A 220,910-nucleotide genomic window follows, 5' to 3' on the forward strand; every position below is an offset into this window, starting at 1 on the left:
GCTGAAAGGGCCAGCGGAACTGACTCGTCAATTATTGTGTGTTTACATCCCCCGCGGAAATTTCAAAAATCATAATAACTCGGACCCTGCCCGCTGGGATACACTACGTCTCGCTTGGGAGCTCAATGGAACCCTCAGCGGTTGAAAGAGCTCCGAGCTGCAGATCAGCGTGCATAATCTTGCTTTCGAAGTTAACGAGAGTGCCGCAATATTGCTATCTTCGCAGAATGACTGATGTTGTTTGGAAGTTTTGAGTAGGGGGTCATTGGCCTGGCCATTCTCCACACCAAAGTTCAAGCTACTGTAGGGGTCGCATTCCAAAAAGCAACGATCATGACGCCAAAGGGCATTTTGGAACGCTAATGCTAGCTGATGGAAAAGTGGCTGAAATCGAAACACCAACCCCAAAGCTCGAAATAGATCCTCGGGGCTAACTAAGACCCCGAGGCCAACGACCACCGGAAAAAGATATCAGCATGATTTCTTGTGTTTCAGCAGCTAGGGAGACCCTCCGGATAAGCTGTTTGACCGTGCCGATCACGTTGTAAGTGCAATAGTAACTTTACATTGCCCTGCATATGCCAAGAAGCAACGTCACTGATCTTGACAGGGTCGCGCATAAGACCACTTGATCCGGAAGAAGCCTGCACCTACCCGTATTCCCGCGAACAGGGCCACACTTGAGGCCCAGGAGAAAACATGCTGTCAGTATGAAATACATAGCCCTGTACCTCACGCACTCATGCGGATGTGATGAGGCGAGACATCCGATACAACTCAGGCCTGACAAGTTTGCCCAAGTCGGTAGAAAGTTTAGACCTGGTTCACCGTCTATACATGTTTCGACTACCAACAACTGATGTTTTAACACCTCGGGGCCCAGAGAGGAAACCCCAAGAGAGTACAACCATCTTGCTCATTATGTACCAGGATTGGTATACATGGGGATCGTTTTCTCCGGTCTTGGCTTGGCAGCCTTGTGGATGGAGACATGCCTGAAGCCCCTGTCCATAAGCCAGTCATTGGTCTAGTTGCCTGCGTTCTTGTCCTTTGCGTCGTTGTTGAGTCTAGATTGGGTACTTCGTAAAAGTGCCATGCAAATATCTGGCCATTTGTGCAGTATCGTTATCCCCCACAACGATACCCGTGATGTCTCGGCGACTCCCGATGGATAGAGTGACTGTCAACTTACAAAGTACTGTACGAAGTTTACTCTTCACTCCTCAAGTGCGAGATACGAGATCGGACGAAACCTGGGGACCCATTTCGATGTTGGGGGTCTGATCAGAGATGGAGCGAAGCATGTCAACGTCGATCAAAAATGAGATAAGAAAAAGCAATATAAATGACCAATACTCAGTCAGGCTCGCGGTGAGACACAACCAATCTGAGTTCTTGACCAGAAAATACAAGATTACTGATACTTACCGAAGATCACTCAACCGCCGTAACGGTACATCAGGGACGATGAAACTTGGCACGGGTTAAGAAATCACAGTGGGTACCTTAAGGGAAATAAGAGGCTGAGACAACCGGCTTTGAGCTATCATCGTTGCTTTTGTCTCCGTATATTGCTATCGTGATGTGTTACACATACAATCAGTAACTGGCGACTGAGAAGGCGTCGATCATCGCGAGACAACCTTGACCAACACTTGTTTTGCATCAGTGGCTGTCCAATGTTGGAAAGGCATAATAACCGTATATTTCGATGCGAAGGGGCAATTCACGACATCGTCGCGATGTCACGTGAATCAAGCTTGGCAGGAATGGAAGGTACCCTGGATGTTATCCTGTAGGGCTGATCTACCTGCTGTTTCGGGGGGTTCTAGCGGGCGCCGAGAACCTTTTCTGTTAGCGCAGAAGTACCCCCACCAAACGGAAATTTCTCCAAGATCCCCTCATCAGAGCAGAGCACAAGCACACAGCTCACCACAAGATCGCCAACAGTGCCCATTCAGCCTCTCTATTCAATTTCTTTGTCCCCGATCTCTTTCTCTTCTTGCAGAGTTTCCAAGATGGTCTATTACTTCACCTCCAACGTGGTCGACCCACCAGGATTCATCTATGTCGGCAAGGACAAGTTCGAGAGTATGCTCATGCCCAATGACAATCATGATGCGCTGTTCCCCACTGGCTGAGACTTGATGTTAGATGAGGACCTGATCAAGTTCGGCTGGGAAGAGGATATCTGGTAGGATGCTCCATCAAATGAGTGGGCTTGTGCTAAATACATGTAGGGTGAGATGACCAGCAATAGCTCAATGAGAATAGAGCAAACTGACAACGTTGGGTCTGTGTAGTTCCACGCGGATAAACTCTCCAGTGCGCATATCTACCTACGCATGCAGGAAGGCCAAACATGGGATGCCCTCCCAGAAGAACTCGTCATGGACCTCGCCCAATTGACAAAGGCCAACTCCATCGAGGGTACCTCATCCTACCCCATCCAGTCCCAAACACGCCGTATCTAACACTGCACCCAAGGCAACAAGAAAGACAACGTCACAGTCATCTACACACCATGGTCCAACCTTAAGAAAGACGGCAGCATGGAAGTCGGTCAAGTCGGCTTCAAGGACCCCCGCAAAGTAAAGCGCGTCCTCGTCCCACAGCGCGAGAACCCCATCGTCAACCGTCTTAACAAGACAAAGGTTGAGAAGAAGCCAGACTTCAAGCAGGAGAGAGATGATCGCCTCAAGGAGCTGCGACGTCGTGACCAGGCAGCTTTCCAAGCAAGGGTAAAACATCCCCCATGAATACTGAGCGAGATTACTGATGCCCTTGTAGAAGAAGGAGGAGGCTCGACAGGCTCAGGAGTGGAAGGAGAAGAAGTGGCAGAAGGACCATGCCTACGATGATATATTCACAGAGGACAACATGGCTGGTTCGAGTAACCAGGACCGCGATGAGAACTGGGAGGACGACTTTATGTAAAAAGGAGGCAATGCCATAGAAGCATGATATAATGCATATTCTTGCAATTTATGCAACTATGGAAATCCAATTTTGGACTATTTGTCTTCATTCTCATCATATTCCAACGCTAACAGGGTATTTTTAGACAAACTTTCCTTGCCAGACAAAGAAAAAACCTACGACTACTGTCGTTGTCAACCGCTAACGCCTATCCCAAAACTACCACTCATACTCATTTCTTCAAATCGGTTCGAGATACCACTCAGGTCACTTGATGTGTCCAGGCGGATCGGGCTTGATGAGCTCCGATCGCTGACGCCGCTGAAGTTCGAGACGGGTGACTTTGTCATGCTGGGGGTGTCTCTGACCGGATCGGGGGACATCACTAGTTGAGGGGGCAAATCATCTTCCTCCTCTACTAGGTCCGATAGATCATCTTCATCAGGAAGCTCAGGCTCGGAAACCTGTTGCTTCTTGGAGGCAGCACGAGTCTCTGATCTGTTGAGAGTCACCACGGCCTGTCCTCCAGGAAGTTTGACTTCGTGAGCTTCCAAAGTCTCTGCAATATCCCAGAGGAGGACATCCATGGGGCAAATGTACGCAATACGCTTGCGTTGACTCCATGCAAGAACATGTCCGCAAAGTTGGCCCTCGTCACGGCTGACGATCCAAGCGCCGCTGTCACCAGGGATACCGAGAGGGACATCCTTGGTCTGTGTTCCTTGTTCTGGTGCGTCGGCGCTTGTGACTTGATAGGCATGGCTGGGCGAAACTCGACCGTAGATCTTCACACTGGTGAGAGCTGGGAGAATCTTGCCAGTCTGCAAGCCACTTGTTCGAGCCATGCACTGGACCTCCATGTTTGGCAAGGAGTCTGAAGGGGCAACAGTTGTCGGTCGCAGCATGGGCAACCCAGCTGTCTGCTTTCCATCAGGCTTTTGAGCAGGCGACTTGCCATCAATGCGAGGAATGGTGTTGTCATCAGGCAATCTATCGTGAGCGAATTCGAAGAGAGCCCAGTCAACCTCATGCACGAGCCCGAGGGCCTGCTTCCTGCGGATGCCACTTGAAGCATACACCTCCCCGACACTGTATGTGTCTAAGTGATCATCGTCTTGAGTCTCTGGATCAGGGTAGAAGCCCTCTTCCACATCATCGAGAGCTGGTTGTGTGACGATATAGCCATCGCCACATCCTGGTTCAACTCCAGGAATATCTCCAGGCTCATTATACTCCTCGTCTTCCTCATCATCTTCGTCGTCCTCGTAGTCACTAGTGATATCGGAATCCGAGTAGGCCTCGGATTCGGTATCAGAGAGCCCATAGCCAAACTCATCATCGACAGTGCTGTCATCACCAGATTGCGCGTACCAGTCCATATCAGGCAGGGCACTGCACCTCAGAGTGTCACTAGGCCCAAAGTCACGGTCTGGATCATCGAGCATGTGGTGGACTGTCATTCCGTAAGGCTTGTCGTCAACCATGACGAGGCCTCCGAGGCTAACAGGCGGCAGATGTCGATCACCAATCCATGCTCCGATGCTGGCACCATTGCCTGGGCGCTCTTGGTACTCTGGGTTGATGGCCTCAATGTCGTCCGATTCTAATCCAGTACCCTTGGCACTCCTTCGGGCCATGGATCTGAGGACTGAGTTTGGCTGTCGGCGAGATCTTAAAACATGCCCCCGACAGACTTTGAGTCCGAAGCCGTTACCTCCATCAAAAAGGTCACCGAGCCTCTTCCTAAGAATAGCCCGGACTTTCCCAACGGATGTGCACACAACAAGCACTGTGGGTTGAGTCTTCTGAGGACTTGGGCCTACTGACTCAAGAGAGATCTCAACCGACTCGGGGTGCTTGCGGTAAAAGTGACGAAGAGCGTGGTTGATCTGGGGCATGAGGGATTTGTTCCACTTCTCCACGACTTCTGGCGCCAGAGGCACATGGGGATAAAGACGCATCTTTGTTTCTGACTGCTTGTCGAGAGTATCTAAGAACACGTCAGCATTTAAGCAAGCACATGGATTGGAATTAGAGCATACCATCTTGATCCGCGACTGCCTCAAACTTGGGGGCACTCTTTTCTGTTCCCAGGTTTGGCGCTGATGCTGAAATTGGCTTCTCGCTTGCAGCTTTTAGTGATGGCTTGAAATCTTTGGCATCCTTTACATCCTTGTTTATCTTCATAGGGGCTGCATCAACGGCAGGGGTTGGCGTCTCAGACGGGTGAAGTTCTTGGTCGAGCCTCTCCTCCAAACCACTAACACCGTCCAAGATACAGCAGGCCTCCAAGAAGCGGCTGCAGCGAACTTGCACCGATGACAGCAATGATTCACCAGAAGATCGTCCGGCAAGCTCGTCATCGACTGCCGTCCAGCAAACCTGAACGGCCTTCATATATAAACTGCCGCATCTGACAGCAAGCTCTTCTAAGGCCGACTCGGGGATGGAAGGAGATGCATCAGGGACAATATCCTCAAGTTTCTTCCACAAACCAACTGAGAGTAACAAAGTGGCCAAGGAATACAGATCGAGAACTCTCTGGTCAGGATTGTTGACAAGAGGTGAAGTTTGAGCATTGCGTGGGTCGAGCGGATGACGGGACAGAAGTGGTGATGTCGAAGGGGTATCTTCAGGAAAGAGGTCAAAAGAAGAAAGGAGAGGACGTCGAATATCCACCTCGCCATTCGTCGCACCCGGTTGCGACGTGACTGCATCGCAGAATGAGACAGTGGTCGGGGCAATATTTCCATGGGTGATGCCACGCGCATGTAGGTCGAAAACAGTGTTCATCAGATTGTGAGCGAGTCTGAACTTGGCTTCGAGCTTGGGTTCTGATCCTGGAACAGAGAGAAGATCATTCAGTGTCGGGAGGTTATAAGAAGGGTTCTTAGTGAGACGCTCGAATGAGACGGCGTTGAATGAGGGAGGAAATCGATAGACAAGTCCGAGTCTAGAGTTTTCCAAATCTTCGAAATACCCGAGAAGTCGAGGTAGTCCAGTCCATGTGCCCGGCGACCGTTGAGAATCTTGCTGCAGACCTGCGGATAGTTTCTCAAAGCGAGCCATGGGAGGCATAATACCTGTTACGGCGTAAATTGAGTCGAAGGTCGCATACTCGAGAAGCAGTGGTGCCCATGGTTGTCGTGTAGTTCCATGTGTGAGTTCAGAATAGGCTGTCTTGCTCATAAAGACAACTTCTCGAGGAGCTGAAGCCTCATCGCCCTGCTTGGGTCGTAGATGCGTCAAAGTCTGAGGATTAATTTGCTGAGGCGTTTGCATGCGACTGGACTCGAATGGCCGATACTCCTCGGTAGATGACATGGACTTGAACGGTGTTTTCGATGATCTTCTTGGAATTCCACCAGCTGCTCGTGTTCTTGAGAGATCGTAGAGTGTATCAATCGAGGCAGTGAGATCATTAACCAAATCTTCAAAATGATTCTTATCCCATTGAACCAGCGGCGGCTTCGTATCTTTTGACGTAGCAGGTGCTGAAATCATGCGCTTTGAGCTTAGCCAAAGAGGTTCGGCTTCTGCTAGAATATCCTTGATGGTGGACATGATACTGCCAACAACTTCACTCAAACCAGCTTTTGATAGAGACTCATCGATCTCAACAGATTGAGTGGGATCAGACCATTCGAGACCCCAACTGACCAATCGATCCTTTTGAATGCGTAGTTTGCGATGTAGAGCCTTGATTTCTGGATCTTCTTCATTTTGAATTGGCTCTTTGACAAAGTCGGTTGATTTCTTCGTATCGTTGTACAGTCTGCTCAGGCGTTTCTGAAAGGGCAGCTGAAAGCCACCCAGTGGCAAAAACGACTCCATTTTGGTGTACTGCTGTGAATATGTTGAAGATAAGTCCTAGAACGGGAAGTAAAGCCTGTTTATGACAACAGTCGCCAAGTCCGAAGGTGATGTCTTGATCGTGATGCTTGATGGCGATCTGAAGCGGGGCTCTTGGTATCAGTCTTGGAGGTGGTGTAATTAGTGAGGCTCAGCCATTGGCGGTCTTGGCCAGTAGATAAGTAGGTAAAAAGGGCAAACAAAGTCACATGTATTTAGTGAGTGAGAGGAGAAAATAATGTTCTTTTGGTGGTATGGGTCAAATCATTTCCTTTTGTTGAGAGAAGCTGTTTATTTCGTTGCCTACACAAAGCGGATCTTGCGGCGCGGCCTATTTGCGGTCATTTTCTAAGGGTCTCAGAATCGGAAATGCTGCTGCCTGAAGGATCAGCAGGTATCCCATTGGTCAAATATCTACGAGAGAAATTTAATCCGCGCCGAGATGATATCTAATCATGTGATCTCCATTGAAAGAATGCGGCTGCCTATCAACCCTTGCAACCTCACTCACATACTAATCTGCCAGTATCACCAGCTTTGTCTTTCCAATCCAGTCTTTGACGTTTCCATCTCACCACGTGGCTGACGCCATGACCTGAGATTTAGGACCCCTCAGAATGATAAGTTGATGGTCAGTCTTGTTTGACATGCCCAGCCATATCTTGTTGGTTGGACATGCATTGATGTCTTATACATACGGCAACTTGCATGATACCGGCTGATTAATTCTTATCAATTGGTTTTATATCCTTGGGTTGAGAGATAACAGCCATTCCTGCCAAAGACCCCAAAGAGCCTTACACTTTGACCCATAATACTGTAGCGTCACGAGTGACCTTCGCGACTTGTTCAAGTGAGGAGAAGACTTCTGAATACCTACGTACTATGCAAACGTAGGCTTCAGTCTTCGGGACAATCATCATTACGCACTCGAATGCGAATGTCACTGAGGTTTTCTCGAGGCTAGCTCGTTTCACCAAGTGCCGACTTGAACAAGACACATGCTTTGGTGATACTGCTAGCTTTGGCCCGTTTGCTTCCCACACCACAACACCCTCTAGTCCATTGCTCCAATATCAAACCATTGATCCAGACCAAAACTCCCTCGCTCTCCTTCTAGGCCCTCCATATTCTTTGGTTCAAGCAATTATCCCGCCTCCGACACACACCAGTTACGCCCTTGGAGTAACTCGCATGCAGTTGCCCATCTCCCACTTACCGATGCCCAAGTGTCTGCCGTTGATTTCCTCTCCAATAAACGTACTTCGTCATCCAGTATATCAGTATGATTACGGCGTGAGAGATCCTGCACCCACGCAGGCGCCTGGTGACATCCTCATGTGGATATTGCCGGGCTGTGTACAGTGTCACTTCCTCAGCACCGGGCATGTACATGAGAGAAATCACGAATTCGATTTCAGGCTCCAGTGATACTTCCAGGCTTCTTTAATCATGGTCGGAGGTTGCTGATTTTGTCGTTGGCCGTGATGGTGCCTAATGTAGCAGTTCAGTTTCGGAGTTGACAGCTCAAAGTCGCTTCCCAGCACCACTCTGTTAACAGCCCGGCATTATACACATCTGGTTATGATAACAATCAAAACTTTCGATTTCATGTCTTTCGTCACTATAAATTTACCCAGAATTTGTCATCTGTGCGATATGTTAGTCTGGATGGATATCTCAAAATGTCAAGGGGTCGACAAAGCCTCCCACCTGTAACACTCTAAAGGCATGAATACTAAGTTCAGTTGCTGGCATTGGGCAATAAGATGATGAACCGAATTCATTCTTCGTGCTGTCTATGTGCAGCAATGCTAGTAGCTATGTCTATGTATTCTAATCTATTCTTAATTATCCAGATAATTAACCAATACCCAATTCTGACCCATGACCATTCCGAACCCTATTACATCTCTGATGCTTTTGTACATGAAACTAAAACAAACATCCTCATAATACCTTTGCAGGCATAGAAACAACTCTTACTTTTCATACCGAATCGTAAAAACAGGCGAATACGCCTCGTCCCAATCCTCCTTCTTCTTCTCATCACCAAAGATTCTCAATGCTCTATATCTCACAACATACTGTCCCGCCGGCGCAAAACTGCCGTCTGCAAGTTCACCAGTGAAAGCTTGCGAGTTAGCACCCATTGCATTCCACAGCAGGGGAAAGTCAACTGGTTCGCCGATAACGCGCGGCTTTTTAGAAGAGGTTGGTTTCTCGGTTGTCACGGGCATAATCTCAGCGTGAAGTTTTGCTGAGCCCAGAGCGAGGAACCATGTAAGACCGGGGAGTGTGTCGGTGAGATTGTTTGCTGTGCCGGGCTTGGGGAGCGTCCATGTTGTGTTGTCAGGCATAGGGAAGCGGTTCTCGTCGGTTGAGTTTGCGATCCATGTATCTTTAGGTCCAAGAACCATTGAGTCATGGAGAGAACCTGTTAGTCCTTGGTACGGAAGTGATAGGGATGTTCCGTCGGTGCCGTTGATAGCTACATAACCTGACCATACAGGCAAACGCGTTGCGTTAAGACCCTTGGGAGGCGTAGCCAGAACCTCGATGACGACGCTTTCACCAGCATCGATGGTGACTTTTGACTCGCTGAACTTGAGGCTAGCATGCTCTTTGGCAGAGTCATTCGGAAAATCATCCGGATAAATGTAGTTTTCGACAAGTGTAAACATCGTGACGGCTGGGACGTGAGAAATCTGCAAATCGACCTGTTTCTTCCCCGTATTCTTAACCGTAAAATTCAAAGACTCGGCAAAATGATCCGTGTCGTTGAACGAAAGACTCGATCGTGATAAAAGAACTTTTGCGTGAGCGGCATCATGAGCCTGCACGATACCACCGCCCTGCTGCGGAACAGGCGCGAGAAAGTCATAAAATGTTTTTCCATCATTGAACAATTGCGGGTTTGCGCTGGCTGAGAGGAGGTTCTCGATAAGAGCCGGATCGCGTGTGCCTCTGGCTTCTGCAATAAGAGCGACAATGCCTGCGACGAGAGGTGAAGCCATCGAAGTACCTGATAACACAGCGTAACTTCCCATGCTTCGGGGGTACGTTGAGAGTATTTTACCACCTGGGGCTCCGAATTGAGGCTTTACGTCCATTTCCCACGTTGGACCCCATGAGGAAAAGGTACTGGCTGCACCAGCTGTGATATTATTGTGCTTCTGTTCGAGAATAACGTTGCCGTCACTTCCGTCCGACATGCTCAGAATGATCTTCTTCTTTGCTTTCAGGAAAGCGATCCAGTCTGCGCCCTGCTCGGGAGATACGATGCTTGCTGCTTTGATGCCCTCGACGGAAGAGACGTCGAAAGGAGCGAGATCCTCCTTGTTGCTGTAGAACATGATGTACTTTGCACCTGCCTTCACCGCATTGGCAGCTTTGGCATCGAAAGTACACGAACCTCGTCGAAGAAGAACGATATACTTGCTGAGATCAGGTGTGTTCTTAGGCCACTCATCGCAACCATCATCAGGGACTGAAGTGTCGTAGTTGAGTGCCCAGAGCGGAAGCTTCACGCCCTTCCAGGTACTCGGCTTACCACTCAAGTGTCCAAACTCATGCTCAGGACCTCCATCGATGCTGTATCTCGACGCATTCAGGAGCGAGAGAGACTTGGTATTGTCAAACGATCCAACAGCAGTAACTCTCTTCCCATTGCCCGCCGTACTCGCATAAAACATACCCATAGCCCCTGCATTCCCCGCCGCAAGAACACAAGGAACGCCCTGCTCAACGATTCTCGAAACAGCCACGGCCCACGGTTCTTCCGACCACCCCGACGGACCACCAATAGAAGCTGAAATAATATCCGCACCGTCTTCAAACGCTTGGTTGAACGCTGCGATAAGAACGTCGTTTCCAGCTTCGCCGTTGCAGCCAAATGCACGGTATGCTCCTATTTGCACACCGGGTGCGGCGCCGGTGAAGCCCATTGTGTTCTTCTGGGCGGCGAGAATACCGGCGACGTGGGTGCCGTGACCGGCGCAGTCCATGGGGTCGTTGTCGGGCTTGGCGTGGTTGAAGCCGTCGTATGCGTCGCCTACTAGATCTGTGCCGAAGGAGACGAGACAATCTTTGCCGAAGCAGCCGCCTAGGGCTGGATGTTTGTAGTCAATCTGTATAATTGTTAGTTCCGAGTATTAGCTGGATTGTGAAGATAACTTACACCACTGTCAACGAGGGCAACCTTGAGGCCCTTGCCCGTGACGCCTTCAGCCCTCAACTTATCAATCTGAGTCATAACATGGGGCGAGAACGTATCGTTCACAGCATCTCTCTCTTCAAAGCCTCGTTTTTGAATAGACTTGTACTCCATTCCCGGTGTACCCGTCCAGTGGACCTCTGGCTTGGGAATACTGTACGTTTGCACAGGCCATTTTTGCTTGATGCCCGGCAACAAGGCCATCTCGGAAGCAAGGTCTTCAGCATTGTCGATATCGGTGAATTGGATCGAAGCTCCCTTGAAAAGTTTGTAGTTATACTGCATACGAGTCTTGCCTCGTGTCGAAGCCTTGGCGAAGAAGTCGGCACAGTCCTAAGTTCTGTTAGTTATGGAAAGGGACATAAGAGAGGATACTATACGCACATGATTCTCTTCAAACTCAAAGATATAAGCACCCGGTAATCGACTATGGCCCTTCCCAACAGCAATCTTATCAAAGTCCACTGCGCTTACTACAGCAGCGCATAGCGCAGTCACTAAACTAAACCGTACCATGATAAACACCCTTCTCCGTAATCACGAAGAAATCACCAAGATACGAGAGAGAAAGGAAAAGAAGAGAAGAAAGGGAGGATTAAACGAGATAAACCTGATCTCAGCTTTTCCGCCTTGGAAATAGGTCGGCTGGGGATCCTATATACGATCATCATAGCCCCATTATTGACACAAGCTGTGGGTTGATCCATGATGGGGAAGAAAGAAGAAGTGGGTTTCTGCGGGATAGTGGACTTTACGAGATTGCAGGCCATGAGAAGAAATCCTACGAATGAGAGTGTAGGATATATTTGAAACAATTGTCTTGGATACTCTCTACCAATGGGTTAAATGGTTAGTTGCAGAAAGAGTCGGTATCACTTCACAGCTGAGGAATCCGAAGGCAGGCGGAGGTTGGGTTGTGTTGGTTGTCAATTGTCAACATGAGATCGACAGGCACTGCACGGATGTTGAAACTGGGTCCATGTCGCTAAACATAGGTCATCTATGATAGAGCCGCATGAGACGATTGCGCGTACATGTAGTCAAATCAAGTTAAGACAAATTCATGGTTGAAAATGGTCTAGTTATATGCAAGTTTGCGGTTGGGTATCTATATCTAAATAGCAACTCAACCACCAACCTTGAATCTAGACTTGTTACTCTGCAAAAGCGAATACTACAATGCAAGTTCCGTCACTTGAAACTCAATCAAAAAAGATCGTCAAGCATCGTCATCCGATCCTTTTGATCCTCCTTGCACATCTTAATCTGCCCCACGATCGTCAGGAGAAACAATCCCACCTTAACCCACGACCTTGTTGAACAACCCTTGGGATTTCCATGGTTACCATGCATATGATTCATCAGACAAGACTATCCACGGAATTTGCTCCGCTATGCAGACTTATGCAGCACTTCCCGTGTCGTACCAAGCTGAACCTCGTATTTGCCGTACATAAAAAGAATGGCACTAGTCTTTGCTTGGATACACGTAGCCAATGGGCCCACGACACCATATGCAGGGCGGGAGACGTTTCTAAAATAAAATAGAGAAAGATTCTTGATTTTTTATTTTTGAGGATGGTGTGATTGATTGATTGATTGATTGATTATGATGTAATGTGATATACCCGATTGCGACTGGTTTGAACAAGTGATTCAAATTGCGGCTATCAATTCTTTGAATGTGTTGTATTTGTGTTGGGTCAAAAGTACGTACACCACGTTTTGTATCACAGTTAAACGGTAGGCCCGTTGTGTGACGCCGTTGCTCGTGATAGTTCCCGCGTAAAGTCACACACAACCGATCCAACTCCCTCGCACGAATCTGTATCACATAACACCCACGACAAAAGCTTGATTGATTCACAGATGTCGCTAGCCAACCACCCAACAGGCTCTGAACTGATTTGCTGAGAAGGGACATGGAAGAGCATGCACTTAAGTAAACGTCTTACACTTGATCAAGCTGTAGTGAGCGTCTCCATAGCAAGCTCACCCACGGCATTGAGTCTTATCACAAGCCCCGGCAGATAAGAAAATCCGTTGTGGCTACGCCGAGACAAGCTCCGTGCCTCCGGCGCCGTCTCCGGAGGGACTGTGTCATGCCCCATCTGTGATTGGTCCATCTGACCATGCCGAGTGTGAAATGTTCAAAAAGGTTGGATCAGAAAATCAGAAATGCGGCATTGCTGCCCAGTGAATCACTAATTAATTTATAATGTTCTCCCTTGTTCAAATCAGTATTCAACTTAACATATTGCAACATCATAAATTGGTACTGCCTCGTAACATTAAGCAAGTTGAACTCGGAGAGGCATCATAGCCAACATGTCAGAAACAGATCCTCGTACAAAAGAGCAACCCTCTACTCACGATACCGAGCGCAATATACAACTATCCGAAGAACCCAAAAAGAAGGAAAACGTCTCAGCATTCAAATCCCTTGGTTGGCTCGACCGTTTTCTGGCAGTATGGATTTTCCTTGCCATGGTCGTCGGTATCATTCTGGGAAACTTTGTCCCTTCGACTGGGCCGGCTCTTGAGAAGGGCAAATTTGTTGGTGTTTCGGTTCCAATAGGTATGAGAGAGCAATCGGTCCACGCAGTTGGTCAAGTGTACTGATTCGATGTGCTAGCTGTCGGTCTGCTCGTCATGATGTATCCCATCCTCTGCAAAGTTCGATACGAGAGTCTCCACGAGATCTTCTCCCAGCGCCATGTCTGGAAGCAAATTCTCTTCAGCATATTTATCAACTGGATCGTCGCACCCTTTTTGATGGTAAGCCACACACCATTCCTTCCCACATACAACATTCTGACACGCATAGCTCGGCCTGGCATGGGCCTTCCTCCCAGATAAACCCGAACTTCGCATCGGTCTCATCCTCGTAGGCCTCGCACGCTGCATCGCCATGGTGTTAATATGGAACGGTCTTGCGGGCGGTGACGGCGAATATTGCGCTATCCTCGTGGCGATCAACTCGATCCTGCAGATGGCTCTGTACGCGCCAATGTCGGTTTTCTTCATCCGGATCATCAGTGGAGAGGAAGGCTCTCTTGACGTGTTGTACTCGACCGTTGCAACTAGTGTAGCAGTCTTTCTCGGCATCCCTCTCGGTGCAGCTATCATCACTCGCTTCTCCCTGCGCAAGATGGTTGGACCAGAGCGGTATGAGCGTGTCTTTCTACGCACCATCTCTCCCTGGTCTCTCATTGGCCTTCTTTACACCATCCTCATCCTCTTCGCTTCACAAGGCCATCAAGTGGTACATCAGATCGTGTCCGTAGTACGCGTCGCTGCCCCACTCATCGTCTACTTCGTCATCATCTTCTTCGCAACACTTCTCGTATCTCGACATGCTGGCTTTGGATACCCGCTCTCAACGACGCAGAGTTTCACTGCGGCGAGTAACAACTTTGAGCTTGCGATAGCAGTGGCTATTACCACGTTCGGACCCAGTAGTGACCAAGCGCTTGCAGCGACGGTTGGCCCGCTGATCGAGGTTCCGGTGCTTTTGGGGTTGGTATATCTCCTTCGGTGGGTTTCTGATAGATGGAACTGGAAGAACTGAGTTTTCGGATATGTAGCGACACAGAGTATCAGGTCATCTCATCCATCAAATGGAGTAAATCAGTATTTCGAACCATGCAACTCTCGCCTTCGGCGCATCCAAGAGCAGCCCGAGCTTGGAAGATATCCGATTGGCCTCGGATTTGAGCGAGGATTGTAGCAGCTTCCATACAGTGAATCTTGTCGAGAGACTTTGGTTGTTGAGGTCCGGCCTGTTGCTGTGGTTGCGACCCAGGTTGTGGTCTAGGACAGCAGCCTGATTCTTCTGTACAAGACGTAGCAGTCGTAGCAGGCGTTGGCGGCGAGTATATCTTTGGCTGAAACGCAAATGGAGGGTTACTATTCTCGCTCAGCGGAGCACATCCTTGAGGTTGCAAGCACGGCATAGGTCTCGAGGCAATAACAACAGGCGAAGCATTAGAAGACGGCGTAGAAACAGGCGTAACAGTCGCCACACCAGTTCTCACAGCCATCTTCTCCTCATGCTTCACAGCCTCAACATGAGCCTCAACCTCCTCAATTGACACACCCTTCGAAACAAGCAAACCTCTCAGCGCAGCATTCTCCCCAGCAACAGCCCTCGCAACACGCTGCATCTCAAGCGTAGCCTGCCCATCACGACGTTCATACTCACGTACGCGATTCTGCAGATCATCGAGTAATTCACGCTGTCTTGCGCGAGAGCGACGCTGGTTCTCGCGATTGAGAGCGAGAGACTCGGGGGTTCGAGTCTAGTTGGGTTAGTATTTGACGGATATACGGGAGTAAGGTGGGAAATGTCGTACCTTGCGTGGCATGATGGGTTGGGTAAATTTTCAGCTGAGATGAGATGAGACAAGATGAGCTGAGCTGAGCTGATTGGGGTATTGGATAAATGGTGCGCTGGAGAATGAGTTAAATTGGTTGAAAAGGTTGTCTGAAAAAGCATCGTACTGCAGCAGTGGTTTTTTAGTTCCACCAGGCTTGTAGTCTATCTAATACGAACTGGGTAATGACTCTCCCACACTCAATCCTTCAATGAATAGACCTCCCTCTTGGATGAATATGTGAATACCATTGTACTCTGCATTAATGAGCGTAGATCAATTGAAGCAATAAAACAATAGCATTCACTCCATTTTGACCCACGGCCAACAAACCGTGATCGCTCGATTACAAACCCCTCCACATTTTTCTCTCTCCATGTATCCCAATTAGGTAATCCCTACTTCGGTCCAGACTCAAACTCCACCATCGTCATTAACTTCACCACTTCTCCAACCAAAACCAATTGATCTAATTGCACTCTAACACGATGATCTGCAATTCCTGTCGCCGCGCAGCAATGCGCTCTGCTCGTCTGCCTCTGCGCACACTCATCCGCGCCCCTACGACTATCGCCCGCCTTACAACACAAACACCTACCTCAACACCGCGAAGACTTCTCTCGACCTCTACGACTCGATTCTCCGCTGCTGTTGAGGAAGAGCCCGATCTGCCTTCCATGAGCCCCGCCGAATCTGCCATCGCCGAAATTCTCTCCGAGAAGCTTCAACCTACCGAACTACTTGTCCAAGATGTCTCGGGTGGTTGTGGGAGCATGTACGCCATCGATATTACATCCCCTGCTTTCAAGGGCCAGACAATTTTGAAGCAGCAGCGCATGGTAAATGCTGCTCTTGGAGATCTTGTCAAGGGCTGGCACGGCGTTCAGATCAGGACCAAGGTCCCCTCTGCTTAAGCGCAATTGGCTTACGGAACAACATATCTTTATGTATACAATGGCGAAAATTGGTGGAGATACTGGGTGGGATGATTGTACGACTATGGAGATTGCTAGAGTTCAGGACGCCACGAATGGGAAGACATGTTTTGTGCAAGATTCAGATCCTGCTGCAGCTCAGCAGTTATCACGAATCGGTTGAGCCTTGAGTCGACAGGCTAGTGTATACAAAGGAAACAGAAGAACAGTGCATAGGAATTACGGCCGAATATCTCAGCTATGGGGCAAACCGAAAAAATACCATTCATCATCCAAGCACATGCCTGGCAATCGCTGCCGTTTAATGGTGACTTCAGTTCTCTATTTGCCTCAAACGCATTGTCCGATTTCGCTCTGAGGTTATGCATCAGACACAGCCTCAATGGTCGATGGATGAGTGCATTTGTGACTCAGGCCGAGGGACCTGCCACTCCTTCAAAAAGTTTCTAGATGGCGAACCAACTCACCGTCGAAAGATTCTATGACTCCTCGGCATGTTGTGCTGTTTTGGGGAGACCATTGAGTCGGCTGGGCGTAGTCTGTCACTTTGTCCAGTGGCTGATGCCAGAGAAATGTTCACACCAAGTCAATCTGAGCGTCTTTGAAAGACAGCAGAGATCAGGCTCCCACGAAGATAAGTTGAATGGGTATATTAACTTTTCATAGTCTCGTCTAATGCGCCATCAGTCGAGATAAGACTCGACGCCCATCATTCCATGCCCCTCTTTAAATTCCTGTCCCATTTCTTTTACAAATTCTTGTTTAAACTCGTAGCTTACATTCTATACATCGTTAGCAATTACTCACAATGCACATCTTCGGGAAACATACCGCTCAACAGGTGTAAGGCCAAGTAGACTCATGCCATTGTGGAGAACAATTCGGGCGGCATCGTACAGAGCCATGCGAGCCTTCTGAAGCTCAGGCTCGCTGCCAACAATTCGGAGGTGATCGTAGCTGGAGCTGAGAACGTGTGTCATCTTGAACAGGTATGTCAAGATGGTGGTAGGCTCGAGTGTCTTGAGAGTGTTCTGGACAACGTCAGGCCACTGGCTAAGAAGTCGGACGAGGTCGGTAGCGTGCTTCTCGGTCAGAAGGTCGTAGTTGGCAGTGGCCAGCTCATCATCGGAGAGACCAACTCGTCGGCGGATAGAGCACAGACGAGCGTGAGCATACTGGAGGTAAGGGCCAGTATCACCCTCGAAAGAGGTCATGACGTCCATGTCGAACTTGTAGTTGTTGATTCTAGGGTAGTCAGTAACAAATTCTTCAATGAGCTTAGGATACATACCGCTTTCCGGACATGTCCTGGACCATAACACTGCTGATACCAAGGATATCGGCAACAGCCTCAGGGTTCTCGACCTGGGAGTACTTGGTCTCGTTCTTCTTCATGACGTCGTGCATCTTGTCGGCGACATCACGGAGAATGTCGTCAAGGAACTTGACAGTACCCTTTCGGGTACTCATGCCAAGGACCATACCGAAGTTGATGTGCTGGCACTTCTTAGCAATATCCTCATGACCCATAAGCTCAATGGTCTTGAAGAGCTGCTTCAAATGAAGATCTTGTTGAGAAGCAACAACGTAGATCATGTGGTCGAAGTTGTACTTCTCGTGTCGGTTGAGAAGCTCGCTAATGTCTCGGGTGAGGTACAGAGCAGTGCCATCCTTCTTTCGGAGAATGACCTTCTCGAGGCTCTTACCAGGCTTGCCAGGGACGTGCTTAGAGAAGTCAATGAGGATAGCACCGTTAGCATCCTCAGTAAGACCCTTCTCGGAGAGAACCTTGGCAGCCTTCTCCATGTCCTCCTCAGGGACCTGAGACTCTCCTGAGTACTCATCGTACTCAATGTTGAGTCGGGCATAGGTCTTCTTGTAGCGGGTAATGCTGAGATCTCGGAATCGTCGCCAGAGCTCGACGGCCTCCTTGTCGCCATCTGTCATTCGTCGGAAGTACTTTCGGGCCTGCTCGTCCAGGGACTTCTCCTCGAGAGCAGTGACGTCCTCAGCAGCAGCCTTCTTAGCCGCAATCTCCTCCTTCTCAGCAGACATATCCTGGTTGATTCGGACGTAGAGGTTGAAGAGATGGTTGATAGGATCAGCCTTAAGAGCTTCTTCATCACCCCACTTCTCCCAGGCCAAGGCCAACAGACCATATTGCTTACCCCAATCACCAAGGTAGTTCATTCGGGTAACCTCCCATCCAGCAGTCTCGTACAAAGAAGCGAGGAAACCACCAATGATGGTACTTCGGAGATGACCAGCGTGGAAAGGCTTGGCGATGTTGGGTGAGGAGAACTCGACAATCATTCGCTTCCTGCCAGAGTTGGGGTCGTTAGGATCTCGAAGACCGTTGTAAGGGTTCTTGCCGTAGTTGTTGGCGCGTTTTCGAATCGTAGGGAGGAGCATGCTGGTAAGCTTGTTGGGCTTGAAGAAGAAGGAGATGAAGGGGCCAGCAGCAGTAGGCTTCTCAATAAGAGGAGACTCAGGGAACTTTATCTTGTTAGCTATGATTCAACAATTGCTACTTCATGCGACTCGCCTGGGCAACCCATTCCTCAGCAAGCTCTTGAGGCTTCTTGCCCTTCACTCGGAGAGCAGGAACAGCAAGAATAGCATCACCCTTGTCGAGAGTCTGAGTCCACTGGATGGCGGGGTAGATAATCTTAGGATCAACACCAGTAATCGGCGCCAAAAGGCTTGTGATGTGTGAACGGTAGATATCGACGGGGTTGGTATCAGGGTGGCAGCCAGGGAAAGACTCGATGTTGTCGAGACCGAGCTGCTGGAGCTGGTCGGCGAGAGCGTTGGCGTCTGTCGCCATGGTGCGTATATGCTTGATGGAGGAGGGGTACTTGTAGTCGCGATGCAATATCTGTTGTCGCGGGGACTGACGACTTGAGAGTAGAGAAAGGGTACGAGTCTGGACAAAAGCACGTCGCAATGGCAAAGAGGACGTTATAAGATAACAAGAAGTAGAAGAAGAAAAAAAGGTGGAGGGAGTGAAGCGCCGCGCGAGCATCAATGGCGATTCCGAATGAGTGTGAGTCAAGTGGGCTCAAGGGTTAACAAAAAGGCTTTGACTCTTTCCATTCTTTCCTGCGAGTCATCATTCGCCGGAGACGGGCGCAGAGCTTGAAATCGCGGGGCACGGTTGCCCTGAAATTCCGTTCCGATTTTACCCCTCCATCTCAGGCTACGATAAGATATGATTCAACTTCATTGAGTCACAGTCAAACACACAGCTCTCTTTCGTGTGTATAGACGGGAAACCAATTCTTAGATCAATTTGTATTGAAGATTGAACAGACTAAAACGCTATTGCTGACCATTTGAGACACCCTGTGATATTTGCCGAACCTTTTTCACACTTAACATGAAGTAACCCCTGAGGTCCTTCATAGCAAACCAACCCAAATTAATATAGAACCGAAACTAGACATAGCTTATTTTGATGCGCCGTAGTTGTGAGACAACTCCCCCGAGAAGTCCATCCATCTTGCATTAGAGGGGTATAACAAGGAAAGATCTAGACGTTGTGGTCGCCAGGGTTCATCTTCATATCGTTGGTGCCAAACTTGCCACCGTTCAACTTCTTGCGGGCAATCTCCTTGCGCCACTCAAACATGGTGTTGGGCTTGTCCTTGATGGTCTGGCGAAGCTTCTCATCACTTCGCTTCATCCATGCGTTGGAAGAAGCAGTGCTGACGGGGTAGAGAGGCATGCTGTTGTGGCTGAGGAGGAATGAATCCGGCTCGCGCTTATCATGAGACGCAATAATATCCATATCAGCCGCAATCTGATCGCAGTAGATCTCAAGGGGAAGATCGTTGACATCGTGTCCGAAGGGGTTCTCGATTTCCTGGCCGATAAATAGAAGGCCGAAAATGATATAAGCGGCAACAACAGAAGCAGGAATCGTAATATACTGGAGCTTTTCGACAAGCTGGAAGGGGAGGACAAAGACGTAGACGAAGGTGATCTGGCTGATAGCAATGGTGTAAGCAATGGGAAGAGGAGTGTTGAGGACACGGTCACAGCCAGTCATGCAGTCGTTCATCATGGTGAGATGATTGTAAGCAAGAGTCTGCTGCATTGGGACAGGGAGTTGCTCCTGAGCGACCATTCGATCAATGGTGATGGCAAGATGGTTGAGAATCTCGAGAGGGAGGTTGCCAAGAGGCTTGTCGGTCTTCTTAAGAGCCTTGCGGGGGTTGCTCTGAGCAAACGACACACCCAGGTACTCTCCGACAGACTTGAACATGTTCTTCTTCTTGATAGTGGGAGCATCAGGATCAGCGGCAGTGGCCTCCTTGGCGAAGGTGTTAAGATGACCGATGAGGTGCTCCAAGTCGGGATAGGCACTGTAGGGCTCGAATCGCAGGGCGTGCTTGAGAGACACTGAGAAAGCAACAATAAGGTTCATCGCGCCAATCTTCTTAAGAATGGTCTCACGAGGATCCTGATCTGGGACATCCTTGGCGTGAATCCAGAAGACACGGCCCAGTGTCTGAGAAGCCATGGTAAGCATACCCCAGTATCGACGACCTTCGGCGTAACGCTCGTACGCAGTCGAGGATCGGAACGACAAACTAAGACCGACGACGAAACCCAGAATGGTGAGCAGAACCGAGTCAACAGAAATTTTATGGACCTTGTCGTGGATGAGTGTAATGGCAGTCGACCAGGCGCCAATAGCGACCAGAGGGATGATCAACTTGGGCATGATGGAGCCGTGCATCTGCATGACGAGAGGCCATTTTGAATGCTTCTGAAGATCACGAGGACCGGTGAAGTAGTCATCAATGTCGAGAGATGTCTGCTTGCGGAAGAGAGCTGGGTTGACGCCTACAGCGGGAGAGGGGGGGGAGCGAACACTATCGAGGGGGATTTCGAGACTGTGCAGGCGCTTTTGATCGGAAGTATCGAGGCTTTGAAGACGCGTAGGATCATTGTTTGGGGATTGGGGCTTCTCTTGGGTTTCAGTGTTGGTGTCAATTGTTGGTCGGTTGACGGCCGTGGTGGCTGTATGGCCAGAAGTTGCAGAATAGCTATCGCCCATGATGTCGATTATTGCGTTCGATGTCGATGTATTCAACAAATGAGAAAGATGGAATCCTGCCAGCAGGCGTGCAAGGGTGAAGGAAAATTCAAGCCGATCAGAAAGATGAGAGGAAATAGAGAGAGGATGCTCAAAGGAGAAGCCAAGAGCAGTAGGGATCAGTTTATCACAAACGAGAGTGAGAATAGGAAGAGACCAGACGAAGGAGATGCACGCACGGGGGAGGGCCTGGGTATTAATGAATCACGAAAGAGGAAAGAAAGAAAGCGGACAGGATGGGCGGGACGCTCCTGGCCTGATATGGGGATTGAAGCTCATCCATCTCCATCGGAAGAGCATCCATTCCCAGGAGGAAGACAGCAAACAACCTGGGAACTAAAGGCTAAGGCTAAGTGGAGGTCGTCTCAATGCCGCCGCCACTCAGGAACGCTTGCAAGCCAGGGTCCCAGAGAAAAGGCCCCTGTAACGTTCTGGCGTTTCGTTCCCCTATTGGCTCATGGCCACCACACCGGCGCCGCCGCTTCTGAATTTTGTGGTCTCAGCGGCAGGGCCCGCCTGGGCAAAAGCTCTAATAGAGCCCTCCATGTGTAGGTCGTTTCTGGTGGAGAGAAATTTCTCATACTGTGCTGTCGTCGTACCGGACTCCAGTTATAACGGTCTCCCTGGGAGGAGGAGCAGTCAGCGCTACCTGGTCGAGGCCTTCAACGCACGACTAGAATTTTGAAACGCAGCCTGCCCCCTCTAATGCACGCTGCCCTTCGTTGGTTCTTTTTTTTCTCTTGTGGGCGGCAAAGACAGAATAAACAAGTTTAAGCAAAACATTTTCCACGAGTGAATACGATTCGTCATAAAGCCTCACTTGCTTGTTGTGATCATCAGAAACAACAACCTCCTTGCTCTCTGTTTGGAGAACTCAAACGCCATGTCTAATTCTGAAACGACAGAGACGAGTGTGTGACACTGCACAAGTCACGATGCATTATGTGACGGGCAACACAAGAGACGATCGAAGGTTCTAGGGGACGGCGAGACACTGATCGATCATGATGAACGGGATGGCATGCGAGTTTCAGGGGGCCGAAAGCTAATTGGAGCCCTGACACCTTATTCGCACTTCCGTATGTCCAACAAAAACCGTCCACTGAACCGCGGTCTGTAGTCGTCCTATTCCCGCATCTAGTTGAACCAGGGGGCGCCTAAAAGCCAAATCAGGACATTCAAGGAATATGTCAGTGTAATGACTCTCGCATCGCCCTCAATTGGTCGTTTTTAGCAAAAGGAGGTCCGTGACGTGGTCAAGCTTCCACTATGAGTAACAAAGCCTTACTCCCTTGCCCAAACAAATGGGGCATATGTGAGCGAGAAGAAAAAAATAGGCTGCACAGCCCCCATCGGACGTCAAAGAACATCTGGATCCAATGAGCAACTTTCGACAAGAAAGATTCACGGTCTTTCTGTTGTTCTCCTTTCTCGGACTAGGGAGACGGCGGTAGAATTAGGCTCGTAACTAAAGTTCTGCTGGCTCCGCTGAATCATCTAAATTTATACGAGATTCGTCACCTCATTGGTGTTGAATCTTCAACTGTTGCCGCATATCCTTTGTCTCCCTTTCATTGAAGAACAGAGACTTCTTTATTGCCAGCACATAGCCACTCATAATTTTGATCATATGGCAATCATTTCTTTGTTTGATCAACCCTCGCTTCACTCTCAACAACCTTCACACACAGTATCTTTCACAGTCCAGCACAGCCCTCAGATCCTTGCGGAGCAATTTCTTGGGAAAATCTCCAGTCTCCACTGCGGGATACGCGTTGCACTAGAATACCAAGCTTTTTCTCTGATCTTGTTCTGGCGAGTCCGTCTGTTGATCAATATCGTAGCTTATTCTCGGTGCCCCAGAGCCAAGTCTCTCTTCTGTGACTTGGCTTTTTAGTAATTCGCGTCGATGCAAGTAAGATTGTTCGCCTATTCACGCCCACAAGCATCTGCACCTAATCCTTGGCTGCAGTGCACAAGAAAAGCCTCTTCCGCGTGATTGTTTCTTTTGAGTTGTAATTTTCGAGTTCATCGCCACTGCAGGTCGCATTTCTGCGGCCATTGATGAGTGGATGCTGGGCTGTTCACCTCATCAAGTCAATCCGATATGAGGCGACGCACCAAAAGGGAACAGACAGGACCCATGTTTTAGCCCCCGTGTTGTCAAGCAAGGGTTGTAGCATGGGCAGCGATTCAGTCGGGTTCATGCTCCATCAATATGCGGTCAGCAGCGAGCTGAAGTGTCACTAATAACTGAAGCCTGTCATGATTCATATCAAGTATAATGCATTCTGCGTAGTTTCTGCGAAGGATCACCTAGAGAATCTGGGCAAATTAGGATTATTACTCACTCTAGCCCAAAACGCAAACTATCTTATTTTCATGTTTTGGTCAATTGCATGCTGGGATGGGTCAAAGCCAGGGCTTTCATTCGATAGACGGATCCTGAATACCTTGGCGATATTGATCTCGCGAAAAGGAGACCATCGCGAACTCGGACATTCTTTTACCCCGTAACCGTGCCCTGTTACCTGCAATTGAGTTCCATGAGAAAAAACGAATGTTTCCAAAACTCACCTGAAGTTCTCTTCTGTGCTACATAGTTTCTTCCCCAGATCCGATACTTTTCACCGTTGTTTGAGCTACCTGACTAAAGACATGAGACTGGTGTTGTTGTTTCATCGTCAGCCTCAAACCCTTCCCTTCCACATCAGGGCGTAAATTAGTCTGGCAATGGCGCGGAGAATTACATGGATCTCGGATTGGACCACGGTACGGCTTCGTAATAAGCACTAGCTGAGACAGGATGAGTTTGCAGGAGATTGGATTTTTTAGTAGGCTGCGAATCGGCAGAGCCCCGGGATACGACGATGTCTTTTATCATTTACGAAATATTGATGCATTGCTGCACATGTAGCCGAGGTCTGAGAGACGCGGAGATGAACCAGGCACTATCCTCTAAGCCTCAATTTGGTCACTTCGGTTGCGTAAAGATGCATTGAAGTTTGAGCTTGAAGGATTCAGACTGGGTTGCTCGTACCAAGACGAGGACTTGTCCATTGTCAATGCTGCCGGCACCCGTAGCTCACGCTTCGTTCCATTGCTTCGGGTATGTTCAAGGCACTCAAATATACTTATTTATCCATCTCCAGCTGTATCCATTGGCACAGCTTTTTCGTCTCGCTGCCATGATCTCTTCGTATCACTTCCTGAATCCATGGAGGCGGATGAGGCTATAGGATGAAGTATCCGAATGCAGCTCGCTTCAAAAGACCATTCCATGTGGATTTCGTGGTATCAGACGGGCAGAAGCAGTGTCTGCAAGTATTGATCGAGGACCCTAAGGATTCGGGCTCAATGGGGTGAGCAGTCGAAGCTGGCAGCTCGGATCACAGGGACAGAATCCATCTGAGCAAGCTTTGGCCCTATATGCAGCCGATTTGAGTAGTTGCATGGGCTTTGGGGGCCATTACGTTGCCAGCTTAACCCATAAACTTCATCAGCGCAGAGATGATGTAGATGTAAAGAAGGATTTGCACTCCAATACCCAGTCCGAGTTGCTCATTTCATAGGCCTTTGTCTCTCGGGAAGCTCGATGGGCGCTAGTCTCATCAGATGGGCTTGTGCTTCGTGATTCATTGTGTCACTAGGTATCATAGGTTTTCCGCCTCGCCTGCTGAAATATGCGAGCCACCTCGTTGGTGGTTTGAACCTGTTACCATGATCCCGCACAGTCTTCTATTCTTTTCAACACGTAGCTCTGCAGAAGCGTTTCTGAGTGTACTGCTTAAGGTCCTGTTTGGGGTTGCGAGATCGCCGAGCTCCATGAGCTCTGAAGACTAACCAGAAGTTGGTGATCACGATCATAGGGCTGAGTGGCAGCTCACAAAAGGCACGGGGATTTTGACTGAATAAATCGATTTCCAGCAGCTGTAAAGTTACGTCTTCGTGCTTACGCCGGGGGCACTCCAAAAATATGTTAATCCGGACTGTTAAAGCATGCGCGATGTTTCTTATGGCTCAAAGCAGCAGTTGCCGAAGCTTATAATATTGAGGCATTGAGCTTGGTATGGTGGCTTTGAAGCTTCGTGGCGGTCCGATCTCTGAGCGCCTGTGGTGATAAGCTTGATCGGTTTGCTACCCGTCACACATGAAAGGTTAACTTTCCTCTTTGGCCGTTACGAGTGCAATCACTAAATGTGTATCATGATCAACACTCACTTCATTCCAAACCACTTCAATGACGCAGATGCAATAGTCACTGATCTCCAATGTTGAAGAAGTCAGTGGCTCACTATACGCACTAACGCAGGGGATCCAATGAAGACGATCCACCAGATGCGGCCAAGCCACTGCGGCTTTGAAGGGTCTGGCTCTGACAGCCCCAAATCCATATCCATATCCATTCAAGGGCGAGCTCCCCGTCACCCCATCCCAGTCAAGGGATAATCCCAAAGACCCCCTAAGAACAAAGTGCTTGACCACCAAACTTCGAGTATCGTCAACCCTTACTTCAACTCCGACCCTTTCGACTCTCATTTATCCCCCGTCGCCGTTCAAAACACTCATTGCCTTTCGAATTCTACCTTATCCGTGCGCCCATCTCGACCGCCATTGTTTCATCATGGCTGGTCATTGGAGTCCTCGACAGCGTACGAATCGCGCCAACACCATCGGCGCATTTGTCTTCTTCGTCTTCTTTATCTACTTCTTCCGCGACAGTCTTTTGCCCTCGAGTACGCCGGCGCGAAAACATAGGAATGATTACTCTCATATGGCCCTGGGCGACAACGATGTCGAGATGGTGGTCGCAAGTATGAAGCATGAAAATGTTTCGTGGCTTGATCAATATCTCCCTGAATGGAAGAAGAACATCTACGTGGTCGACGACAACAAGGCCAAGCTGACTGTACCTATGAATAAGGGTCGCGAAGCCATGGTCTTTCTGACGTATGTCGTTTTGTCCCCAATTTTTCATTCCTGATACTGACATTTCTGCCTGTAGCTACATCATTGATCGATACGACTCCCTACCTGGCAACGTCGTCTTCCACCACGCCGAGCGCTTCCAATGGCACAACGATAACCCCGATTACGATGCTCTCCCTCTGCTCCAAAACTTCCGTTTCGATAACCTAAAGAAGGTCGGCTATGCCAATTTGCGATGTGTCTGGGTCCTTGGTTGTCCTGCTGAGATTCGACCCATCAAGGATGAAGCCCCTGCGAAGGAGGGTGAACCTATTCACGCCCGTCATGTCTACAAGGCCGCTTTCCAGGAGCTATTTCCCAGTCTTGAGATTCCCGAGGAGGTCGGCGTCACTTGCTGTTCACAATTTGCTGTTCGCCGAGAGACCATTCACTTGCGTCCTCGCGCAGAATATGTGCGATTTCGTGAGTGGCTGATTGTGTCTGCCTTGGGAGATGACCTCAGCGGCAGAGTTCTTGAATATTCATGGCACAGTACGTTTAACGCCCACACAACTACTCACCGATAGATAGACTAACTCTTCACAGTCATCTTTGGCAAACCCGCAGTCAATTGTCCAAACGCTGCCGATTGTTATTGCCAGAACTATGGCATGTGCGATTTAAAGTGTGAGGCAGATAAGTGTGAAGGCCAATACACACTCCCTCCCTTCTCAACCCTCCCCAAGGGCTGGCCCCAGCTCGGATGGAAGGGAGAGAACCGTGGATGGAAAGGACAACCATAAATAAACGAGGAAGAAATATAATGGGTTCGCGTCGCCAATAGGGATTTTACGAATGATGGGGGTTTCTCGAAAGTCAACACTGCATGTTTAATTTGGGGCCTTTCATGGGAAGTGTTTCGACGCAAGGGAAGCGCAAGTATTCCTTACTTCTGGGTTTCTGGAATTATTGGTTATGGGATGGGCGTCTAGGATTGGGTTGGGCAATCTGTTATGTCTGCACCAAGTAGAGTTTCTGTAACATCATCATGGGATAATTGAAAAGGCCATTCAAAAGAGTACAAATGCCAGAGAAAGCCAGACAGCTTAAGACCTCCATCCTAAGTGACAAGAATAGCCAATCTCAAAGCTTATTAAGCTATGTTAAATTTATCTAAATATTTTTGTCATCTAAAATAAAAGGTAGAAGTTTTCTTATTCCCTGCGAACATTGCATTTACATTGAAAAGTGATATAATTTAGAGTTGGCTTTAACACATGAAGTCAAGTTGTCACATTCCAAACAGCTAGGTACTGTTGGTTCAGAGTTCTGGGGCTGAAGACAAATACGGACAGAATCGATCTGGTTCTACCTTTCGATCGAATTTATGCTACTTCTTGAGATCAGTATCAAATAGGCGCCACAATCATGTTTCCCATTCTGAACCTTTTGCTATATTGTCATCCAGTAACCGGAGGCTGTTCTTGAGCCTGGGTTCTCGGCCCCCTCCCACCTCGGAATTGAAGCCCCACCCCCACTTCTTTCCAGCTCAACCAGAAGCTCCCGTCAAAGCTCGCCTTCAGCAACAGATTCATAGCTTGACGAACCACACTTACAGTCACCCATCAAAACGTTGCAAGATTGTAATACTCTCAAATCATAGTTACTATCAAGAATACATCATTCAAGATGGATACATCAACTCCCACCAACCTGATGGGTAAGACCTTCTTGACCGAATATTATCAACATGGCTAACATCGCTCAGACAAGCACCAGAAGATCATCTCCGAGATCCTCAGGTCCTACCGCGACTTGATGAACTGTGTCACTTCCCATGGCATGGATAAGGAAAAGCAGGGCGACTACGAAGCCCAAGCGAACAAGCTGAACTACAGAGACCCCGATACAATGGCAGCCGCTGGCTTAAAGACACAAAGAAAGTTTAACGAACTGGTAAGTTGATAGCACACCACGGAATTATCATGGCTGACATGAATTAGTACGAAAGCATCAAGGAACTCCTTGCTCTGACTCGTACAATCAAAGAGCTCTGGGTATTTGGACCTCTTGATAGAGCTGATGAACATCGCAAAGAGAAGGAGGAGCAAATTGATCGCGACGTTGCTGAAATCACTACTCTTTTCAACAAGATTGACGCGAATGCTATGCGAGAGCTTGCGGAGAAGAATGGTGGGACGTGGGAACCTCAAGGAGAAGCTGCTTCGGCGGCACCACCAGCAACGGCACCACCATCAGCGACGACAACTGCTCAAGCGCCAGAGGCGCCAGCCCCGGCTGGAAATTAGAAAGGCGTCGGGGCGGCTGTAGAAGCACCATCACCTTCAGTCAACAGCCCGGCGACATTGGGACGTGATACTCCAATGGATGTGGATTCCCCTGCCGGATTTGCGACAACTGGGCCTGGCACTCCAACTGAGGAGGCAGCATCAGAACGAGCCAGATCCGCAGCAGCCAATCCCGGTGCTTCGAAGGAATAGGCACTGGCACAATATTCAGTTTGATGTTCGACAAGGCTGGTATTTAGGATCATGAGCCAGAAGACCTTTGGAGTAAACGGATACTGGGACGTGACGAATATCAATAGTAGACGGCGTTTTCGGAGTTGGTGTTCAAAAAGACTATGATATAGATAGTCAATTTTGGGACCTTTGTTCTCGGTATGACTTCAAGAATTCTTATTGCTTTATTTGCGCTCCTTTGATCGCCATTCGAGCTCCCTATAACCCAGGTTCGCAGTATAAAGGCTCTAGTAGACCTCAAGCAGAGACTTCAGCAAGGTAAAGTCGTACGCTATCTCCCATTCGTTTACACCAGTTAAAGGCATCAACAGACCTTTTTAGTAACAAGGCAAAGAGTGAAAGTTCTTGTTCCTGTTCGAGTCGAGATGGAGTTTGGCAGCGATCACAGTTCAGCGAGGTAAGGTAGGTGCAGCCACGGCTCCTGCCCTCCTCAGAAGAATCTGGTCTTCCTTCCCGAGCCACGCGCAGAGCACGCCCTCAAAGTCCTTCTTAACTTCCCGTTCTTCTTACTCCTCCATGACTTTTTTCCTTTCCATCTTCTTCAAGCCAATCTCCCCGCACCATAAGCCTGAACCGCGAAACTCCTCTCGTTTGTATTTCACTTCCATTCCGTGTTCTAAACCATTTCATCATGTTTTCTCGTCTCTTGATCGCTGCCTTTGGCGTCACGGCTGCCCTTGGCCAAACATCTTATGGAGAGCAGTTCAAGTACTGGGGCTGTGCTATTGTTGATGCTGCGGGTTTCAGCAACCCAGTCCCGCTTCCCAACGGTATCTTGACTCCAGAAACATGTCAGGCCGCTTGTGCTGGCCACATGTTCGCCGCGGTGTCTCCTTAGTAAGTGTTATTGCATGGTCATCGCATCAAGTCTAACATTTTCAGTGCTTGCCGTTGCGGAGACGATGCCAACGCCATCAAGTCGGTCGGCGAACACTCTTGCAACTACCCATGTACTCAAGACCCCAACTCTCCCATGTGTGGTGGAATATGCCCCGAGGGTACTCCCAGCATCTCAAACTTGTTCATTGTCGAACCGGCTGAGCTTCAAGCTTCTGAACCTGTGCCTCAGCTGGACAACCCGTTAAACCAGCCTGTGTCTATCAATGATGTCCCTCCCTCCATGGCTCCACAGGCTTCTTTTGCTTCTGACGCACTCCCCGTGGCTACATCGTCTCCTCTGCCAGGCGGCCCCCTTCCTCAGAGTGAGGTTGTTCAGGCTCCCCCAAAGTCAACTGATGCCGTTCAGCAGCCCCCTGTGACATCAGTCACTCCCCCCTCTTCGACTTCCATTCCATCTGATCCTCCCGTTACTTCGCCCGCTCAGCCTGAGCAGTCACCTTCACAGTCGACCATCAATTTCCCATCTACTCTCACACTGCCTTCAAGCGCATCCCCATTGGCCCCAACAGCGAGTGCCCCAGACTCTACGACCGAGGTGCCTGGAATTCCGCCCAAGTCTCAAACAGAGCCTTCCACGAGTGAGACTTTGTTGACAGAGACGGGTCCTATTCCCTCAGTGGCACCAAGCCGGGTGGATGTGTCAGAGTCGAGGCGCTTCGAGATCTCGATGCTGTCCGCAATTGGTGGTCTTCTGTTCATGGTCATCATGGCCATTTAGCGACGGGGTGTAACAACCCGACTTCGCATTCATGTGCTCTTGGAAGCACACGAGGGAAACCATGTGTAGGCAGCTGGATGGTACTGTGGTTGATGTCAAGCAATCTTGAGGCCGTCTAGGTCAACAGTGTACAGTATTTTAATGTGATCAAAAAAGAACGCACAGCCTTTCAAGCTGCTTAGATCGTTTACTGAAGTCCGATGTTACTTTGACACTCGGCCTGGTCTTGTGATGATTTATCTTCTCTTCGCTCTGAATTGCATGTACTGGACTTGACCATCAACTCAGGCCATCTTTCTAGCCACATATCATGATGTAGAGATTTATAAATGAATCTCTCATCTAGCTAACCCCCTCGCGTTGTTCATTTTTTTCCTCTTCGCGTTCCCCATACGACACTAGACGACCAGGAAGATTGCAAAAAAACCGGGATCCCAAGAGCAGCAGCCAGAAATAGTCGACCAGATAGGGGCAGCAAGAGGCTAATCAAGTGATAAAATATTTATATCAGCCAATATTTTGGTATACAATGAATCCCTATTTTTCTGCTACCAACCTGACGACTTATATCAGAAGATTTGGCGAATGTAGGGTAAGGAAATCGAGACATCTGACGTAAATCAATGCATGAATGGCGGCCCCACTGGAGCTCCGAGTGCCAACGCAGGGGAAAGTGGCGGGGTAGAGCTGACGACGGAGCAACCCAAGACAACATCAATACCTACACCTACAACCCATGAGATAGACAAGATGCAGTCCGGAATATCAGGTAAGACTATCGAGGCCCTGGCGATGGGCTACCGCTAACAATTGTAGCTTCTCAGGAGCTGCAGGACCAGTTCAACTCGCTGCTATCGTCGGACGACACCTTCGGTCTCCTCGCAACCATTGAGAAAGAAGCTCTGGTCCCCGTTGCTACGATCCCTTCAAAGTCGAGCTCATTCTCCGATAACCTCTCTGGCCTCTCGCCTCACTTGAAGCCCGATGCCGCTCTCTACATTATCCTTCGTCGCTACGACACCGCTCCTCGATTTCTAGCCATTACCTACGTCCCCGACTCTGCGAAGGTGCGCCAAAAGATGCTTTTCGCCTCAACACGCTTGACCTTTGTGCGTGAGCTGGGAACAGAACATTTCCGCGAGACTATCTTTGCTACGACAGCCGAGGAATTGAGCGTAAAGGGCTTCGAGAAGCATGATGCGCATAATAAGCTGGATGCACCACTCACCGAAGAGGAGCAGCAATTGGGCGAGGTCAAGCGTGCTGAGCAGGAGGCGGGATCAGGAACAGGTCATAAGGAGATTCATCTAAGCAAGAACTTTGCTATGCCCATCTCCGAAGATGCTGTTGCCGCTCTGAAGGAAGTTGGCCAGGACGGTGGCCGAATCGTGACAATGCTGGTAAGTACTTGAAACATGAACTGATCCCACATAAACTAACCCCTCTATAGAAAATCAACCCCGATACCGAGGTGGTGGAGCTCGTCCCCGAGGCACCCACGCCAAGTGGCATTGCAGAACTGACGCAGGCCATCTCCTCAACTGAGCCGCGGTTCACCTTCTACCGCTATACTCACACGCACAACGGTGCCGAGTCGAGCCCCATTCTGTTCTTCTACACCTGCCCGTCAACACCCGGAAACAAGTCCATCAAGTTCCGAATGATGTACCCCCTGATGAAGCGATCCGTTCTGGAGGTCGCTGAGAGGGAGGCTGGTCTTAAGCTTGAGAAGAAGTTTGAGGTGGAGGAGCCTAGTGAGATTACCGAGCAGTCGGTTTTGGAGGATTTGCATCCCAAGGTTGCGGCCCGACAGGGCTTTAGCCGACCGAAGCGACCTGGCCGATGATTCTGAGTTCGTGAGATCTGAGTCAACACGGTGAAACGTTCAGATTAGTCGTGTCTTCTCAGCGCCTACAGTTTGAAACGGGGATTAGATAAACGTTGAGATTGATACACAAAAAAAGTCAATTGCCCAAGCTACAAATGCTGGTATTTATCCAAGATGCATGCACGCAATAAGAACCCAAGCCGCCCTTCACTCCAATGCATGGTATACTTGTTCCCCCTCTATACTCTTCATCCTTCTTTTTCTTTTGTCCTTTCCTCTCATCTTGCCATCTTAGATCGACTCTTCAGCTTCCTTCACAGCAACTTGCACTGTGAACCGATTAGAAACTGAGACGATACAAGCGGCTTCCAAAATATGTGTTTGACTGGCGTTCTTGCGGTTCGTCCTTCTAGGTAAAAGGTTTCCCCAACAAGAGCTTCAGTTGGTGATGGGTAATTTTGTGGTTTATTGCCACCGCTCTATTCCTCGTACTTGCCTCCGACCAGGGAAATGTTGCTCTTTTCTAGCTTATCCTTGAGGAACTCGTAGACGGTGAAGGTGACAGCTTGGCCGGGGGCGACACGCATGATTCGAGGGGTGATACCCTTGTAGAAAGCGTGAACTCCTTCTTGCCTGTGAAGAGTCAGTATATTAATCTGTCTTGTGTGGAAATGTGTGACTCACTTGAACATGTCTCCAGCAATTCGAGTAATACGTGTCCATGCGCTGACTCCAGGCTCAGCAGTAGCCTTTTGTAGACGAGTCTTGATAGTATCAATAGGAGCATTGCTCATAGGACCCATAGCACCAGAAACGAGACCAATAAGAGTAGTCTGCCAGTTGGGCAGGTTTGTGTTCTCATACTGAGGCTGCCACTTCTTCAACCAATCCTTAAAGTAGCTGTACGCAGTAAAGTTGACAGCCTGGTTAGAACCCTGCCTCAACGCCGTCAAGCTCACACCGCGGTACAGCGCACCGAAACCCTCCTCCTTAACAACAGTGTACAGCGCATGCGCAGCATTGCGATACTTGGGGACGTCGAGAGGATCCGCCATGGAGTGGTGTTGCGCCTGGAGACGAATTTTGATGACCTCCATGGGCGTGACGACGGCCACGGCTTCTGTGACACCGGCTGATAGACCAGCGATGAAGGTAGCTTTTCCAGAAACAAGGCCGGTTTCTGGATCAGCGAGGATTTGCTTGTACCACTCAAAGGACGTAAAGCGGATGGCCATCTTTGGCACGATGCCTGTGAGGACGGCGCCGAGACCCTTGTAGAGGCCGAGGGGTGTCTCCTTTGCGATGATGGCTGCGCCGGTCTTGATGAAGCCGCGCTTGGGGGCACCTGGTTGGCGCGCGCGCCTTGAGAGCTGCATGCGGACTTTGATTGTGTCTTTTTTATTTCACATGTTAATTGTGGTGGGATTTTTGGGGTTTGCGACTGGAGCTTACCGAGAGGATGGCAGGCGAGAGCTTCCATCATACCAGCACCACCACCAGCTGCGATTCATGTTAGTTTCTGTACAATTGCGCATGGAGAACCGTTTCTTTGGTCGCGACATACCAATGAGGTTAACAGCCGCTGAGGGCGGCTGTTTCTTTCCATTCCCATTCTTTGAAGCCATTGCGACAGAATTGATCTTTCGGTCAATCTTGCGCCGAGTTAACAGTTATTTCAAATCCGAGAGTTTGCGCCGAGTTCGTAGAGCCGAGGTTCGGATCGGTGGATGCTTATTTACTTTAGTCTAATGGTAGCTTCGAGGAACAGACGAGAGAGAGAGAAAGGGACAAAAAAGTGAAAGAGAGGGCTAAGAGGAGAGAAGAGAACAAGAGCGGAAATCGGAGGAAGGAAACAATTTAAGAGAATTGAAGAGCAGAGTAGCATATGCCATGACCACGATCCATGTCGGCGATGGACCGAGTCTAGAGGGTCTAATACTTACACACCTCAAAAGGTTATGATTGAAGTCCGGAGAACCCCACATTGTAAACTAGATTACGGGGAAAATAAGTTGGAGTTGGGGAATGGACGGGAACGGGATTGGGGGTAAAATGGAAGACCTCGGAGGATGCCTTGGCAATGAATTGGCTGAAGAAACGGCATTCGAAGGTGTGATTTATGTGAATATGGTATTATTGAATATATTCATTGCTGTATCTGTAACATGTTTTGTCAAGATACATGCTCATGAAGCTGTATAGTTGACCACCAAGGTGTATTCTCATCTCATGGTATGGAAATTCATGCCTTCACACCCTCTCTCTCAGATGCCGTTCCATCGTCTCTCACATGCAACTCCCCTAAACCCCTTCCAGAACCAACACAAGAAACTCCCACCTCACAAAACAATATCCACGAACTCTGACGTCGGCCCTCAGCTCTGGGTTTCTTTAGACCGACAGTCAATGCCCCACCAGTGGTCCGGGCAGATGGAGGACCAGGGTTCAGAGCATCATTCCATGCAGCCGAGACAACGAGCCTCTGAATAGTCCTTAAAAAGAGTGGCACATGCTACACTGTAAGAGCTCTGAAGGAAATATGTTTGGTGATCACGAGCTTGAGATGACTCAATTTACCTGGGCTCGTTGAAGCTCGGTGAGAGATTGGTTGTAAGTGACGTCGATGCACTTTTACCGACGGGTAGCCGAGCTTGTGATATTGCGGGGTCCTCCCCCGTTAGATAATCAATCAACTTTATTCGTGAGGAGAACAGAGCATATCATGACAGCCCCAGGTCAAGGGAAGAATTTACGTATTCATGATCACGAGCTTCAAGCAGGGGCTCTTTTTCATCATTGGTTCATTTTCATCACTTCAACGATGGCTACCACCAATTATCATCCCCCACAGCCTTTATTTCTACCCACACACCTTTAACTAAAACCCACACCCTCTCCAAACGGCCATCGTCCGCCGTCAAGGGGAGAAATAAAACAACAGCAAGAAAAGGTGAAGCGCATGACCGAGCTTTGCCGAGGTCTGTAAGTGGGCTCAACCTATGATTTCCAGTTATTTCCATACCCTTTTTCAAAAATCTCAGATCTGTTTTATAAATTTCCGGAAATACTTCACCGTCGGGTAAAGACTCTAGCACTGCCGTCCTTGTAAGGAGAGGATATCAATTGCCGATGAAGAAAAGGATATAAGTGCCCCCCTTGAACCGCGGAATACTCTGACCCTACTCTTCCGTGCTGTTCCGATAAGATTCAGGATTAATCAGATAGGTTAGGCACGGATAGATGCCGATGTTATATGCCTTCCATGTTTCCATTGACTCGGAGCTCGAGGTCGGAGTTTCGGAGACTCGGATCTGAGGTTTGATTGGTTGCGTACCTGAGGCGCTTCCGAGAGAATGTCGGAAAGGGAGGGTCCACTCGCGGAGCCGCGACGGTGAGGTCGTAGCCGACCCGGCCAGGAAGGTCTCCGCCAAATATTCACGGCTATTACTATTCCTACAGTACATTCTGAAGCTATTTAAGACTTCCTTTCTTTACTTATTTATGAATTGCCTCATACCTGTGTCCCCCAGGGCTGGTGAATTCGAAAGACACGGTATAAAACGGGAAGAGTCCCTGTCATTAAATTATACCCGGATGGGATTTCAGCCGCCAGGGTCCAAGATCATTAATTAGACTGATTTGACTGGTCCGCTTACCGCAAATCATGCTGTATCCACATCCCGATATTGCAAACCCCCAAAGTCTTGAATTTCCTCAGGGACTGACGATGGGGGACGTTTGGGATGAAACGTAGCAGAGTTTGCTGTGGTTCGTAATTGTTTGCTATGATCACTTGGCTGCACTAACAATGTGATCTTGTCGACATGGTTGTGAGACGATACTCAAGGCATCTTTACATTCTCGATACATGAAACCTGGCCAAGAAGTCATCCGTGTGAAGTGAGGGCAAACTTCCATCAGGAGGTCTCTACACCAGATAGTTCACGTGACGCGAGTTACAAACAATCCCTTCTAATGCCTGTTTGTAAAGGACATGTAATGGTCATCCACAAGATCATTCCTGTCACGACTGCCTACTGTCATACCGCTTCCTATTTCAATGTGTTGTACCCCATCTGTCATGATGCGTGACAGAGGTCTGCAGTTAGTCAAGCGATTCAACGTCATGTCTACCAGGCTTACCACAAGTCTTCACTTATATAAGGCCAGAATGTCCGTTCACTTCCCTTCATTTCAAAATGGAGGCCATATTCTTTTATATACGCAATGGACGTTATCCAATGTTTCATTCAATATCAACCTTCTCATCCAAACTATAACGCTTAAATAGCAATAAATGGCAACGACTTTTCCTTATATATCCGCCGCCTCCCCAGCATTTCTCCCTATATTATCCGCCGGCCCACACTCAACCACCCTCCCTCTATCCAGCCTCAAGCACCACGTCGCATCCTCCACAGCCTCCAACCGATGCGCAATCGTGATGACAGTGCTCTCCTTGAGTTCCTGCCTAAGGATCCTCTGAACCATCGCCGCTGTCCCACGATCAATTGACGCCGTTGCTTCATCGAGAATGACAAGGCCACTTCGTCTGAGGACAGCTCGACATATACCCACGAGCTGTCTCTGGCCCTGACTGAGATTCTTTCCGCCCGCGTCAATGCGGGTTTCGAGACCCCAGTCAGTACCGAGAACGCGATGGATTGCGTTTGTGCATTCTTGGTCGGAGAACTTGGCTTCTGGGTCGATGTTGTCGTGTAGTGTGCCGGGGAAGAGAATAGGATCTTGTTGGATGAACGTTACGCGGTTGCGGAGGGCTGTGCGGCTAATGTGTGCGAGATCCATGCTTCCGATTGAGACGGCGCCGGAGAATGGTGCTTGTGTTACGAGGAGAGCGTTTGCGATGGTTGACTTTCCGGAGCCTGTTCGACCGAGAACTGCGCATGTCGAACCACCAGGGATTTCGAATGATACGTTGTCCAGCACCGAGGGAAGATTGTCGGCGTACTTGAATGACATATCCTGGAAGCGTACACTATCACATGGTCTGGGCCAGTCTTGGGGAGGCTCGATATCACCGCTGGGTTCTTCGGGAATACGGTTCAGAGCATCGACTCTCTCGAGGGACACGGCATCGAGTTGAAGAGCTGCAAACTTCTCGCAGAGTTGTTGAACAGCAATCATGGCGATGTTGGTTTGAGTCAGAACAAAACCGACTGCACTAGCTGGTGTACCCATATATACCATGGAGAGAACAAGGATGGTTCGCATGATGGCTGATGACATACCGAGTCTAAAGTCGAGCCAGAAAGTCATACTCCAGAAGAAATGGTCGTGCTTCTGAAAGTCATCAACAGCTTCCAAGTGCTTATCTTGAAAGCGGCTCTCGACCTTAAGAGCACGGATTGTTACAAGACCATCCTGCATGACTCCAATGTTGGCGATGATAGGAGTCAGATATCGCATCTCCATTCGACGTAGACATCGCGAAGCGGGGACGTATATACGATAGAAGTATGCGAACAGAATGGCGACAACAAAGATAACCGCGACAAGGAAGATCTGATGCGTCATGATGGCGAGGAGACTCAGTGAGAGAGCGACCAGGTTAAACACAAACTGCTCGAGGGGCGCGAGGATTCCACCATCGACCATGCCCATGTCGGAGATGAGACGGTTCTTGAGTTGGCCTGTGGGTGTGATATCATGATAGCGGAAGGACGCCTTGCTAACTCTGTCGATGGCGATTCTGAAGAGCCGTTGAGCTGCGCGGATGCTGATTGAAGCGAGGAGGACCTGGGCCGAGGCGTATGAGACGATTTGTGCGATTGATAGACCAGCAAGGACGTATAACCAAGGGCGAGGGTTTTGGTTAGGACTAGGAAGACCCCAATAGTCGCTCTCAACCAAGGTTTCGAAATTTGCAGATTCGTGGCCCCATGCTTCGAGGAGTCGTGCTCGCGCAATGTCGCAGTACCGAGATAATCCGTAGAACAAAGATAGAAACACCCATAGATGCCATCCTCCTGCACCCATATACCGAAGATATATACCAATAGGAATAGACCCTGTCTCGGTAACTTCTTCAGGAAGGCTTTTGTCGCTTGAAATTTCTTCAGATACATGCTCATTAGACATTTCGTGAGGTTGAACTTCAGTAGGGCCAGAGTTGAAAAGATGAGGATGCTCGAGTTCTTCTTTGAGTTCCGTTGGCGTTAGAACATGGGCGTAACCATCGTTGATATCAATAACTTGATCAGCATGTCGAAGAACGAGATCATCACGATGTGTAACGAGAACAATTGTTCGCGTCTTGGCCAGCGGCCCACAAAGGAAGCGCTGAACGATATAACTCGCCGTATCGTGATCCAGCGCTGCGAGGGGATCATCCAAAAGAAGAATCCGACAGCTACTATAGACTGCCCTCGCCAGCGCCACACGCGCCTTTTGACCGCCAGAAAGTCCAATACCACCCTCCTCAAGCTTCGTTCGATCACCCATAGGAAACGTCGCGAAATCAGGAATCAGTGCACAAGCACTGATAACATCTCGATATCTCGAACCATCGAACGATTCATGGAAGAGAATGTTCTCTCTGATCGTCTTGTTCTGCAACCATGGAAGTTGTTGCGCATATGAGATAGGTTCATCAGCTCTTGAGAAGTGACCACTACGGTGCTCCAGCTCGTTGAGGATCGCAAGCAATAAACTAGATTTGCCTGAACCAACTTTGCCGCGCACGACGGTTAACCCCGTTGAGAATTTGAGGGTCAAGTCGCGAAGAACAAGATGGTCTGTTGAGGGGCGTGCAAAACATGCTTTGTTGAATTCGATATCGCGCGCTTCACAACCGCTAAAGGCGTCTTCGTCTCGGTCGGGTTCGGACATGTATTTGTTGACGCGCTCGACAGGGATAGTGCACTTCCACACTGCAGAAATAAGATCAAAAGCTTCGCGGGTACTAGCCTCGAGCTGTGCAAAGAGCTGTAGTGAAGGCCAGATAACGTCGTTCGGTAACCCGCGTCCAAGGATGAGTGTGTATAAACAAATACTCGCAAACGGATAAACCGCGCCTCCAAAAACATTGATTGTCGAGATAGCAGCATTAACAATTGAAATATGTAGCCTCTTCCTCATCTCAACGTCTCGAAATCTTAGAATCCGATCTCTCCACGATGATGTCCAGCCATTGAGCTTAAGCGGGCGACTAGCCTCTACAAAATGCGCAACAGCCTGAGCCCTCCGATCAGAATGTGCAGTTCGTTGACGTTCAAGCTTGATGACCTGACGAACGAGGAGAGAGTTGCAGATGAGGAAGATGACCATGAATCCGAAGCCGACGCAGGATGGCCAGCCCATTATGTCGATTAGGTAGTAGATTGTGACGATGACTTTTATGGGTGTTGCTACAACGCGTGGAAACTCCCAGAATCGTTGGGATATCTCATAAGTATCTCCGCGGATTAGGTTGACTACCTTTGCGTTTGAAGCTTGATGGTCTGGCGTTGGTTTCTCTGCTGGTCTGGATTTGTTGCGGCCACAGCATTTGTTGAAGAACTTTCCAAAGCGGCTTGAAGGAGCATTACCCTCTTCAACACCAACTGAAGGATCTTTCTCTGTCATTTCAGATCCTGGGACGGCTCTGGTGAGGAGCTTGCTGAATAAACCGATGAATGTCTCGCCGCGACTTCGTTCGTAGGCCTTGCGGGAGTACCATCCTGAGGACGTTCTTGCGATTTGACGGATGGTGTCGATGCTGAGAATAACGACGCACCAGAGTCCAGCTTCTGCGGGGTCGTTCTTGTCAAGAGATTGATAGAGCTTACTTGTGAGACGAAGATTAGAAACTTCAGCGACTCGTTCCAGGATGGCTGCGAACGTGCCGATGAGAAGATCCAGACCGTTGGCTTCGATGAGACATGGAAGAAGTTTGCCCTTCAGTGCGCGAAATGCCAGATAAAGCCTCCAGTGCTGAAACTCATAGGGTAGCTGCCATACGTCTTCAATGGCAATTTCTCGTTTTTGGGCGATTTTGGATAGGGGATTTACCCATCTCATGGTCCAGAATTGGAAGAGGGTGAGATTATCTTCAGGACTTCGGACGTGATTTGATGGAGCGACTTTGGCGTTCCCAATATTGGAAGAGCCCCAGAACGGGTTTCGAAGGGGCATGTTCATAATGACCAAGATTGCTAACATTTCAAGGGTGAGTTGCCCGATTTCGAAGGGGCTGATTGAGTTTGCCTTGAAGCTGAGGTAGTAGATTGCTCGAAGAGTAAGAGTCGTCGCCATCATGAGGAGATACTGTAACATCAACAACTTGGGGGCTTGAACAGGTCTATGCAGAACCGTAACCAACGCCGCAACACTCCAAGGCACAAGCTCCATGAACGAAGCTTTATGATGCAAATGGACGATAGCAGAACTGATAGCCAAACCCAACCCAACGAGGGCAATGAGCATCAAGCATAAAGCCCAAAAAGTCCATTTTCGATTCTTAGCTTGAAACGGTTGCGGTTCTTGCGCAAACGGTTGTAACCAGCGGGGAGTAAACCGTGATAACGGCGTTCGACAAAGGTAAAGCAAAAGTATCGAAAATGAAGCAATGTCAAGACTGAGCATGACGCCCACTTCTCGCTTCGGCCATGATGTACCCCATGTTTGGTACAATGGTTGGTCTATGGGTATGTAGTTGAAGAGCTGCTTCGAGAAGCTGGCGTGGTAGAGGTCTACAGCTGCCATACTGGCAAACAGCCAGAGTTCCAAGGTCGATCAACTGGATAAGGCTTTTAGCTCATGAAGCTTTTGAGATGAACGGTGAGAGTTAAATGGAACGTAATAACGGGAACTGAAAGCGTAATAAATGGAGGTAAGACGTCAATGGGTGCTAGATTGGCTTGGTAGGTATACAATGGCTTGGGGGATTCAAGATATAATAAAGCAAAAGCTAGCTGTACAGAACAGAGACGTGAAAAACATACAAATGGCGTTTGTTATGTTATGTTATGTTATGTTCGGGAGATGGGCGATTCACACATGGGAAAGGTTTATTCGCAGGGCGTTACTGTTGGGAGAATACAACACATAAAGTGACGAATTATAAGCCATTGACTCACTGTACAGAGGTGAATGAATTCATATGAATCAGATGTTATACGGAATTGGATGTATCAGGGGGAGTATAAATTGGCAGGGCAAAGTGAGTGAGAGAAGAGACGCTGGCGGTGAATATGGATTTTCCGTCCCTGTTGTGGTCGGCATCAGACCAGAGACCCTTAGATGTCCAATGAGATGCTTGTGGAGAAATATGTCGTTGTTGAGCGTGGAGCAGTTCTCCGGATACGGTTTGGTACAGATATTCGCTGATCATTGCATGGGGGTGAATGTTAACGTAGGATTCCAACGATGGGTGATCTGCAGTTCAGCGGCACAGTGAAATTATTCTGCCTCTCTCTGTCTGTTTGTGATTAAAAATACAACGCTCTCAACCAATGTCGTGCACCTTTTAAATAAGTAGAGCTCCTCCGGCAAACGCCATGGTCATTAGAGTTATCATGCCAACGCCGTTTGCTGACCAAGCCTGCAGCGCTGCGACCGCGTTGTCGCTCGTTGTCGAGGATGCAGCTGAGCCGGTGCTTGTAGCGGTGCCTGTAGCGGTGCCGCTTGATGAAGAATCGGCCTTTGAGCCGTTGCCGACGAGCGCAGAGAGTTTATCATCATCGGTGAAGGCGGCTTTCACCGAGGTTGCGTTCTTGCAGTCGCTGGGAGGATCGGCTTTGCCTTTGACGAAGTTGGCAGCGATGCACTTTGACTTTTGTTAGCATTGACTTATGAAGTTTGGAGCAAGGACGTACCTGGTAGAGAAGACCGTCGACGGCGGAGGATACAACGTTCACCCAGCCCTTCTTGCCAGCGTATTTCTCGGGGACAGTAACTTGAGGCTGGCAGAAATCACCAAGACCGCTTTGCTGAACAATAGGAAAGACTTGCTCCCAATCGCCATCAGCCTTCTCGTTAAGAGTCACACGGAAAAGCCAATTGCCCTGCTGATGCGTAGATCGAAGCGCAATAGCCTCGCCGCCGACGTGAAAGTCAACGAGTTTGTCCTTGGAGAGGTCAGGTGTGAAACCGCCGCAGGGAGACTCGCCCTCGTCGTCGTCTTTGAAACCGATGGAGTCGGGATACTTGACTTCGAAGTGGGCGAGGGAGATGCCGCAGAGGAGGGCGGTTGAGAGGAGGGTAGAGGAGCGCATTTTGATGAGTTGGTGTGTTATGGGAGTGGGTTGAGTGTGTGGTCTGAGAGCTGAGCTGGAGCGGTGGGCGGCTGAGCTGCTTTTGTAGGAGCTGCGGATATCGGCAAGGGGATGAGGGAGAGGCTGAACTAGTGTGTGTTTCGCTAAGAAGGTATGTTACGGTGTTAAATATCAGGCCGTTGTGAGAAATGGCCTTCCATTGGGAGCATCCAACTCAAATACTTCACTTATCCAACTCATGTAGTCAGATATAATATCGACTAAAGTTACACATATTTCTAGTTTCACAGCATGAATACACAACATCTGCAAACTCCCCATCATGAAAGCTACGTCATTGAGGCTCTGTGCGCCCATGATGAACCCTTCCCATCAATGCAAGCCATCTCACTAGCCTGAAGCAATTCACGCCAATTCCGCATCAAACGTCCATCTAAAACACCCAAAGCTTCACAGAACCCATTCTCCAATGTCACAGAGAATTCTACAGCAGAGTCTAGCAGTGTAAGCCACCATCGCCATATGCCGTGTTAGTGGTGGAGAGTAATTAAGAGCACGTTTTACCTACCCCAAAAGTCTAGACCTCGCAGAAAACAGGGGTCCTTGACGTGCGGAGGAACCAATCAGAACAAGAGCGTGCACGGACCTGAGGTTGTTTGAGCAAGTTTTCTTTCTTGTTAGTGAGCGAGTTTTTGTCACTGAATCACAATGAGAAGGTTTAATGATGGTGATAAGTATCGGATATTCGGCATGGACGGATAGAACGGATATGCTTTGGAGGAGATTTGAAAGAGATGGTAGATGGGAGTTTGAGTTTAGGTAATTTTATGCGCAATTTGACGGTTGTTCAACGTTTCTACTACCGGGTGTAGTCTCAAAGTATCAAGCTCACATCGCTTGATTGTCCAATCTAAAGAGGTTAGTTGCAGATACAAGCGATCGAGTGGCTGATCTGATGGGCATCTCGTCTCGCAATCACACTCCGCGGGGTTAACTTCTTCACTATCCAACATCAGCACTCGGGCTTTTCATACCCGGCAGCCTGTGACCTTCACATCTTGGAACAATCAGTCACCGTAAGCCAAGAACTGGTTTCATCATATCAACTTGCTCATTCATTCTCACCCGAGTGTCGACAAGTCACAGAGTCGGAGGGGAACTGGACTCTTGCACTTGGAACAAAACTTGGCTTGCTTGCAGACAACATGAATAACTGAAGCACCAAAGGATATCGCTCTAAGTGAAGATCAAAGAGACTTCGGCTCCATCACGACGCTGGCCGTCTGAATCGTACCTTCAACTCAAATCACAGCCAACCCGCGCCATCGGCGCTTCATAGCCCATCATGGATATGGACCACATGCATCATGATCCCGGCTTGCGGATGGAAGTCAACTATGCCTTCGCACGTGGATATTGGTATACCATCGCCGGTGTCGTCGGAGCACTGGCCGCCATTCGCGGCATCAACTACCTCGACGCACAACAAAGGTATGCCACATCGACGACATCCTGTTCAACACACTGACACTTCGCCAGACTAAAAGCATGCCGCGATCCATCAATAGACCATCCGACACGCCCACGAGGGCCACTCAGCCAAGCATGGGCGACAGTAACCGCCGTCGTCCGTGAAATGGGTCATCCACAATATTACATCCCCATCAATGGCCTTCGATGGGCAACACCACTTCCACTCGGCCGAATCATAGTTCTCGCATGCTATTGGGTCGTTATCGTCTATTTGATGAGCTGGAAGGTTTCACAAAACGACGTGTACTACTGGGAACGCATAGGATATCGCAACGCATGGGTCACTCTAACCCAGTTCCCGCTCCTTTACCCTTTATCGACAAAAGTCAACGTCATTGGATTTCTGATAGGGAGCAGTCATGAGAGACTCAACTGGCTGCATCGATGGGTTGCGCGCACCATGTTTGTTACTGCGACGGTTCATGGCTTCCACTTCTGGACTATGTGGGTGCGCGCTGAGTTCCTGGACTACGCACTTCAGATTATGCCTCTGGTCAAGTATGGACTTGCTGCTTGGGCTATCTTGCTCTGGAATGTCGTCACTGGGATCGTCCCTATTCGGAGGCTTTCGTATGAGGTCTGGGTGGCTCAGCATGTGCTCACAAGTATTATAATGCTGTGGTTGCTTCACAAGCATATTCCCTCAAATGCCCGATGGCTGCTGTGGATGAGTGTTTCGTTCCTTGTTTTTGACCGAGCCATGAGATGGGTGCTTTTACTATGGCAGAATGTCCGTTTCCGACCACAAGGAACAGAGTGTCAGGGCATGAAGCATCTTGGACATCGAGTCGTGACGCGAGTTGTTGGACCAGCCACGACTGTCATTACCATCAAGGACGTGCACTTCAAGTGGAAGGCCGGCCAGCATATATACCTCTGGGTCCCACGCCTCGGACCCTTCGAAGCGCATCCATATACAATCGCCTGTGCGCACAAACTCGAAGGCGCATGCTGCTGCAACAGTATACAGCTTGTCGTGCGCGCCCATAACGGATTCTCGAAACGAATCCACGAATATGCGACAAAGAACTCGGGATCCGAACTTACAGGCTTCGTATCAGGTCCATATGGCGTTCCCCCGAAATGGAACATTTACGAGACGTTGGTACTAATTGGAGCATCAACTGGAGCCAGTTTCGTTGTCCCCATCCTCGAAAGCATTGCAGCAGCGCAAAAGTCGAATTGCACGCGAAGAGTCGAAGTTATCCTCGTTGCGCGAACATCTCAAGAAATCCAATATTACGTCGAAAGGGCCGAAGAGGCTGGCAGAATGGTACGAGCTAAAGGCGTCGGTGTGAGCATCCATATCGCCATAACAAGCTCCAACCAAACAGGGCCGACTTTCGTTCGACCAGAATCAGAGTCCTCAAACACAAGCGACTCAGACGACATCCGGCCAGTAAAAGGAACAACAACAAGCTGCTGCTGCAGCGCAAACGGTCCAGATGAGAAAGGCTGTCCAAGCGATTCCCCCTGCCGCGGCAAGATAACCACCACTGTTCCAGAGCTCATCCACGAATACACGCGCAGACCAGACATCGAGACCATGATTCGCGAGCCGGTGGAGCAGGCTTGGGGAGAAACAGGGGTTGTTGTTTGTGGTGGGCGCGAGATAGTGGCACGAACGAGGAATTGTGTGAGTCGTTTGAGTGACGAGCGAGCTGTGCATAAGGGAACGGGAGCGCAGGGAATTTATCTGCATGTTGAGGAGTATTCATTTTAATTTAGTGTCGATAAATAATGATGATATTATGATTGTTGTTTGCAAGGCTGAGTGCAGTGAAGTGATTGAAGAGGACAGGGATTAGTTGGCGGCGGTTAGAATGTGGTGGTGGTATGCTACGGCAACAAGGTCTAGGCCAGGCCAGGGGATCAAACAATGGCCTCCACTGTCGGTTAACAAATACTGCACTGCCTGCGACTACAATGCATTGACGTATGATGAAACAATTCTTCTTCTCCTTTCACTCTTGATATCGTGATATGATACTCATTCCAATTCCAGACCATCGTGGAATGCAAAACTCGAGATACCCAAATCCACCCTGTAAAGCGCCCGGCTCGTCGATAGCTCCCTTCCCACTAGCACTACTACCCTCAACTAAGCTAGCCCCAGCCTCTCCAATTGGTCCCTCCCGACCCTTGAACCCCCGAATCTCCATCCCTCCACTTTCTCTTCATCACTTTATTTCCTCTCCAGCATCAACAACAACGCTGTGTTTCTTTGTCTCTCTTTTTCTTTTTTAAATGCTTCATCGCTGAGATTTTTTCTTCCCTCAGCGCGCCATGCCTTCACGGCCGCGGCGGCGTAATCGTCCGGAAAGGCTGTCGAGGCCTTATGCGTTGGTGCACGCGGGTGTGAGATTGATTGCTTGGATCACCAGCCTCGCTTCGATTCTACTCCTCGCATTTGTTTGCAAAGAATGGCCTTCGAAGAGCCAGGTCATTATCGCAGGTGCTGTCGGTGTGAGTAACCCCTCTCCTCGACGTCTCCCGTTACGCAAAACTGACGTGCTCTAGTGCGCAATTGCAATGCTCAACGACAGCTGGGAGGTTCTAGCAGTAACAGATGCTTCATTTACAGTTCCCAGGTTAGCTACCTCAAGAAGAGTCCTGCATGACTTGTTTTCTCTAGCCCTTTGCGTCGGCGGTATCATTATGATGTGGGTATCGAACATCAACATCACCAACGACAAAAATGCCGAGCAGAAGCGTCAAGAGCAATGGCTTATGGCTGCCCTATGGGCTTTGATCGCCGTGGTGTAAGTTTTCCCCCTCTTCATAAGGGTCACGTTGCTGATAAGCGTGATATAGTGGCTGGAGATTAATCTTTGCTATTTGGGGTTGTGTGGATTGTACGGGTGAGGCCAGACGTGCTGCCCGGAGAAGACAGCGACGGAGAGGGAGAGAAAATGATCCTTGGCGACAGATGGGGATCCTTTGAGTGATGTGCTATTGCATTATGATATGAAGTTTTGATGGATTGCAGACGAGGGACGCGACATTCATGCATTCAACGGCGCTTGGGGTTTGGGACATCAACACGATAGACATGCCGACTTGTTTACTACGACTGGGATTTTACGACGAGGACTAATTCACGAGATCATTGGACCGAACCACAGACGCGATATTTCATGGCCCCGATTGGCCTAGCAATGGCTTGTCTATGCCGTCATGGCTTGAACCTCTGGACCACCCGTTCTACGACTGTTTCTTCTGGACCTTCCTATACGATTTCGCGGACTTCGGTGTCTCCTCAATCTGATGCGGAAACTGCATGGACGACCGTCAGGCCAGATCATAGCGAAATGTTTGACGGCGTCGACACGAGCATTGATACCGGGCGCACTTTGCCTTCAGCCGAAAATGGGGATTCTACCACTATCATTTTACGATTGCCAAAGCGCCGAAGCTTGCGAGAGATGGATTTGGTCACATTGCTCTCGACAGTCGCTGGATAACATACCGAATGCATCCGCCGTCGAGCTTTCTGGGCAATTGGCGGACCCAGTGAAGTGGGACTACGGCCTCTGCTGTAGAAGTTGCGGAGGGCTGCGGCGCATATGGGGTTTAAGTTCTCTCAATAACTTGGATGAACGGCCCATATCTCCACGTGGAATCGGTTACAGAAGGCGAATGGCATACAGAACATCTAGACGATCACTGTTGGCTCACCTGACTTCGAGCCTTAAGGTTTTGTTTTATAGCGTTTACTGCCGAACCCGAAATTCCAATTATGTTCAACATCAACGCCGCATCCCAATCTCCACCGTCGATTGTTTACCTTTGGGGGCGCAAAAGGCTTCAAACTTTTGACCAAGGAAATAATGGTCAGCAAGCCTCTCGAGGTTATCTTAAGGATGTTGGAGTGATTCGTTGCTTGGGGTCGCGGTCTTATGTTTCTTACTTCACAGAATTGCTAATACTGTAGATCGACTGCGTTGCGTTTCTGCGAAGACTATCTCTGAGGCTAATGCTCCTACCAGCTGACGGTCTCATTAAACATCTCGTGAGCTAATTCGTCGGAAGCGATGAGAACTCTGATGTCAAGTTCTATATCATTCCCCTCATTAGGAGGTCATCGCGAACCTAATTGCTTATCAGCTGTATGTGTTTGATTGATGTCTGGAACAAAAGACGCTTCTTCCTCGACTGGCTTACAGAGACGTGATTGTCTTCACAATACATATAATGGCTTCTCTAGAACGACCAAGGACAACCAATACAGATGGTGATATTACTCTTGTAGAAATCTCATCCCGCGTCAATGACGAACCGAAGAATAACGGCAATAGCAGTCGAGAGAACAGCGAGCAACAAGAACCAAAAGAACCCCTCAAAGACACCCTAAGAAGGCTTGTCGAAGAGCACGAGCATGACCAGAATTTCCCTGATGACCTTCTCAACCGAGCACGAGAATATCTCGCGAACGAAAATGACGAGCAACAAGATGCTGAGCTAGGCCAGAGCATCTCCAGAGAATTCGAGGCCCAGAAGGAATTGATGCTCAATAGCTCCATCTATCCTGAAGTCCGAGCTGTTGTAGATGACACAGACGACCCAACCTTGCCAGTAGGCACGTTCAGGGTATTCCTTTTGGGAACAATTTTTGCAATCGTTGGCACTGGAGTCGAACAGTTCTTTTCACTCCGAATGCCTCCTATTGGACTTTCGACATTTGTGGTACAAATATTAGCTTTGCCCATGGGGAAGCTGTTGGCGAAATGGCTGCCGATGAGGAAATTTCGGATGTTTTCCTGGGAGTTCACACTCAATCCAGGACCATTCAACCAGAAGGAGCAAATTCTGATTGCAATGATGGCGAATGTGACCTTTGGCGGTTCTGCGATTGGAGCCTACATCGTGAGCATCATCCAAGTCCTGAAACTCGATATCTTCTACGGGGAGAAGAACCTCTCGAATAGTATCCCTTGGCAAATCCTCACGCTCATATCGACCCAATTCATGGGGTATGGATGCGCAGGTCTGGTTCGAAGGTTTCTAGTATATCCACCTTCGATGATCTGGCCAAAATCTCTGGCGAATATTGCGCTTGCCAAGGCTTTAAACAAGGATAATGGACATTCTGAAGATTCAGTGCATGGATGGAAGGTGTCGCGATACAAGTTCTTCTTGATCTGCTTTACTTCCATGTTCTTCTACTTCTGGGTTCCCAATTACTTGTTCAAATCTCTTTACTTGTTCAACTGGCCGACATGGATATCACCAGGCAATGTCACTCTCGCCTTGATAGCTGGATCAACCTGCGGTCTGGGCCTCAACCCCTTACCAACACTGGACTGGAACGTCGCCACCGTTCTCGGCGACCCTATAGTAACACCCTTCTTCACACTCATGAACTTTGCAAGCGGCATGGCAATATGGGGCTTCATAATCGCGCCGCTGGTATACTTCAACAACGTCTGGGACACGGGCTACCTCCCCATCAACTACAACTACATTTACGATAACCATGGCTCGCGGTACAACATCTCGCGCGTATTGCTGCCTGACTTTACGCTTAATCAGACCGCGTACCACGAGTACAGTGTCCCCCTCATGACTTCCACTCAGGTGATCAAGTATGCGGCTGCCTTTATGATATACGTCGCTACACCCGTGCACATGTACCTCTGGCACCGTAAGGATATCATGTCTGGAATACGAGCTTGTTGGGCACGGAAGTCGCGAGAAGAGGAGTTTAAGGATGTGCACAATCGCCTCATGTCTGCGTATCCGGAGTGTCCTCACTGGTGGTACATTGTCATTCTTGTTGCGTCTTTCATCATCGCCTGTGTCTCGGTGAGTCTGTGGCCAACCGGTATGCCAATATGGGGCATCGTTCTAGCTGTCCTCTTCACCATCGTGTTGCAGGTTCCGATTGGAATGCTCTTGGCTGTTACGAACATAGAGGTTTCATCGCGTATCCTTTCCCAGGTCATTGCTGGCTATGTGCTCGAGGGCCGACCGATTCCGAACATGATATTCAAGATGTTTAGTTTCATGTCGACGCATCAGTCGCTCAACTTTGCCAGCGATCTCAAGCTCGCGCACTATGCTAAGATTCCACCAAGGTGGGCATTCGCAGCACAGGTTTATGCAACGCTTTTGGCAGGTTTTGTAGCGTTGGGCGTGAATCACTGGTTACTTCGTAACGTTGAGGATGTGTGTCAAACGCATCAGAAAGCCCGCTTCACGTGTCCCCGTACGCACACTTTCTTCATGTCCTCAGTGATATGGGGCGTTGTCGGGCCACGTCGATTATTCGGTACGCAAGGGCCCTACCGCGCCGTCACATACACAATCCCCGTCGGTATCATATTCCCCATAGTCATCTACTATATCTCCAAGCGGCGGCCCAACGCCTTCTGGCGCAATGTCAACGCGCCAGTCCTATTCTCCGGACCGATGGCCTGGGCACCTTACAACTGGAGCTACGTGCAGGGCTCGGTAGTTCTAGCGTTCCTGTTCAACAAGCTGATCAAGAGGCGGTACGCGGCGTGGTGGGAGAAGTACGCGTACGTGATGACGAGTTCTATGAGCGCGGCGATTGGTATTTCTGGCGCGGTGATGTACTTTGCGGTGCAGCATACGGGGGTTGAGCTGGATTGGTGGGGGAACAGGGTTCAGACGGAGGGTGTCGATCAACAGGGTTTTATGGCTGATGGAAAGGTTGTCAACTGTTCGATGTTGAAGGTGCCTGAGAAGGGTTACTTTGATATCGGGTTCGATTGGAAGGTGTAGACGGGGGCACTAGAGGTGTCAGTCATGGTTGGTTTGTTGCTGAGAAGTATTTGCGCATCAATAAAGCAACAAGATGTTTCATTATCTGCCTGCTCTAACTGTGAAGAAGTTATCTAAAGCAGTAATAGCCTTGAGCTAATAAAGATACTACCATAAACCATCATAGTATTAGGATAACAACCTAAGCTTAGGCTTGAATAGCATAAAGTCAGGGTGATCTCATCAGCACCGTTCCCCCGGAGGCGAAAGATAAGAATAGTAACATGAATGTTCCTGACAGCTGACACACTTTGGTTAATAATTAGACTTTGCGTTTACATATTTAGCAACTGAATTTGCCATCAATGTCTGCTTGTTAACCGCGCGCGGATAATGAAACATGCGGCCACAAACACGACGTTGATAAGCAACCTAATAACGTCGCCACTTGTTGGTTGTCGGTTCTGCATATTGCTATTTCAGTAAGACCAGAATGATGACCGAAACGGTTACGAAGCACCAATCATCTGACACACAGTTAAAAGCCGCGATGAGACTGAAACAGGGCGCCAGATATAATTCATTTTAAATAAACTTATCATGATAAACGTATGATCGTTCGAAGATGGGCGTTTGGTGTTGAGGATTAAGTGGGAGACGCGTACCCTGGAGCTCGGTTCGGCGCTTGGGGTTAAGACGGGAGAGTCGACCTGTCAATCGCTACAACGGACATTCGAGTTGGAACAAATCATGGCTATCGGACACAAGAAGCACGCGTGAGAACATCGTGTGTAAGCGAGAGACGAAAGGAAGAGGCAACCAAAATCATGCGGAGTTAAGTTAACAAGGAAGAGAAAGCGATGATGGAATTGCCTGTAGGGAATGAGGTATATCAATCCAAGCATGAAGCTGCTGCGCCTACTTTGATTTCACTCTGGGGGGAGGCAGTGCCACGGAAGCGAACGAGCTACAGCAGGGTCAAGGTTCTGCCTTACAGGGCTGGATGACGCCATTCCGTTTTAGGTCTCGAGATGGGGTCAAGTTTGAGGCCTTTGCTCAGCCCTTTTTTCTTCAACGGATGTATGCATGCAGTAACATCTCGATCAAGAATTAATGCATACATGAGATAATTGTAATTCAACTGCGAAACACTCTTTTGAGAATCAGAAGATCTTTTTCGGTGAGGCAGCCAAAAGACAATCGTCCTAGCTCCCCCCGTTGGGGGCCATTTCGTGCCTTAGTCTTATCGGAAGAGGCAGCACTCCTCGATACCGGAGGTAGTATTTTGGCTGTCATGAGCCAATAGAAGAATGGGATTGTTGTTAATGCCTGTCTAACCGTGCCGCGAGCTGGGGAATTACAGAAATTTGAGCGGTCTTGGCTTGGGACTTTGGTTACTCTCGTTTCATACCGAGGGCAAAACGAACGTCATTTGGGTCTGAAGCTATTCGCACGTAGTCGTGATCGTGTAACGCTGCAATGCGCATTTGACAAGTCTACATGACATGACGTACGCGCGCCCTCGGTCCTACATGCTTTGAAAATGCACTAGAGAGCGTTCTTCTGGCATCTTCCAACGGTTTGTCTGCATCATTGTGCAAGTCGAGTTGAACTGTGCGTCCCGATATGACAAGCATAGACTCATCTGTACGATATTAGTTCCCGCTGCATGTCAAAGGAAGAGGCATCCAATGAATCCTTGATGATGATCAAACTGATTGTCTGACAGACAGAAGCAATAAATCTCGATGCGAGGCTGAACAAAAACCTTCCAGTCAATCTTGAAGAATGTAATTAATCCTGGTTAGCTTAGGGCTGAGGCTGTGAGAACCGGCGTCGAATTTAGGCGGATCCAAGCCTCGATAGGCGTCCCCCAGCACTGCCCGTGATTTGGATAAGTGTAGAGTGAGTGGACAAGGGGGTGACTCAGAGCGAATGAGGAAGAGGTCACCGAATGCAGAACATTACAGTTTTTGTAGCACTTGCATAGAAAATGGTACTTACACTTTAGTCCTTGACAGGGTTTTGGTTGGTCTAGAGGCGTTTTGGTCTGCAGACAGTCCTTGATGACTCAATCGCCGGGGGGATCCCATGATGCGAGATAATGGGTATTGTAGTCTTTGGCCGAAGGAGATTTCGAGTCCGACGGACAAACTCGCGCTGGAACAAGGGGGAGCGAAATAGATTCGGAATAGTAGAACTTGTTGGTTGAGTTCTTCGTTTCTCATGATGTTGCTGTTGGTGATAATTTTAGGGTCGTGTTTCAACCATGGCCGCGTGTTGTCGGCCATTGAAGTCCTAGATTACGTTGTTCCTCAATTGTAAAATCCCAATTCATCTCGCCATGAACTGAGTCTTGTTCTAATTGCGGGATTGTCACTTGTCGCCCGTGTCCTGATCTCCCGCTTCGATACCCGTTTCTCGATCCCACTAGACTTTCAATTGATTAAACCTGCCCTGTGATGTTTACTGAATCTATGGTTCTGGCGGTTCGAACTGTCAAGGGTGGCCGTGGCTGAGATGACCCAGGGGGGAGTCATCGGCATGGGCATTTTCCTTGGGGGCCAGGACTAACTAGACTGAACAGGGATCACTTTTAGTGGCCGCAGACGGTAGGCAGAAACGGCCGTCTCCACCTTCAAGGCTGCCTTTACACAGAGAGAACCAAGCCTCTGGGAGGGAACACCACCCTTTTTACAAGTCTCTTGTATATATCTTCGAACCGCTTGCGAACCACTCACTTACGCACAACCAACACTACACTACTGCACACACTCTCACAAACCAACCCCAGGCACCAACACCCCATATTTTACACTTACTTTACAAGCCGTAAAGTCTAGTCCCCAGGCATCCAATAACTAGAAAGTCACTCGGTACTCTACTAGCTTACACAGCTTTCAAACTACCCTTCCTCATTTCTATATAACCCACCACCATCTGCCACTCTCACAACAACCAAACAAAACACTCAATTCATCTTACACAAACATTACTATAAGAGCTTGACTTTTATCTCTTCAAACTGTCTTCTCAATCATCACCTCTTATTATTGAGAACATCGTCCACAACCATCGTCGTCGAAGCAGCACTTCTTCACCACCTGAGCAGACTATAACAAGAACACATCGTCTGCCTCCGGTCATCATCCAAGAGGATCCCCCTCAGCGCAATAGCCGCTTAGAACATCACAACACCGACACGATGTGCACCACAAACATCTACACATACGTCCACCCCGATGGACGGCGCGAGCAGTGGTCTCAACCGACGCTCTGCGCAAACTCTCGCCATGGACAGGTCTGCGCTAGCAACTTTCTCTTTGAGCACCCAGTCCAATACGTTACCGCTCCCTACGATGCTTCTTCTTACCCTTATGCTACTCAACTCCCTCCTACGCCTCAGTATAGCCCTGCTCCCTCTACACCGTCGGGCTCATACCGCTCTGGAGATGAATCAGACCGCTCGTACACCAGCAACTCTAGCAAGAAGAAGCGATCATCTGGAGTCTACATCAACGGTCAGAAGGTTCTTGATCTGAACCGTCGTGAGCGTCGACCAAGCTCTCGTCACCAGGAGAGAATTGTCTTGGTCGATAGCCCCCCTACACCACGCACTCCTCCCCAGCAATGGAATGCCCCTCACACTGCCCCCGCATCACCCATCTCAAACACATACATCGTTGACTCTTCACGGGACCCTAACAAGCGCCGTCCTGTCATCGTTGATGAGCGAACTCTTCAGCCTGACCAGCGCCGTGTCCAAATTGAAGTCGTTGACAACCACCACCGCTCCAAGCACCACCGCCACTCTTCAAGCGGCTCCAGAAACTCCGACCAAGAGGAAGAGCGTCGCCAACGCCGTCGCGAGGAGAAGCGCCGAGAGGAAGCTGAGCTCCGTCTCCGCACTCGCATCGCAGAGGCCAATGCAAAGATTGCCAGCAGACCTGTTGCCCCAGCTCCAGCCCCTCCCAAGCGCTCCGCTACTTACAAGCGCCCCTCCGTCGAAGTCATCGACAGCCAGGCAGTTCTCACTGAAGAGCTTCGCCGCTTGAGCTTTGAAGAGGAGCGCCGTGAGGACAAGGCACGCCGCCTTGCTCGTCGCGAGGAGAAGAAGGAGGAGGAGGCTCAACGCGAGCGTCTCCGTGAGCGCATGCAGCCTAAGCGACGCCTTACAATTGGCGCTGGCAGCAGACGGCCCTCTGAGATGTACGAGCCAGGCGTGTACCGATATGAGTAAACGATTTAGTTGAAGGATTTGGTCTTGTATCACTTTGATCTGTTTTACATGGAGTTTTGAAGCAATGATATTTAGCGATTTGGGATATATTAGACTTGGGATTGGGAATTATCTGTGTACGTTTTAGGGAGTTTGATATTGGAATTAGATACCAGCGAGCGAGGCAATGAGCCGATTTAAGGATTACAGAACACTTATTTAGATACAAGACACAAAACAGAAGAAAAAAAAAGAACTCAGATTGGGTTTTGTTTTTGAATACTTTGGTCCCTACTTGCATGACTGTGAATGTTGGAGATGGCTTGAACGGTTGAGATGGGGATAGAGAGGCTCAATGGCTTGGATGGGGTGAGACACTAAAGCAGGTACAAGACATTCCACATCAAATGTGCAAGAATAGAAAAACCTGTCTGTCTCATGACTCCAGGACTGAGGGTGTGTGAGCTCGGTGTAAGTAGGCTGCACACCAAGACATCACGATCTCTCCCATTCAAACCCACAATAACCATATCCAAACCATCACGATATCTGAAAATCCTCCCTCGGCATCAAAGTGTAAAAAAAAAAAGGGAACCTCAAAACACCGAAGGATCGCGTATGCATACATCGTGAATCAGAACAAGGATGTACAACCAAAGTTCTTTTTGCCCCTGGTGGGTGGAGTGGAGACCACCGAAAAACACCAAGAATCGAAAGATGGGGTCGTTTTGGGACTTTGGTGAAGCTTCAATTCTGAGGCCGTGGAATCAAGATGTTTTTTGTAGATGAGGTTAGTTAGAATGCGAGTTGGGGGCGTATTTTGGATCTTAGGTTATGCCCGGAGGTATAGCATGAATTGTTGTTTTGGTATAGGTAGGGAAGGAAATAGATGAGAACAAGGGTTTGTAAGTGCTCGGAGGGGTTGTTTGCCGCAATCAGTAGCATTTGAATTGGAATCTCTCCATTGTTCGATTGCCTTGTCTGCCTAAAAACGTCCTACACTAGAGGGATGTATGTACTGTAGTTCTTAACCCCGCTCATGATGTGCCGATCGAGACATTAGCCGATAGGGCCTCATGACACCCTGTTTCTCAAGGCACCCATTATAGTTCGCTCTGGTGCAGGCATATGGTGGGGTTAAGTCACATTTCTGATTGATGTACCTGTATGTCTGGGATAGTCTCCAGTGACTCACTGTTGATCTATCGCGAGATGATAGCATGTTTGATAGAGTAAGTTTTGGGAAATCACCGAAGACGCCAAGAGTTCAGCATCTGCCGATAAGTCATGTCCCGGTGGTACTATGTGAGTGCAAATAGATTTGATAAAGATAATGACAGACTAGACTATCATACGAATGAAAACTCAGGCAGGCATGTTGAAGCCAGACCGTAGCTATATGCAGTAATGTTGAGGCTACTGCTCAGCCGGAGGAAATGGTGTTGAAACCATTCCGATACCATGTTGAACCGTTTCCATCCCCCAATTCACAAAAGTCGAGTTATTCTCAATTTAGTAGTCACTTCCTCGACTAATAACCTCCTTGTTCGACTCTCGAAGCAGGATCGTCTATAACAATTAGCATCCATCCCATAACTTCACAAACACACATCAAACTTACATGCTCGAACTGCGCTGAGTAAGAACCCTTGATATCAGCAAGCGGTTCATACGCTTCAAGAATACCATTCGAGACCAAAGAGTTCAGCTTCACAACTCGTCAGTAGTCTTCCCCCTTACATACGGCTATAACACTTACACCAGCGAGATATCGCTCTTGGCCCAAACGCTCAAGATACCGTCGACAAAAGACAATAGTACCAAACTGCTCTCGAATGACTTTATAAAGTCTATTCGCCGACGCAAATGGCAGATTAACATGTCTCGGCGCATCATGCTGTAACCCATAGCCGTAAATGCCCGCCTATTCTCATCAGCAACAACCAACTCACTCGCGAACATGCACACTTACATCGTCGTAAAGTCGTCCCGTACCAGTTGTACCAAACGTCTCAATGGCAAACACCTCACCTTCCTCCATCTTAGTCTGATCGTTGTTCTTAATAAACGGAATCGACTTTCCACCGTGGATTTGGTAGTGCTTGATGTTATGCGCTGAGATGTTGCGGACGGGTTTGACGGGGTATGTCTTTCCGTTGATTTCAACTTCGTAGCTCTCCATTGCTTCTTGGATTGCGGCGCTGACGTCGCAGATACGAACGTCGATACCAGAGGCCTACACATGTCAGGACTGTTATCTGTGAGTGAGTGAGATATTTACCTTGATACCGCTGTTGGTAGCATCTTTGACAGCATTCAAAAGATTATCGTACGTAGGATCGAATGACATGGTGAATGCACTATCAACGATCCACCCATTGATCTGCACGCCAAAATCAACCTTCATGACATCCTCATACTTGAGAACAACGTCCTTCTGTCCAGGGTTAGGCGTATAATGCGCAGTTTCATGGTTGAGACAAAGACCCGTCGGAAACCCCATTCCGGACTTGAGGTTATCACCAGGTTCAATGCCCTGATTACCCAAAAGTGCACGCACGCCATCTTCAATACCATTAGCGATATCGATGAGTTTATCACCCGGCTTGACGTTCTCCTGCGTCCACTGTCGTACTTGACGATGAACTTCAGCAGCCTTTCTATAATCGTTCAGAAACTCTGGATCTTCGAGTTGTCGACGACCCAGGAAGCGAAGTTCCTTAGCTGTAGTACGAGCGGTGTTGTATTCCTGAATTTCACCGACGGGGAACTCTTTGAAGAGATCACTGAGCGGGACTCTGGGAGGTGAAGATTGCTGTGTGGGAGCCTTCTTCTTCTTCTTTGGCTTTCTCTTTTTCTTCTTCTTACCAGCGCCGTCAATTAGCGGTCCGGCGGGAGCGTTGTTATCATCATCATCGTCGTCGTCGCCCCCTTCGCCTCCCAGACTACCGTCTCCGTCGCGGGAGAGATGAGCACCGCGTGGCTCTCCGCCTGCAGAGGATGGTTTGGACGAGAGTGGTCCTTGACCTGGCATGTGTAAGTGATGTACTAGGTATATGAAGGGCTATGAGATGTACCATTTCCTCCAGAGTGATCGTCTTCAGATGTCTTGGCGCCCATTTCGACATGAACGCTGCTTCAAATCCCAGAGTTTTGTTGATGAGTGACTGAAGCGAGGTGAGATGACAATGATGTGGTGTTATGAGATGGGGTAAGCGGTTATCTGCGGCAGAAACGAATATGGAAATGCAGCACATGGACCATGAGGGTCGCTAGCTTCACAATGATAGGACAAGCATGCTAGCAGTGAATCCTTCAGACACAGTATCGGTGTGCTATTGATGAAGTCTATCATGAAGCTGTAGAGACCTGGTCAGTATAAACGATAAACGATGCTCAGTGGACCCATCAGAGTATTGTTTCCTGACTCGCTCGAATACTACGTGCCATTTACACGGCGGCTATACAGAGTTATGTGGATTCAAAGAACATTCCAAATCGAAAAGCCATGATGGGTCCATCACGCAGCGGGTCTTGGTGGACCCCTCGTGAAGAATGAAGACCCTGATTACGAGTCAAGTAGTTCCCTTGGCTTCGTAGATCATCACAGCCGCATTGCAAGAACACGTGGGAATGATGAATGTCATGGACGAGAATATGCTGAAAAGTCTGGGTATAAATTCATCATGCACTCCATCATATATACCTCTCATCCCATAATGCCACGCCTAGACTATGTGCAAAGGAAAAACCATGTACAATGCTCGTGCCAAATACCATAAAGTACGGTCCCCAGAAACAAAAGACAAAATGACATGCAAATTCCGTGCTCTCAAATGTCCCAAACCATGATGCGTGAAATATAGGTAAGTAGAGTAGTAGGTGGACCAGTCGTGTCTATGCTGCTGGCTGAGCTCCGCCGCGTGGCCGAGGCTTGAGGTTTAGTATAGGGACATCCGCATTATCGAAGCCATGATGTGACGTGCGATCTCTCAATCGCTCGTAGTGTTTCCGTAGTCGACTCTCACCAACAACCAGTTCAAATCCAACCAGGAAACAGAAGCTTATCTCCAATCTAGCCAGTTCTGCTTCACTGACGCCACCCACTTTAGCCATCTTGGCATGAGGATAAGATAGATCTTCAAGAGCTTTCATGGCAACTCTTAGACCAGCCAGGACTAAACGATGTGCGTTGCGCCGGGTGACAGGAATAGCTCGCTCCTCAACGGCTAATCGGTGTATATATAGTGATGTCGCGAGGTATACTGCGGTACTCATGGGACAGAATTGGTGTAGTCGCTGAAGATATTGGTTGATAGTGATCGGAGGCTCATTCTTGCTGTAGAATTTGCGTGTTATGGCGCTGTGCTGCAAATTGACAGGCTGAGAATCAGCTCCGACGACAACGTAAGGCTCTGATTGAGGTGGCGGCGACATGAGACCTGGGTGAGGCTTCAGTCGCACACCATCAATGTCCCCCGACTCTGGTTGATTATCATGCACAGGCTCGGGCTTATCTTTGGCAGCCAATCTCTTAGCCTCAAGCTCAGCCTGTTTCCTCAATTTCGCCAGATTCTTATCCGAGTATGATCGCACAATGTTTTCCTTCTCGGCTTGCATACCACTCATATGCGGCACGGTAGGGGATTTTGGCGGTGGTGTCGGAGGTACATCGCCCGTTATTCTGACAAGAAGCTCGACGCCAGCGCTCAGCAGAGCGAGTGCTTCAGATGGTGACATCTCGAAGAGGCCATGATCGGCAGAGGTTTTTGGTGCGGAGGGGTCGTCGGCGATCAAATGAGGATCAGAAGAGGGCACCGGGGGAGGAGGCGGCGGTCGATCAGTCGTGGTATCGGGATGTCGCAGAGGAATTGTACCGGCCTGAGCCTCGGTAGTAACAGCCGTTTGATAAGACATGGCTGAAATAAGCAAAATGGTTGTAAAAGCTTGGTCGGTGGTCAAGACACAGAGCTATTGACGCGTCTCAATCTCTTAAGGCGCTGCGCAAGATCCGGCTCGACGCCTTTCATGATCTCACGTTAATCGAGACGTAGTGGAGGAGAGTAAAGACAATTTGGAGGAAGTTTTCGTATCACAGGCTAGGCCTGTTTTTGTTGTTGCTTTGGGTCGAGTCGGGCGTAGGTAAATAATACCAATCCAATCCAATACCAGCGCAAAGTTGCGACCTGTAGTGGGACGAGAATACCGAAGTGGAGTGGCGGGGCCTAAGATCTCGACGTGGGACCCTGGAGGAGTAGGTGCAGTGCGTGAGGGTCTACTAGAGACTTTATAGTTTATCGAATTCAGATACGGGAGGTATGAGATCGTAACGGTCGAGAGGAAGAGAGCGAGCGAAGCCTGATGATACAAGAGCCGGACCGACTACTTTAGCGTGGCGTTGTTTTAGGTCAAATGAAGGACAAGATGAAGCAATGAAATGAGATGAAGTGTCCGAGATGAGTCGCGGTCGTGAGACTCGGACTCGCCAGGAAGAGCCTGCTGTGAAGAACTCTAAAGAAATCAGATCAAGGGTCAAAAGAGAGGTTGCGAGATTAAAAAGAGGCTATTAATGAAGTGATTTGTTTGTTTTTGTAATGAATGAGTGGCTCGACTGGTATTGTATGTATGTATGTATCTGTCGGCGGCTGCCCAATCCAAGAAGGGACTTGCCCGCACTTGCACCCGCCTGCACCTGCCAGCAGCAACTAGCCGCACCTTCCTCCCGAGCTTCTTTTTTCATGTCACGAGCACGTGGTGCGGGGGAGAAATAAGATGAGATTTGACTGATCAGCAAATGCCTATCGTGATCAATTCCCATATTTTTCGCTCTTCTTTTCCCTAGTATCGAAAACTAATTGCCTTCTAGTCCTGAAAGTGGAATGCAACGGTCCCAATTTTATCAAATTAGGTCCAGGCCAGGACATTTACTCAGATTTAGCCTCCGTGATGGATGAATAAATGAATGGTGTTATTCCACGGTAGACTCCGGATATGAAAGCAGCATATTTATCGTGTTATCCTGGCAACATTACAGTAAATACGGGGTATGTTTACGCATGCGGATATACAATCCACTCGCTGAGGATCTAGACCAAAGGGTCTTTGGTTAAACTACTGCATGACCAGCAGAGGAAAAGAGCCGCAAGAGATGGTGATCTTCCCTGCCAAGGCACCATTTTGGCGTCGTCTGATGTTTTCCCCGACGTCTAAACACGGCCACCCCGGATCTAGGCTAAACCTGCTGACCCATCTGCATGAGGAGAAATATCAGAAAACACCATTCACATATATTCGTTTCAGTTACGCGCCATTGCCACGATTTCTCTTTTCTCTTTCAAATCACATAATCAACGACGAATAATGGGTATCAGTCTGAACAGTTTTGGTGGCGAGCCTACGAATCACTTACCTATTTTGGCCAAAGAAAACGCAACAAGAACCGTCCTTGCATGCCTTGTTTGCATGTAACGGAACCCTTATAAAGAGAACAGAATTGAGCAATAGCATTGACAAGACCATTTAACAGACTTTCTACATATATCCATATCCAATCGTAAGATGTTCACATCATAAGGCTCTAGTACACGTTAAATATAAGAGATGCATGCCATTACACATACCCTACACTCTCATTTTACCCCATCTCGATGTCAAAGGCAGCCTTGTGCTCTTGGCCAGGACTTGATGGAATAAACAGCTCTGCCACAGGTACTTTGGCATATTTGCGTCAAGATCCACGATACCAACATGAGAAACCATATTATTGCTCATTACCCTTGGTTCCTGATAGGAGCATCTTCGTACAAACACCGCTCACGACGAACAAAATGTCACAGTGAAGAACATTCGTGGATACACATCTCAGTTTAAAATCGAGAAACATATGCTTCAATTCGTTCCACTTACTCAAATCGACCCGATTGCAAGTTTGACTAGTGATGCCGCCTTTACAAGTCTTCAAACAGAGGCGATATTGGTGGTGAAGGGCATATTTGGAGCTGAATACTGCCAATGTTATGACTATCGGGTATACTAGATCGAAACCTGCTTGAAATTCATGAACAATTCGACTGATACTATCTTTAAAAAGTTCAGAAAAGGAGGGCAACAAACCTCAAGAAACATAGAGCCGTGTGGCAGTTCCCTTGCTCCAGATGAACCCGCCAGGATACCTCACATTGATGCATTACTCTCATAAAATAGAAGGGGTTGATGACCGAACTAATAGCGCTCAAGATCAAACTCTAGATGGTGGTTGGCGTCAGATCAAGAAACATTTACCAAAGAAACTATGGGAAATGTACCCAAAACATGATCATCGGTTCAGAATTGTCAAGTACGTGGAACAAATACATCGTGTTGTCTGCTGGCTTCAGGAATAGCCTTTGGCGACTCATTCGAGGGCCGGTTGAGGATAATCGAATCCCGAAACAGACATTGTTGCCGTTGACCGCGTGGGAAGTGAATATGTTGGCAAAGTCTACTATTTGGTGCACAATGCGTCTCATCGTTGGCATTACCCTGGCGATCAGTGGACTTATGAAGGGACATTGTTTGTGAGTTTTGATTCAAATGGCATGTATGGTGTGTATCGAAGACCTGGGCGTCCCAAAGATAAGAGCTCACGGGTTATCAAGGACTGCCTCATGGCTCCTGTTTCTCTTCTAACCATTTGATCATGTTCATGCCTTATCGGAAGTAATGAACTAAGGGCATGTCGTAACTGCGGTTTTCAGCTGGCAGATCCTTGTACCGGTTTCCCTGCATTTGTTTCCTTATGTCTTCAGCCCTCGCTCTCGAAGTCTTTCCTCCATCACTGTCTGGATCAAGATCAAGCAACAAATTACCAAGCTTCCATGACGTCCGTGTAATTTGCCCCTGGGTTCCTGGTGTTAGTTCTGCAACTTCGCACATCTCGAGTATTTTGCGTAGTCGTTGGCTACAATAGTTAGCTGAAAACCGCTTGAGCATAAGGCAAGGAACTCACAGTGCGTCTTCAATTTTCTTTTCTGCCAAGTCAATGCTTGAGACGATGGAAGATCGCGTCTGTTGTTCTGCTTTTGAAGTGTTTCTAGGCTTTGGACCATGGCATCGTAGCTTTGGAGCTGTTGAATGTGGTCGTAGTCGTCGCCATTGAGACTCTGTTTGCAAATCTTTAGCGCTTTCTCCCATGTTGACTTGCTGTATTCGTGCTTGGAAGCCACATTGTTCACCATGCTCTTGACACAAGTTGGAAGATGGTCGAGGTATGGTGCAAGTACTTCCCCTTCGAGCCTACCGCGCCTTGTATTGATGACACCTACTCTTTAATGCAAAACCATCTTTCCGGAGGCCGGAGCAATGTACGTTGCTTCTCAAGGTTGCCTTGCCTGTAGGCAGGCTCTGACACTTCGCAAATCAGTGTGGTATAGCCATGTCGCATCCGCCACCAATTGGCCCAACACAGGCATGCAAAGCCGCTGACAATTCACGGAACACCAGGGAGATACCTCTTCAGGGCTCGAGGGGGGGTTAATGGTAAATCAAGTTGTATGGCCTGCCACCGCTGTTGATTGCAGCACTATACGTTTCTCTATCGAAATCAGGCTGCGAATGTGCCCTGCAAGCCTTGTCCAGAATAATTTTGAAAGAAAGATTGCTGCGATTCCCTCCCTGGACTTTAGCAAACGAAGCGAGATGGGAACTAATCATTTGACCATACAAGAAGAAGACGACATGAATCGCTCAGCATCCCTGCCATTCCTCTCCCAAGAAGACCTGTACGACCATGAAAAGCCCTATGAAGTATGGATGCCAACAGACGACCCAATTCCCCGAACAAACTGTGTCTTCGTTGAACAGCACGAAACACCGAAAGAAGATGTAAGAGATCGCAGTGACGAATTCACTCTTGGTACTGGCGGGTTTGAGTTCATTCAACACGACACCTCGCAGCTTGCCATCACTGGCTCCGGGATAGAAGCTTGTGGACGCGAAGCCATTTTACCATATTTGAACGAGACTATCGAGCTGGTCAAGCAACACACTCAAGCTGAGAAGGCTATATGCTTTGATTGGCGAGTATGGTTCCCGAAGTGAATGAGGTTGTGAATAGCCGTTGAACAGTTTTCTTCGTACAGTTGCGCAAAAACAATACCGCAATACAGACGCAAGCCGGTGATGCCGTCAATGACAATCCGGAAGATAACAGGTATAACTTCATTCCACCAGCAAGAGTGGTTCATCAAGGTCATTCGCCAATATTCATGTCAAAGAAGCCATGAATTGACTGGCATTCACAGATGAGTCTGCAAAAGGAGGATTGTTAGTCGCCAGGAGGTACCTACGAATCATCAAGTAGGTACTGCATGATACCTAACTCCAAGAAACATGCCTGATTGACTCCTATAGCATTTGGCGTCCCATCGTGGAGCGCATACAAGATGCACCCTTGGCGCTTTGCGACAGACGATCTGTGTCTGCAAACGACATCCAAGCGTGCGACAAGATCCTGCCCAGCTACGTAGGTGAAGGAACATATTTGCACTACAATCTGAATCGGAAGTGGTACTGGTGGCCAAAACAGACGCGAGACCGGCCAGTTCTGTTAGTGAAATGGGATTCACTGAGTGAAGATGAGCTAGGTAGGATATGTGATTGACATAATCGAAAAGCGAAGTGAAGCTGACGATATCCCAGCATGCCCACCACTTGGCTCTTTCATGGATTATCTAGCGGATCCTGAAGCGCCTCCCCGAGAGAGCATTGAAGTTCGTACTCTTGTTTTCAATAATAAAGAATAGTGAAACGAGGAAATGAGATGAGTGGGTGTATTCAGTAAGTGTCTCGATGTAGCAAGAATATATTCAACCACAATCTTAGAGGCCTAAGTTTCTCAGCCCGTTCATATCCTAACAACAAACTTCAACCACCGAGTGACTTGGAGTCAGCTTCGACCTTGAGTCTGACGAGGCCATCTTTCCCCATGCTTCCAGCATCAAGATCTTCGACTTCTTCCTTTTCAAACATCTGTTTGGGCAAGAAAGCCTTCCAGGGCTGAGTGCGCTGGTCAGGCTGGCTATACCGGGTGCCTTGTTGGACCGATTCTCGTTTTCTGGGCCCATGATTCTTGCTAAGACCTCCTATTCAGAAAGGTTCATAAGGAGGGCGGGAAAATATACTTTGCCTATATCCGGAGGGAGAAATAGTGAAGCGACTTTGACTAATGGCAATTTACACTTCTAGGGAGGAATACAGATATTTTCCGGGGCATCCAAAATAATAGGAGATTGTCACATCAGAATCAGGCTCGGCAATAGACGACGTTTACAACACCAACAGAGCCTCATGTTCAGTCCGGATGATCCCTCACTATAGTCGCATGCCTGACATTCAACGGTCAGATAATTCTCCAGCTCTGCATAATACGGCAACAGGAGTACGCCACTGACAACATATCGTTGTAGACGAGGAAGTTATTCAAGCCTGATGTGAATCCATCCACAGCATTTTTCAACCTCATTCAATAATTGTTGCATGTGTACCTCCACTGGAAACACTCCACGTCGATAATTATTGTGCTGGCCACCCACTTCTGCAACACTTCTTCGAGGAACGATTCGGGAGATCTGCCTGAATCCATAGGAGAATCGTAATACTCGTTATAGATCCTGAAGAGAGGCCTTTAGAACACGTCAAGAAAGGGAAGTGCCAGGTAGATGTTCATACTTTGCAAAAGGAGTATGTCCAGCCATAGCAATCTTGCAGAAGCTATGCTGATCGATTGGCAGGGAACACAGTCATCATTCGCGAGAGGGATCAGGCTCTCATAAGACATCACATCCCCTCGACTAAGAACAAAAGGAGATCACTGGAAGAAAAAGAACTATTCATCAGCCCGGTCATAGAAACAATGCTCTTAATGCACCTATCAATGCTACCAGTCTAAACAAATCCCGGCATTCCAGCCCCTAGATCTAAGTCCAGAACAAACCCTCCACATTATCTTCTCGTTATTCATAAGTCTTTAGCAATCCGACGCAACCTTGCAGTCAACCACCGCAGTTTGTCCAGCCTGCACCTTAGCAATAGCCTCCTTCAACACACTCTCCAGATCCGAAGCCTTGTCAACTCTAGCAGCGTGAATATCTCCACCTGCAGCAGCCTTAGCGATACCAGCGTAGTCTGGTACTGGGTCGAAGGAAATGTTGATCTCTTCGTTTGTGGCCTTTGAACCGAGGCCGTCGGGGTGAACCAAGAGTAGAGATCTGCGAGGAGCGTTCCATCCTGTGTCTAGTTAGTATATTGGTATTCTGATAGGTGAGATGGCTTACCCTTGTTGTTGAGGACAATAGTCAAAACGGGGATCTTGTATCGTCTTGAGATCCAGTACACACTACCAGGTACTGTGAAGAGATATGTTCCATCTCCCACAATCTGCACAACAAACTTGCCCTTGTTTGTGCCACCGTTCTCAGCATCTGTCGCAAGCTTGATACCCAGAGCACCGCCACCAGACCAGCCAAGACCACCGCCTCCACAGTTAATCCAAGATCCAGGAATCGTGGGCTGGATGTTGTCGTGCACGAAACCAGTGTTGGTAACAGCTTCAATAGCCCAGATTGTATCTTCGGGGCAAAGATCACGGAGCTTCTTGCTAAGATGGCCAGTGCCGAAAGTATCGTCTGCGAGAGGCTCAGCGGCCTTAGCGATGGTAGCTAATTTGTTCTCATGGACTTCAGCACGCTGCTTCTCTGTCTCCGCGGCGTTAACCTCGAGTTTGCTGGCGAATTCTTTCTTGTTAAGAGCTTCGGTGATTTGTTGGACGGCTGTCAGACCATCGGCCTTGTAGCGTGCATCTGCTTGGATGTAGTGAGTTGGCATCTGCTGCTTCAGGGGATCAACATCGATGTGGAAGATCTTTGCATCCTCGCGAGGCTTGCAGCGTGTCTGGACCCAAGGTACGTCGCAGTCCAGGACGACAATAGTATCAGCAGACTCAACAGCGTCGTCAACACCAAACTTCAATCCGATCCAGGCAGGATGGTCAGCAGGGAAGCACATATCACAGCCGCCGGTGTCCAAGACTCTCAATCCCTTAACCTTATCCGCCAATTCGACAAGCGCAGCCGGTACCTTGTGGTTTCGTCCACTATACCCAGTTACCAACAAGGGAGCCTTTGCACCAGCCAAAGCCTCAGCGATCTTATCAACAGCACTTGTAGGAAGACCACCAAGCTCAACCGACTCCCAATGTTCCTGCTTCAGAGAATAAGGCTTCAGATCAGCCTCGAGAATCTCTCGTGCACTGCAAAGATACACAGGACCTTGAGGATCTGATGTAGCGAATTGCAGAGCACGGTTAACCATTTGCTTGACGTTAGCTCCTGTCTTGATCTCGCCCGTGTATCGGCAGTACTGAGAAATGATCTGTTTTTGGTCTGGTACATCTTGGATCCAGTGGATGTACTCTGTGCGACTTCCGCGGTGTTCGCCTTCTTGTGTGAAAGGTGATAGACCGGCGAATACTAACACGGGGGCTCGTCCCGTGGAAGCGTTGTGGACAGCTGCTCCGAGGCCTTGAGTACCAACATCGACGTGGACAATCACACATTGAGGCTTGCCTGTTAGTCGGGCATAGCCATCAGCCATTGACATGGCCACCATCTGAATCTGTCAGCTTTACCTAGGAAAGTTCAATGAATTTAGGCGTACCTCATTGGGACATGTGATGATCTTGGGGAATTTGCCCTTCTTCTCCCGTTGTCCCTTGACCATAGCCTCGATGATACTTGGATGATCAGTACCCAAGTTCACAAAACAATGGGTGATACCAGCATCCCAGATAGCCTCGAAGAAAGCAAAAGATGCGGTATACATATCCTCACTTGCTGTTGAGTAAGGACGAGTCATAACTGCTGTGGGTGAAGGTGTGTGAAGAGCTGTTGATGCTTTTGAGTGGCTGGCAGATAGAGACAGAGAGGGGCTTTTTCCATCTCTTTGAGAAAGTGATGAGATCACTGCAGTATTGTATCTCCTCACTGAGGATTGAAGCTGTGCTTGACGACATTTTGAGAGGCTTTGAGCGGCTAATCTGGAGCGTTGAAGCAAAACCATGATGAATTGTGTTCTTTGGTCAGGTTAGCATCTGAATGTGTATGCACGAAGTGATGATGAGGCTCAATCATGCATGTTGGCGGTGTAAGTGCCACCCCCAAAGCATAAACAAACACCGACCTCACTCACTATCTCCATACTTACTTCAGTATCCCAGTTAATGATCAGCGCCAATCAGATATGAGGCTGTATACGAAATGGTTGCTGTAAGAAACTTGTAGTTGTAACAAACACAAAACAGAAACAGCCCGGGTTTTGTTGTCAAAGTATCGTAACGCCCTTTGTTGTGTCCAAGCGGGTCTACACAAATGCCGTGTCTGGCCGTATCCGTTGTGCTCACGCGGCAGGTGTGTTACGGTGACAAGATAATGCGGGGTTAGGGAGGGGGGAAGCTAGAGGGATAACTGTGGAAATAGGGCGTTTTTGACAAGGGTTTTTATCAGGGAAGGAATGACATGTTGGTATAGGGGACTTTGACATGATAAAGATTATAGATAAGGGTTGGGCTTCTGCTCTATGCAGTAGAGAAAGCTGGACCACTCACGACTTTGATGGACAGTTGGGAACTAATTGTATTTGTGTTGAATGGGATGTTACCCCAGATTTTGAGGTGAAGCTCCCCACTAGTTTACGCCAGAAGATCTAGATACGCGGGGAAATGATGCACTAGAAAGCTGAAGCGGGTCAATCTCATTAACAAGAACTCCAACGTGATCGAACAACTCTAGACTACAAGAAGTGGAAACATCGGTGAAGCAATCAATTCACCTATCCTATCTGTCAGTCTGTCGTACAATAAACCAATCTGGTAACCAATACCCGACCTCTATCGGCCCCTCTACGGCATCCATCGGAGGCTCGGAGGCTCGGAGCCGGTGCCTCACAATCTCATTCCTCATTCGTTGGACAAGTCGCCCCGTGACAGTTCCTTAATCTTGAAGACAATTCCGCTCTAGTCAGCCGGCTCAACGCTCTGCGGATTTCTGAACACCTGGTCCGGATCCCACCTCTTCTTTATGTCCTGAAGCCGTGGAAGATTGTCCGCCCAGTAGAGCTCCTGCGCCGCTTTTCGGTCGAGCCACGCATCGACGTACCCGGCATAAGTGGAGCGTGCGCCCGGACCCGACCGTTGGATCCGGTGGTGAATCCCGTCCAAGAGCTTCCGTGTCGCTGCCGATACTTTGCCAACTCCGATGCCGTAGGATTGATACATAATGACACTGTCCCGGTGTGGGTATGCCGTTGCATTGACGGGCGTATCCATCATGGCGCCGCCTTCGGTGTTGAAAATGATCGTGAATGGTGTCGATTGGCTGTGAGAATCTTCGAGGTATTGAAACAAATCCGTGATGGCCGTGTCATTCAGCAGATCTTGTTCGTTGATCGACAAGGACTTGGAATAGAACGCGGTCGGAATGCTGGCCAAGGTGCAACCAGCGGCTTCAGCCTCATGAAGCAAATGACCCATCCAGTTTGTAAGCCACACTGCACCCTTGCTGGCACCAGGAAGGCGAGCAGGGATCCCCGATGCCTGATATTCAGCCTCTGAACCGAAGAAAGTTCCTGTGATGAGGGCTCCAAGGGGCTGAACGACGAAAAGACTGGCGAATCGTCGATCCATAGTTGGATCCCCAACTAATGCCTGCCATTCCTTGTATAAATCGGCCGTCTCAGTTTGTGAGCCAAGAGTAAGGCTGTAGCTGTATTGAACAATATTGCCGGGCTCTGGGTGAGTCTTGACCACAAACCTCGTTACGATACCAAAGCTTGCCCCTGCACCGCGCATCGCCCAGAAGAGATCGGGTGTTCTGTTTTGACTGGCTAGATAAATCGTGCCGTCTGCTGTCACGACCTCCATTTCGACGACGTGATCCAGAGCATTTCCCCACATTCGAGATATAGGTCCAAGGCCGCCCTTGGTATTGTTAACAGTAGCCAGATATGTGCCTAGGGAGACTTACTACTGTCAAGTGGCCCCCTGTACCAACACTTGGACAAGTTCCATGGGCGATGGCTCGCCTTCCGAATGTGTGAAGATTCTTGTCTAGTTCGCCAAGATTGGTGCCTGCTCCAAACGATGCGTACCAAATTTCATTGTCCATCTCGAAGTCCTTGAGGTTGACTAGGTCGATCGACACGGCACCATTATTTCCACCCAGGCCGTAGTTGCTACCTAGTCAGCTGTGATTTGAAGATATTTGACGGGAGCTTACCCGTAGGAGTGGCCTCCGGACTTTGCCTGCACTTTGAGACCACTCTGTTTGGCACACTTGACTGTCTCGGAGACTTCGATGACATTCTGGGGACGAATGACAGCGGCTGGAATCACTGGGAACTCGAGATTGAACGGCTTCGCCCACTAAGCGAAGAGCGGATCACTCGGGTACGTGACGCAGGAGCTGCGGTTTGCACAGACAGCATCCAGACAGTCGCGGATGGAGATGCTTTGACCGTTGCCCATGGTGAATAGAAGATTGGTAGAAAGAAGGATGCCTCTGAAACGTGAGAAATTCTTCGCAGGGGAAGAAAACGGCATATTATATGTAGCGATAAAGATGGTGCTAAGATGTTAAACGGTTCTAGGATGAAGATCTTGAAGAAGGTCGCACGCGGGATGCCGCTGATACTCTATTGGCCCATCTCGGAGATCGCTCCCGAGGCTGATGTTCCTTCCGTCTTATAAGAGTTGTACAAGACGCAAATTGGAAGCAAACAGTTTTGATGTTGCCGGCAGTCGCGACCCGAGATGAGCCACAACCCGATGGTGTGCGCCGACTTTGGCGATGTCTGTACGCTGACGAAATATACAAGCTGTCGCATTTCAAGCCATTTAATTTTGCAGGATTATCCTTTGAGATGATCTCATTGAGCAGTTTGGGAACTACACTGCTCTATGAGGAGGAAGTCGCCGAAGGTGATGGAGTAAATACACTTGTACACATATCTTGGCCACAAACTTATTCAACTCCCCTGAACAAACTTAGATAACTAATCACATATCTTTCTGCCTAGAAAGCGATATTTGAAGGAAGCAAAGCGATCGTAATATAGCACAGTATCCGAATACTTCCGCCTCTATCTCCAATCCAGTGCCGACCCTTGCAGGACACAGACCAAGTATCGATATGCAAAATACCGCCAAGAGCATCGTATCAAGGGTCACATCGTACTTGAATGACTTCTGGAAATTTAGTACACCACTTGCATTGTGTTGAAGACTGGCTGAAGGTCAGTGCTGATCATAAGGCGAAAAGCAACCACTTAGATAGAAAACTTGGTTCATCTAGTGGCTGGGCGCATTCCAAGAATTATCATAGTCTTAGGGTCTACTACAGAAATTCTCATCTACGCTCTTTATAAACTTTAGGTTTATCCAGTCCAAGTTCATCAAATTGCTGAAGATTTCATCCAGTATAAACTTTCCTCGACCAGGTATGGTCAATTTTCCTTAACAAAAAGGCAAATATAAACTTGACAAAGAATTCAGTATTAGTTAATTTGTTAATTTTATTAACTTTGAGTTAAGTTTTCATTAACCTCATGTAAGCTCATCAATATGAGCAGAACACGTCCACCAAAGCTTCCCATGGGCTCCTACATCAAATTTTACTCATGAACATACATTAATAAACTTTATTGATGATAACATGACTCATAATCTCCAATAGCTCTATCAGAGGGTGCTTTAACATCCACTCTCCTTCTTTTATCTTTGTGCGCAAAACCTTGACATTGCTTTAATTTCACAGCCGACTGCCATGTTTGCATGCCTGAAGCTTTATCACATACATTGTATGGTTGGAACCTTCACCGTTTGGCCATCCCAATTAGTTAACCTTGTCTTTAAGTTATCAAGCTTTATTGTTTATTCCAACCTGTATAAGCTCAGTAAGCCTTTAGAACCATGACCTTGATATCTAGCTGCCTAAAGTATTCCTTCTGCAATTCTTCTTAAGTTTCACCTTGAAAGAGCTTCATCATATTCAGTGAATCATACCCGTGATCATAATGTTCGCCTCAGCCTTAATGTAGGCATCAACCTGTGAACGTGAAGAGAGGAGTCACGACCTCGAGGTCTGTTTATTCACTAAGTTCTGTGTGGTGATTATAAGCTCTCAGCCACAGGTCTCAACTGCAAATAACACATCTAGCTCACTATTTCTGTTTATTCACGGTCCTGGGTCAGTGATTCCTGCCCTCCCTCTCCTGGGTATAAATACCCCCCTTTGGTCCTCCTTCACTTGATTCTTTTTCTTCTTCTTTTCATCATTCTTCAATTAGACCTCTTGTTTTTCGCCGTCAAATTCTATCTGTTAAACACTACCACATCATCCTATCACAATGGAGTTCCCTTCCAGCCCAACTCACAAGCGAAAGCCTATCGGTAATCTCTTTAATCATGATTCTTCTGCCTCTAAGAAGCCCCCTTCGAGCCCTGTCAAGCGTACCAAGATGCTTTCAGACCTTCAACGCTCCGTTCGCCAGAACTGGCCTACCATGCGACAACCTTCTACCCAGGTCCCTATGACTATCCGCGCCGACAGTAGCTATCGCACCTACGCTGCCGATCAAGACCCGAAAGTCCTTTTTGAGAAAGCAACTCGATACCTGGGCTCCATGAGAGGTGTTGAGCGCACGCCAGAGCAACAAGAGATCCTCATCAAGGAGATTCATGAGTCCATCATCCACGCAATCTTTGGTAGCAACAGGATTGAGGGTGCTGGTCTAGGTTTTGACGTTACCCTCCATCTTTGTCGCAAGATTCTGCGAGGAGAGCCTGTCCCTGAGATCGACGAGCGTGACCCGGACTACGAATCAAAGCTTCTAGAGCTGTACAACCACGACAAGACACTGAAAGGCCGACCTCGCCAGTACGTCCTTCGCGGACGCCGAGAGATCGTTCAGCATATGCGAGCATTCCAGCACATCATTCATCATTTTGTTGTCCTTGAAGAGGACATGACAGAGGATCTCATCAAAGAAACGCACGCAATCCTCTGCAAAGGAGTTTCGATCATCGACCCAGAATATCCCGAAGTCCACTACGAGGAGTACGCTGGAAAGTATCGCAATGTCGCCGTGGGCGCTGGAAACACAATGTTCGTGACGCCAAAGTTTGTCCCAGACAAGATGAGAGAGATGTGCGCCAACATGAAGAAAGATATTGAAGAGGGGGAAGCTCAAAACTCGCTGGACCCATTCTCTCTTTCTTCCAAGTATTCGCTCAGATTTGTTGAGATCCATCCTTTCCGAGACGGCAATGGACGCATGTGCCGCATGATCCTGAACGCAATTCTTTTCCGCTATGCTGGCATTGTCGTCCCCATTGGTGAGAGGGAGGAGGACCGGGTTGAGTACATGGACATCAAGAAGCGAGCCTCAAGGGATATGGAAGGACATGGGGAGTATGCCACTTTTGTATTGAAGAAGGGGGCGCGAGCTATCCAGAAGTTGAAGAAGAAACTTCATGGAAAGAGGTCAGCTTAGATAGCCAAAACAGTGAGCTAGAATTACGACAAGTTTTAATTTACAAGATGAGCTGACATGAGACATGGCATGGGAGGCACAAGCCCATCTTGTCTCATCACAACTCATCACAACTCATCATAACTCATCATAACTCATCAGAATTTAACAAAATTCATCATAAACTTATCGTAATATATGCCATGCAAGCTTAAATTCACATAAACTTAGTATGTTCACTGTCCAGGTAAAAAGGACACCGGGCATGGATTAGGTGTCATAAGGAACGCCAGGGCTCACTCTATAGTCACGTACATTTATTTCTTCCAGTCAAAAAGAAGTAGGAGTTTATGTGATTAATGTATTGGTTGAAGATTCAAATTGGTTCATTACATAAATTGGTATCTTTCAATAAATCATTAGTATGCCACCATGGTGCTCAATCCATCCAGCTCTCGCTGCCAGTTACGGTGCTGGCTGATGTTGTACACGAACTTCTCCAGGAAGCCCTTGGCATCGGAAGCCACGGTGACGATCTCCTTAAGGCTGTCAGGTGAAGCATTCTTCAGAGTCACCACACCATAGCTGTCAACAACGCCGCTGCCGTCTGTCTCAGAGAGTGAGACCTCAGGAAGCTGGATTGCCTTGTTGATCAGGTCAACGGCCTCACCAGTACCACCAATCGTCTTCAAGTGACCGAAAGCCTCGCGGATGTAGTGAAGAGCTCGGCCATTCTTGGAAAGAGTCTGAATAGACTTCTCACCGCCAGGAACAAAGATGGCGTCGAACATGGTGCTTCGCTGGCCTTCGAGGTGATGGTCGGGAACGATGCCCTTGGACGAGGAGGAGTCCTCATTGGCGGAGAAGATGGCGGAGCGTCGGGGTCCGATGACGAAGGGGAGGGCGCTCTGGGCCTTGATTGCGCCGTAGAGAGCGTTGAACGCAATGGGGTCGTAACCGTCAGCGATGATGATTGCGATACGTCGAGACTTGATGGTGGGAGTCTTGGGGAGGAAGTCAAGCTGGCTCAGGTTCTTGGCCTTCTTTCCGGGGTTGGGCTTGGCATCAATGGGCTTCTTGCCGCCGACCATGTCTGCAATAGTGTTGGCAAGCTCTCCATCGACTACACCCAAACGTTCAGTCAGGCGCTCGTAGACGATAGCTTCGTCACAGTGGTCTAACTCGAAGGAGAAGGCGGCCTGGACGTGAGCCTTCTCGATCTCGGAAAGAGAATTGTAGAAGAGCTGAGCCTGGGAGAAGTGGTCCTTGAACTTTTTGCTAAGAGCACGCTGCTTGATACCGGCAATCTTTTGCTGGTAGTCAACGTAGGCGCCCTCCTGGACAGTCGCAGCGGGCTGATGACCGTATCGGTTAGGCCAGTAGTTGACTTTGCCCTTGGAAATAGTGTGCCGCATGGCACCATCGCGGTTGAAGTTCATAACTGGGCAAACGGGCTTATTGATAGGCAGCTCCTCCCAGTTAATGCCCAGTCGACTTAGTTGAGTATCCTGGTAAGAGAAGTTTCGACCCTGAAGAAGAGGATCGTCTGATGGCCCGATGCCAGGAACAAGATGGCTGGTGCAGAAAGCGACCTGCTCGGTCTCTGTAAAGTACTCATCGACAACTCGGTTAAGCTCTAGTTCGCCAATGTAGCGGACAGGGATCAGGTCTTCTGGCCAGACCTTCGTAGCGTCGAGGATGTCGAAGTCGAAGTCATGCTCTTGAGACTCCTCCAACACCTGGATACCAAACTTCCACTTGGGATAGGCGCCGTTTTCGATGGCCTCCTGAAGGTCCTTGCGGTGGAAGTCGGGATCCTGGCCAGCAAGCTTAAGAGCTTCATCCCAAACCAGAGAGTGAACTCCCAGCTCAGGAGTAAAGTGAAACTTGACAAATCGGCGCTCGCCCTTGTCGTTGATAAGAGTGTAGGTGTTGACGCCGAAACCTTGCATCATGCGATAGGATCGAGGAATTGTACGGTCAGACATCGCCCACATATACATGTGAGTGGCCTCTGAGTGTCCCCAAACGAAATCCCAGAAGTTGTTGTGTGCAGATTGCGCCTGTGGGACCTCGTTGTGCGGTTCTGGCTTGCCGGCGTGGACCATATCTGGAAACTTCATCGCATCTTGAATGAAGAAAACAGGGATGTTGTTCCCGACAATATCAAAATTGCATGCTCATTGTTAGCTTTTGGGTTATTTAAAATCATCTGGTGATACTGTTTCATAGTGTTGTGGTGTTGTTGTGCGCGCAGACCTTCAAGACAACACGCAAAAGAAAAGGAGAAAAGGATGTTCTGTTGCGCAGAAGATGCATGGGATTTGGTGTTGAGGGTATTCACAAACCTTCTTGTGTGTAGAATTTTACCGCAAACCCACGGACATCGCGAACGGTATCAGCGGAGCCGCGGCTTCCCAAAACAGTTGAGAATCGAACAAAAACAGGAGTCTCTCTTGAGGTGTCGGTAAATATGCCGGCCTTCGTAACATCTTCTGCGGATTCGAAAAGCTTGAACGTGCCATGTGCGCCAGCGCCGCGAGCGTGGACAACGCGCTCAGGAATACGCTCGTGGTCAAAGCGATGAATCTTGATACACCATTAGTATCCAAATATTCCAAGTTGCACAAAATCTGAACGATCTGTATATGGAGTGACATACCTTCTCACGTCCGAAAGCGTCCTCGAGAAGACTGGCCCCCGTCTGGTCGTCACTGTTGACACGGAGCCAGTTATCGGTACTGTTCTGCTTCACGCCATAGTCGGAAGTGATTCTGGTGCTCTCGCTCGGCTCAACAATGTTGGCCTTGAGCTGATCGATCTTGTCGTTTCCGTGTCCCATGACTGCGTGTTTGATAGCTCCAGTAACTTGCTCGGTCATGTCGAATCGTGGTCGTTATCCTTGGAGCAAACAAAGAATAATTCACTGAAGATTGTTTTCGAAGGATTCAGGAATTTTAGCTCTTTTGTAATGTGTCAGATCCAAACTTCTTCAATCTCAGAGCACGTTGGCTTTACGTCATACACACGTTTGTCGATTCATCTTTCCCCGCGAGCTGGGGAAACTGGCAGGTACGATGGGACGACTTGTTGAGAAAAGTCGTCATGTTTCGTCAGGAGCAAACGTGATTGACCTATGAGAAGCTCAGAATTTCCAACGAGGAAATATGGAATGCGATTTCTCATGCGATCGCGATCTGTGTTTGGGAAGGAGGTGGTTTTACTGTTACACCAGGAAAGAAAGGTCCGGTTTTTGTGTCCCCCACTTTCCGTATCTGTCTCGCACTTGCCTGGCCTGCCGTTGAAACAACTCAACAAATGGCCGAGGTTGGTTTGTAATGGAGAATTGATGTGGAATCTTGAGGCTCGATGACCAGTACAATTCTGGATTTAGCAGGGATTGTTGTTTTTCTACAGATCTTCGAGAAGACCAGTTATATTAATCTTCAGCACACTATCAACAAGCAAGACAATCCCAAATAGCCGGATCGATTTTCAATATTTCCGTGTATACAAGCAAGATGCCTCATTTTGTAATTTAAAGTTTATAATTGTTTCAACTTTTATCTTCTTTCAATATCCGACATATCCGTCACTGATATGTTGCTTCACAAACATCCAAGTTCTTACGTGGGGCAGTTGTCAAAGCGACGTCAATTTACGTCATCGATATAGCATCATTCCCTGCTTGAAACCGCGTCACTATCAAACAGTTTGAAAGAAATCAATGTAGTAAAAAACTGCCGATTCTTCAACCGATTTTAATCTCGTGTGCCTTATGTGACCGACATTTCTCTTCCCTTTCTCGGTTCTGTGAATCTCCGTTTAGCTTACCATCAACTCCAGATTTAATATCAAACGCAAGATGCCAGGTGAAGTGATCGATCGCCCGAACCCGGCTCCATTGGATAGCCATCTTCCAGATGCAGCTCTGGAATTGGCACTCAAGGCGCCAAAGAAGCAGTTGGACAAGAAGATTGCGCAATCGCTCAATGATTTCCAACATGCGGCATGCTACATTGCAGGGTGTAAGTGAGGTCAATTAGTGCGGCGCACGTGGCTAACGCCAAGACAGCCATGATCTTCCTCAAAGACAACGTTTTACTTGAGAGAGACTTGAAGGCACAAGATATTAAGCCACGTTTGTTGGGTATGTAAAACACCGCTTACTTTGGGGCATAGCTAATGCTTCAAAGGCCACTGGGGAACATGTCCGGGCATTATCCTAGTCTGGTCGCATCTCAACCTCCTCATCCGCAATCATGATCTGGAAATGATCTTTGTTATCGGACCCGGCCATGGTGCTCCTGCTGCTCTGGCCTCACTATGGTTGGAGGGATCTCTCGAGCGATTCTTTCCTCAGAAGTATGGCGTTAGCAAGGACGGCTTGCGCAACCTTATTACCGGATTCTCAGTTCCTGGAGGCTTCCCTAGGTGAGACATGTGTCGGTCGTTAAGATAAGACCAAGCTAACTAGTTCAGTCACATCAACTCCGAAACTCCGGGTTCCATCCACGAGGGTGGTGAGCTAGGCTACTCCCTGGCTGTTTCCTTTGGCGCCATCATGGATAACCCAGACTTAATTGTCACTTGTCTTGTTGGAGATGGTGAGGCCGAAAGTGGTCCCACTGCAGGGTAAGTCATTCGCGACTCACTCGGTACGTCGCTAACTGTTCAGTGCTTGGCACTCCATCAAGTACATTGACCCCGCTGAATCTGGAGCCGTCATTCCTATTCTCCACGTGAATGGCTTCAAGATCAGTGAGAGAACCATCTATGGATGCATGGACAACAAGGAGCTGTCCAGTTTGTTCGCTGGCTATGGATACCAGCCAACCATCGTGGAGACTCTTGAAGAGATCGACAGCGAGCTCTCGGGTGCTTTGGAGTGGGCCGTCAGTGAGATCAAGAAGATCCAAAAGGCAGCTCGAGATGGAAAGCCCATTGTCAAGCCACGCTGGCCCATGATTGTTCTTCGAACCCCCAAGGGTTGGACAGGTCCCAAGAAGGTTGATGGAGAATTCATTGAAGGCTCTTTCCACTCTCACCAGATCCCTGTTCCCAACGCCGGCAAGGACGAGGAACACCTCAAGATCCTCCAAGACTGGCTCAAGACATACGATACAGCTCACTTGCTCAAGGATGGAAAGCCTGCCGATAGTATCTTAGAAATCATCCCCCAGAAAGATGAGAAGCGACTTGGACAACTCAAGCAGACATATGATCCTTACCAGCAATTGAAGGTTCCGGATTGGAAAACTTTTGCAGTAGAGAAAGCTTCCCAAAACAGCTGCATGAAGCAGACTGGCGATTTCCTGAACCAGGTCATCAAGGAGAACCCCAAGAGTTTCCGTATCTTTTCTCCTGATGAACTGGAGAGCAACAAGCTCAGTGCAGTCTTCGAGAACACAGGCCGAAACTTCCAATGGGATGAGTTCTCTCGCGCCCAGGGCGGCAGAGTCATTGAGATCCTCTCAGAGCATTGCTGCCAAGGATGGATGCAGGCAAGTATTTACTGTTCGAGTCAGCGATTCTCGCTAATACTTACTAGGGATACACACTCACCGGCCGAACTGCTCTCTTCCCCAGTTACGAGTCTTTCCTTGGCATCATTCATACCATGATGGTGCAGTACTCCAAGTTCAACAAGATCGCGCGCGAGACCAACTGGCGAGGCGATCTCAGCTCAATTAACTATATCGAGACTAGTACTTGGGCTCGTCAAGAACACAACGGCTTCTCTCACCAGAACCCATCCTTCATCGGCTCTGTTCTCAACCTGAAGGCTGAGGCGGCACGCGTTTATCTCCCTCCTGATGCCAACTGCTTCCTTAGCACCATCCACCACTGCCTGAAATCCAAGAATTACGTCAACCTCATGATTGGTTCAAAGCAGCCCACTGGTGTCTTCTTGTCTCCTGAGGAGGCAGCTGAGCATTGCCGAAAGGGCGCAAGCATCTGGGAGTTTGCCTCAATTGACAAAGGCAAGGAACCCGATGTTGTGATCGCTGGTATTGGTGTGGAAGTTACCTTTGAGGTTGTCAAGGCTGCTGAGATCCTTCGCGCCTGGATCCCTGAGCTTCGAGTCCGAGTCGTCAACGTGACCGACCTCATGGTGTTGGCTGCCGAATCCCGTCACCCTCACGCACTCAGCCGCGCTGACTTCCTTGATATGTTCACGGAAGACAAGGCAGTGTGTTTCAACTACCATGGATATGCTGCCGAGCTTCAAGGTCTTCTCTTTGGACGTCCTGGCCTACACCGCATGACTGTTGAGGGATACAAGGAGGAGGGTAGCACTACCACGCCATTCGACATGATGCTTCTCAACTGGGTCAGCCGATTCGACGTTGCTAAGCGCGCGCTCAAGGGTGCTGCTGAGTCAAACGATAAGATCAAGGCCAAGCTTGACGAAACACTCAAGAAGATTGACGGCAGAGTTGCTGAGGTGAAGAAGTATATCCAGGACGAGGGCAAAGGTAAGTAAATTCCCACATACTAAAGTTCCAGCACTAACAAATGACAGATCCTGAGGACTTGTATGATATGCCCAAGTTCTAGAGGTTTAAAGAGTATTTAATGGGGTAATTAAAATGTCCAGGAGTACTTTGAAAAGATGAGCGAATGAGACCACGATATTTGCATGATCCAAATTTTGCCCGATATTTCGTGATTACTGCAGCCCAAGAGCACATGGCTAGTGCTTGAGAGAAATGCGTTATGAACAACAAGCGAACAATATATTGACAATTTCCATTCGTCATTTGAGTCTTTACATGGCGGCAGAATATCGTCTCGAAGAAGTTGAACTCATGTCCCCAACTTTTGACTCGTCGTCGTTGCTGGCATTGACAAGGATGCGAGCCAGGGTCAACGTGGTCTAGACTCCAAAGCTTAACCAATCAAAAGGCTCAAATTGACGCCTCAAGCACGATTCAGGCAATTCTGGATCTCGGCCGGAGATAACATGGGCACGACGAAAACGCAGTTGCTAAGACATCATTGAAGCAATATCTTTCCATTGCATCATAAGCCTTATCTCATTATCAGGCTTCTCAATAGGCACTTTGAGTCATGGAACCTCTTGTTCAATGTGCACAACAAAATTGGATTTGGGTGCGGTCTTCACCTTTGTTTATGCCATACTCTTTCAAGTTCTGTCTCTCCCATAACCCGTGACAGCCAAGGTTAAGTATACCTTACCTAATACAACAAGTCCTAACATGAGATATAACTCACCGCATTACCAAATACGACTTTTCCTCCTCATACAAATTGTTCGACTACTCTTCCTCCTCGTCACCACCCAAATCGCCAGTCCTCTCCTTTTTAGCCGGGTAGTGAAACAAGGGATTCCGTTCGTCTATGTCCATTCCGCCAGAGCTTGACTGTGGCTCCTGTTCGAGCTTGGAAAAGTATTCATTATAACGTTGTCGTCGAATCGCCTCCTCGTTTTCCGTTCCGCCGTTTGTCCTTAGCCTATAACAAACCGTCAGTGGCATTTACTTAATGGCACATCAAGTAGCAACTAGACTTGGCGAAGAAATATTGCAATTGAGGGAGGCGAGGCGACATCCGTACGAATTACCTCAATCGACAGGTCATAGTGGTTAGAAATCCAGAGGCAATATATCTCTTACCTAGCATTCTGAGACTGCTTCCAGTCCTTCTCAGCGTTTTCTCTTTCTTGCAAGACTTCCGATGCCCTGCGCCACATGTCTGTGATGCTTGGATCGCTTTCCTTCAGCTTGGTATAAATTTTGACGGCCTCCGAGGCATGGTAGACTCCCACTTCGGGGATTCCAGCCAGTTTCATGTGCAAGTGCGCCGCATGGTAAGGATTCAGACCTTCCTCCTCGACCAGCTCTTTGGCCGCGGTCAATGCTTTGAGAGGAGGACCATCTTTTTCGAGACTGAGGTAGTGATTGAACCGATCATGCAACGCCGCTGACTGCTGTTAGCTCCCAGATTTCTCCCGAAAACAGATACGCACCTTGGCGAGCTGTTGGCATAGGAACTGAAGTACTCATGGTTGACACGAGGATGGGTATATGGTTTAATTAAGTAGAACTGTGCTTATGGTGATGAAAGAAGAATGGTGGTGATTATGGTGAAGATTATGAAGAAGAAGATCGTCCAAATAGGCTGGGTTATCTTCAAGATGGATGACACAAAAGTACCTTCCTCCACTTGCTGGATGTGTCAAGTGCTAGGCAAGGAGCAACTGACGATGGGAGATCGAGCAGGCATTCTCGTCTCCAGAAGGAGCTAATCGTGGCGCCTCAGCATGACAATAATAGCCTACACTGTTAAGGTATCTATTTAGCATATTTTAGTCAAAGATTTAGCGCTCGTGGTATATTCCTAGTCATGATAGTTTGTGACAATCGGCGCGGAACATGGGCAATTTGATAGGATACCCTACAGAATATGAAATATATTATTGCGTATTGACCGAACCCTGCGTAACCAAGGTTATCAGAGGTAAAAGTAGGTACATAGGAAATGCCTTCCATTTAGAGAAACAATAACGAAGGAAGAGCAAGCAGTTTGTGCGGGTCGTATACGTTGCTTGTTTCCTTTTGAATAGCTCTCCGCCCGGAATGAGCAGGGTCATGTTTTCTCCTTTCAAGGACACCAACGTTCCACAACAACTCCCTGAACATGTTCCAACACATCAAAATCGAGACCTTTTTGACGAAAAGCGACAATAATCATGTCAAAATCTCGTTCTAGAGCCTCGACAGTCCATTCACCCTCATCAAGTCGTGGAATCTGAGGAACCGCGTTTTGCGACACGAGAGGATCAGCCCAAGCAACATCGACCTTGCTTGTTTCGACCAAACGCCTTGCAAGTTCGAGACCAGGGGAATTGGCAAGATGTGACTGCCCACGCTTGAAGCCAATGCCAACCACAAGAACGCGTGGTCGCAGGCCGTTCCTGTCAACGCTGTAGAGACGCGTCACAGCCCGTTGTGCGATCTCGGAAGGACGATCGCGCATCTTCTCAGATGCTGCCCGTAGAAGAGGAAATTTACTGTTGGAGAGCAAATACCATGGATTGACGGGAATGCAATGGCCACCGACGCCAAGGCCTGGCGAGAACGGGAGGTAGCCAAATGGTTTAGTGGCAGCCGCGCGGCAAACTTCATACGGATCGATGTCATGGGCGCCACAAGCATCGGCCATCTCGTTGGCGTAGGCGATGCAGACCATACGCTGACAGTTCTCATACAGCTTCATCATCTCGGCGACTTCTGGCTTCGACACTGGCACAACGTGATCGAAACTCTTCGAGTAGAGTCTCATGATAGCATCAAGCGAACCGGGGACAATATCGTCGAGTCCAGACACGATCTTGGGGATGGAGTGAGCTGATGGCTCGGTGCGACCAGGATCAACGCGTTCAGGAGACATGCCCGCGAAGAACCCACGCTCTTTTGCGAGAGGGCCAAGAAGAGCGCGAGTCATTCCCACTGCCACCGAACTCTCCACGACGACGGCAGCGCCCTGACGACCGTAGAGCTTGACAACAGATAGAGCACTCCGGAGGTATGATGAATCGATGGTTTTGTGATCAACCAGAAGAGTCGGCACTGAGATGAGAAAATGGGTGACTTCAGCGAGATCTGAAGGCTTGCATGTGAACCTGGCACGACTGCCGACATGTTGCTTCTGGGCCAACTGTTGAGTTCGAGCTTCTGATACATCGTATCCAAGTACGTCGTGGTTCTTTGAGAAAACATCGACTAGATGCTCGCCAACATAGCCGACCCCAATGACAGCAACAAGCGGTTCAGTAGCTGCATCAATGGGCTTGGACACCACGTTGAAGACATCTGCTGCCTCTGAAATCTCACTTGGAGGAGTGATGTCGTAGTATTCTCGACTGGAAACGTTCCACGACTTGGTTTCTGGTTCATGACTAACAAAAGGAAGCCCCTGAACAAGAAGGCTCTCGGCAAGAATTTGAGCCATGGTGGTAACGATCGACAATCAACGAGTGAATGGGGTGAAGTGAACAAAGATTCAGAAAAGTCATTGGGGCTCGACGTAAGCATATGTATCATCAATGAACGACTATCGGCTCGTATCGAGCGATCCATCTACATTTCTGGCTTCACAATGCGACCGATCAATCGAGAACTTTTCCCTTTCCGTTCTCAATTCAACGGCTATACCGTGCGGCGTCAGGCCTCAGTAACCGGAACTTTCTTACACGATACTCCGAGCCTCGAGTGGAAACTTGGCCCACGACAGGATATTGCCCCTGAATAGCTTGCCGCACGAATGCATCTGGCCACGCAAGATCTTTGCGTCAACCAAGCTGTGACTGTGAAGTCACAGACTGAAACTAGCAACCGCCACTCCGCAATTCAAACTTGAGGAAACTTGCGAGGACCAATACAGCCTCACCAATGCCTTGGTTAATCCCCTGTATCCTATGCAGGAGTCTACTAGCCTGGAAACACTGCATCTATTTCAGTTGACGTGCCTGAGCTAATACCTTAGCTCGGTCAAACTGTTGTACAGGACGACGAGGATATGTCGAGGTTGAAGATCAGTCAATTATTAGCCTATTTTGCGATTACATTTCCAAGTAAAGATATGTCAACTTACCGGGCCGCGATTGATGCGATTGAACATTTTATTGGCTCAATTGATCGTACAAATTCTTATCGGCTTGACTACATGATCACTGAAATTTTTCGTCGAGAGTATGATCAAACCACCTGGGAATGGGAGCCTCAACCCAAGAGTTCGGGCTGTTCAGCATCGTTTCCGATGCCAAGACGGCCTCGCAGGTATCCGTGAGATTATTAAACCATTTGCTGGGACAACCTCAATCGTTTGAGGGTGATTGCATATGAGATGTTGGAAGGACATTCACTGTGACACGGTGAAGTACAATATTGAGAATAGATCTTCACATTACATAGTGAGGTGCCAAGAACTCCTCATCGACCCGGCAGCGGAAGACGGAACAGCCTTGAACCTAGCAAGGCTATCTCGCCTGGGATGTTGACATGGCTTGCTGAAGTCAAGCTGAGTGATGTTACACAAGCTGACGGAACACGTCAGTTTCTTTCCGACGGGCATTAAGCTCACTGTTCCTATTTCGTGTCTCGGTGGCGGTTCTATATTTTTATCACGACAAGGATGCGAACAACTAGACGTCTTCAAATCGGCAGCCAACCTTCTGAACTATTCTGGGCCTTGTGTAACGACATGAGAGGCATTTATATGGGACGAATACGAGTGTATGCGCCAAGAAAAAGTCGGATAATCCGACTGGAAGACGCCGCAAAAGCAAGGACAGCTACAGGTGACCCGCGTTTTTGGGTGTCTCTGGGGAAAGTTTCCTCCATGGCCTTGAGGCTGATAGTATTGATCCTGGAGTACTGTCAGTTCCTGTCGCCCAATCATCACAATCAAGGGCCAACTCATCAACATTCGTGTCGATGAGAATATTAAAACCTGAAGACGCAATCAAGTCGTCCTGTTTGGTGTGGCATCAATGGATCAATATCTGCAAGTCGAATATTCTTCACATTTTCAAATCAGAGCACCATCAACATGCAATGCAATTGCCCGAAGAGAAAACAATAAATCAGAGACAGTGGCCTCACCTGATGATGGCTGGCTTGTTGTTGGGGATGGCTGATATTGATCTCAACGTGGATCCTCATTGACCATTAGGTGACCTGGTATGAGGCCTAGGATGCCGGGCCAGTACATTCAACTCGGCTGATGGTATCTCTCGTGTTCAAGGTGCAGAATTTCGGCGTTCAATCCCTCTTAATTTTAAGTTGGATGTTTACCTGGCTCAGGAGCTGCAGTTACGCGTGCCCCGCGTAGATAAACTCCCTCAAGGCTTCATACAACTACCCATCGGCCGCTCGCATCGTCACTCGTTCAACTCGTCATTTTACATTCTTTTGTTCCAAGTATATTGCTTCCCGTTTCATCACGATCGCTCAAAATGAAAGCAAGCCTTTCCGCCACCCTTACTTCCCTGTTGGTCCATGCAGGGACTGTTCTGTCTGGACCAGTCTTTGCAGCCGATGATCTTTTGTCATTGCGCGATTCGAAGTTGAGGAAACGTGCTGAATGTGGTCTTGGCATTGGTTCGTGCAATCCTGGATCCTGTTGTTCAGAGAGTGGCTTCTGCGGAACAACCGGAGACTTTTGTGGTGGTTCTGCTTGCCAGCTCGAGTACAGCGATTCGTGTGATACTTTGTAAGTGCTTTCTGAAGCTTGGGAATTACAGACAAGATCTTGTATCTTCGAAGTCCTCGTACTGCAGTAACGGACATGAAGCTGACACAGAGACCAGTTTCGGGCCTCGTGGAAGCAGCACGGAAGGAATCTCTCGACCACGGCTTGGCAATGTTCCGTATGGTATGTCTTTGCATCAATTCTAATGGCCATGTGCACTATTAGATGCTTACAACAGAAACAGGCACTATCATCACAACTTGCACTGCACCCGGTGTGATTGCTCTGACATTCGATGATGGCCCTCTTGAGTACACCAATGACCTTTTGGATCTTTTGGATGACAGAGATATCCAGGCTACTTTCTTTGTGGCCGGAAACAACAGGGCCAAGGGACATATTGACGACTCGTCCAAACCATGGCCCGCTGTGATGAGACGCATGTACTCTGCAGGTCATCACATCGCCAGCCACACTTGGACTCATCGCAATCTCAACGAGGTCAACAGCACTATCCGAAGATCTGAGATGATCTACAATGAGATGGCCTTCCGAAATCTCTTTGGTTGGATTCCGACCTACATGCGGGCGCCATACCTCGAGTGCAACGCCGCATCTGGTTGCCTCGATGAGATGTCCGAACTTGGCTATCATGTTGTGGACCAGAACATTGACACTAAAGACTACGAGAATGACAGCCCTGCTTTGATCCAAATCTCTAAAGATCGTTATTCTTCTGGAGTCTCGTCTAACTCGGAGAACAACCAGTATATTGTTCTGGCGCATGATGTCCATGATCAGACTGTTCACAATTTGACTGCTTCCATGATCGATACTGCCCAAGATCGTGGATACAGGCTTGTTACTGTTGGGGAATGTCTTGGTGACCCTCGGGAGAACTGGTACCGAACTGTTTCCCGAGGCAGAGATGCCACATCGACTGAGTCGGCTACCACTACCCGAACTGTCCCTCCTACCAACGTGTCGGTGACAACGAACACAGCTACTGCTACTGGTGGTCTTGTAATCTCCCCAAACCAACAATGTGGTGGCAACACAGGATACACTTGTCAGGGGTCAGCCTTCGGAAGCTGCTGTTCCTGGTATGGTTACTGGTACGTCTTCCCCGGCTCTATTCGTAGAGATTCCAGGTGTGCTAACATTATCTCAGTGGATCGAGTGAAAGTTACTGTGGAACAGGCTGTGATACCGACTTTGGGTCGTGCACGCCTTCCGGAGGTGACATTCACGACACTACCAACGGCCTTTGTGGTCCTGGCGTCAGGGCATCATGCGGAAACTACGGTGACAAGACCTGCTGCTCTCAGTACGGGTTCTGGTAAGTATACCTCCTAGACTAAGATATTAGATCTTACTGACATGTACACAGCGGCAATAGTGCTGCTCACTGCGGAGCTGGTTGTCAGGGGGGCTTTGGAGAGTGTAACTGATGTGTATGATTATCCATCAATAGGATGTTGAGTTGTGACTCAGACGGGAGAGGCTTGCGGAGATGGTGATACAGTGAAAGCTGTCAGGATGTTCTTGTTTACTTTCTTGTATCCTTTCAGGATCTTTAATTGTCCACGTGTGGACCTCTTTAGCTGGTATTTAGACTTAATTGGTATTGATTGACTGCAATTCTGCAATAAATCATGTTGAGCTAATCTATCTTACATGCTTTCAGCTGAGGATGAGCTGCATGGAACCTTTTCCGGATAAATTCTCACTCCTGTTGAAATTACGAGTCTGATGTCTCACAACATCAAACGTGCATACACATATCCAGAGCCTCCTCAAATAGAAGCCCCATGCAGCTAGTTCAGGACTATATCCGCTGTATCACCACAAGAAACGCGTCATGGCATCACTTCACCTGCATACACCAGATCTCAACGGTGACTGGATAAGCCTAACTTGCAAACGACCAACCAACGCAAAGTGATCGGCGTGGGGTTCCGCATCCCGAGTGTTACACAACATCTCGGGATGCTACTGGACGTAAACGGTTACACAACGGGGATATCTTTTCAGTGGCCGGGATGTTGAGAAGAAACTGGGATATGTAGGGATACGTTTGTAGATACCGGGGTGAAGGGCCGGGATGTATAGGTGAAGGACTAGGATGTGTAGGTGAATACCTGGGCAATCGGGTTGCGTAGATCGTCTCGGTGAATCTTGCATATTGCGTGCTGAGTTTGTTGGCAAAAGTGTGGCTGCATATAATGGTGCTTTTGTATATCTGTTTGTTTGATGGTGTGGATGAGTGGGCTACTGCAGGTCCGGCCGTGTCTGTTCGGGTTGGGCCGTGGGCTTAAGTTTAAGCTTGAAGCGGGATCTTGATATCTCACTGCAGGTGTTGTGGGAGAAGGTTCTGGATGGTGTTAAGGCATACTGCGTGTTCAACTTGGGGGGTTGTGGTCATGGTACTGAGCAACTCTTGAGTTTACGAACAAAACCCCATCTCACAGTATTCCTAGAGCAGCATAGTCATCTGGAGACTGCTAGACTTGAGTTGTCACGCATCCTGTCAAGCTGAGAGCCTCGTATTCTGACATCTAGATCTCCATTATCACTGCAAAGACCCGAAATACCAGATATACATACCATGTTCCTTGTAGTGACATGCCAATGCATCGAGGCCACTCTGATATTGAATCCCAACATCTCAACAAGTAAAAGATCCACGAACCGAGATTCACAGGCCTCACCCCGAAATAATCGCCCCATACGGTTCGGGTGAGATTTAAGGTGACACAACAAACTCAAATGCCAACACTCAGGTACTATCCCGCTGCCTTGGCTGCATGCAACCAAGCAAATCCTTTTTCACATTCAGTAGACTATTTCAAAAATAGCCACGGGCCGAGTATTCACAGCTGATATCAAGGATTGCGCGGAACAAGCATCACCCGTCGATCCTCACCCGTGTTAACAGTACGGGAAGAGAGGCGTATGCAAGGTCTCCATTTCAGGGCTATTCTTTTTTAATTTTTGTAAAACTTGCTTTCCGTGATGGAAGAATTGGTCAGCGGCGAGCCCGCACCCCTCTCGTGTGCTGTCGTGTTATGCTTGTGAGGGCCAACGGTGAGGCTGGACGGTAGTGTGAGGCCTTTGTATTATTTGTTTTTGTGACTAGGGCTTTTGTGCTGGAGAGATCTTTCTATAGCTTCAATATCCCCCGAATTTGGATGTGTTTTTATGTTCGATAGGAGATACACTCATCATTCGCTTCTGGGTTCTGTTGGAAGGGTGTTCTTTCATCGGGTCTTTGACCTTGTCACTCGCTTCTGTCTCTCGTTACTCTCGTTGCTTCGGTCTACAAACTCGGCTTCAGGTTTTCGAATATTGTTCACTAGTAGTGTAAGTATTCTGGTACTCGTATCTTACTCATGTGCTAAACTCTCTGGTGAGTAGCTCCCGATCGAACGGCTACAAGTCAACAATCGGAATGGCCAGCCTCGTACCTCCAGGTTCTACCAGGGAATCATCCTCTTCGGAAAGAGGCAACACAATCTCTTTTCACAAAGGAAAGATGCCGGCTCTGCCCTATGGTGGATCTGGCCCCTCAACCTCCCACGGTCAGATCCCACTCAGGCCAAGCGGAACAATCTCCAGAGACTCGGTAGGCCAACCCATTGCCACCCATATTCCAACTACTCTAACAAGTATTAGTCTGTTATTCGCGGTATCAACGGTGGTTTCCACCCAGGCGCCCAAACCCCAATGTCAGGCATAACCCACGCCTCCTGGCTCACCAACAACGGCAATGAATCGAACCTCTCCTTCACATCGTCCATTATGCAAGAAGAAGCCAAGCTCCGCTGGGACTCCGACGAGGAGCTCAAAAAGATGTCCAAGAGCATGCTCCGTCTTCAAAAGTGGAGTCTCATCATCGGTCTCGCTTCCATCAACGGCGCTCTCATCTACGTTGGCTGGAAGTACTACCAGGTGTATTACTTCTTCCTGGTCCTCTTGAGCTCGAACACTGTTCTTCAGTCGTTTATGTGTGTTTGTATTATTCTGCATTGGTTCATTACGCATGTTCTTTTGTGTTGGTGGAAGAGGGAGCAGAATGTTCCTGCTGAGCCGGAGAAGATGGTGTTGCTTCTGCCGTGTTATAATGAGACATATCAGGAGTTGACGAGATCTCTTGATTCGCTTATTGCGCAGAAGAATATCGACAATCATCCTCGTGTTATTTTCATCGTTGTTGATGGAAATGTTCGTGGGCCGGGCATGGAGAAGACTACGCAAGATTATCTCCTCCAGGATATCCTCGAGCCCGGTCCCTCTCGAACTTTCGAAAATGGATACCGTGCTCGAGACGGTTTATTCATGCCCGTCAAGGCACAAACTGGCTTCTACAAAGGCATTCCGTACGTCTTCGTCGGAAAGAGATACAATCAAGGCAAACGCGACAGTCTCTGCTTCGCGCGCTCTCTTATTTACCACTTCAAACAACGCTCCGAGAATATCGTCACCATGTTTAACAATGAGCTCTTCGAATACATTGGTAACAACTTCATCAACGCTGGTCTTGATGACATCACATACCTTTGCGGTATGGATGCCGATACTGTGTTTGAAGAGAACTGTATTTGGGAGATGATCAAGGAGATTCGCAAGAACCCAAAACTCGTTGGTGTTTGCGGCCATGTCTGCGTTGACTTTGATGGTCATAATTGGGGATATTGGTCGCTGTATCAATCCGTTGAGTATTCTCAAACTCAAGGCCTTCGACGAATGTTCCAGTCTCGCATCACTGGAAAAGTCAACTGTCTTCCTGGATGTTGTCAACTCATTCGTGTTGATGAAGCTACTTTTGGAGATGCTGTTCTTCGCGAGCGCTTTGGATACTGCCCTAAACCCAACGACATCATGACACAGCATATCATGGGTAACTACTCCGAAGACAGTATTCACGCCTCCATCATCTTCAGCCTCTTCCCCGGCAAGCAAACAGCCCAAGCCCTCCGTGCAAAAGCCATGACAATCGTTCCCCAAGACTGGAAAGTCTTCCTCTCCCAGCGCAAGCGTTGGGCCCTGGGTAGTATCTCCAATGAATTCGTCATGATCTTCCGCCCAGGCATCATCCTCATTGAGCGTCTCCAGAGTCTCATCGCCGTCATAACCTGGGCAATCACTCCATTCATCATCGCCGCGTTCGTCGAACTCCTCATCGTCTTCGCCAAACGAGGCAGCGAAGTGATGCAAGACCCCGTGTTCCTCGGTCTCATCTGCGTATTATTCTTCCGCTATGTAAGTCTACCCCTGCAGCAAATCTCACGCCAAGAAAGCTTGGCTAACGCTTTTGCAGCTTTACTCTTTTTGCATTGGCTTCTGGCTTCCGCGAAACAACCTCGAGCGGGCGCAGTATTTCGCAGGCTATGTCATGCATCTTTTCACATCACCTTTTATGAACATTATTATTTTGGTTTATTCTCTGTTTCACTCTGATGACTTCAAGTGGGGTAAGACACGTGAAGTTGCCAGGGGTGTAAATGAGAAGGATGGTGACGATGTTGGAGGCCGGGGCACGCACTGAGGCTGGTAAATACCTCTACATTATCTTTTACATATTTTCTTGAGTGGTGGTTTTGGTTCATACGATACTGAGGGTTTGAGAATAGACTGGAGTATACGGACCGGTCATCATTGTAATGTATATTTCTTGTTACCAAACGATCAAAGTGTTGCATTTCCAGATATGGTAGAACCAATCTTGATTTCTTGTGGCGCAAGTCATCAACCTTGAAACAACCACGTGCTGTTAAGTTGCATTAGTTGACTGTTGACATGCAAATTGGGTGTGCCAAGATAAGCCCATCCGGTATCCGACAGCGTGGTCACTATGATATAAAGCCAAGAAGGGAGAGGGTAATTTTACCATTCAAGGCATGTCCACACGCCGTAATCAAGCAATTCTAGCTTAACGCGTAATAATCAGTTATCAAAGTCCTATCTCAGTGTCCTCATGATCAATGCATTCCTATCAGCAAGATAGACAACCCCGCCCGTCCCGTAGATAGCAGCAGGGACTTTTTATCTTATTTGGGTATAGCTTCATTCTCACGAGCTACGCCGATCTTCATCGCCAACGGTTCCCCTCCTATTGGTTCCTCGGTACATGCCAGGATGTGAAATCCGGGGGTGGGTACGCGCCAAGAGAGCTGGTTAACAGCTCTTTTACGTAGCAAGTTTAGGAACACCTCGTGGAGCTCTCATCTTAGCTTTCTTCATGTAATAGCAAAATGAAAAGTCAAGCAAAGTCCCGCTCTGGTTGCAGGGCTTGTAAGAGCAAAAGGGTAAGTATTTCCGGACCGGCTTACCCTATTCTCGCTAATGCTCTATTTTGTAGCTCAAGTGTGACGAAAGCAAGCCTAGCTGTAATAATTGTATTGCTAGGAAGATTACTTGTCCGGGGTATCAGCAAACTCTCAAGTGGTCCACCAAATATGAACGGCGAAAGGACAAGACGAGTGATCCTCCTGGTTTCAATCAACTCATCTTTGCTGCATCTGAGTCTGTTCAACGTCGTGGTTCTGATGTGACAGTATCTCCACCTCAGAGCAGACGGTCGTCTACCACTTCGCAACAAGCTTTAAGTCCTGGTACGCTGCCATCGGTTCCCACATGTACACCTCTTGAAACGGGTCTTGGATGCCAGGAAGTCAACAACCTTGAGTGCACAGCCATTGCACTTGTCAATAGTGGCCAGCCGTGCACCAATTCTCGACGGCGTTCAACATTGATACCACCTAACGTCGCGGGCAATACGGCGCCTTCAAACGACATGCCTCTCATACTAATGCCCCAAGACCCAACGCCGAAGACCCCCGAAGAAACCGAAGAACAAGCCCTCGCTACCTACAGACGACGCTCATCATGCTATAAAGCAATGGGCAGCCCAACAACCATCTCTGAACCGTCAACATTCTTAATCGAGCTCTGGTTCAAATCTGTTTGTGGTTCTTGGGCAGCATACGACTCACCAACCAATCCATTCCGCCGGCTGGGATCCTCCCTCTGGGGCTCATCACGGCCTCTGTTCTACTCGCTTCAGAGCATGGCTGCTGCTTCTCTTACGTGCCGACAACCTCAGATACAAGAAATCGCGGCATCGGCCCCACGAATAGCAACCGAAGCTATAATTCAGGAACTCAAAGATCTTTTCGCGTCGCCGAATAGTGTCACCACGATACCTCACGCGCTTATCATATCACTCTTTTGTCTGAGCTCATCGCTTTGCTGGATGGATCACAAACAACTCGGTCTGCAATACCTACGACACGTACGCGTAATACTAGCCCTACTCGAAATGCGATCCGAGCACCTCTCCAAACAAGATCAAAGTCTAGTCGGTTTCTTCAAAGAATGCCTCATTTACGAAGAATCCGTCCGCAGTATCGTAACAAGCACCAAAGACGACATCAGCACGCTTACAGAATGGACCCCAGCGACATATCCACCACATGACTTTGTTCTTCATCCTTGGACTGGTGTGCCGCCGAAAATAATTGCCTTGTTCGGAAAGTCCATGTCGCTGTGTCGCAGATCACGGGATACTTGGCGAAATTGCACTGCGCCGACGTATGAGGTTATGTGGCAGACCATGATCGACATTAACGAAGCGCAAATCCTCGAAGAGACGCTTTTATCAGTTCAAGTGCCGAAGCTTATCAGCGACGCGGCAGATGCTTATACAAACAAGGGACAAATTAACCTGGATTTACACCACGCTGCAGAGGTCTTTCGACTCTGCTCATTATTACAGCTATACCAAACATTTCCAGATCTTGTGTCGAGAAGACTTCCAGAGAGGATTAATGGCAGTGTAACACAAGTTACATGGCCCACGTCACTCGCCCTTCACATCACAGGCCTTTTGTCCAACATCCCTGCCGAGTCGATCCGATGTCTGCAACCCCTGTTATGTCTCGGAGTCGGCTCAGGATTGCGGTGTAAGACGGTACGCGCAGAGGAAAAGCCACCGCAATTAGAACTCCTAGACGCCACCTCCGAGGAGTCCTTGTTGACTGAAGACTCTAACCAAAACCATTTTACTGACGTGAACTTGGCGCGTGAGTTTATCATCGAGAGGCTTAAAGGATTTGGCAATGGTCCAGCTGCAGGGCCTATTGTTGTACTGCGGGAGTTACTACAAGCTGTGTGGTCGTATTATGACTGTGAAACAGTGCCGGGGTCGATTCACTGGCTTGATGTTATGGATGATTTAAAGTACGAGACTGTATTTGGTTAGATTTGAGGCCAAACGTAGTTCTATGTTTAATTGCTTAGTTCGATACCCAATTCTAATAACAAGTCCCTTCCTTACTCTCAGACTCATATCATGTTCCCCAACCACCGGCACATCACTCCAAGATCCCTGTGATGGTCAATTGAACTTCCCGTCTTGGCAGCCACATTCCGTTCAGCTCACCCACCATCAGAGACACAGTTACACTAATAAACACTCCTCCTCACAGATACTGACATTCTTATCTTGACACCAACATAGACCATTCCTTATCAGGGTTGAGTTACCGTGTAAAACCCAATGGATTGGTCTGCGCGCGGGGTAAGCCACCTCCCATGATAGCTACACCACACTAACACATTCTAGGAAAAAATGTCCCGGCTAGAATCTGGGGAAGGGGGGTTGCTCGTGATATCACCGTGTAGGCGTCACAGAAGGTTTAATTTCTGATAAGGGTGTGTGAGTGAGTGTGTGTGGTTTATATACAATGCTGTCGCCGCACGTTACATGTCATTTGAACTCAACCTAGAAACCCTTTCTGTTTCATTATACCTAATTGTTATTGTTACACGTCAATATGAAAAACGCCTCGGAGAAAGTTGCTTCGGAGAAGGGAAGTGATCATGAGCAGGCTAAGAACTATGATCATGCCGTTGGTGATGCTGGTGATGCTGCGGACTTGACGGCCCTTGGTTACAAGCCTGAACTCAAGCGTAACCGGTCAATGTTCACACTTCTTTTCCAATCCTTAGCAATCGCTGCTGTAAGTCCCCCATCACTCTTTTACCTTGTCTCAATTGTTAATTGGTGATAGATCCCCTATGGCTTCGGCGCACCGCTTATCAACTCCGTCTACGGCGGTGGTCAACTAACCATGTTTCTCGGCTGGATCATCGTCTGTCTTCTCGATGAATGCATCGCTATCTCCCTAGGCGAACTCGCTGCTCGGTGGCCTACGTCCGCTGGTCCCTATTACTGGTCTTTCCAGATCGCGTCGCCAAAGTACAGAACTGTCCTGTCTTTCATCACAGGCTGGACATGGCTTGTTGGAAATTGGACCATCACGTTATCCGTCAACTTTGGCTTTGCTTCACTTCTTGCTGGCGGTGTTAGTATCTTCTTGCCTGAGTATGATTGGCAGCCCTGGAAGCTTGTGTTGATCTTTTACGGACTTTGCGTTGTGACGTTCTTCATTGTCGCGTTTGGCAACAAATTCCTTCCTACGGTGGATACATTCTGTGCAGCTTTCACTGCTATTACTATCTTCATCGTTTGTGTCTGTCTTTCGACTGAGGCGAAGGAGGGCAGGCATTCGGCAAGTTACACACTTGTGAGTACGGAAGTCCCTGATGGATTATAAGTTTACTAACCAGCCAAGGGCAACTTTGATCCCAATCTGTCGGGTTGGGGAAACTTTGGCTTCTGGATTGGCGCTCTACCATCTGCTTATACGTTCTCCGCCATCGGCATGATCACCTCCATGGCTGAGGAATGCGGCGACGTTACAGTCAAGCTCCCAAGAGCCCTCGCTCTCTGCGTCCCCGTCGGTTGCATCGCAGGTTTATTCTTCGTAAGTCACCCCGAACCCTCCTTACACATCAATCCACTAACTATTACTAGATCATCCCCATCTGCGCAACCCTTCCCCCTCTAGAAGATCTCCTCGAAGCACCACTAGGCCAAGTCCTCCCCATGATCTTCTACCGCGTCATGGGCACTCAAGCCGGCGGAATCGCCCTGACAGCCTTGGTTCTCATCGTCACACTCTTCTGCTCCATCTCCATCACAGTCGCCGCCTCGCGAACAACATGGGCTTTCGCACGCGATCAAGCCATTCCCCTCTCAAGGGTCTGGTCAAAAGTCAGCAAGCGACACGGTACACCTATCATGGCTCTTCTCCTCACAACGATTATCGAGATGCTTCTTGGTCTAATCTACCTCGGCTCAAGCTCTGCCTTCAACGCTTTTATCGCCGTCGGTGTTATTGGTCTCGCTAGCTCTTACGGTATTCCTATTCTACTATCTATGCTCACTAATCGAGCTGGAGTCAACACCGCGCCCTGGACTTTCGGCAAGCGATTTGGCTGGGTTATCAACGTTTTCGCTCTGGCGTGGATTTGCTTTGAGATGATTCTCTTCTCTATGCCTGTTGCCATTCCTGTCAATGCTGTGACGATGAACTACGCTGTTGTTGTGTTCTTCGGCTTCATGGCGATGTCGGCGGTTTGGTACGTTGTGCACGCGAGACATGTGTATAAGGGACCACCAGAATCAGATGGTCTCAGCAAGTAGGATGGAAGTTTGGTTTCGGTTCTTTATTTTCCAACGGGCACTATGACCTATTATCTTGTATATACTTCAAATCATCACGAATCTTAATGTCACCAAATGACCAGAGTCTGCCTTCTTTCCCCAAGATCAATCTCGTGAGGGTGTGAACAGAACAGATGCAATTAAAGATTCTGAGGTCTATACGGTCAGTTTCACTTGCGGCCTGCTCGTAGAATAGGGACACATTCGCCTCCAGTCTCCATCGTGACCATAGAGCAAAAAGCCTGACTCCCAAAACCATTACAATTCCCCTCCAAAAACACATTCTCCCCCTGCATGTGCTCATCGTATTTGATCAGCTCTCGCAAGATACTCAGGCGTATACCGCCCATTCTCTCCCCTGCCACTAAACTCCTCCATATCACCCTCCTGGACATCAGCCAAATACCTATCAAACTTATCCGCAACATCAATCGCCCTCTTCAAATGCGCAAACGTCATCTTCTTCCTCTTGTACTTAGCCAACTGTCGCCCCGTCGTGATCGAGTTACGAATTTGTCGTCCATTCATAGGATACTTCGCCAACTCTTCCAGATACAACTCAATATCATCAAAATCGATGCTCTCTTCCTCGCCCAGGCTCTTCAATCTCACCAGGAAGTTCTTCCAGATTTGCAATCGCTGGTAGTCCTTTAACTTCTCGTACCGTAGAGCCAGTTGGATACGAGACTTAAAGGCTTCATCAAATGTCCCCACGCGATTGGTTGTCAAAATGAGGATGCCTTCGTAGTACTCCAAAGCTCGGAGGAACACAGACACTAAAGCATTCCTCTTCAAATCTTGCAAAGTGCGCTGTTCAAGAAAGACTTCTGCTTCATCAAGAAGCACAACGCAATCCCAAACCTTTCCCAGATGGAACACAGATTCGAGATACTTCTCCACGTCTGCAGGCTCAGTGCCAATATCACCGCACGTAACTGGATACAAAGGCTTCTTGGCGATTTCGGCCACAGATTCAGCTGTAAATGTCTTGCCTGTTCCTGGAGATCCATGAAGAAGCATGATGAGACCACTGCCTTTGCTTTCGATAAGGTCTGTGTTCTTCTCGGCGTCGAGTTGGTTGGTTACTAAAGCTAGTACAAGCTCCTTCATAGCTTCGTCTGCGACAAGACTTTTGAAGGCTTCTTTATTCCAACTGACGTCTCGAATCCGATCGACCTCGAGATCAACTGCATGTCTATGAGTATGTCAAGTTCAAGGAAGGTTCCGAGAAAGCTCCTTACCCCATTTCTTACGCCGCAAGTCAAAACCTGGGATCAATTTCGGGAACAGGTAAATCTCAGGCTCCTCAGGTTCACTTCCATCCTTTGGTAAGTTAGGCTTTCGACCTGATATATAACCTTCTTGTCTCATGTAACTGCTTCCTGGATGGAGTTCCTTGTAGGTGTCAAAGTCCACCATGAACCGTTGTCCCTGCTAGCCTTTAGTACAATATGTCATCCTCGGGGAGAGATCCTAACCGCCTGTATCCTATCAGAATCACTGCCTTCATATGAGATGAGAGTTTTCTCGCGCAACTTCCAAAACCTCTTGCCTCGTTGTCGCAATATCTCTTTCACCTTGGGCTTTGCGTATGACAACGGTATCACATTGAGATCCGTGATGTTAATCTCCCCACCTCTGTACTTGGGTGGAAAGTCAATAAAGAGCTCCCTGTCAACTGCAAAGAACTTCCCAGCGTATCCGTAGGAACGCGTTTCCACTATCCACGTGTGTGAACCCTGCTTCTCTTGGTCCTTATCTGAATCGTCCGTCTTCTTTTTCTGTTTGTGAGGGGCTGGTCGAGTGGTAGCAACGCGTCCACTATACCTGCCATTCTTGTCTGCAACGAGTGTGTCTCCTGGACGTATCAAGAACTCAACAGAGTCGCTTGAGACTTTCCCTCTCTTGAACTGATCGTCGATTTGGTCATAAAGTGGTGCAAAGTTGCTTTCTATCCATTCAATGAGAAGTCCAACTAATTGAGCATGTCTCTCTGACAAGGCCTCCATCTTGAAGCTAGTTCGGCAATGATACCACCAGAGATGAGGGTCCTTCAAACTCCCCATCTCGTAGACATATGGGAAGTCATCGCTGAAAGAAGGGAAGAGGTCAAATAAGGCCTCAACTGCCTCAACCATTTCTTCCGTCACTAGAACCACATCCTGACTGGCCGGTTCTGGTTCGGGGAGTGGTTGCTTTGCTCTCTTGGCTGCATTCACCGAGTCGTATTGGTAGTCCACCGAGTAATACTTGTAAACAATGAGTGATGCACCCTGTTCTTCAGCGTAGTCACCGGGGTCCGTGATGGGGAATCGCCCCCTGAGGTCGACGTCGTCGCCAAACACTACCCATTCAGGAGGAGAAAGATAGACTGTCCGGCTTCTTTCGTCGACGCTGTCGTCATCGAGTTCGATTCTTTCTAGGCAGTAGAAAAGCTGCACTTTGGCAGGCAATTCCACGGTAACAGTCGAAGCGTTGTCCGCATCCTGTCGAAGGGTGGTGTTTTCTTCTTCCAACTCCCCAACCCGTTGCATCAACGCCTGCAAGATATTTTCATCGACGAGAATCTGATGGGGAGAAATATCCTCTCCAGCGACACCGGAAGAGTCTTGAGATTCCTCCTCCTGTATTTGAGAAAGCCCATGAGCCTCATTTGTCTTCCCCACAGTTGATGGTTCAGGTTCATGCTGAAGCCCAGTGGCACCCAAATTTAGGGCGTTTGGCTCTGAAAGCTTTGTCTGTGCTTCTGCTTGATCTTTGTTGGCCTTGGTAAATGTTGGGATGCGATAGCCTCGAGTCGATCCAGGAGCTCTGTACTGGAATGGTGATATAGGAGCTGGTGGCATAGGTGGTGCGAAGTTGTTGTTGAAACCATTAATACCGGCATTGGGTCCATTTGGCATAATAGGTACATTGTCAATAGCAGCAAGCTTATCTCTGTTACTAGCTCCTATAGCGTCTTCAGAGATGGTGTAATGCGTCTGAGCAGGCTTGACAACAGGTGGCATAGGTGACCGTGCAGGTGCTGGGGGTAAGTTTGTGTAGTCCTGAGGTGGAGGTGGAGGTGGAGGATTAGGATTGTCGTAATAAGTTGGGTCCATGTAATGTGCCGGTGGTGGAGAGCGCTCCATGGGAGGAGGAGGAGGTGGCGGCATCACCTGAACTGGGTGGTTACGTGGAGTTCTAGGAAGGACTACGGGAGGAGGCGGTGGAGGTATTCTTCCTTTTGGGGCTTTCTGTGGGGGATTCCTCATCCGAGTATTTGAAGGGGCAGGTCGAGGTCTCCGAGGTATCGCCAACATGGAAGGCCTCGCGAACAGCGTCCCCTCTCTTCTCAGAAGTCGGCTGAGCTGCTGATGGATGTCTTCTTCCTCACTATCGTCCTTATCATCATCCTTATCCTTCCTGTTCTTTGGGCCTGGCGACACGCTTCTTGTTGGTGAGTCCATGGCTTGTTAGTTGTTTTGAGAGATACTGATGATAAGATGGAATGAGGAGGTGTTAAGGTGAGAATAAATCAGGCTGAGGAGTTGAAACTCAGCCGCAGAAGCGCCTGACAAGGGTGTATGCATGAAGCTGCAGGGTGTCATCTTGATTATGCCTCGTGATTGCTCAGCCTTCAGCGCCTCCTCTCTTCTTCCGTTGTTGGCCTCTGATAATCGAGTCAAATAGCTTCCGAAAAAGGAGTTTCTTATCGAGACTCATTCAATATCTTTCATCGCCATGTCCGTCGACCAAGTCTTTCAGTCATGGTACAAGGGCGATAATGCAAGTAAGCAATCACTAGCCAATGAAACACTTCATTCACAAGCTTACTCTGTCAGATAAAACGGATATAGCGCAAGAGGCGTTCAAGTCGGTTAAGAAACACTTCGAACAGAGCAACTCGTTAAGCAGTGACGAGAGGGCTCTTCTGGGGAAGAAGTCGTCGTTACAGGACGTTGAAAGGGCAGTTAGCGATGCTTTCGCAAAGTACGAAGCTAAGAGCGAAGCCTCCAAAACACGGAAATGGCTTCTGAAAGCTTCTGAATCAATATGCCATTATGGCCAAGTACTCGATGTCTTTGTTCAACATCATCCCGAATACGTTTCCTTGGCCTGGGGACTAATGAAGGTGATGTTTATCGTAAGTCGGCTTAGTCTCCGCACTGAACCCTGATATCTCACCATCGTATACTAGAGCGTGGTCAATCACGGCGAGACGCTCAAATTACTGTCAAAATCGCTTTTTGAGGTGGCCCAGCGTCTTCCACGAATCGAACATCTATCTACCCTGTATCCGACCAAGAACATGAAGCTAGCCATTGAAAGCCTCTACTCTTGTATCATGGAGTTCTTACTTATAGCTCACTCATGGTGCAATGAGTCAAAGTTCCGACACATTTATCACAGCTTCACAAGACCACATGAGTTGCGCTACAGCGACCTCTTACAGAGGATAGAAACTTGCACGGACAACATCAACGAACTGGCGACCGTGGGGTCACAAACTGAGCTTCGGGTTATGCACAACACACAATCGACAAAGTTGAATGAGATAATCACGAGCTTACAGACCAGTGAGAAGACTAGGCAAGCACAGATAGACGGTCTCAATTGCGCTATTTCGAGATTGGAGATTTCGAGTCGAGATCATGACAGGAAGCTCGACTTGATCATGCAGTGGCTAGAAGCTTCTGGGTTGACAATTAACGACTTGTTGACAAAGATTGAGAGTATGGGACATTCCAAAATGAGTGCAAGTTGGTTTACTAACGCGCATCAAGCTTTTCACTCCATTCAGACAAGTGCGCAACTTGACACAAACCAAAAGCTCTCGGCTCTGCAGTTATCCCAAGCATTGGCAACCTTCTCTCGGAGTCTTGAAGATCCCAAGTCCCTATATAAACACCACCTATTCCTTCGTAACCGGAGGGCCTCAGGCAGAGGATCAACAATATCTACCAACGAGTTCTGGTTGTCGCCCAAGCTTGCCAAATGGTCCTCTTGTCCACACTCTTCCCTCACTATCGTCAGAGGTAGCTTCACGACTCGCTGGGCGATCCAAGATTTCGCCATAGATATCATCCAAGCAGTTACCATGATGAACATACCAGCGCTTTGGGTATTGGGTAGTGCGAACAAGGCGAGCCCCAATGCGATGCTGAGCCCGGCCGATTTGGTGAGGTACCTGACTTACCAAGCCTTGCAAATTGAGGGAACAGTAACGACAGAGAAGCAGATGTCATTGCGACATTCACAACTCGAGGAAGCTAAAACTAGTCAGGATTGGCTTGGACTCTTTAAGCTAATCATGCAAGACTTAGGAGGGCAGATTTATATCATCATTGATCTTGCAACAGTGAGCTCTGGTTTGAAAGGATCTGGTCAAGTCAACTTGATCTACCAACTGAACGAGATGTTGGAAGAGCTAAGCAACAAGGGATCACACAAGGGATCACAAACAAAGGTCAAGATCATTTTACTTGTCTATGAGTATAATTGGATGAGCTTGATTCCCAGGGAAATTCATGATCGTCTTGTCCCAGTAAAGATATCGGGGACTAAAGGATTGCAAGGAAGACGAATGCGGACAGCCGTTCATACACGAATCCTGCCAAAACAGAGAGCAAAGGCATAACTAAAACAGCAATAAGAATCTTGGAGTAAACACCTGCAGTTGATACGGACAGAACACGTAAAATGAGGAGATATGACGTGAGGCGCAACGTCATGACTCAAATACGAGTATATGAGTCAATCAATATCGATCTTCAATTATCATACAATACGAGAAATTAATTATTTTACTGCCTGCTCATACCGTGTTCATGTTCAAGCTGACCCTATCTTGTAGTAATCATGCGGCGTAGTGACTCAGCCATGGCAGGCTATTGTATAAGACACCATACCTCCACCTTATGAACTAACATCTCTATCAACGAATATAACAAAACATAAAATATGGCTCATAATTCAGATAAATTACCTTGGGAGGGCCTCGCCTCAGCTTTTGAGCTGAGACGCACCAATCCTTGTCAACATGGCGCTAACAACCTCCACGCACGTGGAACACAACGAGACAGCCAAACAGAAGTTGCCAAATTTGTTCAAACATTCATGCGAAGAATAGCTGAAGATGCAGCCCAACAACGCAAACAGTACCCCGAGAAATATGAGGCACCCGATGAGAATGAAGTCATCATTTCAAACGAAGCAGCAGCCAGGATTGAACCAGCAGTTCGTCGTTGGCATCCAGAAGAATATTGGCCCGATGGGGATGGCGATCTCGAGACTTTCAAGCAACCTACTACTGGAAAGTTATGCCCTCATACGGACGAATCCGCCGAGTGCGGGTGTGTCTTAGCTTTTAGAGAGCGCCGGATGTCTGCGTTCCAGCGTCAGCAAATCCAGAACGACTGTTATGAGTTCATGAAATACAAAGAATCATTTCATAACCTTGAAGTCGTTAAGACCTTGATTCTTCACGGAGAAATGGACCCCATACTTCGGTCATGTGCATACGAAGAGTGTCAGCTTGCGAAATGGTGGGAGCATAGAGAATGCCAATGTACTTCAGCAACTCTCGGATGGAGAAGGATTTACGAATATGGAATCAAGATGTACTTTGTACTCAATATCTTGTACTGTTTTCCAGAGACGTGGGAAAGCGACGGATCCCCTATTGACGATTATCGCAACATGAAAGCATACCAGCAGGCCATCCGATCGAGTACGGAATGTGGTCATAGAAGCGAGATTCCGACATACCCTCATCTGGACTTTTTTGGCATTGAAACGGACCAGTTTAGGTGTTACCCTCAGCCTTTTGATGTCCCTCGTTGGAGGCATATTATGACGTTCGACAAATGGGGCTTTGAACGTTACCAAAGGGGTTTATACTGGTTCGATGGCTCTGGTGATGAGGCGGATGTCAAGTCTGGCGACGACGCTAGCACCAAGCTGGAAAAAGAGTCCAGCACGGGTGGTGACTCTGAAGATGATTCCAGTGATGATTCTGAAGAGGAAGATCCCGAAGAGGTTAGAAATCGCTTCCATACGCTGGAGTTCTATCCGTACGGCCTTATGTCCTATGAAGACTTCCTCAACTTCGAAAAGCCAATGGATTTCCAACCTGTTCCATCAGATATACCACATGTTCGATGGATTCTGTGCCAGAAAGGTCTACCAGTCGAGCTATCTGATTGTATTCTTGAATATGCAGATTACGCGCCGAGAGGAAGTCTACCTGTCCCTGGGAAACCATCACATCCCCAATGCAGACAGGAACTAGACCGTTATCTCGAACATTGCTGGCAACTGATTGTCAGATGCTACATGCTAGGTCATGAGCTTAATGGCAGGGACGGGATGAATATCGATGTTTTTTTACTGGATGAGGTGAAAGATTGCTTGGTGGAGCTATTCAAGTGTAAATGCGATGGTGTATACGAGGTTCTTCATGGCTTTGATTCGGAACCCACAGAGGACTCTGAGGCAGAGAATTAATATACACATCGGTCTTCCCGGATTAAGTATCATATTAATCATAAATGCGAGCATTCTGAATAATGCTGTACGGTTATTCACAAGAGTGTGAGAATGGCCAGATGATAACCAGATTCGCACGTTAACCGAAGACGGGTTTTATTATATGTTCGATACGAATGGTGCAGTCACTGTTTTCCAGCATCATGGTACTCTTCATGGTTATGTATCGCGACTTTACAGGGATAGGGAGGTATCAACGTTAGTGCGCTGACTACCTGAACTCATCCTCGGATAGACAAACGGTCTTTAGTCCTCTCCTTTCCATAACCCGTGATGACGACAAGACTAGATAGATCACTCGCCTCTCCTGATATTTCACCATGGTAGCCTTTCCCGATGAGATAGTGCAGCAAATATTTGCTGAATTAGAAGATCAACTGCCTCTAGAAAAATGGCAGATGTATGGAGATCAATTGGACCATCAAGGCTCGGCCACGCTACGCAACCTCTGCCTGGTCTGTCGCCAATTCCGACGTATTGCACAACCTTTGCTATACCAAACCGTTATAATTGAAGGTCGCGATGGCGCGAAAAACATCGAGACTCTTCTTCTTAGAGCGCTCGTCGAGAACCCGCAGCTCGGAGAGCAAGTTCGCACCGTCTCTCTAACGAACAATATTGATCATTCAGCCCAAATGGATATATTGGGGGAAGATGCAAGTAAAGAGATCATTCGGTCAGCGATGCAAAATCTAGACCTTCCACCTTCCCTAAAGCGTTATATGAAGGGACTTCTTACGCGTTGTGGCTTTGCTGCTCTTATCATAGCATATATGCCTCATGTGCAGGTTGTCGATTGCACTACAGAAGGCCTATCAACCCCACTCTCTTGGCTGTTGAGTAAAAGCCTAGATATAAGGAGGAGGCCCATGGGCTTTTCTCATATTTCTCAAAGTGTCTTTTTTAATGACGAAGATGAGGATGGAGACAATGAAGACCAAGACGAATACCAGAGCATTTCGAAGGCTACATTTGCAAGCTATTGTTTTCCAAACCTCACCGAGGTTCGTATTAAGGCGGTGGACGATGGAAATGGCATCCAGGGCGCTTGGGTGATCGAGTCTCTACTTCTCAATCCTTCACTCAAAATACTACCGACATTCGGCACCGCCTGGTATGGTGTGGAACTCTCCGACTTTGTGTGGTCTACGCACAAGAACTACAACCTGGAGTATTTAGACCTTGTGGAAACATACATTGACGCCGAAGGACTAAGGACAATTCTCACGCGCTGTCCGAACCTGAAGGGAATAGCGTTAAGGTTGCCCGACGAGGACAGGGAGTTGTTGAAACAATACGACAGGGACGACGGTAGTCTGGGCGATGATTGCATCATCAACTTCAATGACTTTGGGGATGTCCTTCGAAAATTTGGTCAAAACCTGGAAGAGTTCAATTTCAACACTTTCTTTTATGACAGCTATAGCACAGACTATCGATGTCGAGGCCCAATTGAAGGAATAATTGGTTCCCTCCGAGAGCTCAAGTCCCTCCGACACCTCAAACTCAGCAAAGAAGCATTAATCGGAGAGAGTGAGCCGCTCTTACGATTGAGTGAGGTTCTACCGGAATCAATTGAGACTCTTTATCTGCATTGTGGTAAAGTTTACGAGTTAGAGGATTGGGTCGAATTTGAACGTGAGCTGTATAACCAGGACGTTTACAAACTGCTTCTCGATGGTATGCCTAATCTCCGCGAGATTCGGGTGGAGAGATACGATGATTGGGATGATTTTGGTCAGTATAATTCAGATCTTGATGATGTTTCATATTTTGATGCTGATGATTCAGAAGATTATGTTAAACCAGAGGAGTTAGATTACTTTCGGAGTGAATATAGCTATCCGAAGGAGGCCGAGTGGCCAGCTGAGCTGCATGTCGATGGCTGGGATGTGGACATCGTCGAGGCGCGCCTTTATGAGATACGTGGAAGACCAGCATGTAAGCGTAACATTATCACTCTGTCAAGGAAGATATGAATGGGCTCTGCTTAGGTGCAACTCGATGCGCATCAAGGACGGGACGTTCGGCTAAGATGCCGTATGCAACCTTGTGGCTCAGTTCCTGTCATCTCTAGCCTATCATAAAATACAAGTTATCGAACTCGCTAATCTGACCCTCTGATCTTTGTCCCCTCCTCAAAATACATCGATACAAGATGCTGAAGTGCGAGAAGAGAGATCTTGATTTACACATGGCGTGATGGACGCAGAAGAACACAGTTCACGTCAAGCCATTATCACTATAAAACAAGATAAATGCATCTTACCTGACAAAGTCCTCGAATAATAATCCTGCACATCACCATGGGTGTACTTCGGTGGTAATATCCATAGCAGATATGATCACTAATACGGAGAGCATTGCGAGGTCAAAACGTGCATCAAAGTGGCAGCATGTTATCAAGGCATCAGAGCCAAGTGGAATAAGTCCTTACTTATACAAGTAACATGCATGAAGCCATAGCTGTAGTCGGCGAATAATGCTGCGTCTTTCTTGGAGCTATTCCCAAATCAACGCCACATACATCTTGTCCGAACAGTCATAACAAGCACCTTGCCTGCCGGAACCAGAATGCGAACCAAAATCTCAATGGCCAACACCAAAAGGCAAGAAAAAATTCGCTGCAGTCATCTTTATCAGCTATGGCAGCCTAGCCCAGCCTGCATCGCCACACCCCCTCATCCAAAACCTCACCCGCCATTGGTCAAACATCGACCAACTGACCTAGATACAGTTACATCGAAGCCCGCGTCCTAACCAGTTTCCGCTGCAGATAAAAAAGCATATGGGGGCTGTTGGACCATAGGGCTGTTGGTAAGTGAAACAAAAGTGTATCAGCAGACGTCCGTGATGGTTGCCTCTTGTGGGACGGGACGGATGTTTCAAAAAGGGTGTCATGGCCCCCGAATTTGCTTTTTTCTTTTTTGCGCTTTCTACTTGTGAATAACTTCACTTTGCCTTTTGTTTCATCATGGGAGTTCCCCACATAAATGCCCGCCAAGAGGTGCAGGTTATAACTCAGACTGTTTCTCTCCCCACGACCACTTACACCACACAAGTTACACTAGGCATAGCTTCGGCTCCAGCCACGGGCCGTCCCGTTGTGACGTCTCAGCATAGCGGTGATGGACTAAGCAGTGCACAAATCGGAGCAATCATCGGATCTATTGTTGGAGTATTTGTTCTCGCTTTTGTTGTGGTATGTTGTTGTCGAAGACCGAGACAGCCTAAGAAGAGGAGGAGTTATCGAAGCAGTTATGCGGATTCTTCAGATGGTTGGTCTGACAGGATGCCGAATGAGAACTGGACGAGGCCTGTGCCTATTCCCGTTGCCAGACCTGTCCCTGTCCAGTTTCCGCCGCCGGTTGTGCAGAGGGAGCAGATTCCGGGGGGACCAAAGTTCCCGACTTATAGGGCGATTCCTATTCCTAACCCGAGACGGGGAGAGAATCCTCCGAGGACATACTGGCGATGACGTTGCCTTCCCGTCAGCAGAAGATTTGAGGCATGAATGATTTATGAGAAATGTGAGATGAAGGACACGACGAATGAAATGAATGATGACGGGAAAGAGAACTGTGATGTGTTGCAGTCAGGCATCAGATGGGAGGCATTCATGATCAGAGAGCGAGCGAGCGAGCATTTTCTTCATGATCTACGACACCTAATAAAATATAATGAGCGTCGCATAGTCAAGCACATTCATATAATATATACACTACAATTTATCATCATCGTCTCATCATCACTAATCTCATCCTTCCCACTAACAAATTCCTGTCATGCTTAGACAACAACCTTTGTCTTATGGTTACACTTATGCGCATTGCTAGCAAGAGTCTTCTTCTTCTGCCACTGCTCAAAGCGCGCAGCAACAGCTCTCTTACTCTTAGGGTTAGTAGAGGTCTTGTCTCGTGGAGGAACGCCCTTGAGGCTGAGAGCGAACTGGGCAGCAGCACGGCCAGCAGTCTTTGTGTTGAGAGTCAGCGCTCCCCAGTGGATGTTGTTAATGGTGTCGCATTCCAAGTGATAGCAAGGATCGGTCTCTGCATCGGCGCCGGTGAAGATTCCAGAGGAAGGGATGCCGAGTTCGATGAAGGCGGCATAGTCAGATGATTCACCGAACTCTCTTTGAGATTGTAAGTATTGTTCTTGTGAGTAGTGGGTGTTTTCACTTACTCCCACTCAACTGTCTTGCCCTTCTTACGGAGCCAAGCAGCCAGGATATCTCCTCCAACTCGGTCGGCGGGCTTGCTAGCCTGGACCCAGTACTTGGGCTTAGGAGAACCGATCATGTCGTAGTTGAAGTAGAATCGGATTCTGTCAGCTTCCTCCTCTGTGAGTTGCTCTCCATAGTAGTAGGATCCAGCAAGACCGCTCCTGTATCACAAGTCAGTCGCCAGTAGAGAGACGTGGATTGTCTTACTCACTCTTCAGCACCCCACCAAGCGAATCGGACCTTGTTCTTGTAACCAGTGTACTTGGTAAAAGACTTGGCAATCTCAAGAATACCAGCAGTTCCGCTACCATCATCATTGATACCAGGACCAGCTTGAACACTGTCAAGATGAGCGCCCATCATGACAACGTTGTTAGGATCACCCTGCTTAGTCTCCGCGATGATATTCCAAGTCTCACGAGTCTCATGGAACGAGTCCACCAGCAAAGTGACCTCAAGCTTCTCACCTCCCTCAATGCGCTTTCTCCAAGCAGTGCCAACTTCAAGAGGAATAACACCAACAGGGACGATGAGTTCAAGGTTCTCAGCACTGAGAGTCGCACTGGTGATGCCCTCGCCAGGTTGGTTGTTGACGAGGAGAACACCGCGAGCGCCGGCTTTCTTTGCGAGCTTGAGCTTATCTGAGATCGCACACGAGCCGCGCTTCACGAGAGCAAGTTTATCCTTGGCATCGACACCCTCCCATTGGTCTGCAAAGCATCCAGATCCGCGCTCATCGTCAATTGGCACGAGAACAAGAGGAGCAGTCACACCATCGGGAGTAGGTGTGCCAACGTTGTAAATGAGAGTGATGACATAGACATCCTCGCCATCGGGTCCTCGGACCCAAATATCCCGTGTCTGCTCGAAGGTGTAGTTGAAGGGCTGGATATAAGTGTCGAGATGCTTTCCGTATTGGCCCTTGAGCTGCTTGGAGATGTAGTCGACGGAAGCCTTGTAGCCGGGGAAGCCAAAAGCTCGGTTGCCGCCATTCTTCTTGGCGATTGAGTTGAGGTCCTCAAGAGTCTTGCGAAGCCTGTTTATGTTAGTGGTGATTTGCTAATTGAGTTGTATCTGACATACTTTGACTTTTTAATGTCACCTTCAACTTGACTGGGAGTCAGCTTCTTAGTAGCCGATACCTCAGAGAAGAGGAGAGCTCCGCAGAGCAAAGCATTGAGAAACTTCATGGAGAGAATTGGCAATTGAGTAACAGTGCGTTTCGCTACAAGAATGCAACCTGAAAACCCCCAAACATTGCGACAGACCCTTCCTTTTTATACCAACACAGCTGTCATCCGTATAGCTACAGCTACACAACCTCAATGCAACACAGTCTAACGAAGCTCACATTTACCCCAACCAGAAACTAATCAGACGGTTGAACCTATCGGTAGACGATGCGAAAATGGCAGGTCGCAACAATACAAAGTCTTGGCATCGACTGGTGCTCACGACCCATGTCGTGGCGCCAACGATAAACAACCATGACAGAGATAAGATCTACAAGGAGGTGCGGGGTGGAAGCCAGGTCCGGGAAGATGGTGATAGGTTCGAGCAAGTGGCGGAGGAACTATTGTAAAAGGTTTGAGGACTTTTGAAGAGGGTGAATTGGCATGCTTACTTTAGCTAGACTGGATATGAAGAACTGGTGATGGATGGGGATGAAAGGCCGAGGATTGTGGTGTCTTATCGATGAGATGGGTCAATTGATAGAGCAAGTTTACTCAGCATCATGACATGAAATGGTGAGCGTTCAGATTTTGGCTGAAGTTATGGTGTCATACCCAGAAAGCTGATGTGCTTCTGTTATGGCTCGAGGCAGACACAGAATAAAACACACGTTTTATGAACAGAGTACGAAAGAAACACAGTAGAGGCTTCAGTTATTTACTACGAGGAAATGAGAATATCTTTTCCAACATATTGATGGTTAAGAAAAACTATAATAGATCGACTTGGACTGCATTTAAGCTTAATACGTAGCTTAACTACACCCAAAACTTCATGATGCCGATGCTACCGGGTAACCCAACGGCTTTCGGTTCTCCCAAACCCGAGCATGATCTCCTGACACGCTCACCGCCTACCCCATTCCGCCCTCTCAACCTTCTAGCTCGTGTTCTAGAACGGTTTTAAGAGGATACACTCGGCATTGGCGGGGCACATCTAAAGTTTTCTGTCATACCCGCCCCGCCACCTATTCCATTAGCTAACAATGTTTGTGTCCGTGGCGTGCTTAAGTCGTCGGTTCTCGTATGAGAAACTCTTTTTCCCTTTCCTCTCTTTATTCTTCTCTAATCTAAAATACATAATTATTCAAAATGGCTTCTCAGGTCCCTCACGTTCCGCCTCGCGCTGCTACTGTCCTCTCAGCGACAGAGCTCATCGGAAATACTCCTCTTGTCAGACTTAACAAGATTCCCCAGTCGCTGGGCATCGAGTGCGATGTCTACGTCAAGCCTGAGCTCTTCAGCGCTGGAGGCAGTGTTAAGGATAGAATTGCTCTGCGCATGATTGAAGAGGCTGAGAAGAGTGGAAGAATCAAGCCCGGTGACACTCTTATCGAGCCTACCAGTGGAAACACGTAAGATCACCACATTCGAAGCTCTCGGATCTCAGCTGACTGTTCATAGTGGTATCGGTCTTGCTCTCGTTGGAGCTATCAAGGGCTACAAGACTATCATCACCCTTCCCGAGAAGATGTCCGCCGAAAAGGTCTCCGTCCTCCGTGCCCTCGGCGCCACCATCATCCGTACCCCTACACAAGCTGCTTGGGATGCCCCCGAGTCTCACATCGGTGTTGCCCGCCGTCTCGAGAAGGAGCTTCCCAACGCCCATATTCTCGACCAGTACAGCAACGAGAACAACCCTCTCGCCCACGAGTTCGGCACCGCTGAGGAGATCTGGGAGCAGACTGGCGGCAAGATCAACGCCATTGTCGCTGGTGCCGGTACTGGTGGTACCATCACTGGTCTCGCTCGTGGCCTTAAGAAGCATAACCAGGACATCAAGGTCATTGCTGCGGATCCTCACGGTAGTATCCTTGCTCTGCCTGAGCTTTTGAACGAGGAGCATGCCAACGAGTCTTATAAGGTGGAGGGTATCGGATATGACTTTATTCCCGATGTGCTCGACCAGCAGATCGTTGATAAATGGTACAAGACCGACGACCGACAGTCTTTCCACCTTGCTCGACGACTGATCGCCGAGGAGGGTCTTCTCGTCGGTGGCAGCTCCGGTTCTGCCATGGCTGCCATGCTCCTCGCTGTTAAGGAGTACAACTTCAAGAAGGGAGACGTTGTCGTTGTTGTCTTGCCCGATAGCATCCGAAGCTACCTCTCCAAGTTTGCTGACGACGACTGGCTCGCCGCCAACGACCTCCTCCCCGTCAACGGTGTTGAATCCACTGTTAACGGCAACAGCCAGAAGGAGACCTCCGATCCTTACGAGGGCGCCACCATCGCCTCTCTGCGCCTCAAGCCTGTCACATCCGTTGGTGCTAACTCATCCTGCTCCGAGGCCATTGAGACCATGCGCGACAAGGGCTTCGATCAACTCCCCGTCCTTTCCGCCAACGGCAACAAGCTTGTCGGTCTCGTTACACTGGGTAACCTTCTAAGCTACATCTCTCGCGGTCGCGCTACCGCCCAAAGCCCTGTGTCCGATGTCATGTTTGACTTTGCGCGCCTCGACGAGATCGTCACTGATCCTCGCGAATTCGCTTCCCCCATCAACCCCGGCAAGCGTAGACAATTTGTCGAGATCACAAAGGACACACCCCTCACCACACTTAGCAAGTTCTTTGAATGGAACAGTGCAGCCGTCGTCACCGAGAAGACTGACGACTCCAAGTCACTGTCCAAGCCTATTGCTATTGTTACCAAGGTTGATCTCCTTACATGGATGATCAACAAGAAGCTGTAGAGGAAGGAAACCTCGCGAGAGGAGGGGGGAACGAGTACTCATGTTTTCAACGACATTCACGTCTGGCGTTCCAGGATACCTTAGAGAAAAAGATGGGATTTTTTTTTGATAGACTGAATTTTGGGCGGTAGACTCAACATCTACATGGCATTTGCGATGGGAATCAGCTGCGTAAATTAAAAAATGTCATTAATATAATTGTGTCATCCAGTTTCCCCCCTGTTGTAATGTATGGGTCGTTAACGTTTTATATCCGCTGAGCGATCCACCACCACCACTTGTCTGCACCAGGACCATCGCCAGTAACGTTTCCAGGGAGAACATCAACATCGATGTCGAATTCTTGGAGCTGGTTGAAACTGAACTTGGAGGAACCATACTCGCCCAGCCAAGAATCTTGCTCCTCCGAGCCAATGTCATCAGATCCGACGCCCGAGTCCAGCAGTCCCTTGCTTCGCGAAGCACGAATTTTCGTCAGCTCAGCTTCCAGGTTAGACTTGACAAGTGTCGATGGCAAAGCGGTGAAGAGATCCATCTTGTTGGCGGCGATAAGAATAGGGATCGCAGCCTTGGCCTTGGCGTTGGTAGCGCGCTTCTGCAGGAAAAGCAGCACATCGTAGAGGTACGCAGCGGTGGGCGCAAGAACCTCGGGCTCTCCAATAGCAGCAGCATCCACCACAAAGACAACTGCCTTCAGTTTCTCGGTGCGGTTCAGCTTGCCCATAGGCACGTTTCGCAGCTTTCCATGCCCAGGAGTATCGACGAGTAAAAACTTGGTATATGTACCATCGTGAGTATCGTGGTTACGGTAAGAGTGCTTGTTCTCCGAATCGGTAGAAGCGTTGAGCTCGACATCGTGCGACACCTGGGAGGTATGCGTCTCGGTACCAGAAGTGCCGCGCTCAAAGAGTGTGAGAAGTGATGTCTTGCCAGCGTTGGCGGGACCGAGAAGGAGGACGCTAGGGGCCACGGTATATGTCCTTGATGAGGAGAGGATGAGGTGAAGAATTATAGGAGCGCCGATGACGATGATAGCTCCAATAATGATTGTGGCGAGTGAGGGTGTCATGATGGCCTCGACTGTTGCGATGAAGTTGGCCATGGTGGGTGATATGCGGCACCAATTGGCGCCTTGAGTCGTCGCGGTAGCTGTCAATGATAGAACAGAAGGAGGGCGTTCCAGACTTCTTGGTGAGTTTCCCACAGCCTCGTTGACGTCGAATGCGACTGTTGGATGACGCTATTCAGACAGTTGGCTGTTAGTTTGACAAAGCTGTGAGAAACGATATCTGGCCAGCCCTCCTAGACCGGCGTCCCCACATCGGTCATCAGCCCCAGCCACAGCCACGAACGACAATGAATACGTTGTGTCCAATGAGCGAACATGTCGAAATCCCACTGAAAACAGAAAGGGGATAAGGGGGAAATGGGACGTAATCAGCCACAAAAAGACCCTGTTAATTAAAGGCAATGGGAGTGCCGGTTCCCTAGTGCAGAGTCTAGGGGAGCCCCAAACTTGGGCTCTCCCCGCGAGGAGAGAAGAGAAGTCAATTACATTTCTCTAGCAGACGTTACGGTACAATGTTTAAATCTTGAATTGCATCAGAGGATAGCTTAGATATTTTACCTTCGTATTTATTAGCTGAATGGTAGTGGTAACACTTTAAATATAAGGATAAACAGAATCTAATTCACCTTTCAGCCCTGAGCTTTCTTGCGGGCGGCTTTCCCCATAGGGGAGGGTCTGAGCTCAGCCTCTCGGCATCACGGCTTCAAGTAATACGTAGGCCTACTCCACGCGCTGCCTTCCAAAATTCAGCCAAGACTCAGCCAAGCCCATTCACTTTTTCCCCTTCATCCATCCTTCACTACTTCTCTTTTCTTATCGCGTGTGTAAAAGCCTGATAGATAATGTTTATGTACGAATAGTCGACTTTCTCAATCATCTTTCGTCATACCTAGTGTCGCGTCCAGTCGAATTGTTCCTCCCCGCGCTACAACCAGCCTACCATGGGGAGCACCAGTACCAGTTCCACCTCTGGCCAAACCGCGCCCATCCAGATGACGGGCAAATCGAATGCCGCTACGCCAAAGCTGAATAACGAGGTCGAGATGGGCAGTCTACCGGGAGATACGCAGGCCCAGGAGGAGGATATCATGCAGATCGCTAGGATAGGAGACGTGCCAGCCATGGAGAAGCTTTTCGAGTCGGGGGAGTACGATGCGACCTACCACGACGATGAGGGTATTACGCCCTTACATGTGAGTTTCCAGTGATGCGACAAGTGTTGGAATGAGAGAAGACATCGGCTGACATTGCGGACAGTGGGCTGCGATTAACAATCAATATGCGATGTGCAAATTCTTGATCGAACACGGCGCCGAAATCAATAGAAAGGGCGGAGAATCGGTAGCAACAGCTCTCCAATGGGCCGCCCAGCGATGCCATTACTATACCGTAAATCTGCTCCTTCAGCACGGCGCCGACCCTCTCATCACCGACGCTCAAGGTTACAACACGCTTCACATCTCGACTTTCAACGGCAACGTCCTCCTGATTGTCCTCCTGCTTCACCAGGGAATCCCCGTTGACGTTACCGACACGTTCGGCCACACTGCGCTCATGTGGGCTGCGTACAAGGGCTTCCCTCAATGCGTTGATCTGTTTCTTCGCTGGGGCGCAAGCGTTCATGCGACAGACGAGCAAGGCTTCACCGCGCTGCACTGGGCGCTCGTCAAGGGAAGCCCTGGGTGTATCCTCAAACTTATCGAGTATGGCGCCGATCGATTCGCAAAGACACAGACGGGTAAGACTCCTGCTGTGACGGCCAACGAGCTTAACACGGAGGGCGCCTGGCACAGAGCGCTTCGAGAATGTGGTTTCAACGAGGACGGTCATCCTGCGGTTCCGCCTTGGCCTGGTGCTAGCTATTTCTTGAAGGACAAGAGAGCTTTTGTCACGAGGTTTTTGTTCATCTGGCCGTTTGTCTTGGTTTGGGCCATGCTTATGGCTGTTTCGAGTGCGCCTGTCTATATTGGCGTTCCTCTTGGATTTGCTGTGGTTTACGGCGTTCAATGGGTTGCTCAGCAAGTACTGGAATATGCGCCTCCTGATATGCGACACTTTCACAAGACTCCCTGGCTTACCGGTATCTTTGCGGCCACGCTCTTCCTGACAGGCGTAAACTGGTTGACGACAGTCCTCTTTGCCACAACACTTGGCGCGAGTGAAGGCCATGGCCACAGCTTCCTCAACCTCTTCTTCGGCATCTTCTTGGGCTTCACCGTGTACTTCTACATTGCCAGCATGAGATACGACCCTGGGTTTGTACCAAAGATGAACGGAATTGCGGAGCAGAAGGCTGTCATTGATGGACTTTTGTCGCAGTGGAAGTACGACGAGACCAACTTTTGTGTTACTTGCATGATTCAGACGCCTCTTCGAAGCAAGCACTGCCGCCGATGTCAACGATGTGTTGCCAAGCATGATCACCATTGTCCTTGGGTTTACAACTGTGTCGGCATCAACAACCACCGACACTTCTTCTTCTACCTCATTTCGCTGACTTTTGGTATCATCTCATACGACTTTTTGCTGTACTACTGTAAGTTCAAGATCCTCTACTCTGACGTTAGGCCCAGGCTGACAATGTTGTAGATTTCGACACCATCAGCGGCAACGCTTCAGATAGCTGCAATGTCCTTAGCCCGAACCTTTGCAAGTTCATCAATGCCGATTCGTACACTGCGATTTTGGCCGTTTGGATTACGCTTCAACTCCTATGGGTCACCATGCTTTTGTTTACTCAGTTCATTCAGGTAGCTCGAGCTATGACTACGTATGAGAACATGTTTGGTGTAAGGGACGGAACTGCTATTACCGCTCTCACATCTACTGGCGCGCCTCTCGACCCCAATCACCCGTCTCTTTCCGCAACAGCAACCCCTGCTGGTCACCATCATAAGCACAAGGGCGGCATGCTCAAGTCATTGAGTCGTACCCTTGGTGTCGACCCCTTTATCGAGACCATTACCGGCAGAGGTGCCGTTTCTACAAAGAACAAGCGAAAGAAGAAGAACCCTTACAGCCGAGGCTGCATTGCCAACTGCAAGGACTTTTGGTGCGATCCTGCGCCTATTTTCGGCCAAAGAGAGAACGGAGCTGCTGTTCTTGGTGGCGAGAGAGTTGATTACACAGCCATGTACGAGAGTCCTGGTCTGATGCAGTTGACAGGTCGCAGAGAACGCGGTGGTTACGAAGCCGTTGGAACGGAAGAGGTTTAGACGATGATGAGCATTGCTTTTGGGAATTGAGGAGTCGTTAATCGGGACACGTTATACGACCGGCGCCAACTACATAGAGATTGGTGGTAAATGACGGGTGAATGATGCATTACGACTATATGCGGGTACTTGGGAGAGTATTCTGGTAGACCAGGGGCTTCAAGAAAGAATAGAGGCGTCTTCATTATGACCGTTATCCTCTTTTTCTTGTACTCTAGTGGAAAGTTATCAGTTGGGTATGGGATATATCATGAGAACTGTATACTAGCAGTGGATGTAATGTTAACCTTAGCGGTAAGGGCGTTTAGATCAAGAGATTGTATTTCAGAAGTTTGAGTTTCAGAGCTGTCAGAAGTTCCTGTGAGGTCTGCAGGATCTAGATAGTCATGAACTATTGTCAACTAGGACTGCTCCCGTTCTGATCGGTTACAAACGGTCAGATCTTTACTGAAGAAGGTTACAAAGCGTTCGTGTCATCAAAGAAGCTAAACTAGTCACCTGCTCGTGTAATATATATCGCGGAAAAACTGTCTTCAAGAGCCGCGAACCGTTCTCAGTGGCAACCTTGAAACATGATATATCGCCAACCCTCGCAAAATCCCCAATCGCAACTCAAGCCCAAGACAACCCTCGCTCCAACTCCAATCAAGTCTTCCAAAACCCATCGATCTTGGGGGCCTCCGATCTTTAAGATCGCGCAGATGGGTAGTATCAGCATGGAACTCGGTCAGGAAGTAAGTGTAGGTGATATGTGATATTTACGGACATCGATAGCAAGGGTTTCCTGGGTAAGACATTCATGTGAAGCAGGGGGCCCTGTGGAAATGTGACTGGTAGCTTCTTTTATGGCGAAGGTGGTCAGCATTTTGTAAAACAGGTAATTCGGCAGTTGAGTTGTGATCTTGCATTGCTGCAGGATCTGGTTTCGTGTTGATTAGAGAGGGTTGGGTATATGAGATCGGGCTAAGTCCTCGGCGACAAAAGGTCCATTATAACGTATAGCTATTGTTGATGATTTGAACGAGAGGAGAATGAGTGGGATTTACAAGGCTATGCCCACTTTCTCAACGGTCGCAGGGGTAGACGGGCCGCTGTTACATCAACGCTCGTCCCGCCTAGAGCATCAAGTTGAAGTGGACCTGTTCAGTAAACCAGACCTCAAAATCTTCAATGAAAAGAAGGTTGGGACAGAGTAATATTTGTATCCTCCTTTCAGAGTCAGATTTTTCATTTTAAGACATTCACATGAATAGCAGGTCAGCCACCGTTGGTACCTGCATTACAATAAATCTAACCGAGGTGTAGGCTATGGCCGTATTTGCTTTTTCTCACAAGCCTCATGGCCTGATTCCTCATTCAGCCTTTTGCCAGCTTGCGTACCCGTTTGGAGATGAGAGAAAATTGTGACATATCCGGGCGGGACCGCGCTCGAAGGGGGACCTGTATCTTTTGGAGTCATTGTGGTTCTGACAATGAATTGTTACCGGACCGGTTGTGAGTATGATAACTCACTTTGACAAGGACGTGTGAAGAACGATGGGTCTCGAGTTTGTCTCGAGAGAAGCAACAATACACTGAAGAATTGAGCTGTAATATTGACGAAAACGTAAAGTACCTCAGTATTCCTAGCGGCAAGTCTCGTATGTAAGCTGCATCTCGTTCCTGAATCTTCCCCGTGTAAGTGGAGATAACTCGGCAACAACTCCAGACCTGCATACGGATACGCAAAACCTCAATGTCTCGCATGCACTCTCTAGATGTCTAGTTTAAACAAGAAACAAGCACGGTATCTCAAGAGATCAAACCAGACCCATTCAACGACGAGTGTGTCAATGCTTAGCCCCCAGAACAGGGGTCCCGCAGAGAATTTACAAAAAAGCAATATCGCCAACTGTCACTTTTTTCTAAATTGCGGATCCTATCTATGGTCTGACGAAATGTCAAGTGATGATGAGAATTTCTCGTGAAGATGCTCTTCCGCGGACTATAGATCGTTGGTAAAGAGTCTAGAAGACAAGCCAACCCGGAGGCTTCTCGTCTTGACTTTTTGAAGCGTCCCGATCGGTCCCGGAATTTGATGCTGGTTGTTAGTTACCGTAGAGGCACGGATGTTAAAATTGTCGTGACTTTGATGATGTCTCATTGTATCCTCAGCAATCTGTATGGTGTACTTGTGCTCGGGTGTTTTCTTGTTATCCAAAACTCCAGGGGGCTCATCACGACAAGATCATTGGTAAAGCACTAAAGAGGAAACATGAGCGAAGACACGGAAACATATCAATCAGTGATAAGATCAGCGAAACTCACCTTCAAGCGAAAAAGAAAATGTATCGCCGGCAGGCATGTATTAGTATCCTCTGAGTAAGCTTCTCGGTTGAATATAGCCTACATCCTCCACAACAACGGTATATAGATACGGTTGGTATAATGCGTCATGAGGATAACCCTTGCCACACTTGAGCCCCTGGTTAACACACCGGTACTCACGTGAGATACACCAAGAATAGACGTCGACGATTATGCTGTACAACAGTGATTGCAGGCCTCAATGTTGAAAGAACTACAGAGTACATATGCGGTATTCACCGGTGAGACGACAAACGTCTCAGTGAAGGCTCTCGGACAATGAGACCACCAATATTACCTGTTGGCTCTTGATCTTCTTCATAGCTTTCTTTCTTTACCTTCAGAAGCCACAGGGAATATTCAATACGGGCAACGACGAGAAGAGACAAGGGTCCTCTACGAGAGTGCCTCTTATCCCCACGAGCGGGTCTTCCAAGATGGAGGGGGGGACTCCGGGTTCCTGAGAGCCAGGGTATATCAGACGCGCTAGAATGAGAACCGCATGAAGAGCGAGAATAAGCAAAAGTAAAAAAAGGACGTCTCTAAAAACTTTGCCTCTGTTTTTTTCTTTTTTCCCATTATGCGACTTTGTTAGTAGAGTTGAGTCGTCACTTTCCCTTCCTAAAGTCGAACGATTTTCACTTGGGATCCCCCGGCTTGTTTGCTAGAAGAATACAAAATTTGCGAAAACTAGACTGAAATCCCAAGAAAAATATCAGATTTCCTGTTGTATTGCGGTAGTGGTGGAGCAACCTTGTCATCTTGTCTTTCTACATCCCAGCTCCTTGTTCAAGATATAAGTTCCTCTGCATGTCCCATCATGAAGAGGGCGGTATTCTGCAGAGTCATCTCCTCATCTAGTGACTGCTCAGTTTCAACATAAATCTCTTCTTTACCCTTCTAATAACTGTGTGTTGAGATAAAATGGCGCCTCTTGCTCATGACCCTTCGGGTTTTCTCATGGAGCCGCCGGAGGGACAGACGAGAACTCTTGTGAATCCTCCGAGCAGTGGGAGCGGAGTTATTCCTTGTGGTGTTACGACGACGATCATTGCTTCGATTATTGTTATTCTGAGGGTTTTCACGAGGAGATATGTGGTTAAGAGTGTGTTGGGTGCTGATGACTGTATGTCTTATTCAACCATCACTCTTGGAAGCAGAACTAACTGAGTTGCTAGACTTGTGTATAGCTAGTCTCTGTTTCTCTTTCATCTTTCTCGGCATCTCCTTAACACGTATGTATTATCCTTTCTACAATGTCATCGAATCTAACAGTTACAGTTCTCAACCTTGGTGCTGGAAACCACATGTGGGATATCCCAGTGGCCGAATACGTTCCCAAGTTCTGGCAGACCAGCATCGGAGCTACGCTCACATACGCCACCAGCATTAGTCTTGCCAAACTATCTGTCCTTACCTTTTATCTTCGAATATCTCCCGACAGATTCGTCCGTCGAGCCGTCCATGTCTTGATGGCACTTGTCTGCTCGTACACTTTCGTTTACATCTGCCTGGTCGTGTTCCGATGCCAGCCTGTGTCTTCAGGATGGGACCTCGCCATCGAGGGAAAGTGTATTGACATGGATGTTCTTGTTATCTTCCTGGTAATCTGCAGTGTTGTCATCGACACCTTCGTTCTTCTTCTTCCGATCCGCATCGTTCAGCCTCTACAGATCCCTACCCGTCAAAAGGTCTCACTCGCTGTTCTCTTCGCCACTGGAGGCTTCATCATCATCGTCACAATCAGGAGGGCTACAATCACTCTTCCCATCTTGGACGCACCCGATTACACATGGGCTCTTCCACGCCAACTCGTCTTGAGTTTCATCGAAGTCAACACCAGCATCGTCTGTGTTTCTATCCCCGCCCTCAAGCCTTTTTGCGTGCGATACATTCCCTTCCTCATCCATCCTCGTCTTCGTTCGCAGGAGAAGAACTCAAAGAAGTCCAACTCGCATAGTCAAGAGAAGCGCAAGAGTCACACTCTCGACAATGATTCATATGAGATGCCCGATAGACGTGACTTTGGCGAAGAGAACCCTCAAGAAGATGAAGCACGTCTTTGTCCTACAATACCAGAGCACAATCCCGCTCTTGAGTCAGACGGAGCCATGGATACCGAGAGCCTTGACAGCTCAGCCGACCAAGTACCTCCAGTAGCCGCCAAGCCAAAGCCTGCTTTGGCCAGTTTCTCAACCAAGCGCAGTCAGAGCGTCAATGGTATTCAAGTCACCCGGGAAACAGTCATTACCTACGGACCCATAGAGTAATGGAAGGTTACTGGCCAAGTCAAGTGAAGGATTTCCTATCTTATAAGCGCCGCGCCGCTCAGCAGAGCATGTTAGAACTCCAAGGATGGTATGATGTCGGCTGAGTCCGACGAGAGAGACGTCATGGAGGTAATAGACACTTTTCAGCAGTGTCAAGAACAGGAGGCGCCGGCTGGTTCGAGCCCGAAAGAGAGCAGGCTGTTGGCATTGCCCAAGTATGCGGATGCCGATGTGGCACACAAGAGCATAGAAACTAGATCTTAGCGGAAGAATCCTTCAGAAGAACTTAGGATCGATCAAAGATAGCGATTTACAACTCAACCTTTCAACAACAGCACGTGTAATAACATCCAATTGTTTATGTGTGTTTAAGTTGGTCCATGTGTAGACAAGGCTGTTGGTTGTGCTGTGCATTGACATACCATGTTCTTCTCGCACGCAATTCATTGGAGGGTGCCTGAGACTTTCTTACTGCCATCACTCCCTTGTCAAGCTGATGGCACCCGGGTTTGCCTTGATTGCCATGGAAATACTTGTGTTCACCACCAACAGCCTCGGTATGTCTGAGACAGCAACGACAGCTTGATCAGGCAACCGAAGTGTTGCGGAAGACTCGGATCGCGGTCATTTCCTAAAGATTCACGTGAAATGCATGTGAGCTTGTAGAGACTCGAAGTCCGATATTGGCCCTCATTGAGAAATGTGACAAACAGCTACTTGCTCTCGAATGAGTTACACATCACCGTACGGTACAGTAGATCGTAGATTTTGTGCTGAATCAAATGTTTCCATTACTGTCCAGTAGCTCTTGAGCTATACTGGTCCCTGAGAGAAGAATCTAAACAAAAAACGCCATGTTTCCCTCATTATCCAAATACATTATCATACCTCAATACGCTGTCATTGATCATGTCGTAAGGCGTATTTCATGAACTCCCCATTTCCCAATTCTCTCTCTCAACCTAGCAGTTCCAAGCTAAAACTTGGGCATGCTCTTCTTGGTCTTCGACGGCGTGCCGTTGAGTAGAAAGTAAACAGGCAGAAACAAGAAAGATCCCATTACACACAACCACGTACTGTAGAGCTGCCAAATTGTCCACAAGAAGGGACCGAGGCCAGGACACAGGAACTGAATGCAGTCATTCACTGGATAAAGATCTTCTTGGCTGGCGATGTAGTAGCGGGGATTTTGTCGACGCGGCTTAGTATCCTCAGATCCTTCATCCTCTGATGATGACTCTGGTGAGAGTTGTGTGAGCTGGAGAACTGATACAAGCTTGACAGGTGCTTTGTAAAGAGGGATGAACCAGAGCGCGAATGTCTGACGGATGGAGACATATAGAAGACCGCTCTTCTGATCGAATGCTGGGAATTTTTAGAAATTGCAATCAGCTATGTGACGATTGGCAACTGACCTGCTGAATCGACCTTGAGGTCAATGTGTGGACTTAGAGTACGATACCATCGATAGATGGCCAATATCAACTGGATAGACTCAAGACCTCCTGCCAAAGGGATTTGTCCTTTTGATATAGAGGGAACACGACAGTATGGATGTGAGAATGAGGCATTGGGGAGGAAGTATTCTCTCAAAGTCGACTCTTGGACATCAGGGCTGCCTTGAGTGAGCGACTTGATAACACCGCCAATTTCTTTCACTAGGTGTGTTTGGTGAGCCTCTGTAGTAATTCGATCGTAGAGGGCCATCTTACCTGGATGCTCCATTTTTGTAGTTATCGTCCAATTGATCAAATTCAGGAACGTGAGTAGCTTGCAGAGTGGATGATATTGTGGATGAGCTTCAAGTTAATTGCGCTAAGATGCTTTTATGAGAGAAATGGAATTGACTGATATAGACAAGGTCGGGAGTAAACAAAACAGCGGGAAGAAGTTGGAATGAAGTGATTTATTCTTGTTTCAGCCATTGTCTGTGGGTTCACTATCACATCACTAACAGGTAACTAGGCTATCCCAGCCTGAACTGACCTTGAAATCATTGACTCGTCATTGTCAAGGTTCTATGTTGGCATGTGAAATATTGACGTCATGTCTCGCTTTCACATGAAAGACACCTCCCGATATTTATGAGAATACAAACCTCAACCTCTGAATTGTCAATTGTTAATTAAATTATTCTCCATCAATTGCAATGGCTTCTGACACTGGCCTCGTCAATCCCCTCTTCCACCCTTTTCTCTTCCTCTTCCAGATCTTCCAATGGCTCACCGATAAGCTCCTCTCGCCCAAGCCACCGAGTGAAAACGCGAGGCTTGGGCGTAATAGACCTAAGATTGCGGTCATTGGGGCGGGAATTACGGGCGTTACGAGTGCGGCTCATTGTATTGGGCATGGCTTTGATGTTGTCATTTTTGAAGCTGGCTCCAAGGATAATGTTGGTGGTATTTGGAGTGTAAGTTGATACTATGCTGTGATGTTCTATATATATATATCATAAAGCTAATGTTTTACAGAGAGTCAATGAGACGTCTGGTCTTCAGATTCATTCGTTGATGTACCGTTTCCATCCTTCTGTTCAGTGGAATCGTGGATATCCCGACCGTCAGCAAATTCTCAGTCAGGTCCGACAACTCTGGGAGCGCTATGGCCTCAAAGAAAGGACTCGTTTCAACACAAAAATTGATCGAGTGTACCAAGATGAGCAAGGACGATGGATTGTCAACGACCCTTCTCTCGGACGCTTTGGCGGTGTCATTGCTGCGGTTGGAACTTGTGGCGCACCAAAGATGCCAAAGATCCCTGGCATGGACGACTTCAAAGGTCCTATTTACCACTCTAGTGAGCTAACTGGGTATGTCGCTCGGCCTCTCAACTCACGATGCAGCCCGCTGACTTGTTATTAGAAAAGATGTAAAGGGTAAGAAGATGGCTATCATTGGCGGAGGCGCCTCAGCAGTTGAAGCTCTTGAGTTCGCCTTTACAGAAGATGCTGCCAAAGCGACTATTCTATCGCGCTCAGACAAGTGGATTATTCCTCGCAACATGATCGTCGATACACTTCTCAGCTTCAACATCTTTGGCCATGAGACATTTTTATCGTTTATCCCAGAGTTCTTCCTCCGCAAGTTCTTTTACAGAGATCTTGAGGACATTGCTCCGGACAAGAGTCATGGTTTGTTCATGGAGACACCTATGGTTAACTCTGATGTTATGGATAAGCTGCGCGAAGGCAAAGCTGAATGGGTTCGCTGCGATATCGATGAGTTCGTTGAGAGCGGAATTCGCGTGAATCGACGTGCCAAGGGTGTGCCGCAGGGTGGTCCTGGTCATGAGGAGGTCATCGATACTGATATTGTTGTCATGGCCACTGGCTTCAAGAGACCTTCTCTATCTTTCCTCCCCAAGGATTGCTTCGAGGAACCCTACCCACCGCCAAACTGGTATCTCCAGACCTTCCCACCCACTCACCCTTCCGTCTCAGCCATCAACTGCACATACGTCAACGCCATCGGCACCGTTGGAAACTGGCACATTGGAATCTACACTCGAATCCTCCTCATGTTTCTCATGGATCCGTTCTCTCGACCCAGCCCTTTCTGGATGCAGCGCTGGATTGACATGACCAAGACACTTAAGCTCACCAGTCCGACTGGCGCTTTTGACTTCTTTACTTACTTGGAGTTGATCTGGTGGTTCTTCTTCTGTGTTGTTATTAACCCGTTCCGATGGAAGTGGGCTATCTTTGTGTTCTTTGGTGTAGGGTTCGGACTTCCGAAGGCGGTGGTGAGTCAGGAGGAGAGATTCACCAATGGCAATGGATACCATGCTACAGATGAAGGTAGAAGCTTTTAGGGAAGCTCCCACGATTTACATCATCAAGAGCCATGGTTATTAAAGATGGAGATGCAAGGCTGGAGAAGTGAAGAGAGAAAAGTGACCGCGGCAGAGACAAGATTGCATTGAAGCTTAGGCTTCCTTTATGATAATGAGACACTGAATACAAAGATCAAGGGCATATATCATGATTCACCCATATATAGTCTATCAAGTATCATGTCACCACAAAACGGCCTTACTCGAAACGGGCAATATTCAACACACTCCGAGTTACTCGCAAGAAGTGGAGGAGTTCCCAGATATCCACGGAAATCCCCTGTACGTAATGAGCGAGTCTAGCTTCAACAGCTGCCTCGTTAAGATGAGCTGTTACACGTAGCGGGTCATGCATGCGAAGGAACTCAACGTGGGGGAATATGGTTGAGTTGGCAGATCATCTGGAGAAAACTTGGGGAAATGAAGCATGCGAAATGAAATGGGATCTTATTACGTACGGCGGCTACGGGACGCGGCTCTGATACGAGCATGTAAAAGGCTTGTCGAGCTGCAGCATAATGTCCGATAAGATCTGAGCGAAAGCTCTATTTCGGACTATAACTCTCCTTGTAACTGCCATACATAGTGCCGCCTATAACCGTTGTGATCGCATTGTAGTTCAACACCACAGTTGTAAGTCGCGATACTTCATGCAACATTCACCATATAAAGTTTAGACTTCTCAATCTCCTCCGCATCCGCCGGCATCTCTCCTTTCCCTCGGCTCGGCTCCGCGTCTTCTCTGTATCAAATTCAAGGGGGCGACAGCCCATCTCGTTCAATCTTCTGACTCGGTGCCTCCGCTTGAATCCAGGTTGATTAGGTAAAATGGACCGACTTTTGAGTAACAGAATCCACAAAAGACCATCAGCTTTTTTTCACGTCTCAGGGACCTTTACAAGCTTCCCCAGCAAAAGGACTCATTCTTTTTAGTAATAAGGACGAGAGTAGCTAATTAATATTCTGTGATTGTCATCTTTTCATGAGTAACTGAAGTCGAATTGGTTGAGAATGTGAAGAAAAGTCTTATAAAAATCTGATGTTGTGAGCTATCGACGTTAACTGATTCGGCTATTATTTGAGCCCCATTAGTTTAACCAATTAGAATAGTTCTAAAGAAGGTTTACTTGATAATCTTTCTAGAAACACCACGGAATGATCCACTCTTACTCCATCATGGATCGTGGAATGACCCGGTCCTGGCAAAACGCACGCTTTTCGTATGGCATGCCATAGACTGACAAACTTTTTCTTAATTCTCGCCTCTCCTCACATGGATCCAGATGGTTAATATGAGTCTCCACGTCCCGTCCGACGTCGGGCTAAAGGGGAGTCATATACTGTGGCCCTACAAAGACAACCCAGTCCCTCTTCACTCAAACTTTCACTCACCCCATACTCATCCTTTCTGAACCTCTAACGAGTTCACCACGTAAACAGTCTGTGTGACAATGGGAGACTAAGCTACAATCCAACCAAAAAAAAACAATGACCTCCTCCATCACCCCCGCGGCCTCCACCGCCAGCAAAAACAAGGACAAGCCCCAAGGCCCTCAAGACAACAACATCCTCTCCTCCCCCATCGCCCAAGATGACGATTCCACCAGCGAGAAAATGATCGGCGAAGTAACCGAATTCGAGAAACGCAAGATCCTCGACGGAAAGGCCAAGTTCAGCCGTCTCGGCTGGAAGCGCCTCACCATCGTTCTCATCGTCCAGGCTGTCGCGCTCGGCTCCCTCTCCATCCCTGGTGCTTTTGCAACGCTGGGTATGGTCGCTGGTGTTATCTGCTCAATTGGCATTGGCCTTATTGCGATTTATACGTCGTATATTGTTGGGCAGGTCAAGGTCAGGTATCCGCATGTTGAGCACTATCCTGCTGCGGGAGGACTTATGTTTGGACGGTGGGGTGCTGAGGCTTTTGGTGTGATGGTTACGCTTCAGTTGTTGCTCCTCACGGCGTCGCATTGCTTGACGGGGACTATTGCGTTTGCGACTCTGACCGAGAGTAATATCTGTGGTCTTGTCTGGGGCGTCATCTCAGCTGTCCTGCTGCTGCTTCTTGCTGTGCCTCCTAGTTTTGCAGAGGTGGCTATTCTGGGCTATATCGACTTCGCGTCCATCATCGCAGCTATCGGTGTCACCATCATCGCAACTGGAATTCGATCTTCCGATGCGCCTGAACCGGCCAATTGGTCTGCCTGGCCAAAGCCTGATGTCACTTTTGCTCAGGCCTTTATTGCGCTGTGCAACATCTTCTTCGCGTACAGCTTCTCCATCTCGCAGTTCAGCTTTATGGATGAAATGCACACGCCTACCGACTATATGAAGGCTATTTGGACACTCGGTGGTATCGAAATCGTCATCTATACCCTCACCGGCGCTCTCATCTACTCCTTCGTTGGTGTGGATGTTAAATCTCCAGCGCTTCTGTCTGCAGGCCATACCGTTGCCAAGGTTGCTTTTGGCGTCGCCTTACCGGTCATTTTCATTAGTGGCTCGATCAACACGACTGTCGCCGTACGCTACATCCACGGTCGCATCTATGAGAATTCGATCGCCAAGTACATCAACACTCCCAAGGGTTGGATCTCTTGGCTTCTTCTCATCAGCATCTTCACCTGGATCGGTTTCGTCATCGCAGAGGCTATCCCCTTCTTCAGCGACTTGATCGCCATCACATCCAGTTTGCTGAACTCGGGTTTTACTCTGTACTGGCCCGCTGTCATGTGGTTTATGCTTTTGAGGGAAGGAAAATGGTACAGCAAGAAGAACATCCTTTCGAGCGTTGTCAATGCCATCATCTTCATAATGGGGCTTGTCTTCTTAGTTGCCGGAACTTACTCTGCTGTCATCGATATTGTAAGTCAGCCTCCGCAAACATGTACACAACATCGACTAACACTCATTACAGATCGACCAGTATGATCACGGAACTGTCAAGAACCCTTTCACCTGTGCCCCTCTTGGCTAAGATGGTCACAAATGTGGTGAGTGGACAGACACAAACGGTGACGGAGTTGAATCCAGTCACCAAGCTTTGGGATATCACATGTCACACATATCTCCATATCCCACATAATACAACACCAAAACACCATCGTAGGGGCCATGCGTAAACGTAGGCGTGACATGTACTTCGTATACAAGCATCAAGACTCTGCTGCCATGCTCACTTGGAATATCTTACTGCTCAAAAGAAAAAGTATGGCGTACGTGTACGATGTGGTATGAGACCAAGACCATGGGCTCGTCTCTTATCGTGATAGGCGCACTGCTTTATGCTGCATGACTATTGTGACATGAGCCATTGTTCCTCGTAGCGCAAAGATCGTAGAATCTGGCGCGATACTCACAAACTCGGAGTAGGTGGCCTTCCATTGTATGGCAGGTATTCATTGTTTATCTTAGCTAAAACCCTATATCAAGTAATCAATCATTTTACATGAATACATCTATTTGCTTTTCACAGCTTGGCCTGCTCAGCCCTCGTCAACTTTCTCAATGGAGGGCCACCTCGACTACCATCACCCTGCTTCACCATATCCTGTCCAGTTGGAGCTCGTAGCCTCCACTTATGTCGAAGCTCCTCGGAAGCCTTATTCTCAAAGCAGTCAACAACATACCTTCCAAGAACAGGGAGAAACTTGAAAGCACTACATCATTGTCAGTATAACCCACGTTAGAGCTTGTAGAGTAACTCACTGTCCAGCACCACCCGTAGCAAGGAAAAGACCCTCACGAACAGGATGATGATCCACGATAAAGTCTCCCTCAGGCGTATCAGAGTACCAACAAAGCCGTGTTCTCAACCACTCCCGATCCGCGACCTCAGGCACAAGATCTTGTAGTCCCTCACGAAGAGCTTGTAGCGCATCATCGGGCAAATAATTGGTAGTAGCGTTATTTCCGTCTCGCTTGGGAGATGATACCATTCGAGTTTGTCCAAGAGGATCTTTAACTTCGACTTCAGTCGCCCACCCATAGCCGTGGCGAGCAATCTTGAGGATATGTGTCTTTGGTGTAGGTGGGAAGACAAAGACTCCTGTGCTGAGGTTGATGATGACGGGCATATCTTTGAGTCTCTCTGCTTCGGCGGGGGTGAGGCGGATGAAACCGACTGGTTGTCCGGAGCCAGATGAGGCGTGGCTGATTGGGAGGAGTCTGTTCGACCACGCTCCAGTGGCTATGATGACTTGTGCAGCTGGGATAGTGTCACCCTCAGCGACATTAACGCCAGTGACTTTCTGCCCACTGTAACGTAGAGATAAAGCCCTGCCTCTTGAGCCTGTGATGAACGACACACCTGCAAGAGAGCACTCAGTAGCCAATTGTTGAATACTAGATTCTGCATCCGCCCAGCCTCCAGTCTTGTTGAAGTACGCCTTCTTGCCATCAAGCTGAGACTGAACGGCAGGAAATTGCTTTCGAATATCATGTGCATTCTCATACTCCTCCAACGTTCCTCCAAGAGTCTTGTTAGACTCCTTACTCTGCTCCACAAAAGAGTTTCCCGAAGCATTAGTGAGCATCACAAAGCCTGATTGATGGTAGTGCTGTGAATATTGACCCGTCCAGCCCTCGACGGCTTCAGTGGCCATCTTCCCGTAGAAAGGATCAGCATATTCCACACGAATCACACGTGAAATATCAACGCTGCTTCCATCCATCACAGGAGGTAGATAGCGATCCAGCACTGTGACATGTTGATAACCTCTCTTCTTGAGTTCAAGGGCAGTTGAAAGGCCAAAGACACCAGCGCCCACGATGACGATGGGCTCATTCTTTGATGCAGGCGTTCTAGAAGTCATGTTGAGGCTGATATAACAATACTAGAGATAGGAAGAAGTAATGATTTGAAGAATGGAAAGAAAGAAACAATCAGCTGGTCTTATAGTAGACAAGCGACTTGTATAAGTCGATGTCTAAGACGGAAATTTGGTTTAAAACTCCGTGTCCAGAGGGCATTGACCAATCGTGTTTCACCGTCTTTTCACCAACGGGCACGGAAAACTACCACGACAATTCTCCGGTCTACGACTCACTAATAACCCTATCACTAGATCAACTTCCCAAATCATGAGATACGAGCGAGGAAAGCTCTGGAATTCGGTATCTTTTTAATATCTAAAAAACTAGTATTTCGGAGTCATCCGTAAACTTCTCCAAATTGAGTCACGTGGACATTTCCCCAGGTTAAAGGTGGGCACGGAGAATCCGTGTCTCGTCCTCTTCATCCCATCTACATATTGTATATGCTTCCTCTGAATGCTTGTCCAGCTGCCCCACTGTCGATTTCATAATGACAGGTAATCCCGAATCATCCGTCCGGCGTGCGTGCGAGAGCTGTCGGTGAGTCGTACGATGTATTTACAAGGGTAATTTTCTAATCCGGGAACAGACGGAAGAAGACGAGATGTACTGGGGAACGGCCTGTGTGCTCTTTTTGTGAGAGGTTGAATCAACCTTGCGAATATTTACCAAGGAATCGGGAGACTGTTAAACGGAGGAGGAGGACTTCTAGAGCGTGAGTCATAACTTTGACTAAATGACTTGTCTTATGAGTGACCAGGAAACCGGGATCGAGAGACCTCGTTTCGAGTGCTGAGAACCGGGGTGAAGAGATATATGATCTTCTTCAGTAAGATGTACTGCGAAATACCTGCCAGTGCAGCAACTAACAGGTGCGAAGTCATCCTCAAGCTGCCTCATCGAGCAATGGCTCAGCCTTGACCCCAGATTCCTTGCCAAGGCACACAAACAGGTCGGGATCTTTCGTCGAAAGTGCTTCAAGACGGATGAACAGAGTGAGCATCAACGATGAAGTCTCAGCATCATGGTAAGCTATCCTTTCGTACTGTATGACACATCTATGTACTTACAATTACCAGGCTCCCTTCAGCAACAGAGGCAAGGCCATCGCCAGATTCACTTAACCATGCTGTAGAAGAGTACCGAAGGCGTTTATACTTCCAACCACTGCCTCTCTTCAACCCAGAAGGGCTGAGAGATCGCATTGAGAGGTTTCCCATGTTTCTTCAATGGATCTTCCTCGCACTTGCGCTATCAAACTTACCGTATGATTCGAGCAGTGCGAAGGAAGCTGACTTGATTCACTCTCATGCGAGATCAGCGCGTGATACGGTACTTGAACTCGCCATGAGAGGAATAGCCCAGTTAGAAATATCGCAAGCTTTATGCCTCCTTGCTCTAGGCGACATCCTCGGTACCCACTCCGCCTTCTTTTCGTATCACAGTACTAATTCGGCTACAGAAGGAAGACCAGCTCTGGCTCTGATGACAATAGGAGCAGCCAGCAGACTCGAACTCGTCCGCGGAGCAGGCTACACAGAATCCTCTCACAATCCCCAAGGCGACACCAGCCTCAGGTGCTACTGGAGTGTCTTCATCCTCGAAAAAGGCTTCGCTCCTCGCTTCACCCTACTCTCCCAAACACACACCAAACCAGAATACCCCCGCAGCGCAAGAGAACCTTCACCGCCAGCGTATCTAGGCGATGAAGAATACGCACCGGATCTGGAAAGTATTCGTGATGACTTGAGGACAGATCCTGGAATAACATCACATGCTGTGCGCGCTGTGTCGTTCTGTGGCGATGTTATCTCATATCTTCATGCGCTTCATATTGGAAAGGCTGATAACCCTGCTGATACGAATTCTAACTTTTACCAATTGACGAATACACTGTATGATCTTGAGTCTAGGCTCGGTCATATACACTTCGTTCGTAACGTGGGCTTTTCGGAGCGAACACCAGAAGAATTCGAAAGACATCGAGAGTACTGGGCGCCATGGCTTCTCTTCCAAATCACAGCACACGCAACACAAGCGTTATTAAATCACCCGTTCATCCATCTTGTTACTCTCCGAAGAGCGAATCGACCCTCTCAACCAAGGTTGTTCCTTCAGCAAACTGTCGATCAAGCCATGTTTCACTCAGCTTGGGTAGCGCGCTTAGTCCAAACGTGTATGGATCGTGGATTAATGGTGTATGATCCGTTAATAGGCGATCTCGTTGCTGCGACGGCGACAATACCGTGGCTTTTTCAGTATGCTAGGGACGCAAAAGTCTCAGAGACATCGAAGGAGAATTATAGAAAATGTGTGGAGTTTCTGGAGTCGATGCCTGATCCTTCACCGAGGAGCATACACAAGGTTTGTCAAATACACCCCCAGCTAGGAGTATGCACTAACGATGACAGCGAGAACTTTTACATCAGTTACAGACAATGTCGAGTCAAGCCCAGGATAACAACATGATTAGTTTTCAGCCTTCCAAGATCTGGCAGCTTATCGACTCAGATATCATGGACGCTGTAGCACCGCAGCCTACGACTGATGGAACGCAAGGCGGTCAATCCGATGCTTCCAAGACAACCGTTAGTGTGCAAACGACTTTTGTTCACCCTGTTGGTGAAAGACGAACGGATCAACGACAGACTTCGCTTGGTGATTCAATGACAGCAGATATTTATGAAGGGTTGGAGCAATATTCACTTGATAGTATATTCTCGCAGCCTATGTTTATCGACCATGCGTGGTTGCATGTGTAACGAGTATTAGATAATTGAATATAGATCAGCTATGCATCTCACCAGAATTGTCTTCTTTGGCTTATGATGCCCATCTCTGCACAAATTCATCCTTCTTCACACTCTTCGCCAACGCCTTCTTCGCCACAACACCGTCCAACTTCTCCTTAACCTTATCCACCTCTTGACTCAACACATCAATCGACCCTTCAAACTCCGGATCAACCATCTTAATCTCCCCAAACGGACTCTCAGCCAATACACTATCACGCAAAAGCTGAATAGCCAACCTAGCATCATCCAATCGAGAGGTAACGCTCGTCTCAAAACTATCCTGTGCATTACGCACCACATCTGTAGTTTTGCCAGACCTTTCTGCAAAAGCTTTGTTCAAAGCGGATACTTGATCCTGAATGGAAGTTTCTTCAGCGTCTGGTAGTGAAAGCGCTAAATCACGGAGGAGAGCTTCGATTGCAGGTTCGTCGAGAATACCGGATGAGCGACGTCTGTTGTTGTTGCCGCGCCGGGCACCGTCTGTGTTGGCGCGCATGCGAATCGGAGAGGGGTTTCGAATGGGAGATGCTGGCATAGCGGCTCTGATAGACTTCTTCTTCTCGGGCGATAGTGAGGCAGATACTTCTGCCTTTGCCGTAGCAATGATGGAGGATGCTGCGGCATTGTGAGATTTGAGAGTTTCGACACGGTCTGTGAGGAGTGTTATCCTTTCTACGAGATAGTCAAGACACTCGTTGACCTAGACAATATTAGCGACACGAAGAACATGACAGGAGAATACACGTACGTAAGAAACTGCTACTGCTGAACGATGTATGCTCTGTCCACTCTGCGAATCTGTTGACTTCAGCGCTGGTTCCAAATGCTGCTGCTCAGCAGACATCTGTGCAACAGGCAAGATCTCCGAGTAAAGCGACTCGAGCTCTTCTTCAAGAGCTTTAACATCGTCTTGAGTAGCAGCCTTGACATCTCCCGAGCGCTCAGCCGCAAGGATAGCTTCAAGATATATCCTATCCAATCTTGTCCTCAGAGTCTCGACAGTAGTCTTGATCAGCCTAACAAGTTAGCACCAAACAGGTCAACGGAGGGTTATGACTTACCTCATACAAGTCTCCCTCAACTTCTCAATAGTCTTCTCCTCCTCCGGGTCCTGCTGATCAAGTTCCCACCCAAGCTTCTGTAAACTCGACAGTAATTTATCATCAGACTGAAATACTGTATCAACCGTCTTCTTAAGATTCGATCGCGAGTCCTTAGCAATCTGCTCCAGATCTGCAACACGATACTCCAAACTCTGTGCCTCACCATCAACCTACACCGCATTAGTAACCTTCCCTCTCATCTCAAAGGGCATTTACTCTGTGTTACCTCAAACACCAATTTCTTCAGCGCATGTTTCGTCTTGTTAAGACGCGCTTCTTCAAGGTCCCTCCTCTGACTCTCCGCCTCATCACGCTTCTTAACCAATCTCGCCAGCGCATCACGCTGCTGCTTCAACGTCTCAGTCTGCTTCGATATCGTAGCAGTCGACCTATTCAGCTCTTCAATCGCCGCACGAACATCATCCTCATTCACCGCCTGCACCTCTCCCAAATCATACAGATCCGCCAACTGATCAACCTGCCCACTTTTATCAAGTGCAGTGTACCTTATCGAAAAAACCACACATCAGCATCAACATAGACATAAACAGATACACTGAGTAACGACTCACAGTGCCAGCTCATCACCCGTGAGGAGATGATCGCTTGCAAGATGCAGATTCGTCCAGTCCACGAATGAAGCGTCTGATAGGGCGTGTTGCACGTCTTCTTTGGAGGCGGAGATGCCGTACGCGCGGGCTGCCTTGAGAAGCAGGGCTTCTGCGCGATGCTTGGAGCTGAGATCCATTTTGGACCTGTGGAATAGCGAGGTGGCGTTTTTGAAGTAACCGTGATGGGGTGATACAGCTAGCGTTTGTTTCCAGGGTTGATTGAGTAGCGGTGTTTTTGATGACACAAGTCGTCGCTGGAGAAGATGAAGATGTTGCTGAGTACCATGAATAGAGATAGGTGTTGTGGAAGATGGTCAGTCAGACGGTGTACTGAATGAGCCTCAAGTGAATTTGTCCACCGAAACAAATGAGTCCCATCTGAGAATAGAACAACAACCAAAGATCCGAGCAATTGGCTTTCAGAATTAGTTCACTCAAACGTCAATGCTGTGCCGTACCGTCGTGATGATGCTCAAGATAACCTCACATTCAAACAAAACAAACGCCCAGACGTTAAATCTCGGCTCAAAGATCCCGGGCGGTCAAACAACCCCTGAGCCTTGCGCGGCACTTTTTTTTTCAGTGGAGGTACAGCCTGAAGGCCAGTGAAGGCGGGGCTAGCGTGCCACAGCATCTACAACGCATCTTGCATGAGGCGAGCTTGGATGGACATCTTGATGCTCTTTACAGGAGGCGATGATTCGTGAAGAGAGAAATATTCTCAGATCGCAACGGTTGCGCATGCATTCAGGCTGTTTAATTCAGGGGAGATGTCCTGTTGATACACTGCCATTACAAGACACGACAGCATCACCATCTTCAGAATTGTTTGACAATCTACTTTTATGCAAGTCTCAAGGATCAGCTTAGAAAAGAAAAATAGCAAACACCCAAAATCCATCATACTCGTCATCTGTATATCTGATACATTCCCCTCCTCATCCGTTTGAACCTCCCGTCCTACGTCCCCCAACATCGTCCTCCCTGTTGTGACCAAGAAATCGTCACTATCAAAAAACAAATCCTCCAACCTCATATATCCATTGCTCATCTATACATCAAGTCCCCACGGGGAATTTAATCGTGTTTCAACCTATTTCTGGCCATATCCATCATGACGTTTTGTCAAACAACCCTCGTAACGGGAGAAGAGAATACAAGATCAGAGAACACCCTTCAAACGAGACGGTCTGGCTTCAAGGCGCGTTCCCGTTCTTCCCGTTTAATGTGTCAAACCGACGCAAACAAGATATCATATGCAGCCAATCTGACATGGTCAGAGGTGGTCCAATTCCTCCAGACATGCTCGGTAACAGGCCGATCTAGATTGTAGATATGTCGGGTCCCTACATCATCTTTCCAAAAAGAGCTGCACACGTCAACAGATAGAACAATGATCCGTTTCAAACAGGCCTGTAGCTGTGAATATGTGACCATTAGCTGCAGAATACACTCTGCCAGTGCAAACCTCCCCCCGGCTTGGCTTTGTCACTGTCAACACTTCTGCCCCCCATTCACCCATTTCCCAATCCCTCTTTTCCCTTCCAACACATCTCGCTTGGCCCTTGAACCCTTTTTAAACAATCATCACCCTTCCGCAAGTTGCGAAAGGGGTGTATCTTCATGTGTAACGCCTCCCAAACCGCCGACCTTGTGCTTCTTCACCCTTACCAACCCAACCTGACTGTGCTCATCACGTAGACGTTGCGGTTGCAGTTCCACCATGACTACTACCATTAGAAACAACGTTTCTGAAATCCTCCGCTGTCTCAGACCCTCAAATGAAGCTCGCAATCCGCTCCTCTCGAGGCCATCATGGATCACCTCCCCACAATCACTGTTTCAAGCAGCCCGAGACATGTCGCTATCAGATCTCTGGAGGACGCGATTCATCACTGTCGCCAGCAATGTGCTGGAGTTTGGCTGGGTCGTCGTCGTCTATCTCATGAGCGAGCTGATCATATGGGGTTTGAGTAGGGCGTTGGCTCCTGTGCATCTCGAGTTCTTCTCCTCTATTTTTGGCATGGCTCTGACATTTTGCTTCATGGCTGCGGCCTACTTCTGTTTCGCTGATGTTGATGGTGTGTATCGAAGGCACATCAAGTCCAAGGTAAAGTGAACGCGATTCTCCATAACGATAGCACTAACTTTCGTTGCAGGTCGACTTCATCAATGTTCATCTTGGCTTGGGCTTTCCAATTCCTCTCGTGATGCTCAACCAGAGCGACATTCTCAGCGGTCGCGATATCGGCTGCGTCATCGGCAACTTTGGTATGTTCCAGTGCAAAAACTCCTCGAATAATTTCTCATCATCGCTCCAGTAATAACCAACCTTGCTTCATGGGCCATGGTCTTTGCCCTCTCGCTTCTCGTTATGAGCTGTGTGGCGCGAATGACTGGCCAAGTGCCCGACGACTTTTGCCTTCCGCAACCGATGACAGAAACTCCTCCCCGGATCGAAACCAGCTGGCTTTCCGACTCAACTCTGGACCAAGGACAACAGCGCATTTTTGGCCGTCGTGAAAAGGTGGCAAACCCTCCGACAACCGGGCGGGACGAAGCAACCTTAGTGACAGTCAGCCAACGATCATCCGTTGTTTCCAAGGATCCAGTTCAGGTGTCACAGGTTTGGCACTTTTGGACGTCCAACTTTCCACTGATCGCATCATCTCTCGCCGTCTTTGTGATCGGAGCTCCAGTAGCCGCCGCCACCAACGATGATCGCATCCTCGATGGCTGCGTTCTCTGGTTCGTCTGGGTGCTGACACTGCGACTCCAACGAGCCCTCAAGGCCTCCCAACTTTGCACCGACATGCCGAAGCTCAAGAACACGATCGTCACGCTTATGAATCCTGTCCTGTTCACGACCCTCTTCATGACGGCATATACCCGAGCCAAAGCGGGCGCATATGGCATCGGCAGTATAGACAAGGTACTGCGCGATTTCAGCGGAGAAACGCCTCTTTATGTGCTTTGGACCTCTGTGGCAACTGGAACACCACTTTCAGATGGACGAAGCCCGTGGTTTGGCGCCGGTGACGCTGCACTTTCTATCCTCGAATGCGGAATTCTGATATGGGGCTTTAAGCTATACGAATGCCAACGACAGCTCTTCAGTCTCGCCGGTTTCCTCACTATCATCCTAGCAACGACAGCTGCAGCTGGAAACGTCTTTCTGTCGGTCCTGGGGGGAGGCTTGTCGGTCTGAACGCACCCACAGCATTGGCATTTGCTGCACGGAGCACAACTTTGGCACTTGCCAAACCGGCCATGGAAGCACTTGGTGGAAATCTCGGTGTGAATGCTGCCCTCGTGGTAAGCAACGGAATCCTCGGTCAGCTTTGCTACCCGTTCGTGCTCGACAAACTAGGTGTTAGACGAGAAGGCGGTGTCTCCCGTTCAAGCATCAACATTTCCGATTCCGATGGCAGGGCCTCACGTCTGAGCCTGAAGCCTCTTCTGAGAACAGCTCAAAAAGATTTGCCAAGTGGCGATGACCCCTTTACAATCTCGGCAGGTATCACGGTTGGTATCAATGGCGCGGCCATGGGCGTGTCGTACCTGTACGAGACTAGAAGTCGCGCAGCCCCGTACGCTGCTCTTGCTATGACAGTATCCGGTGTCATGACGGTGGTTTTCACAACTGTCGAACCTTTCAAAGGTGCTGTGTTGGGTCTGGCCAACTGAAGAGAGATGGCGATAGAATTCCAACAGGATAGACGTGGTAGCGTTCGTGACCTAGTGTTTAGAGTTATATACTTGCTGGGGAGACGGATAGAAAGACAAAAAGCAAGTCTGGTAGAAGCCAGTTGTGGTTGGGTACTGTAGATATTTAGACATGGAAGAATAATGTAGAATAAACAAGATTTAAATGACTCCCAGTCTCACTGAAGTTTGAAAATATGGTGTCGAAGTCAACCACATGTATATCACGATTCAAAGGATATCGACAGAAGCGATCGGCGAGGTATGGCGCGAGGACGTCAACGATACGCTCTGCTTTGTCAATTTACAAAATTTGGTCAATTATATATACTTTTCAGTTTATTCCAGGCTGGGAAAAGTCAGTAATAAACTCAAACCACAGGCATTAAACTTACCGCTCAATCAAGTGAAGGCCGCTAGCTGTCTCCACAATTCCGCTCATCTGGCCAGGCTGGAGACCAAAGGAAGCATCTTCGAACTCCTTCTGCATGTCTCCTTTGCCAAAGTATCCAAGGTCGCCTCGCTTACGAGCAGAAGAGCAGTCGGATTCACTAAGAGCGAGCTCACCAAGTGTGACACTACCAGACTTGATCTTTTGCTCGTGGTCCTGGATGATCTCAAGAGCCTCCTCCTTGGTGCGCGTGATCTCAGCCTGCAGTAATTGTGTTAGTCAGCTGTCAATGCGACTGTCGGGTATCGTGGTTGGGTATGCGCACCTCTCTCCAGCTGCTGGGTCGTCGACTGTCGCGATGCTTGACTAGTAGATGGGCAGCGCGAATCTTGCCCTCAGGGACACCAGCGACGGCACCGGGACGAGAGCCAGCGCTGTGGTTAGTAGCCATATAATGCTTAAGCTTCTCGGTATCGGTGCCGGAGGGAGGTTCCCATCGTGAGAGCTTTTCAGCAGAGTTGAAGTAATAGGGGAGGTTCTTGGAGTTGGAGTGTCGAACCTCCCAGCCCGGAGGAAGACCAGTGTCAGCCTGTAGTGTAAATGTTAGTTGATGAATTGAGTTCTGTGAGTTGATAAATGCAGCCAAGGGAGGGGGCGACGAGAGGTCTTGAAGGATCTGCGACGGTTGTCGAGGCTTGCTGTTGAGCTGCTTACCATGTTTATATTTGTTGTTGACTTTGAAGCGGGTATAAGCGAAAACAAAAATGAGCTGTGTTCAGCCTCGTCGTGAGGGTATCGATCGTCAAAAATGTCGTCTTTGAGGGAAACAAAAGTTGCAGCTTGAGAGATGTGTTACGATGGGGAGTGATGAGATGGATGGGCTACCAGTTAAGGTATGGTAAGCTGGAGCTGATGGAGCTGGGTCCTCCCGTCGATTCTCGACTCGACCTAACTGGAACAATGACGTGCCGTACTGTACAACAGAAGGAGCGACCAGGCCCCGCGGTTGCCATGCGGCGTTGCTGTGGTGGGCGGGGTTTGACGCGGGGTGTCCCTTCCTTCTTTCAGTGGGTGGGTGAGTTACCCGCAGCTCTGATAGGCTTAAAGGCTCGAAGCGTTGCAGCGACTCAACCTCTAACAAGCGCCTCAATACACCCTTACCTCTCTTAACGAGGGATATACCTAAGGTACCCAACTCGGTTGGTAATAAACCATGCTCACTGGCTTCAGATCATGGGATCAGTCTTAGTGCATGCTTAATGAAGGGGTTACTTGTCACCAGACGCTCGGCATCGTCGAGCTAAAGGCACATCACATCTCCGGGTTCCTTGTAAGCCAATAAGCTCTGAAGATGCGTAAACTTGAAAGGCCTGGTAATTCGGGACGGCATTCGCAAGGTTTGACAGGAGTGAAGATGTAGTATCAACGATGAACTTCGGAGGTTTCGTCTATCGGAACCTTTCAACTGTACCAGCTTCTCCGCCATCCCTCCCTCACACCACCAGCGCCAAAGGGAAAATGCGGAGGTGCGCTTCCATCCATTCGGAATAACCTGCAGATCTGTCAGTTGTCACTGACCCTGGACCTGGTTCGGATAGTTGGATGTAGAATAGAATAACACGGAGATGCCAGCCGGGCCTAGGGTAAATCGATAGTCTACAGGTTTAAGTGGCTAGTTGAGTGTAACCATCTTCACACGAAGACTACGATAAAGGACTCTAGGAAGTTAATTGTAAATAATTCTTAAATCAATGCCATTTTTTTGGGGTTCTTCATCAATACTAGAACTAGGGTTTAGATGTGTAGACGAACGGAAGCAGACGTTGCGAAAGCTACTATTGAGACCATATTACAACACCATCCGCCGCACCTGGAGGTACCCAGATGCCCCATTTCAAATCATGGGCATACAAATTCAGTCTGCTGGCTATAGAGAATGTGCATGACTGCGACAGAACAGATGCGGAAACGAATAATTGCCTTGAGCTTCTCAATTAGGAGTATGCACCCGATCTCATCGTACAATCAATTAGGAGTTTCAGGACCATCGCAGATTGTGTGGTGTATCACAATGCTACTCCCTAAACAGAGACGCAAAGTGCTCCGATAAATGCATGCTCTTTACACCAATTTGATAAAAAAGAAGAGTCTTTGAAGGATCTAAAAGTAGTATTGACAAGTCGTGAAGTGATGAGCTTTGGGAGCCTTCAATCTACGTCTCGTTAATGCCTTAGAGTTGAAGACGGTAGAAACCCACTGTTGAGCATTGAATTTACTACCGTGTAATCATCTTTCGAAAATGTATGGCTAGGTCGCCAATTCAGTAAGGGATAAGTCGCCGCAAAGCTCTCAAATCACTTCCAATACGCTTTACCTATGGAAGTTGGTGGTTGCCTTCAAAGCAGCTGGTATGACAAGAGTTAAAGGCGGAGGTGTGCTACTACGTATGGTCTTGGAAGTGTGATTTGTTTGCTGACTGCAAAGATATTGGCGGCCTGGGTTGAGTTGGCCAACGCAATCAGATTGCGATTACCTAGTTCACGCAAGGCAATAGTATCTTCTGTTTTATGATTCACCCCATCCTGAGCTTTACACGAATTGCTTAGTTAATCGCCGACCTCCAAGCGTCAGATCGGACAATTTACTATAAGCCTAGGAACAACTCCCTATTCACCAATACGTTCGCTCTCGGCCAATTACGAATTCCACATAGTCTACGTACCTTCTACACGTGTACGTGTCTGCGGCCTTTTTCGTGTTGATCGTGTCTCAAGTTCCGCTTTGGTACGATCGTGATGGTCTCGTGGACCTCACGTAGCCCTCCATGTGCCACTTATTGATCACTTGTCAATACCTTACCCAGTTAATGCTGTTTGAAGTGGCAGAAAACCATGTTCCTGCGTCTTGTGTCTAGTCCCTAATTTGAGAGGTGTATTTTTCACGCATATTTCTTACATGCACGTCACTCTAGTTTACTCCTTGTTGTGACGGATGTTACATTGTGCCTGATTAACGCACCAGTGATGATGTGAACATTCGGACACCAGCCTTGTTCCTCCGGACAAACCTCCGTAACTGTTCAGCTGGAATAGATAGCATCATCCAATAAGAGCCCTTTTCAAAACATTCACAGCGATGTTGTTTCATGCACGCGTAGGTATCAAGTATTTCTGGCTGCCTCATGATTAGATGACTCTAAGGCATCACCGCCTCATATAGAGTTGAAGTTGAAGACGTGAGTCACCGCAAATAACCAACCCCTGTCAAGAAATGAATTGTCCCCAGTGTTTTTGCCTTGCCACTCGCAGCATAAGACCGTGAAATAGAGATAACGAGTCAGCAATAACAAGGCGCGGCAGAGGGAATAGCTTTCGTCTCGTTTGTAGACGGCCCACGTGTGACAGTCCACACGAGGCCACTGAAGGATAACGCGCTGAATCACTCACTGTTTATGCTGTGCCTTGGTTTGTTCGTCACTTGCAGCTTATGCATTCCGTACAAAACTCGACCGACCCCAACACGGAAGCCTTGTTCTTCTTTTCTCTTCCTCTGTAATTTCACTATCATCTATGTTCACGAATTTACGAGTTTTGAGCAACGCCCGTCAATTACACGTCTGCATAACTACCAATTTCTCAGCTGTAAAGCCTCTGAATTTGTGGCTGGCTGCCAATTGTCTGTTATAAACCCAACACAGCCCAAGCCCAAGCTCTAGGCACCAAACCCAAAAAAAACCCAACACAAGCAACCAAATTCAAGGACTTGCACAGAAAAGTGGGACAGGAAGCCAGCGGAAGCCAGAAGCCCCTCCCACTTGAACTATTTTCCAGCCCTGTCGCCTTTCATCCATCACTTCTCCCCTTCTTTCTTCTTCAACAACAGCACGACCTCTATTCCAGAGCGACAATCGCCATCTCACATTCACAGCTTGAAATATCGAATAGATATTTCAGCTTTCAAATTTGTTTTTGCTTCTTGCATCTTCATAAGCAACCAAGCATTCTCTTCAAATTGAACCACTCATACAACCACCACCCAACCGACCAAATGGCTACCCCCCAGTCCACCACCTCTTACGAGGGCGCCGAAGGCGACAAGAAGCTCGAGCAGATCACCTTCCGATTCTGTTCTGAATGCTCAAACATGCTTTATCCCAAGGAGGACGAGGATGCTCACAAGCTTCAGTTTACCTGCCGAACTTGCCAGTACACCGAGGACGCCAAGTCTACCTGCGTCTTCCGCAACGTCCTCAACACCTCGGCCGGTGAGACCGCCGGTGTCACCCAGGATGTTGGCTCCGATCCAACGGTTAGTCATCTTCCACCTGTTCTCTGTTACGGCTGTGGCGGAGTCATCTTGTGCACCTCCTGCGGCCAGCCCGATTGCCAAATGGTCGTCTCCAACGAGAAAGTCAGTCAGCCCATCACGGGCATGTGCCAGTTCACCTTGCCATGGGAGGATCCTTTCGCCGACTACGACGAGGAGATGATGGACGAGGACTACGATGACACCAAGACCGAGTCTGATGACTTCCTCTCCGACGCCAGCGAAGAATTTCTAGAAGAGATCTCGATGAACTGTGATTCATCCATGAAATGTGAATCATGAGCATCTCCAACAACCATCCTGTATCACGACGATTATGTAACTGACGACACGACACGACTGGCACGACTATATTATTCTATCTTGGGCTGACTGGCACATGCTCTGGGCTTCTGGCATCATTATTCGGCGGCGAGCAGTTGGCGGCCGACCGTTCACATGACAAAGTATAAGTTGGAAACAGCAGTTGGAGCACCGGGTGTCTCGCGTCTTCTTTGGAACCCGCTTGTCATCGCTTAAAGACTGCTGGCTGACTTTATTTCTTTTTTTTGCGCGCTGCAGCTCCCGCGATCTACAAAGACCTGCCCTAGTTGCCAGCACACCGAAGCTGTGTTTTTCCAGTCTCAGCAGCGAAGCGCTGAAACCGGCATGGTAAGTTGAGCTCTCACACGTACGTTTCAGAGACCAATTCACTAACGCCACGATAGAAACTCTTCTACGTCTGCTGCGAGTGTGGTCACATTTTCACTTAAGCGAAACCTTGTATCGATACCCGGGCGACGAATCGTCGATGCCCAAGTTGTGGAGGATACTCGCATTATCATTTGAATTCGCAAGGCGTTTTAGAAAGGGTTGTGACATGGTTATGTCACCGGCGCCAGGTTATAAGGAGGGAAATGCAAATTGTATTCTATCAATGATCCTGTATAAGACTGCTTAGAGCAGCGAATAAGATTTTGGAGGAGGGCCACATAAATCCATCCCAAACTTACCCCAATTCTTTCGTCGTTGGATTGAGGTTCATGTTTTCTGACCTACCTTCTGTAGGAGGGGTAAATTATCAAGATGCATCTGCAGTCTTGCAATCATGCAATATAAGTTCTTTGACATTAAATGTTCCAATTTATAGAACCACAGTGATGTCTAATGTTTAGTGTTGAGAGCTGAAAGGTGTCTGTATTTTCGTATCAACGCCTCGCAAATGCCTAATGTAGTAATATTCGTAATTGTACAGTATTCCACTCGTACACGGCTGCATGCAGCCAACCCAATCCCCTGATCTATCCTGTCTTTTGTAAATAACCTTCCATCCCCTCATCCGCCTAAACTCCTTGTCAATTCTTTATGCCTGCATAGGCGCCATGGACAGAATCTTGCTCCACTTCTTGCGCTTCAGCTCCGCGCCAACAGCACCGTTGATACGTGATCCCACGGGATCTCCAGCCTTGTTCAGCAACACACAAGCGTTATCGTCGAACTTGACGACTGAGCCGTCTCGGCGTTGTGTAGGGTATCGGGTTCGGACGATGACGGCGTGACGAATATCACCTCGCTTGACCTTATTGGCGGCAGAGATACCGGCCATACCACCAGAGGAGCTACCACGCTGCTCCTGAACGACGACGACGACACGGTCACCTAAAGTATGTTAGCCAAGTGTTGAATTATTTCGAAAGGATCGATTGAGATGTTGCTCGTTTTCGTGGGGGGATCGTACCGATTCGGGCATGTCGTTTTTGGCCGACGACCAAGACGCATTCGACAAGGGCAGCGCCCGAGTTGTCGATGCAGTTAAGCATTGTCTACCATAGTCAATAAGGGTTCGACGAGGTGATTAGAGTCGAGATACCTTTAATTGAATCATCTTGGCTGTGTTCCGCGCGCGGAGGTTCAATACTCAACTCTCACCACGGTCTAACTCGGGATATCGTCAATCACCCAACTCGTCGTTGAATTTTTGGACTAGCATCACGTGCTCACAGCCACAGTTGAAGCCACAGTTGTTCCGACTAGCGGCACCCATCTCAGCTGGGGTAAAGAAATCTGGAGATATCGTGTCGTCTTATCACGAGATTGTATCTCTATGACTGGCCCTTGCTAAGATAATACAATAATAACATCTTTCTAATACTCATGTATACTGTACCTCACTCCCCAAACAAAGGCCCTTTGATCATTGTACCATAACTTGATAACTTGAGCTGATTTAATGTTTGAGAGTGATTTCCTAGGCCTACACAGCCCCACCCGTCGCCTAGCCAATGCCCCAAACCGGCCTCGATCCAGGGAAGAGGAACAAAGCAAGCCCCCCTAACCTCGAAAGCACCCGAGCCAGCTACAACCATGTCATTCCACCTTGAACATCACTTCCCTCCTTCAAGCCCGATTCTTTGAAAGGCACCCGCACCACGATCTTTTACTCACTCAAGTCTCAGCCTCGTCTGCCTTTGTTCCATCGATTATCGCTCCTTATTTAGAGAGACTGAACCTATGACGTTGCGGCACTGAGTTAGCTGAAATCAAACGTCAACGCTTAACTTTGGCTTTCATCTTTTCAACTTCTGCGCATTGCTCAGCAAGATTATAAAGGCTTCAATTGTGGCATCGTTTGGCAAGGCTCTCATACACTGAGCCAAGGATCGACATCTCCGCTCTTTTCTCGCTCGGACTTTTACAGCTAGTTTCGAGGGACACATACGCTCCTTTATTCCTTGGACAACAGCTTTACACATCAGGCTGGCTTTGGAGTGAATTCGGATTAGGCAAAATGCCTCCATCACAAAATGCGGCTACCAAAAAGCCGCGCATGACGTTGGCACAAGTGTCAGCATATGATGACATTTTGACTGACGCCCTGGTCGATCATGTGAGTGGTTTACGGCTGAGCATCGCTCATGAGGCAATGTGGCTCTAACACAGGCAGGTCTTTTACTGGACAACGGTCCCCAAAAACCGCACATCATATCATCCATCCAGAGGTGTAAGGGAGGAGGAGATCACTAAGATCTTGCAAGAGGAGGTGGTTCTCAAGAAGGACCTGGAGAGTGCTGAGAAGCGATTGCTGGCAACAAATGGGCTTAAAAGGTTTCACAATGGATTGAAGACCGACAAGGAAAAGGAGGACTTTCGACGGCATCTCAGACGATATGTTCAAATCTACCTTCCAGATTGTCCGTGGGAGGTCAGCTCGACAAACCGATACACAATTGTTACTCACGAGGCTGCCGTAACAGCCAGACGACCTATCCGACGCAACGAGGCCATCAAATATCTATCCGGTGTTCAAGTCATTATCACGCCAGAGGAGGAAAAGGCCATCTCATCTCAGAAGAAGGACTTCAGCATTGTTGTCAGCTCACGAAGCAAGTGCACTAGCCTGTTTATGGGACCTGCCCGCTTTGCGAACCACGATTGCGATGCGAACGCCAAGCTTATGAGGACGAGCCACGCAGGAATCGAAATTATCGCAACAAGACCTATTGAAGCAGGAGAGGAGATTACGGTTACTTACGGAGACAACTATTTCGGCGAGAACAACTGCGAGTGTTTGTGCAAGACATGCGAGGATCTTTTGCGGAATGCTTGGGAACCGGAAGAGGGCACAGTGCCAGTGAAAACTAGCATTGAGCAGGAAAAGTCAGACGGTTACTCATTACGGCGACGACGAAGAGATGACAGTATCTCTGGCTCTTCACGGACACCATCAGTCACTCCCGATATGCGACCACGGATTACAAAAGCGGCTTCAAGGGGATCAAAGCTGGCCCGCGATTCATCATCAGCCAGGTCTCCAACTGCCGAGCAAGCCAACAATCGCAAACGACAGCATGATACTCTGGCAACTCCGCCCAAGACTCCAGCGAAGCGCCAAAAAGTTTCGGCAGAGAAGACTGTAATTGTTATTGACGATTCGTCGCGCAGTACATCTGTCAGTGCCAGTGAGTCTTCAAGTGGTGTTGTCGAGACAGATGTCACTTCCCCAGAAAAGGAGACTCCAGAGCCCCTAGGACATACACCATTAAAAGGCAAAGCGAATAAGGGCAGTCAACAGACAGAGGGAGCACCAGTTTCTCCGCAGAGCACTGAAGGTTCACGATCACCGCAGCAAACGGCTGAAACTACGAGACAGAGAGCCCGTGGAAGTGGACTAGAGAGCATGACTATCCAGGCCATTTTAAACGCTCCTCTGGAATCCGAGGTTGAAAGTGAGCCTGAACCCGAAAAGCTCCAGGAAGCAACGGTGGTACCTCCGCCAACCGAGCCTATTGCAACCAGTATCGAAACTGTCGAAGACAGTCAGGTGGCTGATGAGGATCAGCCAAAACGAAAGAAGCATCAGCGTCGTGTATTTAAAGAAGATACGCCCCCATCTAGAGTGCGAGTGCCGGGAGACTACCTCCTTACACCGCTACTTTTATCAGAACCTGAGATGGCCTGGATCCAGTGCACCATCTGCGACGGTTACTTTGTACAACAGAACGCATATTTTACACGAGCTTCATGCCCTCGCTGCGAACGACACTCAAAGCTTTACGGGTACATCTGGCCCAAGACGGACAAGGCCGGACCGCATGACAAAGAAGAGAGAATTCTGGATCATCGCACCATCCATCGATTCTTGGATCCCGATGATGAACGAAAAGTGAGGTGTCGCAAGAGTTTTGGAAACCTCAAGACAGACACAGAAGAAACGGAAGAACTCGAGCGGGGCCGGAAGCGACACAACACATCAGGCTTAATGGGGCGAACGGGTCCATCAACAGAACAAGACTCAGGCCATCGAAGAAGCGGAAGGCTTCGTCGAGTGAACAGTAGGTTCCTCGACCCATGATGAACATACGTGGAGAACTGTTGGAGATAATTCGGACCGAGCGTGTTTTTTTTGAGGCGAGCGGGATTTATAATTGTATGTTTTATTTTAACGGCATTGCTAGACCAAGAGGCCTAGTTTAGATAACTGACCCACCATCTGGACAACGTTATTTATTATAAATGTTTCAATGCATCGAAAGAATCAATGCTCATCGCCCGTGCCGCCGATGTGAAGATTCGCGCCCTACATACTGTAGATCTGGTGCTTTCCAAATTTTAATGGCCAAGATTTCTAATCACAACGTCATTGACCCATAATGATTCTGTATATAAATTCCTGTTCCCAATCCCAAGATGAGGTTCTGAAGGAGCATTAAGCATAACACTCTATCTCAACACTCTTCACCATGGCTGCATATCTCACCAACCGCATCGTCCATCCTCACCACGGCATTACTGTTTCGAGACCCGAAACTCCTGCCCCTGCAAAGACTGAGAAATGCAGCCATCCCATTGTCAACAAAGCTGCAAAGGGTGTTCCCTTCTTCACCCCCGAGCAGGATCCTCCGCCTGGTTTGGCCATCCAGCCCAGCGATGGAAGACCAGTTCCTAGACTTTTCCAACCCCTCAAGATTCGAAATGTCACTATGCAGAATAGAATCTGGGTCAGCCCTATGTGTCAGTACTCCTGCCATGAAGGGTTCATGACGCCTTGGCATATTACGCACTATGGCGGTATGGCTCAGCGTGGTGTAAGTGGCGTTCACTTGAGTGAGATGATCAAAGCTAATCTTCCAGCCGGGACTTATGATGGTTGAGGCAACTGCCGTTCAAGCCAATGGTCGAATTACACCTGAGTAAGTATATTCTCAATCTTTGGTGTTGTGGTTCATTAGCTGATCCTCAAAGGGATGCTGGTATCTGGCTCGACGCCCACGTCGACACTCTCCGCAAGAACGTCGACTTTGCACACGGCCAAAACACAAACATTGCCATTCAACTCGCCCACGCAGGTCGCAAAGCAAGCTGTGTAGCACCCTGGCTCAGCGCCGGCGCAACAGCCACCGAAGAAGTCAACGGCTGGCCCGACGATGTCGTGGGTCCCAGCGACGAGCCCTTCAACGAAAACATGCCCACCCCGCGTAGCATGAGTATCCAGGAAATTAACCAGCTCAAGAAAGATTTCGTCAAAGCCGCCAACCGCGCCGTCACCGCTGGTTTCGACGTGATCGAACTTCACTTTGCTCATGGCTATCTCGTTAGTTCGTTCCTTACGCCGAGCGTTAACAAGCGAACGGATCAGTATGGTGGAAGTTTTGAGAACAGAACTCGTCTTGCGCTTGAGCTCGTTGAGGAAGTCCGTGCTGTTATTCCTGAGACTATGCCTCTCTTCGTGAGGATCAGTGCGACGGATTGGTTGGATACTAACCCCGAGTACACCGGCGAGAGCTGGACCGTCGACGAAGCCGCGAAACTTGCTACCCTCTTCGCCGAGCGCGGCGTCGATGTGATCGATGTATCCAGCGGCGGAAACCATCCCCAGCAGAAAGTGCAAGGCGGACCAGGCTACCAAGCCAAGTTTGCGAAGCACATTAAGAAAGTTGTTGGTGACAAGATGCTTGTTAGTTCAGTGGGCAGTATCAAGACAGGCACACTTGCGGAGGAGATCATCTCTGGAAAGGACGATGATGTCAAGTTGGATCTTATTGCGGCGGGGAGGATGTTTCAGAAGAATCCGGGACTGGTGTGGGCTTGGGCTGATGATTTGGATGTCGAGATTCAGCTTGCGCATCAGATTGGATGGGGATTTGGGGGGAGGGCTACGAAGAAGCAGGATCATGTTAAGATGAGTATTCCTTAGAAGGTGGCTAGACGAGGATAAAAGGCGGTTGTTCAAGAGTAGATAGATAGGGGTGGGAAATGGATATATAAAAGCTTCAACGTGAGGGATCGGCTGACACTGTGCGAGACATGATAAACAACTTGGCAGTTCGATTTCATCGCTTCCGGGCCAGATGTGACATTTGATCATGTCTGACTGGCATATTTCTGTTCCAGCAATTCCTTCTCTGATCCTCGTCCTTCTTCAACTTGCTTCTCCGTGATCATGAGTTTCTTCTCATCAACCTACAATCTCAATATCAGGAAGCATTCCTTCATCACAATATCGCTAAACTGACCTGGTATTGTGCATCAGTGGGCGCACTGAGCCTTTTACTGACAGTCGCATACATATCGTTCTTCCATTCGGTTACACGAGCTTCGAGCCCGATATACAGTGTGTAAGCAGGATGCATGTTGAGTTCTTGTCTTAACTGGAGGTGACTTGATGAAAGAGAAGAGTGAGATCGAGGCTTGAGTTCACTTTAACTGCGCAGGTTAGCGATATTAGGCTGTGTAAGCACTTTATCTATTCTTGCTCGCTGAGTGAGCTGACGGTATCTTGATGGTCCATCCGGATGAAGGCTGGGCGTAAGCATTGTAGACCAATGGAGATGGAAGTACAGAGTTGGGGGCTGCGATGTGTGGTTCTCGGATGACCTAAAATAATATTTATTGCTACGTCTTGTGGTTTTTGGGTTGCAGGTATAGGTATGCTTGGCGGTTCTGGACTTGTTAAAAGGAGGGTATTCGGCCTAGTATGGACGGACTTGTTGCGCCTCACACATCACGATGATTTTTGCAATCCAACCTACTATTCACTTGACTAAAAGTGAGCTTTCCATGCAGCAGCATTTATCTTTCACAGTTTTTCACAAGTGTTAATATCGCCCGTCGCCAAGTCGGCGTGGGTTTAAGCCACCCAACGGTTTGATCGAATATCGGCCAGAACCCAAATTGTGAGAGAAACACCAAGGCATGAGATTGGATACCCGATACCATGGAATGGAAGGCAATGTCCAATACTTATAGTAATAAGCGCTTGTATCTATTATGACTTACTCACTCAAGTCCCGGAAAATTCGAGCCTACTTGGATGGCACAATCTCATGAGCCTCTTACACAATATTCCTCCTTATTTTCCGTCATTGGTCGTTGTGAAACCAACATGAGCCGGGTAGCTCCATCCGTCCTCGATATATTCTCGATGTGCCGACGAGAGAAAAACATCACAGCGGACAATTCATCCGACAAAAAACTTTTAATAGTAAATGTCTATCTACCGGAGCAAATGTATTGGATTGCAATGGCCTTTGTTCCTCACTCAAGATTCGATTCAATGTGCCATCAAAGTCCAGGGTAGCTATCGCCGATCATTGCCAAGACAAAGCTGAGACAAATCGCGGGGGCTGAGGCAAAGATAAGCAATGCCTCGGGTTCCTGGCAGGGCAACCAGGCTAAGCTACAGTGAGCTAAGACCCTCCATAGCTCCCGGCCAGGTCCCCCAGCATCATCACGTCACAAGCTTGTATCACCTGCGGTCCAGTCCAGTCCATGTTTTAACAAAAACCCTCCTCTTCCATCCCTCTTCCTCTCTCCTTTACCATAACAAACTCCAAAATGACGACAAAGGGTCTTTGCTTAGTTGCCGCCACGGCTGCCCTCCAGGGCGTATCAGCTCTTCAGATCCCTCTTAACCTCCAAGTCCCCAAGCTCTCTTGGAATCTCTTTGGCGATGATCTTCCGCTCGTTGATACCAAGGAATTGCAGAAGAGCATTAAGCCTGAGAACCTTGAGGCTAGAGCAAAGGACCTCTATGAGATTGCCAAGAATGGAGAGGAGGAGTATGGACATCCGACTCGTGTCATCGGCAGTGAAGGTGAGTTTCTCCGAAATCGGACTGTTATCATGAATGTAATGACTGATTCCCCAAAGGCCATCTCGGTACGCTATCGTACATCCACGCTGAACTCGCCAAGCTAGGCGGTTACTACTCCGTTTCGAACCAGCAATTCCCCGCTGTGTCGGGCAATGTCTTCGAGTCGCGTCTCGTTATCGGCAATTCTGTTCCCAAGCAGGCATCGCCCATGGGCCTGACTCCTCCGACTAAGGATAAGGAGCCCGTCCACGGAACGCTTGTCCTCGTCGATAACGAAGGATGCGACGAGTCCGATTATCCTGAGTCTGTCGAGGGCAACATTGCTCTGATCCTTCGTGGAACATGCCCCTTTGGTACAAAGTCCAGCAATGCTGGTAAAGCAGGTGCTGTTGCTGCCGTTGTGTATAACTACGAGAAGGATGAGGTTCATGGAACTCTCGGTACTCCTTCGCCTGATCATGTTGCTACCTTTGGACTTGGCGGTGAAGAGGGTAAGGCTGTTGCCAAGAAGCTCAAGGATGGTGAAAAGGTTGATGCTATTGCTTACATCGACGCTGAGGTCAAGACCATTTCCACCACCAACATCATTGCCCAGACTCGTAGTGGTGATCCCGACAACTGTGTCATGCTCGGTGGTCACAGTGACAGTGTTGCTGAGGGACCTGGTATCAACGATGATGGATCCGGCAGTATCTCTGTGCTCGAGGTCGCTGTCCAACTGACCAAGTACCGCGTCAACAACTGCGTCCGCTTCGCCTGGTGGGCCGCCGAGGAAGAAGGTCTTCTTGGTTCCGACCACTACGTCTCCGTTCTTCCCGAGGATGAGAACCGCAAGATTCGTCTCTTCATGGACTACGACATGATGGCCAGCCCCAACTTTGCCTACCAGATCTACAACGCCACCAACGCCGAGAACCCCAAGGGCTCTGAGGAGTTGCGCAACCTCTATGTAGACTGGTATGAGGAGCAGGGTCTCAACTACACCTTTATTCCCTTCGATGGTCGCAGTGACTACGATGGTTTCATCCGTGGTGGTATTCCCGCCGGTGGTATCGCCACAGGTGCCGAGGGAGTCAAGACAGAAGACGAAGTCGAGATGTTTGGCGGTGAAGCCGGCGTCTGGTATGATAAGAACTATCACCAGATCGGGGATGATCTGACCAATGTGAATTACACCGCGTGGGAGGTGAACACCAAGGTAAGTCGCACTCAGCCAATGTCTTGTTCAGAAACCGTAACACTAACACAATACAGCTCATCGCCCATTCCGTTGCAACATATGCCAAGTCATTCAAGGGTTTCCCCGAGCGAGAGATCGAAACGTCTGTTCAGACTTACTCTGACAAGACCAAGTACCACGGTAGCAAGCTCTTCATTTAAGCATCGAGTAGCAAGAATAGCATAGCATAGCACAATGAGTAATGGGTGATTGATTAATTTGAATGGATATCTCTACGTTAAAATTGCAAATGCCTAGCTAGCTGAATCGACTCCAAGTGAAAAGAAGCAAGAAACAAAAAACATCATTACACGTAATAACCGTTTGGTAAAATGCCCGTCTAAGCCCCCCAACCGGTCCTGTAGCCAGACATGGCTTGAAATGCCTCGCACTATTTCCCACCTAAACACCGACTTTGCAAGTATTCATCTACTAAGATGATCATCCACTAGGGATAGATAGATAGTTACTGATTGATGGGTCTCATCGTGCTGATGCGAGATCATATGGCGTTCCCATCAAGACACCACCAGTTGGAAACTCGCAGCTTCCAGTCTGCGAGGGGATCATCTCGGTGTAGTACTCAAAATCATCACGAAGCTCCCTCAGCTCAATAGGCAAGATGACCTTGGATAAAGCCCTCGGGGTGGTGAGCTTGGAGAGCGTTCCGGAGTAGGGGGCGGGTCTGTGCCCCACATTGGCGGGGGTGATATCGGGGCTATCGGGGGTCTGGGCTCCCGGTCCCGTTGTCTTGGCAGCCGAGGATCCGGGGCGACTCTGTCGTAATCGAGCAGAGAGGTTGACGTTGAATGTGAGGAGTCTCGCAACACGATGCGCCAGTTCGTCGCGACTGTTCTTTGCGTCCTTTTCTCCCGGACTTTTTATCTCGGTTAGCAAAATTGCACTTGTTCATCTAGCGGTCCGTGAGTCTTTATCGCTTAACTTACCAGTTCACTATAGTCATCATCATAGCATACGAAAGATTATGCCATCTCAACCTCGCACATAGCGCCTTGATCCTCTTCTCAAATTGCTTAGCGGCATCTTCAGGCGCAGACCTATTCGACTCCTCGTCCAGGGCACAACATAGCGACGAGAGGCGGGTGAAAGCGAGGACGGTGTCTGTGAGAGTCGCGACGAGGGTGTCGAGAGAGATCCAGGCTGCGCGGGCAGGGAAGGGGATCTGGTTGTTCTCGATGAGGTTGAGGGTCTTGTAGAAAGCGTGGACGGAGGATCGACACTCCTTGACCTCGCGGAGGAGAATGTTGAGGATGGCGGTGTCGTGCTGTGGTGAGATGTTGAGATCGCTGAGGATGTCGATGGCTGCTGCGCCGACGTCGAGAAGGCCTGTGATGGCTGTTGTGGTAGGGAGGCCGACAACGGCGGGATCCATGTCCATGTCGGCCTGCAGAGCGGAAGGCATCTATCGCGGTATCATTCAATACTGAAGTGTTAGGTAATCAATTGTGTCGTCGAGAAATGAATTGATTTGAGGCTCAAATCAAATGCAGATGTAAGTCATGTAAATGTTATAGGGTCCTGAAGTAGACCGGATGGAAATTCTTGGCAGAGGCTTCTAGGCCCCGTTTGGCTTAAATGGAAGTTTGAGCCAAGCCCCAGTTCAGTTACAAGACTTTGTAGATGGGGGAACACAACACGAAAGAAGCGAGAGGGGGTGGTCTCTGAAAGCAGGAACCGAAAAAGAGCGAGAGAGAGAGGGCAGGGGAACAACAAATGTATGTGCTTGTAAGTAAGCCGCAGGCTGGGGGGGGGGCGTATTATTTTTAGTCGCAAGCCAAGGGGGGAAATAGAGCAAAAGTCTGGAAGAGACGGCACCTGAGGAAAAGGGCCCAGCGAAAAGAGGCGCCGAGTTTCAAAGCAGGCAACTTTCAATAGGCAAAAAGATGAAGCCGTACTTCCGAGACAGTAACGGGCTTGTCCACTAGCGGATGAGGTTGAGTGGAGGGTAGGATTGGGAATGCCCCCTCAAGAGGAATTTGTGGTGCCGAGAAGCGAATTGAGTGACATGCATCTAATTTAGATAGATATCTGAGTATACATATCAAGATATGGCTGATATGTTATTGCAGACGGTAAAATATCACCATCTCCATCTCTATACTTACACATATTCTTTCATGTTATTCACATAAGTATATATCTGTTCTCTGCCTCTTGTTCATGTGCTCCCTCGTAAATACCATGCAAACCAATATCAGACTAAAAACTGGGCGTTTAGAAAAGGTGGATGTCGACGTGCCGACTTGCCGGGGTCGATTGGGCGCGATCGGATACCGGCACGGCGCGGTGAGATGATGCTATTTGCCCACTCTTCCCTCTCTGCAGTATTCACTGATGTTCCTTCACTGATACTATACTATACTCACTGTATTTCGTTTATATTTCGACTATCGGCATATATATTTCGCATCGAGTCATGATGAATATCACTTGGAGCCGATATCCGAAATATACGTGTGTTCACTTTCTATCTCATTACGTGGCTGAACTATCCGCATACTTACTTTGCAGCCTTAAACAATAGTCCACACGCCTACCTACGTTAGCTAGCTGACGTACGATGCCATGGCATTACCTTGACTTACTCTTTTATTTCCTAATTCCATGTCACGGGTTTATCATCATCATCATTCACTAAGAAGATCGACTGATACCAATAAACTCAAACGGCTCTGACGGCACATCCGAACCCCTTGAAACATTTCTTACACCTTTTTGTTTATTCTCCGCCAACATACCATATCATGACAGACCTGACTAATGATTCAATATCAATCTAATTTATTCCTGGTTGACCCTGATCCAAAACTCCGTTTCACCGAATAAATTCAAAATTCAAATTCACAATCAACTCCCAGTCTACTCATGCCGTTTCCCGTGCCGTCCCATCCATATCTCGGTCCGAGCGTCTTCGCGTACTCAACCACGGCCCGCATTCAATATCATCATGCCTTGACTTACACGCGTCTCTTCACAGTGGATGAGGAAGGGGATCCTCAGCGCTCAGAAGCGGGCTGATCAGTTGACAACATCTCCTCGTCGCCATCCTCCAAAACCATGGAGCTCAAGGTCTGTGAGGCACCAAATGCCGGACTGGACGACTCTCCCGTCTCCCGTCTAGTCGTTGAAGCTCTCACCAGATAGTCCCGTCTATCTCCCAGAGCATCGTGCGCATCCGCATAATCCATCGCTTCCTGCAAGCTACCAGGTCCAGCTGGCCTAGATGTCTGTGTTACTGCATTGGGACGTACAAAACGACGTCGAGGTGGTGTAGGCATTGCAGCTCTTGCACCAGCCCACGGTCCCTGCATGTTTCCTCCATGCATATCACGATCTCGAGCTGCTCTTGCTGCTCTTGTATTTGTAGTTACACTGGGACGTACATCGTTCGGTCCAGCTGGTGTAGCCATTCCAGCTGTCGCCGCAATAGTGTTCCTCCTCTGCTGGGATACAACATCCTGCCAGAATTCTACATCCAACGGTTCCTCCATGTTTCCTCCCTGCATATCATGATCTTGAGCTGCTTCAGATGTCTGTGTTGCTGCACTTGGACGTGCAGTGCTATCCTGGATATCAAATGGCCCATTGGCCATGCCAGGCTGCGCGGGATTTGCAAGATTCCGATTCTGATGCATATAGGCCGGTAGGCCAACCCGTTGAAATGGAGACTGTTGCAATTCAGAGTCCTGGCGGGTATTATCAGTGTGTGTTGCTGCAGTTCTGGGAAATATCGGAATAAATTGTCCATTCTGTAATGAAGCTCTAACAATTCTCTCAGCAGGACGGAATTGAACACCAGGAGGGATGTCAACGGGCTCCCGCTCGAGCTGCCGGGCGAGTGGTTCCGGGCTGTGATGGCGTTCAATAACCCCCATACGAGAGTTTTCCTGATCTTCGTTGTTCTCAGCGTACCATCCATTCGTCTGTCGAAACGCATTCCCACGCTGAAGCGTAACACAGCGACGACTTGTCATCATATTCGTAAACTCCTGTAAGACGGTGTCGGCAATCGCCTCTGAGACTCTCCCTTCCGTAGCAACATCGCCATTCTTCTCAATATCGTCAACTATATGGTAGAAAAGGCTGACAAACCCAGGCTCCAGATCATCTAGATTAGCGGGCCACTCACCTTTCTCAACGTTCTTGTGAAACTCAACAGTAGCTAAACAATCAGGACATAAGTCCCTCTGAGTGCCCTCAGGAAGAATTATAGGAAGACGGGATCCTTCACCTTCGCCGTTCTTGGGAATGGTGATGGGGATAGCGATCGCTTCGCATCGACGGCAGTAGAGAGGCGTGCGGCACACAGGGCACCGTTCGGTTCTCGGGTTGCTTTGTTCATATTGTTTACGGCATGGCTGGCAGAGAACATGACCACAGAGCAAGACCTCAGCGTCAATCTCAGCTTCGGTAGGGAATGATTTCACCGGGAGATTTTCCATGCAGATGGGGCATTGAGGAGTGATAGCCTCATTTTTAGAATTGGTGTTTGTGCCTTTGTCGATGGCCTTTTTGATAGTTGGCCAGAAGGCTTCGGGGAGAGGTTTGAAAGGAGAAAACATTTTAGAAAGGGATACTTACCAGTGAGATGACTGACTGGTAAAGCGAGAGACGCAGCGTTAAGGCTGTTTGCGAGATGTAGTTGGTGTTGTGTAGACTTACCTGTTGTTTGTGATCTGTTTTTTGGTGTTAGATGTACCTGGATGTGTTTGGTGATGAGGAGGAGAAGAATTTTCTACAGAGTAGGCATCAGTTCATTATATAGTCACATTTGATGCAGTCACCGAAGTCAAGCACATTCAGCGTTCACGGCTGATCTTGTGAGTTGAGGTAGAACCATGACTTTCGTGGTGTTGTGAGGCTTTCACTAGTTGTTCGGCTTAAGACAGTGAAGCCTTCTTTGTTCGAACAACCTCTGCCGCAGGAACACCACCCTGGCAGCCTATGGCAATGAAGAGGAAATAAACGACTTCGAACACAATAAGCGCGCCAATGAGTATCAATTGAATCTATCTTTCATCAGACATGTTTCTATGCAGATGACCTACTTTTCAGCCTCCTTCACCTCCTCCTCTCCCTTCCTCCTCTCAATCGCAATAATCTCCTCCACGGTCTTAGTGCTCACCCCATCGCCAAAGTACCTTTCCGACAGCTCCACACAGCGGAGGTTGGCGGACAATTTATTCATCGTCTCCATCCACTCATCCGTAGGGTCGCTGTCGTAGACGATACCACCGCCGGCCTGCATATACGCCACACCATCCTTGACGAGCATGGTCCGGATGGCAATGCATGTATCCATGGGTCCTTCGTCGACGAAAACCTTGTCCTCGGGGTTGCTGCTGTCGTCCACGCGCACAATGTCGTATCCAAACCATCCTGCAGCTCCAGCGTAGATACCCCGCTTCTCCTGCTCCAGGTCGTAGATGAGCTCCATAGCTCGGATCTTGGGGGCTCCAGAGACTGTTCCCGCGGGGAAAATGGATCGTAGAGCATCCCAGCGTGTGCACTCAGGACGCAGAACTCCCGAAACCTCAGAGGTGATGTGCTGAACATGAGAAAAGCGGTCAATTCTCATGAGTCGGTCAACCTTGACGGTCGTGGGGTGGCAGACTCTGTTCACGTCGTTTCGAGCGAGATCCACCAACATGACGTGCTCAGCTCTATCCTTCTTGGAAGCCAAAAGCTCGGCTGCAAGTCTATCATCCTCAGCAGCATTCTTTCCACGGTGAATTGTACCGGCAATAGCGTGGTTGACGATACGGGGTCTTGATCGAGCTTCGGCAGCTGAGTAGCCAAACCGTGAGTCAGAGGGCAATGGCGCATATCCATCAGTCTTCATCAGACACTCTGGCGAAGCACCAACGATGTGAAAGTCGGCGCATGAGAGGAAGAACACATAAGGTGAGGGGTTGAGTGTTCGGAGAGTTCTGTAAATGTTAAAGGGGTGAAGCTTGGTGCTCCGGCGGAACCGTTGTGAAGGCACGGCCTGGATAATATCTCCTTTGACGATATACTTCTTGAGCTCCTTGACGAATGTCTCATAACCCTTACGACCAACGTTGGAAGAATATTGCTGCTCTGATTCTGACTGCGCACCAAGAGTTTGAGCAGGCAAAGGAGTCTCGGGCTGGTAGATGATGTCGAGGGTCTTTCGGAGTGTCTCGCAGGCCTCGTCGTATGCAGGTTGAAGATCGTCAGAGGGGTTCTTTGGCAACCTCATGTGTGTGACAATAGTCAATGTCGAGCGGAAATGGTCCAGGGCAACAATGGTATCGAATAGCATGAACAAAGCCTCGGGAATTTGGAGGTTGTCTTTGAGCGGCCGGTCGGTCTTGGGCTCGAAGTACTTGATGCAGTCATACGAGACGTATCCAACAGCACCACCAGATAGCTTTGGAAGCGTCAACGAAGGAATATCCAGCACTCGGTCATTGGAGAGTTCGGCTGCGAGGGTCTTGAGAGGGTCGCCATTATGTTCGTAGCCGTCGCCAGTGGCCAGTACTTTTCGAGGGTCTAGAATAGAGACTCAGAGGATGTCTAGCACAAGAGTCTCAAAGAAGCTTACTGGCGCCAATAAAACTATATCGCCCAACCGTCTCTGTGCTTCCAGTCGCGCTCTCGAGGAGGAATGAGTATTCGGCAGTTGCGCTGTAGGTGGTGAGTCAGAGGACGATTCGGCGGTGGAAGCATTGTAGTCTTTACCCCGATGACAGCTTAAGATAGATAGCTGAAGGTGTCAATAGATCGGCAGGAGCAGAGGCGCAAACGGGGAGAAGCGTGGGTTGAGTCGTTGAAGTCCATTCTTGGTTGAAGGCAGCTCGAGCTTCATCGGCAGTTGGCCGTATATCGAGCTGGTGTAGAAGTTTAGTATGGTTCATTGCGGAAGTCTCGGTGAAGCTGATTGATGGTGATTACGATGGAGAGGTGTTCTTACATGTGCTGCACACATCCTTATAGTGCTGACTCTCAAGTATCACGACAAATTGGTGGCTTGAGGACAAAGAAGGAGAACAATGGAAGTGTTAGTTGGTGGAAAGGTGTTTGCTTTGGAGTCACTTTTTATCGATTGCCAAATGAAGACGCCTCGAATGTTAGTGGGGGCGGGGCACTGATAGCGGCAGGTCGGCAGTTCCTGACTGGTGTAGGGTAGCTAAGGTAATCATGCGGTGGTGCCTTGCGCACGAGGCATGAATCTCAACCAAGCTCCCTTCTGCATACGGATTAGTGTTCATTGGAGCAGTTGAGAACACCAAGACTGGATCTCACGTTTACGCGAACCTACACGCCCTCAGGAACCATCATTTGAACCATCTTTAAGTCACTGATTTCGGTACCAATGTCGCTCGTTTCAAACAATTGAATCAATCGCTCTTTTCTGCCTCCGTTTCTAACTCGGATTCGCAATTATGCCTACCGATCAGCACGAGGACTCAGTCGAGCCGACCGGCGATGTTGAGATGTCTGAGACCCAGAACACGCACACTGCGCCAGAGGCTACCCAAGAGGGTGAGGAGAATGAGAATGCCGACAACACCGAGCTTCCTTTCGCCGACTCTGAGATCGCAGAGCCTAGAGTCACATTTGCCAATTACCTTATGAGCCCAATCGTCACCCTGCTCATCGGATCTGGCGACCAATCTATCCTCTCAGCGCATCAGGGTCTTTTGACACAAAGCCCATACTTCAAGGACATTTGCGACAGTTTCGTAGAGGACGGCAGCGTTAGTACTTCAGAACCTTTGCGCCAGCGATTATGGCCGTGAACCCCTTCTAACCTTCCCACAGCCTCGTCAGATTGAACTCCCCGACTACGACATCGATACCGTCGGCAGCTTCCTCGAATACCTCTACACAGGCGAATACTTCCCCAAGAAGCTGCCCGGCCAGCGAGTCCTCGAGTCTGACCCCTCAGTCCCCTCGGTCGACAACAGCGGCGACCAACTACTCAAGCACGCCCGCATCTACACCCTTGCCGAGAAGTTTGGCGTCGCTGGTCTCAAGACCCTCTCGAGCTCCAAGATCCACTGCGTCAACTCTACCGCCAAGGGCGAGATCGCATACGCTCGTTATGTCTACGCCTACACCAGAAACAATGACACTACCATACGCGCCCCCGTCGCAAGCTTCTGGGCTACGCGCTCACATACCCTGCGTGCCGAGGCGGAAGAGGAGTTCAAGGCTCTGTGCTTGGAGCACCCCCAGTTCGGATACGATGTTCTCAGTATGATCGCCGACTCGAAGGTAGGAGACCTTTGTGCTAACGTTGTTCAGCCCGCGTCTTGGATGACAAGCTCAAGAGAGAGCGCAACGACAAGATGCACCCTGCCACAAGCAGCGGACGAAAGCGTGCCCGTCACAGCAGCGGATCGCGTGCCGATTAAAGAATCACGCGTTGGGAAGATTAAACTGGCGGTATATGGATCATTGGTGCCTACCGAACATTATTACTTTTGTTTCCTGGGTTATTTAGGGGCGCACATTTGTACTGTAACACTACATGGGATCTACACGACTGCCATCTGCGGTCACTTGCGAGATTTGGTAATGGGGACAGAAATAGACTCTTTTGAGCCATTGCATTCTCGTGTCTTGACTGTCCACTTGCCTCTGTCATCTGCTTCTGACCTAATAAGTATAAGGGTCAACAGCAAGTTCCGCCAACAAGCCTTCCTGGTATGAAAGACCGTTCTCAATCTCACGCTTCACCCTGTTGTGCTGAACACAAAGCGGAACCTTTCCCTTCATCGATCGATCCCAGGCCTGGCAGCATTAGAGACAGTAGATTCAGGGGTTGTGCAAAATACTCACCATGTGCTCCTGTCCGGAAAGATGATCCTCAATATCCTTACCAAAACTTTTACCATGGCAAGGTAAGTCCAAAACACGACACACGTCTAGTTCCTCTTCATATTCCCAGTCGATGAACGAGTTCTGGAGGTGCTTGTACATTTTCTCGATGGTATACTTGATGTCCTCGGCCGCCATCTTCTCACTCAGAGGCGCATCGTGTCCGTTGTACCGTTTGATTCTGACGCTGATGAACTCGGAGAGTTTCTTCATGTCTGCGATGCTTTTCGCTGTTGTGTTGGCTGGCATTTCGGATCTGATCTTTTCCGCCTTTTTGACTTTGAGCGCTTTCACCAAGTCGGCCCGCTCCTTGGCGAGTTCGGCTTTGGACTTTTCAGCCTTTCTGTTGTTCATCTTTTTGGCTTTCTTGGCCTTTTTCTTGGATGTTTCGGTCTTCTTAATCTCGGGCACGGGTTCGGGCTTCTCGACTTTGGGAATGTCACAGTCTTTCTCAGTGTCAAGTTCCAGTCCCTGGATCTCTTTCTCCATCTCCTCGTTTCCTGGACGAATTATTCAGACAAGAAAAACGATGAGAGAGGAGATACCTACGTATAGCCACGAGACACTCGCGAGTGCAACTTTTGCATTTGTCTGGGGCATCATCAGGCTTGTCTACCACCTTGCTGTTGGGATATCGTAGAATAGGAAGCGCTGGATTGTTGCGAAAGTAAATCTTTCCGTTTTTATCGCGCCAGATGACTTGTGATTCAGGTTCGGGCTCAGCATCCAGCAGCTCTGGTGGGCGAGTGGTGACTTGGATTGTAGGTTCATGCATGGTTACGTGGGCGGAGGGTGAATAAGTTGGTAGTATGAAGTTGCTGATGAGAAGAGGGAAGTGAGATGATGAAGTCTAACAGATGATTCATGCATCGGCGGGAGAAAAAGACGAAGTAAACAAAGGATGAATGAAACAGTTTGGTGGTGGTGAATCACGGGCTGCCACTGGCAAGTGTAACTTGAACTAGCAGTGTCGCTGGCACTTTCGACATCAGATGTGATTAGCCACGAATAGATATGAGAAAGAGAATCGAACTTAAAGAGAGAAATTTATGTGAAAGAAAAGGCAGAAGAGGCAAGTGGGCGGGTGATGAAAGAGTGATTGCTAGCTGGAGAGTGTTTGTGATTGTAGGCACGTTGACTAAAACACCACGCCTATCGATATGCCAAACCAGAATAATATAACGCTCGGTGATCACCTTGGGAGTGAGAGAGGACAGAAGAACGACATTACAGCCTTCTGGATAAGCTATAAATATTGCAGAATCGGCTCGGCCTGCATTGTCCTTGCTTGCAAGGCAAGTGAGCATATTGAGGAGGTAGTGAGGTTTATTGAGCTATTCATTTTGAGCATTTTAATAAGTCCCTAGACGGATATTTGGTATTTCTACAGCCACTAAGGTAATTTTACTTGACTTTTAGGAGTTCATAATAATCATCACAAGTCATATATGGTGGAACCATAATCAAGTTCTGGTCTAACATCCAGTTTTATTGTCTAAGGTCTGTCTAAATTCCAGGACAAGCCTGTATCATTCTCAATCCCAATACCACAAATTCAAATACAAAACGCCAACCCTAAACAAAGAAGCCTTAACAGCTTAACTCACAGATCAATCTTTCAGCTCCAAAACATCACCCTTCCTTATCTACTCGTCAAGCTATCAGGTAGACGATCCTCGAGAGAAGACCCGACGAAAGATGCCCTGTGTCTTAGGTGTCTTAGGAAGTGGCTTAGAGGCCTTCATCAAGTAAAGGCAAAGACTTACCCCCGCAAAATCATGTGAAATCCAAAAAGTCTTGAACTTCAGTGCCCAGATGTTCTTGTAGGCTTCCCAGATAGCCTTCAACTCGTCTGGAGTCTCGAGTTTTCGTACGCGCTCACAGATTGGTCGTTTGTGGTCATGAGAACTATCCATATACAGGAAGCCTCCGGGACGTTGGTCGAGAAAGCCAAGTGTGATGTACTGGTGATTGTGCTCGACTTGGTCTTCCCATTTGTAGATGCTGGCATATTTAGTCAACTCCGTAAAGGTGTGCTTGACTTCACATCCCGCACAGCGTGCGTGGATGAAACCACCCTCACCCAGAACAAGGGGGATGCGGGAGTAGTTGGCGATTAAGCCCGGGATTCGTTGACCGTGGCATACATGGCCACACTCAGGATGATACTTGATCGCAGTGTTGCAGACAGGACACGAGTAAAACTTTCTACCTCGAAATCGTTCAGAGATGCTGCTCAGCCAGTTCATGAAACAGTTGGCACCGACCATATGGCCACAAGGAAGGATCTGGGCATCATGGGAGATGTGGCGGCCGGGTTTCGGGATCCAATGTATAGAACCACGTGGGCCTCCTTGGGTTGGCATCTGCTCTGTACAGATGGTGCAGGTCAAATTGATGGGACGGAGTTGTTGAGGATCATTCTCGACTGCCTTCTTGAAGGCTGGCCAGTAGATGTCGGTGATGGGCTCGATATCACTGCAGATGGCTTCGATGATGGATCCAGGATTCATGGCTGGATTCATGGTGGGCATGATGAAAGACGAGTGTTTGTAGAATGACTGAGATGATTGATGATCAAGAACCATGGGGGAGTTGTGATAAGGAGAAAAAGACTACACTTCGTCACCGAGGAATATCATTAGTTTATATATTGTAACTCTTATCATTCACTTCGTAGCCTTGAGTGCTGTTCATCAGATATGACCGTTTCTGCCACTGCTGTAACTCGATCACTGCCAGAGTTGATATGAAAAGTTAGCATGAAAACGGGAACTACCAGTGCCATCATAGGCTACACTTAAGGTACTGGCATTTGAGGATGATAAGACGAACTTCAAAATGATATGAAGCTCGACGTACCTTATGGAGCGATAACCTCGCCTGATTATCGGTGTTCCTTGGGTCTCAGGATACCAAAGCATGCTCAGCGAAAGGAAATTGTATTCAATAGTGTTTTTTGTCTCATTCTAAATTGGCACTGACACAGCAATGAACAACAGATTGTAAAGATTGTTCGGCATACTCAAAAGGGAGTGAACAATGAAAGTCTTTGTCAACGACCATGTTCACGAAGCATCTGACAGGCACTGCAGAACAGCCATGGACATTGAATCAATGAATCAAACGATTAAATAAATATAATGTTATTAATAGCCTTCGATAAATACACTTCTTCCTCTAAATATACATACTTCTTCTTCTGAACTTATCATCTTGTGCTCAACTAACAAGAAACACCATTCATCATGTCTTCCCCAACCGTCGTCAACATGATGTCCATCAACAACATCATCCACCACGAACCTCAAGACAACAGACCTGAGTGGACCACACCCTTCTGGCCTCGTCTCAGAGACTCCCTCATCGAAGATCCAGAGCTCTTCAACCACCTTCAACTTGAGTGCGGAATCTGTCTCGCTGATATGTCCATCTTTCCCCACGAACATACCTTCAGTCCTGAGGGTCTGACCCCTGAAAAGAAAACCATGTCGCACCGAGCTCGCATTTTACCCTGCGGTCACATGTTTGGAAACAAGTGTCTTCACACCATGATCGAAGAAGCCACCAAGGATTTGGAGGTCGGAGAAATCCCAGAAATCGCTTGCCCTGCTTGCCGTGTCATGTTCTCTTCTCATAGCGACTGTTTGCATTTTCACACCGGTAAGTTCATGCCAACTACCATGGAAGGTGTTTACGCAATCCCCCCTACCTTCTCAGAGGGTGGTGTCCTTTTGCATAGCTGCGGTAACTGTCTAGCCGTGGACGTAATCTCTGCCGTCGCAAGTCTCGCCCCTATGTTCATACCCCCGCTGGAACTCACAGACAGAGAGGCTCTAGTCACTTACGGTACTACGGCCAATCTCCATTACTGGGGCATACACCTTGGAGACAATCAAAATGTCTTCGAAGAGTTTGTGAGAGAGATTCCTTTGGGAGATGCATTGCAGCGGATCTGCAACGAGATCACGGACCGTCTGATGTGGAATTCAACTAAACGATGGCACTCTGAGGACTTTGCAGGGCTTAAGTTCCAGCTCATGCTCTACAGGGATAACCGTCCCCGGGCGATTGACTACTGGAGAGACGTTGAGGTTTTGGAAAACGGAGAAATGGACCGTGTCATGGCATTGAATCTGGACTAGGAAATTGTTTTTTAGATACCCGAATTGAACCTGTTTTATTTGTCTAGTCTGTGTGTTCAAAGTCGACGACTAAGCCGGGAAGAAGCTCGATGGACTTGGGGCTCTCCTTTGTGCCCAGGAGCGTTAACTTAATCTCGGCTTTGCCGTTTCCACCCTCGAGTGTCGATAGAACGACCTGGTTGCTTCCTGAGTTAGGTCCAGCGGGAAGATCATATGGCCATGAGTATCCATCCGCTTCGGAGGTAGCGTTCTGGTTGTGAATCGCATCGTAAACAGGCTTATATGTCGCAATATCCTTCTCAGGAAGCAGAACAGTGACCTTTGATACACCCCTCGCATGCGAAGGGTGTTTCGTATACTCATGCACTCCATCACCACCATCCGCCTTGAACGGCGATCGCAAATGCCTCTCCGTCTCATCAACACACCAAAACGGCACCGTCCCAGGAAATATCCTCTTCCCCTCCGCATTCAACGCCACCGAAACAAGACACTTCATTAAAACGCCATCAGGCCTATGTCTCTGCAGCGAAGTAAGATCACCATACGTAGCGCCATTCCCAGCATCAGCCACTCTCTTCTGCAACTTGGCGTAATCAGCTGCACTGGGTAGTGTGTGAGCCCAATCTGCGATTTTCCCCTCTTCGAGATTTCCCCAGCGGTGAGCACGGCGTTTCTCAAGGTCTACGTCTTCGACGAAGGCAATGAACTCGAGATATGTGCCGTCGGCGAGATGGATTAGTTTGTTGACTGTTAGACCATCTGCGTGGGCGCCTCCGTCGATTACGACGAGGGAATCTTTGAGGGATTGGGTTACGGTTTGGAGGGTTTGGTAGGAGACCAGAATAGCGAAGTGGTCGAGAATCGGGAGTGACATTTTGAGTCGTTGATGGGTTGTTTGTGTTTGTGATGGATGAGAGTGTTGGTTTAAGGTTGTTACTGATCAAGACACTGCGGGGGTTCGGGGTTGGTTCGGAGGAGGTGCATGATAAGCGCGGGCTTGGAAGCCGTGATGAACATCATGGTATTTATTAACATATAAATATTGAATTTAATAATAAGTAAGTTGTTTGGTTAAATTCAGCTGTGTTGAAATAAATTCCATATATCGATGCTTTGAGCTTCTGCGCCGAAGCGTCATCGGGCCCTCGGCAGACCTCCCGAGCAAGACAGTGTGATACCATTTGACAAAGCACTTCAGGCCGATCGAGTTGAATTATATATTAGTTAAAATCAATGGAAGAGGTTCACTTATGTGATCAATTCAGCGTCGGCGTATCATTACGAGTGACTACCATAGGGCTACTGCTGTCAAAGAACACCTCTTTGACCTCCGGCATCGAACTAAGATGTGAACTACGCGCCGATCTTCCGAGAAATCACTATGGATGACAAATTCGATATAAGTGCGAGAGCTCTATCTATCGTCTGTCAGCTTACACGGCGCCTAAGTTTCGTCAGCCGATCATCCCGTCTAGTAAGAAAGAACTGTAGCGTTGGGCAATGGGCATCAAACATCCCAGCGTCATATCAAATCGTCTTACACGTTTCAAGGGTGGTCAAAGTTGATTCAATAAGCACTAAATCCTACGCTGCAGTCAGCGTTCCGGACTCACTAGTATCTAGAAGCGAATATGTGAGATTATTCAGGGCGAATAGAGCGAAAAGTTCGCGAGGTTGGTATATATACTGGCATTATGCCCATGTAATCGTTTCTTCAATAAGCATCCCAGTACATCAAGTCCCAGCCAGTAAAATGACCACACTCTACCAACAGAGCATTCCCGTGCTGGTCAAGTACCTCAAGAATCTTTCTTTCATGCTTCAAAAGGGCGCCAAGTTCTGTGATGACAAAGAAATGAAACATGAAGATCTTCTAACATACCGCTTGATCTCCGATATGAGAGGGTAAACTGCTCAAATTCCATATAAATCCTGACTAACACTCGTCAGACTTCCCTACCAAGTCCAATCCTGCTCCAACACAGCCAAATTCCTCGCCTCACGCCTCGGCGCACAAAACATTCCTACATTCGAAGACGACGAACAAACATTCGAACAGCTCCAAGCACGTATCACCCGCACAATTGAAGTTCTTGAGGGTGTAGACCCAGAAGTCATCAATGGCAAGGAGAATGAGGAGATTCTCATGGAGACCAAGATGGGAAACTTCCGTTTCACGGGTCAGCGATACGTGAGCGAATATGTAATCCCCAATTTCCATTTTCACCTCACAAGTGCGTATTGTATCATGCGCACACAGGGTGTTCCATTGGGTGCATTTGACTACCTGAAGGATGTTTTTGAGAAGGTTTGAGAGTTTGTATGCGAGAAGAGAGGATATTCATCAAAGGAGGGGCGGGAATTGCCCGATGAGGAAATTTCTCTTAAGAACTCAGCTAGACAAGCCATTCAGAAACAAGACTCATAAACAATCTTAACAAAAATACAAATTCTTCAAAATGTCTGAACCACCTTCAACTCGTGTTCAAACCCCAGATGTCGACTCATCAGAAGTCCAAAGAACCGCCCACGTCCAATCCCTAATGGACCGTCTCCGCGCCAAAAGCCCCATCTACAACTTCATAATGTCCTCAGCTCAACTCATCAGCGCAACGCAGGGCAGCGTAACAACACGCCTCGTTCTGAACGAGAACCATCTCAACAGCAGTGGAAATCTTCACGGTGCTGTATCAGCTACTATCATTGACTTCACGACTGGTTTGGCTATTGCGAGTTGGGATTTGAGGGATACGACTGGGGCGAGTGTGGATATGCATATTAGTTATTTGAGTGCGGCGAAGTTGGGGGATACGGTTGAGATTGTTTCGACGGCGGATAGAGTTGGGGGGAGTGTGGCGTTTACGTCGATTAGGATATCAAAGGTTGAGAAGGATGGGGGCTTGAAGTTGGTTACGCTTGGACAGCATACTAAGTATGTGAAGGGATCACAGCCAAAGACGTCATGAGAAACGAACAATAGAGGGTTAGAGTAATTCAGTGCCGTCAAATAGACTGATTCGTTTCCGCTACAAGAAAGCATGGCTCCTCACTCGAGGACCGATGCCAAGTAGATGAAAGTTGGGTGATACACGAGTATTCATCACTTTGAGCTCCTCTCTCAAAAGAAATGGTCTCCAATATTCAAAATGCTGTCAAGATTCTATAATTACATACTTAAAACTTCAGCGGCTCTGCGCCAACCTTCTTCGCCTCAGCATTCAATGCGTCAATCTCAGCTTGCACCAGAGGAATGCCAGTCTTCTCCCTCTCCTTCTGAGCCAGCTGCTCAATCTCACCGGGGAAGTAAATCCTCTCAACCCCAGCAGCCTTTTCTGAACCAACAACACGCTCGTAAAGATACTGCATCCTCTCCCTAAACTCATCCAGACTCATGAAGAGGTCAGGCTTGATAGCTACCAAGAAGTGACCAACGTCTGCAGGCTTGGAAGGATCGTAGGGACCAGTGACATGGCCAGCGAAAGCTGAACCTGAAAGAACTCCTGAGAATACGTCCATCATGATTGACAGTGCAGAGCCCTTTGGACCACCCATTGGTAACATGACACCACCGAGAGCAGCCTCAGGATCATCCGTAGGACGACCCTCAGCATCAAGAGCCCAATCTAATGGAATCTTCTCCCCTCGTCTCTTCGCCTTGTAGATCTTTCCTCTAGCAGCCACAGACGGCGCCATATCAAGAATGAAGTTCTCCATGGGCCCTTTACCAGGCGCACCACAAGCAATAGGCGAAACACCCATAAGCTTACTCTTTCCACCAAAAGCAGGAAGCGCAGGACTAGAGTTTGTAAACACCAGACTCATCATATCCGCATCAAGAGCCTGCTGCACAATCCAGGCACTCATACCAAAATGGTTAGAGTGCTTGATACTCGCCATACCAATACCAAACACCTTTGCCGACTCAATTGCAGCTGCCATACCCTTGTGAGCTGCTACAAAGCCGAAGCCATTTTGGCCGTCGACTTGAGCTACGGCGGGTGTGACTTGGGTGAGGATTGGTTGGGCGCTGGCGTTGAGGACGCCTTGGCGGAGACGTTCCATGTAAGAGGGGATGCGGTTCATGCCGTGGGTATCGACGCCGCGGAGATCGGCGGCGACTAAGCAGCGGGCGACGATGGAGGCATTCTCAGAGGGGATGCCGTTGCCTTTGAGGACGTCTTCAACGAAGCGTCGTGCTTCTGAGGCAGCGATTGGGATCTTTTGGGAGTCTTGATTTTCAGCCATGATGGAAGGAATAAGTCGAGATGAGCTAAATTCAGTATTAGAAAGATCACTGAGATGCCTTGATACTTGTTAATTCTGATGTTAAGCAATTCTTTCCATTCTTTTAATACTCAGATGTCACCGGAAATACGTGCGGGGAAGGCCCGTTTCTCAATGGCGTTAAAGCGGCATCTCCCCGCTCGACGGATTTTTGCCATTCTCCCATCTACATACCTTATACCCAATACTCATCATTACACGCCGAGAAACTCGATCCGTTCCCGGCAGAACTACGAAAATGCCCGGGGTCAGAAACTCCAATGGGAAGCGACCCAATCAAGCCTCCCTACCAGATCGGAGTGCTCCCAGGACACGCATGGCCTGTTCCCGGTGCCAACGACTGAAGAGAAAGGTACGTCTGGCACCAATTTTAGATACCTCGATTTTCTAACAATATTTAGTGTAATCTGGAATTGCCGGCCTGTAGCAATTGTCGTACCGCTGGCGTTGAATGTGTCGATGGGAAATCACTTCGTGTCGATGCGGCACCTCGACAGTATGTGACTAAAGATCACTCGGAGCCTTCCATCATGGTTACTAATTGACGACATAGATATATCACGTCTTTGACGAACCGGATTAATTGGCTAGAGTCAATCGTCCGATCGAATTGTCCTGACGTCGACTTATCTCAGGGTCCGCCCGTCTATATAGGAGAAGCATGGAACGACGCCAGCCCTGAAGTTACGGACAGTTCGACACTCCTAGCTCCAGAGCCTGTACAAAGGAGCTCTGAGACTCTACGTGATCCTGAAAATGGACCACCGGCAACTCAGCCAACAAGCCAACCAGTGATGTCTACTTCAGAACCCACAGGAGCCAGTGCCATGACCCATGAGATTGGGCTGGTTTCCCTTGCTACGAACCAAGATCCAAGGTATATCGGCCCATCCAGTGGTTACTTCCTAGCACGAGTCCTACTGGACTCAGCCTCGAAATCAGACGATAGCGTTGGTCGCGCGAATCGCAATGCTCCGTTCCCTATCAAGCTGGTTGAAGCTCTCCAGGGGCCACTCCCACTCCCGCCAAGAGACACGGCAATACAATTATGTGAGGCATACTTCAGCGCTATCAACTTACAGTATCCCATTCTACATCAACATAAGTTTTATGACTACCTGGATATGGCTTATGACGAAGATAACCAGGACCCTGTCGCCCACTTCCAGGTGTTCATGGTTCTGGCGATAGGATCTGCAGTCCTTTCTGCTCGCACCAGAGCTCGCATACCAGCAGAATCATACTGCCTCTCCGCACTACAATATCTCGATGACCTCAATGTCGAGAACTCGTTAAAAGGCATTCAGTGTCTTGTCTTACTTCTCATCTTTACAATACATAGCCCATGCGTTCGCCTCAATGTCTGGTATCTCAACTATCACTGCATTGCTGCCTTGGTCGATCAAGGTCTCCAAAGAAATATCAGCATAGGACCTGAGTACAGTCTGTTGAATCAGGAGATGCGAGCCAGGATCTTCTGGGTCATTTACTCCTTCGATCGCATCATTGCGACTATGATGGGTCGACCCATTGGACTACGTGATGAGGGATGTGAGCTCCGAGTAAGTTTACCCATACCGCTGGATCATGGTGCAAACTAATTTGAAAGATGCCATTGGGTCTGTCCGACGAGCAGCTTGTTAGCCAGAGGCAACAGCAAACCACTGGAGCATCCAGCGAAATGGCCTTTGCTGTTCACTTATTCGAAGCCGCCAAACTCAACTCGGAGATTAAATACATCGCGCAAAGCATCATAAGAGACACGCCTAGATATGCTTATCCTAGAGTGACTAACATCAACGATTGGCAAACCGCCATGCTGCAGCGACTAGACGAGTGGTCAAATAAGATACCCGGTCTTGATGACCCTGATGTGTTGTATCTGCGAACGACTTGTCAGATTCGATATCACGGTCTACGAATGCTCCTATTGAGACCTAGTCCTGCCATACCTAAGCCCCCCAAAGAAGCCTTGATAAAGTGTCATCAAAGTGCTCGTGAAAACCTACAACTATTTGACCAGTTGTACAAGAAAAACCTGCTTGTTCATAGCTGGACTACTTTTCATGGGCTTGTTCTCAGTTCTATAACTCTGTTGTACTGCATCCAGTCAGTGTCAGAAATCGCCCGCTCTACGGGTGTAGACGCTTTCATGTCTGACCTGAGTATATCCCTCAGCATTCTGGGTGCTACAGGCGAACATTGGTCTGGCGCCAAACACAGTCGCGACATTTTGGATAGCCTGGGAAAATCAACTGTTCGATACATCCGAGAGAAGAACAGGCGATCGGAGGGTTTGCGTGACCGTTCTGCACCACAAGTCAACGAACAGGTAATTGATCCCACACTCTCGGCAGATGCGTGGGAGAGTTTAGGGCAGGACTTCAATAATATCTCGGGATCTTCATCACACATTAATATGGACGACGATATGGGTTTCATGCAGAACCAATTCTACGAGGGCCTGCTTAACGAGACATTCGCGGAATACTTCGAGCCAACTGAGTCGACAAATCTCGATAACATTGTTCGCGACCTATTCCAGGGCCTTATCCCAACAGACTCAATCTAAACCTATATATCAGTCTTTAGACTTTTGCGGCCCCTCAGCAGTCAAAAAGTCAAAATCAGCGCCTAGCTGAGCCTGATTCACGCTCCTCATGTATAACCCTCGGTAACCTCTCATTGCTTCTCTCTTCACCCATGGTGTTGCAGCACCCTCGGCTTGCTGGAAGGTCTTGAGTCTCTCCTGGATTCTCTGTGATATTTCTTCATCAGACAGATCAACAGATAGTTGCCTCTTTTCAACATCCAGTGTGATAAGATCTCCATTCCTGACGATGCCAAGCGGAGATTTGGGGTCGGCTGATTCTGGGGAGATGTGAAGACCAATTGTTCCACCTGCTGTTCCACTCATGCGGCCGTCTGATAGACGCAGCATGTCTAACACTCCCTGAGAGGCAATCTTTCTGGGGATAGGGATCATGCCTGCCTCTGGCATACCAGGGTTTCCAATTGGGCCAATGTTCTGAAGGACCAGGACACTATCGGGCGTTACGTCCAGTTCAGGATCATCTATCCTCTCTGCCATGTCTGCAGAGTTTGCGAAAACGACAGCTTTTCCGGTGTGCTGTAGTAGTTTTCTGTACTTGGAAGCACTGGCCTTCATGACAGCACCTCCTGGGGCTAGATTACCTTTCAGCACTACCAGAGAAGATGCTGGATATAATGGCTTATCAAATGGTTGAATGACACTTAGTTCTCGAGGAACGGGGATGAGAGAGTTGTGAGCAATTTCTTCTCCTAGCGTTCGGCCAGTGACTGTCAATGCATCGAGATGAAGCAGAGGCTTGAGTTCATGGAACAAAGCGAGCATACCGCCTAAATTTGTTAGTGTTGACTTCACAACAGAACGCATGACATACCTGAGTTATGGAAGTCTGTCATATAGTTATCACCACTTGGTTTCAGATCAACCAGCAACGGTGTCTTGCGACCAATTTCGTCGATGGTCTCCAATGTTATTGTACCTGCAACTTTGGGGTGGCGTCCGATGATAGCCATCAGGTGGACCACAGCATTCGTTGAGCCGCCAATTGCCTGTAGTACAGTGATGGCGTTTAAGAATGACTCCCGGGACAGTAAAACTTGTGGCCGCAGGCGTTCAACGTCCTTGCATGCTGCAACGGCTAGTCCTCCTGTGGCTTCTGCAATCCGTAATCTTGTCGCCGATACAGCTGGGGCAGTGGCGCCAGCAAAAGGCATCATTCCCAGACCAACGAGAATAGCAGCCATGGTAGATGCTGTGCCCATGACTCCACAAGTTCCTCCCTGGCATTGTCAGACTTGATATCGTTTGCTGTAATGTTTAAAACTCACAGTTGGCGCTAGCTCATCGTTGATAGCTGAAATATCTTCGATATCAAGAGTTCCAGCTCTGTACTTGGCCCAGTTGTTACGACAGTCAGTACAAGCTCCAATGCGCACTCCGCGATGGCTACCGGGCATCATTGGACCAGTAACTAGATGGAGGATAGGTTTGTTTGCCGAGATACCTCCCATCAATTGAGCAGGCGTAGTCTTATCACATCCTACCCCAGTCAGCATCAACTTCATTCAATATACTCAAAAAGGTCAACATACCACCAATCAACACAACAGCATCACAAGGCTGCGCCGCAATCATCTCCTCGGTATCCATGCTCATCAAATTCCTCAAATACATACTCGTCGGCGATGAGAAGCTCTCATGGATACTAATAGTAGGAAAGTCAATCGCCAACCCGCCATTGAGCTGAACGCCTCTCTTGACAGCATCAATGAGCTGAGGAATGTTGGCATGGCAGGGGTTGAAGCTGGAGTATGTATTCACGATTCCAATGATTGGGCGTGAGAGTGCATCTTCGCTGTAGCCGAGGGCTTTAATGAAGACTTTGCGGAGGAAGAGGGAGAAGTGAGGATCGCCGTAGGAGGCGAGGCCTTGACGTAGGCCGACTTTCGATGTGATGGGTTGGTCGAGGTCGTAGTCTGGGTTGACCTCAGGTTTCTTAGAGTCTGACATTTTGGGTATCTTCAACCAGTAAATTTGACCTGGGAATATTGGATAGAGGTGGTTTCTGGGGATTAAATACTGGCCTATCAGTGTTTATGTATTACTCTCCCATGGCGATGATCACATATCGCCGTTGGAGATGAAGACGGGGTGACCCCGCGTCGGCTATCACGCAATATGGCCGATGGAGCACTTACACAACGGACGGGAGAATCCCGCTGTACACCAACTCAAGTAAATAAATAGATATAATAAAAGGCCGTCAGTATCATGGGTAAAAATCCCATTTTCAGTATCCCTTACCTTGTCTCTTTGACCATCATCTCAATATGCTCAATCTCTCAAATAAAGTTGCCCTCATAATCGGTCTCGGCCAAACAGGCACCGAGGGCTGGGGAATCGGTGCAGCATGCGCCGTAACCTTGGCACGACAAGGAGCCATCATCTTCGGCGGCAACAGAACCCTCGCTTCAACTACAAAGACTAAAAAGACTATTGAAGCAGAAGGCGGAACATGCGATATTGTTGCTACAGATGCTACAGACTCAGCATCTGTGAAAGCACTCGTTGATGCTTGTATGAATAAGCATGGACGTATTGATATCCTTTTGACAAGCGTTGGACAATCTCAACCTGGAGATCCTGCTTCTATGAGTGAGGAAGTTTGGGATTCTCAGATGGATATCAACCTCAAGAGCGTTTATCTCGCATGCCACCACGTCTTACCCATAATGGAAGCGCAGAAAAGCGGTTCTGTAATCTGCATCTCCAGCATAGCAGGCCTTCGCTACATCGGCAAACCCCAAGTAGCCTACAACACCGCCAAAGCAGCAATCCTGCAGTTCGTCAAAGCTACGGCGATTATCTACGCCGCCAAAGGCGTACGCTTAAACGCGGTTGTACCTGGGTTGATGAACACGCCGTACACGAGGAGTTTGGCGGAGAGGTTTGGAAAGGGGTATGAGGAGTTTTGCAAGACGAGGGAGGAGCAGGTTCCGATGGGGAGGATGGGGGATGCGTGGGATGTAGCGAGTGCGGTTGTATTCTTGGCGGCTGATGAGGCGAGATATGTCACGGGGCAGAAGATTGTGGTTGATGGGGGGATAACGAGTTCTACTGGGAGGGTTTAGAGGGGGTATATTTTCTGAGTTTAGGTGAAGTTGTTTTGATCAGCTGAGATGTATGTCTGTCATTTGTGAAGTGCGCGTTGAGGCTTGAAGTAACTCCTTCTTACTCAAGGCGAGGCGTGTGATTCCCTGTTCATAGGATACCGTTTGTGAGGGGTAGTTGAGTCATGTAAACAGACAGACACCATGAGGTTTCCAGTGGCTTTTCTGGCTTAGACAAAGGATCAACAAGATGGACTTGTGAGCTACATCTTGCTGGTTTAGCTTCTTGGTATCGGTCCATTTGTTGTCAAAGAGCTTCCGTGTCTCTTTGGTTGTACTCCAGTAACTGCAGGGTGTGAATGTCAAAACAGGGCCATTGGCTAAATACAGAGGAAGGCCGTGGATGAAGATGGAACAACGAGGCTCAGGATCGAATACGTAAAGCATAATTTTCAACAAGGAGAGTACTAATGGAAATATGTACAACATCTGAAGATGCCAGATTCAAGGTCTACAATTCTGCGCGTTAGTGAGTTCGCTGCATCACCTACCGCTAGCAATAACAGAGAGTTAATTGATCACCCAGAGCAACCGATCTTTCATTTCATCAGATAAAGTAAACTTCCTCTTCTCGGCGAGTTGACCACCGAAAGCGTCTCTGGATCTCGGCCGAATTGCGTATGCGGCTCTCCCCCGTTTCTCCGCCCACCTCAGCGGCGCAAACCCGTTGGTGTCAATCAAGCCAAGTTCAAACCGCAACACATTTAAACTCACCTGTATCGCCGCCACGGAAACAAACTATTGGTAAATCACCCCTCAAGTTACAATGACAGTCGTTCATATTGGTGCGTCCCCTCTTTCCCCTCACTACATCTTCTTCCCCCCTCACGATATCTTGCTTACCCTCCTCAGTCCTCTTCAAGTTTCGCTCAGACGTCGACGAGTCACATCGCGAGACGTTTGTCAAAGAACTCAAAACCCTCAAGACATTACCATGTGTGAAAGACGAGCGACTTGTAGTGGGGGGTCCGTCTATTACGGATCCGATTGCGAGGAGTAAAGGCTTTCAGATTTGTTTGTTGAGTTTTCATCATGATCGGGCTGCATTGGCGGCGTATCAGGCGAGCAGTGAACATCACAGGTAAGCCATCTATCAGCAGGCGAAAATAACAGGATCTGATGAGTTATAGGGTTACAAGCCAATATCTCTGGCCCTTTGCCGAGGATGTGACACGCTTCGACTTCGAAGTTGCAGAGGAAGATGAGGATACATTTGAGAAGAGCTTCAACTTGTCTGGCCAATCAGCATAGAACATACTTACACGGAAGTGATAGAGCATGCAATAGACAATTAGACCAACTTACTCTTTGGTCATTACTCATCAAAATGCGATAATGCAGAGTCCCCCGCACCGAGATAACCATCGGCGGCCGGCGGCCAAGACTGACCCACCCCGCACTACTACACTACGGCCCGCCGGCTTCACCACGGCTTTTGATGATGGTAGAACGACGACTTGTGAAGGTCTAGAATGTTTGTGGGGTTGAGAAAATATCAGCCCTTTTTCTTCTATTCACATATTCTTCTTTGTGCTTTACTTGTGCTCTCTCATTGTTGTTTCTGTGATTCTTTATCAGTGATTGTTTCGTGGTGAGCTCAACACCATCGTTTGTATCACCACTTGGCTATTCACCATCTGGCTTTCACAATGCCCCGCTTCATCATACCTCGACTTCAACCCCTCAGCAAACCCAAATTTCTTAATGGCATACCAAACAACAGTATCTTCGCTATAGCGACCCTCATCGCAGTCAATGCCCTGGTATGGATCGCTGCGGGCATTGTTCTGCATTTCCATCCACGCCTCATTTCGCCAGCTGCCCTATCCTACGTCCTTGGCCTTCGCCATGCTTTGGACGCAGACCACATCGCAGCAATTGACCTGATGACACGTCGCCTCATAGCATCAGGTCAACGCCCTGCGACAGTAGGGACATTCTTCTCATTAGGTCACAGCACCATCGTCATAGTAACATGCATCGTGGTCGCAGCCACAAGCGGCGCGTTGAGGGAAAGGTTTGATGGTTTTCAGCACGTTGGAAACATAGTTGGCACTAGTGTCAGTGCCGCGTTCCTTATTATTCTCTGCATCGGAAATGGCTGGGTTTTGTATAAGCTCGTTCAACGTTTGCAAGGAATCCTGCAAGAGCGAAGAAATCAAGTCCGACTTGAAGGATTTGTGGAAGAGGAGACACAAATTCAGGATCATTTTGCTTTGGAGGGGGGAGGCTTCTTGACGCGCGTGTTCAAAAGGCTATTTCGTGTTATTGACCGACCGTGGAAAATGTACCCCCTCGGTGTAGTCTTTGGTCTTGGGTTTGATACAAGCTCAGAGATTGCTATACTGGGGATTGCGAGCATTCAGGCTGTACAGGGGACGAGTATCTGGTTGATTCTTATCTTTCCTATTCTCTTCACAGGTGAGTGGCGATGTATCTGCATTAGAGTTGGCGTTTATTCACGCGTGATAGCTGGCATGTGCATGCTCGACACCACAGACGGGGCTCTCATGATGGCCCTGTATACATCCAAGGCATTCTCGAGAGATGTAGTCGCTATTCTTTACTACTCCATCGTCCTCACAGGGATCACAGTCGTGGTATCAGCATTCATCGGCATCGTCCAAGTTCTCTCCCTAATACAGAACGTCGCCGACCCTCAGGGGCGATTCTGGGATGGAGTCTCTTCCATTGGCGACCACTTTGACATTGTCGGCGGGAGTATCTGCGGTGTATTTCTCATCGTGGGTCTAGGCTCGATATTCGTGTATAAACCTTGGAGAAGACACGTCGAGAGGCAACAGCAAAGCTTGATTCAGAATCCGGAGGGTTCCGTGGACGCTCAGTCGCCTGCACCCTCGACTGAGAGTGAAGGAAACGGATACACTCACGCACAAAGAGTTGTTTAACTTTTGTATGTTTTTCTTTGACAGACATGATAGGCCGAGAAGTTTCCCCTTTTCACGGTAACTGGGTAGGTTTGTGGTGTTGTGGCTCCATTCACACTCTAAATGGGAAGTATCAACTTGTGTTCAACGTGAAGAGCTAAGGAGAGACTCTCAGTAACTTCGACACCAGGGCAAGGGCTATAAAGATGCACCTGGTCACAATTCCTGTTCCCCTTTCTTCTCTCGTCATCATCATTTTGATGATTCCACCATCATCTGCTTCAGCACATGCATCGATATCACAACATCCACATCAATATCATGGTATTAAAAGTGGCATTTTGTATCACTATTGACCGCGCCTATGAGTGAACGAAGTAAGTATATGCTTCTTCTATCTATATTCTTCCAGGCCACAACTAACAACGTTAACTCAGAGTCTCCGGCCCAAAAGGGCCAATCAAGTAACGAGGTTGCTTACATCGACGACGACGACAAGAAAGCCCTGAACATTTCCATAGATGGGAATTTCGTCTCGTTGCCTTTTTTTGAACAGCCAGTGTTCACCAACCCACTGACGTACAGTCGTGAGGAAACTACAGCTGGCCTACAGGAAGGTATCAATCAATTCTGGGCCGATGATGCGGGTGCTGAACAGGGCAATATCTTTACCAACATGCAGAACCCCCCTCAAGTGCAACAGCTTGTAGGTCAAGGGGCACCACCCAGCATCTCCGCACCCGATGAGACTCAATCTTCGAATAATCGACTCGCCCCCAGCGCCTTCCTATCTGTTTTAGATGATCAATTGCCTGTGTACCCCAACATCGACGATGACCAAGACCAAACAGAAGTATCTGCTTCGACCAATCAAACAGTCAGTGATCCTGAAAGGGATGACTCTGCTGTTGAAGGTTTTCCACCAACAGTCCCTAGGATTTCCAACGACCAGGATCGTGCGAACGGGGCTATAAGAGTTGAGAACCCCGTCACTGAAGCCCCTGCGCCTACGAGCGCAGTGCCGATTGTCCAGAACAGACAGCGGGCTACGGTCCCGATAGCGACGAAAGCCAGTATCCCCAAGTCTTCACCTACTCCGGCCGTGAGTGCCACACCTGATGTTAAACCTATTCGTCAGGCCAGGACCAGAGCTGTAAAGAGACCCAGGGAAACCAATTCCTTGCCTCAAGCAGCAGAACTACCTGCTAATAGAAACGGACGGCTCGCGGCTAAGAGGGTGAAACATGGGGAGTCCAATGAGACCAAGCCCCCTCGTTATAGGCCCATTACGCCAAATATTTTTAGACCTAATCAACTACCATGCCAGGTCAATATGCCAAATGAACACCTTCTTCAACGTTTCCCGAATCCTGCCTCTGCTGATACTACTTCTGGGATGATTCTAAAGTTGAATTATATGATTGCTTCTTTAGAACAGCAAGAGTATGCTCATCAGCAGGCGCAGATGGGAATGGATCCTCGCGGCTTTGCATCTTCTCACAACGCGAATACCCCTATGCCTCCCCCTGTGGCACCTCGGCAGCATGGTGTTCAGATGACGATGGGAAGTAGTCCTCTTGGTCTGATGTCTTCTCCTAACCAGAGTCCCACTTCGACTGAGGAACCTCTTCCTCACCTGAACATCCCATCACGCCCAGGACGTCGGACGCAAAAGTCTTGGATAGATATGGATCCGCCTATAACCGTGGTCACCACGGAACATCCATCTTTGAGCAGACAACACGGTTACGATCCTTCCTTGGGGAACCTTCAGCCTGTTCGCTACCCCGCGATGTATCCGATGAACGTTTCCGGGGCATGTGGCTACAACTATACATCGGGCAATCATCAAACTGGACCCGGACCTACAAGCAGTCAACCAAACATGCCTGCACAATATAACTACGGTCCTCCTTCGGAGGCTGGCCTGCCCGTGGCTCTCCCTTTCAAGTCCAAGCCTCGGACGGCAGATGAGCTTCAGCGCCGTGCCCATGAGGCGGCCATTCGGGCAAGGAACAATCCCGCGATGAATCAGAATAACGTGCCTACGGTAAATTTCCCTAGTTCCATGGGGCATCAGCAGCCAAGGGGCAATGGCAATCCCATGATGAATCCGACGAGCAATCCACCCTCCTCGAGTCAGCCGGATGATTTTTTGGCGGAACTCGACGAAATGCTCGGGAAGGCTGGACGGCGCTAAAGGACGCAGATCGGACCTTGCACACCACTTCACGGGTCTCCCGCCCATGTACTCGAGGCCTCTTTAAACTGAGCGATAAAAAGGCTTGGGTAATTTTAGTGTAAACTAAATAGGCCTTTGACTAATTGTTTTTTGCACCTTTGTTTATGGGTAGGAGTTTTGTTGTTCCCTTGTACCGCCCCCAACTGCTGTGTTACAGTTGTACGCGCACTTGTTGAGGCTCTGGCGTGCTCTGTTAAAGTGTACATAGTATATCGTCCATAGAGAAGAGAAGACAAGGCTCTCGATCGTGGAAATTGATATTGTGCCTCAAGATCGAGAATGCGGGGTAGTCCTTTCGTGAAGCCGGCTTGTATCCTCCGAATGGGTCTTTGACCAGGCTGAGTCGTGTCGTGTCAAGGAAAAGAGGACGGATTTGCAGTCCCAGGTCCCCAGTTTCTGAGGCTGATCAACTGAAGGGGCTAGAGTTTGAAAAAGAGTCAGATGCGCCCCCGTTCTCGGAAGCGTTGCCACCCATGTCGCTTCGAACTAGTGCTAATCTATGCCTCCTCATAGGTTAATTGCTTATCGTTGTCGTCGCTAAGTACCTCGTGGTACTGATAACACTATGTTTCTTTTTCCGGACCTTTGTTCCAGGAATAAGTCAAGGTGTACGGATACGGGCGCTTGAATTAGAAGCATTGTCTTGTTGTTGGGACTTCTGGCACCAACCTCCTGAGTCTGGAAGACACCAGTGACCAGTCATTTGGTTGCAACATACCGCCTTGAAGGCCTCAGGAGAGACAGTACTACGCCCACTGTCGATCCGTGTTGAACGAGTCCCTGCATGATAATGCGCTGCGCCTATCAAGGCTCACTGCAGCTGCAGCCTTGGAGCGGGCGTCCCTGGCGCCCCGCACTGTTTGCCTCGCCAAAGTACCTTGAAGGAGTGACGGTCTAGGGTGGCCCCCAGAACCCCTACGTTCTAGGTTGGACCCCTAGAAACCTGGGACCCACTGGCCGGGTCAACGACTCGACTCAGGGGCTCTAGCCTCGCTGTTGTCGACGAATCGGATCAAAGGGAATTTCGAAGCCATTCCCCATAGCGGATTACTAGATCTTTGTTTCAACGAGACAGAAGATTCGACAGACCTCTCGTGCTTCGCTTTGTTGTACAGTACAGCACTGCCTCGTCTACTTTGTCACCTATGGAGTCTACCCGACCTCGGACTGTCCGTCGTCAAAGAAGAATGTCATCGGAAAGTAAAGGGTGTCGAGGTGTCAGACACATGGTTGAGCGTCAACGCCTTGAGAGAGCGGTCTGGAATCAACACGGCCAGAAGGGGGAATTGCTCAGCACCCTGTGCCATGCAACCGGGTTCGAAATCACTCTTTCCGTGAAATTAATATAGGCGCCTGGTTTTACTGGGATGAGACAAAGACAATGTCTCTCTTTCCACAGGCCGGGTATCGGTACTAGCTCCGTACTGTACATTTTATACTTTCCAGTTCCGGGGATGCGACCCTTGCTGCTCTCGAATCCACACTGTCCGGTGCTCCGTGCATCAAATGGTGCCATTCGAGAATGTCTATCGATAGGGTGGCCGACTGCGGGTACTGTACTCCGTACCTCGACAGCTTTGTTTTGCTGGTGAGGAACAAGACGAGCCCTTCCAGTTTCCGTCGGTGAAGCTGTACTGTGCAGGCATGTCGTGTGTCCGTGGACCCTTGGTCTGGGGACTTGGGTTGATGGGTGGTGGCGGACGACTAGTGCGGCAGTGAATAGCATTCCCATTTCCTCGCTCGAATCTTGTCATATATAGACCCCTTCTTTCCTCCGACCTCGGTTTCGTCCTTTTCTTTTCGATTTCCTTTCAGTTCTTAACGGGATATTGGTTCCTTGCCATACCTTCTCAATCTCTTATACTCTCGAAGGGTGTACCATCTGGTCTTGCGGCTCAACAAGATACGCCCAACCCACCTTACACCGTACCATCCTCACTCAAGATAGCAAATCTACTCCTTGGGAGGCCATTCTTTCTTTAATCTACTATATATCATATTCATCACAATGCACGGTTACAGCTCATCAGAAGAGTCCGACGACCCTCGTCGGCCTCGGGCGCAACCTGCCACCACCAACAACAACGACCAGAAGAAGAAGAAAAAGAAGAAGCTCCCACCTCAAAAGTCCATCAACCGCATTTGGAAGAAGTTCTCTAAGCGCAAGTTTCACAAGGCTCTCGCCGTCCTTCCATTCGACCCCGTGCAACCTCCAGCTACCTACCATTCCAACGAGCTCTTATCGGCCGGTTACGAGCGAGCCGCTGAGGAATGTCGACGAAAGGTTGAGAAGATCATCAAAGAATGCAAGCGAGTGAATATGCGATATCGAGATCCTGGTTGGGATTTAGTGAGTTTGTCGTTGTAGTTCGCATGAATTTGACACTAATGCATTTACTAGGATTGGGATCTCAAGTATGAGAAGGGTCACTGCTTGAATAACCTGGGATCGCAAAAGTTTGAACTCAACAGGACAACGCTGCTCAGCTCAAAGGCGGCTGTTCCCAAGGCCGTCAAGCGCGTGCACGAGATCTTTGAGAATCCCACCTTCATGAAAGATGTTAGTGGTGGTGACGTCAAGCAGGGAAGTCTAGGTGACTGCTGGATCATGGCTGGCCTAACGGCCCTCGCCAACGTTCCAGGAGGTCTACAGCGGATCTGCGTTGCCCATGACACAAAGATCGGCATTTACGGATTTGTCTTTTATCGTGATGGCGAATGGATCTACTCCATCATCGACGATAAACTCTATCTCAAGTCCCCATTGTGGGATTCCCCCTCCATGCAGAGAGATCTTCTGCAGCAGATCGATCGTGAGGATAACGAGAACGTTTATCGCAAGACGTATCAGACTGGCTCTAAGTCGCTTTTCTTTGCTCAGTGCAGAGATCAGAATGAGACTTGGGTCCCTCTCTTCGAGAAGGCCTACGCCAAGGCTCATGGTGACTATGCGTCATTGGCGGGTGGCTGGATTGGTGAGGGTGTTGAAGATCTCTCTGGTGGAGTTACTACCGAGCTCTTGACGTCTGACATTCTCGATATCGACGAATTCTGGGATAAGGAGATGTCACGAGTCAACGATGAGTTTCTCTTTGGCGCCTCCACTGGTCTTCTTGAGCACGGCTACGGTGAGCGCAATGGTATCTCCGAAGGACACGCCTACGTCGTCATGGAGGCTCGTACTCTAAAGTCTGGCCAGCGTTTGGTCAAGCTTCGCAACCCTTGGGGCAAGGTCCGAAAGGGTATTTGGGAGGGAGCTTGGAGTGATGGGTCCAAGGAGTGGACTACTGAGGTGCAGGAGGAGATGGACCACAAGTTCGGCAGCGACTCTGTTTTCTGGATTTCTTACGAGGATCTCATTCGGAAATATTCTCACTTCGACCGTACTCGACTCTTCCGCGATCGCGACTGGCGATGCTGCCAGCGCTGGATTGGTGTTGATGTCCCGTGGAAAGCGGCTTACCATGAGAAGTTCCACATCAAGTTGACCCAGGATTCTCCTCTTGTTCTGGTTCTTTCACAGCTTGATGGTCGATACTTCAAGGGTCTCCATGGGCAGTACTCCTTCCGTCTGCACTTCCGACTTCACTACGAGGATAGTCCTAATGCCGAGGACTACATTGTCCGATCTCACGGCAACTATCTCATGGAGCGTTCTGTTTCTGTTGAGTTGCCTGATCTTCCTGCTGGCAACTATGTTGTCTACCTCAAGGTCACTGGCGAGCGAGACTCTAATGCTCAGTCTGTTGAGCAGGTCGTCAAGCGCGAGGCTGCTGATAGGACTGAGAACGAGAAGCTTGCTCAAGTTGGCTACGCCTACGATCTAGCTCATAGCAAGGCTTGGGATCACATGGACAAGGTGACCAAGCTTCGTCAGAAGAAGGATCAGCAAAAGGCTTCTGCCTGTCGTCAGAAGGAACGTCGCCGAATGTGGGAGAAGCGCTCCACTAACCGCGACGTTACCAAGCAACAGAGCAAGAAGAACCTGGACAAGAGAAAGCGTCGTCGCGCAGAGTGGGAGGCTGAGCAGAATCGTCTCGATGAGGAGTTTAACGTCAAGGTCAAGGCTGAGCGCGAGCAGATGAAGAAGGAGAGGCTTGCTAAGGCTGAAGCGGAGAAGGCTGCTGAAGCTGAGAAGAGAGCTCAAGAGGCTGATGACGAGGCTTTGAGCAAGAAGGCTGAGGAGATCAAGATTTCAGATGACAAGGATGAGCCTGTTGTCGTTGATGAGCATCACAAGGATCATGACGATGCGGTTATTTCTGTCTCGACTGGATCGCCTCACTTGACTCCCAAGTCTATGGACTCAACCGCCGAGGGTGCGGAAGAGAGGCAGGAAGTTCCACCAGTCAGTGGAGGACCTCCCGCTCCCGTCGAGGAAGAAGAGCCTCTTCCCATCCGCCCTCGACCAGCCTACGACTCCGCAGGCGAGTCATCCGACTCTCCCGTCGAAGACTGGGAAGCTCTTTACAGCAGCGACGACATGGCCCGCAAGCCTCGCCTCACCCAAGCTGGCCAAGCCGCCGCCCAAGACGACTACGATTCGGAGGAAGAAAAGATGCCCGAGCCCTGGAACGCCATCTGCATCGTCGGCGTGCGCGTGTACTCCAAAGACGAGAATCTCGAGCTGCGCACCGTCATGGAAGGCGGTGAGCTTCTAGAGGGCGGCATGGGTTCCAAGGGCGCCGCAGATCTCGACAACGCTCAGTCCAACGCGGGCGGTGGACGAGCCGACGACAAAGATGCTTCCAAGACGAAGCAAGATGACGACAGGTCGTATCCCCCTGTCATCCGCAAAGATGGTAAATACGTGGAAGATGAGAATACCTCTGGGGAGAAGTATTCTTCTATTCAGAGCTATTTCCACATTGACTCTGCTTTTACAACGAGGGTTAATTCTCCAGCACCGACACCTTATGAGCATGATCGGAGGTTGGAGTTCCCTCCTGCCAGCCGATAAGGCTTGATTATGGAATTTTGTTTGAGATTAAGAGAGCGCATTAGAGATTCTAGAATGATCATGACTCGAGGGTATACGGTATCGAGATGATTTAGATTATAGGTTAATATTTGATGCTTTGGGAATAGGATGGATGGAGGATAGGCGCAGGTGTTGGGATTCTTTCAGGATTGATGACATGAACTTTTTTAGCCGATATCAAGAATGTTTTGAACAATGAATTACAATTGCAAACAAACAACCTTACGTTTCTACACGGTTGTGAAATTATGCCATTTTGAGTCGATTGATGTGAGACTTGCGACAAAGTAACACAAATGGCGGCATCAGCCTTTCCACGTGCAAACAAAAAACAGGAATGGAAATTCCACGTTCCAGGTCCCAAACAGAAAGACAAACTGCAGGTCCTGAGACACATGAGACAGCCTATAGCGATTCGCTAAACCTGCCTAGACCCGCTGGGTTAGTCCCTGAAATCACGAGTCAGCTCCTGTAACCGAGCTTTTTGGAGGCGTCAGCTGCCTAGAGTGTGTGGAGCCTTCATGGAAAGTGGGTGCGATAACGGAAGCTTATCGCACCCAAGTTCCGTCATCGTCAAGCTCCCCGTCCCGTCCGTCTCTCTTTAACTTTCTTCTTTTCATCTCGTGTAATTATTACCACTTATTTTTCTTGTATCATCTATTACCATCGCTCCCATCATGTAGTCATGAGTGAATACTAGTATCTAACATTTACATCACATTCATCATGGCATCTTCTTCTTCTAAAAGCTCTTTGCGCCGTAGTCATGGCGACTCATCCGGAGCCTCGTCTGGACATTCGCATCCACGATCAGCAACACAATCTCGACTTTCCACCTCGTCGTCCATCGATATCGACACTCTCGTTAACCACCTCCTCGTCGCAAAACGATCGCTTTCTTCTATGACACTTGTTCTTCGTGCGAATGAGATCGCGAATGATGCTAGGCAGTCACATGATGATGTATCCATCCTAGCTGCGCAAGCGGGCTTTCTTCGAACTTCTATACTCGATCAGACTGCGATACTTGTAAGAACAAGGAGGAGCTTGCAAAGCACTTATGAGTGGGGAAAGAAGGACTTCCGAAAGCTTGTCAAGTCGATGGACTTGGTCGACGGGCAGCTTGATCATACTATGGAGATGCTGCGTGAGACTGGGGTCGAAAGTGTTTTCAGACCTCAGGGTGAAGAGAGACGAAGTCTTCTTGACTTTATCGATGAAGGAGGCGTGGATGGAGTGCGCGAGGCGATGAAGCAAAGCATCCAGGAGCTACAGGTAAGCTTCCCAACTGAAGCTATCGCCAATCATCCACTGACAAAGACAAGGCTATTCAGCAATCTTTTGATGGGGATCTACTCCGTTTCGATAACGATATCCGGAACCTGAAGAAGGTGGTCGCCGATACGCCGAGCATACAGGATATACCACAGGGCAATAATCCATCGACCGGCGAGATCCTCGAGAGTCTAGTCGATCATTCAGCCAACATGGCTCAGCTCCTCGCATCGCTGACCCATCACTTCGATATGTGCGTCACCGCGATCCGAACGACCGAAGGCGGCGTAGCTCTCGCTCGCCGTAGAGCTGCCGAGGCTACACAGTCCCAAGGAAACGACGGGGTCTCCATTTCAGGCGTCATCGCCGAACAAGAGTCTAATGTGTCCGACCTCGAACCCAAAACGGCGAAAGACCGAGCTGAGATGTTAAAAGTCGTCGTGCAAGACGCACGCGAGGTTGACGACGTAGTACAGGAAATACAAGAGCGCCTCACGGCAATGGAGCAGGATTACACAGTGCTGCAGGAACAGCATGATATTTCGAAGCAGGCCTACACGGGCATGCTACAGGCATATGCCATCTTGGGCGATATTGGCGATCGACTCGCAGATTACCTCGCCGCCGAGGGAGACTTTAAAACACAATGGGATATGGAGAAGGAAAGCGTCTTTGCCAAACTACAGGAGATGCAGCAACTCAAGGACTTCTACGAACGCTACGCGAGTGCGTACGACAGTCTAATTCTCGAGGTCGAGCGCCGTCGCGCAGTAGACGATCGCGTGCGCAGCATCTGGCGCAAGGCACAAGAAAACGTTGATAAGCTCCTCTACACAGATCGCCTATCGCGCGAGGCGTTCCGACAGGATGTAGGCGAGTTTCTGCCGACGGATTTATGGGCAGGTATGCAAGGTTCCGCGAAGAAGTGGACTGTTGTGAAGGATGGTGAGGATGAGGGAGAGGGAGAAGTGCAGCCGCTGAGGAGGAGTGTTGTTGAGGCGGCGAAGGAGAGACTTGCGAGGGCGGGGGAGAGACGGGGAGTGAGATGATGGTGATGGGATAGATATGTACGATTGGTATTAGTAGCTGGGACGGCGTTTGGATAGGGTGGTTATCTGGTTCTTGGGAATAATACTCCACATATTGCTATTGCTTCAAGTTTGGATTCATCTGATGTCTGTGGTGTTTTGATGGAGATGTAGCAAGATAACGCAGTAGCTCTTAGTATTCCTTGCTGTACTTGCGCAGAAGGTAGGGTGCCCTGATAAATAATCATTCTGGTTTTCAAACGATAGACATTTGTGACGGCTCAACGGTAGCTAATTTAGTTGCAGCTATAAGAAGTTGTGAGGCGTGTTGCTTTGATACTAAATACTTTTATGATATCCGGGTTATCTCCAGAGAATCGTGCACGGGCTATAACCACAGTGGGCTATCTTTGTGACCCATGCGTAGATCTTGGAGAAGATGCATATTGGTTTGGTGAGTGATGCAGGTTGTTTTGTTTTTCTTAGGTGGAGACAGGTCACCGAGTTTCTTTTATTGTAATCTTCACTTAAATTACAAAACCATAAGTTCTCGTGACAAAATAAATTAAGTGAGGGCTATGCTAAGATCTTAAAATGCTATGTAGTTATTTTCGTAAAGATCGTGATGATTCAGTAGTTCTCCATCCATGTTGCTGTCATTATTCCGGCCGTTTCTCGTTACACACATAAGAGCCTAAAAGAAAATGAATTTGCGCCGTGATTAATTCCGTTATCTCAGGTCTTCTTTTGGACTGTTAAAACAATCTCCAGAGCTACATGCAGTATCTGAGTCAAGATCATCGGGTTTGATGGATGATAAGAACTCTGTCACTGAGCTCATGATGAAGGCTTGAAGATCGTCTTCATCGGTAGGAACCATGTCTGAGAAAATGGGCTTCAGCTTGTGATATATGTCTGAAGTGATATCTGGGTTGATTGTGACGATGTTGCTAAGTACATCGGCGAACATGTGAGTTGCTCGAGACATGGAGCGAGCTCCTGTTCCTCCAAGTGTGTTGACGGAGTCTTTGACTGTGTTGTGTAACTCCTTTGTGATGGTGTAGACATGGCGGATAAGATTTTGGCTATCTTCCTGGGTGAGATCAAGAGTAGGAGTCCTGTCAAGAATGGAGACTGTTCGGGACAGTGTTGCTCTGATGCTGTTCATCTTGCGGACTACTTTATGTACAGCCTTGTCTTTCGACAGCTTTTCATTTTGAGTAGCCTCAACAGCAGACTCTGGCATAATTATTAGCAACGGGACTGTGAATGTGGGCATGTTGTTCGTACCGATGTCATCACACCTGTTCTTGATCTTCCCAGCAACGCGATCTACCAAGCTGACCAAGTTCAAACTCTTGCGGCTGATTGAGCGCTTGACGCGAGATGCAGGCTCTTTCTTTGATGTAGCGGCAGTGACGCCTATGCGAGGAGTGGCATAGTCGAGCAGTCGACGAGCCTCAAGTGTCTCATCTCTGACGGTGACTGTCTTGAACACAGGGGCAGCCAAGACACCAGTGAAGAGTGTCACTGTGAGGAAGATTTCCAACTTCATTATGAGCAGTAATAAGAAACTGTGAAGAAAAATTAGAAGACGAAGGAGAAGAGCTGCCGGAGCTGATGAGTCCTTGGCACTGAGAGGACATCACAGCCTTATACTCTCTCGAACAAGGTCTCAGGTACATCATTGAACGCCGATCCTATCCTCCTTCTACAGAAATAAAAGGCTTAACTCTAGTGATCGCTAGAGAGCGGGAGGATCTGCAAGTTCCTGAGGCAAAACCTTAGATTGGGCTGTAACATTCCCCCTGCGTTCGAGGAGAAAGAAAAACACCGGGCCTGCTCACGCCAAAAGCTGCAGGTCTGGAGCTGGGTGTTTTCTTTCCGGCCAAGCCTTCTCCTCGTACAAAAGATCTTGGCTGTAGATCGGAGAGTTTGGTGTAACGCAGTCTTGAGTTTTCGCTGAGCGGTCTGGTATTGACGAGGAGATGGCGATCGCTGCGATCCATGGCTAGAGATGTGGTTCTTGTTGGAGTTTGAACTGAAGAGCATGACAGTAGTATTTTAGATTGGTGAAGACTGATACCCCATGAATATCTACTGTATCATCAAATCACTCCGCCTCCAGGGGGTCTGCTGAAGATCCTGATCGCATTATGATTACATTCATCATCCCCAAAAGCAGCTGAACTGATCGAACTCCCACTATCATCTGCCAAGTCCCATCAATCCCTACTAGCCATGATAGATAACCGTATTTTCACATTCCCACCCCTGTATTAACATCGCAGATCTGAAAAAGCCAATTACCGGATTAGTTAACCCCCAACTCGATAAGCTTCTCCCTGAGACAGCCAACATTCCTCCCCGTCATGTTCCCCCTAGCCCCCTTTCACTCTGCACACTCATTGCCGTCTAGGCATTTCGTGTTCAGCCGCTATAGTTTAAAATTGAATCATAGATCTCGGTTGTCTCGGCAGGAAGTGAGCTGTCAGTTCGTTGCTGAAGATGAGGCTTGATTAAATGACTGCTTTCGGAATGGTGGGCGGATGGTGGACGGGAAGTGAGGAGCCACCATCTGTCGTGGACAAAAGAAGCTTAGGTATCTTTATGGTCGGGAACTGGATACAGCTTAACTTTGACGGCAATAGGGACTTCGTGGTTAAGCATGTTCATAATTCTGTAGGGCGCGGATGAGGTTGAAGATAGATGATTGACTGTTGTTCAGCATCGTGAGCCATTCCCCTCCATCAAGCAGTCTCAAGTCACACTGCAGAGAGTGTAGTCTACTGTTGTATTCTTCTTCCCACGGACTTTCGAAAGGACAGCGGTCCATATTCTTATCTCTCTGATGCCGGCCAAGATTTCTCAATGGATTTGTACATCAGAGGAGCAGATCTCTTCAATCCTGACCTTAAAGGCGTCTAGTCCGTCGTCGTCTCATCACCAAATGGTTTTCGTCCATATACAATCGTCCTATAAATCGTCAGCAAAACCACGTTCGCTCCTACAATAAGGGCACAACTCACGTCTCAACCCATGCACATTTACTCTTATCCCTCATCTCCTTACGATACTGCCCCAACAACACTTCGACCTCCTCTCTGTACCACCCAAGCAGATCCATGAGCAGTAAATTCGCATACCCTTCGACACTCTGCTCTAGCGCCTTTTGGAATAGTTCTCCGGCTTGTCTTAGCTTTGGGTCGCTGGGCCATGAGTGCATGGGCGCTTTGATCTTCTTCTCGGCAATGTCGACGAAGCCTGCTGCTCTGAGATTGTCACGCATCGTGTGGCCTTTGCAGATGTCGAATGAACGGCCCATTTGCTCACCGGCGCGGTAGAATGCGTCTGCCCAGACGTTGAAGACGTGCTCGGGAGGCAGCTTGACGTGATCGGACTGGATCTTGACGTCCATTTCTAGATCTTGGATCCAGCCTCCTGGTGCAAGGTGGGTATATGCTTTGCTATACAGATCGACCCAGTCGGGAACACTGCCGTACATGGCGCGAATGTGAATAAAGTCGAAATGATCCTCAGGCCACGCCCAGTGGAGCAGACAATCGTCAATGACGAACTTGACGTTTGGAGGAACCACGACTGGTTGAATAGGACTTAGATCAGTGCCTGTAACTTCAGCCTCTGGGTGTTCATCTCCAAAGTCGATTGCCCAGATCCCCGTCCCCGTGCCGATATCCAACACACGTTTCGGTTGGTCTTGAATAGGCGCAAGAAACAATTCCTCGCCGAGTGTAAAGAACAGTGCGGCATGAGTGAGATCCAGACCCTCATTCTGCTGCTCATCATTAGGCGCCCAATACTCAGTCGACTGAATATTCTCATATGTCCGTCCGTAACGCTTTCGGTACGCAAGAATACTGCTGGTTATCGACACCGTCGACATACCCTCAGGGCTCGACTCGCCATCCTCGTCATCAATCAAATTAGCCAGAACCCGCTCGTGTGGTTCAATTTCCGGTGACGCAGACTCGGAATACGTCAAAGGTGGTGGTCCCATTGTGTTGGTGGCTTGCTCAACGCACGTTTTTTCCCTGCCGGTATATTAAGTTAGATTAAAATAAGAAGGGAGAAAAAGGACTCAGATTGTTCAGTGGTTGGGCACTGCTTGTTCTTTTAGGTACATCATGCAGAGATGATCCAACCACGTAGCAATGATTCACGATGCCCCGCAGGGATCTGAGTCTGAGACCAGATGATGTGTCTCATTTTCAGAAGCACGATGAAGTGTTCGTCACAGCCTCACAGGGATACCACAGACATACAGGTGCAGGGATGAGTAATTAACCATGGTAAGGTACAGTATTGATGCCATGAAATGACGCAAGTTTGGTTCAAGACGTTCGTATCATGGATCGAAGACTGCTTCGCTGTTACTCTGCTACTAATGACGATCATTCTCCAGGAGATCAATTAATCCTCTGAGGGCTAGAAACAGGGAGTCGGGACTAAGGTTCAGCTGAAAGCCCTCCAAAAGCAATGTTACCAGGCAGCAGTCTCACTTTTCTTCCAATCTTTGTGAATTACTTGAGCCACTCCAATCAGATGGAGGAAATGCCTAAGCGGTGCATAAGCCACAGAACACCAAGAAAGGTCATGATACACTGCAGCAATGTGCAAGGCGGGAGTCAAGCTTCCCTACGTACGTGGAGGCCCACCAATTGTGTAAAACAAGAGAAGCAGGCTGCCAAAAATAAGCTGCTGTGAGCAAGTTGTTGGGACGGATGCTCATGTACGTAACGCAAACATTCCTTTGACCTTGGAAGGATTGGATGCATCAATAGCCTCGACTAGTGATTTTAATTCAAAGCAATTGGCATATTAACAATAGCAAAAGACCGCGGGCTTACCTCTACCTTGAGATAAAAATCACTTCAAGTGTACCCGCTAAAGAGCTCCGGGGTATAGCGCTCAGCCCAAGACATTTGGAGTTGAGCTCCGGTGTCTCAGCCCCGTACCGGGCCGTGTTAATTGCCTATTCAGGCAAGTCACTCAACACCTCCACGAACCAACCACTTCATAACCAGCTTAATTCTTCAACGTATAACTTCACCGAAAAGAACGAAACAGATTCCTCAAATATCTCACATTGAATACCCCCACAGGAGGCTACCCATAAGTAATTATCTACATCAAATGAATAATATATACCCCTCCAAAACAAACAACAGCCCCAAAGAATCTTATACACACACATCACCACTTACACTCAAGCAGTGCAAGCAGGAGCGTCAGCAGTGACGGTGACGTAGTGGGTCTCAGCAGCAACAGTAACATATGAAGTCACGACAGTGTTGCTACCAGCATTGTTGTAGTTGTTGCCACCAGCGTTATTGTTGTTGTTGGTGCCCTTGGAGCCGGATCCAGTCTTGTCAGATGAGCTCTTTCCAGTGGGCTTAGGCACGGGGTAAGCGTTGTTCTGAGTCTTAGTAACTGCGGCTGTGTTAGCGGCTGCGGAAATTCCTTGGGCCTTGTTGCTGGGTGTCGCGGGCTGGGTGTCGTACTCATCACCATCGTCGGCAGGGCACTCCTCATCATCATCACCGGTCTCGGGCTCCTCATCGCAGTCCTCGTCATCACCAGTCTCAGGCTCAGCGGCAGCAGAGGGGGTGGGCTCATCCTCGTCGTCACAGTCCTCATCGTCACCCTCGTCAACGGGCTCATCGTCATCGCAGTCCTCGTCGTCGCCGGCATCAGGGGCAGCAGTGGGCTCGGGAACGGCGGTGGTCACACTCTCGAAGATGGGGCCGAGGGCGGAAGAAGTAACAGCGACGGCCTCGAGAGTGGTGGCGGGCTTCTCAGCGGCAGGGGCGGAGGTAGCAACGGGGGCAGAGTCAGCGGAAGAAGGCTTGGTGGCACCAGAGCCGGAACCAGAGCCAGAGCCACCGACGACAAAGTCAACGCAAGACTCGTAGGTCTGGTCGATATCAGGAGCATCCCAGAACCACTGGAGAACACAGTCTCCAGCCTTGGTGCACTCACCACCCAAGCTCTCGGGAAGAGTGACGCTAAAGGCAGTGTTGTTGGGGTTAAGACCCGCGTTGGCAGCATAGTTCTCAAACTCGATAAGAGGCTCTCCAATCATCTTATCAGTGGAGGTCTTGACAACGGAGACGTTGGCGTAACCAGTGTGAGGAGCAGCAATGTTGACGTCAAAGTCAATCTTCTCACCGAGCTTGTAGCTCTGAACATTGTCCTTGTTGTCGTCGAACTGGAAACCCTTGCACAGCCAGAGGTTGCAGTCCTTGGCGTCAAAGTTGGATCCGACGACCTGCTTGATGCCCTGGACGTTGCCGTTGATGTCAGCCGACTGCTGGTAGAATGGCTGCTCACCGCAAGCAGCCTTGAAGGCGTTGCCGGGCTTGCGGGGAGGAGGAGACTTGACGAAGCCGTGGGCGGCGACGAGGGGGAGAAGAGTAAGAAGGGCGGCAGCGTTCTTCATTTTGGCGGTAAGTTTTATGCAAATAAAAAACAGTTTGGGTAGTTTTTGAATTGATTCGTGAGAGTCTCTAGGACCAGATGTAAGTTTGTTAAAGAGTGGTTGTGAATTGAACGGCCGTCAAGGCTCTGAACGAAAGTGAATATTGGAATGAAAGTGAAGTACAAAAAAGTACAAGAAAAAAGAATGGCGAATCTGGTCCTTCGAGGTCCGTGAAAGAATAGAGGTTGAGGAGAGGAGAATCGAGGAAAAAAGAGAGGGTGATCAAGTTGGATATATACTCAAGACAAGGCTCGGCGGATGACTTCTACACAGGGTTTAGCGATGGGGATCTGATACTCGGCGTCTGAGGCGAGGCGGTGGACCGTGGGCCTCGCTCCGTAGTCAATCTCGTTGATGTTAGTGATCCTTGTCGTTGAGTGTAAGTCGGACGGGGGGTGGTTGACGGCGGCAATGAGTGATGCTGGGGTTTAAGCTACAAGCGCCGGTCTAGAACAAAGCAGATCATGTTACTCTATCACCTTGTTCTTTATTCTTGAATCTATCTCTATCCTTCGAACCAAACCAAATTCACATCTACTATGATTCTCTGTTCATACAAACATGTTTGGTTTCTCGGCAAAACATGTCACTCATCCCGTTTCGTCTCTCCAAACCAAACACTTACACCTCGTCTCCCTTTCTAAGCGATCGGTCCCATGTCTTACACCGTCGCCAAGACCCGACTTCACCGGAATTCGAATCTGCCAAAAGACAATTCGTCCGGCCTGTCAACCGCTCTTAGGTCTTCCCCACTGTATCTATCAACCCCTTGTCAGGGCCTGTTTGGAGCCAGCGCAAGGGGCGCTAAGATCATTGGTGGAACATCCAACGGCTATGTTTGAGCCTCAAGATGGAATGATAGAAAATGTCTTGAACCGCCGAGATTAATTAAAGAGGATTATTCCGGTGTTTGTCGCTTATTTATAATGACCAACTCCTCATATTCTTCACATGAGAATATCACAATACTTACAACATCTTCAATTAGATATTTTTGTATACAGATATTTCGCATCTAATACGACGATTTAGTGGCTTCAGCACTAACAACAAGCATAACATCATCGCGATAGCATAAAGCCCCCCTGTAAAGTGGATCAACCCAGCCCTGTATCCCCCTCCAAACAAACGCTTCTCATCCACGGAAAAACTCTCCTCCAAAACTTCGAAACCCGCCTCCGACAAACACCAACTCCCTTGTTTCAGGATGGCATGCGGCCAAGGAACGTCGCCTATGCATAATAATAAACATCGTCTATTCTTCCGCCTACAATTAATTAGTCCCTGACAAGCCGGAAATCGGCAGACAACCGTGCCACGCCTGAATAGACGAAGTGCCCCTTGGCAAGGTGATTCTTGTATTTTCGGATTCAGGGACATGTCACTGCGGAATAGTATAGATGAAGTTAATCAACTCGAGACGGTTTAACAGATCTTTCGTCAATTCATCAGTTTTACAAACTCATTAATGTCTCTCCATCCCTTCCCCCACGTGGTGAAACATGCAAGCCTAAACACTATTCATTTTCCATCCCAACATCTCGTGATTCAGCTCATCATCATGATCCGATAAAGCAAACAAACAAGAGAAGAAATTCCTGAGATCACAAATCTAGATACAAATTTTGTTTCACGCCATGCATAAATTTAAATCGGCTCATCACGAGGCTCAATAAGAACCTCATTAACAGCAACATGCGGCGGTTGACACACAGCATAAACAATAGCGCTAGCAACCTCCTCAGGCTTAAGAACCTCGGCACCCGTAGGCTCACCGTACTTCTTCAGCGCCTCCTGGTCGGTCGACATGCCCAACAGGTCCGTCGCCACATTTCCAGGCTGCACGGCCGTGACCCGTAGACCAGAGCCTGCAGTCTCCAGACGCAAGGCCTGGAGCGTCGCTTCGACAAAGAATTTACTCGCGGAGTAGACGCCCAGACCCGGGAAGACCTTGCGGCCTGCGTCGGAGGAAATAGCCACAATGTGGCCTGCTCCACGGGACAACATGCCTGGAACTGTGGATGACAGGCAGTGCAGAAGACCCTTGCAGTTGACGTCGACGGTGCGCTCCCACTCGTCGGTCTGGTTATTCGCCATCATGGTGAAGTACATTACACCCGCGCAACTAACAAGGATATCAACCGGCCCAAGCTGTTCAGTAGCCTCTTTCATAAGAGACTCCACCTGAGCCTTATTCGTGACATCTGTCTTGTGAATAAGAACTTTACCACCGTAGACGCTGATCTTCTTCTTGACGCCTTCGAGGGCTTCAGTTCGACGAGCAGCGACGGCAACGTGGGCGCCTTCTTTGGCGAGACCAGCAGCTACTGCGGCGCCGATTCCGGAAGATGCACCTGTTACGACGGCGACTTTTCCTGCGAGGCGGCCCTTGCGGCACTTTTTGGCGACGCCGTTGACTTGTTCGCGACGAGGAGGGCGGGAGAGCCAACCCCGAGCGTAGAAGTGTCGCATGTAAATCTCTAAAAGACCGTCGTTCATCTTGGGACGAGGGACGTCGTACTTGTCGAGTGTAGGCTGTGTCTTGCCGTCTTTGAGAACAATGACTGACTTGAGGACCTCCACGCTGGGCATACCACCGCGGAGAATATCGACTGTGAAGGGATCGTCACCAGTCTTTCTGTTGCCTCGCTTCTCCCACCACAACGCAACCCAATCGTCCCATGGTAGAGTCTCAGTAGGGTAGCCCAGCTTAGCCAAAGATGCAAATAATTCTCCGGAAGGTACAGGGGCAGGGTCGCCGAGATGATACATAGTCTGCTCGGTGTCGTTGGTGTGGTTGGCGAGAGTGACGATGGCGTCGCTGACAAAGTCCACAGGAGTCATCTCGATATACCAACCCTCAACATCAGGAGCACGACCAAGTTGAAGGGACTCGACAAGAATAGCGTTGATCAAATCCCAGGCGTTCGTTGAGCCAGAGACGCTGTGACCAGAGATGGTTCCAGGGCGGTATACACGCACAGGAATACCACGACGGCTAGCCTCGTTGACGAGCTTCTCAGCAACCCACTTCGTCTGACCATAGCCATCTAGCAACTTAGTAGGAACGTCATCCACATCGATGACAGTGTCCTCACACCAGCCAGTATGCGAAGGTGGAAGCACGCCGTTAGTCGAAACGTGGTGAACAGTAGCGCCGCTACGGCCAGCAAGACGAAGAATCTCGCGTGTGCCCATAACATTAGCGTTTCGCAGAGCAGCGTAAGGATAAACCAGGTTAACAGTAGCAGCAGCGTGAACAATGACCTGCACACGAGTCGCCAGCTCATCAAAGACATCAGGAGCAAGACCCAGACGGTTTCGGGTAAGAGTACCGGGCAGAATCTCAATACGCTCCAGAAGATAATCCTCCCAGAGTCCAAGATCGATCAAGTTCTTTCGAATACGAGCCATACCAGCGGGTGCACAATCCTCGACGGGTTCGGGGAATCGCACGAGACAGATAATCTGTGCGTCTGTAGAATCGACCAAGTTCTTCAGGAGGAAAGCACCCAGATAACCAGTGACACCAGTAAGGAGAATAGTCTCGGCATCTCTGAGTGCACGCATACGAGTACCGTTACCCTGAATATCTTCAGGAAGCACAGAGTCTGCGCGAAGAACAGCGGGGAGATCAGCCTGCACAGCAGCAGTGTGACCATCACGAGCAGCCTTGATAGCTGAAACATGTCCTTCAAGAGTAGGTGTTCCAGCCAAAGGAGCCAGAGGAACTGGAAAGCCGAAAGTCTTGGTAAGACGGCCAGCAAGGTCGGCGAGAGCCAGCGAATGGCCACCTAGGTCGAAGAAGTCGTGCTTCGGTGTGATGACGCTAGCGGGCATGTTAAGCGACGCAGCCCATAACTGAATGACAGTCTCAGTCTTGACCTTGATGTTATGCTCCTTCTTCTTCTTCTGCGCAGGTCTAGGCGATCTCGGAGATGGAGGTGCAGGCAGAGCCTTGAGATCGACCTTACCGGAGACACCATGTGTTGGGAGCTCCTCCAGCTCGACCCAGACTGAGGGAATCATGTAGTGAGCGAGATGGTCCGTGAGAGCACGTCGAGCGACGGGGCTGTAGCCATATTCATCGACGAGAGGAATGGTTCGATCTCTAGTCTCGCCCTTCTCACGAACGATGTAAGCAACAATTTGTCTCTCCAGACCCTCACCGTGAGCCACGACCGCACAGTCACGAACAGCAAGATGCTTTCGGATAGCGCTCTCAACGGCTCCAGGCTGGACGGTATAACCACGAGTCTTAATCATGCCGCCAACTCGGCCAGTAATCTCCAAGAGCCCATTAGGAAGAATGCGAGCCAAATCACCAGTTCGGTACATGCGCGCGTCCTTGTCTCCAGCGAAAGGATCAGGTTGGAACGCCTTGGCTGTTGTTTCGGGCAAGTTGAGATATCCTCGGGCTAGAAGTTTACCACCAACGTAAAGCTCTCCGCTATCACCTTGATTGACTCTGTTGCCAGCCTCGTCGAGAACATAAGTATGCTCAGGATCTGTTGGAGGACCGACAGGGCACACTCGTGTGTCAAAGTCAACGAATGTCCTGATATCTCCAACAGCAGTCTCGTGAGTCTCGCAAGCACTGTAGACATTGAGAAGACGTGTCTCAGGAAGAGCATCCATTGCACGGCGCACAAGATCTGTAGTGACGACCTCACCATTCAGCCAGAGCGAACGAAGATGAGGAAGCTGCTCGCCCAGCTTGGGATGCCGAGATAGAACTGTCGCCAAAAGTGTAGGAGTCATGAGGGTATCGGTAATGCGCCATTGTGAGAGAAGCTCAACAAGAGCAACTGGGTCATAGCTGGCGTGATCGGGAATAGCGACAGTTGTGGCACCTCGAATAAGAGGTCGGAGCATCTCCCAAATGAAGAACACATTACATGCCACCCTATCACCGGGCTTGAGATCACTGACAGCAAATCTCAAATCGTAGGAGCGAACCGCCGCCCTGTGGGGATTCATAATACCCTTGGGCTTTCCCGTCGTACCAGAAGAGTACGACACAAACAGCAAACGCTCCACATCATCATCCTCTGGCAGTGATCTCCTCTCGTCGAGATGAGGTGAAATCTCTCCCCTAGCTAACTTGTCGGGACTATCGACAACAATAACCGGAGTTTCAGAAGTGAGATTGCCCGAGTACTCAGATTGAGTAAGAATGACAGTTGGTTTCGCATCTTCAATGACATCTCGCAAAAGGCCAGCAGGGTACGCAACCTCAAGCACTAGAAACGCACCACCAGCTCTGAGGGTAGCGAGAGCGGCGATAACGTAGTCTGCACTTCTGCCCATGAGAACACCGACGAGATCATCGCGACCAACACCGTAGTCACGCAATCGCTCAGCTAGCGCCCAGGTTTCTCTGTCGAGCTCTGCGTATGTGAGAGATCTCTTCTCATCTTCGAGGGCCACGGCATCTGGAGTTGCTTGGGCCTGCTGCTCAAAGAGAGCAGCGAGATCCTTGTTGACATCGATAATTGTCATGATGTCAGGTAAGTTTGTGTGAAAGTGAATGTGAGGGAGAAGGGAAGGTAGTGGTATGAAAGGGTAGGTAGAGATGAAGAGCGGTGGGTGGGTCACGCGACCACTGGGCTAAAAGAGATGTCGGTGACGGGTCCGGTAATGTCTGTCTATCCCCAACAATTGCCTCTCACGTACGTACAATACGTATAGTACGGAATAGATGATACCTTTTCTGGGGTCTCGGTAACGTTAGTCTGTGATCCCCAAGCGAGGATCCTTCCTATCTCTTACTCTTGTAACAGTAGACACCTTTCAAGCTGCCATATCCTAAGGTTTGTGGGGTTGAAAAAAGGCCAGCAAGATAACACCTGGCTGTTGTGCTACAACACCGGTCAAGGTCGATTGAAGATAAGAATGAAAAAGATAAAGATCCAGAAAGTATCACCAAGTCTCTAGGTTTTAAGAAGAAGCCACTTGGAAGCAGGGAGTAGCATTTTATTCACAATACCAGCCAGTGCATCAATCAATGTCAGGGCGGTGCCAATTGACATGCCCCCCCACGTAGCCATGATTGGACTGCCCTAAAGACATTTCAGGCCTAGCTGCCCGCCAATTTTGGGACCTGGAGGGGGAGGGGGGACTCCATCGCGGCCCTGGAGAAGGTATCAATGGAGGGGAATGGAAGCATGTCTTTGGTTCTCTCGTATTTTCTTTCAATTCATGTCTCTGTTAATATTGCGATGTTCAATCGCTGAAACTTAATCTTGAAAAGTTTTGATCCCTGTAGGGAAGAAACAAGGGACTTCTCAACGAAACCAAACATTTGGGGCCACTTTCACGTGCTAGAAACATCTTTTACAGCACCCCTGATTCTGTCTCATAGCGCCAATCGGAACTCCCCTAGCGACGTTACAGGGTAATCTTCAATTAGTTACCATACTTCAAGATATTTTCAATATCAGCTTGACGAATTCTTACAGGGTTTATGGTACCGTTACAGACTCAGTTTGATAAAGCATTGCTGGAAAGAAAGAGTGAACAGCCTATAGCCATACGTGATAACACTTCCAGCCGCAGGATGGTTATGCACAATGTGTTAATCCCAGCACCTAGACCTGGATCATTCCTCCAAAACCAAGTCACCTGCATATCAATTGCGGGATTATTCAAGAGTTCGTACTATTCAAGCTACTCGTCACACGAGATCGACCAAATTAGCACGTTCACGCTTCGGATCTCGCAGGGCAGACAATCCCAACTTGTTCTCCCCGTTCCCTCCACTGATATCAACATATCGCCTCATCACCAATCCTATCCTATTATCTGACCGAAGTGCCAACGTGTCACCACCCTCTTTTCCAACTTTTCCAACCCCATGACTCCCAGAACCGGAGTACTTTACCCTCGAAAGCCTGTCACATCGCGATTCTCCCCGTCGTGCACTGCCCTGATTGGCGCCGACGACCCGAAGCAGAGGGGTCGGACCATCGCCACTATTTGTCGAGCATTACCGCTTTCATACTCGTGCATGACGCTCGGGGAGTCTATTTTCTTGGAGGGCCAGCGAATCAGGGTGGATGTGATGAGCTTCTTTGAGGCACAGGATGCGCCCTGGATTTTTCTTGCCCTGTCGGAGTTTGATCATGGAAGAGTTTGAGGTTTGGTGGTGGTGAGACAGACGTTCTCGGCAAGTTATTGCTCTTACTAGGCTACTCAAGATAATCAGTTGACGATGGTAATTCTTGACAATTCAGCCATTGTACATATCCCAATAAAAAGCTGAAAAGACGGCTGAAGAGGTGGGTTGCAGCGTGGGGTGACCCTCCATCTCCATCTCCATCTTGGCTGCGCAACATCAAAAGAAGCTTAAGGCGAGGCTTGGCACAAAGACGTCAGCAACTTTGTTCGCGTAGAGCCGCCAAGCCAATCGCATCCGCCGAACCGCACAGCATTAGATCTGCAGTCAATGGTTTGCTCTTCGGGGAGATGAACTCGTCGCCGGAACGGATCGAAGGCGTCCGCCGAGCTTGATAGGAATCCTGTTCCTCCTCCATGACTCCCGGACCAGACCAAGTTATGGACGACACAACGCCTGTACCAAGGGTTGAGCAGTGGGCAGTACAAGCAGTTGAGAGTCCTTGGGACAGAATGAACGAGAACGACATTTTTTTTTTTAAAACCAATATTGATATACATGAGTGCCCAGGTCAAGATCTTGTGATTGTCTGCTTGGCTATCTCAGTGCTGAAGATCAGCAAATCTTTATTTTCCTCCATCGAACCAGCAGGGAAACGGCGACACCATAATTGAACCGTTGAAAATTAACCATAACAAACGGAAACCCATTAATCAAATCCTATAAATAAAATAGCATGATTATTCTCCATCACTTTATCCGGTCCCACCAAAGCTTGTCAAACGATAAGATAAAGGGACCCGCCTTGACAACGCCCTTTACCTTGTCTTGTCATTGTCAACTGGGTCCCATCATGTCGAGACACAACGCCCTTTGCCATGTCTTGACATGCTGCTAATAAAAAATTACCAAATAATTTGATACTTTTACCGAAAAAAGAGTGCCATTCCGTGGTCTCATGCCACTATTTGACGTAAAATAAATTCATCGTGCTACAATAAAACCATCGATGTCCCCCTGACCTTTGATGTCTGTTTTATCCTATTATCCATCCCCTGACTTCGAATTATCGATTCTAAAGTACTACACATTCGACTTCACGGACGAGACTCGAGTATTCAGGGTATCATATCTCTCATTACAACTATTAACTGCTATACGCCAAAAAGGACACAAAACTTTTGCTACTTTTCCAACACCCAAAACTCCGAATCGAAACTCGTTTTACATTTCCTCTCGTCCCTTGCTCAGATCAACCTCAGCTAGAGGAACAACCTTGGTTCGGCAGATGAGCTTATGACCAACATACAACGCCGCGAAAAGCATCAAGCTGATGTAGTTGGAGAAGAAATCGGCTACGCTCCAATCGATAAAGGCTGTGAAACCACAAGTGATGGTGATCAACGCCACGAAGAAAGCACCGTAGTAGGAAAGGTAGGGCTGGAGAGGAGCGAGGTAGGGCAGCTCAGAACGGGGAATTCCCTGCACGCGCATGATCTTCTGGAAGCGGATGTGGCAGACGTTGATGAGGACCCAGGTGATGAAGCACGAGGTGGAACTGACGTTGAGAAGCCAGTTGAACACCTCGGCTCCGCTGGAGGACAGGTTGATGTAGGCGATGAGACCCATGACAGAGCATGAAGCCACAGCAAAGTAAGGAGTTCCATACTTGTTAGTGCGCTTCATGAAAGCGGGAGCAAGACCATCTTCAGCGAGCGCGACCATGATACGGCTACTAGAGTAGACGTTTGAGTTGGCAGCTGTGAGAATGGCAGAGAGAAGAACGGCGTTGATGATGTCAGGAAGCACCTTGACACCAGCGCGGGTAGCGACGACGACGAGAGGTGAAGCAGAAGCATCCTGCGCACCAGAGTCAAGTCGAGGATCGTTGGAGGGAACATTGATACCGACGAAGAAGACGGTCGCCATGAACAGACTGAAAATTCCCCAGAAAGTCCAGCGGATAGCCTTGGGAATAGCCTTGCGGGGGTTGGCGGTCTCACCGGCGCCTACACCGACGAGTTCAGTGCCCTGGTACGAAAAACCAGCAGTGACGAGAACAGCCCAGAAACCGACGAATTTGCCCGTGGCACCGTCAATGTCCATGTAGGTGTTTGTGACGCCGGGATCCTTCCAGTACTTGAAACCAATGTAGCCCTCCTCACCAACACCAGCGTTTACGCAGATGGAGAAGATGATGAAGCCAATGATGGTAACGACCTTGATCATAGAGAACCACATCTCAATCTCTCCAAAGATCCTCACGGGGACAAAGTTCAACGCCGTAAATAACGCCCAGAAAACACTGATCCAGATCGCAATACTAAGATCCGAATCCCAATACTGGATAATAATACCCGCGGCAACAAGTTCCAGCGCAAAGGTGATAGACCAACTAAACCAGTACAGCCAACCCATGGCGAAGCCCAGCGTGGGATCGACGAAACGAGCGGCATACGAGGTGAACGATCCAGTGATGGGGATGTACGCCGCCATCTCTCCCAAGCTGACCATGACGGAGTACACGACGGAACCCATGAAGGCGAATGCGACGAGGAGCGACACGGGACCTGCTTTGACGAGGGCTGGACCTACACCGAGGAAGAGACCTGTTCCGATGGTGCCGCCAATAGCGATGAACTGCAAGTGACGCGAGCTCATGGCCCTGTCGAGGCCAGCCTCGCCGGTCTCGACATCTTCCTTGCTGGGGGTTTTCTTCTCGTTGCTAACACGAGGGGACTTTTCGTCCGCTGAGGAAGAGTCCATGAGCATGATGGCTGTATCTCAGGTAACAGTGAAGCTGTCGATAATGCGAGACACAAGAGACAAGAAGACAGGATTGACTCGCTTGAAAGAAAGGGAGAAGAGTGGTAAGATGAGATGAGAGACGAAAGACCGAGACCAAGTGGGCTGGCAATGACTCTGTTATGTAAAAAAATGAAATGTCAACGGGGATGGGTATATCAATCGGGAATGAATGGGCCCATTACGAAAAATTTCGATATCGGACCAGGCCAGTTACCTACCAAGGTCTGGTCTGTGTGAGTGGATGTAAATGGATATTTTGGCAGCGAGATTTTCTCGAACATTTGCCTCCCGGTATGAGCGATCTCAGCGATCACCACAACACTCAACCATCAAACAACCTAAATTACCCGCCTTCCCCAGCTTCCTATTTCGATTAAATCACCCTACATATCACAGTCATAAACTACACATCATATTTTCAATATACAAGTAGTAAAGGAGAGCTCCGGGTTTTTGGGTTAATCACGTTGAATGTGAAATATCGCGAGATGTTTAATTCTGTAGTTTCCGGTTCGTTACCAATTGAGTTAGGTTTCCCGAGCCGCCACGCTAAAAACGCAGAAGAAAAAGTTCTCAAGGGCCAGGGGTTGTTTTTTTCACGCGCCACTTGAAATCCTTGCCACGGACAGTCCGCTGCAAAACCACGCAAAACAACCAATGAGTGTGTCTCAAGCCAAGAAAAAGAGAAAATTTCAAGTGGCTTGATATTCTGCATGGAACAAATCGAAGCCTTGGATCGGGTGGCTTAAGTTACATGCAGCTGCTCGTGGTCTGACAAGGCACCCTCCCAGTAACTCTCTCAGCTTTAAACTGTCGGGCCATTTCGTAGAGGTTTAACAAGGATATGCGGCTCTTTCTGCCGACGACAACCTCGCATCTCCGACGTGACTGTTTTACGTGAATCACTTCTCCATTATCGGAGAGCACCGACCATCAATAAAACCTGCTAGACTCGCTGATACTGGGGACGAAATAATGGATCTAGCCGAGTGATTTTGATACGGTTACGTGATGCTGAAAATAAGCATTCATGGCGTCAAACGGGGTTTGAGGAGAACCTGGGCTTGGGTGTTTTCATTATGTACTGACTCCGCAAGATGCCATCACTGTTTAGTTTGTGACTGGGGATCTGATGGCGATTACGGGCCGAGACTGTCAGTTGAGTCATGAAGAGTTCCGATGTGATGGGAGCAGTTGTGATGCTTCAATCGGATATCAAGCCTCATCCCCAGTTCAACCCAACGGTCGAAAACACTTTACCCCCAAACCATTATTAGTGCAATTGACCATTGGCATCGTCACAGTAACATTCACTCAGATGACAAAACATTCCACCACTGCATAGCCGTCTCTTCCTCCGCGTTATCCCCATCATTCGACAATCTCGCTTCCCTCCCCCCGCCGTCTCACCACAGTTTAACTGACAAATTCTTTGACGATCAAGTTGTGTAATACTCCCCCCTATCATACCCTTCAGCTTGGACCTAGCTAGGATCGTGATAGGAAAATAAGATCCGGGAGATCTTCCCGCGAGGCATGCATGAACTGACTATTCCCTCGTGTCGTTACGGGCGCAAGTCCGATAGGCTCTATGCTTGATGGTCTATTCTTGGCAATTATTGTTGGCTGTTTGATGTGATATCCAAAAGGACCTTTGTATCCATGCTTGAGTGAGACTGTGCGGCGCAGTTGGTGTTGATGTTGGAGCTGTAAACTCACACCACTTCGTTTGTAGCCAAGGTTTGACGACGGATCACCCCAAGCCAACATACGAAAACGATGCGGAAACTCCTTCACCTTGGGTTATGCTGCAAATTGGTTCGGGTAACCAATCTGTTCCATATTAACCTTCAAGTCACTAGATTGATCACTAGAAGGAGCCTATCATCGTCCGGTTCTGAGATCTGACCTTTGTTGGTGTGGTGCCAGCCCATCTTGCGTCCGTCCTTCGCTGCCATTTTAGCCCACCACAATAGCTCCTTTGTCGAACAAAATGCGCAGCTCAAGTCAGCTCGATAATCTGCATGCACTTTATACAAACACTTCAGCCTCCAGACCGGTTTACAATTGCGCCCCTTATAAACATGAAGCGTCAAAACACCACTTCCTTAGTCATAGTCCCTGATACCTTGCACAGTTCAGGTAAGCTACAGTCATTCAACATCATCGGTGAATCAAAACACCAAGCAAGATTCAAGTTCAAGAAGAAGTTATTATTTATTATGACGGATCATTACATATTCTCAGCGGTACAAAACCGCTGAGCGAAACAAAAGACAATTTTCATCATGCACAAGACACAATGAATCCTCCAGTATCCTTCTATGGTATCATTCAAAGACAAGCGGCCAGTCAATCAGTCAATCGTGAAAAGAATCCCAGTCCTTAGGCTTCTCTAGCCTAAGCTTGGACTTTTTATCCTATAATTCAGTAAGTATTCGTCATTTTAGCTAATCAGTCGCTCGTTATGACTTACTCAGGGTAGAGACATGATGATATCAAGATGCATCTCCATCTTGACTTGCTTATCGATCATGAATGACCTGCTGAACCTTGGGATACACTCTGCACATCTCCTGGTAAAGCTCGGGGTGATCGCGCCACATGACCTGAGGATCCCAACCAGCAGCAACAAAGATTGTCTCGACACCGCTCGAAATCGGGGTGGTGAAAATGTTTGCGATCTGGAAGCCGATGAGGAACGAGAATGCCATGACGACTGCTGTGTATTGACCGTCGCTGTTGTAAGGGGGATCGGTGAAGTAGAGGTAGAGGTAGGCAAGGAGACCACAAGCGTATGCGATGAAGAGGCCGCCGAACGAAAGAACAGGTCCGATGAGGCAGTCCTACACAAGTTAGCAGTGTGCTTGAAGAAAAGGTGATTGTACTTACGTTGATCAGAGCGTCAATTCCTCGGTCCTTGATCATCTTCCAGGTATCCTTCGCAGCCGCAAAGTAAGCCTTGCCGTAAAGCGCAATATGGCAGAAAGCATATCTGTTGATGAACTCAACAGCCCACTCCAAAATACCAAGAAGGCAGCCAATGCAGCAGAACAGAGCGTATCCCAACATGCTGCCATCTGCAGCCTCCTGGTTTCGAGCAGCGGTGCAAATCTGACGGACGAACTGGATAATGGCGACCAGCAAGCTACCCAGTGCAATGGAACCAAAGCTGTAGGTCAAGGCTCGCTTGGCAGAAGCGCGAGTAGCATCTTTGGGGAAGTTGTGAGGGTTGAAGTACCAAGAGCCGTAGACGCCGGCAATTGTGGTGTGGATGGTGTTCTTGAGCCACTCGGAGAACCAGTACATGGCGAAGGTGATGAAGACGATGAGACCGATGACCTTGCCTTCACTGCAGCCGCCGTCGGCGCAAGAGGGGTTGTCGTTCGCGGGCTGATACTTGACGTAGATTGCGACAAGAGTGATAGAGAACCAAGCAGACATAGCCGTAGCGATGATGCCTCCAATCAGACTAGTGAGGTAGACATGGCCATACTTCTTGCTAACGTCGATGGTCGTTCGAAGCATCAGCGCCGAGAAGGGAATTCGAGAAATCCATGTCCAGAAGCAGAAGGCCAGGAAAAGTCCAAAGATGAGGAACACAATTCCAGCAGACCAGTATCTGCGCCACAGGTAAAAGATAGCAGTTCCAAGCGCCCAACAGATATTGAGAATACCAGTAACCCAAATAAACTGCTTCGGAAACAACCGCGCAAGCCAAACATATGCACACGATAACACAAACGCAACAGCGAGTACAAACATGAACAGAATAACGGTACTCGTGTTCAGCGAAAAGTCATTCCGATTACCGTAAATTCCAGACCCAGCATTCCCCTTATTCGCTGCGTATCCTTGAAGCGCAATACCAGAGACAACAACGTAGCCAGCCATGAAGAGAATGAAGAGGATACCAGCCCAGAGATCGTTGTACTTTGGCTTGGGGATCTGGAACTGCTCTTCGAACGAGGCCTTTTCGTTGCCGCCGTAGCCTTGGGCGGGCATGTAGCCGTTGCCATTCTGGGGAGGGTATGGCTGTTGAGGCGGTGGTTGATATTGTTGCTGATGGGTCGCGGGGGGAGGTTGAGGTTGGTATTGTTGTTGATAACCGCCGCCGTTGGAGTAGCCGTACGGCGGCTGTTGATTCGGATTGTAGTAATTGTCGGATTCGCCCATGGTCGATCCTTGTAAAAGAGATGCCTTGATAAGTTTACGATGAACTTAGGAGGCTCTTTGACGAATTACTTTCGCCGCCTGGTTCAGTCTCGTTGCTCCAGGGAGGATGTTTCTTATTCGCGATGGGGTCGTGATCAGCGCAGGGATACCAAGTACCGGGTCGCAATACGAATACCGAAAAATCAATCGCGCTTGATGACTGATTCAATCAATGCTGATGGTGATGATGAAGATGTGAAGTGTAAACACAAACACAAACACAAAAGGGAGGGCACCAAAAAAGAAGATTATCATCACATACAGTCCAAGCGGGGCCCTCCAAGATTGCCCAAGAATCAAAGACATCACACACACGGAGCTTGGCCTAAACTCAATGACCTCATTGAGGCGCCAGAGCTGTAACGGAAAATGGTTTAGATCCCCCCTCCCGCCCAATCAGATCTGCCACCAGCGGAAGCTCCCTGTAGCTACAGGGCCTGAAGAGCTGAAGACCAAGAGCCGCTAGTGTCTTGTCCAATGCCGACCTGCCGAGCGCCAACCTAATCTTGTGAATTTGGGAGTTTCCGTTATGCTTAAGGACGTCCGAGCGGCCTTTTTGTTTACAGAATAACCCGATTCTTTGTTTGCATTTCTCTGTTTCATACGGATACACAAGTAGACCGTGCTGTGTAATGAATGCAGCTCGCCCGCCTAATGTTGAATTCATCACAGATCATTTACGCGCGTCATGACGGAGACAAGGAACATTCCAGTGCTTGGCGTTAGCTGATTGAAACCCTGGCAGCTGTTATGGGAATAAAGCACGGGAAATTTCGAAGCATGACTTTACAGTTCGATCATCGGTAGTGGCTGCAGCCTGCAGCGCTTTGGCCTTAATTCCTTGTTCCTGGATCTTAGACATCACATCATGTGCTAGCACCACAAAACGAATGACGATATACACAGCAAAGTCACTGCGATGCACCTCCACCGGAAGTATTTTCTCTAGTAAAGACTACTCAGCTCTTCTGTCTGTTGCGAGTAGAATGTAGTGTATTAATTACAACGCCAGGATATCACTCAATTCCACAAATACAAACCCTCGATTGCATTGGATCACGCCCGTGATCAGCTGAAGGACGCCCAAGCCAGCTTCGCATCAGCATATCCAACGCCCCCACGTTCTCAATATCCTCAAGTCTCAACCTTTTCCTCCCAAATCTGCATCCAACGTCAAGAGCCCCCGCTCTTAAAAGATCCCGTATTCGAGAACGTCGAACTATCCGATCCAATGCGCCTCTAGGCATCGTCAATCTGCGTCCCCGTCTCGTCATACTCCGTGACCTCCTCCAGCGCCGCCAGACTCTCATTGTCATGCCCGATCTGCCTCCGCGCATTGAGCGCCGCAATACGCTTGTTGTCAGGTTTGAGAATACTCCACATCTCAGCCGTCACTGCGATCGCGCTTGCGTCTGATGTGCTGCGTGACATCGTTGCTTTCATCCAGGCGAGTTGTTTGCCTGAGAGACGCCAGAGCATGTTGTATGAGTTTTCATAGCCTAGTTTGAACATGGTTGATGCTTTGAGGAGCTCCCATTTGCTTAAGGATGGGTCGCCGCTCCATTTGTCGAGGAGGGGCTTAACTTGCTTCGATGTAAGGAGCTCGGGTGGTGGTTGGTATGAAGACCATTTCTGATGTATTTCTCTGACTTTAACGCCAAAGTCGCTGTTCGAGGGATCGCTTTTACCGCCAGCCATTGCCCTCCTCCATTCGTTGGTGGTATCAGAAACCTGTGCACGGAGGGCAGTCATGAGTCTGCCAATGATCCTCGAATCGTTCTTCTGGCTTTCGAAGTCGTCCCAAAGACGAGCTAGATCCTTGTCCCATGCTTGTACGGGGACGTCCTTCCCAAAGAGAGCATCAGAGAACTTCTTCAATGCATCTGCGATTGTGTCCTCAGCTACCATAAACTTGAGCTCATCAAGAATATGTATGGAACCATCCCTGTTGACGTAGTTGCGTCTGGAACTCCTCTCGTTCTCATATTCTGGGTCTTTGCCTTTCATTTTCATATCGCGCTTCAACCGATCATAGTCTTCACGAGTGAACAACAATCCTTGTTTGGCTTGGTCCACGAGGAGAGCGACCAGGGTACTCAAAGCAACAGCCCGTTCGCTGTTGACTCCTCTTTCCAGGTAACACAGCTTTTCTTTGAACTTGGTCGCGATACCTAAATACCCTGGTTGCATGTTGAACGAGATCGCTGTGCAAAGAAAGTCTGCGCATGCACTATCGACATCAGTGGCCGCATCCAGGATAGAACTGAAACTTGGGTTGGACTTTCGGAGATATCCCTGCCCAACGAGATCCGGCTCGATTGGCTTTGGCGCATTGTTGAAGTTGTTGACAATATCAGGGTCCCAGCATATCCAAGCCAAATCACCATCGTAATCACCACCAGAAAGCATGTCGGCGAGCGGAGACTTGCCCTTGGACGAAAACACGATGACATCTTTAAGCCTCTTCAAGTTCGGTCGGAACACAGCTTTGACTTTTTGTATGTCGCTGACAAAATGGGCTGGAGCTCGAGCTACGAGAATGTTGATCCCATCAAGCAGCGTATCTGATTCACCATCTGCTTGAAATTTCGAGGAAAACGCAAGCTGAACCTCGCCTTCTTCTAGTGTACCAGTGAAGTCCACCGTCATGAACGCGTAGGTCGATCGAGGAATCTTGATATTCATCTTCGCCTTGAGCTGTTCAGCCTGTCTCTTCTGGTTATTCCACACCATATCTCTCAGGAAACGACACTTGGTGGCGTCGAAGCCAGCGTCGAGCATGTATGAGATAATGTCTTCTTCTCGTTCTGGCAGGGCGCCCAGGAATGGGACATTTCCCAGTGTCGCTCGGTCAAATCCGCGATGTGTGAAGCCACGAAGATTAGTCGGATGGGTCATGGCAGCGAGTTGACCCCCAATCTCCTCTTGAAGACCATTTGCCAGGTGACGAGCGATAACATTGCGCATATCCTTGGGCACAGGCGCCTGCGCCTCAAGAACCGGGATGAACTGCGTGTTGAGTGCAGCAGACCTCAGCTCTCTGGACCATTCGCGCACCTCAAATGTCCGGTGATGAATGTCTTCAAAGTCGCAGTTCCATTTGCGTTGTGAGGGATAAGTCTCGATCCAATCGTCGTTGTCAAGACCATCGTCCTCGACGTCAACTATCCACATCCCTTTCGCACTCCCGATTCGTGCCTGGAATGCGCATGGTGTTTCCAAGAGTCCCAAGTGAGTCGCTATCCTCCGCCCCAGGTTGCGAGACATTCGACCGATACCGTCACCCATATCCTTCTGCTCTTTCTTCTCTTTATTGCTCATATACTTGTGGAAACCTAGCATTGTATCGCGATGTCGAAATTGGTGAGGTTCAATGACGATAGTGGGAACAGTCTTACTGAGGCCTGGACTGGAATATTAGCTAAGAGCATGAAAAACGGTCAAACAACTCACTGAGAGCAAGTCGTGAAAACAACTTTGGCACCGGTTGTGAGGAGTTCTGCTCGATATTAATAGCCCAATTCAAGAGATCACAGCGTCGCATCTTTGTACGATACCCTAGAGATGTCGCTTCTTCCAAAGGAGGAAACTGACTCATGGGAAGACGAAAGTTGATACCATCAGTTGCGAAGAAGTAGACGCGCTCTTGCATGATCGTAAGTGACTTGTGAGGAGGGCGCGGGTCTTTGATGGACTTCTTAGCCTCTCGAGTATAGAAAGCTGTCCATGAGCGACCGACAAAATAATGAAGGCTCTCAGTCAACCATTTGATGACTTTATTTGCACCTTGCGGGTCTTGCTTAATTATGTCGGGCGCGTCTCTGGAAGTGGGCGATGGCATGATAACTTCCAAGAAGCGATCTGCACCAAAACGACGACCCAGTCGATGTCCAAGCTCAAGACGCGGTGGTTGAAGCTTGAGCCGATATAATTGCCCAGAATCTTCTGTATTACAGACAAATTCTGCAGCAAGAACGACGGCTTTGTCTTGTGAGGCGAATGACCCGAACGCAGCATCCCATACGGCACGATCGCAAGCTGGAGGCAAGCCTTGTCCGACAAAGAGTCGATGTCTGAAGATCTGGCCTCGGAACTGGGTTTGATCATGCCAACTATCGTTAGGTTGGTATTCGAGATCCCACGTAGACAAGTCCACGCGACAATGAAGCGCGGCACGGGTAAGCTCCCACAGAATGATCAGAGGGGCCTGATTCAACCCGGGAATGGGGAACTTTGGCCAGATGTTTCGAAGGCGATCTGTCAGCGCACATCCAGGTGGTTCTGGGTCAAAGATGGGAGCATCGAGCAGCATTGTGTCAAACTCGTTCATTTCTGGCAGGCTAGAATAGGCTGTCGCGGGGCTGCTGGATCGAATCAGGCATGTTCTCTTCAAATCGACCTGGCTCCGTATAGGCTGAGGCATTGACAGAACTGGAAGCCTTGGCTCTTCCATGGGCTCATCTTCATTGGTGAGATCGATGACAGGCTCTGGGGGCGTTCGATCCCCATACCTCCGAAATGAAGGCGGTTTCGCTGGATCAACGTCATTGTGATTTTCCTCGCTTGGTGGCTTGTACTCAAATCTTCGAATACTTTGAGAGAAGGGAATCTGAATGTCTTTCGATGAGGTCGCATTGCTAGTGAAGGAAGGTTGAGTGCTATGAAAGGGTTGCTGAGATCTTTTAAACGAGGTATTCGTTACGGTAGTTGCTTGAGTGCTCGGCGCATAGTCATTTGTGAAATCAGTTGGAGCCAGTGAAACTCTACTGGAATTGAATGACCTTATGCCGAACGATGATGGCTGAGTGCTGGCAAATGATGTGGTGGCGGAATTGGCTATACCATTGGTGAAGGACGATGTACCTGCGCCTCGAGCGGGCCGTCCCGTTGATAGACGGCTACTGGAGGCCACAGCGCTAGAACGAACTGGGATACTGTCAATGCTATCGTACGCAGGGGAACCCTCGAAAGAGTCTCTAGATCTCTTGGAACTAGGATCCAGGAATTCATCAGACTTGCGCTTCGAATACTTAGAACGCTGGCGATTCACGATATTGTCGTCTTTGAGCAACTGCAGCAGAAAGTCCTGTAGCTCGGCCCGCTCCTCTGGAGTCAAGCGGGTATGAGGACGGTGTGGAAGTGGGCCGAAGGAGGATTTGGTCGGGGTCGTATCAGGGTCAGCACGGGGCTTCCAGATCCAATTCTTGAGATGCTCGTCCGCTTGCTCACGGAAGCGAGTCAGACATATCGAGAGACGGTTGGGGTCCTGGAACTTTAGGCGATATGCGCATAGGTAGATGTGTTCGCTTCGCTCTTGGTCTCCATTGCGATGCTGTTGCCGGCGCTTACTGGGCGACAGAGTTAAGTCAGGGATGTGAAGCTGAAGCTGAAAATCAGTGCTGAGCGAGCGAATGGTGCGATCGAGTTCGTCTTTGGCTTGCTCTCCTTTCCTGGATGAGAGCTGACTAGCCATGACGACCGGCGCCAGAAGCCAAAAATTAGAGAGTCAAATCGGTTGAAACAGTCAAATGAGTGAATGGGGAATCTGGGAAGCGAGCATGAGAGCCTAGAGTCAGTAAAATTAGCGCGCGACAATTGAGGGCGGGAGATCACTCTCAGCTTGCGCTGCGCTGCGCAGAGGCTCAGCCAGCCAGAGCTGCAGGTCGTACAATTGTGATTGAAGTGTTCCTTAGCAAACGGGACACTTTATAGCTGTTTGAGTTCTCGGCCTCGATCTCGAAGGCGTGAAAACGGTTGCAATGGCAGTTCTGGTCCTGAAAGACGGTGGTGGTTTGTTGTAACAAAACAGCTCTATTCAGCAAATCAATGTACAGCCTCGTGAACCAAACCGAGTCCAATGTTGGATCATGCAAGAACAAATTGGGTATCAGAAAAATATGGTGATTGGACAGGGGAGCATGGGCGAGCGCAGATGTTGGATAGAAATGAAGGCACTTGAGACAGGCAGTGAATGGTAGGCCCCCACGCAGAGAAAACAGCAAGACGAAACAGCAAAAAAGGACGAGAGAAAGAGCGAATCATGATAAACTGAAGTTGCATTGATTGAGTGCTAATAGGAACTGTTGATAATTGTCAAAAATGAAGCTGAACATGATAAACATGGAGAATGAATCGTCATTTCTCTTGTCTCCTTACCCTAGAGACGAGATAATCATGACAGGCTGTGGCTTGCTTCGCGGAATCGGCCTCAGTTTATCCGACCGGTGGCTTCGGGATGTCGGTTCTCATACTGGTCTCGTGCCCCATTGAACGAATCAACAGCCAAGCATAGAGAAACCAAAGGTCAAAAGATCAGCCGCCAAGTGCATTCTTCCCCTTCTTTATTACCTTATTAATACCATCCCGATCCTAACTAAAACCAATTCGAAAGCCGAACCGGCCCCGCTCGTCAGCACCGCAATCTTCCCCTCCTTCGCCCGCTCTCTTATCGCTATCGCATGGGAGACTCTCGGAATTCGGCATTCGTAAACCCTCATCTGCAATCATAACATCACATCGCAATTGCTATCGCGACCTTTGTTTGGCTCCACGGCTCGTCTCTGAGCCCATATCCCCGATTCACCATGGCTGAGAACCCTAGTCCAGATGAGCGGGTAGCCATTGATGACCTGACCCCAGAGGAGGCCAATCGAATCATACATTCCCATCGCAAGGTTCGCTACGGTAAGAGATTACTGTGAATAACCTCAATTGAGGAAATCGATAGCTCATCATCACGTTAGGTACTGCCTGTTGGCCCTGTCGTCAGAGAAAAGTCAAGTGCGACAATAAACAACCTTGTGAAAACTGCGTCAAGAGAGAGCATCCAAGACTATGTTCCTATAAGCCCAACCGCTCATCAACCTCAAAGCTGTCAGGCTCTGCTGCACCTTCAGAATCAAGTCAAGGCATCGCCAATCGAAAGAGAACACATTCATTCTCAGAAGCTCCTCGCGACGAAGGAGTGCGCAAGGTTGAGCGACAGGACAGTTGGCCGCGCACCCTTGGTGAGTATCCGAAGTTCCGGGTCATGCCACCGTTCATACGACTAATAAACAATACAGCAAGCATCGATGAACCGGAGGTTGCAGCAGACCGTTACCTTGGGCAGAACAGTATTCCTGCCTTACTGCGCGAGCAGTCTTCACCAGTTCACAAAGGTGAAGGTCTTGACATTCGACAAGACATGAGGTCCATTCTCGGCTTGGACACATCGGCGCCTTTCCCGCTGATGTCGTCGCATCACCTTCAGAAATTGACACAGGATATATCCACTGAACTACCTTCCGACCGCGAGGTTATGAAGTGAGTATTCGCCTTTGCCCTCTGCTCAATCGCTGTGGCGAGATCGTAAGCTGACGAGCCATTCAGGCTGTTCCGTACATACAAGGAAATACCTCAGCCTTTTTGGGGATTCGTTATGGACATTGACGACCTTGAGGCCAAGCTCATGACTTACCTAGAAGATCGTTCACGCAATGCGACAAACGGCATCAAGTCCACCAAACCAGTTACCGCGTCATGGCTGGCAATACTCTTCGCCGTTTTGGCCGTTGGATCACAGTACCACGAATCGCCATACCACATTCGCACCCGAGACTCTCAGCGCTTCATTCAGATATCCTTTCACTTTCTCCGACTGGGCAACTTTCTTCTTCGGTAATGCAGCCTGCCAATTTTGACAAACCTGGACTGACACATCGTAGACCTTCCTTTGACTCTATCCAAGCTCTTCTTCTTACATGTTTCGTTCTTCTGAATGACATGAAGGCTGAAGCATCATGGGCGCTGATGGGATTGACCTGTCGTCTTGCCCAATCGCTCGGTCTACACAGAACACCGCGTAACGAAAGCCGCGACTGTACACCCCCAAACACCCAATCGAAAGAAATGGTGCGAAGAAGATTATGGTGGAGCGTTGTCTGGCACGACACCTTGACGTCGCTTTCCTTTGACAGGTGAGTAATTGAGTATCGCATGTTGATGGCTCACCTCTAACGCTGTTAGATCTCCAATGACCAACTTCCCCTGCTGTCCGATCCCCGTCATGTCACCCTCACCAAGCGGTAACTACTCATACCTCGAAACAATGTACCATCTCATGGAAATCATTTCTCGTCGCCTAAACCCCGACGACATGATGAGTGCTTCATACGCCCAAATCATCGACGACTGCGAAGCCGTAGAAACCCTTCGAAGCCGCACCGCACCACAATTACGAAATAAAGAGATTTGCAAGACAGCTCTCGACCGGCTCCAACACTTTGCAATCCGCCTCCACACATCATTTGTCATCTCCGTCGCATGTCGTCCAGCACTCCGAAAAGACAGCGAATTCGAGCCCGAGCAGCGAAAGACGCTAGCAGATCGCTGCAAAGACAACCTAACCGAAACCGTCAGGATGTTTCTCGCCATGCACCAGCTCTCCTCCATCCCAACGAGAAGCTGGGCCTTCACGTATCACGGCCTATCATCAGCTCTGCTCCTCGGCATACTATGTGAGACAAAGACGGATCCAGAGGTTCGGCAGTTACAGGGTGATCTGATCGCTGCTCTCTCTGCCACTGCTGCCAAGGACGTTAGCTCCCCTGAGCCGCATGTCATGACCACCGACAAGGACATTGAACTCTCCGGCCCACTGTACCGCGCCCTCACGGCCCTCAAGAACATTTACGACCATGGCTCTATTGTCCCGTCACACCTCAAGAAAGAAGGCGACGCCTCTGCCGCCGGCAGCGGGAGCCGGACGCCCCTTAACCCCTTTGGAAACCCAGGTCAACTTCCCGGAAATGGCAATTCATTGTTTCGCAACGTTTCCCAGAGCGCAGACCCCAGAGAGGACGCAGCGCTCGCTATGGCTGAGATGCAAAACGGAGGAGCTTCAATTCAAGACTTTCCAGGGTCAGTATTCCTTTCCCCTCTCTCTGATGTGAACGTTTATAAAAGCGTGCCTAGTCTTGCATACGGTCAGCAGATGCCAAACGGAAACCTGAATCTCGACAGCATGAACGCCATGAACGTCGATCCTACGCAATACATGGCTCCCATGGACCTCTACGAATCTATCTGGGGTGGTATGTCACTTCCCATCTGTCATACTCTACTCTCTTGACAGGCCAAAAACTAACTCGCCACAGAATCGCCGGACCCGTGGAACACGGGAATGGACTCGTTGAACTTTGACTTCCTAGCCCAGCCACCGCCAGGCCAGCCCCAGCAGCAGTTTTACTTTTGAACATAACCAGTCCTGTTACGGTATTACCTGCCGGGAGTTGAAATTTGAGATATTTTGATCAGATTGAGATTGTACGTTATCATGTAATGGCGTCAAAGGGGGAGGGTTAACTTTTGACTTTTTATTTGTGTTGTAAAAAACACAACTGAGCGATAAAATCAGGGCATTTCATACATAATATTCAAGTCGTTACTTTTTTTTCCGGTGTGCTTTCTTCAGCCCCTTGTTACAGAGGTTCAGCCAGGCCTCATCCGGTGGGAACCCACCTCTCCCATACCGGAACGGAACGGGAAGGGGAGGCAAAATACAAATCGTCAGAGCTCTCTTTGATCGTTCAAAACGGACCCATGAAAAGGGGAACGTTCAGATCGCCGCGGGAGCCAAAGAACCGGAGGTTACACAGACCCCAAGAAGGGGAATGCTAAACCGTCTCGGCCGGCGTGACATCTCCGGGCGACGAATCAATGTCTTCATCATCCGATTGCAGTGCCTGGGGGAAGGGTTGATATAGGCTTTTCGTGCTACTCCTCCTTCGGCCAAAGGGCCCTGCGTTCTCGACACAACGGTCTCTTGCCCCGGAATGGGGGGAGAAAGCGAATAAGGAATCGCCAAGACTGAGCTGTTCAGGTCTATTTCTTGCGACGGGACGAGGTGGCGACGATCTTCTTCTTTAGGTGCTTGGGCATCTTCTCCTTGCGCTTCTCGCGCTTAGCTTCCTTGACGGCTTGTTTGTGGGCCTGGAGAGTTATTGGTCAGTAAAGTTTCTCAAGGAGAATGGGTGTTGGGAATCAAACCTTCTTCTCATCTTTATCCTCGAAGCGACGGCCGCGGGGAGGACCCTTTTCGAAGTTGGCCTCGTCGTTTGAGTCGCCTGAGAGAGATGCACCTTCATCGTCAGAGTCGGATGTGGAAGCTTGTTCCTCTTCGTTGTCTTCACCATCCTTCTTGGGAGCGATGACCTGGTCTGCCAGTAGATTACTGTAGACTAGGTCGTTACCTTCACCTTGTGTCACCTTTTGAGCATCCTTCTCAATATCGTAAACCTGCTCTAATGTCTGAGGAATGTATTGGTTTCTGAACACCTCGTTGTCAACCTCGATCTGAGCAGCCTGGTCTTCAGTAGTATCAGCGCGAGTCTCGTACAGAGTCTCGATCGCCTTGGCCATTTCTGGCTCCTCCACGGGACCCTCAGGGGTAGTGATGAAGTTGAAGATAGCGCGGTCAGCAAGCGTATCAACGCCCTTCCGTCTAAAGAAGTCACCCACATTCTTGATATCCATACGCAGGAACTCAAGAGACCGAGGATGATCAGGCTCCACACTTTGCGACACGTCGATAATGTAAAGCTTCTCCTTATGGTAGAGAATGTTGTACTCGCTCAGATCGGCGTGGACAAGACGACAGACCTGATAAATTCGGCGCATGATGCCAAGCAGCTGAACATAAAGCTTATACCACTGCTGATCGACATCGTCGCCCGTTAGAGTAGCGTCACGGAGGCGAGGATACGCCCAGCCCTTGCGGTCGCCGAGGAAGCCCATGACGAGAACGTGAAGCTTGAGGCTGATAGGCTCTGGGCAGGGAATACCAGCTGTGTAGATCCTTCGTAAGTTGCGGAATTCCTTCTCCGCCCAAAGCTTAACCATCTTCCTGTTGTTTCCCTTGTCAAAGCCACCTTTGAAACGGTGTTCACCGGTGATGTAACGCTCTCTATCCTTGAAGCTCAGAATGGCTGTCTTGTAGACCTTGATAGCTCTTTGAGTAGTCTCGCCAGTCTTATCATCGTAGAGGACGGCGCCGTAGACGTTGGCTTCTTTACCGGTACTGATAGCACCGTGGACTTCGCTAACAAAGCCACGGTTGATCATCTGGAGGAGAATCATGCGGGTGCGCTGGTCGAGGACTTGTTCGCTGGTGGCGCGGTCGGCCTTGTCCTTGTCTTTTTCGACATCTTGTTTGACACTGTCAAGACGAAGCTTGGCGGCGTGCTTGGAGAGGGCGGATACTTGGTCGTCGACGCTGGCAAAGGTGTTCGCAGTAGGTTTCTGCTGATTCGAGCGAGGAGCAACGGCGCCGTCGGCATTGCGCTGACGGTTATAAGATTTGGTCAAGTCGCCTGCATCAGCAGCCCACTCATTATCGTCGAAATCTTCCTCGAAAATATCGTCAAAATCGTTATCGTCTTCTTGCTCAAGAAGAGCACCGTCGTCTTTTTGAGTCTGTAGTTCGCGGGGTATTTCTTCTGTCTGTTCGTAGCCCTGGTTTGCTGTGTATTGGTAAGGAGGCTGGTGAGGAGCAGCAGGTCCTGGCGTAGGATCCATGGTGAATAATTTGCAACGCGATTTAGCGAGATTGCAAAGTATGTCGGTTATGTTGGCGAGAACAAATTCGATGAAGGCGTTGTGGAATTTTTGTGCAACCTTGTTACCGCGGGGTTCAAAAAAACGTTATCTTATCAGTGGACGTGTCTACCAGGGTTCACGCTAACATCTGCAAGATTCTGTTTTCAAGATTTGATAAATGCAATATATATAGAAAATTAGGTTACATTCTCGGAATATTTATTGAGGCAGATTAATCATTTTTACTCATATTGACGATCTGGAGAGTCTCAATTTTGCTTCTGCCTGATGTTTTCTTCTTCTAGGGGACTGTCAGTGGAGATGCTGCTGTATTTTGGTGAGTCATGGAGGGGTAGTTTTCAGTGGAGGAGTCACTGGATGAGCCATCGATGATGACTTCACATCAAGTCTCCACTGTCTTTGTCATCCAGCCTGATACTGTGAAAAGAGAGGTACGATTACTTTGAGAATAAAGGACTACAAGAATCGTAGCATAAGTCATTATTAGGCCCAAAGCAGGAAAGCACAGACGTGACTGTTGAAGTGTAAAATTAGAACTCGTAACGACGCATCTGTCACAGTTATTCATGAGGAAACTAGTATGAGAGAGCTGATTGGTGTTGTCAACCTCTAAACTCTACTGAGAAAGTCAAGAGCCTCAAAGCGGAAGGGACCGAGCCTTTGTTAAGCATTGACCAATGACTTCCACTTTACTCTCTTCGGAGCATTTCCCCCAGAATTAGAAGAGACGGCTCGAGCATCGTTTCAAACCTCAACACCACCGCTAACATCACCATATCGAGTCAGTGCATTCCCGCTCTCCGACAGTTCAAGACACGAGCATCTCTAGTTAGCACTAAGATGAGGTTATTTACGAAACTACGGAACCGACAACTTGGGATACGGCCCGGATGAGAGATTTCCGTCCACGAGTTGTTAGTCTATGATCTCGGGACCAGATGGACCAG

At 48.7% G+C, this 220,910-nt stretch overlaps 83 protein-coding genes across 83 annotated transcripts; 42 read left to right on the forward strand and 41 right to left on the reverse strand.

Moving 5' to 3' along the window:
* Positions 1-2,018: 2,018 nt before the first annotated feature.
* On the forward strand, positions 2,019-2,937 carry BKA55DRAFT_684924 (coiled-coil domain-containing protein 25; the record flags this gene model as incomplete). The annotated part of the gene is made up of 5 exons (XM_046198717.1): positions 2,019-2,091; positions 2,155-2,194; positions 2,327-2,430; positions 2,488-2,741; positions 2,791-2,937. 5 exons carry the CDS (start codon positions 2,019-2,021, stop codon positions 2,935-2,937), a joined length of 618 nt encoding a protein of 205 aa, XP_046055466.1.
* A 176-nt stretch (positions 2,938-3,113) lies between these two features.
* Positions 3,114-6,753, reverse strand: BKA55DRAFT_501280 (uncharacterized protein; the record flags this gene model as incomplete). The annotated part of the gene is made up of 2 exons (XM_046186817.1): positions 3,114-4,909; positions 4,962-6,753. The coding sequence occupies 2 exons, from the start codon at positions 6,751-6,753 to the stop codon at positions 3,114-3,116; spliced, it is 3,588 nt and encodes a 1,195-aa protein (XP_046055467.1).
* Positions 6,754-8,753: 2,000 nt separating this feature from the next.
* On the reverse strand, positions 8,754-11,503 carry BKA55DRAFT_501214 (peptidase S8/S53 domain-containing protein; the record flags this gene model as incomplete). Its single annotated transcript, XM_046186810.1, has 3 exons — positions 8,754-10,901; positions 10,952-11,320; positions 11,372-11,503. 3 exons carry the CDS (start codon positions 11,501-11,503, stop codon positions 8,754-8,756), a joined length of 2,649 nt encoding a protein of 882 aa, XP_046055468.1.
* Positions 11,504-13,315: 1,812 nt separating this feature from the next.
* Positions 13,316-14,558, forward strand: BKA55DRAFT_500015 (sodium bile acid symporter family-domain-containing protein; the record flags this gene model as incomplete). The annotated part of the gene is made up of 3 exons (XM_046186707.1): positions 13,316-13,565; positions 13,623-13,765; positions 13,815-14,558. The coding sequence occupies 3 exons, from the start codon at positions 13,316-13,318 to the stop codon at positions 14,556-14,558; spliced, it is 1,137 nt and encodes a 378-aa protein (XP_046055469.1).
* Positions 14,559-14,586: 28 nt separating this feature from the next.
* Positions 14,587-15,354, reverse strand: BKA55DRAFT_590003 (uncharacterized protein; the record flags this gene model as incomplete). The annotated part of the gene is made up of 2 exons (XM_046195027.1): positions 14,587-15,288; positions 15,343-15,354. The coding sequence occupies 2 exons, from the start codon at positions 15,352-15,354 to the stop codon at positions 14,587-14,589; spliced, it is 714 nt and encodes a 237-aa protein (XP_046055470.1).
* A 275-nt stretch (positions 15,355-15,629) lies between these two features.
* BKA55DRAFT_188017 (bola protein) lies at positions 15,630-16,513 on the forward strand. Its single transcript, XM_046185063.1, has one exon. The coding sequence runs from the start codon at positions 15,852-15,854 to the stop codon at positions 16,275-16,277; it is 426 nt and encodes a 141-aa protein (XP_046055471.1). The 5' UTR covers positions 15,630-15,851; the 3' UTR covers positions 16,278-16,513.
* A 428-nt stretch (positions 16,514-16,941) lies between these two features.
* On the reverse strand, positions 16,942-19,444 carry BKA55DRAFT_556319 (uncharacterized protein). The gene is made up of 3 exons (XM_046191686.1): positions 18,844-19,444; positions 17,590-18,794; positions 16,942-17,543 (listed from the first exon to the last, which is right to left on the reverse strand). The coding sequence occupies exons 1-3, from the start codon at positions 19,321-19,323 to the stop codon at positions 17,102-17,104; spliced, it is 2,127 nt and encodes a 708-aa protein (XP_046055472.1). The 5' UTR covers positions 19,324-19,444; the 3' UTR covers positions 16,942-17,101.
* An 88-nt stretch (positions 19,445-19,532) lies between these two features.
* On the reverse strand, positions 19,533-21,822 carry BKA55DRAFT_556321 (Bestrophin, RFP-TM, chloride channel-domain-containing protein). The gene has a single exon (XM_046191687.1). It carries the CDS (start codon positions 21,361-21,363, stop codon positions 19,831-19,833), a length of 1,533 nt encoding a protein of 510 aa, XP_046055473.1. The 5' UTR covers positions 21,364-21,822; the 3' UTR covers positions 19,533-19,830.
* A 4,204-nt stretch (positions 21,823-26,026) lies between these two features.
* Positions 26,027-27,113, forward strand: BKA55DRAFT_684931 (uncharacterized protein; the record flags this gene model as incomplete). The annotated part of the gene is made up of 3 exons (XM_046198718.1): positions 26,027-26,352; positions 26,408-26,862; positions 26,917-27,113. The coding sequence occupies 3 exons, from the start codon at positions 26,027-26,029 to the stop codon at positions 27,111-27,113; spliced, it is 978 nt and encodes a 325-aa protein (XP_046055474.1).
* Positions 27,114-27,999: 886 nt separating this feature from the next.
* BKA55DRAFT_684932 (uncharacterized protein) lies at positions 28,000-28,619 on the forward strand (the record flags this gene model as incomplete). The annotated part of the gene is made up of 3 exons (XM_046198719.1): positions 28,000-28,030; positions 28,079-28,266; positions 28,314-28,619. The coding sequence occupies 3 exons, from the start codon at positions 28,000-28,002 to the stop codon at positions 28,617-28,619; spliced, it is 525 nt and encodes a 174-aa protein (XP_046055475.1).
* An 865-nt stretch (positions 28,620-29,484) lies between these two features.
* BKA55DRAFT_534424 (uncharacterized protein) lies at positions 29,485-30,471 on the forward strand (the record flags this gene model as incomplete). The annotated part of the gene is made up of 2 exons (XM_046189592.1): positions 29,485-29,690; positions 29,736-30,471. 2 exons carry the CDS (start codon positions 29,485-29,487, stop codon positions 30,469-30,471), a joined length of 942 nt encoding a protein of 313 aa, XP_046055476.1.
* A 702-nt stretch (positions 30,472-31,173) lies between these two features.
* On the forward strand, positions 31,174-32,450 carry BKA55DRAFT_556330 (uncharacterized protein). The gene is made up of 3 exons (XM_046191688.1): positions 31,174-31,240; positions 31,288-31,871; positions 31,922-32,450. The coding sequence occupies exons 1-3, from the start codon at positions 31,222-31,224 to the stop codon at positions 32,315-32,317; spliced, it is 999 nt and encodes a 332-aa protein (XP_046055477.1). The 5' UTR covers positions 31,174-31,221; the 3' UTR covers positions 32,318-32,450.
* A 328-nt stretch (positions 32,451-32,778) lies between these two features.
* BKA55DRAFT_590008 (mitochondrial carrier domain-containing protein) lies at positions 32,779-33,924 on the reverse strand (the record flags this gene model as incomplete). The annotated part of the gene is made up of 4 exons (XM_046195028.1): positions 32,779-32,932; positions 32,984-33,692; positions 33,752-33,799; positions 33,864-33,924. The coding sequence occupies 4 exons, from the start codon at positions 33,922-33,924 to the stop codon at positions 32,779-32,781; spliced, it is 972 nt and encodes a 323-aa protein (XP_046055478.1).
* Positions 33,925-34,491: 567 nt separating this feature from the next.
* BKA55DRAFT_556336 (uncharacterized protein) lies at positions 34,492-35,003 on the forward strand. The gene has a single exon (XM_046191689.1). It carries the CDS (start codon positions 34,529-34,531, stop codon positions 34,787-34,789), a length of 261 nt encoding a protein of 86 aa, XP_046055479.1. The 5' UTR covers positions 34,492-34,528; the 3' UTR covers positions 34,790-35,003.
* Positions 35,004-36,601: 1,598 nt separating this feature from the next.
* Positions 36,602-41,303, reverse strand: BKA55DRAFT_188088 (uncharacterized protein). Its single transcript, XM_046185064.1, has 2 exons — positions 41,242-41,303; positions 36,602-41,036 (listed from the first exon to the last, which is right to left on the reverse strand). The coding sequence occupies exon 2, from the start codon at positions 41,000-41,002 to the stop codon at positions 36,614-36,616; it is 4,389 nt and encodes a 1,462-aa protein (XP_046055480.1). The 5' UTR covers positions 41,003-41,036; positions 41,242-41,303; the 3' UTR covers positions 36,602-36,613.
* Positions 41,304-41,765: 462 nt separating this feature from the next.
* Positions 41,766-42,513, reverse strand: BKA55DRAFT_684937 (uncharacterized protein; the record flags this gene model as incomplete). Its single annotated transcript, XM_046198720.1, has 2 exons — positions 41,766-42,065; positions 42,115-42,513. 2 exons carry the CDS (start codon positions 42,511-42,513, stop codon positions 41,766-41,768), a joined length of 699 nt encoding a protein of 232 aa, XP_046055481.1.
* Positions 42,514-43,858: 1,345 nt separating this feature from the next.
* BKA55DRAFT_500473 (uncharacterized protein) lies at positions 43,859-46,812 on the forward strand (the record flags this gene model as incomplete). Its single annotated transcript, XM_046186756.1, has 4 exons — positions 43,859-44,004; positions 44,053-45,682; positions 46,327-46,512; positions 46,567-46,812. The coding sequence occupies 4 exons, from the start codon at positions 43,859-43,861 to the stop codon at positions 46,810-46,812; spliced, it is 2,208 nt and encodes a 735-aa protein (XP_046055482.1).
* Positions 46,813-48,240: 1,428 nt separating this feature from the next.
* On the forward strand, positions 48,241-50,793 carry BKA55DRAFT_534431 (OPT oligopeptide transporter protein-domain-containing protein; the record flags this gene model as incomplete). The annotated part of the gene is made up of 1 exon (XM_046189593.1): positions 48,241-50,793. One exon carries the CDS (start codon positions 48,241-48,243, stop codon positions 50,791-50,793), a length of 2,553 nt encoding a protein of 850 aa, XP_046055483.1.
* Positions 50,794-53,977: 3,184 nt separating this feature from the next.
* BKA55DRAFT_684941 (uncharacterized protein) lies at positions 53,978-55,012 on the forward strand (the record flags this gene model as incomplete). The annotated part of the gene is made up of 1 exon (XM_046198721.1): positions 53,978-55,012. The coding sequence occupies one exon, from the start codon at positions 53,978-53,980 to the stop codon at positions 55,010-55,012; it is 1,035 nt and encodes a 344-aa protein (XP_046055484.1).
* A 1,491-nt stretch (positions 55,013-56,503) lies between these two features.
* On the reverse strand, positions 56,504-58,111 carry BKA55DRAFT_684942 (peptidase M24, structural domain-containing protein; the record flags this gene model as incomplete). Its single annotated transcript, XM_046198722.1, has 6 exons — positions 56,504-56,560; positions 56,613-56,699; positions 56,751-56,915; positions 56,964-57,227; positions 57,273-58,018; positions 58,069-58,111. 6 exons carry the CDS (start codon positions 58,109-58,111, stop codon positions 56,504-56,506), a joined length of 1,362 nt encoding a protein of 453 aa, XP_046055485.1.
* Positions 58,112-58,888: 777 nt separating this feature from the next.
* Positions 58,889-59,908, reverse strand: BKA55DRAFT_590014 (cyclin-domain-containing protein; the record flags this gene model as incomplete). The annotated part of the gene is made up of 1 exon (XM_046195029.1): positions 58,889-59,908. One exon carries the CDS (start codon positions 59,906-59,908, stop codon positions 58,889-58,891), a length of 1,020 nt encoding a protein of 339 aa, XP_046055486.1.
* A 3,326-nt stretch (positions 59,909-63,234) lies between these two features.
* BKA55DRAFT_188315 (uncharacterized protein) lies at positions 63,235-64,827 on the forward strand. The gene is made up of 5 exons (XM_046185065.1): positions 63,235-64,051; positions 64,111-64,219; positions 64,273-64,327; positions 64,382-64,614; positions 64,670-64,827. The coding sequence occupies exons 1-5, from the start codon at positions 63,506-63,508 to the stop codon at positions 64,771-64,773; spliced, it is 1,047 nt and encodes a 348-aa protein (XP_046055487.1). The 5' UTR covers positions 63,235-63,505; the 3' UTR covers positions 64,774-64,827.
* Positions 64,828-65,957: 1,130 nt separating this feature from the next.
* On the reverse strand, positions 65,958-68,390 carry BKA55DRAFT_188489 (thiamine pyrophosphate enzyme, N-terminal TPP binding domain-containing protein). Its single transcript, XM_046185066.1, has 4 exons — positions 68,231-68,390; positions 67,685-68,099; positions 66,304-67,636; positions 65,958-66,256 (listed from the first exon to the last, which is right to left on the reverse strand). The coding sequence occupies exons 2-4, from the start codon at positions 68,084-68,086 to the stop codon at positions 65,997-65,999; spliced, it is 1,995 nt and encodes a 664-aa protein (XP_046055488.1). The 5' UTR covers positions 68,087-68,099; positions 68,231-68,390; the 3' UTR covers positions 65,958-65,996.
* A 648-nt stretch (positions 68,391-69,038) lies between these two features.
* BKA55DRAFT_499871 (uncharacterized protein) lies at positions 69,039-70,547 on the reverse strand (the record flags this gene model as incomplete). Its single annotated transcript, XM_046186692.1, has 4 exons — positions 69,039-70,001; positions 70,048-70,255; positions 70,300-70,414; positions 70,499-70,547. 4 exons carry the CDS (start codon positions 70,545-70,547, stop codon positions 69,039-69,041), a joined length of 1,335 nt encoding a protein of 444 aa, XP_046055489.1.
* A 1,810-nt stretch (positions 70,548-72,357) lies between these two features.
* On the forward strand, positions 72,358-73,696 carry BKA55DRAFT_556374 (fido domain-containing protein). The gene has a single exon (XM_046191690.1). It carries the CDS (start codon positions 72,428-72,430, stop codon positions 73,571-73,573), a length of 1,146 nt encoding a protein of 381 aa, XP_046055490.1. The 5' UTR covers positions 72,358-72,427; the 3' UTR covers positions 73,574-73,696.
* Positions 73,697-73,898: 202 nt separating this feature from the next.
* On the reverse strand, positions 73,899-76,884 carry BKA55DRAFT_556376 (catalase). The gene is made up of 3 exons (XM_046191691.1): positions 76,215-76,884; positions 75,901-76,141; positions 73,899-75,728 (listed from the first exon to the last, which is right to left on the reverse strand). Exons 1-3 carry the CDS (start codon positions 76,431-76,433, stop codon positions 73,972-73,974), a joined length of 2,217 nt encoding a protein of 738 aa, XP_046055491.1. The 5' UTR covers positions 76,434-76,884; the 3' UTR covers positions 73,899-73,971.
* Positions 76,885-77,417: 533 nt separating this feature from the next.
* Positions 77,418-80,113, forward strand: BKA55DRAFT_684950 (XFP N-terminal domain-containing protein; the record flags this gene model as incomplete). Its single annotated transcript, XM_046198723.1, has 7 exons — positions 77,418-77,580; positions 77,628-77,702; positions 77,749-77,986; positions 78,035-78,187; positions 78,231-79,011; positions 79,104-80,031; positions 80,079-80,113. The coding sequence occupies 7 exons, from the start codon at positions 77,418-77,420 to the stop codon at positions 80,111-80,113; spliced, it is 2,373 nt and encodes a 790-aa protein (XP_046055492.1).
* Positions 80,114-80,835: 722 nt separating this feature from the next.
* Positions 80,836-81,720, reverse strand: BKA55DRAFT_733886 (uncharacterized protein; the record flags this gene model as incomplete). Its single annotated transcript, XM_046201238.1, has 3 exons — positions 81,546-81,720; positions 81,193-81,499; positions 80,836-81,031 (listed from the first exon to the last, which is right to left on the reverse strand). The coding sequence occupies exons 1-3, from the start codon at positions 81,580-81,582 to the stop codon at positions 80,836-80,838; spliced, it is 540 nt and encodes a 179-aa protein (XP_046055493.1). The 5' UTR covers positions 81,583-81,720.
* A 460-nt stretch (positions 81,721-82,180) lies between these two features.
* Positions 82,181-83,530, reverse strand: BKA55DRAFT_590020 (uncharacterized protein; the record flags this gene model as incomplete). The annotated part of the gene is made up of 1 exon (XM_046195030.1): positions 82,181-83,530. One exon carries the CDS (start codon positions 83,528-83,530, stop codon positions 82,181-82,183), a length of 1,350 nt encoding a protein of 449 aa, XP_046055494.1.
* Positions 83,531-85,535: 2,005 nt separating this feature from the next.
* On the forward strand, positions 85,536-87,253 carry BKA55DRAFT_590021 (uncharacterized protein; the record flags this gene model as incomplete). The annotated part of the gene is made up of 6 exons (XM_046195031.1): positions 85,536-85,792; positions 85,824-85,954; positions 86,010-86,794; positions 86,832-86,886; positions 86,943-87,110; positions 87,162-87,253. The coding sequence occupies 6 exons, from the start codon at positions 85,536-85,538 to the stop codon at positions 87,251-87,253; spliced, it is 1,488 nt and encodes a 495-aa protein (XP_046055495.1).
* Positions 87,254-89,222: 1,969 nt separating this feature from the next.
* BKA55DRAFT_634819 (chitin synthase-domain-containing protein) lies at positions 89,223-91,512 on the forward strand (the record flags this gene model as incomplete). Its single annotated transcript, XM_046196987.1, has 3 exons — positions 89,223-89,396; positions 89,447-91,033; positions 91,092-91,512. 3 exons carry the CDS (start codon positions 89,223-89,225, stop codon positions 91,317-91,319), a joined length of 1,989 nt encoding a protein of 662 aa, XP_046055496.1. The 3' UTR covers positions 91,320-91,512.
* A 513-nt stretch (positions 91,513-92,025) lies between these two features.
* BKA55DRAFT_684955 (fungal-specific transcription factor domain-containing protein) lies at positions 92,026-94,034 on the forward strand (the record flags this gene model as incomplete). The annotated part of the gene is made up of 2 exons (XM_046198724.1): positions 92,026-92,079; positions 92,133-94,034. 2 exons carry the CDS (start codon positions 92,026-92,028, stop codon positions 94,032-94,034), a joined length of 1,956 nt encoding a protein of 651 aa, XP_046055497.1.
* Positions 94,035-94,608: 574 nt separating this feature from the next.
* BKA55DRAFT_684956 (amino acid/polyamine transporter I) lies at positions 94,609-96,323 on the forward strand (the record flags this gene model as incomplete). Its single annotated transcript, XM_046198725.1, has 4 exons — positions 94,609-94,794; positions 94,846-95,361; positions 95,410-95,601; positions 95,652-96,323. 4 exons carry the CDS (start codon positions 94,609-94,611, stop codon positions 96,321-96,323), a joined length of 1,566 nt encoding a protein of 521 aa, XP_046055498.1.
* Positions 96,324-96,644: 321 nt separating this feature from the next.
* On the reverse strand, positions 96,645-99,598 carry BKA55DRAFT_499389 (uncharacterized protein; the record flags this gene model as incomplete). Its single annotated transcript, XM_046186649.1, has 3 exons — positions 96,645-97,531; positions 97,586-97,775; positions 97,823-99,598. The coding sequence occupies 3 exons, from the start codon at positions 99,596-99,598 to the stop codon at positions 96,645-96,647; spliced, it is 2,853 nt and encodes a 950-aa protein (XP_046055499.1).
* A 395-nt stretch (positions 99,599-99,993) lies between these two features.
* Positions 99,994-102,118, forward strand: BKA55DRAFT_556386 (uncharacterized protein). The gene is made up of 4 exons (XM_046191692.1): positions 99,994-100,116; positions 100,169-100,470; positions 100,525-101,059; positions 101,111-102,118. The coding sequence occupies exons 1-4, from the start codon at positions 100,068-100,070 to the stop codon at positions 101,962-101,964; spliced, it is 1,740 nt and encodes a 579-aa protein (XP_046055500.1). The 5' UTR covers positions 99,994-100,067; the 3' UTR covers positions 101,965-102,118.
* Positions 102,119-102,287: 169 nt separating this feature from the next.
* BKA55DRAFT_590027 (uncharacterized protein) lies at positions 102,288-105,853 on the forward strand (the record flags this gene model as incomplete). The annotated part of the gene is made up of 4 exons (XM_046195032.1): positions 102,288-103,767; positions 104,202-104,550; positions 104,643-104,714; positions 104,770-105,853. The coding sequence occupies 4 exons, from the start codon at positions 102,288-102,290 to the stop codon at positions 105,851-105,853; spliced, it is 2,985 nt and encodes a 994-aa protein (XP_046055501.1).
* Positions 105,854-106,741: 888 nt separating this feature from the next.
* On the forward strand, positions 106,742-107,507 carry BKA55DRAFT_189541 (uncharacterized protein). Its single transcript, XM_046185068.1, has one exon. It carries the CDS (start codon positions 106,849-106,851, stop codon positions 107,350-107,352), a length of 504 nt encoding a protein of 167 aa, XP_046055502.1. The 5' UTR covers positions 106,742-106,848; the 3' UTR covers positions 107,353-107,507.
* A 99-nt stretch (positions 107,508-107,606) lies between these two features.
* On the reverse strand, positions 107,607-109,343 carry BKA55DRAFT_605901 (uncharacterized protein). The gene is made up of 4 exons (XM_046196591.1): positions 109,180-109,343; positions 108,308-109,132; positions 108,057-108,257; positions 107,607-108,006 (listed from the first exon to the last, which is right to left on the reverse strand). The coding sequence occupies exons 1-4, from the start codon at positions 109,284-109,286 to the stop codon at positions 107,664-107,666; spliced, it is 1,476 nt and encodes a 491-aa protein (XP_046055503.1). The 5' UTR covers positions 109,287-109,343; the 3' UTR covers positions 107,607-107,663.
* An 823-nt stretch (positions 109,344-110,166) lies between these two features.
* On the forward strand, positions 110,167-112,198 carry BKA55DRAFT_605904 (tryptophan synthase beta subunit-like PLP-dependent enzyme). Its single transcript, XM_046196592.1, has 2 exons — positions 110,167-110,683; positions 110,733-112,198. The coding sequence occupies exons 1-2, from the start codon at positions 110,421-110,423 to the stop codon at positions 112,021-112,023; spliced, it is 1,554 nt and encodes a 517-aa protein (XP_046055504.1). The 5' UTR covers positions 110,167-110,420; the 3' UTR covers positions 112,024-112,198.
* BKA55DRAFT_556397 (signal recognition particle receptor beta subunit-domain-containing protein) lies at positions 112,199-113,287 on the reverse strand. The gene has a single exon (XM_046191693.1). The coding sequence runs from the start codon at positions 113,123-113,125 to the stop codon at positions 112,271-112,273; it is 855 nt and encodes a 284-aa protein (XP_046055505.1). The 5' UTR covers positions 113,126-113,287; the 3' UTR covers positions 112,199-112,270.
* Positions 113,288-114,033: 746 nt separating this feature from the next.
* Positions 114,034-116,307, forward strand: BKA55DRAFT_684964 (uncharacterized protein; the record flags this gene model as incomplete). Its single annotated transcript, XM_046198726.1, has 3 exons — positions 114,034-114,285; positions 114,350-115,628; positions 115,682-116,307. 3 exons carry the CDS (start codon positions 114,034-114,036, stop codon positions 116,305-116,307), a joined length of 2,157 nt encoding a protein of 718 aa, XP_046055506.1.
* Positions 116,308-119,577: 3,270 nt separating this feature from the next.
* On the forward strand, positions 119,578-120,923 carry BKA55DRAFT_500286 (uncharacterized protein; the record flags this gene model as incomplete). The annotated part of the gene is made up of 3 exons (XM_046186741.1): positions 119,578-119,779; positions 119,844-119,888; positions 119,929-120,923. The coding sequence occupies 3 exons, from the start codon at positions 119,578-119,580 to the stop codon at positions 120,921-120,923; spliced, it is 1,242 nt and encodes a 413-aa protein (XP_046055507.1).
* Positions 120,924-121,598: 675 nt separating this feature from the next.
* On the reverse strand, positions 121,599-122,885 carry BKA55DRAFT_634842 (uncharacterized protein). Its single transcript, XM_046196988.1, has 3 exons — positions 122,636-122,885; positions 122,339-122,581; positions 121,599-122,288 (listed from the first exon to the last, which is right to left on the reverse strand). The coding sequence occupies exons 1-3, from the start codon at positions 122,646-122,648 to the stop codon at positions 121,900-121,902; spliced, it is 645 nt and encodes a 214-aa protein (XP_046055508.1). The 5' UTR covers positions 122,649-122,885; the 3' UTR covers positions 121,599-121,899.
* A 187-nt stretch (positions 122,886-123,072) lies between these two features.
* On the forward strand, positions 123,073-124,733 carry BKA55DRAFT_501562 (uncharacterized protein; the record flags this gene model as incomplete). The annotated part of the gene is made up of 3 exons (XM_046186845.1): positions 123,073-123,333; positions 123,395-123,732; positions 123,785-124,733. 3 exons carry the CDS (start codon positions 123,073-123,075, stop codon positions 124,731-124,733), a joined length of 1,548 nt encoding a protein of 515 aa, XP_046055509.1.
* Positions 124,734-125,912: 1,179 nt separating this feature from the next.
* Positions 125,913-128,126, forward strand: BKA55DRAFT_634846 (transmembrane amino acid transporter protein-domain-containing protein). Its single transcript, XM_046196989.1, has 2 exons — positions 125,913-127,616; positions 127,669-128,126. Exons 1-2 carry the CDS (start codon positions 126,243-126,245, stop codon positions 127,726-127,728), a joined length of 1,434 nt encoding a protein of 477 aa, XP_046055510.1. The 5' UTR covers positions 125,913-126,242; the 3' UTR covers positions 127,729-128,126.
* A 14-nt stretch (positions 128,127-128,140) lies between these two features.
* On the reverse strand, positions 128,141-129,651 carry BKA55DRAFT_634848 (FAD dependent oxidoreductase). Its single transcript, XM_046196990.1, has 2 exons — positions 128,460-129,651; positions 128,141-128,410 (listed from the first exon to the last, which is right to left on the reverse strand). Exons 1-2 carry the CDS (start codon positions 129,563-129,565, stop codon positions 128,221-128,223), a joined length of 1,296 nt encoding a protein of 431 aa, XP_046055511.1. The 5' UTR covers positions 129,566-129,651; the 3' UTR covers positions 128,141-128,220.
* On the forward strand, positions 129,652-132,333 carry BKA55DRAFT_556409 (uncharacterized protein). Its single transcript, XM_046191694.1, has 7 exons — positions 129,652-130,106; positions 130,156-130,281; positions 130,327-130,395; positions 130,447-130,593; positions 130,646-130,980; positions 131,029-131,930; positions 131,978-132,333. Exons 1-7 carry the CDS (start codon positions 130,057-130,059, stop codon positions 132,326-132,328), a joined length of 1,980 nt encoding a protein of 659 aa, XP_046055512.1. The 5' UTR covers positions 129,652-130,056; the 3' UTR covers positions 132,329-132,333.
* Positions 132,334-134,562, reverse strand: BKA55DRAFT_556413 (uncharacterized protein). The gene is made up of 5 exons (XM_046191695.1): positions 134,037-134,562; positions 133,691-133,970; positions 133,423-133,634; positions 133,110-133,377; positions 132,334-133,061 (listed from the first exon to the last, which is right to left on the reverse strand). Exons 1-5 carry the CDS (start codon positions 134,210-134,212, stop codon positions 132,390-132,392), a joined length of 1,608 nt encoding a protein of 535 aa, XP_046055513.1. The 5' UTR covers positions 134,213-134,562; the 3' UTR covers positions 132,334-132,389.
* Positions 134,563-135,798: 1,236 nt separating this feature from the next.
* Positions 135,799-137,762, forward strand: BKA55DRAFT_590038 (uncharacterized protein; the record flags this gene model as incomplete). The annotated part of the gene is made up of 4 exons (XM_046195033.1): positions 135,799-136,185; positions 136,235-136,346; positions 136,397-137,273; positions 137,318-137,762. 4 exons carry the CDS (start codon positions 135,799-135,801, stop codon positions 137,760-137,762), a joined length of 1,821 nt encoding a protein of 606 aa, XP_046055514.1.
* Positions 137,763-137,856: 94 nt separating this feature from the next.
* Positions 137,857-139,135, reverse strand: BKA55DRAFT_189820 (uncharacterized protein). Its single transcript, XM_046185070.1, has 4 exons — positions 138,886-139,135; positions 138,497-138,760; positions 138,176-138,432; positions 137,857-138,129 (listed from the first exon to the last, which is right to left on the reverse strand). Exons 1-4 carry the CDS (start codon positions 138,886-138,888, stop codon positions 138,120-138,122), a joined length of 534 nt encoding a protein of 177 aa, XP_046055515.1. The 5' UTR covers positions 138,889-139,135; the 3' UTR covers positions 137,857-138,119.
* Positions 139,136-142,052: 2,917 nt separating this feature from the next.
* On the forward strand, positions 142,053-143,148 carry BKA55DRAFT_189749 (uncharacterized protein). Its single transcript, XM_046185069.1, has one exon. The coding sequence runs from the start codon at positions 142,219-142,221 to the stop codon at positions 142,777-142,779; it is 561 nt and encodes a 186-aa protein (XP_046055516.1). The 5' UTR covers positions 142,053-142,218; the 3' UTR covers positions 142,780-143,148.
* Positions 143,149-143,839: 691 nt separating this feature from the next.
* On the reverse strand, positions 143,840-144,361 carry BKA55DRAFT_684976 (mitochondrial 54S ribosomal protein YmL38/YmL34; the record flags this gene model as incomplete). Its single annotated transcript, XM_046198727.1, has 3 exons — positions 143,840-144,135; positions 144,215-144,299; positions 144,347-144,361. The coding sequence occupies 3 exons, from the start codon at positions 144,359-144,361 to the stop codon at positions 143,840-143,842; spliced, it is 396 nt and encodes a 131-aa protein (XP_046055517.1).
* A 903-nt stretch (positions 144,362-145,264) lies between these two features.
* On the forward strand, positions 145,265-147,328 carry BKA55DRAFT_500079 (uncharacterized protein; the record flags this gene model as incomplete). The annotated part of the gene is made up of 2 exons (XM_046186716.1): positions 145,265-145,363; positions 145,421-147,328. 2 exons carry the CDS (start codon positions 145,265-145,267, stop codon positions 147,326-147,328), a joined length of 2,007 nt encoding a protein of 668 aa, XP_046055518.1.
* Positions 147,329-147,500: 172 nt separating this feature from the next.
* On the forward strand, positions 147,501-149,188 carry BKA55DRAFT_556425 (uncharacterized protein). Its single transcript, XM_046191696.1, has 3 exons — positions 147,501-148,061; positions 148,108-148,166; positions 148,219-149,188. Exons 1-3 carry the CDS (start codon positions 147,717-147,719, stop codon positions 149,168-149,170), a joined length of 1,356 nt encoding a protein of 451 aa, XP_046055519.1. The 5' UTR covers positions 147,501-147,716; the 3' UTR covers positions 149,171-149,188.
* Positions 149,189-149,925, reverse strand: BKA55DRAFT_556430 (uncharacterized protein). Its single transcript, XM_046191697.1, has 2 exons — positions 149,490-149,925; positions 149,189-149,436 (listed from the first exon to the last, which is right to left on the reverse strand). The coding sequence occupies exons 1-2, from the start codon at positions 149,604-149,606 to the stop codon at positions 149,338-149,340; spliced, it is 216 nt and encodes a 71-aa protein (XP_046055520.1). The 5' UTR covers positions 149,607-149,925; the 3' UTR covers positions 149,189-149,337.
* Positions 149,926-150,810: 885 nt separating this feature from the next.
* Positions 150,811-152,449, forward strand: BKA55DRAFT_499060 (uncharacterized protein; the record flags this gene model as incomplete). The annotated part of the gene is made up of 3 exons (XM_046186618.1): positions 150,811-151,069; positions 151,126-152,267; positions 152,324-152,449. The coding sequence occupies 3 exons, from the start codon at positions 150,811-150,813 to the stop codon at positions 152,447-152,449; spliced, it is 1,527 nt and encodes a 508-aa protein (XP_046055521.1).
* Positions 152,450-152,771: 322 nt separating this feature from the next.
* Positions 152,772-153,687, reverse strand: BKA55DRAFT_534472 (uncharacterized protein; the record flags this gene model as incomplete). Its single annotated transcript, XM_046189594.1, has 2 exons — positions 152,772-153,165; positions 153,236-153,687. 2 exons carry the CDS (start codon positions 153,685-153,687, stop codon positions 152,772-152,774), a joined length of 846 nt encoding a protein of 281 aa, XP_046055522.1.
* Positions 153,688-155,305: 1,618 nt separating this feature from the next.
* On the reverse strand, positions 155,306-156,871 carry BKA55DRAFT_534473 (uncharacterized protein; the record flags this gene model as incomplete). Its single annotated transcript, XM_046189595.1, has 1 exon — positions 155,306-156,871. The coding sequence occupies one exon, from the start codon at positions 156,869-156,871 to the stop codon at positions 155,306-155,308; it is 1,566 nt and encodes a 521-aa protein (XP_046055523.1).
* A 423-nt stretch (positions 156,872-157,294) lies between these two features.
* Positions 157,295-159,550, reverse strand: BKA55DRAFT_556436 (ADC synthase). Its single transcript, XM_046191698.1, has 4 exons — positions 159,247-159,550; positions 159,015-159,163; positions 158,878-158,960; positions 157,295-158,825 (listed from the first exon to the last, which is right to left on the reverse strand). Exons 1-4 carry the CDS (start codon positions 159,259-159,261, stop codon positions 157,354-157,356), a joined length of 1,719 nt encoding a protein of 572 aa, XP_046055524.1. The 5' UTR covers positions 159,262-159,550; the 3' UTR covers positions 157,295-157,353.
* Positions 159,551-160,884, forward strand: BKA55DRAFT_556439 (uncharacterized protein). Its single transcript, XM_046191699.1, has 3 exons — positions 159,551-160,033; positions 160,098-160,533; positions 160,584-160,884. Exons 1-3 carry the CDS (start codon positions 159,719-159,721, stop codon positions 160,691-160,693), a joined length of 861 nt encoding a protein of 286 aa, XP_046055525.1. The 5' UTR covers positions 159,551-159,718; the 3' UTR covers positions 160,694-160,884.
* On the reverse strand, positions 160,885-161,444 carry BKA55DRAFT_556441 (uncharacterized protein). The gene is made up of 2 exons (XM_046191700.1): positions 161,121-161,444; positions 160,885-161,072 (listed from the first exon to the last, which is right to left on the reverse strand). Exons 1-2 carry the CDS (start codon positions 161,406-161,408, stop codon positions 160,938-160,940), a joined length of 423 nt encoding a protein of 140 aa, XP_046055526.1. The 5' UTR covers positions 161,409-161,444; the 3' UTR covers positions 160,885-160,937.
* A 39-nt stretch (positions 161,445-161,483) lies between these two features.
* On the reverse strand, positions 161,484-162,236 carry BKA55DRAFT_556442 (uncharacterized protein). The gene has a single exon (XM_046191701.1). It carries the CDS (start codon positions 161,932-161,934, stop codon positions 161,617-161,619), a length of 318 nt encoding a protein of 105 aa, XP_046055527.1. The 5' UTR covers positions 161,935-162,236; the 3' UTR covers positions 161,484-161,616.
* Positions 162,237-162,820: 584 nt separating this feature from the next.
* Positions 162,821-163,693, reverse strand: BKA55DRAFT_534477 (uncharacterized protein; the record flags this gene model as incomplete). Its single annotated transcript, XM_046189596.1, has 1 exon — positions 162,821-163,693. The coding sequence occupies one exon, from the start codon at positions 163,691-163,693 to the stop codon at positions 162,821-162,823; it is 873 nt and encodes a 290-aa protein (XP_046055528.1).
* A 714-nt stretch (positions 163,694-164,407) lies between these two features.
* On the forward strand, positions 164,408-165,304 carry BKA55DRAFT_733917 (uncharacterized protein; the record flags this gene model as incomplete). Its single annotated transcript, XM_046201239.1, has 1 exon — positions 164,408-165,304. One exon carries the CDS (start codon positions 164,408-164,410, stop codon positions 165,302-165,304), a length of 897 nt encoding a protein of 298 aa, XP_046055529.1.
* BKA55DRAFT_556443 (uncharacterized protein) lies at positions 165,274-166,309 on the reverse strand. Its single transcript, XM_046191702.1, has one exon. The coding sequence runs from the start codon at positions 166,179-166,181 to the stop codon at positions 165,348-165,350; it is 834 nt and encodes a 277-aa protein (XP_046055530.1). The 5' UTR covers positions 166,182-166,309; the 3' UTR covers positions 165,274-165,347.
* Positions 166,310-166,940: 631 nt separating this feature from the next.
* On the forward strand, positions 166,941-167,730 carry BKA55DRAFT_556445 (uncharacterized protein). Its single transcript, XM_046191703.1, has 2 exons — positions 166,941-167,212; positions 167,258-167,730. Exons 1-2 carry the CDS (start codon positions 167,061-167,063, stop codon positions 167,619-167,621), a joined length of 516 nt encoding a protein of 171 aa, XP_046055531.1. The 5' UTR covers positions 166,941-167,060; the 3' UTR covers positions 167,622-167,730.
* On the forward strand, positions 167,731-168,338 carry BKA55DRAFT_556446 (HotDog domain-containing protein). Its single transcript, XM_046191704.1, has one exon. The coding sequence runs from the start codon at positions 167,767-167,769 to the stop codon at positions 168,271-168,273; it is 507 nt and encodes a 168-aa protein (XP_046055532.1). The 5' UTR covers positions 167,731-167,766; the 3' UTR covers positions 168,274-168,338.
* A 101-nt stretch (positions 168,339-168,439) lies between these two features.
* On the reverse strand, positions 168,440-169,667 carry BKA55DRAFT_556447 (Malate/L-lactate dehydrogenase). Its single transcript, XM_046191705.1, has one exon. The coding sequence runs from the start codon at positions 169,550-169,552 to the stop codon at positions 168,482-168,484; it is 1,071 nt and encodes a 356-aa protein (XP_046055533.1). The 5' UTR covers positions 169,553-169,667; the 3' UTR covers positions 168,440-168,481.
* Positions 169,668-169,761: 94 nt separating this feature from the next.
* Positions 169,762-172,422, forward strand: BKA55DRAFT_190189 (fungal-specific transcription factor domain-containing protein). The gene is made up of 4 exons (XM_046185071.1): positions 169,762-169,943; positions 169,993-170,087; positions 170,145-171,153; positions 171,201-172,422. Exons 1-4 carry the CDS (start codon positions 169,830-169,832, stop codon positions 172,161-172,163), a joined length of 2,181 nt encoding a protein of 726 aa, XP_046055534.1. The 5' UTR covers positions 169,762-169,829; the 3' UTR covers positions 172,164-172,422.
* Positions 171,761-174,373, reverse strand: BKA55DRAFT_190194 (dihydroxy-acid/6-phosphogluconate dehydratase). The gene is made up of 4 exons (XM_046185072.1): positions 173,735-174,373; positions 173,471-173,682; positions 173,017-173,422; positions 171,761-172,972 (listed from the first exon to the last, which is right to left on the reverse strand). Exons 1-4 carry the CDS (start codon positions 174,150-174,152, stop codon positions 172,173-172,175), a joined length of 1,836 nt encoding a protein of 611 aa, XP_046055535.1. The 5' UTR covers positions 174,153-174,373; the 3' UTR covers positions 171,761-172,172.
* A 99-nt stretch (positions 174,374-174,472) lies between these two features.
* BKA55DRAFT_671530 (uncharacterized protein) lies at positions 174,473-175,273 on the forward strand (the record flags this gene model as incomplete). Its single annotated transcript, XM_046197969.1, has 1 exon — positions 174,473-175,273. One exon carries the CDS (start codon positions 174,473-174,475, stop codon positions 175,271-175,273), a length of 801 nt encoding a protein of 266 aa, XP_046055536.1.
* An 890-nt stretch (positions 175,274-176,163) lies between these two features.
* BKA55DRAFT_499800 (high-affinity nickel-transport protein-domain-containing protein) lies at positions 176,164-180,400 on the forward strand (the record flags this gene model as incomplete). The annotated part of the gene is made up of 5 exons (XM_046186685.1): positions 176,164-176,393; positions 176,656-176,786; positions 177,050-177,733; positions 177,785-178,077; positions 178,613-180,400. Coding segments are annotated over 5 exons (3,126 nt in total), but the record flags the coding sequence as incomplete, so codon positions are not given.
* Positions 180,401-182,450: 2,050 nt separating this feature from the next.
* BKA55DRAFT_499796 (uncharacterized protein) lies at positions 182,451-185,402 on the forward strand (the record flags this gene model as incomplete). The annotated part of the gene is made up of 2 exons (XM_046186684.1): positions 182,451-182,792; positions 182,844-185,402. The coding sequence occupies 2 exons, from the start codon at positions 182,451-182,453 to the stop codon at positions 185,400-185,402; spliced, it is 2,901 nt and encodes a 966-aa protein (XP_046055538.1).
* Positions 185,403-185,994: 592 nt separating this feature from the next.
* Positions 185,995-188,223, forward strand: BKA55DRAFT_556455 (autophagy-related protein 17). Its single transcript, XM_046191706.1, has 2 exons — positions 185,995-186,698; positions 186,749-188,223. Exons 1-2 carry the CDS (start codon positions 186,150-186,152, stop codon positions 187,745-187,747), a joined length of 1,548 nt encoding a protein of 515 aa, XP_046055539.1. The 5' UTR covers positions 185,995-186,149; the 3' UTR covers positions 187,748-188,223.
* A 100-nt stretch (positions 188,224-188,323) lies between these two features.
* On the reverse strand, positions 188,324-189,337 carry BKA55DRAFT_733930 (uncharacterized protein). The gene is made up of 2 exons (XM_046201240.1): positions 189,017-189,337; positions 188,324-188,965 (listed from the first exon to the last, which is right to left on the reverse strand). Exons 1-2 carry the CDS (start codon positions 189,279-189,281, stop codon positions 188,457-188,459), a joined length of 774 nt encoding a protein of 257 aa, XP_046055540.1. The 5' UTR covers positions 189,282-189,337; the 3' UTR covers positions 188,324-188,456.
* Positions 189,338-190,650: 1,313 nt separating this feature from the next.
* On the reverse strand, positions 190,651-191,744 carry BKA55DRAFT_685001 (S-adenosyl-L-methionine-dependent methyltransferase; the record flags this gene model as incomplete). Its single annotated transcript, XM_046198728.1, has 2 exons — positions 190,651-190,702; positions 190,756-191,744. 2 exons carry the CDS (start codon positions 191,742-191,744, stop codon positions 190,651-190,653), a joined length of 1,041 nt encoding a protein of 346 aa, XP_046055541.1.
* Positions 191,745-192,953: 1,209 nt separating this feature from the next.
* Positions 192,954-194,186, reverse strand: BKA55DRAFT_501512 (uncharacterized protein; the record flags this gene model as incomplete). The annotated part of the gene is made up of 1 exon (XM_046186841.1): positions 192,954-194,186. The coding sequence occupies one exon, from the start codon at positions 194,184-194,186 to the stop codon at positions 192,954-192,956; it is 1,233 nt and encodes a 410-aa protein (XP_046055542.1).
* Positions 194,187-195,872: 1,686 nt separating this feature from the next.
* BKA55DRAFT_534493 (uncharacterized protein) lies at positions 195,873-199,727 on the reverse strand (the record flags this gene model as incomplete). Its single annotated transcript, XM_046189597.1, has 1 exon — positions 195,873-199,727. The coding sequence occupies one exon, from the start codon at positions 199,725-199,727 to the stop codon at positions 195,873-195,875; it is 3,855 nt and encodes a 1,284-aa protein (XP_046055543.1).
* Positions 199,728-202,566: 2,839 nt separating this feature from the next.
* On the reverse strand, positions 202,567-204,114 carry BKA55DRAFT_534494 (amino acid permease/ SLC12A domain-containing protein; the record flags this gene model as incomplete). Its single annotated transcript, XM_046189598.1, has 1 exon — positions 202,567-204,114. The coding sequence occupies one exon, from the start codon at positions 204,112-204,114 to the stop codon at positions 202,567-202,569; it is 1,548 nt and encodes a 515-aa protein (XP_046055544.1).
* A 2,561-nt stretch (positions 204,115-206,675) lies between these two features.
* On the reverse strand, positions 206,676-208,155 carry BKA55DRAFT_500253 (plasma-membrane choline transporter-domain-containing protein; the record flags this gene model as incomplete). Its single annotated transcript, XM_046186738.1, has 2 exons — positions 206,676-206,996; positions 207,043-208,155. The coding sequence occupies 2 exons, from the start codon at positions 208,153-208,155 to the stop codon at positions 206,676-206,678; spliced, it is 1,434 nt and encodes a 477-aa protein (XP_046055545.1).
* Positions 208,156-209,604: 1,449 nt separating this feature from the next.
* On the reverse strand, positions 209,605-213,838 carry BKA55DRAFT_534496 (RNA dependent RNA polymerase-domain-containing protein; the record flags this gene model as incomplete). The annotated part of the gene is made up of 2 exons (XM_046189599.1): positions 209,605-211,769; positions 211,819-213,838. The coding sequence occupies 2 exons, from the start codon at positions 213,836-213,838 to the stop codon at positions 209,605-209,607; spliced, it is 4,185 nt and encodes a 1,394-aa protein (XP_046055546.1).
* A 1,111-nt stretch (positions 213,839-214,949) lies between these two features.
* On the forward strand, positions 214,950-217,600 carry BKA55DRAFT_590061 (fungal-specific transcription factor domain-containing protein; the record flags this gene model as incomplete). Its single annotated transcript, XM_046195034.1, has 8 exons — positions 214,950-215,049; positions 215,109-215,372; positions 215,430-215,670; positions 215,737-216,024; positions 216,072-216,323; positions 216,373-217,266; positions 217,321-217,439; positions 217,503-217,600. The coding sequence occupies 8 exons, from the start codon at positions 214,950-214,952 to the stop codon at positions 217,598-217,600; spliced, it is 2,256 nt and encodes a 751-aa protein (XP_046055547.1).
* A 629-nt stretch (positions 217,601-218,229) lies between these two features.
* BKA55DRAFT_685008 (RIO1 family-domain-containing protein) lies at positions 218,230-219,921 on the reverse strand (the record flags this gene model as incomplete). The annotated part of the gene is made up of 2 exons (XM_046198729.1): positions 218,230-218,337; positions 218,395-219,921. 2 exons carry the CDS (start codon positions 219,919-219,921, stop codon positions 218,230-218,232), a joined length of 1,635 nt encoding a protein of 544 aa, XP_046055548.1.
* Between the last annotated feature and the right edge of the window lie 989 nt (positions 219,922-220,910).

This window comes from Fusarium redolens (genome assembly GCF_020744475.1).
Source record: "Fusarium redolens strain MPI-CAGE-AT-0023 chromosome Unknown BKA55scaffold_2, whole genome shotgun sequence".
NCBI classification, from domain to species: Eukaryota; Fungi; Ascomycota; class Sordariomycetes; order Hypocreales; family Nectriaceae; genus Fusarium; species Fusarium redolens.

What these genes read in the sequence shown, in the direction of transcription:
- BKA55DRAFT_188017 (XM_046185063.1), top strand. Translation starts at nt 15,852, where the DNA reads ATGATCTGCAATTCCTGTCGCCGCGCAGCAATGCGCTCTGCTCGTCTG.
- BKA55DRAFT_556319 (XM_046191686.1), bottom strand. Translation starts at nt 19,323, where the DNA reads ATGCTCGCGCGGCGCTTCACTCCCTCCACCTTTTTTTCTTCTTCTACT. An exon ending in CTGAGGAATGGGTTGCCCAG is followed by an intron (nt 18,795 to 18,843) that starts GCGAGTCGCATG and finishes AACAAGATAAAG; the next exon opens with TTCCCTGAGTCTCCTCTTAT. An exon ending in CAGGACATGTCCGGAAAGCG is followed by an intron (nt 17,544 to 17,589) that starts GTATGTATCCTA and finishes TGACTACCCTAG; the next exon opens with AATCAACAACTACAAGTTCG.
- BKA55DRAFT_556321 (XM_046191687.1), bottom strand. Translation starts at nt 21,363, where the DNA reads ATGGGCGATAGCTATTCTGCAACTTCTGGCCATACAGCCACCACGGCC.
- BKA55DRAFT_556330 (XM_046191688.1), top strand. An exon ending in GCCGAATCGTGACAATGCTG is followed by an intron (nt 31,872 to 31,921) that starts GTAAGTACTTGA and finishes ACCCCTCTATAG; the next exon opens with AAAATCAACCCCGATACCGA.
- BKA55DRAFT_556336 (XM_046191689.1), top strand. Translation starts at nt 34,529, where the DNA reads ATGGTATGGAAATTCATGCCTTCACACCCTCTCTCTCAGATGCCGTTC.
- BKA55DRAFT_188088 (XM_046185064.1), bottom strand. Translation starts at nt 41,002, where the DNA reads ATGGCAGCTGTAGACCTCTACCACGCCAGCTTCTCGAAGCAGCTCTTC.
- BKA55DRAFT_188315 (XM_046185065.1), top strand. Translation starts at nt 63,506, where the DNA reads ATGGTAAATCAAGTTGTATGGCCTGCCACCGCTGTTGATTGCAGCACT. An exon ending in CTATATGCTTTGATTGGCGA is followed by an intron (nt 64,052 to 64,110) that starts GTATGGTTCCCG and finishes TTCTTCGTACAG; the next exon opens with TTGCGCAAAAACAATACCGC. An exon ending in ACTGAGTGAAGATGAGCTAG is followed by an intron (nt 64,615 to 64,669) that starts GTAGGATATGTG and finishes ACGATATCCCAG; the next exon opens with CATGCCCACCACTTGGCTCT.
- BKA55DRAFT_188489 (XM_046185066.1), bottom strand. Translation starts at nt 68,086, where the DNA reads ATGGTTTTGCTTCAACGCTCCAGATTAGCCGCTCAAAGCCTCTCAAAA. An exon ending in TCATCACATGTCCCAATGAG is followed by an intron (nt 67,637 to 67,684) that starts GTACGCCTAAAT and finishes TGACAGATTCAG; the next exon opens with ATGGTGGCCATGTCAATGGC. An exon ending in TATTGTCCTCAACAACAAGG is followed by an intron (nt 66,257 to 66,303) that starts GTAAGCCATCTC and finishes AACTAGACACAG; the next exon opens with GATGGAACGCTCCTCGCAGA.
- BKA55DRAFT_556374 (XM_046191690.1), top strand. Translation starts at nt 72,428, where the DNA reads ATGGAGTTCCCTTCCAGCCCAACTCACAAGCGAAAGCCTATCGGTAAT.
- BKA55DRAFT_556376 (XM_046191691.1), bottom strand. Translation starts at nt 76,433, where the DNA reads ATGACCGAGCAAGTTACTGGAGCTATCAAACACGCAGTCATGGGACAC. An exon ending in ACGCTTTCGGACGTGAGAAG is followed by an intron (nt 76,142 to 76,214) that starts GTATGTCACTCC and finishes TGGTGTATCAAG; the next exon opens with ATTCATCGCTTTGACCACGA. An exon ending in AAAATTCTACACACAAGAAG is followed by an intron (nt 75,729 to 75,900) that starts GTTTGTGAATAC and finishes AACAATGAGCAT; the next exon opens with GCAATTTTGATATTGTCGGG.
- BKA55DRAFT_556386 (XM_046191692.1), top strand. Translation starts at nt 100,068, where the DNA reads ATGTCCGTCGACCAAGTCTTTCAGTCATGGTACAAGGGCGATAATGCA. An exon ending in GTACAAGGGCGATAATGCAA is followed by an intron (nt 100,117 to 100,168) that starts GTAAGCAATCAC and finishes TTACTCTGTCAG; the next exon opens with ATAAAACGGATATAGCGCAA. An exon ending in CTTGTTGACAAAGATTGAGA is followed by an intron (nt 101,060 to 101,110) that starts GTATGGGACATT and finishes ACGCGCATCAAG; the next exon opens with CTTTTCACTCCATTCAGACA.
- BKA55DRAFT_189541 (XM_046185068.1), top strand. Translation starts at nt 106,849, where the DNA reads ATGGGAGTTCCCCACATAAATGCCCGCCAAGAGGTGCAGGTTATAACT.
- BKA55DRAFT_605901 (XM_046196591.1), bottom strand. Translation starts at nt 109,286, where the DNA reads ATGAAGTTTCTCAATGCTTTGCTCTGCGGAGCTCTCCTCTTCTCTGAG. An exon ending in GCTTGGTGGGGTGCTGAAGA is followed by an intron (nt 108,258 to 108,307) that starts GTGAGTAAGACA and finishes CTTGTGATACAG; the next exon opens with GAGCGGTCTTGCTGGATCCT. An exon ending in GGCAAGACAGTTGAGTGGGA is followed by an intron (nt 108,007 to 108,056) that starts GTAAGTGAAAAC and finishes ACAATCTCAAAG; the next exon opens with AGAGTTCGGTGAATCATCTG.
- BKA55DRAFT_605904 (XM_046196592.1), top strand. Translation starts at nt 110,421, where the DNA reads ATGGCTTCTCAGGTCCCTCACGTTCCGCCTCGCGCTGCTACTGTCCTC. An exon ending in GAGCCTACCAGTGGAAACAC is followed by an intron (nt 110,684 to 110,732) that starts GTAAGATCACCA and finishes GACTGTTCATAG; the next exon opens with TGGTATCGGTCTTGCTCTCG.
- BKA55DRAFT_556397 (XM_046191693.1), bottom strand. Translation starts at nt 113,125, where the DNA reads ATGGCCAACTTCATCGCAACAGTCGAGGCCATCATGACACCCTCACTC.
- BKA55DRAFT_634842 (XM_046196988.1), bottom strand. An exon ending in CCTCAAGGTCGATTCAGCAG is followed by an intron (nt 122,289 to 122,338) that starts GTCAGTTGCCAA and finishes AAAAATTCCCAG; the next exon opens with CATTCGATCAGAAGAGCGGT.
- BKA55DRAFT_634846 (XM_046196989.1), top strand. Translation starts at nt 126,243, where the DNA reads ATGACCTCCTCCATCACCCCCGCGGCCTCCACCGCCAGCAAAAACAAG. An exon ending in ACTCTGCTGTCATCGATATT is followed by an intron (nt 127,617 to 127,668) that starts GTAAGTCAGCCT and finishes CACTCATTACAG; the next exon opens with ATCGACCAGTATGATCACGG.
- BKA55DRAFT_634848 (XM_046196990.1), bottom strand. Translation starts at nt 129,565, where the DNA reads ATGACTTCTAGAACGCCTGCATCAAAGAATGAGCCCATCGTCATCGTG. An exon ending in GCTACGGGTGGTGCTGGACA is followed by an intron (nt 128,411 to 128,459) that starts GTGAGTTACTCT and finishes ACAATGATGTAG; the next exon opens with TGCTTTCAAGTTTCTCCCTG.
- BKA55DRAFT_556409 (XM_046191694.1), top strand. Translation starts at nt 130,057, where the DNA reads ATGACAGGTAATCCCGAATCATCCGTCCGGCGTGCGTGCGAGAGCTGT. An exon ending in CGTGCGTGCGAGAGCTGTCG is followed by an intron (nt 130,107 to 130,155) that starts GTGAGTCGTACG and finishes ATCCGGGAACAG; the next exon opens with ACGGAAGAAGACGAGATGTA. An exon ending in GATGAAGTCTCAGCATCATG is followed by an intron (nt 130,594 to 130,645) that starts GTAAGCTATCCT and finishes TACAATTACCAG; the next exon opens with GCTCCCTTCAGCAACAGAGG.
- BKA55DRAFT_556413 (XM_046191695.1), bottom strand. Translation starts at nt 134,212, where the DNA reads ATGGATCTCAGCTCCAAGCATCGCGCAGAAGCCCTGCTTCTCAAGGCA. An exon ending in ACGGGTGATGAGCTGGCACT is followed by an intron (nt 133,971 to 134,036) that starts GTGAGTCGTTAC and finishes TTTTTCGATAAG; the next exon opens with GTACACTGCACTTGATAAAA. An exon ending in TTGAGGGAGACTTGTATGAG is followed by an intron (nt 133,378 to 133,422) that starts GTAAGTCATAAC and finishes CTAACTTGTTAG; the next exon opens with GCTGATCAAGACTACTGTCG.
- BKA55DRAFT_189820 (XM_046185070.1), bottom strand. An exon ending in GACCCAGCAGCTGGAGAGAG is followed by an intron (nt 138,433 to 138,496) that starts GTGCGCATACCC and finishes CAATTACTGCAG; the next exon opens with GCTGAGATCACGCGCACCAA.
- BKA55DRAFT_189749 (XM_046185069.1), top strand. Translation starts at nt 142,219, where the DNA reads ATGGCTACCCCCCAGTCCACCACCTCTTACGAGGGCGCCGAAGGCGAC.
- BKA55DRAFT_556425 (XM_046191696.1), top strand. Translation starts at nt 147,717, where the DNA reads ATGGCTGCATATCTCACCAACCGCATCGTCCATCCTCACCACGGCATT. An exon ending in GCGGTATGGCTCAGCGTGGT is followed by an intron (nt 148,062 to 148,107) that starts GTAAGTGGCGTT and finishes CTAATCTTCCAG; the next exon opens with CCGGGACTTATGATGGTTGA. An exon ending in AATGGTCGAATTACACCTGA is followed by an intron (nt 148,167 to 148,218) that starts GTAAGTATATTC and finishes TGATCCTCAAAG; the next exon opens with GGATGCTGGTATCTGGCTCG.
- BKA55DRAFT_556430 (XM_046191697.1), bottom strand. Translation starts at nt 149,606, where the DNA reads ATGCATCCTGCTTACACACTGTATATCGGGCTCGAAGCTCGTGTAACC. An exon ending in CCACTGATGCACAATACCAG is followed by an intron (nt 149,437 to 149,489) that starts GTCAGTTTAGCG and finishes TTGAGATTGTAG; the next exon opens with GTTGATGAGAAGAAACTCAT.
- BKA55DRAFT_556436 (XM_046191698.1), bottom strand. An exon ending in TATCTTAAGCTGTCATCGGG is followed by an intron (nt 158,961 to 159,014) that starts GTAAAGACTACA and finishes CACCACCTACAG; the next exon opens with CGCAACTGCCGAATACTCAT. An exon ending in ATATAGTTTTATTGGCGCCA is followed by an intron (nt 158,826 to 158,877) that starts GTAAGCTTCTTT and finishes TCTCTATTCTAG; the next exon opens with ACCCTCGAAAAGTACTGGCC.
- BKA55DRAFT_556439 (XM_046191699.1), top strand. Translation starts at nt 159,719, where the DNA reads ATGCCTACCGATCAGCACGAGGACTCAGTCGAGCCGACCGGCGATGTT. An exon ending in GTTTCGTAGAGGACGGCAGC is followed by an intron (nt 160,034 to 160,097) that starts GTTAGTACTTCA and finishes ACCTTCCCACAG; the next exon opens with CCTCGTCAGATTGAACTCCC. An exon ending in GTTCGGATACGATGTTCTCA is followed by an intron (nt 160,534 to 160,583) that starts GTATGATCGCCG and finishes AACGTTGTTCAG; the next exon opens with CCCGCGTCTTGGATGACAAG.
- BKA55DRAFT_556441 (XM_046191700.1), bottom strand. Translation starts at nt 161,408, where the DNA reads ATGCCAGCCAACACAACAGCGAAAAGCATCGCAGACATGAAGAAACTC. An exon ending in TTTCCGGACAGGAGCACATG is followed by an intron (nt 161,073 to 161,120) that starts GTGAGTATTTTG and finishes TAATGCTGCCAG; the next exon opens with GCCTGGGATCGATCGATGAA.
- BKA55DRAFT_556442 (XM_046191701.1), bottom strand. Translation starts at nt 161,934, where the DNA reads ATGCATGAACCTACAATCCAAGTCACCACTCGCCCACCAGAGCTGCTG.
- BKA55DRAFT_556443 (XM_046191702.1), bottom strand. Translation starts at nt 166,181, where the DNA reads ATGTCACTCCCGATTCTCGACCACTTCGCTATTCTGGTCTCCTACCAA.
- BKA55DRAFT_556445 (XM_046191703.1), top strand. Translation starts at nt 167,061, where the DNA reads ATGACCACACTCTACCAACAGAGCATTCCCGTGCTGGTCAAGTACCTC. An exon ending in TTGATCTCCGATATGAGAGG is followed by an intron (nt 167,213 to 167,257) that starts GTAAACTGCTCA and finishes AACACTCGTCAG; the next exon opens with ACTTCCCTACCAAGTCCAAT.
- BKA55DRAFT_556446 (XM_046191704.1), top strand. Translation starts at nt 167,767, where the DNA reads ATGTCTGAACCACCTTCAACTCGTGTTCAAACCCCAGATGTCGACTCA.
- BKA55DRAFT_556447 (XM_046191705.1), bottom strand. Translation starts at nt 169,552, where the DNA reads ATGGCTGAAAATCAAGACTCCCAAAAGATCCCAATCGCTGCCTCAGAA.
- BKA55DRAFT_190189 (XM_046185071.1), top strand. Translation starts at nt 169,830, where the DNA reads ATGCCCGGGGTCAGAAACTCCAATGGGAAGCGACCCAATCAAGCCTCC. An exon ending in GCCAACGACTGAAGAGAAAG is followed by an intron (nt 169,944 to 169,992) that starts GTACGTCTGGCA and finishes AACAATATTTAG; the next exon opens with TGTAATCTGGAATTGCCGGC. An exon ending in GTCGATGCGGCACCTCGACA is followed by an intron (nt 170,088 to 170,144) that starts GTATGTGACTAA and finishes TTGACGACATAG; the next exon opens with ATATATCACGTCTTTGACGA.
- BKA55DRAFT_190194 (XM_046185072.1), bottom strand. Translation starts at nt 174,152, where the DNA reads ATGTCAGACTCTAAGAAACCTGAGGTCAACCCAGACTACGACCTCGAC. An exon ending in ACGATGAGCTAGCGCCAACT is followed by an intron (nt 173,423 to 173,470) that starts GTGAGTTTTAAA and finishes TGACAATGCCAG; the next exon opens with GGAGGAACTTGTGGAGTCAT. An exon ending in GACAGACTTCCATAACTCAG is followed by an intron (nt 172,973 to 173,016) that starts GTATGTCATGCG and finishes TAACAAATTTAG; the next exon opens with GCGGTATGCTCGCTTTGTTC.
- BKA55DRAFT_556455 (XM_046191706.1), top strand. Translation starts at nt 186,150, where the DNA reads ATGGCATCTTCTTCTTCTAAAAGCTCTTTGCGCCGTAGTCATGGCGAC. An exon ending in AAAGCATCCAGGAGCTACAG is followed by an intron (nt 186,699 to 186,748) that starts GTAAGCTTCCCA and finishes GACAAAGACAAG; the next exon opens with GCTATTCAGCAATCTTTTGA.
- BKA55DRAFT_733930 (XM_046201240.1), bottom strand. Translation starts at nt 189,281, where the DNA reads ATGAAGTTGGAAATCTTCCTCACAGTGACACTCTTCACTGGTGTCTTG. An exon ending in GAACAGGTGTGATGACATCG is followed by an intron (nt 188,966 to 189,016) that starts GTACGAACAACA and finishes TAATTATGCCAG; the next exon opens with AGTCTGCTGTTGAGGCTACT.